The sequence below is a fragment of the Astatotilapia calliptera genome, chromosome 3 (genome assembly GCF_964374335.1).
Source record: "Astatotilapia calliptera chromosome 3, fAstCal68.1, whole genome shotgun sequence".
Taxonomy (NCBI): Eukaryota; Metazoa; Chordata; class Actinopteri; order Cichliformes; family Cichlidae; genus Astatotilapia; species Astatotilapia calliptera.
Genome location: NC_137424.1, coordinates 41,774,554 through 42,062,911, shown reverse-complemented (window position 1 = coordinate 42,062,911; position 288,358 = coordinate 41,774,554). Strand labels below are relative to the sequence as shown.

The 288,358-nt window shown below is 42.2% G+C and overlaps 1 protein-coding gene across 8 annotated transcripts; it reads left to right on the top strand.

Moving 5' to 3' along the window:
• Nucleotides 1-146,324: 146,324 nt before the first annotated feature.
• pcdh7b (protocadherin 7b) lies at nt 146,325-263,556 on the top strand. 8 transcript variants are annotated; one of them, XM_026162155.2, is made up of 4 exons: nt 146,326-151,011; nt 201,154-201,373; nt 257,797-257,815; nt 259,085-263,556. In XM_026162155.2, the coding sequence occupies exons 1-3, from the start codon at nt 147,937-147,939 to the stop codon at nt 257,811-257,813; spliced, it is 3,312 nt and encodes a 1,103-aa protein (XP_026017940.2). In that variant the 5' UTR covers nt 146,326-147,936; the 3' UTR covers nt 257,814-257,815; nt 259,085-263,556. The 8 variants fall into 8 exon arrangements, with proteins under 8 accessions (XP_080147004.1, XP_080147001.1, XP_026017940.2 ...); XM_080290873.1 differs by lacking the exons at nt 257,797-257,815; nt 259,085-263,556 and adding an exon at nt 207,634-208,544 and having other exon boundaries at nt 201,154-201,349; XM_080290865.1 differs by lacking the exons at nt 257,797-257,815; nt 259,085-263,556 and adding an exon at nt 207,634-208,544.
• Nucleotides 263,557-288,358: the final 24,802 nt, after the last annotated feature.

The following is a 288,358-nucleotide window of genomic DNA, read 5'->3' as shown; positions in this document are numbered from 1 at the left end:
TTATAGTCTGACTCGGCCTTTACCGACGACTGAGGAGTGGACCACTCGTAATGTGTACTGCAGGAGAATTAGACGCTGCCTTATTTACAATTCAGTATCCTGTATGATTGCACTTTGCCCCCAAGACAGGAAATTATCCTCTGATGAAAAACAACAGCCATCAGCCCAGAGCCCTGAGTGGTTAACAGTAATTGGTGTTTTTCTTATTATGTCACAATTGATCAAATGCATGCTTGAACATGGTTCTAAAATAAAGCTTAGAAGGAATGGCTGGAACTTGTAACAGACATAAACATAGTATATAGTCTCAGGCTAGTCTGCTTAATTCCAACAGTCTGAAAGTAAAACTTATTCAACACAAATACGCATCTGTAAGTCATCAAAAGACAAGTAAAGTGTGAATATGAACACACACTCATGGTTTACATCTGGCAAATATTAAATGCTATTTGCCACCAACAGCACAGAGGCTTAAAAGTAAAGTTAGAAAACGTCCAACCTGAGAAATGATCATCATTTAAAAACTGCATTTTGCATTTACTCAGGTTAACGTGTAAGTGTGATATTCCAAAATAAGGAAGGGGACAAACATTTCTTACGGCACTATTTATAGAGAGATTTCTTTTAATTAGTTTTTTAATTTCAGCATGCTGGCAAGTTTCCTTTTTTAACTGACACCAACGATAACACATAGCTCGGGCTGAAAAGGATTCGGTTATGATTTTTTAAAAATGCATTTTTATTTTGTGGAGATTATTCCTCAAAAAGAAACCGACTTGCTGTATTTGTTTGTTCTCAGCTATTTAATCTAAAATACAAAGGTAGTCAGTAAGTACAGACAGGATGTAGAAAGAGATATCATACACTATTTCTCATATATTCAGTTCTTTTTACAAGCTCCGTCATACCCAATATTCCAATAAAGGATTTTGCTTTCAGAGGGCAGCCTTACATTGGGCTTAAAGTTTTGTTTTTTTAAACTATAATGGGAAAGCCAGTCTTTAGCTCCTATTCTCCTCTCCAGTATATGCAGTTCCCAGATTACAACTTTACTTTTTGAGCTCCACTATCCTCCTTACTGCTAGATGACATCAACCAGAACAAAGGTGAACTGATCTAGGCTTCCTGTTTAATGTACATTGCCTGGATCACCAAACTACCAATAAGCACTTAAGACAAAAGAAAACTGACTGTGTTACATTAAAAGTCAAACAATTAACACATTTTTTCTCAAGGGTGCACAGAATGTCTAAAGTCTGACAATAGAGGTTCAAACACTTAAAAAGTTGAATGCTCGCTTGGTGGATTTATGCTTTTCGGAAAATCTTGGTGGTACTAGCAGGCAAAGCCTTGGCATGTTGTATATAACAATCCTGCATAACAGGTCACTCACATACCTCATGCTGACACACAGCCTGCCCACTTCCTTGACGCAGACCGTGATTCATTACTGAGATTCTCTAACTGATGTGCAAGGACAACTTTATTTTAGAAACCATTTTCCATGTTTTTTTTTTCCAGAATATAAGTTTAAGACTTAGAAAGCTGGAAAAAATGCCATCCCGGTCTGGCTTGAAAAGAATTCAGGAAGAACAAGTGTATGCAGGAGGTGTACTCTCAGCGCAGATTAAACATTATATGTGAGACTAACTCTGTAAGAGAAGTACATCGTCCTTGCTTTAACCTCTGCCATTGTCTTATACCATGGTTGAAGTTCATGCATCATTTAGTTATTAAAGAATACTTTACAACGGGCCCACTTCAGATTGGATTTTCAGCTTAAGGGATCCTTTTCGTTCAATCTACCTAAGCTCCTAACTGAACCTGACAGCCATTCGGCAAGAGCGGGAGGACGTGTCCACAGTTTAAGTTTAAAAGAAAACAGCCAACCTTATTTCACTGTACATTAAACCAATTAAAGGGGTGGGGAGGGAGGAAAGGGGGAGGGTGCGATTAAATGTTAGAAAGATTTAGCCAAATGCTTGTCACGGCTGCACGTTTTACGATGGTTTACGTGTATTAATTTTTTTTGGGAGCAAAGACCAAATGAATCTGAATGTTACATGCTGATACTAGCGGCCGGCTACAGTTTGGTGCTGGGAAAATTCATTGAAAGAACGCAGACAGTTGCAAAAATAATGATGTTCATGAATAATGATAGAGGAGGTCTCAGAGGCTTCACACGCACATTTTTAGTGCCAGGCAGCTAGAAACTGGCAGGATGAGGCTTATCGGGCGTGTGCCACCAGATTCTTGGGGGAAAATACTACAAATCCTACTTGGCGGGAAAACAGTTGTGCGTGCGCGTGTTTGTGCGTGCGTCTGAGTGTGGAACATGGGCCTCCCCAACAGCAAGTCCTGAGGGTTTATGGGTACAACGTGTACGCATGAGCTTTGGCATACCAGCAATATACAGTGAGTGGTGAATAAATGAGAGCGAGAGAGAGAGAGGGAGACAGCGGGAGGGGAAGAGGAAAATACAAACTAATCCTCTGGATGATTTGGCATCACAAGTTCGGGGACAATAACAGCCACGGGGTTTTCTGACCCTGGACGCAGGCACCGCAGAAGTCCCACACCAGCACCAGCACCCAGGGCGATACATGGAAAGGGCATCTCTGTACAACATATTAGAGGCCAAGCAAATCAAACACAAACACGAAGAGAGAAAACAGGAAGAAGGAGAAACACAATGAACAAGTCAACTCTGTCATATTCCTGGTGGAAATAGTTACTCCAACTCTGCTGAATCACTTAGGATGAGAGCATTACGGGAGATTGTGGGCGTAGTGACTAGCACGGCGTCAACGGGATCATCACAGCGATGCAAAATCAAACAGCGTCTCGTTTTTTTGTTTTTCTTGAAAGCACATCGGACGAGCGAAGAGCAGCGTCTGCTTGACCTTGATCCGGACTCTGTGTGCTTGACGCAGCATTTGTAACCAATAATGGCTCCGCGGACTCACGCTCCAATCTGAACTGGAAAGGCGTTCAAGTTTTATCCCTACTTACTTTACGTAGGAGCTTAGATACACATACAGGAATTTTAAACATATAATGCCCCAGATTTCACAAATCCTGTAAAGAAAAGGCAGCTGAGCAGACACAGGGGATCGTATTTCTTATTCGTCTGTTTTCTTCCTTTCTGTCTCAGGGAGGATTCTGCAGGTTTGAATTATTAATTCTCTCTCTGCATTCGATTTGTATGGCTTGTCACTTTTATGAAATTATATGTGGAATCTCTCATTCTTCTGAGCACATTTTTTTAAATTCAATATCCACATTTCACCTTGCTAGAAATTCAAAAGCTTCAGCAAGTGCTATATACTGAAGTCATATTTTGAATTAAAAATAAATCTAATTTTTAGACACCTAATTCCAAGGGGATGTACAATTATTTAAAAAATGCACAGGAGATTTTTTTTTTTCAAAGTCCAACATAATTAGCCAAATATTTTTTCACATAATCACTGAGGCACCATTGAGAGTTAAAATTGTCATGTTTTTCAGCTTCAATAAAGTAATGAAGCTGAAAAACAGTAATGAGTGTAGCTATTCCTTTAAGTGTTACAATCAAGTGTATTGTCCACAGAAAAAGCAGCTTTATAAGATTTAAAAGATACAGTGGGAAAACTTTCACCACTGGATGTCAGTTGATTGGAGTAATCTGAATCATGTTTTATTACCCAAGTGTGTAATCCTAGCTAAGGTGGCCGCTGTAAGACAAACAACTCTGGTCGCCCTTCATCTCTAGTGAGTATAGGTTTTCAAGCTGCTGTTTACCTCAGCTGCCAATATGCTGGGTGTCCACGTCTATTTACTCTGAAGGAAGTTATAAAACTTTCTGAAAGAAGCCCGATACAAATCCAAGAAACAGTGACGCTCACTTTTGCCAGATGACAGCGATACTAAAGTGAGGAAAATCCTGAACTGTTCTGTCTTTCAGTGCTGCTGGTAGCTAGCGTTAGTGAAGCTTTCCTTGAAGTGGACTTGGATACTTAGCAAATAAACTCTCATGTGAACTCAGAATGTAGTCAAACTGTTTGTCGTTGTTTATCAGGTGTGTTTTTAGCTCTAGACATAGCTGGACTGGTATGCCCGATGGGTTTTTTTTTTTGTTTTTTTCCCCGTAACGGTATAAACACTGAAAGGTGGTGGATTGGCCAGATGCTGGGAGATGTGTAAAAAAAACTCAGTTGTTTGGTGGTTGCTATGGCGGAGCTTCCACAGATGCAGTAACATTAGCAAGTGGTGGAGGCCAGCAGATGCAACACGCTGGCAGGTGGATGACGGAAAGGCAGGAGGAGCAGAGACCCGAGGCGGTCAACTGAACTTCAGGTAAGAAGTTATGACCTGCAGTCTATCTGGGTCAGATATAAACCAAGTTTAGGTGGAGTTTATTTTCGTTATGCTGACTTTTTACTTTAAGTTACAATAACTTGTACTGTGTACTAGCTAGCATGACGGAGTTTCTATACAGCTGTTCGGTTGCTATGATGTTAGTGATAGTGAACTTTATTTTATTCATAAGGTTAGTTAGTAGAGTTGCCAACCGTCCCGTAAAAAGACGAAATCGTCTCATATTGACAGAAAATATTACGCGTTTCGTATTGAGGTGAAAAGGAACGCAGTTTGTCCCGGACTTCAGCTACAATGAAAAAGACACAAAGCTGGATTTATTCTGTCTTTGCTGCACAGCTGCCTCTTCTTCTCTCATTTTCTCCCCCTCCCTCCCCTGTTTCTACTTCAATCATGAAACTGATCAATGATCAGCTGATCGGCTTTTCTCTCTTGTTTGTTTATCTCCCACTTTGTAAACCAGCGGATGTCGCTCGAAACAACAGCAGCACATTTAAGCTTGATCAGCTGTTGTTAGAATTTATTTAATATTAATTTCTAGTATCAGCTGATGTTTGCTGGAGCCACAGCTGTAAAGCTGCTGGTCATGATGTCGGTTTGGCTATCTGGTGAGAGGGAAACATGAAGATGAAACCAGGAGATGTCCTTACTGAATCATCAGAGCTGAACAGGTGATGGACAAACAGGTTTACCTTTTAGGTGACATGAATGAGTTGAAGGGAAGTTATGAACTGTTTCTGAGAGACAAATAACACCAGGATCCTTTTCTAAGTAGCTGACAGCTGGTAACTGTGCAGGGGCGGGTCTAGCAAAGTGTTGCCAGGGGGGGCCATGTAGGGCATTAACAGGGAAAGGGGGGCACAAAGAAATACTTTCTTATTCTCATTTAAAATGTCTCGCTTTTAACAAATAATTATCTGAATTTTACAACAAACGTTTCATCTGATGTAAAATGTATAGAAATCTATTATTGTACATAGTAATTTTTTTTAGGGTCCCATCATAATTTCTTCAGAAGTAGCTAAGTACTGTATATGATGCCAGTATTTTCCCACATTTTCTAGATACTGTACCAGTACTGTCTGTAAAATGCCACCAAAAAGTCAATTAAGTTTTATTCTTTCTCACCTGTCTTTCTATCTTCTAGTCTTCTCTGTCTTAATTTCAGGTTTTCACCATGTGTTGTAGATAGTTCAGGAGGTTAACTCGACCAAGCAGAGTATACTTTCGGGAAAGTATACTTTCAGGTACTGTTTAGAATGCCAGAATAGGGAGGATGGTGTAGGTTTAAGTTTATTAGACTGATGCATATATACCAATAAGACAGTGTAAATCACTGTGCCAACAGCGTTTGTTTTCATTCAAAGGCTTTATGGTTTTTCCTATAATACCTTTTTTTGTCTCAGTTCAGCCCTGGCTCTAGAGATAGCAGTTTCTTTTAAAGAATTAATGATAATACTTGTTTTCAATAAAAGCACAAGGTAAGGGTCAGTCAGTGAGCTCCCTGATGGGGAGAGACAAGCGCCATCGGATGGCTGGATAACGAACATTAGTTGCTGCATTGCTGAACTTACTGAGCTACTAAAAAGTTCTATTTTAAATAGTGAAAAATTAATTTTCCTGACAGTGATTCTTTTCTCAAGCATTATTATTAGTGTCACACACAGGACACCATGAGCCTGGGGGCTGAAGTGTACACACTGTCAGTTATCAAAAAAATAGCTTCAAGAGCTGTGCAACTAAAAAGCTGTAGAGGAATAGAATGGCAACAGAGTCGAGTCAATTTAAAAACAATGGACACAGCACTGCAGCATATTAAAAAAGATGAGAGTCTTAGTCATGCACTAGAGGCTTGAATTTTTAGAATCAGCATGGAAACTGGCAGGAAACCAACATGAGGACTTAAAAACAGACGTTGGGCCTTGGAGTTCTGGATCAGCTGTAGTTGGTTTATAACATATTTAGGCAGACCAGATAGCAGATCATTTCAGTAGCCTTCTTGGTATGAAAGAACATATCAGTTTCTCTTTGTCACTAAGGAAGAGAAATGGTACTGCTCTTGTAATATTTCTGAGGTAATAAAAGTCAAATTTTGAGACAAACCCACACATAACCCTCAAAGTTCAGGTCTGAGCTCTCTGGCTTTTTGGCCTGAGGTAAGTCCACTGTCCACTCTCGGGACGCTTAGGTAAGACATTGTGAGATTAGAAAAAATATATGGTTCTGAAAATATCTCAGCGTGAATGAGTACCTGAGCTCTGCGGTGCTATAGTGTCGTGTAACATCATCATCTGCTATAGCAAGTTATTCTTAAAGGATTCAGGTGCCAAGATTCTGGGTGTGACTATGGGGTTTTTGAAATTTTGAGATGGAATTATATATTTGTGAGATACTAAAAATAAATGGTAGAGTTTGTGTCCTCAGTGTTTCACATAACTAGGGTAAATATTTTTGAAAAAGCATAAAACTCTTAGGAGATACACAATTAAAATCCATACCAGAAGGGGGCGCTGTGATGGACGGTTCACGCCTGTTACTTATGGGCATTCAGTCAGACAGGAAGTCTGACTTGATCACCCTGTGGACCAAATCACCTGAGACAGCCAAGCTTGAATGGAGTGAAAGGGTGTATCTGATGAGCTAGAGAGCAGTAGAGCAAGTCAGCATTTTAAACAGCAAAGTATATAAGTGCAAGCTTTCTGCAGTATGAAACCAAACCCTCATGTCTTCAGCCAACACTGGGGATTGATTCGGCACTGAAAGCCTAGCAGCTCTGAGTCTTCCATGTCCTTTAATAATTGGATAAGGTCACGTTTAAGCAGTTCAAACTGTTAATTTGTGCCATTTGTTCCCAAGCAGAATACAATTTGCTCCAACTTTGGATGGTATAATCTTTGGGATTTTGCCGGCAATTTACTGGACTCTGGCCTCGGAAAACACAACATTTTCTCTGACTTCTTCCTGACATTTCTATGAAATCTCGTATAAAGTCGCATGGCTTAGGAGCTGAGCTGGAACTGGTTTCTATGTCACAGGACAGCAGGGCTGAGGAAATGCAATATGGAGCGGAAGCGGCACAGTAACCGACACCTTGGAATACTTTCACACAGTCTGAGTCACTGCCTAGGGGAAGAAAGGCTTCCTTCTGAGAGTCCACCCAACTGTTTACCATGCTGAGGGAAGCTGGAGGCGTCCCATTGGAAGAAAATCCTGCTCATTCCAGATGCTAAATTTGTTGGCTAGCTGGATGTCCGAGGAGGGTGACGGGGAGTCTTTTTTGCTGTACGGACAGCCGTCCATGGTGGAAGTTGCTCCAGGGATCTCCAGACTGTGACACCCCCACACTGGCAAAAGCCAAGTCAGTTAGCAAGTACAACTCCTCACATGTGCACGGTTGCTGCTTAGGTGTATACTCACAGTTGACTTTGTGGACAAGAAGTGAACAGTGAAATAACTTTTTGTTTTGATTTCTTTTACTCTTGACCCATCCTGTTATTAGAGTCTACAAACGATTCCACTGAAGCCTAATCTCTCTTTTTAGTACTCAATCTTTAGCCAGTACCTCCTGAAGACATCGTACTAATAGTCCTGTCCACCATTAAATCACATCTCATTAATTTAACGATTACAACTGTTAATAATCACACTGTAATTTGTGCATTTATCTTTGCAACACTCAGCATCTCCACACTAAAACAACATTCTGCTGTGCTGGCATCCTACAAGTATTTCCTTTGATCGACGGAGAGACGGTCCTCTGTTTTCGATTCAAAACGTCCTTGCTGACTGTGGATATTTGGATAGAGAAAATAAAATCCATTCAGCACTCCTGCTAATGCATCTTTAGCATCGAAGCTCAACAGACGGATTGAGACATTGCTTGCCGGTACTTCAGGTTGTCTTTTTCACAGCATGTGCTCTCAGTTTTCACCTATTATGAATACTGAAACTGCATTTTTGAATTGCCTTGGTGGCCCCTACCGCCCTCTCATATAGGCTCAAGAGAGGAAGGCATACTTAGAGACCTGAAATACTTTTAGCACTAATGTGCTGTTCAGTGAACCGTCACAGTGCCAAGATTGACACCATTTTTTACGCAGCCCCCCATTAGTGTCACTCAGCCTCCACCGTGGCACATTAAAATAAACTAATGATGTTTCTTCACCAAATGTCTTATGGAGTATTAGTCAAGAGAGTGGCTGCTCTGTACTTACTGCACTTTCCCCACAAAAAGTAGTACAAAAGAAACTCTGTGCTGTGTCAGAAATGTAATGCGGTTACAGTTATGTTACATGCAAAATTCTCGCAGCGAGATTATTTTTGGCAGCGGAAGTCAATTGATGCAACTCTCAGAAGTAACACAGAATCATTGAGATGACACAAAGGGAAAACCTCCATTTTCCTTAACCTCTGTTCCCATGGTTGCTTTATTTAGGCTGTGTAGCGATGCAAGGATAGAGGATCAGTGTCAGCGAGGCGAATATGAAGCTTAGTTCCAGCCTCGGGCTATCCCCACTGCTCTGGTGGCCTGCATAGAAAGCATCTCAGGGCCATTTTGCATGGACACCCTTTTCCCCCCACAAACCTCTCTGGACACCACTCTGGAACTACTGAAGGGGAAACTGAAATATGCTGCATTTCCGCAAGGTCGGGCTTAGGCAGGACTGACACCTGCTGCTGGGCATGTTTAACCTGGCATCCAGAGCCTGTGTAAGCCCCGTCTTACCACTCTGTTGTGTAAGGAGCCTGCTGTCATTGCAGTTTATTTTGTAGTTAACCCCTATTGATACCAAAGTCTGATTGGTATCTATTTTCTGCAGGAAATGAGTGACTGTAGCTTATTACACCTACGGATGTACCGGTACAGGAAATATTTCAGACCTCTACAACAACATCTCTGAAAAATGTTCTGTACTGTACCACCTTCTATCTCACTGTGTAATATCCCTCAGCGTGCACACACGTTCTCACGGAGCAAAATGAAATCAAATCTGTACTAAAACAGATATTTTTTTCCTTTCAGGTCTGCCCTGCCTTATCGTTTATTCAAGTTCCTACGTAACCAGTTTCTCTGTTAGTTAACAAATTAAATGGATGCTCAATGCAGTAAGCCATTACCTTTTTAAGCAGGGGTTACGACATGAAATGAAAGCATATTACGTCGGGTTTGATGGAAGTTCAAAGCACACCTTGACTCTTTTAATGAGAAAACAAGCTTGAGCTGGTGTACTCGCCAGGGCCCTCCATGTTATGAATAGCTTGGTCGCCTATACATTACAGCAAGAAATTCAACATGTCTGCCAGGGGTACTTGGGGAAATCACATTCCTTGGTGTGTGGGAGTGTTGCTTTTTATTACCTGCCTCAGAGCTTCAAATCCAATTCCATCTCCTCACTTCTCCCTGGGCCTTCCTCTGTCAGTGCTGAGAGAACATTGGATAGGCGATGAAGCAGCCTCATGGATGGAACGGCTATAGCCTGCAGGTGACTTTAAATTAACACCCTTCATTAAGAGCATCCATCACATGGGATCCATAGGGAATCACCACGGAACACCCATGACACCTAAGTAAAGAGCTCATAGGAAAAAAAAGCACTAATGCTGAATATTTCCACATCAGTCTTCAATGAAATAATCCACCTGTCTGACAAGAATTTCCAGAAAAGGTTATTCTGGGTACAGTTGGAAGATGTCACGAGTTCTTATTTTTCTAGCTTTGGCTGGTTGTAAAACAAGGCAGACTTTCCAACCAAGGGTTAGGAGAAAGTCTCAACCTTACTGTGACAATTCAGTGCAGGAATGGAGAAGGCCTGAGCATAAATTTACAAAAGCCATTTTTTTACAGCACAGCTGCATCCTTTATGAGGTAGAGAATGCCTAACCAGCCATCCATGGCAGAAGACAGGCCAGGCATCCACGGTGACAGCAAAAGGGTGCTTCGTTTACATTCAGGGCGACTTAGACGCTATTCCCTTTGCCAACTTATCCTGCTGAAACAGCGGCCACACTTGGCCGACAGAGCTGTGATTTTTCAGCGGCCTGGAAGCTCCGGGGCTAGTGGAGGCTTTAGCAAGGGGAAGAGGCGAGAAATCTGGGCTGCCGAGCACACCACTGGGCCGAGATCCCTGAGCTGAATTTCTGAAAGGCTCATTATTCTGGATTGGAGAGAAAGTGGCATTGAGGGGTGGAAGGGGTGAACGGGAGCTCAAGGCAAAGTGTCCGTCAGAGCTGCTGTGGTGCGTTTAGACACATCACCGCTGGGACAAATGGGGATCAGGGGTTGGACTGAGATCATATGACTCACCCAATCCAACACCACGGTGTTTCACTGTACAGACGGTGTAAGTCGTATAATTGACGCCCTGTGGACTAGCTCACGTTTTTCCTCCTTCCTGTCCTGATCAGCCAAACTCAAAATCATAAACAAAAACAAAGTGCTCGTTTGAACGTGCTTAATAAATAAAGACGACTGCCGACGGCGCCGCTGTGACATAATATCAAATCCAAATTAAAACATAAGAGAATGCTCTTTACTCCCTTTTATTTGAGTCCAGTCTCAGTGCAGCAGAATACATTACTATCTCAGCTTAGCACGCTCATAACTGACATCTCACCAATCTACATTCAAGGGCTTCAAAAGGGAATAAAATTATGAGGAAATTACAAGGCAAGTGAGTTTTGGTCCCATATGGGGAATTAAAACTTATTATCTGTGACAACCTGTCAGCCAGTGAGAACTCAAACATGAGCACAAAGCTCCGAGAGCCGCAGAAGGGAGCAGGGAAAAAAAGAATGATAAAAGAAAAGGGGAAGGAAAAGAGAAAGGGGCAGTTAGAGACATCATTTCTGCGCAGATAAAGCACCTCCCGGTAGGCTGAACAGTAAATGTTTTCGACGACTGTGATTTGACAAGCTTGATCTCAATGTACAGTGTGGTCATATCAGTTTTTTTTTAGATCTCACGTTTTGTGTTGTATCCTGTGTGGAGCCGTCCTGGTTTAAACAATACACTGAGTGCTTAGGTGCGGATTCTTAAAGCGGACGGCTCAATCTAAAGTAGGAGCGTAATAGTTAGATGCTGCAGTTATTCAGGGGAATGTGTGCTGGTGATATTGGGGAAGCTAACAATAAAGGATAGGCTAAACAAATCATATATCTCCTGCTATTTAACAAGTTCAAGCATAGCCCTTCACAGTCACTTTAACCAGTTCAAAGAAATTAGAATACTCTCCGGAGTCGGCAGTCAGATGCAATTAGAGGGAATGATGGCAAATTAGACTAAATGATCACGCTGTCTGATTTAATGGGCCCGAATTGGTGCTAGCTTACACTCCCATAGCCATGATGTCATCACCATGAATCCCAAGAGTGCAAGTCAAACATTTTACTTTAATGTTCCCTGAGGAAATCCTCCATTCCTTTTTGGTCCACCACCCGACCCTCACATCCCACCTGGGAATGCCGAGAGAGCCGCGTGAAAGTAGAGCAAAGGCTCAAATCTTCAGAAGGAAAGAGCTTCTCAGAAGCTGGTCCAAACATCCGAGAGCTACCAAGTTAAGGCAACTTCAGAAAAGGCCTCCAGAACTTGGCTACTGCTTGGAGTTTCCTTTTGTTTTTTTCTTGCAGAACAGAAAACTGTTTTGCATGTGGTGGCTTTTACGACCAGCTGCGCGCTTCGCCACGGCTCGCCCTGCATATGCGAACAGAATTACGAGTCTACGGTGCGCTCCGGCAGCCACAAGTCTTCCTGTAAAATAATACAGTGGCAGGGTGAGGAGGAGGAGGAGGAGGGGGGGGGGGGGTGAGGTGGTGGGGATGAGCTGAATTTTGGTTGCTCATTCCTCGGCTTTGTGTCATCCTGCTGACATCTGCTACATTTGCATGGCAGCTGGAGATCCTTGGATTAAGCGCTTACAAGAGTATTGCCATATCTCATTTAACAACATAATCATCTTATGAGGGAAGCGATGTTTCATCCCCGATGCTTTACAAAGCTTGGTGTGCAGCTTCCACTTACTCTCTCCCTTTCTGCCTCTCGTCTCCCTCTGTCCCTCCTCTCTTTCCTCGTCTCTGTTTTCCTCCCAGCCCTTTTTCCTCCAAGCTGTCTCTCTTTTGATGCTTGTAACTTGCTGTTTGGGGTAATCTTGCTGTACAGGACGTAATGTGTGCGCGGATGAGTGTAGATCACATTACTTACCAGACAAGTCCTTCACTTCTTTCTTTCTTTTTTCCCTACCCGCCACTCCAAGGCTATCTGGTCCACAAAAGCTCAATCAACATTTCGCCAAGGTCTCTGAAACAACAACAGCAACAAAAAAAGAATGAGCCACATCAAAACATGAGCTCCAAGGGATGTCTGAGCTCTAATGCCACCTCTTGTGGGCAAACAAGAGGTCAGTAAAAAAACGTAAACCTGGAAAAACAGTGTCTTTGGAGTCTGTTATCTTCTACTACTAATGCTAAAATGGACACTATTAACTATTTTATTTTTGATAAAAGTCATTTAAAATGCCGTCCACTTATTTTTAGGATGGTCCTACAATGTTAAGATAATCTTTAAACACTTCAGGTTCACCTTAATTTATATTCTTCATTTAAGTGTTGCTTGGTTTTAAAAACTGGGCACGTTTGGTTCATAATCCCCAGTGGAAGAGGATTATTGATTTTTGTAAGGCTCTGAATTTTTCTTAATGCTAACATAAGGTTGACAAAATGAGCGGGTTTTAATCATTGCACAACACAAAAATAAAAATAACCATAAAGGCAGAAAAATATTTCCATATCATCCCAGAAGCAAAACGTCAACATTAGCTCCTAATAGCCTGATTACTAACAGGAAAAATGACTTTTCTTTTTCCTCCACTCCATTTGTTTCTTGATGTTTTCTTTTTAACAGCATTTAGCGGAAAACCCACCAACAATTTAATTCAGCTCAATTTTATTTATAGTTCCACTCAACAACAGTCATCTCAAGACACTTTGTATTCTAAAGTAAAGACCCTACAATAATAGAAAGAGAATATTACATGTCCATGATAATAATGAATAGTTCCATGTCCGACAAAAGGCACAGGCTAAAAAAAAACAGGTCATGCACCGTGAACGTGACAGAACAGTTTGAGTTAGTGAAGAATTCTTAGTGTTTGTGGTTTTGTCTGAAATGTCAAAATACTGAGGAATCCTGAGTGTTTATTGTTTAGTGTATGCTACTACACTACACACACAAACAAATGCAACATTCACAAGTAAGCACTGCCTTAACACAGTAAGGGTTTTGGCCATTCTATAATACAAGGCACTTTACATGTTAGATTACTGCTTGTGTTGCATCATGTGCCATGTATGGAGCAATATTTACATTTTTGTGAAGAAAACTTCTTTAGAGAAAAGTCACTGATCGGTTTGATAAAGTCTCACTTGGTTGTTCTGGTGTCTGCGTTATCCTCGGCTTATTTCAACCATCCTAAACATTTGCAAAGTGGACTGTTCACTTTTCAGTGGTTAACAGAAGACAGTAAATAGTCTTATCTGTATATGATGGGTAAAAAAAATTCAGAGGGTGCAGACTTCTCACATCGCCTGCGATAAATTTTAGAAGCAGCAAAGTGACAGAATAACTCTGTGTGTGCAAGAGGGGCTCTCTAATTGAAAAGTTGCATTTAACAACATACAGTTGTCTCTATTTCACATACATTCAAGTGCAAGATTTGAAGTTTCATGTAAATGAATTGTGTAATAAACACAAATGGTAAATGGCCTGTATTTATATAGCGCTTTTAATAGTCCCTAAGGACCCCAAAGTGCTTTACATATCCAGTCATCCACCCATTCACACACTGGTGATGGCAAGCTACATTGTAGCCACAGCCACCCTGGGGCGCACTGACAGAGGCGAGGCTGCCGGACACTGGCGCCACCGGGCCCTCTGACCACCACCAGTAGGCAACGGGTGAAGTGTCTTAACCAAGGACACAACGACCGAGACTGTCCAAGCCGGGGCTCGAACCGGCAACCTTCCGATTACAAGGCGAACTCCCAACTCTTGAGCCACAAGTACAAACTCAGTTGTGTTTGCCTGATATCCACAAATTCTCTTTGTTCTCTTCTTCATTTAAAACAGAATCAAATCCCTCCCGTCATAGCAACATAATACCAAACATGGATGGGAGACGAATAGATTGTGAGTAATGACCGCTGTTTGCAGTGTTCATTTTGTACATGTAAATATACAACCGAGTAAGTGTCAATTATCAATTAGTCAATACACAATTAAACTACATCGAAGTTCTATAAACGGTAAAATAACAGAGAGCGGGCGGGTCATGATTTAATGACCTAACATTAAACATTCCGTTTTATAGTCATGCTATACTTTTAACAACTACATTTTCAGATCATTTAACCAAGTGCTGCAAACATTAATTTAGAAGAAGCGAAGGGATCCACTGGCTGCAGGGCACATGTGTCCCCTTTGTCCTCTGGTTAATCCACCTATAGCTGCACTGATCACAGACCAAAGTCAGCTTATAAGAAAGATTACTTGTTATGGTCTGTCAAATCAAACATACTTGTAATAATAAAGTGTTTTCAGATTGTCACCTGTGAAGTGTTGCCATTTGTTTTAATGGAATATCAAAAAGCAGCAGAGATGTTTGGCCTTTTAAATACAGCAGGAAAGGCCAGAAACAAATTCTGAGCAAGATGACAGTGCAGGTGATGTTAGTATTGTACTGAGTATGTTAGTAGTGTCCGTGCAGAGCTTTATGTGGAATATATACAAATACAGTTTGCAGCTGAAGAGTGTGACGTCTTTCAGCGGGGCTCAAAATGAAGAACGTCCTGTAATTTAAAAGAGAAAGCATAAATAAAACAAAAACATAGCAGTTATAGCAAAAGGCACAGAAAAACAAGAAAATGTTCTGGTAAAGGACTTTTTTTCCCTAAAGTCAGTTCTTTACCGTGACCTTTCTGAGCTTGAAATTTTCCTCCCTTGCTTCAGACAGGGAGATAAATGGGTCCGTGTCCGCTCAGGTTACCGACACAAGTCCAATTATTTTGTCTTGGTTTTCCAATCTGGTTTGCCTTTTTAGCTTTTCCTTGAGTGTGTGATCAAATCTGTGCCTGTTCCTGAAATCCTGGCCCGCTCGCCTTTTCCACACCATGTTTATTTAATAAAGAAATCTACAATATCAAAATCATCTGATGGGCGCCTGATATGAGATAGCAGCACGGTGCAAAAATGTGCTGATGCTGTCAAGCCCTTTTTCTTCTCTGTGGTTGCTCTGGTAAGCAATTCACATTTTCTTTTTACAGTGCCTCGCAGTCATGATTGTCTCAACAAGAAGGGCAAATATTCTTGAGCAAGATGACCTTGTTATTTCTTCACAGATGGACAAATTTTTAAAGCCATGCACGCAGAAGCATTATTCAAATTCTCATGGGCAAGACTGTTTCCATGTGCATTGTTGTGCCTTTAGTGGTCATGTACACTACCACTCCCTATGGAAGAAAGTCTTTAACCTTAAAGTGTTGCATATATGGGTACAAACAAAAGTGTGTTTATGTGGAAATAACAGCAGTTACTTTGTTGATAATTTATGCTACACCTACATTAGAAAATCTGCATTATTAAAATATTGCTTTTATAAATGCTCCGTTAAAGTGTTATTTTTCTAATTTAAGTTGTATTTAGAGGCTTTAACTGTGATGTTATGAAGACAAAATATGATCCTACAGAGACAGATCTCGAATAAGGTAATTGATCCACTAACTCATGTTCATGTTTTGTAGGTGGAATTTAGAAAAATACCTGCATGTTGATTTCGCCATGACTTGAGACTGACGACTGAGACCATAAATAATGTTTAATCGTGTCCTCGGTCAAGTAAGAAGCTGGGTGGGTTTCTCATAGACAATTACAATTATCCATGACGGACTTTTATTTTGCAGCCAGAAGAGTCTCCCCCTGCTGGCCTGTAGATAGAATGTAGGTTTAAAGCTACAATACAGTTTTTATTTTTAAATATGGTTTAAAAATGTTTTTATTCTTTACACAGTCGGGTTATTTTTGTGGAGATGCGTATAAAAATTTACATCTCACTAGTAATACTTTTTACTTTTTTCTGGTGGAACCGTCTTGATGTGTTGATTTCTAAAAGCTTTGCTTTTATGCAAATTCACATTTAATCATTATCCTTAAATGAATCTATGCGTGTGTCAAACACACTGTGGTTGGGATAGAAATCTGTAGTGATCTCGAAATTTCTACCCAACATCACATCCTAATCATCTTTTTTCCCCTTTGTAGGTCAAAACTTCCCCAGGACACCACAAAGCAACAAAATACGGTAAAAGTACAAGGTGATGTTAGCCTTTGAATGAACCGTTTATATAAGAGGACGTTTGCCACAGGGTGTATTTCTTCTACTCTGAGACCTATTTTATGTCTAAATTCATTTGGGGACATTACAGGTCACAGTGTCCATTGGTTTAGTACAGTTTCTGGTCATTGTGAAGCAACCTTAGCCTGTATGTACCATATTATATGCTCTGTAGCGTCTGGGTGTTGTGCACCGGCGTGGCTTCTTCACAACCTAATTTAGTTTACTTACTAACTCGCAAAAAGTAAATACTAAGGAAATTTTCCTTATATGTTTATAGTTTACATATATTTATTCTTTATATACCGTAATTGTCGGGCTATAAGCCGCTACTTTTTGCACAAGCTTTGAACCCTGCGGCTTTTAGTCAGGTGCGGCTTTTCTATGGATTGTCCATGATTTTTGTGATATCATAAGACGATTTGTTTTGTTTGTTCCGCTGTTGTACGGCACTACGTTGCCTGGCGGAAGGATCGGGGTTCAAGAGTGGTATGTTAGTCACATGTCCGTCCGCCAGGCAACGTAGTGCCGTACGAAGTAGCGCGAAAAACAAACTTCAAAGTAGCGCTACGCATTCAGCGGGAGTCGTGGATGACGAGCGGCGATAAACTTGCGAAAAGCAAGTTATGCTCAACTCCACCGGTGGATTCTGACAGCGTGGAAAAGTGCGAAAACATCCACGATCACCAACGGATTTTGAAGGGCTGGACTGCTGCATGATGGAGAGGACACTGCCACGGCCCTTCTGAGGGTGTTCGACTCTGACACTGACAACGAGGATTTCTTTGGTTTTGAAAGTGACAACGAAGGAGAGAAGCGGAGAGTGGATGACGAAGCCATCCTGAGCCTGTTCGTTTCCGACATTGGAGAAGAGGACTTTGGTGGTTTTAGAGCGCAGGAAGAAGAGAAAGATGGTGAATGACTGACTTTTCTTCTTGTTAAAGCCGTGTCACTGCACCTGAGCCTAAAAGGTAGGCCGAATCTATTGTTCTGGTGTGCTGTAGGTTATTGTTATGTACTACATGTGCAAATATGTACCCATAACTTGTTTTTCAAAATATTAATAAAAGGGGTGTGTCTCCAAACAGCCATCTCTTTCCTGACAATTCCCTTTGTGCATATTCTCTTACATATGATAAGTCAACATTGAAACACCTGCAGCTTTTAGTCAGGTGCAGCTACTGTATGTACAAAACAGGATTTTCCCCTGATTTTAGCTTGTGCGGCTAATATTCAGGTGCGCTTTGTAGTCCGGGAAATACGGTATATAAAAAAAATAAAAACAACTAAGCTCAGAAGTCTGGCTGGTGTCAGGCATGGATTGAATGGGCACCTGTGAAGGGGGCCAGAAGCCTGTACCAGAAGTGAACTCAAGTGCGGGATGAAGTGCAGAGGCAGAATAGCTGAGCTATAGTAGTTTTTATTTTACAATGGCTTAGGGAAAATGAGGAGACATAAAACCTAGGAACTTAGCGTGGCAAGATGTACAATATAGTGCTTGGTGGGGGAACGCTAGTGAAACCTAGAAACTTGGCTTAATACTTAAGGCAAAGAATCCTAGCATGGTAGTTGAAGGCAAATTCTCTTAAACGGAGACTGGTGGTGTGGTAATCGCAGAGCACACTAGAAGGATAGAGAGAGAAAAGGAATTAGTGGGTGCGCTGGTTGGGCCAGGGGTTATAGTGATTACTGGAATGGAGTGGCTTACTTGGGCAGGAGGGGGCTGAGACTCGGAGGTGGGAGGTAGAGGTCCAAGTGAACCAGCCTCCTAGATTGACATCAACAGATTGATGGTGCTCTAGGAGTGTGGCTGAGAATCCTGAGAGGGTTTGTGTCCAGAGTTCAGAAGGCCAACCTTAGTAATGATGTCATGGTGTAGATGGCCAGTACAGCTAGGAGAGAAGATGACAAGGTAAGCATAGAAGGAACTTGGCTCTTGAGCTAGCGTTTGAGCCTGTTACCAACTTAGGGGGGCTGACAAACTAGCGGTAAGGCAGCAGTGAAGCCGGCCATTAATACTCTCCATTGATTGCCCAGAATTAACTCCAGGTGTGCTGCCCAGGTGAGAGTATGGTAGGCCTGCTCCAAGGTGGGTACAGGAGGCAGGGATTCACATAGGCCACACCCAGCTGCTTACACAGACCATGACAGGCACCATCTATGTTGGGTTTTTTTTACAGCACCATGCACATCTTAATGAAGTAAATAGTGGTGCAACGGATCCAAAATCTCACGGTTCGGATCGGATCACGGTTTTAAGTCACGGATCGGATAAATTTTCGAATCAGCAAAAAAAGACAAAAATTTTACTCGCCATTTACTTATTTAGGTATTTTTTGCCTATTAAAAACCATTCAACTCAAGACTCATTCCACACAATTATATAAAAACAAATTAAGGTGCAATATAGGGCAATACAGGGCTTTGTATCTACCACTCCACTGTGATATAACGAGCTGTCACAGTCACGAAGCTTTCCGTTGCCCTGGAGGTCCACCCATTTGTAGTTGGGCAACAGAAGATGCCTGGGACAGTTCAGCCATAACTTTAGACTTTTCCTGCTCATACATGCTTGGAACAATCTTGTCACTGAAGTGGACGCGCGACGAGATATCATAGCGTGGCTCAAGCACGTTCATCACAGTTTAAACCCCTTGTTTTGCACAACAGAATGCGGCCTCCCATCTTCAGCTAAACACCCCAATAGCTTTTGTAATAGCTTTAGCCCGGTCGGATTGGGCAGCAAAGGGCTGCTTAAACGCCACAAACTCCTCTGCTCCTCCACCTGGACCGCTAGCGATGGCCATAACTATGGCTTGACAGACCGATCACGCGCACCATACACATACTTTTTTTCTTCTTTTTCGAATCTTTGGATCACGTGCGTGCCGAACCGTGGAGTGGGATCGGTCCGGATTACGGATCAACAGTGATCCGTTGCACCACTAGAAGTAAAGCATCTCATCAGCATACTATCAACCTCCTACTGATACTTGCATTATTTGTCAAACTTTGGAAAAGTTGTGGTGTTTTTTTTATTTTAGTCAAGACAAAAGCACATCTTGTGTCTATCAGAGGGGAGCGCACTCTTTGCCATGACGCCAGTTTTTTTCCCCCAGAATTTTCAATAATATTAAAGCATTTTCCCCCCGTTTAATTTGATTAATTGCTAGCCATCGGAAGAGAGTCTTCGTGTAAATTTGTCATGACCAACAAACATGACAGGATTAAAAGAAAAAAAAAACACCAATGCTGTCGTGGAGCATAGCGAAGCTCTGAAGAAGCCCAACCAGAAATCACCCAAAACCATCACAGGAAGCGCAGCCTGCTTTCCCGTTTGATCACTTTAACCATGACTAATGTCTCAGATTAGATATGGATGCAGAGCAAACGACCAAAGCGTTTGGGTTGGAAAAGACAGTATTAATTCACTGCGTTATTTATGAGCTATATGTTTATTTTCTTCAGTAGCTCCAGCTAAACATATGGTGTGGTAAATTGAGGCGGCTGAGAGGAACAGGTGGTCAGTTTTTTACAGGAAAGTTTCTGTATATGAAAAAAGGGAGAAATAGAAAAGTGAGAGAAAAATAATCTAGAGGGAAACTGGATGATTTTTTTGAACTACTAAATAAAGACAGAAACAAATGGACCCGTAAACAGAACTTAACTGATCAAACAGTGATCACTATTAGAGTTACAGTTAGTTATAATTAAAGTTAGGTTCACAAGTATATGTAACTTTTTGCCTTGTTATAGTGCCACAGTGGATTTTAAATCAAATGATCAAACTATGTGATTGAAGTGAACTTTCAGCTTAAATTCAAGGGCCTCAAAATGAATCGCACAATTGACTGACAAGCAGTTTCATGGCCAGGTGAAACCTATTCCCTTGTTATTTCATGACAGCGTAAGCAGATAAAAGATCTGGACTTGATTCCAAGAGTTGAACGTTGCATTTTGCAGAACTCTTAATCTGAGGTCCAAAGAGATGTTGGTGCAAGTGAAGGAGACCATCGTTAGACTGAAAAAAACTGGAGATGGGGACGAGGTGGACACGAAGGAGAGTTTGAAAGGGAGAATGACGGAGCACTGAGATTTAAACCGCACAGAGTGGAGACTGAACGAAGGCGGGCAAGAAGATAACTGAACTAGTTTAATAATTATAATATTCACTTTACCAGCGTTGGAAAGTGGTAGTGAAGTAAAGAACACACTAGCAGCCAAACACCCAGGAAAGAAGGCAGATGAATGATTACAGACCTTCCTTATTGAACTTACGGATAAGCTTCATTAAAATGGATGATCACGAATTATTTCCTTGGATAAGAAAACTCCTTTCACATCATCTAACCCAGACCTTCCCAAAGTGTGGGGCCCGCCCCCTAGGGGGGCCGCAGAGTCATTGCAGGGGGGGCGCAGCATGAAAAGGGGGAAAAAAAAAAAACAATGCTTGGACACTGCTAGCACGGGCGCCCACACAAACGCAAAGCAGGAGATGAAGCATTGCTGAATATGTTTCCAAACCAACTTCATTCTAAGCCAAAGACTAGAAAATATGGTGAAGCACATCTTCCCTTTGGTTTCACCAAAAGGGAAGATAGGTCTCCCTTACAGAATTGGTTTTCCCTGCCTCGGGAGCAGCGCTAGGCTCTTCATATCACGGACAAACAGTATCCCACATTCTTGATTTTTAGTTCACAAACACTTCTCATAATGACTAACTACTCCTGACATTTTGGAGGTGTTAGCTCTTTATAGAGTAAAGTTACAGTGGGCAGAGAGGCATTTTTTGAAAAATGTAATGATAGCAATGTTGAATATTATTACACAGGAAAAAAAACAACTACATGTAAAATTAATCACACCGTGACGCCTATGCCTTTCTTAATAGAGGGACAGTAACTGTGTGTGTGTAAGCCTGTAAAAACTGAAGATAGAGATAAAATACTGTTAATCTGACTATCTGCCGTTCTGCAATTCCTCTCATGTAAACAATAACGTGGCCCACAGCGTGACTTGAAAAAAGGCACATACCTTTGACGTTGCCTGACAAACTCTGTATTCCTCGTCCACACGTAAACGCAAAAAAGGAGTTTTAAATATCTCCGTTTTCGGTGATTCGAAACGTGTGGGCGAAACAGCTGCGTTTTCAAAAATACCCGTGTAGGTGTGGACGTAGTGTAAAAGAGTTAGTAGTTTATTTTATTACTACCTGTAATTTTTTGCAGATTACTTGTATTTGCTTAATTGTTTACTAAATGTTTGAGGTGTGAAATAAACCGCAATGGAGCAAAATATGGGTGTGTGTGGTTGGAGGATGTGTTTGTGCGTGCGTGTGTGTGTGCGCGCACGGGGGGGGGACATTTTTCTTGTAAAACAAAGGGGGGCCCAGCAGAAAAACTTTGGGAACCACTGATCTAACCAATTCAAGAACACTCTCAAGCAAATATAGTGGGTTTGCAAGATGCAAACCACTGGTTATACCCGAAGACTAACAAGGCGAGATTTGGCAGAAAACATCTAACAGAGCTATTAGCTCTGAAAAACAATCTTTGGACAGATGTAACCAAGGTGTACTTTTACAAAAATGATGTGAAGAGAGAAGTATGGTGAAAGAGAGAAACAGCTTTGTTAAATCCCTTGAATTAAACCTGAAAGTGTGCACTTCAGTCCGATCTTGTTTCAATTAGAATCCACTGGAATGGTGTACAGAGGCAAAACTACAAAAGCTCAGCTGTTGGACAAATATTCACAGATCTGACTCCATGTGTATCCATCCTGTATGTGTTCGCATACATGATGGATATGGGGAACCCTTTCCATCCTGTATGGGAACACTGGGAATTTCAGAGAATCTTGTCATGATCTTGTATACTCATTCATTAAGAGTCAATAAATCAGTCGTGTTTACTCTCATTAAAGCCTTTTGTTGATGGATTTCATGGCACGTTTTTGTGCACCGAGTAGAGGGAGGCCATAGTTCGCTAATAAGTAAACTCGTTACCACGCATGTACAGGATTGTTCCATTGAATAGAGACTTCTCTCTGAGGCATTGGTGTAGTGTTTCCTCATGAAGCTGCTTGTGGGGTGTTCACTCTACCCCATAAACAGTAACCCTCCACTTACCTTACAAGCAGCTATCCTTCAACTCTTTCTTTCTTTATCTCCTGTGAGTATCACGGCCCTGGGGCACCCTTTTAAATGAGCAAATATCTTGTGATTACCCGCTAGAATTCTCTCCTCCTTTTTTTCCTTTTTAACTTCCTACTTCCTTCCTCAAAGATTGAAATTCCCTTAAAATAAGATTCTGCGCTCATGTGTTTTTGTCAACTTCTTCAATGTGTTGCTTCTGCTTTAATGAGACAAGACTATACTCTTTTGTTTCCTTAAAGCAGCTGAATGTTAAACAAAATAACGCTGATAAAATAGCGCTTAAAACAACAAGGGTACTACCGGCGCGGCGTGCAGCTTTGTTTTGCAAAAACAGCATGTTTCATTACCTCTCACTGTAGATTTTACACAAAGCAACAGTTGGCCGGCACATATGGCAGACAAAAACGTGGGCACTGTTGTGTGGCCCTGCTTCATTGTACACAGATGTTTGGCTAGAGTAGGGGAAAACATAACAGAAAAGGAATTTGGTATTAATTAAAATTTCCAGCTTCCTAGATTGACATCAACAGGAAATGTTGTACAATTGTTTCATCATTCCAATATAGCATTTGTAGGTTTGTTTTTTTAAATAAAGCATTTTATAACAGTTTTGTGTTTCCCAGGGCGAAAGCTAAAGCGAAGATATGCGATCACTGCTGTTTGTCTGATGTTAGCAAGACTGTGCTGAAAAGCTGTCAACCAAATATTTTGTGGGGTTTTTTGGAAGGTGGTGTCTCTCCTTGGTTCAAACCTCCTGGTTGCCTCAGGACTTCCTGCGCGTCCCTCAGTTTCCCCCCGCAGCCTAAAGACACGCTTGTTATCTAAACTGGTGTTTCTTAATTGGCCTTGTAAATGTGAGAGTGTGTGGTTGTCTGTCTGTGTTATAGCCCTGTGATGAACCGGCGACCTTTACAGAGTGTCCCCCGCCTCTCATCCAGTGTCAGCAGGCATAGGCCTCAGCCAGTGGATGGATTGGAATCTCCTTGCTCCCTTCAGGGGTCGGCACGGAGGATTGTCTGCCTCCATCTCACCCTATCCCTTGCATGTTCTTCTGTCACACCAACCCTCTGCATGTCCTCCTTCACTACATCCATGAATCTTCTCTGTGGTCTTGAACACACCTTCCCCTCTTTCCTCCTCCTTTGTCTTCATGCAAGAGCAGATGTGTACCGCTCCCTGCATGGAAATCTCCTCCTGAATTGGTTTTTGCATCAAATGCTGTTTCTGAGACAACCTTTTCCATTTATCCAGGCTTGAGACTGGCACTAGGAGTACAGCAGCTTGTCCTGGCACAGACAACCAGCCCAACTGCCATGTTTGCTTGTGCTGCTGGCTTTAGGCTGCTCAGGAGTGACATTTCCCTAAATGACTACAAACTGATGCCGGGCATTGTGCTTTACTTCCTGTATAGCTCCAATTTCCTCTGTGTATGGCAAAGCTGAAAGTGCATAAGCTTCCAGCATAACATTCACCAACATCACCTCTTCCAAGTGGTAACGTTCACAACAAGCCCTCTGAGCAAGCGTTGCAAATAAAACGTGAGAAATTACGAGTGCTGCGCATCAATCACATTGATTCTCCCGGCCTCATCATCCTGTATTAAGTCCTTTAGTATAATAATGTTGTCAGTGGATTTGGCGCAAGGTGTCTTCACGCTGCCAGTGTCAGTTCATTTAGACGCTCCCCCGGAGCCCTGGCAGCTATCATTGCTCATAACCACCGTGTCAGTCAAAAACAGGGGCAGAAACACAGCATCTTGCCCTGCGGAGGTGCTATCACGATGAAGGGAAGAAAGACGCCACATCTTGGTGAAAGGGTGTGTTAAATGTTGTTTCTATGAATATCAGATATGTGACTCGGGCAGAGGGAGGATTTAATGGAAGTAAACTACTTCTGACACTCTTGACTGGCAGTTTGCTTTCATGGTAAAGCACATTCGCCGTGACACGAGCACTCCCACCGGCAGCCAGCGAATGCTCGCCCCTGGATCCCTCACTTGTCAAATGTTATTTTTGAGATAAGCACGCATGATTCGTGTTTTGATAGCAGAGTCTCAAATGTCACCTTGCGCTGATCATCAGAACTTAAAGTCCTTCCAATAACAATAGCAAGGACTGAGCGTCCCAAAATTGCTCGTGAATATGATTTTTTTTTTTTTTTTACAAAAAGAAAGAAACTGCCCTTGGTGTTGGTCCAGCTCAGCGGGGGAAGCTGCGCACTTTTCGAAAATGTCCATTTTTAGGCCAAATTCTTCATTTTAAATCTGTTTTTCCATTCGGTTTCCAGGTGCATGCAGTGTGAGACAGCGTTCGCTCTTCCCTCATCCTGCATTCAGAGGATGTATTTATCGACTGACAGTCAGAAAATAGGACACAGGAAAACATGTGCAGCCGGTACATTGTGGTTTCTGGAAAGATACACGCATTTCCAGGGTTGTGTTCATCGCCACAGCTATCATGGAAGAGTCCCGTCTATCTTGATGGACCCGAGGTTACAATTTGCATGTATGGAACTATTTAATAAATGCATTTGATTGATTTGGTAGCAATCTTTTCCCCCATTCTATCTCCCTTCGGATTAGAAATGGAAATAAATCCTACTGCATATGCCATAAACCCATGCATTTATATGCTTCACATTTTTGCTCATGCAGATTGCAAAACCTCCGTCTTCTGCTCTTTGTGGCATCTTCCACTTCCATGTGAAACATCAGCCTCAACATGTGAGCGCTGAAGAAAATGATAGAACTAGCTTTTTTTTGTCATATCCATCAGAGATCAATTAGAAATGATTAGAGGTGGTTAATTGTTACGTTTTTTTTTATCTAGGAAAACAAATAAAGAGGCGTAAATCTAACATTATGCTCACACCTCCCCTTTTATCACAGTGTCTGCAAACAGGGGATTATAAGCTTTCATCAACAACTGCATTTTTTTTAACAACTAATGGCCATTTAATTCCCCCAATAAAATGAAGGTGAAAAAGTTTTAACAGCTTTTCCTTTCAATGATCATTTTCTGTGTTCCCTATTCCTCCCCATGTTCCACAACCCAATTAGGGCTGCGCAGAACTGTGCAATGTTTCCGAAAAGCCTTGAGCTGCACGATGGCTCTGAATGCCCAAGGTGTGTTATTATCTTGTATTAGTGCACCACCTGCCTTGCCATAATGATTAGGTAATTGGCTCAGTGCGTGTCTTGAAATAATAAAGAAAGGAGACGTTTTACTCTGATTAAGGAAAGAAAGCGGATCAAGTGAGTGAGAGCGAGGCCACCAAGACCCGCAAAACACATTTGCTGGTGTAAAGTCAGAGTCTATAAAAATTTAAATATAATAAAAATTCACTGCGAAGTTTAAGTCAGTGATTTGGGAGCAATAGATGTATCATTAAATAGCTATCAGGGATGCTGACTGGCTTCAGGAGGAAGGAAAGTGAGCTTGAGACAGAAACTTTATACATAACGAAAAAAAATCAAATATCACAAAGAGAAATTAAACCAGCCACTTAGCGAGGCAACAGTGCTAACGGTGGTTAGCATTGTTGCCTCACAGCAAGAAGGTCAGTCTTTTCTGTGGGGAGTTTGCATGTTCTTCCGGTGTCTTTGTGGAGTCTTTTCCGCTACTTTGGCTTCCTCCCACAATCCAAAGACATGCGGTTAGTGGGGTTTGGCTGATTGGTGATTCCAAATTGCCCATAGGTCAAATCAAAATTAAATCAAAATGTATTTATATAGCACATTTAAAAACAACAATGTTGATCAAATTGCTTCACAAATTAGGAAATAAATAAGATAAGACAAATTTACCAAGCAGCAACACAAGACAAACTTAGAAGCCAACCAAATGATAGTCAAACTAACTTAAGTCAGAGCCAGGGTAAAAAGATGAGTCTTTAAGCGAGATTTAAAAGACTGAATAGATTCAGAAGAACGAATGGCAATAGGGAGGGTGTTCCACAGTCTCAAACTCGCTGCCCGCGGGCCATTTGCGGCCCACGTCACCTCTACTTGCGGCCCGCATATTGATGTGATTTTTTTTTTTTATTACTAAACGGAAAATGACAGCAGAGTGTTACAGGCATGGCCCTTTCAGACTGTAGCCTCATGGGCGGTTTAGTCCGTGCTGCAGGGAGAACGTGAGGGACCGCCCCTCCCTCTGTGTGTGTGTGTGAGCATGAGGAAGCGAGAAAAAGTAAAGTCAAAAGGTGCGAGGTGCTACCAAGCAGAAACGGGAGATGGAAGCATGTAAATATAAAAATAACGACTGCAGCCAAAAAGAGTGCCCAGTTGTAAATAAGCTATTAAGACTCGACTGTACACTGTGTTCGTGTTTTCCTCCGAAACAATAAAGTTCTGCTGGAGCAGCCTTTCAACGCCTCTTTCTGTCTCTCGCTAGCAAAGTTGACCCAGACAGTAAAGCCAGTTCTCGGCTACGAGCCCAACACGGAACCCAAAGTATTAACCAGAGCTCTCCTTACCACGGTTCGGAGCCGCGGACCTGGCCGAGGTTGCAAGAGAGTGCAAACATGTTGACGGATTGGCTGTGTTAGTTCAGTGAGAGATTTATTTGGAAAGAAAACAATTTTCACTTGCAGTTGAAAACGAATGTGTACGCTTATGCTTGCATTTTTATTTTGTTAAATACAAACAACATTGTAGCAAAAGTGCTGCCACGCGTCTGGCCAGAAAGAGCTGTTTATTTGGTAGTTCAATGAAACTACTGTACTACACTGCTGAGTGACTGCCTTCTGCTTGTCAAATACATTTCATTGCAGTGTTGACCCTGTGCTAACTTGCACATGACAAATGAAACTGAAAGGCTTTTAGATAGTTAAGAGTGAAAAAAAAAATTGCGTTCATGTTTGCAATTTTGTCTTGTTACACAATATTTGGAATTAAATGAAACAAACAAAACACTACCTTGTAGGAAATATTAATGGGTGTTTTTGTGTTTGTTTTTTTGTACTACTAAAGTGGTGCCAGAAGTGGCCTGTGGCTCATTTGAGTTTGAAACCCCTGGTCTAGGTGCTGCAATAGCAAAGGCACGATCACCTCTGGTTTTCAGCCTAGACTTAGGTTGCATTAAGAGCATCTGGTTTGAAGATCTTAGTGTTTTTTTAGGATTATACAAATTGAGAGGTTCTGTTAAATAGCTAGGTGCGATATTGTTTAAGATTTTATAAGTGATAGGCTTGAATGTGAGCATGAATGGTTGTCTGTCTCTCTACGACAGACTGACAATCTGTCCAGAGTATACCCCCACTCTCGCCCTATGGCTGCAGGATATGCTCCAGCCCCTGCACAACCCTGAATTGGATAGGCAGAAAAAGATGGATGGATAGATGGAAAATCATCAGCCTAAAAAAGCCAAATGTAAAAACTGTTATTCCAAGAACCTCAAAAGGCATCAGCGAAAAAAAAAGTCGTCTGGAGGCTGTATGCGATTGTATTGGTATTAGCATGATCTCAGTCAAAGAGCATTAGGTCTGTTAAAACTGGGTAGACTGCATTTTCACCCTGAATGATGTCCCTCCAATGCGTCTAGACTGGTTATATCCTTGATGATATTCTTGCATTTATTAGACAGATTTACATAAATCATATGAATCTTTTTCACAAGCATGGCCTCTAAATTGCAGACAGAATTTTCAAAGCCAATTACTGGTGGTGGTTGCTGCTGTTTTCCTCTAAAGTTTCACTGCATACAGAGCATGCATCGAAACACTTCATTATATATCAGTTCTTTCCCTGCCAGCACCAGAATTGTTTCCACTTTTGAGGCATATACATTGCACTGCAGGAAGGAAACGAATACCTGAAGACTGTGTCAAGGTAGACACACAGCCACCCTGCTATGCATTCGCACACAAATTTCCAACGCGAGGCCTTGCTCCTCAGAAAGCAGGACATTTTACTACATTTCCTTGACAATATGTTAGCAATTTGTAGCATGTCGGGATGAGATCGCTCCCACTGGGTGACTGATACGAGTAAAACTCTACATTTCAGAGAACTTAAAAGAACGCACACATTTTGCACTCAGAAGGAAAATGGTTACTGCTGCCAAACAGCTGATGTTTGCTTTACATAATACATAACATATTTAATTTGGACAAAGCTTTTACACTCTCAGGGTTGTCCTTTGATTTATCTAGTTCAATGGCATGCACATATTCTTTCTCTGTAACACAGATTTCTTATTTGACTTAATGTTATATTAAAATTTGAATATCCACTCTTATTATATTCTTTGTATGATGCACTTTACACCAGCATTGCCCTTTAAAACTATCCCAATAAGTACAGAAGGTGGCTACACAAGAAAGTAAAAATCCTTTGCCCTGTAATGAAAATACTGTAGGTAGTGCTGGATGTTTTACCGGCATTGTTACTTGTGCTCTTACACAGCTAATAGGACCTTATTAGATTTTAGACTCTTTCTAATTTTTTTTATTGCCTCGGGGTCAGTACATGTTGGTCTGCAGCTATCAACTTCACAGATTCATCAAAGTTCACCAAAATTAAACTTCAACAATCAAATTCATCGGTGATTTAATGTTATGCTACAGTCACACTGGGGAAAACTGTAGCTGCAATTACTGCAAGCGTGTGCAATGAACTTGTGACCTCATTGCATTTCGAATACTTGCTTCAAAGACGTGAAGCGGATCTGCCACCACTCGATAAACGGCAATAAGACGGAATCAGTCAGGTTGGCAATTACATGCAATTTGAGTGTGATAAATAAGTGAAAATCACAAGTCTGTTGCCATTTATCTACTTGCAGTCTGTCCAGCAGTAACTGAATAACATAGTTCTGAAGCAGAACTTCAGAAATCCATCAGCAAAGAGTTGCTGCAAGACGGTGATGTGACACAGTCTCTCTGCAGCCTGTTTCTGTTTAGTGACGTCAGCTTAAAACTATGCCAACCAAATGAGTTAAATCCTGTTATAAAGAGGTGAGTTGCAGATGAGTTACACAGTAGAGCTGTACACTACTGCCAATTTTGATATCATTCCAATAAAGTAAATACAAGGCCAATATTGAGAAGATACCAATACCGATTTTTTAACCTTTAAAGAATCGTCATAAGTTTTGCTAAATCCGAAGACATTTTAAAGACCACTAAATCTCTCTGAGTTATAATCTCCACAATAACTGGTTAACAACAAAACCCACCTTTTGGAAAATGAATCGTTTGAAGACCTTGAATCTAAACTTCTGTTGCTTAAATGCGCTTTAGCAGAAATGACAGTCAACACAAAAATGTTCACATATTTTCCATATTTCTTATTTCCAGTTGACTACATACTGAACTTAGAGGACAGAGATAAAGTATCTAACCTGCTTTGATAATATCAATTTGATACCAATGATATCAAATTTATTGATACCAATAACAAACACAGGTTGTCAGCATGTTGCAGTCAACAGACTGCAACATGTTGACAACCTGTGTTTGTTAATACAGTAGACAATCATTTACAAACCCTCACCAACCAGTCTGAGAGTGATTGCAGTAAATCCAAGTCAGATTTTTGGTGAAAAGCTTGAATCACTAAATGATTGAAAGAGGTTGAGGGTGTTACATGTTTGGTATCCAAAGGTTTTGTTACTTGCGATTTGTTGCTGAAAAAAACAACAAAAAAATCACCAAAACAAAAAGTCTATCTTTTCTCGTCGCAACAAGTTTGCCAGCCTGTTTTTACTATGATGTTTCTCAGTAATTATTCATACAAATCTGATTTAAAAAATGAAGTGAATTGTAATAATTTTGCTTGGCATTAACAGATAGAATGACCAAAAGGATGATTTTGTTTATAGGTTTAATGCCATAGCGAGTTTATCTTGCAGTCATGCTAATGATCTATTCTCTTTCCATGGGTTAGCCTACTCGTGAATATTGCCATTTAGGATGTGAGCATGGGAGATATTCTGGTGTATTCTTTTGATTGAAAAGAGGAAGAAAATGTAATTTTAAGCAAACTGTGGCCAGAGGGGTAAATGAATGGTAATGGGGTTTTAAAATTACAAGTAAAATTGAACAGATTATTTAGTTAAGTAATAACATCCTTGCTCACAGACGGCCCAGCTTCTCTCACTGCCAGCAACCAATATGCAAAGAAATACACATCTCCTGTGTATTAGGTAATGCATCCCATGTGTTTAAAACAGACTGAATTTTCAATTATTTTGTCAAGATGCACTTATTCAGATGTACCTATGTTTTATTCAGTGCCTGCAATGTGCAGCGTTTATCAAATGGTTAACATAAATGGGATGTGCCAATTTTCAGTTTATATTTGCTGTGTTCTGAGGTGATGTGGGAGCAGTGATATGTCCAAGGATTTCATAAGCACCCATCTTAAACAGTGCTGGGGGGTTGCCTCTCATCCGTTGACTCTCTGGCCATCTCAGCTACAGTATTTGGGCTGGGGTGGTTGTTACTAGGATAAATAGTAAGGGAGAGGTGGCTAATTGTAGAGCTTGCTCTGGGGAGTCCCCAGGCAGAGAAGATAACATGAGTGCTTCATCGGTGTCTTATCAATGAGTAATGACCTTGGCTGTCTTCCTTTGCACATGCACATACACAGAGGAACATGGCTGTGCACAAGCTCCCCGGATATAGAGTGACATCATCTCTAGGTAACCAAATAGATAAGTGGGAGTGGGTTTAGCGGTAAGGGGATTGGTTCCATTTTTAAGGTGCAGTGGGAGCCTAAGGAGAGTGGTGGTTAAGTTGTCCATTAGCACAGTTTGAAGATGGACTCCTGGGCTTTCAGAACCTTGCTTCAGCATAGAAAGTGAGATTGCTTGCTCTGTTAAAGTGGAGGAAAATATTTTTCCTAAAAGCCTATTGGATTTTTTTCTTCTCGGTCCCTCTGAAAAGAGGGTCACAGACAAAATATCTGTTTTACTGGAAATATAATTTTGAGATCAATAATTAATAGATGAATTTGGAGAACCAAAAAAAAAAAAAGCCCTCGGCATAATGTTCAGCACTGAAGCAAATAATGGTGGGGACAATTTACACCATCAGTTTGGTTTTCTCCATTTGTGTGTAATTATAGTGCAGCAACTGCGTTAGAAACCTCAACAAATAACAGAAAATGCACAGTGCTGCTGATTTGCTGTTTACTCCTGCATTCACTAATGTGTGATATTCTCAACATAGAACTGTTTTTGAACCTTAAAATACTAAATGAATATAATAAAATTAGCATGATTTTATCTGGAAGAGTCTTTGTGTCACGCAGTTGGAGAAATATTGATGAAAATCACTGTATGATTATTTGGGGTTTCTTTGCGTGACCTGGAAATACTTATTTTTAAAATTTATTTAATTTTTAATTCAAAAGTTTTATACTGAGTGGAGACTTGTGCCTCTGACTATAAGACAGTTACACATAAGACATAATACACAAACATAGGCTGATTTACGTAAACAAACGTAAAAAATCCTTGCATTAACGTGGAAGGATATCAAGTAGAGAGAGAAAATTTAATTAATAAAGTCACTCTCTATCCTACCAACAATTTTTTTTGTAGCATAAACTTAAAACATCATGGTTTATTGGGTTTGATAGACCTTTTTGCAAAAGTGCCCCTGCATCCTTACATCTTTGGAAGTCTGCACTCTTGAGTGTACTTGCCAGAAGCAAGCTAGAAAATATGCACAAAGTTTAAGATGCTCACTCTAGACCAAAGCAATGATTCTGACTAAAACAGACCCCCCCCCCCCACCCCACACATCACATAGGTTGTTTTCTTAAAATATTATTTAATTAGTTATATACATGATAAAATGTATGTTTTTAATATTAAATTAGAGCAGGGGTGTCGACCTCCAGGCCTCAAGGGCCGGTGTCCTGCAGGTTTTAGATATTAGCCTGAGTCAACACACCTGAATTAAGTTCATTACATTACAGTAGTTCATTACCAGCCTTCGGGAGAACTTCAAGACATGTTGAGGAGGTAATTTAGCCATTTAAATCAGCTGTGTTGGATTAAGGACACATCTAAAACCTGCAGGACACCAGCCCTCGAAGCCTACAGTTTGACACCTGTGAAGTATTGACACGTAAGTAATTATTTATTGATGCATTTATTTATCTAATTTTGTTACTTTTAGCTCTCGATATTTATCTACCATTGAGTTTCATTAATATTTTACTGGTATTTGTGAGTAACTACATTTTACATTTTATTTACAGCGTTCAACAGCATGCTTGAAGGAGGTGTTAGAGCCATCTAGCTGATCATTTTGGCTAGAGCAACCATAAAGTTTTATATTTTTCTAAGTAAAAACTTGACAATCAAAACATTTTCCAGAAAGCCCTGAATTCTAACTTGCTGATGACACTGTCTTGTCTTTGCCTTGAGGGGGCTGTTGGCATTGTTGAATTGAATCGTTATTGTTACCAAGCAAGTTGGGACGATAGTCGTACTGTTATCTCTAATTCAAAATATGAGCATCTAAGAGCATCTAAAGCTGTTTAAAACACAAACCGTACCAAAGCACAGACCAGAGCAGTGATAAATAATGAACATGCATTGGTTTACACATAGATAACCTAAACCGAAGTGGGTGGGGGTAAGAGCTCGGGGTGCTTATACCTTCAGTAGTGTTACAAGTCCACCTTGGCAGTTTTTCTCCTAACCCAGTTTCAAACAGAGTGTGTTTCACCTTGGAGCAAGCAAAGAGGCACTATTCAAATGGGGATAAAGTAGGCTGACAGTCGCTTTCCCCTGCAGATATGTCCTGCTTCAAAACTGAAACATCTCTCCCTCCTTGCACCCGGAGAATAAATAAAGAAATAAATCGACGACAAGCAGAAAAAGAAGAAATACTAGGCGCTGCTGCATCCTCCGGAGGATAACAAGAATAATGCCTTCATTTGCTGCAGGGCCTCCACTCTGCACCAAGTATAGACGTGGCTTTTATGGCTGTAGTATTTCTGATTGGCATCCTAGGACAGCCATTTGAATTATTTAATAGAGCTCCCATTCCCTTAGTGGAGTGAGAAAAAGAAATATGTTTGTGTTTGTGTGTGCGTGTGTGTGTGTGTGTTTGTGTTATTGGGTGTTTCTACGGTGCCTTGCTCTTTATTGTCTTTGCTTTGGCATTCTCTCAGGCTCAACTTAAGTCAAGTGAGGCTATTGTTTTAGCAAACAACTCAAATGTCAGTTTTTTTCTGAAGAAAAATAACTAAAAGTAAAACAAGGCGCTGATTCCGCAAAGCACCTAAAAAAAAAATCCTTGCAATATTTGTGATCTTCAAATTTAAATAAGCAATGACTCAAACGTTGAATGCGTTTATCATTCTCCCAACAGGTACACAGAGGTAAGTCAGTCAATCCAAAATCACAATGTAGAGCACAGGGAGGATATTGAAGGAATGTGGGCCTTGGGCTTTCACAAACCCGATCTATCTCCTGCAAGAGAATGAGAGAGAGAATGAAAAGAGATGAGTTAGTCTCTGTGGTGTAGTATCTCCCCAGAGCCTTGTGTGGGAAATGTGCAGGTGTTACGAGATCTCCTGCTCTCCTACACATCAACATTCTTCAGCTCACCTTCTCCCTGCCTTCACTGTTTTTTTGTCTCACCTCGACAGACTGCATTAAAGATTCTGAAAGAGTTGAAATAAAATTTGATAAACCACAGCAAGTCAGCAAATCGTACCTATTCCTGATAAATGGATGCATTGTGACTCAGCTAGACAACACGATAATCTCTTGTGGGGATATTCAGAGCATCAGGCAGGTTGCCTAAATGTGACTCAAATACAAAAGTACTTTGCTGTCTGGAGGACTGTTTAGATATGACCGTCAACAGCTGTACATGACCCGTTTGACCAAGGCCTGCCGCAACCCTGCCACCGTTGCCTCTTACCCCCACCTCCCCCAAAACCTCCCGTCTTTATCAGGGCTGATCGCCTCAAGCCTGTCTGACCTTGGTGAGCAGATAAAATAGCAGACAGATAAGGAAGAAGGGGTTGGGGAATGAGCAGGAGAGACGAGAGCAAAGAGGAGTTGCTCTCGCTTGCCATCAGATGCATTTTTTCCTAAACTGTGGCTGTTTCAGAACCTCAATTTACATTCCTAGGGAAATCCTCTGGGAAGCTTTATGATAGATGAATAAGACTACTCTACCAGGGGGAGGAGATGAAGTCTGGGATGACCCGCTTTTGCAAATTTGGCCCCAGGGAGAAGGAAGAGGAAGCCAGGAAACTTAAGCTTTTGCAGAGTGGATATCGCTATTCAGACTCTGCAGTGACATTAGAGTGCTAAATTTATCATTGTGTCATGTTTTGGATTATGAATAAGGCTTAATAAATGCAGCATGCCCAGTTGGGGGCTACTCCTTAAATAAACTAGATTATGTAAACTGTTGATGCAGTCTCCAGTCCAGAAATATCTGCATATATCAAGATAATATACCGGTGTTATATGTAGTACACACCATACTACGTGCTACCATAACCACATCCATATCATTGGTACCCTCCACAATAAGGGTAAGTCACAGACAGTAACCGATGAAAAGATTAGCTGTGCATAGGCTTGTGTCACCATACAGACGTTTTCAGGAATGGGGCTACAACTGCTGCATTTCTAATGTCAAGCCAATCCTAAACCAGAGACCATGTCAGATACATTTTAACTGGGCTAAAGAGAAAAAGAACTGGACAGTTGCTCATTGGGCCAAAGTTCTCTTTACCGATGAAAGTAAATGTGGCACTTTATTTAAAAATCAGGATCCTGAAGTCTGGAGGGAGATCTGAGAGGCATTGAACAACTCCACTGTCAACCTTCTGCACTCTATGATGATTTGCGGTGGCCTATCATCTGCTGGTGTTGGTGGTGGTTAGGCAACTGTGTTCTAAGCCAGCACAGCATTTACTAGAAGATTTATTTGCTAGCAGGCTCTATGGAGATAGCTAAATGCTAAAACTACGACCAAATATTTTGATGATTATGCTATTCTGTACTTGATTCACCAACCAGCTTACTTAACTTCATCAAGGGGAAGAGGAGAAAAACCAGAGACAAACATACAGATGAGCTGAAGGCCGAGCAAAATCATTATACAAGTTTACCTTTTCAAATGAAATTGGATTATAACACCCATATGCTGAAGCTGAAGTGATAGCTTTAACCGAAAACTAGCCATTGCAGTTTCTGAGCTACCTTATGCTGATATTATAATTGTTGTTTTCTATGTTGTTTTCTATGCTATCCAATAGCTTTACTTACATTTTTCTTCTTTTGAAATAGCAAGTAACGAAAGAAATACAGTGCCATATTTAACAGTAACATATTGGTCATTTGTAACTAACTAAACAAGAAGTTACTAAATTACCTGACATGCTAAACAAAAGCACTGTATTACAATGAAAACGTACTTTCAGTCCTCTAACACCCTGATCAGTAACTTAACAAAAAGACCCAGATCCCTCTCATAGTGAATTGTTTTTCGAGACATAAAATTGCACTCAGTTTGTTTCATCCCTATCCGGATATGTGTAATGCTACTTGTTATTGTGACACCGGCAGACAAGCAACTGTGACTTAAAGGAACCAACCTTTGATTATGACCAAAGATTATTAGTGATAGCGCAGTGGCAGTTTTTTCACAGCAGACTCTAATAACAAAACTGTGTGAGCCTCCATGCCCCCTCTTAGACACAGACTAACGAGAAGTGACCCTTAATTGTGTTGTTCTGTTATGGTGTCACGCGGTAAGCGAAGCCAGACGGAACGAAGGAGGCGCTTCCCTGCTTATTCACAAAGCCAATCAAAAATAACTAAATACATCTGCTGCTGGACGCCTATAAACTCAGGGCTATCAAAAAGTGAAAACTCCATTTCCACAGGTGGGATTGTTTACTGCCACAACAGTACAAGTAGTTCTGTCTGTCGTGGAAAAACAGCACTCCATATATATTATATTTAGAAACTAAACACATCAAGACAAGTGGTCAAAGTTTACTTGTCACAGACAACAAGTTTTCTTTATGTACAAGCATGAAAGGTTAGCCCAGTGTATGCCAGGGGGCTGAATTAGCTTTAAACAGTCTCACTGAGTTGATGCTGTAATTGCACTGCTCTAGAAAGTGTTGCCCCATGGCGATACCATTCAGCGCCTCCATTTCTTCCAATCCTGACAGCTGTATCTCAGTTCTGATTGGGCAGTTGCTTTGAGGAGTTCCTGACCTTTCAGATGGAGCCCATGTGGCCCGATTCAGTTGGCTGGTTTACATTCTGTCAAACATGAGTCTGTGAGGCACAGAAAACTGCATCCCTTCCAGAAAATGTCAAACAGTTGTGGCAGGTCTTTGCTGGCACTGTACTGTGATGTTATTTTGAAGAATCTTGGCAGAGGTTGACACTTGTCTTGCGGTTGACCGTAAGCACTCAGATTTGCATTTGCAAAGCGTTTGTTCAAATAAACAACATTTGATGTGGTTCACGAAGATCAAGTCTTCTAAAGAAGAAAACAGTTGTTCCTTCAGAAATGAAGCAAAAAACATCAGGGCCAGGAAGAGTATGTATATCCGACGCAACGATAAGGCTCGACAAAGGGAATAGATGTCGCACAGGACACTCTCTAAGCCAGCGAGAGCTCCAATTAGTAAGTTAATTACTCTATTATTAATACTTTATTTGTGATTCATGGAGCTGACTGCGGGCCTGACACTTGCATTTCATTATGTTTGATTTGTGGAGATGAGAGTCTTGCCTCAGACTGCCATCATGTAACAGAAACCAGCCGGATAGAAAAGTTTGTGCATTCATTAAACTGAGGTTTGGTAAATGTTTAATGAGCATAAACATTAAACCTGCTATACCTGTAATTATGAGCTTGTTAACAAATTGATGAATACTTTTGGAAAAACAGCTGAATATTTATTAATGCATATGGCAGAATTTTGTAGAATAGTAGCTTATATCTGTGTATTCACATTATATTTATGGTTTTGCATTGCTACTCAAAATTATCTGTCATTAATTTTTTTTAACTTTATTTATTTTATTTACACTCCAAAGAGGCAGATATCCTTATTAAGTGCTTGAGAAATAGTTATTTAGCCTTTGTGAAAGTTTTTCTTTCTTTGGACTTTCTCTCTCTAGGGATGGGTGGATGGATGGATGGATGGATGGATGGATGGATGGGTGGATGGATGGATGGATGGATGGATGGGTGGGTGGGTGGATGGATGGGTGGGTGGATGGATGGATAGAGGATAGATGGATAGATAGAGTTGGTTAGTTAGCACCATTGAACACACAATGGAACATGATCAGTCATGGATTGGCCTCCCCAGGTCTCAGACCTCAACATTATTGGAGCAGTGTGAGATCATCTCCACAGAGGACAGAACAAAAGGCAGCCAACATCCAAAGAAGAGCATTGAATGACCTTTAGGAATGGCCTGCAACACGATTCCTGAAGACTAGTTCAAGAAATGACAAGAAAGAGTTCTGGCTGTACTAAAGAATAAAGGTGGTCATACCAGATATTGGTTTTAAACTCTTTAGAACTGTACAAACTCTGCTTTTGCCTGGCATACTGTATTTGCCCGTATATCCGCACCTATTTCACATTTTCATAGGAAAATATGAAGAAACGAGATGCTGCTCAAGACTCTTACACAGTACTTTATGAATTTCACGACATCATAAAGTTTCACCACATCCCATTTAAAAATAAAACAGACAGAGAGGACGTGTTACATAAGCATCCACAGCGCCCATCTTTGCCCCAGCTGCTTGTGTCAATCTTTTACCACATTTTCATTTTTTCTTTCCTGAGATCTGAGGAAGTCTAACCATGTAAAGTTGGTATGTTTATACAAAAGAAAGTTTTCAATGAAGAAGCCTGGGTTTCAGCAAAGCATGACTCAGGCCTGCTCATTCTCCCAGCAGATATGTTTTTAATCTTCTTTCTAATTCAGGTACATGAGCACAAACATGAGAAAAATGTAGTTTGCACCTTGCCCCTTGTGTTGGTAAAAATGAAGTATATCCCGTCTCCTGCCACCCAGTCACCTACTGCATTACAAGAAGCCTGCTCACCATATGAGTCATGCGCTAGCATCTTAGATGCCAAACTGTGTGTGTACTTGAACGGTGTGCGGTTGTCGATGCATTCAGCTGCTAACCTCTGCTGCCCACCCGTGCAGGTATTAAAGCCCATTAACGCACACATACTCCGACAAACAAACGCACATCCACAAACACACCCAGGTGCATTGTTCAACGGATTAAAGCACTGGGGATGGCATTCCAAAACCCTGCATGAGCATCCTTCTAACATCTCCCATTGGCCAGCATCCAAAAACGGTTAAACAACAAATTCTTTTTAATTAAGTGGCATAATTAGCATTCTACATGTTAAAGTGACATTTCCCATCTCTGCCTGTAGTGCAAGTGTCCGGGCTCCATCTTCCCCTAATGTCAGCATTAATAACACGGCATGATGTCATCTACTTAGCTTATGTCCAGCCGGAGGTGCTTGGCACCCCCTGTGCCTGTTGTTATGGCAATTAATCTACCCTGGGTTGTAAGGGAGAGAAGGCGGGCCAGGGTGGAATGAGCGGGGACCCTGTCTGATAACAGACAAGGTGATAATTACCTTTGTGTTACGGAGGAGAAAGGGCAGGGGCAGTCAAGGGCACCACCACGGCCCACTATGGTAAATCTCTCACCGCACTCTCACCGCACTTATTGCGTGGTAAAGGTGAGCACAGCAAACACAGTCTGTGTTTGGCTTCTCTGTTTGCTGGGCAGGTGATTGATGGGGTGATCTATGTGTTTTCAGTCTTTGCCCGTGTGCGTCTGTGTCTGCATGCACGGACAGCTTTGCTTGTTTGCGTTCATACAGTATTGGCTCTGCCATGTTATCTTGTGTGCAGGATAAACTAAATGTGTTTTTCTTGTAAACACCATTTCAGCTTTTCTAATTATAGATGCACATCAGTTGACTCAGGGCATCAGTTGTCTGGTGGCCAGAACACATAGTGATACAGGATTTTGATAAGGACTTGTTGATAGCGCTAAAAGTTAGGAACACATCAAGATGCTGAATTTGTGTCGTCATTTATCTTCTGCATCAAAGAGTCAAAGACAGATATTTATAAATAATCTTTACCAGCAGATAGAAAATGGATGGGTTTTAGATTTTCAATGAACTCTACATGTAATTTTCTTTTGATTGAAGGATAAAACTTTCAGTAAAAATAAAATATCTAAAGAAAAACGTGACCCCTTGTCAAAAAATAAATGAAACATTAATTTTCACGTGAAATTGCCAATTAAAATTAAACATTTTACATGAAAGTATGTACCAAGAAGTGAGTTTGTGGCAAAATGATGCATATTCAAAGGGAAGAATATAACTGTTATTTGTGTGGTTTTGTTCATTAAATGGCCTTTTTTTTCTCTTCCTTATTATCTTCCTGAATAACTCAGAAGGCCAGTGAACTGTGGGCGTACTGCTTGGTAGCAATTCTAATCATTACAAGAAAATGTACTTTGTATAATACGTGCTCTGTGAATGGCTTACGGAAGCCAAGGCTAATACATTCAGAGCTTCTTTTTCAGTCACTGTAGCTGTCATTTCCAGTAAGATCTCGTGTTAAAAGAAACCTCAGGGACACATTACACTAGTAGAATTCAGCTCAAGAGCCCTTGAGTTTGATGTTAACACCCTTGGGTGAACCTGGGACCATTTTTGGTCCCGAGGACCACAAAAGGATGGATTTTTGAGGTTCTAGGGTTAAGAGTGCTTATTCACATTATTTTATTCTTTGTTGGCTGCTTGTTTTTATGTACACCCCACACTACTGCTGATAGAGCATGTAGTCAACACTAATCACTTAAACTAGGTTAGTCGGATAAGAAGACAAGACGTGAAGACAAGTTAGATGACAAACACAAGACAAGTTGGCCTTTAAAGTTGCACATGCTACATACCAAAAACAAATAAATAATAATTGTTTTTCTCTTTGGGGAGGGTTTCTTTGCGGTGTTTTTAGCATCCCTTGGGCTCTGCATCACTTTAATGCGCTCACCAGCCACAGGTAAAGTGGTCCAACTGCTAATTAGCCAATTATGTCAGAGATGACCTGCTGAAGGTCAACCTGTGCATCAGAATGTGGAAGAAAGGTAATCTAAGGACCATGGTTGTTGCTGGCAGACAGCTTGGAGGATTTCAGAAACTGCGGATCTTCTGCGGATTTTCCCAAATAACCATCTCTGAGGGATTACAGAGAATGGTTAGAAAAAATAAAATTTCCAGTGATCAGCATATTTTTGGCAGAAAAAAAAATCAAAAACAGAATACCCACACTGCTTCGAACTGATAACAAGGCAACACTAACTCAAATAAGCACTCACTGCTGCCCAGGTAGTGAAGAGCATCTATAATTGCACAGCATGTCGAACCTTGAAGCAGATTGGCTACAGTAGCAGAAGACCACACCAGGTGCAAATTCTGTCAGCAAAGAACAGGAAACTGAGGGCGCAATTTCCACAGGATTATAAAAAATGGACAACAGAAGGTTGGAAAAATGTTGCCTCCTCTGATGAGTCTCAATTTCTCTTATGAGATTTGGGTGGGAGTGTCAGTAATGATGTAGGGGTTAATTTATTAGCACACTTTTGGGCCCTTACTACAAACTGAGCATTGTGTAAACCCTACAGCCACAACTGTCACTGATGATGTCCATCCCTTTATGACCACAGCGTGTCCACCTTCTGATGGCTGCTTCCAACAGGAAAGCACACCATGTCACAAAGTTCAGATCATCTCAAACTGTTTCCTTAACATGACAATGTTCTTAAATATTGTACTCAAATGGCATCCACAGTCACCAGATCTCAGTTAAATACAGCACCTTTGGGATGTGGTGGATGGATGTGGAGTCAACAAATCTGCAGCCAGTGTGTGATGCTATCATGTCAACATGAACCAGAATCTCTGAGGAATGTTTTAGTGCCATGAAAAAGGAAAGCAAGAAAGGGAAGCTTCATGAGACACTATATGATTAGCAAGGTGTACAATAATATCATTCTGGTTGGGAGAATGTGGCATTTTTATGTTTCTATAGCAAACAAAAAAACTATAAAACTGTAATATAATTTTATGCTTTGCATAAATTACACAAGTACATTGTGGCATGCTACAGTGACAGTGATGCTTGTAGCTGTTTTTTAACCCACCGAGACAGCCAATTTGCTTTTAGTCTTGATGATGGCTATTAATCTTCTTGTCAAATATTCGCAAAGTAAACATAATAATGCATTTCCCAAAATGTCAAAATGCTGATTTAAATATTCATATCTGAAGGACTTTTCAAACAAACCATCGCTGTTCACAGCTGAAGCCTCCAGGACTGAGGCCCTGATAAATCTGAGCACCCTGTAGTGAAGTTCTTACATTCAGTTATACAAATGGTAGACAGAATATTGTCTTTATCTAAATTGTTAAAAAAGTCACAAAGAATTGCAGCAGTCATACATGGTTGTGATACACTGTATACATTTTGCGCTGTGGGATTTTGTTTAAGTCAAACTACATATGGCGAAACTGAATATGTCATGCATTAACCTACCGAGACAGTATCAGCATATGTGTGAGTCAATAAAAGAAAGTCTTGTTTTGTCAGTCTGTCGCTGACTGTCTCCAGTCAAACACGCCACGTCTGACATTTGCTTCTGTCCAGTTATTTGCCAAGATATGGAGCAGAGGAATGACTTCCTTTGTTCCCCAGTAGGTCAAGCATTATGGGACACAAATATATATTTCTTGCAGCTGTACATTTTCTCTCTGATTTGAATAGAAGAGAAAAAAACAGCAATGGCTGTTCACTTTTTTTTTCACTGGTGTTGGTACAGTCATGTATCCCAACAAATATCACCACAGAATTCACAAAGCCTCTTATATCAGCACTTACTCTCTGAATAAACACTAGTTCCATTGGCAGTCCATACTATAATACTGCCTCTACTAAATGTAACAGGTGATGTGGAACTGTGCCGCCGCTTTTTGGCGTTCCTGTCTTTTATTGTGACCAGTAGTTTGCACCTTGTTATAAAAGCACTGTTTGTAAATTCATAAAGGTATTGATTGTAGCAGTAATAGTTAAAATATCCTTTACTTGACACGGTGTTTTGAATGGGATTTTCGTAATCAAGTAAAGAATTGTACATTTCTTTGGTGATCTTCTGTGGTCATTCATTCATTCCTTCTAAGATAAACCAGATTTTTGATTTGGCCACTTCTAAACATTCTCTGATAGGTTTATTTTCTTGTTTTTCAGTCTAATGGTGGCCGTATCACTTGCATCAGCACCTCTCTGACCTCATATTGAGAGTTCCAGTAAACAACAGTCAAGTGCAAATTCAGCACTTGGAATTAAACCCAGATCTGCCAAATTGTTACGAAATAACAATGGCGAGATCCGCACCTGGACGTAGAACTGTTTGTCAGTTAATTCTCCAATTAGTCTTGACCCTATAAAAATCAGGGACTATGTCTAAAAATGGCTATATTGCAACCCCTTGAATAAAGGTGTCTGCACTTCAATCGCATCTTGGTTGTTTGATTCAAACTCAAACAAGTAAAATTCTGCCTGGTCATACATGTGGCTCGTCCTATTAGAGTGTGTCTGAGTGTGTGCAACTCTTTCCAACTCCAACGTTTGCTGGTGTGTGTGAGTTTGCTGCTGTGACAGGTGGAGACGGCTGACTGGCTGGTTTGAGGATGCTGTTGTCTACGGATTGTATCACTGGATGGACACCGCCTCTTAACCAGCTGACAGCCACCTTGCTCCTCTCGTTTTCTCCTGTGCACCCAGCAAAGAGCTGATAGGTAGTTTGCTACTGGCACTGAGTGTTTGTGTGAGAAGCCTCATTAAAAGCTGTGATGAGATTCTTGGATATATTCCGATATCTCTGTTCTGAGCTTAGAGCCTTGTGTAAATAATCCTTGCAAACACTGCAAATACTTACACACTGTATATATTGGGCACTTTGTTACAGTTTAGTATGAGTGAGAAGCTTTGTTTGTTGGAACCCTTTTGCTTTTGTTTATTGATTAGGAGGATACTTTAGAGAAGTCCCTTGTTTTCTTTTTATTTTTGGTTAGGGAAAATTAGGGCCCATTAGAAACGTGTTGTTTGTTGTCTTGGCATTGCTCACCTCGTTGCAGCTCAGCATCTTAGACTGTTTGGTGTGCCGGAGTGATAGAAGTGTGGAGGCGCGCCTCATGTTATGCCTAGGTTACCCCCAGGCCACTTTCTTGAGTCTTTTCTTTTCCTCAATTAAGTAATGCAACACTATGTGATCAAACTACTCATCTCTAAATGAAATCTGTGTTTGTACAAAGGATATAAATGTGCTTGTTTGTATGTATTGGGAGGAAAAAAGCCTAGTGAGCGAGCAAAAGAGATGAGTTGCTATGCATGTTGGCTCTGTTAGTCAGGAATTGATCGGCTGCATGCATTAGCAGATTGCCTATTGATGAGTTGGGAGATTTATAATGCTCTGATTGATGTTAGCAATCTAGGAGTATAAATAAATGAATATGTGCTTGCCCTGGTAGGTGATGGCAGTAAAGCCTTGATTTGCAAGCTCATCTCCAATCACCAATGTCACATTTAGTATGCCCTCATCACTGGGCATCACTGGCACATAATGTACACAGCGAAATGTGATGTCAGGCATACTGACAGGACAACATGTAACTTGGTGCTCTCATTCTTTCATTCAGTATAAAACCTTTAGAAATAAAGGTTGAATGAAGAAAAAAATTAGCTGAAGTGGGAACTACACTTGTTTGACCATGAGCTAAGTGAAAATGTGACAGGTCTATAAATCACTGATGTTCAAATCCATTTAAAAAGTAAAGAGAAAAGATTCCTTCAGCTTTTTTTTTTAATCTCTATTTTAAACTTACGCTATGCTAACATTGTAAGTCTCTATAGCTATGCAAATATATAACACACCTTAGGTGCATTTTGGGCTTATTCAAAAGTAAACTTTGTTTTCATTTGCCAGATGTGTTTTAATATCATTTTACTAGGGCTATGGTTTAATAAGTACATTTATAAACTGTGAATTACGCTTGCATTACCTGTAGTGTTTTGGCATTAAAATGTTGCTGTGTAATGTGGCAGGGATTGCTGCAATATCACAACAACTGGAGGGTTAAAAAGAGTCAGTCTAAGGAGCTTGGAAAGAAAAGCATCTGGACTTCTTTAAGGAGTCAGTATTTTCGTAAGAAAATAATAACAATTTTAAAGCTACATTATGAAAATGGCTCTGCAAATAGAGAGAATACACCAATTCAAATATAATATTAGCACAGTTTATTGAAGCCATTCAAGAGCCACAGTGGAGTAAAGTAAGTCTGTGACGTCACTCCAATACCATTTGGCATCTTCTTCACTGCGTCAGATTGGCAACCAGTCTAGAGTTTACCCCCCCCCTCTCGCCCTATGGTAGCTGGGATGGGCTCCAGTCTCCCCACAACCTCCATAACAACAAGCAGAAAGGAATGGATGGATGGATGGATGGATTTTCTTTTCTATGCTTCCGAAGCACATTTTTGGCTTTGCGAGGGACAGACCTAAATACCTATTAGATCATCTGGCAGAGTATTCAACCTAACCCCCAAAGCCAACCCTAAGCATGTGAGTGTGAATCTTCAGAGACTGCTGATGATGCAGATGTTGGAACGCACTTGCAGCAAAACCTCCAGAGCCTTTCGCCTAAAGGATGGATCGTTTTGTTTAAGCCTCCAAGGAAATTGGTTTGACCATCAGTCTGAAAAATACCAGTGTTATGGGGCAAGATGTCAGGCACCACAAGTAATGATTATTGACAACCATGAAATGTAGGCTGTCCATCAGTTCACTGACATGGACTCCATTTAGTCAAAATCCATTGGGAAAGCCACAACGGCCGACTCACTACATACATCTGGGAGACAACTAAAGTAACAACCAAGATGATTATCAACCATGCTTGTGTCATCAGCACACCCTTGTATCCAGGATGTACACTTTGCTCAGGCAATGCAGGATGTGCTGGCTTGGTCATGTCTGCCAAGCATAGCTGGACTGGCCATCGGGCATACCGGGCATTTGCCCGGTGGGCCGCTGGCGATTTTTTTCTTTTTATGGGCCGATGGAATTTTTTTTTCTAGGAAGGGTATATATAATGAAAGGTGTTGGATTGGCCAATTGGTCATGATCGACTCTGGGCTGGACCAAATACAGCCGAGGAGGCCGGATGCACCCTCCCCCTTGTTTAGCAATCACGTGATTTTCGCGCATTGCATGTCGGGAACTCGTGGCAAAACAATCCAAGTACCGCATCAAATGCAAGCATTTGCAGCACCCCAAAACGTTCATTCGCCGGTTCCAATACCTTCTTGTTTTTTCTTTGCCGCACAAAAAAGGAATGTACAAAACAAAAGGAGAACAATGCCGGTCCGTACAAAGACAGACTCGACGAAAAGACAAAGAAAAGATACGAGGAAAAATCAAAGGAGTGAAAGGGTCAGACCCTTACGAGCACACAGAGGGACAAAAGTCGTTAGCGTGATGCCCAACTTTCACCACGCGCAGATTTATTATTATACGGTTCTTGGAGTGAGTGCATACACTCATGAAGTTTAGTAACTTCAGGTCACTGCAACAAGCCCAGGTACAGTTTACCGACGGATGGGTACAGGACCTTGAAATGCACTGTGTAGAACGACAGACTATCGTACGAACAAAGGTAAGTTTACCAGTCTCACAAATCGTCTTCATAAATACACATTCGTTAACCGTTTATTAATAGGACCTTTGAGCTCAACGGTAATTAATTAGTAGTGGAAATAATTTCTGGTAGCATTACAGAAATGTAGCAGTGACAATAATATTGTATGTTGTAATCGCACTGGACAATTAGTGATACAAAACAACTGTTTTATCCTGTGAATAAAAGTATATGTTTTTGTCAATGTACCATGGTAATAACAGAAGCGAAACACAATATTGTGTCAGGACAATTCACTATTTATGCACAATAAATAAAGGAGCATAGCGCGACAATTTCTGTTCAGCGCCAGACTTGCTTGTAACCTATATCACCAATTATGTTAAGAAAAATGACGCATTAACTACTACAAAACTCTGACCTTTGTGGGAATGCTTGGAGCAGACTAACATGTGAGCTGGAGTGTTCTGGGACGTTATATTTGGTATATCCAGACCATCCGTCGGCTCTTACTTCGGAAACATGGCTTAAAAAATTTCTCTTCAACGACGTAATCCGATAAAAAAAAAAAGATCTCTTTACCCGTCGGCTTCCCGTGGCTGTCATGCGACCGGCTATTGCAGTTAATAATACAACAGCTTCTTGCCATTTTTTGGGTTTCTTTTTATCGCTGTGTAACTGAGTTCAATTGAAAGCCTGCGTGCGCTAGTACCTCTTGCCACAAGTTCCCAGAATCCTTTGCGGTTTTACCCCTGAATGACGTCACATTTTCAATCTTTATCCTGGTGGGTCGGTCTCTAGTCAAAATGCCCGGGCCGATTTTTTGTCCCAGTCCAGCCTTGCTGCCAAGTGGACGATTCTGATAGCAAGAGAACAGCAGGCCACCCAAAGATGTGCTACAGGGACATCTGCAAATTGGACCACGAATGCCCAAGTGATCAACACTGAGTGCTGTGAAGGCCTCTCAGCCAATGGCCCAAAGTGGTGAATCACATTGAAGATCACCTCAAGTCAGTAGAAAGCAGTAGACGACAAGCATGCCCATGAAAGAAATGGTCCTCTCTTGCATTGATCTCATCAATAATGACACTATAACAACAACAGAACCCGAAATAACTGCGGCAAAGGAAATTAGAGTAAAGGTGTTTTTTTTGAAAAGCCAAGAGAGCAAAGCTTAAGTTGAAATCATGCTTATCTTATTAAGATTTTGAAGATCTTGTGAGTCAATGACACAACTTTGTCAAAATGTGCATACTGTTTTTCCTTTAATTCATCCTCATTTTCATTTCTTAATTATACCCAATGTGAAATTCGCTCATTCTGTCAAAAAAAATTACTTATAGCAAAGAAACAAATTTAATGTGATCCTTTAGCCGATCTCAAGATGAGTAGAAAGACAGTATATCAGGGTACCCTAATCTCATACAGTTCTGTATCTGAGTTGCAAAGATACTCCATGAATGCCCTAGAATTTAACCTTAACTGTGAAATCATTGACTGTGGGGGAAATCCTGTGATAGTGTGGCTTCTTTGACCTCCACCATCCAAACTCACAAACTCTCTCCATCTGCCCCCATTGGCTCTCAACCTTTGACTCTCCCTTCGAGTTATACCAATGGAGTCTAATCACACATAGCTGAGATTAGCAGTTAGAAGTTAGAAAAACACTTCTGCAACTAGTATAAAATTGATATGACTTTATCCACTGACTGCACATCATGAATACAAACTAGTATCTGAGTACATTATTTATCTGCTTAGAAGGACACCTTTTTGCACTTGCCTCTTAACCCATCTCCAATTTCCTTTTTGATTTTTGATGGGAAGATAGTTACCTGTGGTTAGGTGACTGTTAAGTAGCTTATCGTCTCAACCAGTTTTTATTTTCTTATTGAATATGTAGTGTAACCGACATAACAGTAAAGCTCACTGTGTAACATATTTATTCATACCAATGTAGAGATTATAATTCTCTCCATATGCCTGCAAAACAAACAGAGCCCAGCACACAAGATAGACTGTTGTATAGAACCATCACTAAAGTCATCTTTGGAAGGTGGAAACAGGCAAGTACTTACAAACAATGCTTTCTAACAAGACCTAATTTTTACCAGTTGGATTAAAAATGGATTAAAAAAGTCATTTTGAAAACTAGCACACAGTTGATTTTTATTTATACATGTGATGAGTCTGCCCTTCCCTGAGCCAGGTTCTGCCAGAGGTTCCCTGTTGTTAAAAGGGAGTTTTGTCTTCCCACTGTCGCCAACTACAAAGATACTATTGTAATATCTTTGCATTATAATATGAAGTGCCTTGGGGCACCTGCTGTCATGTGGAGCTATGTAAAAAAAATTAATTGAATTAAACAGAAATACATACTGTACCAACATACTGGCCAGATGGAGCTGACTAGTCCAGACTGACTATTATGGTTTAAATAGGTTCCATAGGTCAATGTCCAGCAATCACTTGTGATCTCACAAATTCCCTGCATTTCCGTATGGTCAAATGAATATCCTGCCTGCTTGAAGTGCTAACTATACACAAGAATAAATGGTTAATTTTAAAGTATGCGTGTGACTTTTACTCTTTTTTTAATCTTAAATACTTATATCACTTAGTAATATTTTTTGCCACACCCAAATTGCTTTTTTGATGATGCTGTATTTCAAAGGCGTAGTGTGTGTGTTTGTGTCTGGGTGTGTGTTTCAATACCATTGAATCACAGATATAAAAATAATCAATTGCATTCAGTAAAAATTCTGTAATGTGCACGTTGGTAACATACATCTATTGATTTAACATGCAGACACACATGGAAGCACCAACATGAAACATGCACATCATATATCTCTTGGAGGGACTGGGCCTCCTCCTGGGATCGGGCCTCCTCATGGACAGAATAAATAAATGCATCCACAGCCTGTGGTCTGCATGCTGAGCAGTCCGTCAAGCTCTCCTTTCTGCTTCCATGAAGCAAGCAAATGCTTGCGCTGATTCACCTGCCACAGTTGCATATTCCCAGGGCACCCCGATCTTAGTAAAGTATAGCGGAGAAACATAGGGCCATGTGATCAAAAGCGTGTCAGCCATGTCTTAACATGCACTGCTTTGCCCCATTTTTATATATTTTTTTTAGAAACCAGCCCCTGAACTTCTCTTCACTTGGAGCTGCATGCTCATAAATTATTGTATTCTTGAAATGAAATACAAAGTATTGCTCCTCCATATGATCACTTGTTTGTCTCACTTTTAATTGGGTTGGTGATAATTATCTGTGTCCACTTATATAAATAAATTATAGGCATTGCAGCATTGTAATCAATTCTGTTTTAGTGCTCTGCAATGAGCTTTGCATGATTAATTACACAATTAAGCACTTTACATGATTTATGTGGTATCTCCATTTTTATTTGCAATATGCATTTTTGCTTTAAACACCACAGAGCAGCATCACTTGCATATCCGGAGATGCTCCAACTGCTGTTTAGTTGTTTGTCAGTCAAATGTGTTTTACCACGATTTACTATATCTAAAAACATATTCCTCTTTCAAAATCAAAGAGGTGTGCAACTTCCTTTTCTACCTTTACAGTCAGGACTTTTGAATTTCTTCAATTTTAAGTGCACCAAATGGACAGGTTCTTATATATATATATATTTCACCTGATCTCACCAGCTAGCAATCACTCTCAAACCAGTTGTGGAATACACATTTATGCTAGGCCTGTGTGACTGGGGCCTTAACATCATCAGCAACCTTAAGAGAAAAAGAACATTTACATTTAAAATTACTCTTTACATATTGCTAATTCATAGTGTCGTGTTCGATAGTATTTTCAAGAAATGGGAAAACAAGTCTTTGCACACCAAATAAAATGAGCTGCTAGCTTAACAAGAACGATACACCAGTAGCTATGACAGCATCTATGTCTGAAAAATCAATTAATTTAATTATTGTGGTTTGCATGCTTTCAGGTAAACAAAGGCAAATCTAGAAATCAATTTAGGTTTATTTGATCAACACAATTCACGATAGTCTATTTAAAGGCTGTCCAAAGGCTGCTTTAAAACTTTAGACGGCCCATCTGAAAGTACTCAAGTTCTAATTATTCACATGTAATTAACATGCCACAGTCGGTAAACATTCCAGTGAGCAGAATCCTTCAAGATTAATTGCACATTGATTAAAGCAAGTTACCAATCACACTTAATATGACACATTTCACTGTTCTCACAGAGTTTGGTAAGGAGGAACAGATGGCTTTAAATTGCCTTTGAAAATCGAAAATAGACCCCGGAATTTCAAAAAGTGACAATCCTTTATTTCAGCGAGTCAACAGCTTTACAGTGTGAGTGCGGGATACAATGGCACATACAGCAATATTCGATACATCTAAAGAAAGAAAACAAAATAACTGTTAAGAGAACAGAATGGTGAAAGGGCATGAAAACCTCTAGAAGAAAAGGTAATAAAAGAAAATCAATGCGTGACGGTAATTTGGCAGCTGGCAAAATTCACTAGTTGCAATTTGCTTTTGTTTGCGCTTCATAGTTTAGTGCTTCGCTTCCCTTTGAGCATCTTCTCCCTTGGCTGCTTTCTCAGGTAGCCTAGCCTTCATTTGAGCTCCAATCCTCTTTAGATAGATATTGACCCATGCATCCATCCATGCCAAAGCCTGGGTGATCCGTCACACCAATCAGACTGTTCAGGAGTCACAGAAGTAAGAAAGGGAGGGATGAGGAGGATGGAAGAGAGAATAAATGTAGGAAAAGAGCAAAAAGGAAAATCAAGTATGAAAACCTAGAACAAAGGAGGAGACAAATGAATCAATAAGGCTTGTAAACGTTTAATATGACCCTTGCAGCCTATGTGACTATTTTTAGTGCTGCAGGTATTGAGGCAGCACCCTAACTATTGATTGGGTTACACTTAAAGCTGTGGATCAGGGTTCAAATTTAAGGAGAAATGGATGGAGTGGGAGAGAGGCTGATGAACTATGTTGAGGGCTGCTTCTTGGTCACTATGCCATTCAAGGGAGATGATCTATTTCACATAGAGATCATGTCCACTACTCACTGAGAAGAGGAAACTGATTGGTTAACAAATGCTTCCCGTGAGCAAATAGTACTTATTAAAACCAGTGTTTTATCATTTTATTGCCTTCATAATGAGAGGCTATTTTTATCAGCTGCTGTGCCGCTCCAGGCTTTTGTTCGTGTCTTTCTGCATTACTTCTTTTAACCTCTGTCTACAAGGAATTAGTAGCAGTTGACCTAATGAACCAAAGTGTAGTGGTACAGTTCTGCTTGATTCTTGCAATCATATTTTTTAAGACATTCAAAGAATATATTTGAATATTTTAATAGATAGTCCCAAACATTTGCCTAAAAGTTATGGGAAAAAGTCTAATTAGCAAGTTGTACAATGTTCCACAGGAACATCACCTGATGACCTCCGGATGCATGGCAAAACTGAAGACGCAGGGAAAAGCAGCTATTGAACTGGCTCATTAGCCATTAACAACCTTGAAGTGAGAAAATATATTTGGACTGTTTTTTAAACAAAGCACTCACCAGACTTCTGGTCTGGTTCTGCTGGTTAGGTTAGAGGGTGTTGCTAGACAATGAGGGCGTGTGTACATGTGTGTACATTTCCAGCCTATTAAAACAATCCACCAAGACCATTTTAAATACTACCTGTAAACCAAGAAAGCTGACTGACCCAACTCTACTGGCACAGCATCGGTAACACGTAATATGAGCAGTGTGTATAATCATTTCCACGACAGGCGTGAACTGATGTCTCCAAAGTTGCACTCACCAAGCTGAGCACTGTGTCGAACATTTATACAACTGCCAACTAAGTAAAGTTGCAGTTTCAATATATTTGTGAAGTCAGCAGTACAGAATTAAGTTTTATGAGTAACAAATGCTGAAGACGGAAAATCTAGAGGGTGGGAAACAACACTAGCCTCGGTGCTGAAAGTAAGCTTCATTTTGTCACAGTGTGAAGTGCTTGTCTAGCTTATACTGTGCAACCAGGCTTCCCCTGCTCCTACACAGCAGCCATGACAGCAGCTAGGGCCGATGAGCAAAGATAAAGTGCCTTCACAAGAATGCAAACGGCATAAATCTTTGCTCAAGTGCATAAATTGACATACCTTTATGTTTTGCTGACCTGCATTTCTGCAAATATAAATGTTATCAGTAGGTAAGGGAAAAATAACAATGTCATGCCACCAGAAAAATTGCAAAGGAGATAGGCCTTGCTGTCTGGACCATGTGGCCATGTAAAAAAGAAGGTTTTCACAGGACTGTACAAACCTGTGAAGTACACCCCTTGATTCAAAAGCTTGTAGAACAACAGTTTTTTTATATGACTTTATCAGTCACTCAAATTGTTGTGGAGGAAGTCTGGTCCACTCTTCTTTACAGGATTGCTTTGGTTCTTTCATGTCTTAAGATCCCACAACAGCTTTTCAATCAGGTTGAGGTCTGGACTTTGACTTGGCCACACCATTATTTCTTTTTCGGCCATTGTGTGTAAATATGCTGCTGTGTTTGGGATCATTGTCTTGTTTCAGACCCCAATTTATGTCAATCTCTAGCTGTGGGACAGAGGGCCTCAAATATGTCTTTAGATACTTTGGTATACAGAGGAGTTCATGGTCAACTCAATGTCTACATGTTGCTCATTTCCTGTGGCCGCAAAACAAGGCAAGGCAAGTTTTATTTATTTATATAGCACAATTCAACAACAAGGTGATTCAAAGTGCTTTACAGAGACATTAAAAAACCAAAACAAATAAAAAGCATGATTTAAAATTGATTAAAAAAACAGTAGATAAAATCAGAACAGTAGATAAAATCAGTAGTTAAAATGTAAGTTTTGAAATTTAAGCTTAAAAGTGTGGATTTGGTCCATCCATCCATTCGCTTCCGCTTATCCTTTTCAGGGTCGCGGGGGGCACTGGAGCCTATCCCAGCTGTCATAGGGCGAGAGGCAGGGTACACCCTGGACAGGTCGCCAGTCTGTCGCAGGGCCAACACACAAGGACAGACAACCATTCACACTCACATTCACACCTAGTGGCAATTTGTATTATCCAATTAACCTATCCCCACAAGCTGCATGTCTTTGGACGGTGGGAGGAAGCCGGAGTACCCGGAGAGAACCCACGCAAACACGGGGAGAACATGCAAACTCCACACAGAAAGACCCCGGCCTGATGGTGGAATTGAACTCAGGACCTTCTTGCTGTGAGGCAACAGTGCTAACCACCGTGCCACCGTGCTGCCCTGTGGATTTGGTGTTTTTGGTGTTTGGTGGGCCTCGGTCTCCTGGTGACATTGTGACACAGACAGTGTCACCACCCAGAAACGGATCACCATGTACCCCAACCAGAAGCCTTGGATGAACCGGAATGTTCGTCTCCTCCTGAAGGCCCGCAACACTGCCTTTAGGTCAGGAGATGCACACGCCTACAGCACAGCCAGGGCTAATCTAAAGAAGGGCATCAAAAAAGCCAAACACCATTACAAAAAGAAGGTAGAAGAACACTTCTCCAACTCATGTGGCAAGGACTCCAGACCATTACAGACTACAGGACCACCAAACACTCCCCCGCATCCTCTGATGTCTCCTTCCTCAATGAGCTCAACAACTTTTATGCTCGTTTTGAGCGAGGGAACCCCACAACCACAACCAAAGCAGACGTGACGCCAGACCACCAACCTCTGACTCTCTCCCCCACCGATGTAGGAGCGGTGCTGAGCAGGATCAATGTCCACAAGGCTGCAGGTCCTGATGGCATCCCCGGGCGTGTTCTCAGAGCATGTTCTGGGGAGCTTGCAGGAGTGCTCACAGACATATTCAATCTGTCCTTGGCCCACGCTGTGGTACCAGCCTGCTTCAAATCCACCTCCATCGTCCCGATACCCAAAAACTCCAACCCATCTTGCCTCAATGACTACTGCCCAGTAGCACTCACCCCCATCATCACTAAGTGCTTACAGCAGCTGGTCCTAGCGCACTTCAAATCCTGTCTCCCCCCCACCCTGGACTCCCACCAATTCGCATACCGCCAGAACAGGAGCACAGAGGATGCAGTCTCCATCGCACTGCACTCTGTCCTCTCACACCTAGACAACAACAACACCTACGCCAAAATGCTGTTCATAGACTTCAGTTCAGCATTCAATACAATCCACCCCTCACAACTCATCAGGAAACTGACAGACCTGGGCATCAGTTCCCTCATCTGCAAATGGTTACTGGACTTCCTGACCAACCGCCGCCAACATGTCCGGCTGGATAACCACTGTTCATCTACAATCACGATGAACACTGGTGTACCACAAGGCTGTGTGATGAGCCCTTTCCTCTACTCCCTCTTCACCCACGACTGCAGACCTGCTGATGGTTCCAACACCATCATTAAGTTTGCAGATGACACCACGGTGATTGGCCTCATCAGTGACAACGATGAGGCCGCCTACAGGGAGGAGGTGGATCGTCTGGCGGAGTGGTGCGACAGAAACAACCTGCTGCTTAACACTGAGAAGACCAAGGAGCTCATCGTGGACTACAGGAGGAATGCTGACCCACATCCACCCATCCACATTAAGGGGACGGCTGTGGAGCGTGTGAGCAGCTTCAAGTTCCTGGGAGTCCACATCTCCGAGGATCTCACCTGGACGACCAACTGCTCCAAGCTGGTCAAGAAGGCTCACCAGCGTCTCTTCTTCTTGAGGACTCTGAGGAAGAACCACCTGTCCTCAGACATCCTGGTGAACTTCTATCGTTGCACCATCGAGAGCATCCTAACCAACTGTATAACACTCTGGTACGGGAACTGCTCTACCTCGGACCGGAAGGCGTTGCAGAGGGTCGTGAAAACTGCCCAGCGCATCGCCGGAGCACCACTTCCTGCCATAAAAGACATCTACAGGAAGCGGTGTCTGAAAAGGGCTGGGAAAATCATCAAAGACCCCAGTCACCCATCACATGGACTCTTCACCCTCCTGCCCTCTGGGAGGCGCTACAGGAGCCTCCGGACTAAGACCACCAGGTACCGGAATAGCTTCTTCCCCACAGCTGTCAGACTCCTGAACTCTGCCTCCTGACATCTGACCCACGTTAACACATGGACTGAACATACACACACCCACAATGGACAACTGTACCCTCAAACACACAATAATAACATGGACTGAACCACCACTCACAACCACTAGCACTTTATATAGCCTCTGTAGGAATTATATCTCACTTATCTTAACTGCACTACTGTATAGCTCTGTGTAAATAATCATTCCGTACATTCGATAATTTTTAATCCTACAACTGTTTACAACTTGCATAGTTCCCATTTCTGTATAACTGTATATCTCAGATTCTGTAAAGTTATTTATTTCATATTCTGTATAGTTTTTCATATTTATATCCTGTTCATAGCCTGTACATAGCTTGTACTCACTACAGCCTGTACATACTTATAGTTATAGAATATTCACAACATACTTCATACCGTGTACATGATAACATACCATAATAGACCCATTTCTGTAATATACTCACATACAGTATCTATATTATTGCTAATATATATTGTAATATATCTATATCACTAAAGCACTTCTGGATGGATGCAAACGGCATTTCGTTGCCCTGTACCTGTGCATGTGCAATGACAATAAAGTTGAATTCTATTCTATTCTATTCTATTGTGATATATATTTGTGTGTCATCTGCATAGCTATGATAGTTTATTTTGTTGTTCTTTATAATCTGTGCCAGTGGGAGCATGTAAATGTTAAACAAAAGGGGTCCCAAGATTGAACCTTGGGGAACTCCACATGTGATACTTGTCTGCTCAGATGTGAAGTTACCTATTGCTACAAAGTATTTCCTGTTTTCTAAGTATGTTTTGAACCAGTTTAGTACAGTTCCTGAAAGCTCTGCCCAGTTCTCCAGTCGTAATATGTTGTGGTCAACTGTAGCAAATGCTGCACTGAGATCCAGTAAAACTAAGACTGACATTTTTCCACTGTCTGTGTTCAGACATATGTCATTGAACACTTTGTTCAATGACAGAGAGTTTACAGTATTTAATAATCCAGTAAAGTCCCATTTCAGAACCTCCGACTGTTGTTTGGACACATCGTTTGACCCTGTATGCAGAACAATGTTCGTCACAGTTGGATATTCATCTGCAACTTGAAGAATTCTCTCCTTCAGGTTGTTGACCATATCCTTAGGAAAGCAGAGGACTTTAGTGTTCTTATCGCACATCCTTTGTACATCCTTTACGGCAGAGTCACCCACAATCAGAGTTTCAGGCCTAGCCTTTAGCTTTCCCTGTGGCCTTTTACTTTTCAATCAATCAATCAATCAATCAATCAATCAATCAAAGCTTTATTCGTCACATGCAGGTTGCCCTGCAGTGAAATAGGACCCCCCCCCGACCTTACACATATAGCACAAACATTACATGGGGATACAGGTCAGAGATTGGTAGAATCAGAAAAAAACATTAAAATGTACACTACACTGGGGAAAGTACAAGAGGAAAAAAAGAGACCCTTACTCATGCTATGCTTCCATGGTAGGACAGCATGAGAACAGGAAACAAAAAAACTCCTCTGCACAAGAAGCACATAAATGTCCACAGCACAACATTGTGAAGACATGACAAGCCACAGGGGTGGGTGGGGGTTGAGGAGTAATCCGAAGCGAACACAGCAGCCACCCTGCACAGCGCTACCATTCCAGCGCGGCACACAGACCCGCCGTGCTGCCCCTTCAGGAAACAAGCATCGAAGGCGTTTGGAAGGGAGGGGGGATGAGTGTGTGCTTATCAGTGTAAGTGTATGTGTGTGCGTGTCCAGAGTTCAGCGGAGACAGTGTCCTTCGCTCTATCAGGCTAAGTAAACAGTCTGCCAGCCAACCCAGGTGGCCTTCATGGGACGGGAAGAATAGTCATCACACAGTCGTTATCAGGGAGTTGTTTTGGTGGGCTCCAGCCTTGGGCCTGCAGCTGGCGCCGTGGTGTCCGAATGTTGAATATTGTTAATTTCTGTTTTGTGAGCAGCTCAAATTTTAGCACTCTGAGACAGGTCCCTCAACTTCGCGTTGAAGAGCTGCGAGCCTCCCCATGATGGTATCAAACTTCAGTTCCAAGGTGTTGTCAGTCTTTTGATTCTGAGACTTCACAACTGCAGTGATCCGTTCCGCGATGTTTTCCAACTGTCGCTCAAGGGTGTCATTTTGAGCAGGCCTTTCTCTGATGTTTCCCCTCATACGCTCAATGGTGTTGTTTTGAGCCTTCACAGCAGCAGTAAGCGTCTCCAAGGTGTTGACCATATTACGTTCGTTGTGAGAGGTCGCACCTCGTCCCCGCGCTTCGAATCCAGCGGGCAGCCATGTGGGGGTTTGAACAGCCGGTTCCGCTCTCTTATTTCTCCGATAAAGCAGGGCTAGGCCAACGCCGATCAGCATGAACCCTGTTATCATGGTTCCGAATAGGTAGATATCTTCAGCGTCCTCGATCGACAGTCCCGCCAGGCACACGGTCCTCCAGTTCTGCCACCCGTCCATCGTGTAACCGGCAGGGAAAGTCCCTCCAGGGCACTCAGGCTCTCCCGAGCCCCGACTTCTCGTTGAGAAAAGGGTGTCAATAGCACTCAGGGACCAGTTGATCAAATCCATAATTCTCTTTTAGGTTTAGAGAACGACAGTGAGAGGCTGTTCCAGGGAAAGTAATGCACGCAAGACAGGACAAGGACATAGAGGCTAAGCAGGGAAGATAAGGGTGAGGAGGAGAGGAGAAAGTGCGACCGCCTTCGCTGAGAGCTGAGAGAAACAGATTTTCAGACCTTACTTCGCTACTTTTAGATGGATGGTTGTCCGATATAGATCCAGGGTCCTTTGATAGTGGAGCAAATCTGTTCTGCAGTTTTACATTCAGTTGTTTTGGAGGTTTGTTGTTAACCTTCCTATTCACGGTCCAGTCCTGTTTCCTCCCGTATACAGGGGTAGAAGAGCTTCTCTGTCTCGTAGGAAGTGAAGGCCAGTCGGTTTCAGAGATTTCAGCTCACTGTGCCCTGCCTGTGATACGTCCTCCCCCTTCCAGGAGACATAATTTATGTCTTGGTTTTGCACCAAGACAGTCCAAGGGGTGTTATCGCTTGAGGATTTATTATAATGCACAGTCTACTTTCTTGGTCATGTTATCTGTGCTCCTTAGCTGTGTACTAGCTTGCTCATTGCCATTGTTTTGAATCAAAGGCAAGGTTGTTTCATTTCCACACAGTCCATTTACCTCCATGTTTACTTCTAAGTGATTCATTTTTGTCTCCAGTACTTCAATCTTCTGCAGGAGGCTCATCATATCTATACCATTGTGCTTGACAGTTAGCATGAGGTGTTTGTACTTATATACTGTGTCTAGTTTTCACATGGCACTGTGCATTGCGGCTAAACATCTCCACTTCTCATCTGTTTAAAAGACACTGTTGCTGGTGAAGCATCTCAGTCTCACAGTTACAATAAAAGCTGTAAAATCAGGAGATACTCAAGAGAAATGAATTTACAACGGCAAAAGTGGAAATTAAACATTTTTAAACTTATTCATGAACATTCCAATAACTTTTAACTTGCTTTGATGTGATGAAAATTTATCCAAGCACAAAATGTGCCTTGAACCTGTGCAATTACAGTAATTTGTGCCAGTGGTTTGCTGGCCTCAAGCCGTGTTAACAAAATCTGACTTTATATCATTTAGCAAAATTGTTCAAGGCTTGTGTGTGTGTGTGTGTGTGTGTGTGTGTGTGTGTGTGTGTGTGTGTGTGTGTGTGTGTGTGTGTGTGTGTGTGTGTGTGTGTCAGGCCCCCACCTCGACTGTAGTGCCTCTGCAGTAATGTCCTAGCTGGCACATTTGACCTTCAGCATCGCTGGACCATTGTTTAATTAAATTAAATCTCTCTGATACCTCTCTGAGCTGTGGAAAATTAAAGATAACTGCACTCAGATGTGTGTGTGTGTGGGGGGGGGAGGGGGGGAGAATCATGCAAAATCTGTCAAATCATTGGGGTCTTTTGCCTCTGTTCACTGTTCTTTCTTTATCTGTTATCTCCTATTACCCTCTGACTTACTGAACATTTATAAAAGGTGGAAAAGAAACCCGCCGAAGTAAATGTTACATAAGGCAGGTACTGATTTATTGACATCTGTGAAACCTGAACAAATCAATGAATCATTAAGTTTTACTTTAAAAATAGAAGCGTCTGACTGATGCTGCATGACAGTTGCGAAACATTTTGTGAGCTTTCATCCAGTATATGCAAAGAAAATGTACAATTTCCCATTATCTAGGCGAAATATGGTGTCACGGTGCTACTCACATGTTGAGTTTATGTCTCGCAGTAGTGCCGGCCTGTGGCAATGCTGCTAAAGCAGTTAATTATTGATGAAGTTGATGATGTAAGTCAATAATGCAAACATGCAGACAACCAGGCAGTGGCTTGTGGCAAACAAACACGTGCGCAAACAGCGGCTGAAACGAGCACAGAGCCACACATTTGGTTTGATTTTGCTCTCTTAGCAGCCTCTTTTACGAGTCTCCAGTGTGCAGAGCCGTGTTTGTTTGTGATTTATTGCAATGGTTGCTTCGGTGGTTTATGGCTGTTTATGTCGGTGCAATCCAAGAATAAGCAATCAATTGTACATTACTGACATTACAATTAAAATTAGGCATCTGAGGGATGTGCGCGCACTCGCACAGACGGAGCGACAGATGTAGATCAGCATCTCGAGTGGCTGGGAAGTGAGTCAGCCACCCTTCATCCACTAAAAAAACCCCAAGAAATTAGTTTGTTTTCCTTTTATTTGAGCGAGCTGCTAGATGTTAAATTACATTACTGTTCTCATGCCGCAGGACCTCTTAACACTTTGTCCAAATACTTATTTTTTTTTAGATCATGCCCCTTCAGAGAAGCCCAGTCTGCTATGATTGTTAAGCTTGCCTGTCAGAAATACTGTAAGTATAGGTGCAGTCCAGCTATAAGCTGTAGTTGAACCACATACCTCTGAACTACAATTAGACAGATACCTTACAGAGACTCTAACAGAAGTCCCTTTCATGAAATTGCTTGCAGTTTGACCATTTACTCCTCCACCAAGGCTCAAGTCTCAGTTCAGCTGTGTTTTCAGTATTATTTGTCTTTCAGGGAAAAAAATACCAACTACCAAGCTGACTTTAATGAAACCATGGTCCAGAGGTCAAGCACAGGCAAATGAAAGCCGGCTGATCGTAGGGGGTTATATGGGGCAAATGGCACAGCTGAACACGGTATTCTGTCAGTACCCTGAGTGAACGAAGACTCTTGTGTCGGCGCCTTGAGATCACTGTTTTCGTAAATTGGTGCTTTATAAAAAATACTCGAATAAACTGTGTCTTCTTGCGGCCAACAACAGAGCACTTGTTTGGGAAATTCCAGAGTTAAAGAATCAGCATGTTGAATATATGTGACATAGTGATGTAGATAAGATAACAAAGAACAGCCTAGACTACGCATGATGCATGTGGGCAGTTTGGGAGCAGTACTTTCTGAGGGAGACCCCAGTTTGCTTTGATTCTACAGATACACAAATGCTATCTAGCATATTTTATAGAAAGGAAAAGCCCCAAAAAGCATAAAGCGTTCACTTTAAATCACTTGCGATGGGCAGCTCATTAAATGAGAAATGGCACTAGTCTCAACCACACGCTCTGAACTGGCATCTGTAAATTAAGCAAATTACAAATGATTGCATGCTCTTTCCTGGCATCCCGCTACTGAGAGTCCAATCAAGTTAACAATTCCCCAACCTTGTCTATATGCCAAAAATCGGAAGGGTGAAACAGTGCTGGTTTCTCATGGAAACACTGTGGCTAGAGGGACAAGCTTACTTGCCAGTGAGTAATGTAGAAAGACATGGCTATGAGTGCAGAGATGAATCTTTCAGTGTTTATTTACTGCTGTTTACAGTACGTATTCCTGCCTGCAGCTTTGGATTTATGCCTGTAGTAAAGCCTGCAATGTCAATCAAAGTCAGTTTAACCAGTCAAGGCATTACTGTCACAGAGGCTTTCCTTCATCTCTCGCACAGCGTCTCTTTGGGTCAAGAACGTTTGCTAATCTAGACATAAAGGAAATAAGGTGGGAGAAAAAAGCACGCGTGACCACAGGACTTCTTGATGGTAGTGTTACAAACAAAGTGCTGTATCACTATCCCCCCTTATCGCATCATGTCGCCGTTCCCTCGCAACAGCATTTTTTGAGAGGGGACCTGCATGACCACACATGTGAAAGCATTAAAGCCCAAACACATTTTTTTTTGTCACCTTATCGCTGGCTGTTTAACTTGTGCACTTTGCTGTTATTTACAGGCTTCCACATTTATCCCCACACAAGCGTGCCACGTCCTCAAGCCCCCCCCCCCCCGCTGATTTCGCTCCTGTCCCTTCTTATCTAGCTTCTATCCGAAGGCATCGGTCGGGGACAGGATTATATTGAGAGTTGTTATTAACTGCATCTCTTACTTCCTCCTCTTCCACCTCCGCTGTGCCTCTTGCGCTGTCTGCTGGGCGCCTTTCTTATGAGATTCTGAAAGGAGGCAACAGCTAGCGAGAGCGAGAGAGACACGGGCTCTAATGATGAATAAAAGCAGAAAACATTAGAAATCTGTGGTTTTGCAGAACCTCCGTGCAGAAGCAGATCGAACATCATCATTTGAAAAGTAACATTTTTTTTCTGTTTTAATTGTATTTGATCATATCACCAGTTAATGTTACTGTTTTTTTATTAGGATGAATAAAAGAATAAAAGATTATGATGTGCAAAATAAATAAATAAATAAATCGTGCAATGCATTTCCACATGATTAAATTGATTGAGTTTAGCATTATGTAATTCTGTTGTTCCAACTTATTGCACTTGCATTGCATTGCAACCTAATTAACTAATGATGATTCAGCTTTTTACTATAGCTGCGTGCAATTTAATTTAACTGTGTTTTTAACATATGTTTGGTCCATCTCAATTCAATACGATTGGCCCAGCTAATTTTATAGTAGCGAAATTACATTAGGAGCATGACTTTATCCAACTCGTGCAAATTTAGTCCAACACAACGCGCGTAATCGTAAAATAATTATCTATTAAACTATAAACTATACAGTGCAGTCAAATCAGATATTAATGTTTATTAGACGTGAAATAAACAAGTAATTTCCCCCTCAATTTAACAGCATCCTAACAAATTTCATACAGTTGTGACACCGTACTAGAAGAAGCTGTCGTTACAAGTTTTTTCTCTCCTCACAGCTCCTCACAAATAGTTTAAATTAATGGTTAGCAGGCATGTTTATAACATCCTTAAGCATATATGAGATACTTCTAAACAAAGCTGCTATATGCAATTATGAACACAGAAAAAAGTCACATTAGAAGTATCTTTAACAACACAGTGCAGTCATTGGTGCCTTTAAATGCAAGATAACATAAAAAAAAAAACAACCGTCACTTTAGCAAACTGTTGTAACAGGTTAAACCATAATAAACAGCAGTAAATGCTTGAATCAGGTAATTTTCTACTTATTTAACTGCTTTGAAGAGCAGACAAACATACAAAAACAAGTGCCAGTTTTGTTTTCTCAGTGTGATACAGAAACTAAACTAAACTAAACATCGCTTCCTAGTGCTTCAGAATAGTAATTCTTTCTTTATCGGAGTCAGAAAGGAGGATTATGTGTTGTCATTAGTTAGCAACTTGTCAATCACAAGTATATATCTACAAGTATATCTATAGGCAACGAGGGCACGATGTCCTCAGTTTTACAGTCAGATCCATCATTCATCACATTAAGTTTCAAATCACCGAAAGTGCTCAGTTTGAAGCTTCATAACGAGGCTTCACTAACCTGTGAGTGACATCATGATGACTACATCCATATTTTAGACTGTCTGTAGCTGCCAGTCACGCCAGACTAAGCAAGACTGTAACAGCAAAGCCTCTGAGTGTAACTGAGCTGAGCAATGGTGCAATTTACCGACTATGTAAAACTTTATTTAGTTTTACACACTCTAGCTTTCATGGCACGGCTCGACTGTGCTGTTGTCTTCTCAATTACTGCTAGTCAGGAACAGAGCTATTAGGTAATGCATAGACGCCAGTAACACCCACTTAATGTAACGTACAGTACAAGGTTAGATATTTTCCACGCTGGTTTTTCTGTGGCTGTTCAGAAATAGGATTTTGTCAAGCGAGAGCATAACAGTTATATTTATATAAAAACCAATCAGTCAAATTTTGACAACAGTGAAGGGGAAGTGTATTTCCTGGTAATATTTCTCTGTGAAGATAGCGGAAATGAAAGGCAGAAGGGAATAAATACAATCAAAAAGCAATAACCTGACCCTCTAATGGAACCTGAGAGGGCACCAAAATAAATACAGACATATGTGTGTTTCCACTGACAGCTAGACAAATTAATATCGCATGATACCAACGCTTCGGGTTAACCCTCTCGTTGCGGATCGCATTGCATCAGCGGAGTGCAAGTTTATGAAATACAGTAAAGAAAACAGCCCGCTTTCTATTGATTTGACATTTTCATTTGACTCTATTAGTTTAAGATATACATCTTTCTAACGTTCCCGGTATGCTGATGGACAAAGCAGGATGTAGCCCAGGGGTGGGCAATCTCAGTCCACGAGGGCCGGTGTCCCTGCAGGTTTTAGATGTGTCCTCGAACCAACACAGCTGATTTAAATAGCTAAATTAGCTCCTCAACACGTCCTGAAGTTCTCCGTAGGGACGGACTAACGAACTAATCATGTGATTCAGGTGTGTTGACCCAAGGTGAGATCTAAAACCTGCAGGGACACCGGCCCTCGTGGACTGAGATTACCCACCCCTGATGTAGCCACTTCGGAAGGCTGGTTGTATATTTCTATGCTTTGAATGTTTTTCTCCCACAAATGTTTGGTTTTTTGTTCCACTGCTCTGTGAATATTAAAGAAAAACAGAGCGAAAAAGATAAGAACAAACGTGAAAAATGAGTAAAGTGAGATTTAGATGCTAGAATTGATTCTCTTCGTGAAGCAGCACCACTGTCTTTTCGCTCGCACCTTGTGCATGAGTCACTGTCTGGAAGCTTTGTCCTAACAGATGGAGAAAGAAGGAGTGAAAGAGAGAAACAGACAGAGAGAGAAGGAGGGAGGGGAAGAAGAGAGGCCTGCTGGGTTAATTCTCCTCAACTGATCCTGTTCCTGTTCTGTCAGAGAGTGCTTCGTCTATCCAAACCTCTCTCCCTGGACCTCACACCTGCTCCTAGGCATGGCAATGAGCCTCCACATACACAGGCAGACACACACACACACGCGCACACAGAGGACGACAGAGATGGGACTATGAAAAGAAAGGAAGAGAGAGGGAGAGGTGCGGTCGAGGAAACAAGAGTAAAGAAAAGAATCAGAAGGTGCGGAAAGCCTCTGCAAGTGAGCGTGAGCGTCCAGTGTCAGAAAGGAGGGAACGTGGGAGAAAGACAGAGGTAATCAAATGTCGAAAATGAATAGTACTGCGGTGGCGAAATAGGAAAACAGATGTAAAGAAGAAGAAGCGATGATAACAGACAGCACGAGAGTCAAAGTGAAGAAGATGGATGAAAAAAAGGGGAAAAAAACACAGCAAAGAGATTAGGATGAGCTATTTAGCGGCATAATACTTCACATGAATTTTAATAAAGCCATTTATTTCACTTGTGGGTGATTAAGTACAGTCATGCAGATAGAACGAATACCGTTGCTTGCTTTCGCGCTCCTTACTTGCTTAACAGATTATGCATTATTTTAGCCGGTCACCACAGAATAATAATTTTTAACACAGGGAAGCTAAACGCGAAGCTTTGGAGACCCAGAGGTTGGCTAACAAAGACACGAGGGTTTCCTGCGACTCATTACATTCTTCTTTATGTAATGCGTGGGCCTTGGCGTTGTCGCTCTGATCCAAACAAAGGCCCCTCGCTTTGGCATTTAGAAAGGTCATAAGCTGCTGATATGAAGATGTGTCTGAGCAATACCCACCAGTTCATCTGAAGCACAGGTGTCAATCCCCAAACCAAGTCTAATGTTCCTGCTGAGCACATTGTTTCAAGTGTAATCTCAAAAAAAAAAAAAAAGACCAGAAAAACCCCAAAACAAGTTGGCTGTCAAAGGTGTTGCCTCAGAGGAACAAAGAAATCAAATCTTCAAACAGCCACTGACACCACAGCTCTCACTGATGGATTACATAGCTATAGGTTCAAAATGACAGCGTCGTCTGACAACAGTCTGGTTGATGGAGCTTAAATCTAAATGGAAACCAATGAAAAGCCTCCCAAACTGCAAGTTTAATGGGACAATGCAAAAAGGCAGCACAGGGCTGATTAAAGCAAAAAAAATGATGGGCAGCTCGAAAGTTTTGAATGACTTCTGATCAAACTTTGTTGGGGTGCAGCAGCTGCAAAGTTGCTAACTTAACTGTTAGCCATTAACAATTCCAACTTAATGGCTTATTGGTCAATAATTGACACAAAGCCTTAACTATGACTCTTACCAGTGTGGTGTATGTTGTCAACATATAGAAAGCACGCTGATCTTTCCCTCAAGGTCAAGAGATTGAGCTGATAATAATAATAATAATAATAATAATAATAATAATAATAATAAATACAGCTAATAATTAAAACTATATTTCTTGCTGCTGTTGTTTGTATTGACAACAATGGAGATGAGATGTGGACCTCTGATCTCGTCATCAAGGTAAAATAAGGTCAAACTTTCTAAAATAAGATTTAACTGCCTTTGTACTGGTCACATCTAGGAAATTATACTGGTATGCTCAATTCTAGCATACTGGTTTTTCAAAGTTTTACTTTGTACATTGGCGTCTTTTTCACTTTTTTTCACTCCAGTCCTTCACCTGACCGTTTATAGATGGATGTTCTTTTGTTTGTTAAGACACTTAACACCCAATAATCACCAGAATTGATCCTCAAGGAGCAATTATTAAGGAAGGAAACGTAGTGTAGGACTTAGATTACACAAGATAAAGCTGAAAAACAGGTCTGATGGGGGATGAATCCAGATTCATCAATATGTAGGTCAGAAGAGAGGTACAGCAGTGAGTGTCTACAGCAAAGTAGCGTGTCTATCTCATGGTAGCCTAAATGTAAAACAGGTTGTTGAAGTTTGGCTTTAAAATACATTAAAAAAAAACTCTACCTTGATGTTTCTTTGAGGTCTGTCCTGAACTAATCCTAAGCGCTGCTTTCAAAGACAAAAACAAAAAGGACAGGTTACAGCAGGTGGTTTAGAGAAAACGTTCAGCTTGTATTTTCTCCAGACTAAAAATAGACAAAAAAAGAATTTCCAACATTGTTTGCAGGTATGCGGCTTCACCACAATCATTGTGCCTATGGCCATCAGTAGGAGGTCCGGAGGTCTTTTATCTGTCACATAACACAACGCGGAGTTAGACCAACAGCATGTGATTTTAAAAAACCACCACATCCTGTAGATGGTAAACAGTCAACAGTTTAACACCATTAGAGTTTTGATATCAATTCCATTGCCTGTCCTGTCAACTGGGAGCGCTGCAGGTCAAGAGGCTTGTTCTCATGTGAGTCCTGATGCAAAACCTGACTTCTCATACACTCAGAAAAAAAAAGAAAAAGAAATCTGCCATCTTTCCATTTACTTCACTTGCTACACCGCTATCCATCTCAGCCCATTAACTTGTGCAGGATTGAATTTGTTAAATAACAGCTCTATTTAAGGACGCGACTGTTAAAAAGCAGCCAGCTGCAAACACAGGAGCAGCAGGGCTTCAAACTGAGTTATCACATCGCAGTGATTCAAAAATCCAACTTAGTCAATTGTTATATTGCCTGAAAAGCAGTAAGAGTTACCGGGGATATCGGAACAAATACAATTTTTTTAAAAGCATTAAAAAATCCAGTAGATTTAAATTATTATTAAATCATGCTGCAGGCAATGGATATATGAAGGGACCAATTGAAACAATGTGATCTTTTTCTAATGTTAAAATCGACGCTTTAAGAAAAAAAGCAGCTTAAGAAGCACCCCACATGCTGCACTGTATTTCCCGATTCCCATTAACTGTACCCCATGCATACAACTGCCTACCTGCTGTGACATTAGATATTGAATTCCCAGTGAAAATTGGGGAGAAATGCACGAACAAAAATGAGTGTAAAGGACACCACAGCGAGTGCTGGAAGAACTCAGGCATTGTATCAATAATCCAAACCACTCTGCACAATTGGTATACCACACGCACTGTCCTCAGGTTGTACAGTCTCAAAAATATGTTTACTCTTGTTTAGTACTGCAGCTTTAATACAAAACTACTTGGCTTCTCATATCACAACCTATTCTAGTGCTGAATGCACGGCACGGTTTAAAATATGTCTAAAAATAAATATGTAGCACTTTTTTTTCACCACCTATGAAATAACACCTGCAAAACTGTGAACCCAGTATGGCCAAAGATATTGCTTAAATGGACATTTCTGTATATTTAGACCAACAAACGTCACAATTCATGCTGAAAACAGTCCAACAGCAGGTGCATGTTGTTAACAATGTTAAAAAAAAAAAAATCATGTCCTCAAGTGATTTACACATGTATTATTAATATTGTTCTTTTTTTCTTTAAACTTAAATAAGACATTTTGGAGGGGGGGGGATTACAGAAACGTCCTTTAGCGTCTAAGATTCTGCAGGTTTGGGACACTGCGCGTGTTGACTGACAGGTAAGCCAGCAGGGGGGCAGTGCGAGGGAAGATACAAGCTTGGTGATTTTCAACCTTCCTCCGCAGGTTAAAAACGAATGGCTTTGATTGGCACTTTAGACATTTATTATTCATCTTTGTGGAACGCAATGCTAAGAAACAAAAAAAGGCAAATTTGCCTCTGTAAAACATGTTGCATTTCTTTGTAGAACTGTTGATCTATTCAGATGTGGGAATGTTTATTTAAAGGCATTTCCTATAGGATACAGAATATTTTCTGTTTTATTTCAGCTTAAGCCAAGACTGCAAACCTGAGGACACTTACCTGCTCAGTTACCTACCACTTCTTTTTATTTAACCTTGCTCTGTAAAGGAGCCACTCATCTGCACAAGATCACAAAGTTGCAAAAAAACCCCAAAAAACTCTTTAGAGCCTTTAGTTACGCTAGCATCTACGCTAATTAAAACTGTAACTTACGGTTAATAAGCTTAGTAGCTCAATAGATCTGTGGACTGTGTCTCACACACAAACACACACCGGATCCTGAATGGCATCTTATTTGCTACCTGCTCTCCATCTTTACTTCAGATTTATGAACTTGTCAAGGGTTTGTGATATTCATTCCTCTTCCTAACCCCCTTTCTTTAGCTGATTAATCTCTTTCTTTGTACCCGTGTTGGGCTAGTTTAGGAAAGTTATTTTTCCTCCTCCTTGATGGCAGCGATGAAGAATGGTTTGGTATTGCCACGCTTGTCACTCACACAGTCAGAAAGGTGTGTGTATGTGTGTGTGTGTGTGTGCACATGTGCTTAGAACTGTGACAAATCAAATAAGCATGGGTTAGCCATTTAGACAGTGACTCTGTGTGTACCTGTATGTGTGCATGTGTGTGCATAGGCATGTTTGTGTGGCTGCGCCTGTGTGTGCGTGAATCAGGTGGTGGCATGAAGCAGAAGGGAGGAGGGTGAAGCCTCGGTATCTCTGACAGATGAAGTTAAAGATTGGAAAGAGGTGAATGTGTTTGTCTGGGGAGAGACAACGCTTACTTGGATGGGTGGGACCAAGAGGAGCATGTAGTTGGTTGTGATGGATGATATTTAATTCATTAGGAACCCATGAAATCTGACAAATAGCCCCGAGCACTGGATGCTGTGGATTCAGAAAATGTATGTTTCTTTCTGAGAATGTTTATGTATCACAATGCAGCAAACTGTTATGCAGCAGTGTGTAGCTCCCACATGGTAACTGAGATAGACTATGTATAAAAGATGGACATTGCCACCGTGACATCATCCATTGATTTGAGGGCTACCAAGCACTGTGCAAAAGCATGGAATCCTTATCAGAAAATGCTCGCTAACCACTCCATAGACTGCCTGTGTGAGTCACTTGTAGGTACTAGGATGAACATCGTTATGAGCCATGTTACTTGTAAGATAAGTAGAATGAATAATTAAGATAATACATTAAAAAAACAAACATCAAAAATAACCAACAGGGACAGTCTGGTGACCATCAGAACATCCATCTATTCACTTCCACTTATCTGCATCAGGGTTGGGGTCGCAACCATTTACACTCATATACATACCTGTAGGCAACGTTAATCACCACTTAGCCTAACTCCAATAACTGCATGTCTTTGGTCTGTGGGAGGATGCCAGAGTACCCGGTGAAAATCCACAAAGACACAGGGAGAACATGCAAACTCCACACAGAAAACTTCCAGGGTGGAGCTAACCACCTCACCACCATACTGCCCACGGCCACCATTCCTGAGGCAAAAAATGTAATCCCCAGCTGGTTGCAATTGGTTGCTGGAGGTTGCTGGCAGTCAATTTGAAATCAGTTGCTAAAGTCCCAGTCACGCAGGCCTAGAGGCTGGTGATTGCCACACTGGTAACCTTTGGTCACTACAGAAAAGAGAACATTCCATGATGGGTCGGTGACTGCTCGCTGGGGATTGCTGGCAATTGTTTTCGTGAATTTGGTCACAAAGAGGTGCAATGGACACCTATTGTTGTCCCTGTAACTTAAATTTCACCATTGGACAGTGACCATTCACATGTTTGCCTAGTATTTGTGAGTGTGTGGACTCATCCACAGAGAATTTACACTATATGCATGCACCAATTATGTATGCACTAGGCAGCAGACTTCATAGATTGATAACAGGAAATACTACTCGCCCATCAGGTTTGCTGTCCAGGCTTCAGGGCTCACACCTGTCTGACTGAGGCCCAAGATGAAACCTTTCAGATAGCTAGAGGACACAACTAGCTATCTGACCGCCACGTAAAGTGATCACTCCCCAGATAATGCATAAGCTTTAATACAAAACATTAAAAAAGCAATAAAATCACGCACCATTCAGTTTTTATGTAGAGGAAAATTAGCAATTAATTATAGTTAACATGACCAAAAATTATGAGTTAATGAGTTAAACAACTGTATGTGGCCTAAAAACTTAATGGCTACACTTTCCTTTCACATTTGCAGTGTTTAAAATCACACACCTCGCCTTTGTTTGTCAAAAAAGAGTGCAAAACACTCAAAATAGATGAAGTTTTTTCTAATATTATTATTTTTTTGTACATTGACATTATACATTAGCAGCTTGTTCAGCCTGAGAGTTATTATTGATTTCGGGGTCTTGTATTAAGATGACATGGGCTGTAAACTTATTTGCTTCCAGCACAAGTGTCACTGTCAAAGACAAATAAATTGCAGTGAACTCAAATGACTCAAACGTTCTGTCCTGCCTTTCAAGATGACAGAGCTGAAACGCGCACCTCTGAGTCTGAAAGCAGGTAATTTGCATTTGAAAAATGACAGCACCAATGTCTACAAGTGCTCATTAGGAACAAGGTGAACACTGGGCTATGACATTGCAGAGATCCCTTCTGTGTAATTTGACACATCACAGGTGTGAACAAACTGGCTTTGCACGTGCTGTATATAATGTATATAACTGCCTTTTCATTCCTCATCATTATTAAAAATATAAAACATTTTCCCACATTTCTTTAGGATTATTTTGCGCCCAGCTCGACTTCCAGCCTTAATTTAGGATGTTATACAAACAACGCTGTATCATCTCCCTGGAACCGCACTCTCGTTGACGCCCACCGCCTCGCTAGCACCTCGATCTCAATCACTAACAAGAGGCCCTTCACCCACAGTGCAACTGCACACTGCTCATTCATCCTAATGAAGCAGGATACAAACACAGTCTCGCTTAAAATGAGGCAAAAACCTACTCTGCGTGGTCTATTTTGAATCAGCCTTTCCTCCCCGTTGCATTAGCTAAACCTCGATTCCAAAAAACACTGAAGCAACACGTCATGTTTTTAGACGCTAAAAGACAGCGGGAAGTGAGATTTTAATTACCAAAGTAAACCAAAAGGTACACATCGTTGAAAGCAGCCAGATTTAGCTTATTTTGATCTATTTTCTTGGCTTGAGAACTTGCGAATTCTAGTTAAGGTAGAAAGAAGAGCGTGACTAAAGCCAGTATCCAAGACAAAAGAACTTAACAAAGGTTGATAGATGGTTAAATATATGGCGCAGCATACAAAGATTTGACTTAAATTGAAAATATGTAACCAAGCCATCCCCGACTGCTCACTTGTGCAATAATTTCAACTCATGTGACGTCTTCGACACACATAGAGACAAAAAGAAAGGCATCTCCTGTTTCTGAGTCGCGCCTGTTTTCTCTCCGACAAGCTGGTAGCCACAATGCCAGATCAAATAGCCGGGCTCATCCTCTGATCACTGACCCAGTGTCGAACGTGTCTCTTTAAAGTGAGAAGATGCAATCAAAAATGATCCTGTGGCAGCCGTCAGATGAGTCATGCCTTCTTTTTGCCCATTTACATTCGTTCTGTCGCTCCCTTTTGTGATGTTTGCCGACAAGGTCCCACCCCACCCTCCACCCCCATCTATACGTCTGCATGTCTTTATATTTCCCTTTTTTCCCCGTTTCGCGGCTGTGGGCGTAGTGTCACAAGCGGTTAGCGTGAGGAATGAGCGGGTGTCACAAACTACGAAAATCGGATGACAATTAATGCCTATGTGCGTTTTAAGTGCAGCAGATATGATTGTCTGCACCTAGGCCTCTCTCTCTCTCTCTCTTTCTCTCTGCCTCTGTCTCTCTCTTGCCACCATTAATATTCAGTGATTGAATAGGCACCTGCCACCATATTCTCGCCAGCCTGCAGGCCTTTTTTTTATGTTCCTCTCCGCGCAAAATTGTTAAATAGAGAAGCTGATGAGGTGGAATGTCGAAGCAGATTGCATACGACAGGCCCCAACTTGAGAAGGGAGAAATCATCATTTTCACTGCTTTTCTTCGCCCCCCCCCCCCCTTTTTTTTTTTCTTTATTCTTTTTCCCTTGACCGGTAGAAACTGATGTGACAATCGGATCTGGAATTGCTGCACATTTCCAAGAAAAGAGGGGTTGGGGGGTGGTGGTGGTCGCGCGGCAAGCAGGAGATGGCGAAAGGAGAATCTATGTTCGAGTCGGCGTGCCTGTCAGTTTTGTGTTTCAGTGTCATTTGAGTGCATGTGGAATGATCGTTGCTGGGATTCATCTCCTGAATAGCAGATAAAAGGAATGAAGAGATATAGTGTCTTGCAGCCCGGGTGAAGAACAGGATAGAAGATTGGAGCGTGACAGATAGCGTGAAGCACATCGGGCGCAATATCTCGCAATCATCTTCCAGAGGCTGTGTGCTGCCTTCAGATGGAAGTTGCTCGCGGATTTGCGCGCATTGTGTACAGTCATGTAAATTCCTCACGACAGCGTTGCTTTGAGGAGTAAACAAAGTGTCACATTTTAGCCACTTATTTCCAGTAGGACATTCTGCCTTGTCTCGATTTATTTATTTTTTATTGCATTATTCTCTACAGTATGATCTCCCACTCACTCCCTGCGCGCACGCTGCAATCTTCTGCTTTTTTTTTCATTCATCGAACACATACAATCATCCACTTGTTCCCCCTCAGGTTTGCTGTTTCCCTCCATGATCTCGAATACATCCCCTGAGAAGTGAAAGATACCCTCTCTCTCCAGATGACAGTGGGTATTCATATAAAGCTGAGCTAAGCCCCATCCAATTTTCTCCTGCTTTCCTTTTCACCTTTCCTTCTTAAATAACAGGTCTCTGGCCTTTATTGCCGGCTGTGGACATTGTGAGGCCATAAGACAAGACGCTAACCAAAATTAATGGGGCCCACCAGCCTGGACTTTCTCCTTGCTGACCGCTTAACGGTCTGCAGAGCACGGGCAGAGAGCAAAAAGATTGCTAATCGGAATTAGACGAGGACAAGCACGCACCCTCCCCTTCAATTATGGACAGTAGGTGGTATTGACAGGTCACTGTGGAGAAACTATGGGAATATTTACTTATACTGAGCGATACATGGCGCTCTGAAAAGCTTTCGTCGTAACAAACGTGTGGTTTTATCAGCTGAATTCCTCTAATAAACCTCTGCATTTTGCCTGATCGTAACAAACAACAAACCCCGTGCAACATGATGCCCCCACGCCAGCCCCACACCTGCTCCAACCTTGGGGTGAAAAGTGGTAAAGTACTTTTCCTTTGTCTTATCTAGCAGCTTCAGTAAAGCCTTATAGGGGGCACCTATATCAGATCCCTCATGCTTGTCATGATCAAGCCTCTCATCAGGCTTTGCACTCTAGTCGGCCGCCTTCTCCCTTCCCTCGTGACAGCATTTTGTTTTCCTGCCGAGAAACACAAAGAGGAACATATTGAAAGGAGGAGAGCGAGACAGAGGCGTCGGTGTACACACATCTCCTGGCTAATAATCCAGCGGAGGAGACAACAGTCATTCATCTGTGTACCGGCACTGGCAGGTTGACTTTTCTTGACTGAAGAAGGGGGAATAATTGCGAGGCTCTCGTAACTGATGAATGCAGCTGAGACTGTAGTGCCGAGAGCGTCCCGACTGCCTTTTTTTTTTTTTTTTAAAAAGGAGAAAAAAAGCAGGAGAAGATGAAAAGAGGAAATGCACACAAAGGAGCATTTATGTAACAACACAAGGAGTATATATCAAATAAGCTGTGTTCCACTTAGCATAGCTCCAAAGCCAGACAAGAGGAATCAATAGGCAGCAGCAATTTTGCCCTCTTGAGGAGAGGAAGCTATGAGCAAACAAATACGCAAGGTTCTTAGTTGCATGTCTCTGCAGATTCAGACATCTTCCTCTAAAATATTTGCCATTCATTTCAGACAGCCGGGGATGATTATTTATTTATTTAGCTTTTCTTTTTTTCTTTTCCTTTGCATATATACACAAGTGAAGCGCAGGGATTGGCGAACTAATCAAAAACTTGTACGGCACAAAAAGCCCCGATACAAAGTAGAACTCTGGCATCAATATTCACCGTCTATGCACGCTCCTTAAGTTTGATCATGCAACTCTAACAGAAGTTAAAGTAGAAAGGCGAGATTCTCCCCTTTCTCTTTTCGTCTGCACCACCGTCTCCCAGCTCTCGCCGTCTCCTGTCCCTCCCGTTCCTCTCGTAGCCTTCATTCTCTTTCTCTTTGCTCTCCATCTTCTCTCTCATTATTCTCATCCAGCTAACTCCCCCTCCCACCCACCCAAACTTCTGTTGGCTCTTCATTTGCAACACTATCCCCAGGTCAGCGGGGTGGGTGTGGTACAGAATGTGAAGTAATCTCACTTGCTTGATTCTATCAATCCTCTTTTTCACCCGGGTTTTGAACACCTCAATCAAATCTCCCCTCAAGGTCGCCTTTGTTGCATGCTCGGCAGATTAAGTCCCTGTCCATGTGCGGCGTGCGCTTTGAACTGGAGACATCACCCAGAGAAAGATAAAGAAAAAAGAGGGAGAGGAGAGGAGAGGGAAAGAAGGAGGCAGAGAGAAAGGCATGCAGGAGAGTTGGTAGAGGCTTTTTTCTGCTTTATACTTTGTGAGGGAGGTTCAGGCTATAGTTTAGCATTTAGAATGCAAAAAAAAAACTTCTGCAAGCAATAAACTTAATTTGCTGTTCATTTTATTACAAATGCCCAGAGGCAATCTTCCCATGCTAAATCGATAAATGGTCAAAATCTGACCATTTCCAAGAAGCTGATTGACTGTCGACCGTCCATCCGTATCCGTGCAACATCATTTTTGTCAGCGCTACAGCAGAGGTTTCACCCCACCCCCCACTCTGCCCCATCCAATGCACTATTGTCAACACTTGAGCGTTTCAAACTGTTCCATTAAACCCCAAGCTTGTCAGCCGGAGACTACGCCATGTGATGTCGATGATAGCAGCGGGGGAAAGGGACCACGATATGAATGGTTGGCTGGACGCAATGTTCAATTTCCAGCGGTCTGAGATTTTCATCTATCATCGGCACAATGAAGGAGAGCCAGAGAGCAAGTGAGAGAGAGAGAAAAAGAGTAGGAAGAGAGACAAGTGAACCTCCTTCCCTTGTTCTACCTCATGAACTGAATACCAACTGGAGCTCTGCATGAAGGCGAGAGCGCGAAGGGAGGGTTGCGAACAGGCGCGTGTGGACCTATCAGAGTGTCGTGGATGTTTCCACATCTTGCCTGCTTTTGTTTCTCTTCTTTCAACCACACCTTAATCCTACCTACCCAACCCCCATCTACATCTCCATCTCTTTCTGGCTCCTGCTCTATTCAAATGTAGCTTGCAAACATACATCATTGGGCATCATTGTTATGCTTGAGGCTCAACAGCATTCATTCTAATATCTGCATGCTATCCAATTTGGAAGAAGAATGAAATAATCTCACCAAGACAAACCAATCATTTATCAAGCTACTCAGCCACGCCACAGTTATTCCACCCACCCCCACATCCCACTTCCTGTGCCTTCTGTCAGCCCACCTAGGTAAAAACAAAAACACAGGCATGACACTCACTGTACCATCTATGTCCATCGAAAAAGTTATGCCCACATACCAAGACACTGATCCATTCCGTGTCTTTTGGGTCCCATGGTGCCAGCTTTGTAACTCCTTTGGATTTTATTCCATCTGCACACTTAAATAAATCTTAACTTAGTAACTTGCAGTGCTTTTATTTCAGCGCTCCTGCTGCTACACATGCATCATCAATATAAGACTATCAGCATGTTAGATAGAAAAATACTGCCAAGACCCACCCCCAACCAGTATAATTGCATGCACCAAAGATCTGTTGCCTAGAAAAGAGGTTGCCTTAAGCCACAATCCCATTATGAGTTCATTCCCGACCTCTATTCTATTGCACGTTTTTCCATCGTTCTCCACAAGGCTTACTTCCCTCCATCTGTAGCCTCTGGCTCTACCCATCTACTGCTATGATTCAATTAATTAGCGTGTGGCTTGTCCAGAGGTTTAAGGCATAATGATACGTTAGCCCCACCACTGTGAATATCTTAAATTGGTCTAATCCCAACAGGCCACATGGGTAACCTCTTGTTTCTCGCAAAAGGGTCACATTTTTAGAGAGCAGTGAGGTGTGTGAAGGGGAATAAGGTGATGCAGAATACATGCCGGACTCATGGGACGAGGTGGGTGGGGGGATGTAAGAATCAATGAAAGCAATCACCACATACAATTGAATTTGTTGTGAATTGCACAAAGGACAAAAAACAGATGAATTACACAGAGGTCAAGCAACCATATAGTCTTTGTGAATGGAGGAAAGAAAAATCATACTTTGACTGGAATGGTGTAATATAGCCAAGCAGATTATGGAGTCAACTGCTATAGATTTAAGGCTAAGTAAAACAACAGGAAAATGTCAGTGTGCAGACAAGTATTATTAAAGAGTAAAAGCACACCATGTAGCTCCCTTGCAGTCTATCTAAAAAAAACATACATAGTAGAGGGTGGGTGAGTTCAAACATTTCTGTAAATCGTAGGCTTGCCTTTGGGAAAGCTTGAGGTTTTAAGGAAGGAGCAACAGCTTAGAAGACTGGCTGAGTATAACCACCCACTTGCAGATTGCGACATGTCTTAAATGCTGGGTAATCTGGTGCGGCACTAGCAATAAGCAAGTGACCACTTGACAAGTGGCACCCATAGCCAATGTGATGCAAAGAGGAAACACAAACACAAACACAAAGTACAGCTAAAACTTTTTGCTCTCCTGTTTTCCACTAAACATTTATGACTATCCGGTCTTTAAATCAGACGTCACTAGCCGTTTGCGGGTCCAACCTCCGCTTCAGGTACCAAAGTCAAACAAACACTGTGGCAACACTTAGAGTTAAAAACTGTCTAAATTGTTTCATCTTTTATAAAATGATCAGTGTGGCTGCTCTACCAGGTGTAATAATTAAGTTTAACATCCAGGCATCGATGAAAACAGAATTTATTACATTTAACAGAGTTAGACGTTAGCATGAAGTTAGCTTGCTAGTTTCCAGCTAAACATAATATACCATGTTTTGACTGAGGGATTTCTCAAAAAAATTAAAACGTATAGCTCTGCTATCACTTCTAACTTAAATGAAGACAGAAAACTAAATAGTAGTGACGTCTGTAGGGCTACTGAAGTTGGACTAGATGGTATTTAATGATGTTCTACGTGGTGGCTAGCTACACAGCTATGGTTAGCATAATATAAACACATTAGCACTGTGAAGCTGGAGGATGAACGCTAACTTTTTTTCACTCAATAAAAGTTAATGTGAGGGTTCCTGATGGTTAGGGACAAATGCAATCGCATGGCAGGATGATGTAAACGGACCAAACTTCAGCCAGGAGAACAACTGAGATAATTCATCCACAATACGAGGTTAGTCATCAATATACTGCTGCATGGGCTGGGCTGTAGTTACATCATAAGGTTTTAAAAACTGAGCTTTAAAATGAACAGCGGTTATAAAAACCGAGAGAGGCCGACAGTGATCTCTGACTGTTTTAGGGGCTTGTTCAGATTAAATAGAACAAGATACAAAGCATTAAAACATGTTAAAAAATACAACAGCCTTAATTAATGCAGAGTAGTTTGGGTTTATCGCGTCATCATTTAAAGACCTGATCGTGATATCATGTGTTTCTAAGTGACATTGCTCTCTAGCTAACATTATATATTGTGGGACAGATTAGCATCCACTATGGCATTTGCTTAGAAGCAATTACAATTACAAGTCTTTTTTTTTTTTTTTAAAAAGACAAGTAAACAGCTCCCATAATCCACCTCTGAGCCCCTTTTACTCACCTATGAAATCGCCTCCTCTACTGAGCTGATAATGGGCATTTTTTACATTTCTTTTTTCAGTGACCATGCTTATGTAGAGGAGACTTTACATCACACATACTATGACGTAAGCCTGTGTTCAACGGATAGAGTCTTGGTACTTGGTTAATGGATTCTTACATAGCACTTTTCTACTCCACTTGAGCATTCAGTGTCTTTATACAATATGCCATCCATTCATATAAGCACTTTTTCCCCGTGCCTGAGTGCTTTCTATCTAACATTCAAACTTTGATGAACACATCAGAAGAAACTCAGGGTTACAAATCTTGGTCGAGGCATGAAATCTGGAGCAGCCAGCAATCGAACCACCAACCTTCAAATTTACTAGAAATTACTATTCGTTAGAAAGGTGCTATATAAGTACTAGTCACTTTACTGTTTGTTACGCCTGCTATTATTTCACTATATCCATATACTGAGGTTTCTGTTGCTGTAGCAGCTAATTCAGCTATTTCCTATTGATGGCAGAGATCATTGATCAAATTTTGCCCTTTTTGAGATATTCTCCACTTACAGCAGCACGAGCCTCATTCTCCTGATATTCAAGCATGAGCTAACTGCTCAACCTGTCATGTTTTGTTCTTTTGTCTCACACACACATGCACACATACACACTCTGACACATCCCTCATGCATCCATCATTTAGTGAAAAGAAATGATTTGTCCACTAAATGGACAGGCTAATAAATCGATCGCTCAGTTTGAGCTGAAGGTTAATTTCGCCTATCTTTTAACAGTTTCTGAAAATGATTGAGCACTTTGACTCGGCCACAGGGAACGTATCCGTGGCCGAACATCTCCCCGTGAGGAGACTCGATGAAGACGAAGCACTTTGACCGTTTAAGGCAATCAAGGTGAGTTCACGTCAGTATACTTCATTTGGTGTTTCATATGTAGCGCATGCCATCACATCCGACGGAAAATACCATTTGTGAACGACACCAGATTGTGCAGCTAATTATATGTAACACCAGCTGCTATATCCAAGCATAACAAAAGACATTCCTGTAATGAATGCAATCATTTGTGCATCCAAATGATCTGGACACAAATACTGGTAAATTGGACCACAAACAACAATTTATTGCCTCTTTCTGTACGCTCCCCCACCTCTCAGGGGCTCAGCTATATAAGCATCCCATCTCAGAGCTGGTTGATGGCTTCTGCCAACAGAAGGTAGGGATCGCTTTTCCTGCGATTAGTTTCATTTACGCAGTTTTTCTTTGCGTGGTAAATTGTGGCTGGTGAATGGGGGCGAAAAGACGCCTGGTTGGCGGAAGCTAATTTTCCACTTGAGGAAACTGTCTGCAAAATAATAATCTACGGTTTGTTATGTGAAAATGATGATCTCCCTCAACCCTGCCGGGAGCTGGGTAATGGCACAGCAATAGGGAGGCTTTCATGCCACAACTGTGCTTTCCCACAACTGGCTTGTTAGCCAGAGAGCCCGAGCCTGTCACCATGCAGGCAGGCAGGATGAGACTGCAGCATCTGCCACAGACTGGCAAGAGAGTGTTTCGAGGGTTGCACAGCATGCTGAAGTTACTCTATCTGCAGAAAAATATACATGTCCTTTTTAATCTAGCCACTTTCATGAGCATTTTGTAACTTACAGTGTGTATATTCTGTTTTTGTCCATTTTACAGCTGAAACATGAGCAAAGCACTGTACAATTCAAGGTCCTTGTACCATTCAGCTACTTCATTTCATGCCCCTACATTTGCTTTATGAGTTACACAGACATGCAAATATACAATAAGTCATTTTATATGATGTCTGTGTAAGGCCTCAGTCATCCAGGTCATAGTAGTCTTAGAAAAGAAAGCAACTGGTCTTCTTTAAGTTTGTTGAAGATGTTTGATCTCTCATACGAGAGGCTTTTTGAAGTAGCCCCTTGGATGAGAGGTGAAATGTCTCCAAACAACTTAAAGAAGTCCAGTGACCTTATTTTCAAGCTCCTAAAAGGATCTTGTATGTATCGTAATATATTACTCCAAAAGTATTTGATTGGAAATCTTGCTAACCAACCATTAATGCAGTAATAACCACAAGAGCTTTAATTCCACAGATGTTTACCGGTAATGATGCAAACAAGTACTATCAGAAAGAGCAGACATATGCCGAGCATCCGGATGGGGCCACATTGAGCACTGGTGAACACTGTAAGTTCTGTATATAAAACCCTATATTCAATCATGTATTTTAAAATTGTCTGTTACCATAAAAAATACAGCCGTTTTAAACTGAGCGATTGTCGTGCTGTGCGATACTGCAGATTTTGGCATCAATCTGATACCAAGTAAATACAGGGCCAGTATTGCCAATACCAGTATCGATACTGATACTTTTAACCTATAGAGGAAACTTATGTAGGGGAGTCATGATTTATTTCAATAAGGACAGATCACTTGGAAGAATGCAACATGATTTATTGAGATAAAGAAATTAATGTGTTTGGCGATTAGAGACCCATCATTGGAGTCCGGAATCCCAGTGGTGATAAGATTTAGGACACGACCCCCCTGGATTCTAGACGGTGGTGATGGTGAAGATGAAGGCCGAGGCTTGAATAGAGCTCTGGCTCAGGTGTCTGAGGTGCAGATGAGGAGGAGGGGGGTTGCACAAAAGAGATTCGGAAAGGGAGAATGGTGGCGAGCACAGATTTAAACCATGCAAAATGGAGGCTTATTGGCTCAAAGAAGCCAGGCTAGAAGATAATTGGTCTGGAGAAATGATGTCAGTATGTGGGAAAGTGGTAGATATGTAAACAGAAAAGCAGTCGGACGCCCAGGAAAACAGGCACGCTTCACCATATTAATCATTACCCCCACCTCCCCTCAGCACTTTCATACCCACGTGTTTTTATGAGATGAAAGGTCATCAGTTTGCAAATTCTAAAAAACATTTTAATGACCACTAAATCACTGTGATTTTCACAATAATTAGTTAACACAACAAAACACACCTTTCAGCTTTTCATTTATTTTGAAGCTGGGTCTGTTGGAGACCTGGAATCTAAATTCGTCTCTCTGTAAAGCACTTTGGGTCAGCATCTCCGTTATAGGCTATAAATAAAATAGATGTGACAGTCAACACAAAAAGGTTTAGACATTTTGTACAGTGTATGTTGGAGGTTTATTTTTTTATGTACAGAAAAGATACTTCACCACAGTTCAGTGAGCTACATGCAGAACTCTGAGGACAGAAACAAAGTTTTGATTCTATCGCGCTAGTATCAACCCAAAACTAAGACAGCACTGGTATCCATACTATCGATATTTGGATCGATCCACCCACCTCTCGTAGTTTCTGCCTTCCCTAAACCTTTTTATCTGATCTTTACACGTCAAGAAGTATTTTTACGCGGTTATAAAATACTTCTTCTACCACTGTCTGCGCCCAAACATGGATAAACTAAGGCTTTTTGGTCAAGAATGATTTCTAAACATCGATTTTACCACTTAACTACAAATGTAAAATGAATCCTGAAAGGGGAGTTGCTCCATTCTGTCAGAAGGAGACAGAAACATGCTCTACTATAAATAAATCTTCAGAGCAGGCTCTGTAAGCCGTGGAACTTATTACACTGTTCAGTCTTTGTCTTTGGCTTGGTGTCGTACCAGTAAAAAATAAAAGGTCATTCTTCACTGAAGAGTTATGCAAGTGGCCTTTAGAGGAGCTTCATTTGGTATGGTGTGTGTTTGTGTGTTCCTATAGGGGAGGTCTGCTTAAAAAAAGAGCACCCGGGCTGCCCTGCATGGGCTTCTTGTATTCAGCTCATGTGTGGCGAGAGCAACAATCGACTAATCCTCTTTCCCCCACCACCACCACCCGCCTGAAGTTTGTCTGTTGATTCAAATCCGCTGAGCTGAACTTTAAGCATCCAAGAGGAGATAAGATGGTGAGATACAGAGGTGTGAGGTTCAAAGTCAAGGAAACAAGTTATAGGGGCCTTGCTCTGTTTATTCCTTAATTTTTGTGGTATATTCCAGCGTTTCCCCCTTTGATACACAAAGACACTCAATCGCTTTGCATCTTGATGGAAGATTTCCAATCTAATCACATTTAAGTTTAAACTGTCTGTCTCCTGCTTCTACCCTTTATTCCCTCTCAAGTCTCTCTTATTAGAGTTGATAAATCCACCAGGGCTTCCTCACAGCATGTTTGCGCATTAGCGTGCTGCTAGACAGGCGCACAAATTTACAAACCTCACCGACACGAGGAATAAATTAATCACAACATAAACTGTTTGATACGAGATATGTTTCATCTTGACTGAGTTTTCCCCTCCTATTTGCTGGGTATCTCTCTATTCATGAGGCCACGCATTATCCAGCATATAATTTTTCCTCATTTAGCATCGAGTCCATGAGTGCCTCCCTTCTGCTGGAAATTAATTACTTGAGCTGACTAAATGTGGAGCCATTGAATAAGACAAAGAGCAGAGGTTTTTTCCACTCACTCCGTTTTTGACTTGATACGAGTCTATAAGTGAATTTACATCAGAAACGACGAGGAGAAGAGAACGAGCACAAAGAATTGTAATTTAGTCTGATTATCCAATTCAGGATTTAATTACATCATATCAGTGCAATTTTTTTTTATTTCTCAGACTATTGATGACCCACTTAAAAAACTGTATTGATTCGACTCTGGGGCTTGGCTTTTACCAGCCTTGGTTTTCAGTTTGAAAGCAGGTTAAAGGGTCGTGGCTTTTAAACCTCGGGCTATTAGGTTCGCCCCATAAACACCCTCGCGCACTTTCGCACTCGCACCCATACACGCGCAAGCTGATCGACTCCTAGTTTTTACGTGAGGGAGGGCCAACTTTATCATTTCCCTGTTCAATAATCCATCAACATTTACATTCCATTAATCATCCCACTGTCTGAGTTGGAGTAGAGCTCCTGGAAGGGCCCCCTGGGCAGTGCACCAGCCCTCCCTCATTAGCCATAAAACACGCATACACACACACACTCACTCGCGCACACACACACCCTCACACACTCACGTGATTTACCGCTCGGGACAATATTGACCTCAACAACTCGATCAATCTGCTAAAATGCACCGAATGATGTGCAATAGTGTATTTGTCAGCAAGTGGGGTGTGCTTTAATGTGCGCATGTGATTCCACACAAAGTCACTGATTCCGAGAGAAGAAAGATAACTGAATGTAAAAAACAGGCTGAATGCTGAGAGGAAAATCAAAAAAAAAAAAGGGGGGGGGCAGAGAGAAGTAGTGCTTAAAGGCTTCAATTGAAAGCTGTTTACATGGGACAACCAGCTCAGTAACCATGTCTGCACCACCGCAGGGTGTCGGGCTCACCATCCATCCAGCAGGATCTCATGTACGTAGACACACACACACACACACACACACACACACACACACACACACACACACACACACACACACACACATATCATACATCCACATAGGCCCGAAGAGCTGTGAAATCAACATGTCACTAAGCTGCAGTGGCATTGCAGTAGGGGGTGCTAGTTAGCTGGTGAGGTATAATACAACCCCAACTGGGCTCAGTGTGAAGCTTGGTGGGGTTTTACTGTAGCGTCCACAAAACATACACACCACATGTATTCACAAACACACTCAAACTCACACGTGGACAAACATCCCCAGTCTCATTCCAATCCTCCGCGTGCCCCACTCTCTCTCACACACCACACACATATACACAGAGACAAATTGCATTCCCGTTCTCGTCCGTGTTTGTCCATGGAATGAGACTTGTAAGAGATTAATTCCCAGCTGTATACCAGATGATGTAAAAGTACCATAAAACAGAGCTGTATCTTCAGTGGAAGACAAAGAAATAGATGACAGATCATAAATGCCAGACTTTTGCTGACTCCCCACCTTTGTTGCCATTCAGTTAAAAACAAAAATCCATAAATTCACCAGCAGCAATATTCTGCTGTTGGTTGAGTGTCTGCTGAATTTTTTTTTATATTAATGGAAAAACAGGGGAAAAAAAGGCTGCTAACATGACAATATGATTTTATTTTATTTATATATATATTTTTAATGGTGGAACTCATTATCATTTTCTTTTATTTGACCATAGAAACAATTGTAAATACTCTGTAACCTCATTTTTGAAAAAAAGTTTAATTCTCTTGAAGAAACTCCTATTATAAAATTCATTTTAGACTGAAAATTTATTTCAGACTCAATAAAAAACACTGAACTTACTGGTGTTTCTAAAAAAAGATCACGTTTCAAAGTCAGAATAAAAGTCTGGCAATAGAAAATCGCACTTAGACCTCACCAGTGCCTCGAAGTTACAGGTGAAAGTTTGTATCGGTTGTGAGGGAGTGAAACAAGTTTCAGTGAGGACACACTGACTGCAACGCCTGCAGAGAAATTCAGTAAGGCTGTAGTCTACATATCAAACACTCCTTTCCATTAGATGATGAATGACGGGCCTCGCAGCTTGCATATCTATACCACATTAAGGTAAAATATGCAAATGTGTGCATGTGAATATCACATTTCAGGAATTAAAGTCGTAATAGGTACACATTCACCAGACCTTTGAATACAGACTTGATTACAGATGAATACCATTAAAAACTGACGATCTGTGTTTCTTGGTGATACAACAGAATACAAGCCAGGTAGGAGTTTGTAAATCTCCAATGATTCCAGTAAGATTCTGATCATATTTTATATTATTGGTTAAAATACTACAATTACTGAAGTAAAAAAGTCAAATAGATGCATTTAAGAGGCATAAACATTGAAACTTTGACAAAAGAAGCTACCAAATATATTTGATGAGCATAGAAAAAAAGAAAGCATTAAATGACTGAAATAGCCAAATATATCGCACATTCGAGGGAATTTGACCCATTTCAACGAGAAAAAAATTCATGTTTGAGGAAGTACCTCCCTGCATGTATCAGAGCTCTGAATTTCTAAAATTTGAATAACAGGTTCCAGTGATTAGAATCTTTTCTTATGGAGTAACAAGTGGAGCTTCCCCTACTTAAACTCATGGTAGAAATGGTGTGGTGTTTTCTCTTTAAGGTATTTAAAATACTTAATTAAAAAAATGAAAGCGTCAGGGATCCCTGATATTCTTCTAATAACAGTTTTTACTATGAGAAAAGTCATCGACAACTGGCAAAGATTTCAATCTGCTACCGATTTTTCCCCAAAATGGCCACTCCTTAAATCCATGAATAGACCGATGTGTGAGGCAATACAAAGCATAGCAGTTACATCTTTGTGCACTGTATATTTACACTAATTTGACCTACATATGAGATAGAACTTACTAACAGTAGATATGTTTGGAGATCAAAACAGCCTTTTTTTTAAATATAGTTTTAGCTGCATGCAGTCTTTACAGTGCTCAGAAAACCTGTGTGCGTTTAGAGCACAAAAGAGAGCCAAAAAAGGGATTATGTCCACAAAACATGAATACATTGGTTAATTTTACCTTCCACAACTGCCACCACCCAAACTAACACACTTATACAATAGCTTGGCAACGGGTCCCAAGACCTAATTAAATTATTTCCGTATTTGCACGCCACAATAGGGAAGAGTAATTAATTTTTTGCTCAAGTGCAATTCATTACCAAAGGCAATATCAAGTTTATTAAATGTGTCACAAATTAGTTTGATTAATTATATTTGCTGGAAGTTGGGAAATTGAAACTTCACCCACTTATAATTATACGTGATGGAGATATTTTCATATTGTAATGTAAAAAAAAACTGGAGGGGGGGTCATTAACACATATTGAATCGTTTTGATAGCGATTTTTTGTTTTTTTCCCTTGAAACTGGAAACAAAGTGACAGCGAGAAAGCTGTGGATGAGACTGAAAGGAGTCACTTCACACATGCACGCACATTGACGCCACACCTCCACACGCTCTCAGAGTGGCATAAGTGAGGCAGCAGGAATTCTGCTGTCATTCTTGAACATTTTGTTATCAAAAATTATTTATACTATATTCACACTCTGCTCTCACACCACCTTAAAACCCCAGTAATTAAACAACACCTATTCTATTCTCGTCAAAGAATGTGATGGCTGCCGTGCCTGCTCGCGATCCCCTACGGAGCAATGCTTTTGGCTCGCGCTTCTTATCTTACTTTGTTGTTGAATCTACAGGCAGGACGTCGAATGCTGGCTCTGTGATTTGTGAGCACTGAAAAGTAGTTTTCTTTGAAACTCACTACTGTTTCTTCCTCCGTGCGCTTTAATTATGTTCTCGTGCCGCTTTGCTTATGCACGCCAGCATTTAAAATGCTCGTATTTTCCAGTATGATTTGTTCAATTAAATGGAGATGCGATTTCTAGTAGATTCACTATCACAGAGTAAATGTTCAAGGACTTTTTTAGTTAGTTAGCTTTGAACTTCATATGCATTTCAAACATTTGAAATGAAATGTTTTTGTAGACAACCTGAAAAATTACAGTTTAGAGGTATATATATATATACATACAGGGAGTGCAGAATTATTAGGCAAATGAGTATTTTGTCCACATCATCCTCTTCATGCATGTTGTCTTACTCCAAGCTGTATAGGCTCGAAAGCCTACTACCAATTAAGCATATTAGGTGATGTGCATCTCTGTAATGAGAAGGGGTGTGGTCTAATGACATCAACACCCTATATCAGGTGTGCATAATTATTAGGCAGCGTCCTTTCCTTTGGCAAAATGGGTCAAAAGAAGGACTTGACAGGCTCAGAAAAGCCAAAAATAGTGAGATATCTTGCAGAGGGATGCAGCAGTCTCAAAATTGCAAAGCTTCTGAAGCGTGATCATCGAACAATCAAGCGTTTCATTCAAAATAGTCAACAACAAGAAGCGTGTGGAAAAACCAAGGCGCAAAATAACTGCCCATGAACTGAGAAAAGTCAAGCGTGCTGCTGCCAAGATGCCACTTGCCACCAGTTTGGCCATATTTCAGAGCTGCAACATCACTGGAGTGCCCAAAAGCACAAGGTGTGCAATACTCAGAGACATGGCCAAGGTAAGAAAGGCTGAAAGACGACCACCACTGAACAAGACACACAAGCTGAAACGTCAAGACTGGGCCAAGAAATATCTCAAGACTGGTTTTTCTAAGGTTTTATGGACTGATGAAATGAGAGTGAGTCTTGATGGGCCAGATGGATGGGCCCGTGGCTGGATTGGTAAAGGGCAGAGAGCTCCAGTCCGACTCAGACGCCAGCAAGGTGGAGGTGGAGTACTGGTTTGGCCTGGTATCATCAAAGATGAGCTTGTGGGGCCTTTTCGGGTTGAGGATGGAGTCAAGCTCAACTCCCAGTCCTACTGCCAGTTTCTGGAAGACACCTTCTTCAAGCAGTGGTACAGGAAGAAGTCTGCATCCTTCAAGAAAAACATGATTTTCATGCAGGACAATGCTCCATCACACGCGTCCAAGTACTCCACAGCGTGGCTGGCAAGAAAGGGTATAAAAGAAGAAAAACTAATGACATGGCCTCCTTGTTCACCTGATCTGAACCCCATTGAGAACCTGTGGTCCATCATCAAATGTGAGATTTACAAGGAGGGAAAACAGTACACCTCTCTGAACAGTGTCTGGGAGGCTGTGGTTGCTGCTGCACGCAATGTTGATGGTGAACAGATCAAAACACTGACAGAATCCATGGATGGCAGGCTTTTGAGTGTCCTTGCAAAGAAAGGTGGCTATATTGGTCGCTGATTTGTTTTTGTTTTGTTTTTGAATGTCAGAAATGTATATTTGTGAATATGGAGATGTTATATTGGTTTCACTGGTAAAAATAAATAATTGAAATGGGTATATATTTGTTTTTTGTTAAGTTGCCTAATAATTATGCACAGTAATAGTCACCTGCACACACAGATATCCCCCTAAAATAACTACAACTAAAAACTACTTCCAAAAACATTCAGCTTTGATATTAATGAGTTGGGTTCATTGAGAACATGGTTGTTGTTCAATAATAGCATTATTCCTCAAAAATACAACTTGCCTAATAATTCTGCACTCCCTGTGTATGTATATATGTATATATATATATATATATATATATATATATATATATATATATATATATATATATATATATATATATATATATATATATATATAATTTTTTTTTTCTCTAACCAACCACACTACCTTTGCTAAAAATCCAAGATATGATACACTGAGAAATAGTAAAGGTATTACTAAAGGATTCCACACACACAGTGGGTACCACAGGTGTGGAAGAATATTGTGTGTGTTCATAAACATGAACCAGCAGGACAGCTGAGTCTCTAAGGACTTCTGTTTTCCCTAGCATGAAAATAGTGGTTGGAGAAAATGGCACAACTGTGTGCCAAGCATGCGCTAAAAACAGGTGATCCTATTGCGACTATTTACAGGCAGTTGCCGTCTGCAGAGCGACTTTGGTGCACCAAGCAAGCAATAAAACAGCAAAAAGATGGAGTCAGCTTCCAATCAGTCTGGGATTGATTGGAGTCAAGTTGGCAGTTAAGTGCAGTCGGTTTAGGATAACAACATTAGGCATTGTGAATAAATCCATTCAAATACACAGAAATTCACAGTTAACAGCCTCAACCCCATAGATTTCCAGTGTTGGGTAAGTTACTTTTAAAATGTATTCCACAACAGAATACAGAGTACATGCCCCAAAATGTAACCTATTCTGTTACGTTACTCAATGAGAGTAACGTATTCTGAATACTTTGGATTGCTTAATATATTATCATGCTTTTTACAACTACATGAATGGACTATTGCTGTGTGATTTATTACTATTACTGAAGATAAGGTAAGGTAGCTTACTTACAACTGGGCTCGTCAGGCACTCTTTTTGGCTGCAGCGGTTATTATTATATTTACATGCTTCCATCTCACGTTTCTGGTCAGTGACAATTCAATGACAATTCTGGCCGGTGACTATGCCTGTAGCACTCTGCCTATTGCCTTCATATTAAATAATTTTTTGAATAATAATTTAAAAAAATATTTCTTCATGTCATTATGCGGGCCGCAAGTAGGGATGGCATTGGCCGCGAGATTGAGACACAGGCATTAGAGCCTCTTAATGTGTCTTTTGTTTGGGTTTCCACCGGCGTGGAATTACCAAAAATAGAGAGGGCACAGTTTAAAATATCAAACAGGAAAAGACCGCCGTAGCTTAAAGGATTTTTGTCAGCTACTTTAAAGTGAACTGGGCAACCTGCACAATTGCTTGGGATTGAAAACAGTCAGCTGTTGCCAGCTTGCAGTCAGCTGTCAAATGTTGTCAAAAAAAATAATAATTGCAATCAAACAATCAATTTTTCAAGTCACAAGGGGGTTGCTGTAAGTGTGAGCCATTAGAAACTAGCAAAAAGAAAATGATACTGAAGCACTCCAATGAAGTAATCCCATATTTTTAAAGTTTCAGAAGAAGAAACTCCTAATGTGTTCTCAGCTTGTTATAATTCTAGACAAAGGGGAGCAGCAATTTTAATACATAAAAATATAAATTTCACAGTACTCGATACAGTTATAGATCCAGAGGGCAGATTCTTAATCATTAAACTATCTATACTTGATAAAAAGCTATGTATTGCAAGTGTATATGGTCCAAATGTTGATGATCCCTCATTCTTTCACGGTTTTTTCAGTGCACTCTCTGAACACTTAGATGGCACACTTGTTCTTGGAGGTGACCTCAACCTTGGACTAAATGAAGACATGGATAGGCTCAATACAGCGGGAACTCAGCGTAATTGGCAGTCCACAAATATAATCAAACAGTATATGAGCGACTTTGGTCTTTGCGATGCATGGCGCTCCCTTCACCCCACCAGTAAGGAATATACTTTTTTCTCACATGTCCATCACTCCTACTCTCGTCTGGATTATTTTTTGGTCAGCAGCTCACTGCTGAACGACATTTCAGACACTGAGATTCATCCTATAGTTGTCAGCGATCATGGTCCTGTATCTTTAACACTAATGCACAAGAATAATACTACGCCAAGAAAAAACTGGAGATTTAATATATCACTACGTAAAGATGAAGACTTTATTAAATATTTTAAAAAAGAGTGGACTTCATATTTGGACTATAATGACACTCCTGAAACATCAGCTTCTGTTCTATGGGAAGCAGGGAAAGCTGTGATGAGAGGTAAAATAATTTCTTTCTCATCACATAAAAAGAAAAAAGAAAACAAAAATATTCATGAATTAGAAAAAAACATCAAATCGGTCAATTTCTAGCAAACCAGCTAAAAATAAATAAAGAAAAAACAACTATATGTGCTGTTCAAGATTCATCTGGGAACACAATATATGATCCGATACAAATAAACAACATTTTCAGGGATTTCTATAAAACGTTGTATTCACCACAAATAAACCCATCTAAAAAAGAAATTGATCAGTTTTTGGACAACATAACTCTTCCAAAATTATTGGACACTCAAGCAATGGCACTGGATTCACCACTGACACCAGGTGAACTCCAAGAAGCCTTGATAAGTATGCACAATAATAAGGCTCCAGGTCCAGACGGCTTTCCTGCAGAATTCTACAAAGAATTCTGGTCGATTCTAGCACCAGTTTTCTACAGAACGTTGTTGGAAATTAAAGAAAAGGGCAGACTTCCATCAAATATGAATTCTGCAAACATTAATCTCCTGCTAAAACCAGGCAAAGACCCTGTATATCCCTCAAGCTATCGTCCAATATCCCTTATAAACGTAGACCTTAAAATAATCTGCAAAGCTCTCTCAAAGAGACTGGAGAAAATAACCCCCCTCTTAATTCATCCTGACCAAACTGGTTTCATAAAAGGTAGGCACTCATCAACAAATACACGCAGATTACTTAATTTGATAGACTACTCATACAGTAAAAACCTAGAAACTACAATATTCTCTTTAGACGCAGAAAAAGCATTCGACAGAGTTAACTGGAAATTTCTATTTGCAGCTTTACACAAATTTGGCTTTGGATCCTCTTTCATAAACTGGTTAAAAATATTATATAATTCCCCAACAGCTTGTGTTAGAACAAATGACCAGACATCCTCCAGCTTCTGTCTCTTGAGGGGCACCAGGCAGGGATGCCCACTCTCCCCTTCACTGTTTGCAATTTTTATTGAACCACTAGCAGCAGCAATTAGACAGAATTCAGTAATTAAGGGCATAAAATGCAAGAACGTGGAACATAAAATCAGCCTTTATGCGGATGATGTGTTACTCTTTCTCCAAAATTCACAAACCAATATCTCTGGGGTGATTGAATTGATAAACTCTTTTGCAAGAATATCAGATTACTCAATTAACTGGTCAAAATCTACAGTTCTACCGATTAATTGCTCCCTCCATACTTCCTCTTCTACACCACTACAATCGGGAAATATAAAATATTTAGGTATTAATGTTTCTCCCAAGCTTGCAGATCTAACTAAATTAAACCATATCCCACTTTTAAAGAAGGTAGAAGATGATCTGGCTAGATGGAAATGTCTACCCATATCACTCATGGGAAGGGTTGCCGCTATAAAAATGAAGGTCTTACCAAAAATAAATTATTTATTCTCAATGATCCCAACTAAACCGCCACAAGATTGGTTCAGATCTCTAGATTCATATATGTCCAAATTCCTTTGGAAAAATAAACCCCCACGTATAAGCTTAAAAACACTACAAAAGACCAAGGATAAAGGAGGACTAGAACTGCCTAACTTTCAGCACTACTTCTTAGCCAACAGGCTTCAGTTTATCTCAGGATGGCTAAAACACACCCTCTTAGATGAACCTTGGCTAGATGTAGAACAAGCACTCTGCAATAATCTAGAGATCTCAGACCTACCATTTATCAGCTCAAACATCCAACGACATGAATGCTTTAAAAGCATCAACATCAGTGCTTCTCTGACAGCATGGTGGGAGTTTCTAAAATTGACAGCGTCTTCATTAATCCCATGCAAACGTACACCTATCTGGAACAACCCTGACATATTACAAAACAATAATATGATAAACTTTTCAGATTGGAGTGGTAAAGGAATCAAATATTTAGAACATATACTAGAAGGAACAGAATTTATTTCATTTGACAGACTAGTTACACAATATGGGATCAACAAGAAAAGATTTTTAGAATATCAACAAATTAAATCCATAGTAAAAAAGAAATTTAAACCGGGTCAAGTTGAACTACAAACACCACCAAGTGTGGTTCAATTTCTTACTCTTAAACCCCCCAAATTACTATCCAAAATATACAGAATGTTTTCTAAAACAGATGAATCAATATCACTTCCTATTGCAAAATGGGAAGCGGATTTATCAGTTAACTTAGACCTAAACTTCTGGTCTCAGATTTGCTTAAAAACCTTTAATCTAATTAGAAATCCCAGTCTTCAATTAATTCAATACAAAATATTACATAGAGTGCACTATACAGGTCATCGGATGTTCAAGATGGGCTTTACGTCTACCAACAACTGCTCACACTGCCAAACCAATTCACCGGACAATTATATCCACGCTCTTTGGTTCTGTCCGCCAGTGCAAAAGTTTTGGCGCGAGATATGTGAAGACTTATCGAAGTGTCTGAAATGTAACATTCCAACTTCCCCCTTAGTGTGTTTACTGGGCAGCTTAGATAATGTCACTTCAGAAAAGAATATCGCCCATATGGTTTTCACTGCCCTATGCATAGCCAAGAAAACAGTCCTCGTGAACTGGAAAAATAAAAATAATCTTAATTCTAACCAATATAGAAATTATCTATTAGATTACATTAGTCTTGATACAGCCTCTGCCACCACATCAGATCAATTGCTCTGGACTCCTTTGATCAGCTCCATCACCTAGTGGGGGGTCATAGTCTGGTCCCGCCTTCTGGGCCCCCTTTCCCTGGCGGGTCGCGGAGTATGGGGGTGCCTACTGGGGTCAGCGGGGGAGCTGGCCCCAGGGAAGGGTCACTTGCCCCTCCCTTCCTTGCCTCCCCATCTCCAGCTGCCTCCCTCTTCCCGCTCCACCACAACCACCCACACATGCAGGGCCTTGGAGTAGGGGTATGTCACCAGGGTGCAGAGGAGGCTACCCCCCCTCTGTCCCCTTCTGGCTGCCTCTGCCTCAATTTTATCCCACAACTTAGACATTCACATTACTCACACTCTCATTACACATACATATAGGATCTTGGGGGTGGGCACGATACACGGAGTCCAAAGTACCATCAGGGTGTACACCCCACCCCTGGCATCGTTGCCCACCTCTCAATTTTAAATACACTTAGACATTGAGGGCTAGCAGGAGGGACCATGAGCTTACCTGCTGCTCTCTGGCAGGTAGCTCCAAGCCCTCCTGGGTTTTAAATGCACCTTAGAACACACATGCATCAACACTACAATGAGCGGGTGGAGGGAGGTTTGGAGTCTTCTCTCACTCCCATTCTCTGCGACCTGCTGGAGCGGGGGGGCTAGGAGGAGGAGTTGGCCGTCTGACTGCGGTCTGGAGTGTGGGGCCTTCCTGCTGCTGCGGAGTCGGGGCGGTCTGCCTCCCCCCACCGCAGGGAAAAGGGTAACACCACCTGGGTCTGGGTGCAGTTCCCCCCTCCAGGGGCAAGGGCACCTAGACCCGGTTTGTAGAGTACGCTTGGGGAGTGTGATCGTGTGTACAACGTCTCTTTAGGTCTGTCTCCACGTTGGTTGAGTGTGGAGTAAGTGCATATGAGAGCATGAGGGTGGGAATGGATGTTTGTATCTGTGTGTGCCTGTATGTCTGTGTCTATATGTCAGGTTGGGTGTCAGGCGCCACCTCTCTGGGGACATCTCAGGCCCTCCAAGGTATGGAGGCCTATCTCCCCCTACCACCACTTCCCCTGCCAGTGGCGGTCCCCCTCGGACATCGGTGCGTTGGTGGTTCTTTGTGTCCGGGGGTGGGCGTCCAGGTACACACCGGCTCACTCCTTGGCGGCCGCTTATCGGGGCCTGGAGCCTGGGGCTCGCTCGGGCCACTTCGGAGGTGGGGTGCCCCCGGCCTCTCGGCCTGGGGCTCGGTCACTCAGGCGCGGCTGGCTGCCGGCGGAGCTCACGGGCGCGTCACTGCAACTCCCCCTGGCTTCTGCTCCGCGGCTGCTGGGTGAGCCCTCATCTGGGGCTCTCCTCAGCTCTTTCTGGGACAGTGGCGCGGCTGCCCCTCTGTTGGTCTTCCTTGGTCTCTTGTGTTCTGGGGGCCTCTGGATGTCTGGAGTTTTGATCTCCTCCATACCTGCTTCATGCCCTGAAGGACGGGGCTGTGGCCCCCCCACACCCTCTAGCAGATTATTACATGAAGGAACCTTTTAACCCTTGTATGGTGTTCGGGTCTGTGAGACCCGTGTTCAGTTTTTTTCAAAAGAAAAATTAAACAATTAATTATTTTTTCACGTGTAAATATGTTGTGTCTTTCCACTCACTCCACTTGATTATAACTGATTTATTTATAACATTTTATATAAAAGAAAAACGAGAAGCACATTAATTCATAAATGTGATCTAACAAAGGTAAAGGGAAAAAATTAACCATGTTTGCTGTTCATATGTCTTGTAATTGGGATGAAGTAAACATCTGTTGAGTAATTTAACATAAAATTGTTTGATAGTGTTAATTTGGAAAGCCAAAACTCTAGCGGGTCCACCAGACCCATGAACACTGGCTGAGTAACAAAAATACGAACACCACACAAGGGTTAAAAAACAAAAAACAAGCGCGTCCATGCTCACAGGTGTACACACGGGTGATCACACCCACAAACTACACCCTTTTTGGCTCTTACCTCAAAGCACACTGTGTTCTGTTGATCTTATGTGCTGCACAATAATGTTTAATATTTAGTATTTACTGTCATATTCCCATATATCATTGTGATGTTGTTTATTCTATTACTCTTGTTCTCTTCTGCTTGTTTTCTTTTTTCTTTCTCAGCAGGTGATCCAGGTGATTGATATATGCATTTTTTTTTCTCTGCCCGTTCTGTTGGTTTTTGTCTTTTGCCCTTCTCCCCCGTCCCTCTTCTCAGCTGTTTCTCTTTCCCTCTTTCTTTCTCCCCTTCTTTCCCCCAGTCAAGTCTGTCCCGTATTCAGTAAGTGAAAATAAAATAAACAATAAAAGGTGAATCAAATGGACCATTACGGCAAGGCTGGGATGGTCAATTTGGTAAAGTAAATCCGTTGGGCATCTTTCTTTGCCTTTAGACAACAATTCTGATGGCAAAAGAGCCAAACGGGACGGGCAAAAAAGAAAAAAAAAACTATTCTGTTACGTTACTCAATGACAGTACGGGGACAGGCAAAAAAAAAAAAGAAGAAGAAACTCCCATTTTAAATTTCTTATATTTTTCATTATGACCTCTTGCACTTGCACTTTTGTGATTTCACTATGGTCTTCAAACCTGCACAGGCAGCAAAGGTCAGCTCCTCTTACAAAATCCCTAACTTTCCTGTAGATGATAAAGACTGGCCACAAGAGAAGTGTCTCCGGCTACGAAGCAGAGATCAAACGGCAGTTTTGAATTGAAAAGTTTCCAAACAAGAGCTGGACTGAGAGCGAGCTTGCCTTATTTTCCCCCCCTCTCTTCCTCCCCGAGATTCACAAGGTTGTGCATGTTGAATTCATCCGTCAGAGCGAGACTCTCAAAGCACAGTTCTACTGTAACAATCTCAGGCATCTAAGGGAAAACATTCAGCAGAAACAGCCGAAACCGGCGCATGCCAAGGTGCCATTGTGTGCCACCACACAGAGCATTGAAAACACTTGGCCTCAGCAACATAATTATTGCTCACCACCTGCGCCACTCCTCGGATTTGGCTACATGTGAGTTCCTTCAATTCCACAAAATGAAAATCAAGTTCAAGGGTCAATGTTTTGATGCACTGGAGGAGATCCAGCATGCATCGCAGATGCACTCGTGAAATGGGAACGGACTGAACAATTTAAAAATATCACTCACACTGGAAGCCGGAGAGATCTTTTTATTAACATTTCTTTAAGTTCTGTGCTGAATCTAAGAACTTTTTGATTATACCTTGTCTTTTAAGGTTTTAAATCATATGAACTCCACTCTTTTGGATGAATCTTCTATGTTTCACTTATATTCATCTGCTTTTGTCCACATGCTTCTAAACTATGACAGTCAGTTGTAATGACGATCTTGGAACAAGACCAAAATCAGCTCAGAGGTTTGCACTGTTGTGAGCTAAAAGTAAGACGGTCCCGGTGCAAGGTTAATCTTGCATGTGTCCCAGACACTCTGGCGTAAAAGACTCGGAGTTTCATTTCCTGGTTTAAAAAAAGAATCAGACTATTGGCATGCCTTAACGTTTTACATTAACTTTTTCTCCAAAATAGACCAGATACTCAACATATGACTGTTAAACCAAAGCATAGTTTGATGTTTGAAAACAGATGGAAGTCATAAGATTTCTTCCAACTTTGTGGCTGTGTATTATTGGAATAATTTAGCCTGCAGAGTGGATCATACATTAAATCAGCGATTTATTAGGGCAAATTCATTCAAATTATTTTTAACCAATCAAAAGTAATTCCAGTTTTAACAATGGCTGTTCACTGTTATAAATACAAGTCATATTTCATGGCATTATTGTGCCATTTTTGCGCTGTTTGCAGGCTGCTACCCCTGACACTTGGTCACTGCTGCTGTCACCCAACTTTTGCTTCCTTCACACGTAATTTTTCTTGTAAACACTTTCACTCACCCGTTGTCTGTACTCTGTATCAATTACAATTTGAAATGTAGACAAATGCAATACTCGAGATAAAAACTGCTGCATTTCAAAATCACATCATCATTAATTCAATCTAGCCGTCGTCTGGAGTGACATCATCTGCATATCATCGTCTACTTGGCGTCGCCCGCTTCCTTTATCACGTTCTTCCCTTCTCTATTAAAATGTGAATGAAAGAAGGGATGCTGAAGGGAGAAAAAAAATAGCATATGTATCTATCTTCACTATCTTCTATCTCTCAAAAGCTTTTTACTCTCTCCGGTAATCACGCTGCACACCTCTCATTTCAATACAGGGCTGAGTACGCTGAGTGAACACTGCAATCTGGTCCGTGTAATGAAAACATATATTCCAGCTCTCCTTCCTGAAAGGAGGCCCCATTAGAAGACTCAGTCTCATTGATTGAAATGCTTTTAAACTTGCAAGTGTCCATTAATGCAGGAGGGGAGGCTTTTGAGAGGTATAAGACAATAGTACCATACATAAGCTATTCAATATGAAAGCAGAACTAAGGTTCTGGTTAAAAAATGTGAGCATTGAGGGCCAATGAATATATCCCAGCCTGTAACAGAATTAACAGCACATTGTGATACTCGAAGGCTGGCTGCTACCAATCGTCAATGCAAACATAGTCAAACAGAGACTTGTTTAATTAGAAACCTGACTGGACCTTGAAACAAACTACATTTGATAAACATTGAATTACTCACGGATGCAGACAAGGACATGAAAGGTGGATCACCGACTGGAATTGGTAATGAGAGCTGCGAAACTCAACGAAATCAAATTTGATGGCTTTAGAAGGAGCGCCGGGTTATGAAGACACATCTGCCCAGCCTATTGCTGAGATGATCCCTGATTATATATGTCTTTGCGCTCCTCTCAACCTGGTGACGGTCACTAGGTAACCGTCACATCCTTGGCTTTAAAGGCATCAGCACGTAGGTCTGCCTGCTAATATGCTTGGAGTTTTCAGGTTTAATGAAGGAAGAAAGAAATTGATTTGACATGCTTCGCCCCTACAACACCATTTGGAATCTCCCTCTCATGTCTAACCAAAAGCTCCTACATGAAAGTTAAGATCTCGACTTTATTTTTTCTCCATTATGCACGCTATCAATTGCATCTAACACAATCTTCTCCGCGTGAAGGGAAAAATACGACTCAAACACATACAGTAAATGGCCCCCACGCCAAACCTACTAGATTTAATCTCTCCTGCTCCCGACGGAGTTCGCCTTTGTATTTCTCTTGCTCCTTTCTCGAGAGGTTATCGTAGCAGAACAGGGTAAGAGTTGTGCGTTTGATCTGACCCCTCAAATTCAATTATGGCCCAATCAGATCCCCATGAGATTGACCCCTCAAGCTAGTCGAAGTGGTCTTGTCTCATTTGGAAAATAGAGGGACAGATACACTTATGCATTTGTAAAGAGACGTCTAGGAGCTCTGGAAGGGAGTGTTGGAAATGTTTATCTAATCTAAGGGTAAGGAGAGGAGAGACAGGTAGAAAAGGCAGCAGGACAGAAAGAGTGAACTGCAAATGACAACAATGACAAATCTCTTTATCCCACAAAATAGCACACATTCTCTTGCCGCCCTGGTGTTTTTAAACACATGCTGTCTATGTCTCAATCCAGATTCATGAACTGCTTATGTAGCCAGCAGGTTGCCTCAGATCAGAGTTTTTTTTTTAAGATATGCTCTTAGATGTGTGGGTGCACATCAAGCATAGCCTTCTTGGTTTAATTTCCCTGAGTGGAAAGAGAATAAAGTGTGCATTTACTCTAGAAATGCTGCAGGATGCAGACGGATCAATTTTGTTACGGGTGTGGAGAATGCTTTCAGAGGAAAAAAAAAGAGGCTGCCCCCCCCCCCCCCCCACCCTCCTGTGACCTGACATGACATGACTGAAAAAAATAGCCAGTAAACAGATTTAAATAACTGCACTCTGATGTTAGTCTTCACAGTTGCCTGTTTAATCCTAAACTAGTTGCACTTTTTAATACAGCTCAGTAGTTATGTAGTAATAGTGGTGTAATAAGATAGAAGGTAATAGCAAAATAGCAAGTTATTACCATATAATTACCCAGTAATAACAATGATAAGTGCTACATCATAAATGGTATGATATGTACTTAAATATTAAAGTAGTACTATGATATTAAAATGCTGCAGTTAAAGCTACCTCATGGATCCAACATTCTTCTTTGAGAGTGAAAGTATAAATATTATGTTTAAAGCTGTGGCTTATTGCCTGGAAACACCTGTGGTAGTTTCAGGGTAATTAGGGCTGGAAAGTGCAAAACTGCCTTTCTTATCTAATTCCATGTTGGCAACTTCTAATTAACAAGTATAGTTTGCATGTGATGTGATTACCCAGGAATACGTGTGGTAATCTCTGTGTAATAACCAATAATCGGTGCAGCAGAATGCAAAACTGCACTTTTCTCCTAAATGTCATATTAATGTTAAATGACCTAGAATAAGACAAAGAAACATCTGTATTTGCTAAAAGCAAATATCTTAAATAATTGTGAATCTTGCATGGGTATTAAGGTTATTTCACATTACAGCACTGGGAAGTAAATGTGTGCAACTAAATAATGGTCAAACTCTTTAAATCACAATTCACAAAATATTTATTGACAGGAAATTTCAAGGTGGTTGCTCTGTAAACACACTCCAATCCACATCCTACTATTACCATCATGATAATGTAAAACTGTCTTAATGTGGTGAAGTATAGGCTAGTATTACCTTATTATGATGATGTTGCTGACACTTTTACAGTTTATTAACCACCTTTCTGCAGTTATTACTGTTTAAATATGGGAATTAAGTGATAACAACTTCCAATCTCCATGTTGTTATCTCCTCATTTCTTCTTTATTACCCGGCCATTACCACATTAATACTCAGCAGTAACAGAAAGTGTGTGCTTTTCAGATGGTTGTTTTGCTTGAAGAACTTAACATTTTGACAGTAAGCTGTTATGGGGACCATCTACTTGACTGGCACCAGTCATCCATGAATTATTCAAAAAACATTCCAAATATCACGTAATATCATTCTAGCAAACAGAGGAGAGAGATATTCATATTTTATCATTTGACTCCTGACCTTTTCACAGGCCTGTTTCTCATTCATTCCCATTGCATCAGTATAAACCAATAAAATCTGACGGACAAAGCCTTGATCAAATAGCAGTGCCAGCGAGGCATCCGGAAAAGAAAAACTGGAGATGAGACTGTCTCGCAGTTGCAAGCACTTGGCAAGTAAAAATAGCTCCAATAGCCTCAGGTAAGTTAACTGCCTGAAAGTCCCCAAACTGATTTTAGGTACAGCAGCGTGTGTGGGTGTGAAAATAGCCCCAAGAGTCGTTAAGCTGCTTTAAAAGAGGCAGCTGAGAGGATGCAGTGATAAAATATGAAACAGCGTGATACTTAAACCAAACATTCTCACCTATTTACACCCTTTGCGGGATTTTTTTAAAACATTTTTTACGCTTTTGTTGTGACAAGGTTTCACATTGCAAATTACAGATTAGTTTTAATGGGCTCTTAAGTGAAATACTTAAACAACACATTCAAAGCAAGTAAATAGTGCTTATGCTAAAAGTGATTACATGAATAATAGATAAACTTTTACAGGTTTTTTTCCCCTTTCCTTTGCAAACATTTGTGTCCAGCATGCATTAGACATTTCTTTTAACATAATGAATAAAACACAATACCCGTCGAGTGCAGAATGGAATCGATGACACCTTTCCACTAATTAATTGTTCCTGTTATGCCGAACATCTTGAACCCCTCACAGCATTTTTCAAGTGTTTGTTTTGCAGCCCACTTCATGGTTTTCAAAAGTGAAGTAGAAATGATATTCAATTACAGAAATGAACCAGTCAGATGTTAATGGATTATACCAGTGTCAAAAAAAAAAGGAATTCATCAAGCCTCTGTCAAAGGGCGCATGGGGAAATGAGCTCTATCACTCCCAGTGAATGCAGCACTAAAGACATGTTTTTCTCCTTCACATTTGTGCATTTTTTTTTTATTTTCTCATTTTTTATTTTTAACTTTACTGCAAAAGCTCAGATCCAACTTTGTGTGTACTTTGGACACCCCCCTCGCCCACCTGGGAAGTGCCAGCATCTCCAAATGCGATTGTCAGGGTTAGTCAGTATTGTCTGCTGGAATCACGGGGGGACTGCCAGAGCCGAGGCTCCTCGCAGGGGTTCAAGATATGTGAGGGCTTGCATGATGAGAACAGTGGGAATCTACAATTTTCTTCTGCTTTCGCACCATGCCGCTCCATGTACTTAGAAGTCTGGGTGGGACTCAGTAAGTGTGCGAGGGGTGGAGCGAATATATGAGCAAGCGATGAAGTGAACAAGAGATTTGGCTAACGTGCGTGTTCATGGCTGCGTTGGAAAGCAAGTCAACCACGACCCCAGTTTCCCACAGCTACATAACCCAGTGCCATCTCATGCCACAGAGTAAGTTTGTAGCGTAAACCACCTGAAATAAATGAGACATATTTCTTATATATGTTATCTAGATAAAAAAAAAAAACTAAGGCTACTACATCAAGAGAAACAGAAACTGAAAGAGACAAGGACGTGTATTTTTGACGCTCTATCTGATGCATTGCTTTATTTTCATTGTAAAGCAGGCAGATGGCACAGGATGAAAATTATTAGCCTAATAATTATTAATGATCTGTGTAATTAGGTAGAAAAAAATTTTCATAGATATACGGCACACCTATTGTGCACCAGAAAAATGATGGTCAGATTGTCAAAATAAATTTAAAATTTCTAAAAAGCCTGTGGAAATGAACAAAGGGGATCACTAAATGCTGTGCTGCTCTCTCTCTTTCTCTCTGTCTGTTGCTCTCTCGCTCCCTCTTTGTTGACTAAAGTACCTTACAGTATACTGGATGCTGGTGTTAGTGGGAAATGAACCCCTAACCCTGTCAGTGTTACAGCCACAAACTGCCAGCTGTGATAAACATCAGTCTTGCAGCCCAGACATGTCTTGTGGGTTGATCACACTGTGAAACACATCTGGCACTTTTCACTGATAGCGGGCTCCGAGTACTGTAACTACACAGCCAGTCAGTTTTTGGCTGATGGAGTATGACAGCAGTGGACATAACAAGAGGACATGAAGAAAAAAATATACTGGAAGTTTAGGACTCCTTCATGTGACAAATAGCATTTGTCAGATATTTATCTTATTTGACATGATTTTGATATATAAAAATTATTTGTAGTACAGGGTTTAAATACACATGAAATCAATTCTACAGTGTCAATGGAGATTTTCAACAGAGAATAGATAGAGCAGTTTAATTCCTTATCTGTTTTGAAGATTGGTTAGCATAGTGACTATTTTAAGTTAGTCCAGGACTAACTTTTAAAGTCAAGTTCAAATAAATTTAATCTATGCAACACACTATAACACTATTACATTTCTTTGGTAATGCAGTAATCTACTGTAACTCAACAGTGCACTGAATTGCGTTATCACATTGCAGTTACAGTTAAGTTGTTACTTGTGTTACAAAAGTTCTTCACTTGTCTGCATGATGGGCAGATAGGAAGAAAACAAACACCAAACATGTGCGGTAATTATTACTAGATTACTTAAAAAAAAATAGTAACAAATGATACATTATTGTTTTTTTAATAACAACCCAAACACCACTTCCAAAACCTTCCTGTACTACACAAAATTTCTGTCTTTGTGTTTGTTTCTTTGTCTGCACACTCCTCCTGGACCTGTGTGCCAACCAAACTTGGCACACAGGAACATTTTAGGTAACATTTTAGGTATCTGAAGGTTCTTATGTGTACCAGATGTTGTGACATCACCATGTTGCGTAGGAATAGCCTGAAATTACCTTTTGTTTTAGCATCATTAGCATTTAGCATTATCACATTGCCTGGCAGCTACCTTTAAACAGGCCAAAATGACTTTAATCATTTCTAACAACCACACAACAATGGGCTAAAAAGACCCAGTTTTTATTTGTATTTTGTTTTTGTGCTTCTCTCCATATGCTAACTTTGCTAACATCATGAACAGGTCAAACAATACGGTAGCATACTAGCTTAAAATTTTGTGCATTTCTTGATGTCTGTATTAATGTTAATCACAACCTAAGTTTATGCAGAACAGTGGCAAGTGTTAACTTGAATTATATGGTCTACTAAACTCTTATACTTAAAGATTTCATTACAACTGCCTTGTCCCTAAATATTTGCCTTGTCAAATCCTGATGTATCCGGCCTTATTGTTTAACTCCTAGCAACAATCTCCTCTTATCATATTCAAGAGTGAATTTAAATGCAACCTCTGTCTGTCTATAACGATTCCTTTGACTGAGCCAAATTAGAACTGTGTTGTAAGATCTTATTTGTGAAATGTAACTAAGAATTATATCCCTCATATATGTAAAATTCCAGCTGCTTTCCTTGTCTCATAACAGTATTCATTACCAACCTTGGGCTACTCCAGAATTAACGGGTCAGCGCGAAGCTGCTTTATACCCCTCTGAGAAAAGGGCTCTGCATCGTAAAAGCTTTATGCTGTAGCACTGGCAGACATTTGGCATTTACATTTATCGCCAGCCCGGGTTAATTAAACTCGACCTGCCCACCATCTTGATTAAACAATGGTAAATAAAGACACAATATTTCTCTACAGAGGAGAGTGGTGTCAGGATGGAGGGCATGATAAAGAACACTGAAAGGCCTTTGACACATACACAGAACATAAATGTGTATATGCATAAAACATGTCAAGGATCCTTTCTAACAGCGAGGCAAACACATCTGCAGCAGGCAGGCAGACGACGATCTTCCTTGCTGCGTGCCTTTTGAATCATACTTACGTACCAATCAAGTTGTGCATAAGCAAAGGACAACAAAATGACATATTTGTTTGTCTTGCTTTATTTTCTGTGGCTGAAGCAGCACTTCTGCAAACATTCTAATTTCCCAGTCAATCCTCTTAACAGCCTTGCAAGGGAAGTGCAGGTAAACAAAGCCTTCCCTAACCCCACCTCTGCGCAAGTGCTCAGCCTTTAAAATTGATCTTAATGACTCATGGCTTGTGCTGGGGCTGTTTGTATGAATGTGGGAGTTACAGTAATTGCCAGGCCATTAGAATGCCCGGGATTGTTTTATTTGATTTTTCTGGGTGCTAATTCATTGAGCTTTCATTGGCTCGTCATCTGAATTGGATTTTGGAGCGCAGCTATCAATTTTCACCTGTTGCCATGATTCCTTCCAGGTACACTAAGTTGTTTTCAGTTCACTATGGGTGCAAAAAAAAAAAAAAAGTTGGAGTTAAGAAAGGCTTATCAATTTGAGGGGGCATAGGGTTATGCTCATTACTTTATGGATTTTTTTCACATCAGGACATATTAACTCATGTTACACCTGTCTTAAAAGATCGCAAGCTAAGGAAATAAAGTCTGTTCATTAACAAAAGACAGATTACAAGGTTAGTTCCTGTGCGACTGATGAGAAGAAAAGAGGTTGAGAGGACAAGAACATGACCTGAGGAAGAGGCCACCTAAATAGGCTCAACCTACATAGCTCAATAGATTGAGACAAAGGACAGGTGTTTGTTGTCACTCAACAAAGAGCACCTAGAACTTAAGGTCACAGATCACCTCTCCAGGGGCCATCTGAGGAACCCAAGAAGTGAAGTCTTTCATAGCTGCAACACTGAGGTATTCTCTGGGTATTTGATAAATTTCTAACAATCACAGGAGATAATAAGATGTAAGAGCACTGCCACACCAACTCTCCATGTTGGAATGGGTCATAATCCTGCAATGGAAGAAACAAAGTTTAACTAGTAATTCGGGGGAAATGGAAAACAAATTGGCCTACTTTTTTGGGGGGTTTTTTACAGCCCTTTACACTCAAATAATCTTTTGTTTAATGATATACAGGAGATGGGTTTAAAAATACAGCACAACAAAACACTGCAAATCTACTGCAAATAGAGTAGTTTGGAAAACTGGCCCCTTAGTTAACGGATGCACATCGAAAGTCAAGATGAGAGCCACGATTCGGTGTTGGCTAATGATGATAACTGCTGTTGAGCATTTAATTTATTATCTTTTCAATAATGTTTCAGACATCTTTAAATGTAGAAAGATGACCTGACACTGAAACAGAATTCAGTGCAGTATGGACGCAATCCTCCAAAGTTTTGGTTCATACTGACGTGACAGTTGCTGCAGATTTGTCGGCTGCACATCCAAAATGTGAAACCACTGCATCCAAACGATGCATTATGGGTTTGAGATCTGGTAACAGGGGAGGTCATTTGAGTGCAATTTCATGTTCAAGAAAACGGTTTGAGATTATTTGAGGTTTGTGACATAGTGTGTTATCCTGTGGGGAGCAGCCATAAGAAGACTGGAACACTGTGGTCATAAAAGGATGGACACGTCAAAAATGGCTTTAATGCTAAATGTTGTGGTGGCATATAGCGGTGTTTAAACAATGCTCAGTTGGTACTAAGCGGCCCAAAGACAGGAAAAATCAAAGCTTTCGTTTACACCATAATTCTGACCCTACTAACAAAATGCCGCAGCAGACTCATCAGACAAAGCCACGTTTTCCAGTTTTCGGTTTTCCAGGTTTGGTGAGCCTGTTTGTAGCTGCTGCTGCACTGCATCTGCTTGCATTCAGAGATGCTCTTCTGCACACTTTGGTTGTATTTGAGTTGCTGTTCCCTTCCTATCAGCTCAAAGCAGTCTGGTCATTCTCCTCAATGATGTCACTTAAATCACATTTTTTTCCTTAATGTAAAAACTGAGGTTGAACTCAGTTTTTAGGTCGTCTTAACGATGTCTACATGTCTACATTCATCAAGTTGATGTGTGCCTAAAGAACTGGCCAGTTTGGCAAAGACATGATGATAAAATGTGTTTAATATAGTTAAAGAGTATGTTGTAACCCAAACAATGACCTTTCCTTACCCTCACTGAGCTGTTTTTATGCCTGAAGATAACCATGTAATGTTGGTTTAACCCAGGGGTGGGCAACTCCAGGCCTTGAGGGCCGGTGTCCTGCAGGTTTTAGATATGTGCTTGATCCAATACAGCTGATTTAAATGGCTAAATAACCTCCTCAACATGTCCTGAAGTTCCCATTGTTTTAGGCTGTAGGAACAAATCAAAAATCAATATGGTCGTTTAGCCAGAGAACCTTATTGTTAGTTAAAATATAATGCTGCCATCACTTAGATAAAAGATTAAACAAATAGTTAATGTCTTTCCAGAAACCACTTCTATTTTATCAGATAACAAAAACAAAACAAAACAGTATTTACACATGTATAGAGTATTTAAATCCGCACCATAAACACTCATAAAATACATGCCACAGTGTGTGACATATCACCAGCCAAGCTTTGGCTAACCAACACAGTAAAATCAGTCCTGTGTTATTTGTGTTGCCTGCCACTTGTTGTTATTTCACTCTCATTTACCCACAGCACTTTTTCCCCCTCCCCACCCAGCACAGAACATTGTCACTGGACCATCACTGACTGACTGGGCTCAAATGAAATCTAAAATTGCTTTGTTTCCCCTTCCTTGCGCACACATGTCACAGATGTTGTCTGGCGGAGTATGGCGGCATGCCAGAATCAAGCATGACACGCCATTAGCAATCGAGCTGACTGCGCATCGCTCTGCCCTTCTTCCATTATTCGTTTGTGTTGGAGGGCGAGAAATAACGCGGCCCGAGAAAGAAGTGATCTGTGCAGCATAGTGCATCTGTCCTCTTCTAATCGCGGAGCGCGAGCCGCTGTGAGTCATCTTTACCCCGAGATGTTGGATTTTGACGCAAAAACAAACGAGCTTTTAGGCCTTTAATGAATTGGTAGCATGTTTGTCATGTGATTGTGTGCAGGAATAGAGGGAAAAACAATTAAGCAAAGCACCAGAAAGGCTATTAATGGGAGTGCAGTAACCAATCTGAACTGTCACATTCATTCTGCTTTTCAAATAATTTAGATGAAATAAACAGCGGGTCTGTCTGTGCCGCTCAGAGATCTGCCGCGGTATAGTGTCTGTTTTCTCCCTTTCTTCAAGCTGCTCCGAGGTCAACTTCAGATTAACTAACGTGATGTATCCCTGCTGCCACAATGCATTACCACTCACATTGTTCTCCGGGTCGGCTCACAAGGCAGGCATTGCTTTCGATTACACCCTTAACTTTTCTTTTTAATTAAATGTACAGGCAGATTAATTACAGGGCAACTTAAATGATGAAAAAATTAGAGGTGTCCTGCAACATTGTGCTCGACGTGAATCTGCCCGGCTACCTCTCCGGCCCCCTCCAGCCCCTTAAGCTGTCATGCCCGCTGTTCAATAAGCAATCTGGCAGGGAGGCGTACAAACGAGTGGAGTTGCGCGGGGCACTTTGTTTCTGTTTGCCAGACAGGTTCGATTCTTCGAGAGACACAGCCCACAAAACCAGACACCCAGGGCTGGAGGCTGGGTAAAAACTAATTATGGTGGTGTTAAAAGGCAAGCTCAATGAGGCAAAGAAAAGACAGTCAGACTCTCAGCACCTCTTGACTTAGGATCTGCAGGCCAGCAGTGAAAGTTGGAAGGACTCGCACTTTTGATTTGAAGAAACTCACTCCCAAACGAGCTGCCTTCGAGGACGGGACGACGCAGGGGGAAAAAAAGGGAAATTTCCTCACAAACGTAACGGTGGGATCGTGGGTGGAGGAGCATCCACGTGGAAAATACTTCTACGTGTACCCTCTAATCAATTTCAGTTTGATTCACAAAATGGGGGAATGAAATATCACAGCTCATTTCATTTGGGACTCGGATCTCTGCGTGAGACCAGAGTAGACAGATATCCATCACACCCATCCAAATGATCATTGTGATAGAGCTGGTCTATATCTGGAAGACACCAGAGGGCCTTTAAAGAGGCAGAACAACGGATATGTGGGTATCAGATGAAGGCATTAGGGAGAGAGTCTGAGTGACACAAACATGTTATGAGAGATGAGCAACATCTGGTGCAATGGATCTTATCCTCTTGTCGCCAGTCATTACTTTGAGTTCATACGCAGACAAACTATTTTCTCTATAATCTTGGCCCTAATTCCCATGTATCCCCTGGCTTAATGGACTCTTTGGAGTATTAGCATGTTTTACTCTTACATTGCGTTCTTAAAGTATACTTTAATGTTTCTCCTTTACACAGTCGCAACGCCTGTACAATTTGCTAATGCTTATTAAGTGCAGAGCAAAAGCTTTCCGCTTGCTTTGTTTAAGTAGCATTACGAGGGATTTTCATGAACATCTTGCGTGAATTTAGGCATTCGTTCTAGATGATCAAAACACACACACGCATATACAAAGCAAAGGAATTAGGCGAGATTGTGCATTATTTTGCTGCCTTTTGTTTTACTGCACTTCTGCACATACTGAAAACACTCTGTCACCATATATATATATATATATATATATATATATATATATATATATATAGAGAGAGAGAGAGAGAGAGAGAGAGAGAGAGAGAGAGAGAGAGAGAGAGAGAGAGAGCGAGAGAGAGAGAGCACATTATATTGCTCCCTTTCAAATCCAGTGAAATGTGAGGAAGAAAGGTAGAGAGCAATACGAGGGGCTAGAGAGGTGGTCAAAACTGCCTCCGACAAAATGAGCGTAGCCCCTGAACTAAGCCCAGGGGATTGAAAGTGGATTGAATGCATCTCACTATATATAGACAACCAGTGGCACGGCGGGAACGGCGATAGGAACGGGGGAGAGACACAGAGAAGGGGGGACTTGGAGTGAGTTGACGAGTGCGACGGGGATGAAGAAAAGGAGCACTGGGAGGAGAGAAAAAGAGCAGTGGTGTGTTACCAGCTGACCGCTGGAGCTTTTCAACCCCTCCATTGTAAGATTACCGAGACTGAGGGCCCTGCTTTCATGCAGCCGTTGAGCATTCTGGTACAGAGCCAAGCCCGCTGGCTGCTCTGCTGAGTGTCCCACCACCTCGCTGCACTATCAACACCAGGAAATGGACACAATTGGAGGAGCCAGACTAATTCCTGGATGAAGAGAGTAAAAGGGCATTGGTTTCCCAGGGGTTAAAATGCCTTAATCTTTTTATCCTCTGCTAGAGAGAACTATTCACAGATTTGATACACTCACCCTAAATCCTTAAGTGACACGCCGGGGCAAAGCTGGGGGGGAATACCCCCACAAACAGATGAATCCTGGCGGCCTGCCGAGGATGGTGGAGCAGTAAATGATCAAATATATGGTGCTGGGATGATAGTGCGAATCACAGCAGTTTTTGTATCGTCCGGTGAAGTTGGTATATTATTGTGAAAACAATGTCACATTCCATTATTAGCCGATGGAAGTTTGTCTGAACTCCTTCTCAACAAACAAACCTGCCATTTAAGCATTTATATTCTTTCCTCTACTCTCCTCTTTCTTGGTACTCTCCGGCATACTCATGCACATTCTCAGCATCCCCAGTTCCCTAATGAGGCGTGATCACTGTGTTAAACTGCTAATTAAAATCAGATATTAAAGCCTACTACCCATAATCCCTCTTGGCTTGCGCTACAAACACCAGGCTGGCTGTCGCCTGGTATTACGCTCCGACGGATCTCAGGCAGTAGCTCCTCTCACCTTCACAAAGCAGCCAGTGCATCAATCAGCAGCTAATCTTTAAACTCGGTAATGTCGGCCATCACAATGCCCCATAACCTTTGATGTTTCCATCTCTTTTCTCCTGCGTGACCCACTTGCAGTCACAAGTTGCGAAAAGAGAATGTGCGTAAGCAAACATATGACAGAAAAGAACTTGTGACGGTGTTCGTCTGCACTTTTCTGATTGGACACAACTTTAAAACCACGCAATGTGTCGGGTGTTTAATGTTGATCATTACTATGCAAGGCTCTACTAGGAAATTTGGCTTGACAAGTAGCACCCACCTAAAGATTGTTAACAACCCCATTCCCCCATCCTTCCACCAGCTTAGCACTTCATAACGGCAGCGGCCTTAATCAGCAGACAGTGCCTCCCTACCTGCTTGAGAACAACTTGAGGTCAAGGTGATGCGCTGATCTTCAAACTCTCAAGGTCCCCATCAGATCAAATATTTACAGAATGCATCCAAATGTCATCTACAGCAGCCCAAACTGCAACCCAGAGGACACGATGGATCCACTGCCATTCTTGCTGTCATACTACCACCGTACACCTCCACCAAAGGCCCTGTATCGCTAAACTCCCCCTCCCGATAGACGTACTTCCACACTGTTGTGTAAGTTTCATTGTTATGGATGATGAGTGTATTTGAACAAGCGAGGCCCTAATTTGAAAAAAGTGAAAGCGACACGTCAGAAAATGCACTGACTCCGCCATCTATGAGGGATCTGGCTTTCACAGAACAGCTGGCGAGCCATTACGGAGCGCGCTCTAATGAACAGCCATGCAAAATTGATGATTCATTGATCTCCCAATGTTCGCTGGATTTCACATAATGAAATTTGCTCTTAATTCTCAAAATGTTAAAAAAGGATGAAGAAACAACTCCCTGCCTTTGTTGTTGACGAAAGGCAAAGCGATGCATCCATTAGCGATGCGTGCACGTTATTTTTGTAGTAAGCATTTCCAGGCCGTACTCAAACCCCCATTTTACCTCTTAAATCTATCACAGCATCAGGAGAAAAAAAAATGTTTCACCGCTAAATTCCAATTAATATTCTCCGCTGTAGTACGATCAAGACCTTACTGATCTTCTGTCTCCTCTGCTCAGGGCAACGCAGCACTGAGGGCACTGCTCCAAACAAACTCAGGTCTCCACGGTGGAGAGTAGGGGTGAACTCTGAACCCTACTCTGCTACCTCATTAGCCTGCGTACACACCGGCATCTGTTCTATCATGAACCCTAATACGACCACATGAAACCAGAAAATAACTGCACTCATCGGACCAGGAGAGATTAGACGGAGGAAGGAGGGGGTGGGGTGACCAGACTTCGACAGCTTTCAGCCTTCATTCATTTGGAGAAGAATTGTCTGCTTAATGGTAAAAAAATAACTAGATGAACCTTTTCAGATGGGATGTGGCTTCTGTAGTCTGCTGATTCTTTTTTTTTCCTAGTGCCGTTCTGCTCGAAGACAGAAAAGCTGATGAAATAAGGAGAGCAGAGAGAGCGCGGCCAAGAAAGAGGGAGAGGAAATCGACAGACAGAGTGAGAGGGGTCATTGAGCACAACAGGAACACGGGACCCCACTCAGCTGGAGGGACTCTGGCGAGGACGAAGCCACCTATCTTATGGTGACAAGCAGCAAATGGGGGCCCATTACCGTACTGAATGCTAATGCAAAACTTTGGGCCCCAGGGACTGGCCCTGTTCCCCAACCACAAGGAGAGGAGACCTGGCAGGGTGCATGCATGACAGGCTCAATTCACACCCACAAGTGCAAAAGATAATAACCGTATAAATCACAAGAGACTCTTAGACTCTTTCTTTCTCACTCCTTTGCCGCTCTCAATCCGTGTTTGGACCGCTTCTAACACTTGCTGTTCCTAATTGTCCCCTCATCTATTTTTCTTGCCCTTCCCTCTCCTTACTCCCAGCCTCCTTTGTTTCCAAACAAATCTTCCACGCTTCTCTTCTATTCGCTGTCATTCACGCTTTGATTTCCCAGGGTAAAAAAAAAAAAAGCCCAAAGATAGCTTCTGAAAACCATTCATATTGATTAAACAATCTGTGTTCATCATATCCGAAAATAGTGCTGCCAGTGTCGATTGTAATGCACATTAATAAACAAGCGAGCAGTAGTTAACAATGGTGAACGTGTAGCATGCTGTGCTTCATAGAAATGAATAGCAAAGAATGGGTATAAATGCCCATCATGGGAGAAAAGTGGTTTCATTAAAAGTCTGTTTTCTCTATCTTGAATATTTTCAGTCGATATATATATTTCTTTTCTGACGGTTTCTCTTGGCAGGAAAGGAATTAATTATTGAAAATAACTATCTAAAATGTGGATGTTTGCCCATTGTATTCGTGAAAAAGGGGGAGAAAAGTCAAGGGAAAGATGAAGAGAAGAGACTCATGCAGACTTGTCTCTCTGTTCCCTCAGGCCTGTGGTGTGGGCACTGACTCTATTTGACATCGAGATACAGTGCTGAGAAAGACAGAGTGAGGCACAGACAGAAACACAGAGAGGGAGACATCAGAGCTCTTGTGCCTTCAGGGGCTGTGTAAATGTGAGTCATGCCATGATGGGGTGACTTGTTCAGGGTAACATCACCCTTATAACTTTCATTTCGTTTAGGGAGTTCAGACAGTTTCAACTTCCTTGCTCCTACTCTCTTCCGAGTGGCAAAAAGAACTGAGATAAAAATAAAGAAGTGGCAAACTGAGGTTAGCTATTCAAGGGAAACAAGGAGATGTTTAGCCATTCCTGTACATGAATTTCATCTGCCCTGAAAAGCATAAACCGACTGAAACGAGGGGAAACTGAGTAGTACAGTATACAGAAAAACAAGCGCTGCAATGACCAAACCACAGCAGTACAACCGAAACAAAGATTGTAATAATGACAGTTTTAAATGACCAGTGAATCATTTATGTCAATGAGCACATTTTTCTGTCTTTTTTTAAGATAAAGGTTTAGGAGGTTTATTAGTTTTGCTAAATATTTGCAAACTTAGCTCTGATGCTGTGTAAAATGCAAATAAAAACAGAATGCAATGATTTGCACATCTCATAAAAATGTATCTGTATTTTAGCAGAGTAATATGATATTGAAAACACCAAGAGGTCAAATGACCCCTTTGGCAGTTGTAGTGGTAAAGTAACAAGAAAAACAGTTTTCTGAAGTGTTAGGCCATGGAAATTATTTTCACAGAATTAGCTAGCTAAATCTTTTAAGCAGCTCTAATCCCTTTTTAGGCACTTTTCAGACGTGGGATACATAACATTGCTGGCTTCATCGGGCTGTTAAAGTGCAGGCATTCTGCCATTCAAACGTAGATCACGCTTACTGAAATGCTCCGTGCGGCTTCATATATACCGAGATGGAGAAAGCCATCGCACCTCCACTTTTTTTGCCTTAAGAGCAAAAGGCTTTTTAAAGCATTGCCATTGTTTTGTACATTTAGCCCTCTCTAATCATTCACACTTACACGGGATCTGTGTGCATGTCCTGCACAGTCCTGCAGCAAGTGATATTTACTCAGACCCCTTTCCACATATAAGCTCATGGATGTAGATGCCTAATGGATGTAGAGAAAATGCATCACAGTCAAATCTTTTAAAGTAATGGCAGCATGCAAGTTTGATGAGTTAAAATATTATTTTGTCCATGTCAAGTCTACATCAAGATTACTTGGTTTCAGCTCGATACCAAGTAAATACAGTATCACACAGTACTAGTGTGTGTGTCAATAAGTGAATGAGAAATATACTGTAAAGTCATAGGTAGAATGGATGAAGGTAAAGGTTGTGCAAACCACTCATCATAAATAAATGCTACAAGGTTTGACCTAAAAAATAAAATAAAAGTCTGCTTTCTCAATTTTTGTACAATTGTTGTCCAGACTGCTCATTCAGACATGCAGCTGACTCATACAGATGCCATCAGATTAATGCAGTGTGCTATGAAAATAGATGGCAGCAGCACAGTGTGCATAGTTAGAAGTTAATGTGCTAAAACATGCAAAAGCTTGAGTATGGTTTTTAATTAGTTTTTGGCTGCTTTATTCATTCCTGTTTTGTGCTATTAATCATTTCTTTACTAGAACTTTGTAACCCATTTTACAAAAAGGAAAGAGAAATAAACACTACTTTGCTCCTGCAGTGTTTTATACTGATTTCTACCACAACCCTAACCCCGTAATCCTTTCGACTTCAACAGCGAAAAGTGGACCAAATAGGAGACGAGCCCCAGACTGAGATGGGAGTAAAACCTTTGGGTAATGCACTCCACACAATAGCCCTATTTATTGAGGCACCTGAAAGAGAGCTTCATGGTGCAAAACAGCACATTACTGTGTAGGAGGACTGTGTAGGGTTTCAGACCAATCACATCCTTCATGCGGCTAACAATAAACGTGCAGGTTGGAACGCGGATAGTAGCGGTTCTTGGGTGTACACATGTGTAGGTGTGTATTGACGAAACAATTTTTTCTTATGGATCGACCGGTGTGCGCGTGTAGCTGCTCGAATGTCTGTGTGCACACATTTTTTGATACAGCATCTCTGGGCATAACGTAAACATGAAAATGTATGAGCGTGCTACTTGTCAGGGAAATGGTAAATTCACACTGTGTGTTAAATGGAGGATAATATTTCTTCTTGGAAAGCGAGAAAAATCAGAGAGAAACGTGACAAAAGGAAATGTGAATGCAAAAAAGGGAAAACACAGCCCCTCAGCTTTCTAATTGTTCACTTTCTCATGTCTGCGGTTTCTTTTTACGGCTCAAAATGTTGTAATCTAAAATGAAGGGAAACTGAGCAGCACGGTGGAATACATTTTAAAGCGAGCTACCTAGCTTATTGTGCATATGTGCCTAATTATTTGTATTAGTGTCTGTCCCACCGCTTTGCCCGTCATTGTGCACCGTGGCCATTTGGCCGCACACAGTAAGAAACGGAGTGGTTGGTGTTACAAATCCCATCTGAATTCCCCAGCGAAAGGGATTGAGTGCCCACCTTCTGACCGTGCATTCCAAAAAAGCAGCAGGATGTCCTCTTTGATATCTATCCGAAGAACAAAACACAGCTCCATTGCCTATAAGGTGGCATTTTCTATCAAAGCAAAAGGCCATAATCCAGACTTATACACTAAATCCTATGTACACTGACATAATGCCCTCTAAGCTGCCTAATTCCTTCTAGAGCCCTTATTGTTTTCTCCTCTGTCTCTCTTATTTCTGTCTGTCTTGCTCTTTTTCCCTCTCTCTCTCTTACTCGCACTGCATCTTTCCTTCATGTCTCCCTTTCCTCTCTATCCCTTTTCACATGCCTGTCAGTTCACCCACTTCACAGTATTGTTCTTGCTTTCTCCTATTTTTTTCCTTTACTTCTTTCTATTCATCTCCCTTGCTAGCCCTTCTTTTGTGTCCCCAACACACATTTTTACGCCCCCTCCATTTTCTCTATTTATGTATCTGCACTTGCCTCACAATAACAAACAACGAAAACAACAACAATCTTCCGCGCTACGTACTATGCACAAACAACCACCTGAGTGCTGCCGGTTGCTAGGATACCCCGCGGCCATTATAGCATCTCATTATAGCTGGGATTTGCCATTTAATCCAGGCCATGTAATTGGCCTGCTCTCCAGCATTCAGGCAGGCTTAACTCCTCAGACAGGCATACATTCAGCCGCGATGCAGTGCTATCAACAAATGCAGCAAACTAATAGAGATAGAAATACTCGACCCCGGCGCTCTCGATTCACTCGCCGAGCGTCGTGAGTGACGATGAAACAGCACAAGCTTTGTTCACCGTCCAGCTTGACAACAGCTGCGGTCGGCCACAGTGTGTTATATGACACCGAAAAAGTCAAGCTACATGCGGTTGAATCGCACGTCCTTGTGTGGGTGTCATGAGTGGGAACTGAGCGGACACAGCACAAACACTCACAGGATTTCAAGGTGGCCTTATTACATCGGACCAAGCAAACGATCCCTGTTGGCAGATGTGTCACACATATGTGAACAGACAACCACACACACACACACACGAGATGACTGTCTCTGTGGAAATGTGGTGATGAGACATATATATACTGTAGAATTGTCATGTGGGAGTATGTGTCATAGACAGAGCCTTTATATGCTTACCACAAACTCTGTGTGAAAGATGGACTTAGCCGCCATGATGTCATCCATACTGGTTATCAAGCTACATTCATAAACCGCATTTCAGAGACACAAATACCTCCTAATTAGTTCCAGGGACAAACTAAAACAGTGAAGCACAAAGTCTTTGGACAGAGTGCACCAAAAACCTGTGTCAGATAATTCCATTCACAACATTCAATCAGGAACAAAGTCCTGGGTTTGAGTTCAGCCTGGAGCCTTTCTGTGTGGTGTTTAAATTTCCTCCCTGTGTCTGCTTGGGTTCTCTCTCTCCAACCTCCTCCCACAGTCCAAAGATTAATTTGGTTAACTGGTGATTCTAAAATGACCGTAGGTGTGAATATGAGCATGAACAGTTATCTATCTCTAAGTGATAGCCATGGGACAGATTGCCAACCTGTCCAGACTGTACCTATGGCAGCTGGGGTAGGCTCCAGGCCTCCCGTGACCCTGAATTGAATAAGCGGAAGCAGGAAATGGATGGATGCAACCTTCAATTACATCTAAGGCCTGAGACTGCTTGGTGACCATCTGGCAACCAACTGTTAGGAGAAAAAAATGAGTATACCCCAACCCCAAGATCCTAACGCTTTCCGGAGGTTGCTAGCAGCCTCAAGCAAAGAGGTGCAATGGAAATGTACTGTATGATTGTTGTGGTTATTAGCATGTTGCTGGACGATATCAAGTATCTCCAAAACAGTGGAAAAAGTTGTCTTTAAAAATAGGGTTGGTTGCAACATCAAAGCACAACTTTTACTCGTGACACAGCACCCTCTTTGCAACCGATTTCAACGAGCAACAGCCAGAAACCTTCACCAGTCAAGGAAGTTTTCCCTAGCAACCAGAGTTTGCAGAGGGCCATTGACTCATCTGTGTGACTGCATAAATGTATTTATGCAGTTTTGTGCTAGTGCCACAAAATCTGTCTAACTTACAAGTAAATGGCTCACCCTTCATGTGTCTATGCTTACCTAATTACCTTCTTGAAAAGCCGCTTGAAGAAACAAATGAAATTTCACTCATTTGAAGTCTAATGCTGTAGTGACAGAGGACAAAATACTACAAACTCTGTTTTTAAAACTCCAGAGTTGAACTATCTTCTTGATAAAACATGACAAGGCAGAAAAACTTGTCATTTTGTAATGTGGGTGAAGTGACCCGTTACAATGATCTATTGCAGTGTCTCTCTGTAATAAAGCCTCATTTGATGGTTAATCACAAATTTGTCACAGATAAACTTTCAGCTTAGCGTAACCTTTAACCAGCATCACAAAGCTCTAAAAGTTTTTTAAGCACTTTCAGCTATTTCTACATGTGTGTGAGTGTGTGTGTGGTGGTGGTGTCTGGTTCTGTGTCCTATCCAAGTAAGACTTGCAGACTGTTTATGCGCTAATGGACTTATGGCTCCCATATGGCAGCCATCATGGTTTCAGCACGGGCATGCAAATGCACGAACACAGTGGCAGCTGCTGATTACGACAGGCTCAAGTACAACAAATTTTACGGGGCCTTCCCTTAGGCTGTGATCCGTATAAAACTACAAGAAAGGTATTTGATACCTCAGAAGGTATTTCAATATAAAGTGGAGGAATGTAGAAGGATATATAAAAGTATGTGCAAAAGGCTTCTGCAAGTAAAGCAGAAAGGATGCCATCTAAAATGATGGCTTTTGTATTTTTCTTTGAAAAAATGTAAAAACCTCATTTCAGTCAAAGTGCACTGAAAATAAATCTTGTAATCTCAGACTGACTTTATGGTGCTGTGATCGGGACTCTTTTGAGGACACGTTCGTTCTTTGCGTTTCTTCAAATCTCTGTATTCTGTTCATAATTGAGTTTTATGAATGAATTTCATTTAAAGTCTTATTATGTTTACACAGGTTATCATTAATTCAAAATATATACAAGATTTGTTTTTAAAAATTCTACAGATGTCAGTTTGAATAAAATATCTATTTTAATATTCCAAAACTGATGGCATAGGAATATTAGATATTGTAGAAAAATGCATTTATAAGAATGAATAATTAACTAATTAACATATTTCGCTTTTCACAGTGTATTTTTTAAAATCTACTAATAATAAATATGCAAAACATATGCATTTGTGCTTGTGTGTGACAAATTCAGCCCATATAACTTTGATTAAAATGCCAGAGAATGAAAATGATGAATCCCAAGTAAGGATTAGCACAGGGGTCAGCAACCCTAGGCATGCGTGCCAACGGGTTAACTGATGGCGCGACCATAGCTGGACTGACCATCGGGCATACCGGTCATGTGCGCAGTGGGCCGATGACGGGGGTTTTTTTGTAACGGTATAAACAATGAAAGGTGGTGGATTGGCCAGATGCTGGCCAGTGTGTAAAAATAACTCAGTTGTTTGGTGGTGGCTATGGCCGAGCTTCCACAGATTCAGTAAAATTAACAAGTGGTGGAGGCCAGCAGGTGGATGAGGGAGAGGGGAGGCAGGAGGAGGAGAGACCCGAGGCGGTGAACTGAACTTCAGGTAAGAATTTATGACCTGCAGTCTATCTGGGTCAGATATAAACCAAGTTTAGGTGGAGTTTATTTTCGTTATGCTGACGTTTTACAGTCAGTTACAATAACTCATACTGCGTATTAGCTAGTATGGCGGAGTTTCTGTACAGCTGGGTGGGTGCTATGATGTTACTGATAGTGAACTTTATTTTATTCATAAGGTTAGTTAGTAGAGTTGCCAACCGTCCTGTACAAACGGAATCGTCCCGCATTCAGAGAAAATATTACGCGTTTCGTGTTGAGCTGAGAAGGGACGCAGTTTGTCTAGGATGGAAAAAGACATTTATTCTGTCTTTACGCTGCGCAGCTGCCTCTTCTTCTCTCATTCTCTCCCGCTGCCTCTCCTGTTGCTACATTAATCATGAAACTGATCAATGATCAGCTGATCGGCTTTTCTTGTTTGTTTATCGCCCACTTTGTGCCAGAAAGAGGAAACCGCCAGATGTCGCGCTAAACAGCAGCACATTTAAGCTTGAGCAGCTGTTGTTAAAATTTATTTAATATTAATTTCAAGTAGAGCAGGGCGATATGACCAAAAATATTTATCACGATATACATTTAAAAATTTGCGATAACGATATAACTGACGATATAATTGACACTAGACAAAATACTTTATAACTCCACAACTTTATTAGTGCAAAAAAAACCATCAATGTATTTTCACTTAAACAAGCAGCTGTTTTTATGTGCATTAAAGTTATATTAAAATGTAACAGTGCAAATGCAAATTCCTTGCTGACAGTTTAACCAAAAGGCATTTCCAGTGGGAATTGGCCGACATATCTTCAGCATAACCACGTATAATATCCACAAAACTTAGACAGAGGTTATACACACACAATACGGTAATATTATGTTGAAGCACAGTACGTATCACTCCGCGAGGTACCTACCTACGATAGCCGTAATGCTCTGACAATCCATCAAGCGGTGCGGGTTCATAGCTTACCAAAGTCGTACTGAAACATTTTCCAGCACCGTGTACGACATAAAATCATTTCTAGGTTAGTAAACACAACCAGAATTCATACATAAGGCACACGGGATTATAAGGGGCACTGTCGATTTTCAGAAAAATCAAAGGATTGATTTTAAGTGTGCCGTATTTTCCAAACAACACGGTAATAACGACGGCTCGCTAGCATGCGCTACCAAAAATAGGGCTTTGTTGTGTATCTAACGGACAAAAGCTAAACCAGTTCCACACCACTGAAGTTGCAGCATTTTTACAAACCAATTCTAGTTCATCCGTTTCATTTAACAATCTGCTTTCGGTGTTCTCAGTCTGCGTCACCGCCATGTGCGTATGTAAACATACACACTGCGAATGCGCGTTTTACCCATATTCTATCGCGATATTTCATTTTCCATACCATGAACGGTATGATATAGCCCAGCCCTAATTTCAAGTATCAGCTGATGTTTGCTGGAGCCACAGCTGTAAAAGCTGCTGGTCATGATGTCGGTTTGTATATCTGGTGAGAGGGAAACATGAAGATGAAACCAGGAGATGTCCTTACTGAATCATCAGAGCTGAACAGGTGATGGAGAAACAGGTTTACCTTTTAGGTGACATGAATGAGTTGAAGGGAAGTTATGAACTGTTTCTGAGAGACAAATAACCCCAGGATCCTTTTCTAAGTAGCTGACAGCTGGTAACTGTGCAGGGGCGGGTCTAGCAAAGTTTTGCCAGGGGGCCAGGTAGGGCATTAATAGGGAAAGGTGGGCACAAAGAAATACTTTCTTATTCTTTAAAATGTCTGGCTGTTATTAAATAATTATCTGAATCTTACAACCAAAGTTTTTATCTGACATAAAATGTATAGAAATCATACATATACCAACAAGACTGTACATCACTGTCACAACAGCATCTGTTTTCATTCAAAGGCTTTATGGCTTTAATACCTGGTGGGCCGGTCTTTAGTCAAAATGCCTGGGCTGTTTTTTTGTCCCAGTCCAGCCCTGGGCACGACGCGCAGTGAATTAATCAAAGAAGGTGCATCAAAAAATAAATGGCTGCGCCAGCGGTGCACATTGCAAATCAGCTCGCATAGACACATTAGTTGTGCCGCTTCTTAATGACGGTATCTTAGCTAATAACCGCAACTACCAGATTCAACTTGTAATTGGCTAAAAATAACTTAGCCTGCTGGTGAGAGGGTCGTTGTTAGCTTTCCATATTCCGACACTTCAAAAGCTTCAGGAGCTGTCCGCTCAGCACAGCATCAGCACCACGGAAATACACGGATACATCCGTAGACTCAAGACACAATGCGTTTTCAGGACTTTCAGGTGTATGGACCAATATTTTATTTTCTGAACAAACCAGAAAGCTTTAATGAGCAGCTAGATTTCTCTCGCATTAACTGGCTGAGTTAATGCCAGTTAATGCAACATCGAAGCAGCTGGAATCCATAGCTGTGCGTGTTCATGGAGCTGCATTTTCACCTGCTGGACATCACTACCTGACAAGTTTAACTGTCTTCAGAACATTGCAGAGGCCTTATTGACAGTATTTGGCTCTACATATCTGTGTGAGCAGATTTTCTCTCACATGTGTCCTCAGGTAGCCGTCTGAATGCTGGACACTCGGAGACCTGAGTCTGACCAGAGATCACATTAACACATGTGTATTTCTGTATTAACAAACATGCCATATTGGCTCAGTTTATTTTTCTTATCATTGTTGTGAGGAGACCATAAATAGCATTTGTATTATCTGTTGAACAGTCCATTTGCTGTTATGGATAAAAAGTGTCTTTTTTTGTTTCAAAATAGCTGATAACTATTCGCTGATAGCTGCCAACATCTGCAGACAAATATAATTCTATAAAGTGGCTCTATATAGTGTGTAACTGTTAATATAGAGCGTTATTACATTTATTGCGAATGCAATCATATGGCACACTGACTTCCGAGGAAATTTTAAATGGCACTCGCCATCAGGAAGGTTGCCTACCCCTGGATTAGCAGATCACAGACATATACTAAACCAGCCAGTCACGCCCATGGCACACTGGTTCTTACCATTCATCTTCATTCGACTGTTTTCACTCCATCACCGCTGAAGGTCAAGCTGAGAGATACATGTGAAAGAAATGGTCCGCGTTTTGCAGTCAATTATATGTTCATGTGCCAAAGACATGATGGAGAGGATGTGGGCATGTTGGATTGTGGAGACCTACATGGCATTCTTCCACTTCAGGGTGGGAGGATCACGCTGGGTGATACGCAGCTTTATCATGTGAGGTGTGCAAGCAGGAAGATAGGAAAATGTATGGCCCCATGTTATCCCGGTTTCTTTCTGTCTCCTCAGTTTCGTGGACGAGATAGTGAGACGTTAGGGGCGCTTGCTTTGTGTGTACAGTGTCAGTGGTGAAGACTTCTTTTTTCTAATTAAGCCGTGTAAAGGCTTCGTTTAACCGAATGATTAAACAATATTATGCTCTCGTCCCAGGGCGTTAAAACCTGCCATTCTGTCTGATTCTGCTGCTGTCTCAAAAATACACAAAAATGTCTGTTGGCAGTTGGTGCACCGACCAGTATTGTTTACCTTGAGATAATTATCCGCATTACATTAGAGGGGTTGCTATGGAGTAAGAACTTTTTCAGCTAGGTTGGCAGAGAGGAGGTTTTGTCCTTTGGGTTAACCGTGCACGTTTAAAAAGTATGCTCATCCATAAATAAGGAAAGGATTGGGAGTGATGGACCTGTCTCACTATTGCCATAAAGATGTCATGGACCATGACTGCTATTGGTTATATTTCATGCCCTGGAAATAAGAGCAGGCTGCAGTTCCAAAACTAAAATAGCATCCGATATTGATTTACAATTGTTCCAAGGAAAATGCTCTGTGTGATTCTGCATTGGTGCATTAGCAAGAGAGAGGTTTTTCTAAATATAATACCTTTCACCACAATAGTACTTGAGGTAACCACTGAGTCACCCCTGAATGGGGGCAACAGATGCTTCAGTCATAAACATACTAATTAAAAAAACACTTCCAAATAAGTATAAGCAATAAGCGTCACATTTGTGCAGATTATCTGTTTTATTTTATTTTTAATTTATTTATCATTATTTTATAAAATTGGTATAGGTGTGTTGCTGGCAGTAGAAGAAAAAAAAAAGAGTATGAGTGCAGATTTCGTCACCTTCAGCAGCAGGTAGGTGTTTTTATTTCTCCAGAATCGGGGTCAGTAACGAACCCATAACAGCTTGGGGCAACAGAATGAACTAAAGAATAAACCACATTACAAGAAGTCAATGAATTTGTAAGAACTGTTTTCAAAATATGTTTCTCTGTAAATCCTATTAAGGCTATATTTCTCCCATGGCTGCTATATCTCCTCCAGGTTATACTCTTTATTGCTAAATCATTTTTAAAAGTATAGATTCAATTATTCTTTTATCTGAGTGGGATAATACGACACATAGACCAGAGGATTCTTATATTTATGAAGCAAAATCTATTATAGGTCTTTGCCAAATTTTGTTTGCTATTACTGTCAACATTAGCTTCATTGTCTACTGTTTGGTCGTCACCGCAGTGTTACCTGCTTGTTTGGAGCTGGAGCGGGAGGACAATCCAGGACAAACTTATATATAGGGGTACTATTTTCTTTTGTGACAATAAACAAAGAAAACTACAGAAAAAAATGTAATATTTTATAACATGATACTCTATGACCCATTACAGCAAATCTTTAAATCTCCAAATCAATCAATTGATTAAAAGACTGAAATTATTCAGAATATTTTAGGTTAATTTCACAGTGGCTCCACGGTGTTGTGAGTGGCTCTGTAGGGTAGTGGTTAACAAATTTGCCAAATGTCAAAGATCCCTTGTTCAAGAAGGAGGAAGCACAAATCTCTTGGACCAGTTGGGACACAACAGAAGCAGATTTGAGACATAATTTATGTCTCAAGTTTCCATAATTTGGAGTAGGAATAATTAGAACTGTTAGAATTAGACCCAATTTTAAATACTTTATGTCTGTATGAGACATTTAGGAAACTGTAGGCAGCTCAACCGCTTCTCTCATGTTGTGAACCTCTCACTGCTAGGAAGCTGTTTCTCCTGTTTGGGAGGAAGAAAGAAGTGCCTATGGCTAACTGAGTTGACAGAGAGTCTGCATTTAAAGTAAATCAGGTGAATGAGTCCTCTGATTTAAAGAGCTAATATATTATAAAGCTTGTAACTTACACTCGATATGCCTAATGGAGAGCACTGGCGGAAAGGGCCTAAAGCTGGGAGTTGAAAAGTTAGATTGTCCTTTCCTGTGTTTTCTTTATTGCAGTGTTAACTAAAAAATAACCTGTTACATTTATATTATTTTGTACTGTATTCACCTGTTTTTTCATATTACTGTTGTTGGTCGGTTTTTTTGTAGGTAACACCAAAAATGCTCTTCTTATAGTAATTTCCCTAAGTCAGTTGAAGAGCATCAGACAGACACTTCCAACAGTAGGCATTGAGGCTTTACTCACACAGCAGGCAACACAGCTCCAAATGGAAGTAGTGTTAATATCAGCCGAAATCTCAGGAACAGATATCTCGTGTAGTGAGGCTGCTGCTGTGCCTTAACACCATAAATTGCAATGTCTGTGGTTTGGCTCTGGCTGGAGACCTGTGTTGCGTGTCAGATTGTCAAAAACATTTTTTTTAAAAAGAAGGAAAAAAAAGAAAACTACTGACCCTACATAAGCACGTGTTTTTGGTCCTGGCATGCCAGGGTTTCTCTCCTCTCTTTCTCTCTCTCTCCTTCAGGTGGAGTTGTGGGCCGCCGTTTCCTCGCTGGTGTGAGTGTTGCTTTCTTGGACTTTTTCCCCGGGCACCTTTTCTCCATTATCTCACCGTCTCATGGTGTTTTAGGACCGGCTTGTGCCGCTACTCTCTCCACCAGATCGTTGTTGCCATTATGGAGGTAATTAGCCCTCACATGACTCATATCCAGTGTTCCCTCTAATTTTTCATGTGTCTGAGCGAACACACAAACCCCCAGAGGGATTCCTTGGACCACTGTGAGCAACAGCAGACGTGTGCACTGTGGTCCCGCCAGCATCGAATCCATCCAAGTTACATGGTTTATTAAAATAATCAAATTACAGCATTTACATTTATGTTAGACTACTTTTAATTAACTGCTTTAGCCCACTTACAATGAAAATTTAAAAAAAATCTTGTTCATGACCTGTGTATTATTAGAAAAATCACTATTTTTCTAATAGTGTTAACATATGTTAACACTATTAGAAGTAAAAATAACTGGAACTCCAATTTTGAAAACCCAACTTTCTTTTTATTTTTATTTTTTATAAAGCTGTGACTTGTATTATGAGTCTGTGGTCTGGGAGAGAGTCCTGTAACTGTCTGCAAAATACAGTATATAATGACCAATGTTGGGCAATTAATTATATAGTTACTTCTTCAAAAAAGTAACTGAGTTGTGCAAACAACAAAGTTTATTTGCAGCTGTTTAACCTAAAAATGCAGCCATTTTTAAAATAAAGATTTAAAAATATTTACAGAACAATCAGCTGTTCTGCATCAAATTTGATGCCACACAAATTATTTGTGTCACTCCAAAAAATAACTTCTGTCCACTATGAAATAAAGGAGAACAACAGCCTGACAACAGGAGATGTATCACTCCTGTAACACCTGTAACATTCAGCAGTCACCTCATTGTTCTGACACACACAACAAAACTACTGACTACACTACACACTAACTACACAAGATTTGCACTAAACGTTGCAAATCTCTCACATCTCAAAACACCGGCGTCACTCCTAAAACTAAATGCCATGTTGCCATATCATTTTTTGATTGGTCGACATGGTACATTTTTCCACCAAGTGCGGGGTTTTTTGGTTTTGGCTTGTCTCACAGGTGGAGTGCTTTCAAGTGTTTTCCTTATAAAACGCAGTTTTTACCGTTTCTTCCCGCAGTAAATATAAACAACGATAGTATTCAGGAAGAAAACCAAACATTGCATATTTTTATCATAACCCTGGTTGTACGTGGCCTATCAACACAATTTAAAAACTGGTGTAAAGTCCACACTTTTTCCCTCAATTGTTCCGTCTGTCCTGCTCACAACTCCAATGGTTGTACACGTTGTTATTGACGTGGCTTCACTCCATATCAGCCATGCTGCTTTGCTAGCTAAAACACCTGTGTCGGCACATAAGGACGCTGTCATAGCCTGTCAACAACGCTGATTAGCTGCGTTTATACGAACGTGAATCGCATTATTGGCTGGACTATGGGACACGGTGGCATCGTTGTAATCCCATACGGGAACAGCCAGTCAGTCACTGACTAACACTGCAAAACAGAATTGTTAAAGTATTCATTTTAATTCAAGTTAGATTATTTGGTTTAGGTTAGATTTTTTTAAATTCAGGTTAGATTTTTTTTTGTGTGTGCAACGCAGATTTTATGTGCGCAGAGACCGTGCCAGCAGTGCGCAATTGCACAAGCGCGCAGCTTAGAGGGAACATTGCTCATATGTCATATCTGTTCTTGTGCTTTTTGTCCTGTAACCCTGCTTTCTCATTTGCTGTTTGTTTGACTGCCAGAAACTTCTATGTTACCTCTGTCTTCCCGGATTCCTGTTACTTTGAATAATTTAAAGGATACTTCTCAATTTCCTTACCGGAGCCCTCCAGCTGGACACTGCACCAAAAAAGAGATAACTTACCTCAATACACCTGCCTGCCCACTCGCTTCCACATCTCTCTCCACTCCCTGGAATCCCTGCCAGCAGCTACTCTGAATCTCCTGCTCAAGATGTCGACAAGTAAGATGACAGACTCTGATTCCAAATATTATAAAATCTCATTAAACTCCCTTTGAGTTGACCTCGCTTCTCTGGAAGAATCTCTAGGCATGTTCCAGTAGAGAAAAGTCCTTCCTGCACCACTTACCTGCTTCCTGAGAACTGAAAGAAATTCAGTAAAACTGCTGCCTGAGTCTGGCATCAAGGTCCACCTCATGGTTAAACATGACAACTTGCAATTTACAGCATTCACCAACTGTAGAAAAGAGATGGAAAGAAAGTAGTTTTCTGGGACTTTATCAAACATCTTGGCACCAATGTTTCCTCACGGGGACACTTTAAAATAGTAAGGGGAGGGGAGGTGTCAAGTAATTTCCACATTCAAATTCATGCAACCATGTAAGTGTAAAGTTTGGTGACAGGGGGGGAAAAGAGCTCTAATGCATAGCAAACATTCCCATGATGTCCAGAGGTTACATTAACCAGTACTGCTGTCCGTGCTACTCTCCTCCGCAGCAGTCTCTTCTCAGCAGAGCCCAGTAGAGTTGCCGTTTTCATGTGTCTGACTTGTGTTGTTGTTGTTTTCTCCTGTGGGCTGAGTTTTACACAGTCTGTCAATCTCCTGAGCGTCACACATTAGAAGGACCAGTGGAGTGAGACACCAAGAGTGATCCCTCAGGGGAACAACTCTCCTACCACCTCCCACCCCAACCCCTTTGTGTTTGTCTCTCTTTATCTTACAGCCTTCCTCTTCTTCGCTCCCTCCAGCGCTGTGTTTTTCTCACTGCATGCCCTCCTCTCTTTCTTCGTCCTCTTCTCTTCCTCCGACTCCATCAACAACTCCCCAGACTCGTGGCCAAGTTTGAGCGCATCAGATCCCCTCTGTTTGGAAAGGCTAAGCTACATCTGTTGACGCGCTCAGTGCTCGAGTGATCGGCCAAGCTCAGCCAACATCTCCCAGCATGCATCGCAGCGAGTGTGCAGCTAATGAACACAACTAAAGGAATGCGCTCACACCCGTCCCCTTCCTTTCTGTTTGATAAGTTTCACTCTCAATAGGGGTACTGTTTACAATGATTCAGCCCGGAACATAGAGTGGAAATATGGAGTCAGATGACCGTGAAACGTTTGTGGAAACCACTCAGTTGAAACTGGGATCGCCATCCATACCCTCCTCTGACTTCTAAGAAAGAAAGTCAGAGAATCACATGAAGACCACGAGTGAGACTTCTCCGAGATGCAAACTTTAAAAGAATGAGAGAATCCTGACCCAGTAAAACACATGACGGGCGGAAATCAGAAAAGTCAAATGAAAAACAGCAAGAGTCAAAATGTGGAAATCAACTTTCTTTGCCCTTACTGCTGAATTTACTTGAAGGATTGTGTCTTTGCCTTAGTATGGAGATATGGGGATACGCAGGGGTCTGAGAGTTAAGGAAATATGAAAAGGCAGCCCTTTTAACTTGAGCCACTGTGTGAATAGCCCCAGCATTCTTTTGGATTTAATGAAAGCTCCCAAAGTGAGTGAAAGCCTGAAATAGCATTAGCTGGCACACAATAGTAGCCTTAAATGTAGGTATTAAACCTTAACAGCTAAGACCTAATTGGCAGACCAGTGAATAGGCCAATGGGTGGCTGACTCTTAGGCTACAATGTCAGAATGCCTGACTAGCCAACAGCTTGCCCTTGTTTCCTTCAGTCTCCCACAAATGAGAAAAAGTTGGACGTCCTTCTTGACCGAACATCCGTATCGACCTCACATCTCCCCTCACGACCATTCTTTTGTCTACGGGCTTTTCTTCACTGAAGTGTCTGTGATATTCTCTATTGAACGTGAAAGCCTCAGCCTTTTTTGACTAATGCGATCACTGTATTTCTTTCATTTATATGTATGTCCAGCGTTAAGACTTTAGGCCTACTCGAAGAGGAGAGTACTCCTTTCCTCATTGCTTCCTGCATTTAACCAGCCTTCATGTGAGGAAACCAACACAAAAAGACTCAGATCCACGAGTCCGGTGTTTTCTCCACTTGACTTTTACCACAGACACTGGATAGGGGGTCCACGGTGCATCCAATCACTGACTCCAATGAAGTGAACTACTCCCTGACCAATAGAGGAACAAGACACGGGGAATGGTGGAGTACAATCATGCAGTGAAGCTCCCATTATCCAGCCAAGTGTGCTAATCAAAACCCTGTGTGCCTGATCAATACCAGTGGACAACAGATTGCACTTGTGGGGAACCGGTGGATGTTAAAGGGGTGTATCAAAGGCCAGGGGAGAGGGGCCAGATAAGAAAGACTGCAGAGGCTGGGGTGGGGTGATGTGGTAACCGGGGACCAGTTGAGTGATTTGAGCGGGTATAAAATGAGACACTGCCTGGCTCACAGAGAGTGAAAGATCACACAAAGAGAGACAAACACACACCCTGGGTAGCTATTTAAAGGGATCATGCCTGGGATCTTTATAACACTACAGTCTTAGTGTGGAGAAATGCTTTACAAAGGCCGTGTGCTCCGCAATGCAGATAAATATTATGAAACACAGATTCTCAATTCATGTTAACATGTGTTATCTTTAGTCTTGTTGCATTTTAATGTACTGTGACATTCTATGTTGTAATTTTATGTATTTCTATGCCTGTATTAGATTGTTTTGCACTGTTTGATGGTGTGTTAAATTTCTTATTTATTGTTTTTGTCTGACCTGCCAGGGACTACACATGAAAAGTAGCCTTTTGGCTAACTCTGGGATATTTACATTGGTATGTTCATTAATACGAACAGGTCATTTTGAATAAAAATATTCACATTTTCAGCATCAGGGTTTGAACTGTTAACTAAGCCAAACATTTAGTATATGTGATAGTGCAGTATGTAGATTTCCACTGTCATAGATTTTAAGGTTTTAAATGTTTTTTCGCATTTGTTGATAAAAAATGTTCATATCAAGCTCTATTTCATTCGTCAGATTATATCATCATATATTATATTATCAGCATGAGTTAGCTGTAACAACCACTTTTTTGCAACCAAGATGGCAACAGTAGAAACGCTCATCTCAAGACTTCAAAACAGGAACAGCGGGTGCTACATCTAGCTACATCCATCTTTTACACTTTCAGTGATATTGCGCTGCTTAACAGTTCTTAACTCATCTTGTTTCTTCCTCTTAAAAAGGAGGGTTTTTTTCCCCACTGTCACCAAGTACTTGCTCGTGGGGGGGTTTGTCTGATTGTCTGACTGTTGGGGTTTTTCTCTGCATTATTGTATGGTCTTTACTTTACAATATACAGCGCCTTTAGGCAACTGTTGTTTTTGTGATTTCGAACCAAATATGATCAAAGTTTCAGACAGTGAGTTTTCCATCTTAGCCAAAGCCTCAGGCTTCTAACTTCTCCATATACTCAGTTTTTCTATATGGTCATCTCAGCCACAGAAAGAGTTGAAGACAAGAACAAAACATTATATTTATTTAATTTACAGTTTGTTTTTGGGACCTCCATTGTGGCAAGAACAAAAATCCGGGCTCACAAGTACCAGGTCCTATTGACAGAAGCCAGACGAGGGGCTGCCAGTCTGAAGTGAGATTTTGGGAAGGGATACCTTAAGATGAAGGCTTATTTAAAGCAAAGGATTCACTGAGAAGCTGCATCAAGGACCAGTATAAAACAAATAATTTCCTTTTTTGAAGTGTGAGTCATGCCACTCAAGCTACTCTAGCGGAGTCCCAGAATAAAAACATGGAAACGAGCATAATAGGTCCCCTTGAAACTAAAAGAGGATACACTTTCCTATGCAGGTGGCAAACATTTAGAAAATGATCAGAGAAAAACCCTTTTTGTATTTTATTCCACAGTTGTTGGTATGTGACTCACAGCACTCGTAAGTAGCATATTAACGGTTATGTTGGGCAACAGTAACAGTAGTAACTCTAGAAGGATTATTGTGATAAAAGGAAGAAGATGGATTTGAGTTTTTTGATCATTTTATAAAGTCCTGCTATTTTGGAAACAGAGTTCAGGGACTCTTTAAGAGATGGTCAAGTTGTATTAATGCTAAATGGTATGATAGTTGTGCTGGCTGTAACCGATGCACAAAGACCTACAGAAATTAACAACGTTCTTTGATCCCGCTGTCGTCTCGGTGTGCTTTCAAAAAGAAATCGTGAAGCAGATTTAAAGCATTAAACTTTTAGTTCTAATCACATCAGTAAAGCCGGGGCCTTTTATCCTCCAAAATGTTTCAAAGACGGGTACCTTTTATCCTGCAGTAGGAGCCTTTTTTCTGACCAAGTGCGGTGTTCTGCTTGTGGATAAACAGGTGTTAAGTGAACGTTTGAGATTAATTAAAGCTTGGAAATCAGTGCTTTCAGGGCCATGTCAGAGTGCATGTAAATGAGAAATTCAGGAGGCAGCTTGGATCTGAAGAATTAATCTAGGATAATCTATTGATCAGTCCTGATGATGACATTAATCCCCGCGAATCACTGTCATTGATACAGCCACATAATGGATTCCTATCAATGGAGCCAAATATGGCTCCACCGCATAACTGCAGCGCTAAACGAGGATATTTCTGTGCAGACGTGAGCTTAACAATAACTGCGAACGATAGAGAAAAATGAAATTGATAATTAGAGATAATAAGAGAAAATCAGTAATCAGATCAAACTGCGAAGGTTGTTTTTACATTTATCACGTCCACATTTGTAAAGATGTAGTGGAGTAATGTAGACAGAGATGAACTCTTACTTCCTCTGTGTGTGTTGAAACCTGAGCTCCTTTTTCTGTGGTTGCCTTTGAGAGCGCATTTGTAAAGAGACTCAGAAACTAACCTCTCACGCTTTACATTAAAATGTAGTGTCAGGCATTCTGCTCTACAAAATCAAACAATTAAAAAAAGAGACAAGGACTTAAACTGTTATTCACTTCATTTGTGTTTATGTGTCGTAACATTTGGACAGTGTGAGAGTCTCTCCTCTCTTTCACTGTGTATGTTTAACTGAAAAGAGGACAATATGACGTTACACCGGCCGAAAGTGGCTGGTAATCAGCTGAGTAACCACCGATTACAAGGGAAAATTAGTGTTGACCAGCTGGTTGCAAGTAATTGTTAGCAGTTGATGTAAAATGAAAAAGCCCCAGTCACACAGAGGAACCAACCACTGAACACTAAGGTAAAAATACAAATTCCCCCAACCGGTTAGCAAAGAAATTTCTGGAGGTTGCTTGTTATTATTACATTAAATTGGCCATAAAGGGATTTATGGTCATACACTGAAACTTCTGCTTTGGTTGCTACGGTAGCGAATTAGTGCAGTCACCTGTGTTTTGATTGAAAGGCACCAACTTGTTTGCAAACATTAACTAACTACTAGTGAAACTTTGAGATGCAGTCCAGAAATGGACACTATTGACCTTCAGAGTAAATGTGTTTCTTTCATCAGACAACTTTTACTTTGAAGGCAAACATTTTCCTTTTCCAATCTGTGTTGCACTTTTTCAAGTTTCACTACCGTCTGTAGGTTAATTGGCAAGTGTTTGCAGACAAGTTGGCATCTTGCAGGCAACTGCAACAACCTGCTAGCAGGCAAAGCAATCACAAGGAAGGTTTTGCTGTAGTACTTCCTTTGCAATTGATTTCACCCAGCAACAACTAGTAACCACCCACTGGCGACCACCAGTGGGTTACCAACTCGTCTTTAGGCCTGTGTGACTTTGGAAATAAATCGACAAGTAACACGTTGGTATTGACAACTGTGTGTCATAAAACTCACTACCGTAAAGATGATAATAATCAGAATCCGAAAGGGTTTTATTGCCAAATGTTGAGCAGGTTTACAACATTAGGAAATTGCTGCGGTACTGAGTGCAATCATACTGTCAGATAAGGCTTAAATAAACATAAAAATACAAATGAAAAGTGCTAAGTAGATAGATATATATACATGAGTGCAGGTGGTGATCAGTGCAAACATGGAATGATGCAGTGAACACAGAGTAGGGTCATGTGTTAGTGGTGGGAACAGTCATATGGTCACTACAGTGATTTCTCATGTTGATTTCTCAGTTTTTACTTTAAATGGAGACAGAATTTATATCCTAATCAGTTGCAAAAACAATACCTATACTGGCTGCTTACTTGCATGTGTCTGTTTCATTATGTTTCTTTAAGAGGAGTCCAGACTATTTTTTACTTTACCTGAAATCTTAGGGCAGGGCTGCATGCTGGTTTGGGGTGTTATTCATTGAAAATCAATATTTTCCATTTCTGAGGATGCAGAATGAATTACTACTGAGATGAGCATTGTGGAGAGATTGAAGGCTTAGTCTGAGGCATCACTCATCTGAAGACTTTCACAAGGACATTTACTTCTTTTCCCTTGGAGTTAACTCAGTGAACATGGATCTCTGTTTTTCTCACTACTGTCAGAGCACATATCATCCACTTTGTCCTGAAGACCATGTCGCACAGCAACAGGAGAACCAGATGCACACGTGTAGATACGACGACAAATAACTTTGAATTCATCAGGTCGTTAACGATGTTAATTTGCTTTCTGGGGCTAGTCCTCTGGGTTAGAGCTACAACATGTTCTAAAGTTCTTATGTTAGGCCAGTTAGGCAAAGCTGCTCTTTTTAATGAACATGTCCAAAGAATGCCAACCATGTAATTCGGCAATGACCTCAAATCCTTTTTGGAAATGATGAGCTAAACACAGGCACACTCTAATTAATGAGCCACTCACAATAGGAATGAACAAATTATGGAGCCAGTTTGAAATGTCAAGATAACCAATTATCAAATGAAAATGGCCATTAGGTAGTTCCTTCTGGCCACAGGTGATGAAGCCACCTGAAATAATGGGAAAAGCAGAGGCAGAATGGGTTTTATCATTGTCTTAGGCAAAGTATTAGATCAGCCTTAAATGTAAGGTGCCTCGGGGGCCGAATATACCCAGAGAAATTTAGTATCCATAGCATAAAATGAATGCTCATTGGCCTCTTAAAGGATAGATGTGCTACATGTAAAATTAAATTTTTAATGACAATATAGTTGAACATTTTTCCTGTTTATGTGTCGTGACATTGCAGTGACCCCATACTCTCTAAAGCCACCTTGTAATATATAATAAGTAGAAAAATGTCCACCTATGTTTGCGTTTCTTTGTTTCCAGGCTTTTAACTCTGGCTCAAAACCACTACCTCAGAAACAGTGTGATTCTGAAGTAATGGTTTTCATGTTTATTACTTTTATTTTGAGGGAATATATTTCTGTTACTGTGCCTTATTAAATTTAAATTTAAATTCTTTGTGTGGTTGGCCAGTGTTGTGCTAAGGGATCTGTGCAGGCCAAATCCTTTTACCGCAACACCGGGCAATGCTAACATCATCCAGAGTTAACCTGAAATTATGATGTACAGCTCTCCACTAAGACTCCTGTGGCACAACAGAAACAAACAGCCAGTTTTTGAAGATATTCCAGAAGCCCCTTCCAGTAGAATGGAGACTGTAACAGCAACGTATTAAATCACAATGAAGAGCACGATGTCTAGGTGTCAGCACGCTTTTGGCCGTTAAGCTTAGTTCTAAATCTCCGCTACGTCGGCTGTTAAATGACCTGAACTCATTAACTTTATCCACTTTGATTTTATTTGCAATTCCGTCAGCTTACACAGATCATAATCGCTTCTGACAAAGGTACCAAGACCTGCACCGTCTCACAGACAGGACCCAGGAGATAGACATCATGTTTTAGTGAAGAATGGACTTCGGAGTGACTGGCAGATACCTCACTGAGACAGAGAGCTCTGGCAGTGTTCCAGCGAGAGGGAAAGAGAGAGACACACAGAAAGAGAGAAAAGGCAGCATTCAATGGGAGCTCCACTGGAGAAGATGAGATGCCCTTTCTGTGCGCGCTGAAGGATGGACAGAAGGGGGGTAGGGAAGTGGAGGAAGAGAGAACAAGGGAGCAAGAGAGGAAAAAAACAACGGGGAAGAGAGAGGAAAGGAGGAAACTTTTCAGCCTGTGTTTTCCATTCAAAGACATTTTGACAGGGCAGAGCCCACTCTGTGGCAGGGAGTGGAGCCATTTTGAAGTCTCCTACCGGCAGCTTGAGGGAAGCAGGGAGCCAGAATAGATATATCTCGGGGCTGCCTGGGTTTTTTTTCTCTTTTCTCTTTTTTTTCCTTCTCCTTCCACCGCACTTTCTTTCCCGTTTTTTGACAGCCAGCTCCGAATCGCCGAGCAGGTGTCTTCTCATTTTCTGCTGAAACAGTGGGACAGTGCACACAAACACTCCATCGCTGTTCATAAACAGATAAACACATGGGCGGACCAGACAGACAGGCAAACAGACACGCACACGCTTGCACATACATATAAACACAGCGGCGGCACTCAAGAAGTAACTATGCATTGGAAATGACTACCCTTCACACATAATGCTTTCCACACGGCTGCTGAAGTTGAGAGAGGGCGCGAGAGTGTGTGTGCGGGGGGGGTGTGAGAGGAGGGGGTTGGAGGGACAATCTGTGACTATCTCCACTGACACAAAATGAGTGTCAGAAAACAGAGCGCTATTTTCACTTTAATGCATGCAAATAACAGGCAGCCACTGACACAGGGGCGAGATTTAGTATGCTCTGCAATTTTTAGGTCACAGGAGAAGGAGGGGTAATCCATCCTTATTATCCCCTCACCAGATCCTAATAATGTGGCTACTGTTGCATGCTCCGGCTCATATTTTTCCTCTTTTTTTTTTCTTCTTTCGGGAGGGTAGGTCGCGGGGCTGCTGAATTAGAGGAGTTATTGTGCCTAACTTCCCTTTTAAGTGTCAGATTTTCAAGCTTTTTCTCTGTGACAAGTGTCGAGCTCATTGATGTTCTGCGGGTTGAAGGGAGGAGTACGGAGTGTTGACACCGGAATTAGCACAATATAAGTAGCCTCGGACCAAATTTCCTCCAAATCAGCCTATTCATGACAGCCACAGCAACCCTTGTCCCATTGAAAATGAGCCTCTGAATAGATGGTTTAAGAGGTCCTCCTTTTGAAGTCTGAAAAGCAGTGTGTCCCCACTGGTGTCAGTGATTAAGTTGTGACTGGGTGTCTGAGTGTCTGGGTGGGGGTGAACAATGTCTACACAATGTATATGCCCCTTGTACTGACTGTCATGATATGGTGCCAGTGCTTGTAATTGCTCAGTTCTTTGAAGGCTGAGTCAAACATTTAAATATTTGGAAATAAACACATTTTAAAATTTTTATTAGCTAATAACACTTGGTATATCTCAGTGTGGTGTGCAATGTGTCCTTAAAATATTTGAGGAACTGAATGATTAAAAAATAAGTAAAGATGAAAGAATAAGTGTCAGCCTTAAATAAAACAATCTACAGAGATGAACAGCATCCAAAAGTCACGTCCTAATGAAATAGTAAAAGAAATCCAGTAAAAACCTGATATAGGACCTGAGAGATGCATGTGGCCCTTCACTTGATCCATCTAGTGTTCACTGACACCTCATCAGAAATGGTCTCAGTGGAAGGCTGGCTGTCAAAAAGCCAGGAAAAGAAACAGGGAGAAAAGACCGAGGTATGCCAAACTATGCAAAATATGAAATCAGTGAAGCAGGTCTGATGGAGTGATGAATCCGAATATCAAAGTTAGGCTTAAATCGTCATCAGTATGTACAGAGGAGGTCAGGAGAGAAGGACAACAGTGAGCGTCTGCAGCCATCTGTACAACACAGAATTATAAAAACAGAAAAGTACCAGCAGATTTTGATCCACCATTCAATACCAGAACCTGAGCTTGGCATGACAATGATCCCAAACACACTGCCAATGCAGAAAAGCATATCTGGATAGAAAAACACACAGTGGTGTACTATCAGTTACGGTTTGGCCTCCCCAGAGCGCAGACATCAACATTGTTGAAGCAGTGTGGGATAATTTTTACAGAGAACTATTCCTAAACACTACTGAAAGAAACTGGACGAAAGCTGCTTCAGAGAGTTCAGGATGTGTTGAAGAATAAAGCTGGTGAAACCAAATATTGACTTTCAAGCTCGTTAGAATTGTTGTCTTATATTCTGTATCTCCATGTATTTTTTTCACATTCCATTAAATCACTGTACCTATGTCTCATTTTCCAAGCAAAAATACTTTTTTTGACATTAAGTTAAGAGTTGTATGCTGATTTAATATCAAAGTATTTACCATTTTTGCCTATTTCACACATCCAAATGGAAAAGCCTCTCAAACAAGAACTTATTAAATGCTACAATTTGAATTTTCTGTAAACGTGTGTGTTTAGCATGTGGTTTAAATGCAACCTAACCCAAAGAAAGCATGCCAGTGGACCCGGCAGATGTTAAGAAGTTTTTCGATAGAAAAGGTTTTATGATAGAAATTATTGATATTTCTGTATTTGAAACTACTTCTTTGAAATGTAGCATCATTTTAGATGATACGTAATTACCAGTTTACTATCTCAACATAATGAGCTCTTATTATTTTTGTTCATGGTCTTTTTCAAAAGTCAGCAGTGACCCAAAAAGAAACAGGAAAGACCTTCCTCAACCTTGTGGCCACTACCAGCTCCACCACCATCATCAAGTTTGCTGACGACACCGTCGTGGTGGGCCTGATCTCTGATAACAACGAGACGGCCTACCTGAAGGAGATTAGGAATCTGGAGAACTGGTGCCAGAGGAACAACCTCCTTCTAAACGTCAGTAAGACAAAGGAGCTGATAGTGGACTTCAGCACTAAGCAGGAGAGGAACTACCAGACCCCCGTCATCAACGAGTGCCCAGTGGAGAGAGTGGACAGCTTCAAATACCTCGGAGTTCACATCACGCAGGACCTGTCATGGTCCTGTCACATCAACACCGTGGTGAAAAAGGCCCGACAGCGTCTCTACCACCTCAGACGCTTGAGAGACTTCCAACTGCCCTCCAAGGTGCTCAGGAACTTTTACTCGTGCACCATAGAGAGCATCCTGGCGGGAAACATCTTAACCTGGTTCGGGAACAGCACCATGCAGGACAGACGAGCTCTACAGAGGGTTGTGCGGTCAGCTGAGCGCACCATCCGCTCCGAGCTCCCTGACCTGCACTCAATCTACAGCAGGCGGTGCCGGACCAAGGCCAGGAAGATCGTGAAGGACCTCAGCCATCCCAACAACAGACTGTTCTCTCTGCTGAGGTCAGGAAAGCGATTCCGCTCCCTGAAGACCAACACAGAGAGACTGAGGAGGAGCTTCTTCCCGCAGGCGATACGGTCTCTCAATCACACCACCACACAGTACTGACCCACACATACAGTTGTTACACACACACTGGACTTTCTGGACTTTGGTTTTGCACAACACTGGTCACTATATTCTTCATTTCCGGTTAATACTTGTACAGCTGCTGTTATTGTGTATATATTTATTTATATTTAGATTTCTTCATACATTCTTATATAGTTCTATATTGTGTATTGTGTATTTTGTTGTACAGTTATTTTATTTTCAACTTTAATTTATATATTTTATCTTATTCTTCCCAGTTAAATTTACCCTTCATTCTAATTTGTGTTGTACAGTTATTTCATTTTTAACCTTAATTTATATTTTATTCCTTCCTAGTTAAATTTACCCTTTTTAATTTTTCATATTTATTTCCTATCTTATTCATAGCCTTTTCCTTTTTTGTTCTCTTTAGGTCACGAGCAGTTGTCCAAGCATTTCACTGCATATCGTACTGTGTATGACTGTGTACGTGACAAATAAAATTTGAATTTGAATTTGAAATTTAGCACACATGACACTAAGGATATCTGCACTTTGTATGCCCATCGACCATCCAAACCACCACTGCAGCTACATGGGCACCATGAACGCATTGCTTCAACCCCTGCTGGTCCTGTGTGGAGCACCCTTTATGTTCTTCATAAGCAGGAGAAATACGACTCCGGTAACCTCCAAATCTTTCTCATTGAAATGCTAGCTGGTGTGCTGACGTTAGCTACTAGTGAGTCTATTGCAGTAGCATAAGATGTGATGTGGGTTTATAATTTTTTGAGTTATGTTACGTTTGCCTGCCAAGTCCTACAGACGGATGTTACTTTTTCAGTTAGAAATAAACTTCTACTAGACATTTGTGGTCTGAATAGGCCGAGCTGTTGCGTACTTTTAAAGGAGGAAACCCTTGAATTGGGAAACAGATGGAGACTGTGTGTGTGGCATCTGCACAGTGTACATGTTCAAATGATTAAAAAGAAAAGCAGCTGAGCAAGCTTGTGAGTATTAGTATGCAATGTGGCAATAAGAAAATTAAAACTTACTGGAATATAAAACATACTAATAATAAACAGCATGACCAATGTCTGGCTGTTTTATCTGTAATTAGGGGAAGTTTAGGGGCTGAGTGAAGTAAGTGAAAAGTATAGAAGTGAAACAAACGCACAAACCCTCATTCACTTATAGTAATAAGAATAATCTAACCTTGTTTATTTTTGTTTAGCTCTGTCTATTTTTGTATCATTCCCCAAATTTAGTGAAGAGTCCTGGCTTGCTGATATTTTTGACCAATGAAATTAATTCTGAAAGTTTGAAATGTAACATTTTAGCTGGTCTGAATGAATATGACAAATGTGCTACTTGAAATTCTAATTACTCTTAAAAAGTCCATGTAAAAATAGTCCAGTGTCCCAAATTAAAATCCTCATTCTATCACTTCTGAAAGCCTTGCGTCTTCGCTATGGCTTTCATTTGCAGGACTCAGGTGTGCGAATTCTTTAATATGTCACTGGCTTCAGCCTGTGCTCTGTTAGAGTGAGATTTTTGACGCATTTAATAAAAAAAACACAAACAAATTCAGAGTATACTGTAAGATACGGTGATTAAAATGCAAACCATCAAGCTGTATCAGTACTGGTGTCAAACCAGCAGCAAATATAACTCATGAAAGTCACTGCTGTTCTGAATGGATGTGTTTAGAAGGAACCCGAGAAGTAGGCATGCTGCTTTCTCTTCACATTAAAAGGCACGGCGCCATCCATGTTACCCCCTGTGACTAGCTGAATTATCTGGGCAGTATTGAAACTTTTCTGAACCAATTCTGTTGTATTGTGATCTCTTCTACAGTTCTTACAAAGCCCAGAGGGAGAAGGCAGAACAAGGCGTTGGGAGTCTCAAAATAGCAACTCGCCAGAGGGAGTTAGAGAGAAAAAGGCTCTGCTGAGCTACACCGCCATCATGCCGGACTTTTCCTTCTCCGTGCTGTTGAGTCACCGCTTGTTGATGTTTCTCTCTGCGGTTCAAAGCCGAGGATGCCGTGACATATTACCTCTCGGGCAGCATTACAAAGAGTTGCCTAAGAGTGGCCCAGCTGGCTGCCTGCCCGCCATTCTGCAGACTTTTTACACATTCTTGACGAATGGTTGTATTTCTCTCCCGAGGCCACGCCGTCAGAGTACACGACGAAGGGGCTCGGCACGCGCTCGGCAAGGGACAGTGACTGACACATCCACGTAGCGGCGTATAAGGAAAAACAGGCACATATGCGCAGAAAATATGCCCACACACAAGCAGTGACACATATGGATACGCACGGGAAAGCAGGGAGAAAGATAAGGGCACGCACATACACGGATGCTAAGGGTTAGGCTCATTCCTCTAACAACGGGGAGTGTCGACACAACGCAGATAAGACACTGAGTGGGTGTGATTTCTGTAAAAAGATAGCCCTGACAGGGGAGACTGTCATTTAAAAGGCACTGTTCACATTTAGACTGGATTGCATCTTTTTGTTTCTACCTCTCAGAGAGTTTTTGTGCTAAAGTGTGCACACAGAAAAGAGGAATTACCTCACTAATATATAAAGCCTTAATTATATTATTTAATGCCACTGCTTGTGTAATGTCTTAAAGGTTGAAAATATATATAATTTTGTCATCGTCTCTTAACTGCCACACTTCTTGCAAAGTCCATAATTAATCAAATGCAAAGACAGGCCAGCTAAGCATCTGCGTTTTTATGTTATTCAAAGCCCACGAAATTATCCTTCCAACGACGACAAATAGGCTGATTTTTTTCAGACTGTTTAGGGAATGAAGAGTAGAGTTATCCAGCTGTCATGGCATAGCATTAATGGCTGGATGAAAATAACCACATATGCAAAAGAAAAAAAATGAAATGGGAAAGCCAATTAAGGAGTTGCATGCATCCTGAATTGTCCAGTTGTTGTTATGCATAGCACATTTCCAAAGAATGAAATAACTAATAACGTATGAAAATGAACTTCTTCTTCTTCTTCTTCTTTTTTTAAACTGTGACAGCTTATCCTGGATTGTAGATGTGATGTTGCTGTTATACTCATTATTTCTAACATTTCTAAACTAACTTTCACACTTTCAAAGCAAACAATTATGATCGTATTCCTGCTTTCCACATGAAATGTGGGAATTATCTGACGTTACAATGGTAAAGTAAAGTTCCATCATAAACCGTTACGAAGAAAAAACACCGCTTCTTTTGAACCTGTAATTTCGAAGCCGTGCTTGAAATAATGGTGCCAGTTTTGCTTGTGACATCTAAACTTTCCACCGTGAGCCGAGAAGAATACCTGAAGTCTTGTTGGAAAATTGCTAGCATTGTGGTATCTACTGCATCACGGATGAATGCCAATTAGCAAGACTTTGGAGCAATAAAGCAGGGCTGGCAATCGTGCAGTTTGAATGTATGAGTTCAGCATTCTGCATTCAGATTGCAAATGCAGTGCCAGTCAGAAAAGTTTTCAAATTTATTTTAGACTTCAAATCAGAGCAAACAGAGCAAAAGCAAAGAAGATGAAAGCTTTGCTTTAAGCCTCACTGCTTTATTATTGTCATTCATACATTTTCTTTTTTTTTCTTTCTTTTCTTTGCTTTCTTTTTTTGCTAAATTATATTTTGCGAGGCATGACATGCTTGTATAGCTGTGCCTGGAAAGCCACAGGTCAAACAGGTGGAGTTAGGGTTCTTTTAGGATTTTCAGAGATAAAGCTATTCTTGTATAACAGAATTGAGTCTGAGGTTTTTGCTGTTCCTGAATATGATGCTAAGATTAAGATTCAATGCAAAGTCCAATGTAGTGACCAACGTTTTTAGTCCAGATTGCTTACATGTCAACATTTACTTCATAATAAGTGAAAGCAACAAACATGCCTATTTCTACTTTAATTTGACCTAAAGTAAGCTAAAGATCTGCCGCAGTGTTTTGAATGTTAATCTAAGTTTCTTTTTGTTACAGATAACACCTCCAAATTTTCACTTTAAGTACTGTATCATACTATAGTCATACAGCAGCTGGAGACAGGAACCCGGCCTAAACCATTTGGACTTGTGATGTCAGTGACTTTGAAATGGTTGCTCTGAAGGTGGGGACCAGGTCTGCGACCGACTTTGGTGCTAGATGGTGATAAAAATGGAAATAAGTTGCAGTCAGTCTTTTGAATGGAGTCAAGTTGGCAGTTAATTGCAGTGTGTTTTTGATAATATGACAACGAACTGTGATAAATGGGCCAAAATCACCAACCTGTTGCTGCCTGCTGCAAATATGTTCCTATATTACATACACAGAAAGCCACATTAAACAGGAATTCATGTTAGCTAACATTCATAGATCTGAAGCATAACAAACAATGATGCAAAAAAACATGCTCATCATGCACATCCTTACTTTAATATAGAAATATGACCAGTATACAACCAGCTGGCAACTTGTTAAGTCAGGTCCCTTATTACAAAGAGAAGTGTTGCACACAAGTTGTGCTCATCTAAAAAAAAAAAAAATGAATCAGACTGATTGCAACGTCTTGGTAATCTGCCTGTTTATAAATTAGAAGGCAAATATTTACAAACCTTCACCAGTCTGTCTGAGAGTGATTGCAGATTTGTTGGCAGACAGGTTGCCCACCACCAGGCAACCCGTGCAATCACTTTGTGATCAAAAGTGAGATCCTCAGCTACTTACAACCAGTCGCTAAATGTGAAAAAAAATTCAGTGCGGTCACCGCTATTTGTAATTTTACTCTAGTGTCACTAAGCCATAAAGTGGCCAACAGTTTGCAGAGCATCACTTGCCTCTCAGTCTACAAGCTTTTTTACAAAACTGTGTACATATTCTGTATGCGTGAATAAATTTGCACCGTGTTGCTCAAAATCTTCTATTCAAGTGTAAATATTATCCTCTAACAGCACAGAAACAACACTGCAGCTTTGCCTTCATGTCTTCATCTGCACTTTTAGACATTGTTATTCTGTATTTACTAAGTCCGAGTAGCAGACCTTCTGCTGTGAGTTGAAATCTAGCTATTTAGCAACCTTACGTGCAAGTGATCATTTTTATATGCAAGTAATTACTTTGAACTGCAACATTTGTCAGCGCGCAGAGGCTGTGATAAATGTAGAGAAAGGACTTGCCGAGACACTGGAGGAAACAAATGCGAAGAAGATGGATATACTGTATGTGCACTTTTGTTACCTATAAAAAATTAATCTGTAGAACGATTATTATATGGTTAGGATTTAGGTGTCTCTCTCCATTAAAGCCCTATTGGTGAAATGTGTCAAATCAATCCGGCAAACCTATAATAACACTAAGGTGTATTTTTGTGCTTCAGCCATGCAGCCAGTGATTTCAATACTCCCATTCTCTCATCAGCGGACTACAGGAATGTAATTTCATGTTGACAACGAACATAATTGCAATTTTATTGCGCACAGTGTCACAGCACTACAATATGCATTAACCACTGTAATGTGCCAGTAAGGACATAGGCAGCTTGTATAATGTTTATGAAATGAAAAGCATTAATTCGACAGACTGTGCAATCATCTCGGTTTTTCATTTTCTTTTCCCACATTTCGTTAATGCTTCCAGACTGTCCATGGGGAATGAGCAAAATAAGTAAAAGTGAAGAAATGTGTAAAAAGATGTGTTTCTTTTGAAGCTATGACCATTTGGAAATCAGCCATTACTCAACATTTGATTCAAAAATTCTAACGTGGAAAACATTTAGTCTAAAAAATACTTTTTTCTGTGGCCAAATCATGTGATGCATCATCTCTGATCATACCACATTTTAATCTCGATCAGTCATAGCGTGGGAGTATGAGTCACTTTTTTTGAACATCTCATTTTCAAAACACCTCGCTCTCACTGATGAGGTCTTTGTAACGGCATCGAGTGCTTTCCCTTGCGTCATTTTAGACCACTCATTCACTCCAGAGCCGGAGCAGTGTTACACACAGATATGATAATGATTTTCAGTGATGATGCTGAGCCTTGATCGCTAGGGTTCTGCTGGTAAACATGGTCCCTGAATCACCTACGTGCTCATTTTCACTTAGTAACTGGATATTCCAACAGCCTTGGGGCACAGAGTAACTGCTGTTATTTCTTGCCAATTCTTGTTTGATCAAGTGGAGTCACACTGGTTAATAAAAAGTGAGACTTCAAAGAAGACATCAGTATAAATGTGATTGTGTTTTGTTTATTCTTCTCACACAGTCACTGGGTCAAGATTGCGACAGTTTTTCCAGTGCAGCACAGATGCAGTAAATAGGTTAACTTTATGATGTATTTGATATCCCCCGTGTTCCTGTTGTCATAATAATTACTGTTGATCTAGGTTCAACATTTCAAATGAGCAATCACATTCTTATGATGTCATAGTTCTGCAGGGTGAGGAAAGAAAACCCTGCCGAAGTCCATTCAAAACCTCCAAAAGAGAAGAGTTAGGATCAGGGTTACAGGGCAATAGTTGAAGCTATGATCATGGGGTAATGGTTTGGTATGATGCTGTTTCCAAGCTACAAAACTATGACATCACAACAATGTGATTGGTCACTTGCTATGTTGAACCTGAACCACATTTGTTTTTGATGATCCAGGAACAACACCAACACAATAGTGCTAACATTAGCTGGCGCTCATGGGTGGAATAGTGCTCTCTGTGTTTATGTTGGGCAATCCAATATAATATAAATGATTATTAATACAGTAGGACCTATGGTGGCGCAGTGGTTAGCACTGTTGCTTCTGGATTAGGCCTTTCTGTGTGGTGTTTGAATGTCTTCCATGTGCCTTCATGGGTTTCCTCCAGGTTCTAAGGCTTATAAAGTTATATAAAGTGTTTTATGTGTCTACTATAACATACTTAAAGTCTGGTTAAATATGGCTTGTGGTCTTAAGTGCTTTGAGTGGTTGGAAAGACAAACGAAATGCTATATAAATGCCAATCAATTTACATGTCTGTGTGTGGTTGTCTGTCTCTTCGTGTTAGCCCTGTGATGGGCTGGTGACATGTCCAGGGTGTGCCATGCCAAAACAGCTCATCACAGGGTAAAGTAACCCAGTATTGTAATCATCTGACTTAAACAGGGCCAGATAACCAACAGACCCATCAATGTTTAGTGCACGGATACATGATGACGTTAATAATTATCTGTCTCGCTAATACAGTCAAAACACTGTGAGTCATACAGAAAGCAGCCCTTATTTCATACATAAGTCAAGAACTGCTGTGTGTGTTAGTGACTGAGTTAGAAAGCTCTTTTTTGATTTTCAGAGAAACTAATCATCTGAATGATCAAGTGCCCGCAGTGCATTTGCACCACGGAGCTCTCTCTGCTGTGCTGCTGTCCGAAGTGTTTTGAGCGGGTTTGATTTTAGTTCGACAATAGAGGGCGCAAGTCAGCAAGGATAAACCCACTGCTGGAATTCAGAGAGCCGTGTGCGAAAGATGCAGCTGCTGAGACTGGCTGCCTCTTGTCCTCTCCCCCTCCTTCTTCCCATCCCACTGCCCCTCACTCATTCACTCACTCATTACACTCATCCACTGTATCTATAATTTCACATGCGCACAGCGCCGCAATGCTCCCTTATGATGACCCTCAGTTCAAAGTTGAGGATATCCACACGCACACGTATTAAAGCACGTTTTTTCTTTGCACCTAGCACGACAACGCGTACGTGCTGAAACAGAGACGAATCCACCTTAAGCACCTTAAAAATGTTCTCATTTACGTACCTCGCAGGCAATGAAATTATGCTGCTGGAGAGAGCGTCCGCGAGCATGTCAAGGATGTCTCTCAGAAAATGTGTCCTGCACAAGCAGTTAAATGACAACTGTAGTATTCACACACACACACACACACACACACACACACACACACACACACACACACACACACACACACACACACACACACACACACACGCACTAATCTGATACAGGGAAGTGGGGTTTGCGCAGTGGCCGAAATAACGAAACCCTTTGCTGTGATCGTCTGGATAGCCATGCAGGGCTGATCTATTTATTTTCCTTTTTTTGGGGGGGGGTCTTATTCCCTCTTTGTGGAAATGAATTCATAGACACGGTCTCTCACATTCCTGGACGCTGAGCGGACTGAGCAACACGCAGCCGAAAGACACGGAGCTTGCCGCGTCGGAGAGCACAGCCACTGGAGACCACACGCATTCGTATAAGTAACCACAGGGAAACCACAGCTCTGCGCACACAGGAAGCCCTGTCCCGTCTCTCCTGTCCTGCTGCTGCTGTCGTGTTAAAACCCGAGAACTTACACTGTCTGATTTTTTTGTTTTACCACGCAAGTTGTAACATGTGTAGGTAACATTGAAACCGATCACTTGTGTCGGTCTGGCAGTGCGTAAAAGTTGCACTCTGGATTTGCGTTCCGGGTAATCTCATGCAGCACAGGGTGGAAAATAGTATAAGAGCGGTACGTTCAAGATTTTCAAATCACAGTTTTGTTTTGAATCTGATCTCTCGCCATAGCCACAACATAGGATGTTAATGGATTAATACGAAGCATCCGAGAGATCCTCGCAAAGTGCCGAGCCACGTCTCGAGAAAACACCGATGAAAACGAACGTCTGAGTGCATGTTCCTCATATGTCTCCCCCTTTATTATTATTATTGTTTTTCCTAATATTGCCTGCTGGCCTCTAGACCTGGCGATCGAGACTTTAAGTCCGACCCTGTTTACGTGCGCTGCTGGAGTAGGGGGGGAGAAGCGAACGGAGGAGGGGGTGGAGAGAAGGAGAGAGAGAGGGGGGAAAGAGAGAGACTGCAATATCATTTGTGAATCCCTCTCACAGTGCTGCAGATAGGGGCTGCCAACACACGCGGCGCGTCTGCAGGTGTGGGAACAGGAGGGATATGTTGGACAAAGTGAGAAATTAAACCAACCGCTTCCCAATAACTGCTTCGGATGTACATTCCATCTTTGTTTTGTTTTATTTTGTATATGTATTTTTTCTATTTTTAATATTACCCTGATTTTTTTCCAGTAGGTTACACATTCGTGCAGCAAGCTGGTAAAAAAGAAGCGAAAGAGATAGAGCGAGAGTACTATTCTGCTAGTTGCAAGTGACTTGGAGGAAGACAGCCGGACAGGTAATTTCTGCCTTACGTTCGTATCGCCGAGCTCAAGACAGTTAACGAGCTGTTAACACAGTCGGCGGGTGATGACTTGTCTGAACTGAGCGGGCATTTAAATGATCTTCTGACATATATGGACATATCACCGGACAGAGGAATACAGAGGAATACTGGAGCCTCACCCAAAAATTAAAAGAGCGGGAGCGAGAGAGAGGAGCGTCTACAAACTGTGAGTAAAACGGAGCGGCTTGGACTGAATCTACTTTCTGGTTATTTGATGCTCGGACTATAACGTTTCGGCTTTTTTTTTTTTTTTTTTTTTTACGCGCATGACATTCAGATATTTTGGGAGGAGGGGGCCACTGTCCGGGGCGCACGGAGAATCCGGCTTGTTCTCTACATCACTTTAAAACAAACAAACAGAAAATACTAAAAGAAAGGAAGGAGAGACATTCGAAGGAGGGAAAGCAGAGGAGAGCTGGGTAAGCCCGTGCGTTTGCCGATTTTTTTTCACTGCAGCAGGAGAAAAGTCCGGGAGGATGAAGTCTCACGCATCCCAGACCAGAAGGCTTCGCTCTGAATGAAAGCGATATTTCCTTCCCATATTCGGACTTTCTATTAGTGATTTTTTTTCACTTATTATTAAAGTGGACATTTTTTTCCTCTCCATTCCCCCTTCCTTCTCTGGGCTGAACAATGAGGACTACTGGTGCAGTGGACTATTTGTACTATTGCATGCTCATCTTGCAGCTTGTGCATCAGCCCGCTGCCAAGCAAGTGCTCCGGTACCGTTTAGCTGAGGAGGGACCAGCAGATGTCAGAGTAGGGAACGTAGCCACCGACCTGGGCATTGTCGCCGGGTCCGGTGAGGTGACGTTCACCCTCGAATCCGGGTCCGATTTTTTCAAGATAGACAACATTACAGGTGAGCTCTCCACCAACGAGAGGCGGATAGACCGTGAAAAACTGCAGCAGTGCCAAATGATATTTGATGAAAACGAATGTTTTATTGATTTTGAAGTGTCGGTGATAGGACCAGCGCAGAGCTGGGTCGACCTCTTTGAGGGAAAAGTCATCATATTAGATATAAACGATAACACCCCGTCTTTCCCTTCCCCTGTCCTGACACTTTCTGTGGAGGAAAACAGACCAATTGGAACCCTTTATCTGCTGCCCACAGCCACAGACAGAGATTTTGGCAGAAATGGAATAGAGAGATATGAGCTCATTCAGGACAATGGGGAGAATTCAAGGCGATTGGGGTCTTCTGGGGATTCGTTTTCAGGAAAGAGGAGATTTGAGGAGGGAGCGAGCAGGAGCAGTGTCTTTGAACTGCAAGTTGCTGACACTACTGATGGAGAGAAGCAGCCTCAACTCATCATTAAGGGGGCCCTTGATAGGGAACAGAGAGACTCCTATGAGCTTACACTGCGTGTTAGGGATGGAGGAGATCCCCCTCGCTCCTCTCAGGCCATTCTTAGAGTAATGATAACTGATGTGAATGACAACAGCCCTCGGTTTGAGAAAAGTGTGTATGAGGCTGACCTGCCTGAAAACAGCTCCCCTGGCGCCCCCATACTCCAGCTCAAAGCGGCTGACGCAGATGTGGGGGTTAATGGTCAAATAGAATATGTGTTTGGGGCAGCCACAGAGTCAGTAAGGAGACTGCTGAGGTTGGATGAGAGCACGGGGTGGCTGAGTGTGTTGCACCGCATTGACCGTGAAGAAGTGAGCCAACTGAGGTTTACAGTAATGGCCCGTGACCGAGGCCAGCCACCCAAGATGGACAAGGCCACAGTGGTGCTGAACATCAAGGATGAGAACGACAACGTGCCTGCTATAGAAATTCGGAAAATTGGACGCATTTTCTTAAAAGACGGGATAGCCAATGTGGCTGAGGATGTGGTGGTGGACACACCCATTGCTTTAGTTCAGGTGTCAGATCGTGACCAGGGGGAAAATGGCATAGTGACTTGCACAGTGGTAGGAGATGTGCCCTTTCAGCTCAAACCGGCCAGTGAGATGGAGGGCGAGCAGAATAAAAAGAAATATTTTCTCCACACGTCTGCACAACTGGACTTTGAGGCAACACAGGAATACAATGTGGTCATAGTGGCCGTGGACTCTGGGAGCCCCAGTCTGGCGAGTAATAACTCTCTTCTCGTCAAAGTGGGCGACACTAATGACAACCCTCCTATCTTCAGCCAGAATGTAGTAGAGGTTTCGTTTCCGGAAAACAATGCACCAGGTGAGAGGGTGACAACAGTGAAAGCCATAGATGCAGATAGTGGGAGGAATGCTGAAATAGCCTATTCCCTAGACTCATCAGTAAATGGGATTTTCTCTATTGATGCAGACAGTGGAGACATCCGAGTAAACACCATTCTGGATAGAGAGCTAACAGAGCGCTACGAATTCAAAGTGATAGCCAAAGATAAGGGCATAAACACCCTTCAGGGTTCTGCAACAGTGGTCGTCCTTGTGGCCGACAAGAATGACAATGAGCCAAAGTTCATGCAGGATGTTTTCACCTTTTATGTCAAAGAGAACCTTGATCCTAACAGCCCAGTTGGCATGGTTACAGTAATCGATGCAGATAAAGACCAAAATGCAGAAATGGGCCTCTTTATTGAGGAAGAGGAGGACATTTTCTCTATCGAGAATGAAACCGGGACTATTTTTTCCACCTTGTCCTTTGACCGAGAACAGAAAGGTACCTACACATTCCGCGTCAAGGCTGTGGATGGAGGTGAGCCTCCCAAATCTGCCACCGCCACAGTTTCACTCTTTGTCATGGATGAAAATGACAATGCTCCATCTGTCACTTTCCCAATAAACAGCTCCTACACCCTTCTTCCTCCCTCCACTAACATCAGAACTGTGGTCAGAACCGTCACAGCTAGTGATGCAGATACTGGCATCAATGCGGTCCTGAACTTCAGCATCATTGGGGGTAACCCCTTCAGACTTTTTGAGATTGATGCAGAGAGAGGGGTGATTTCGCTAATGGCAAAGCTGGAGCAGAAGCATCATGGCCTCCACAGACTGGTGGTTCAGGTGAATGACAAGGGGCAGCCTTCGCAGAGCACCACCACACTAGTTCATGTGTATGTTAACGAGACACTTTCCAACTCCTCAGCTGTGGAGGCCCAGGTGGCTAAGAGCCTGAGCACATCTCTGAACACCAACATCGCCGGCGACCCCAACTATGACCTAAGCAAACAGCGGTTAAGTATTGTAATTGGAATAGTTTCAGGCATCATGACAGTCATCCTCATCATTCTTGTTGTTGTCATGGCCCGTTATTGCCGCCCAAAGAACAAGAACGGTTATGAAGCTGGCAAAAAAGACCATGAAGACTTCTTTACACCACAGCAGCATGACAAATCTAAGAAACCCAAGAAAGATAAGAAGAAACAAAAGTCCAAACAGCCGCTCTACAGCAGCATTGTCACTGTAGAGGCCTCGAAACCCAACGGGCAGCGCTATGACGGCGTCAACGAGAAGCTGTCCGACAGCCCTGGCATGGGCCGCTACCGTTCAGTCAACGGAGGGCCGGGAAGCCCAGATCTGGCCCGGCACTACAAGTCCAGCTCGCCACTGCCCACAGTGCAGCTTCACCCGCAGTCGCCGACAGCTGGAAAAAAGCACCAGGCAGTTCAGGACCTGCCCCCTGCCAATACCTTTGTTGGCACCGGAGATAACATTTCCCTTGGATCTGACCACTGCTCTGAATACAGCAGTCAAACTATCAACAAGTACAACAAACAGGTAAGAAGACACATTTCAGTGTTCTTTTGTCTCCCTCCACTACTCTTAAATGTCTTCTGCTTTTTCCTCTTAGTGTTCTCTCTCCCATAATGCTTTCTGACAGGGCTAGTCTCAGTAGTCTTGTTGCCTTTATGGTGCTAATGTGTGTCAAGTTAGCGGTATTGATCTGTTTTGGTTTGGAGTGCCATTCACATGTAATATTGAAAGGAAAGAGAAAGGGTTTAGATTAGCTCAGGAAAGGATACTGTTACAACTTAACCAAATGTCCGACTATTTTGGACTTTTATCTCAGCGTGTTAAGCTGCCTTTTCCGTCATGGGTGTCACAACTCTTAACCTTGGCAATATGTGTTAGAAAACTGTAGACAGCTCACATAAGGATTTGGTTTGCAGTTATTTTATCCCAGAGGGGCGCATGCATGGCAGGGGCTGGCTGCACTCCCCTCTGCCCTGCCCTCTGTCTGAGACAAGGCTACCTTTTCTTCTCATGCAAGGGAGGAAAAAAAATGAATAAAGGCAAAAGAAAAAGGGAAAAGGTAGATGCAACACAAATGTGGCTTTGTTAGGGCTCTGAGTCACTTTGAGAGAATCTACTTGACTAAGAACATCTGGCCCCGAGTCACATTAACATCACGGTGTGCTTCAAGGTCTGCATCAATTCATTGACCTCGCAGTGAAAACTGACACTTTTATATCAACTCCCATGTTGTGCTTCAGCTTCACATCCTCCGTCTTTTCTTTTCATCCATGTTTATAAATGTATGCCGTCTTGTACCTGCTGCTCTTTCTCTTCCACACGTATCCGCCCTCTACTCGTCTTTCCCCTTTCATGTTTCCTTTTTCTTTTGCCTTGCTTCCCCCCCCCCTCTCCCCCCACCTTTAATTCTCTTCTTTCTTTCACAGCACAGACAGAACTTGTAGGTGACGCTATTAGATTTTTAAAGTTGAGGAAGTGTGCGCTTTTATGGACTCGGTCATTATATTTCTCTGGCTGCTTTTGCACTGTTAGGTGAAGCAACAGCGAGGAATCAAAGATAATACTTAATGAAGCCAGCTTATTTGCGTTTTCGTGAAAAAGAACACCATTGTATTTTTCCTTTTTTTTTCCTATGGAAGTCTAATGAATTATTGATCTTTCTTTTACTTTGTGTCAGCACTACTCCTTTTGAAATCGGTAGTGTTGCTTGCTTGCTTGCACTTTTTTATTTCCTGGTTTCCCCCTTCTCCTTTAGATATCTTTGTTCTTGCTTATATTCTTCCCCTTCCCCTCTAACTCTTCCTTGGACTTTTGTAGAACTCCCTTGCATGTCTTGCATCCACCTGTGCCGCCTCCCCCCCCGTAGCTCTTCCTCTCCCTCTATTTATTCCAGCCTCATCCACATCTTAGCCCGCACAGCCCAACTCCTTTTTTCCCCTACAGAGCTTTCTTTTTTAATCTTTACTGTCATCTCTCTATGCCCTTCTCTCCTTCCCCTCTGTATTTCTCCCCTTCAAATCATTTCAGCCCTCTTTTAACTTCTCTTCCTTCTCTTTCCCTGCTCTGTCTCTAACAGCCTCTAATATAGTGCATTCACTGAGCTGCTTCCCAGAGTGTGAGGAGTGCTGTTGTTTTCGGATGTCTCCTGCATAATTAAAAGGGCACTCTATTTGCTGCTGCGGCAGCGGCATGTATTGTGTGTCACTATGCTCCACTTATATAATTATTTATTTACTCTCTACATTAATGCACCGCTAACTTTTATGGACTGTGCATTTCTTACCATCCAGCATCTTGGAGGAGGAAAAACAACAACAATCTGCAGCGCATTTTTAAAATGTATTTCTTTATGTTTTGATTCACAGGTGCTTAATTTTGGAACCCAAATGGCATTAAAATGGTACAAAATGTGCTTAGTGCTCTACTGGGCAATAACATCTAAGATCACTGTGTCATATAGCTGGTTTATCATTGAATATACAACTTATAGCATGTGTTCAAATTTCCATTTATGCCCTCTGGGCTCAGTGAATACTTACTGTTGATGCATTCAGTTTGGGTCATAAGGACATAATTAAATGGCTACACAAGAGAGCTAACTGAAGAGAAGGTGTGTGCTCATGTGCTCCAATTATGGCATTAAACAGCCACCTCTGTATGAGATTAAGTAGTGAAGCGGTCACGCTCTTGATTTTAAGATCACTGCATCTAAAAATATTCTGTTGTCTGGCGAGTGCTTCTGAGGCTAAGGACATAATGAAACACTCTAGGAAACTCGTGCGCCTCGCTTATGGGAACAAGTTGTGCACAAAAAAAGTGTTAGAAAATGATAAGATCAAAGAATGCTGCTTTTTTTTAATCACGTTTCATACATTTTTAGACCTAAACTCATGTTCCTGAGCTAATTTAAATGTCAGATTGACCCTTTTTTCACATTTGGCCACAATTAGTTTCTTGTAACTCTCTTTCGGAACATTTGTCACCGTGCACGTGTTTTGTTACGCACACACATACACACAAAACCTTTCTTTCTGGCTTTTTTTATCCATCTGTGGGAAGAAATAGAGACGGGCGCAAGAATGACGGCCCTGTTAGCGGTATAGAGAATGGCCCCCACTGTTTCACAAGGGACTTGGGGTTGGGTGGAAAGACAGAGAGAAGGACAGCGAGAGAGGGAGAAAAGTGCTGACCACTGACTGTAATGTCGGAGGTATCGGGTTCCATCTTTCTCCCTTCTCGCTCTCCTAATCTTACAGTAACCGCACAGGCAACCTGCTCGGGCAGGTAACCAGGCAACTGAGGAAGTTTATCAGTGAGGCGAACCTTTCTTTTTAGCCCGACAGACATTTAAAGAGTCATTAAGTTGAGCTAACTGTGAGGGAGAAGCCAGCGTGTCACCCAGCTGCTGCTGAGTTTGAACAGGAGCAGCAGCAGACCTGACATTTCATCTCTTCCTGTCACTCCATTGATTGCAGCTTATGTCATTTGTAATTGTCTTTATTTTCTTCTTCTTCTTTTTTTTTTTTTGCTATATGCGCACAACATTATGCGTGGTCTAACTGCTCCTTATATACGCACGGCCAAGCCATTCCATCCAAAGGCTGATGAGAAGCGCATTCACTTAACAGAACACTTAACTTTATTACTTTTGGCAGTAGCTTCTGTTCTGCGCAGCGGCAAAAAAATAATACCATCCAACCTTGTGAGGAATGAAATCACTTAGTCACTGAATTAGCACAAGCCATCAGCTTTTGTTTTATCATTACACTTCAAAGCGGCGCTCGTGCCCAGGTGGATCACTTTTAATCAGTAGTGAGCCACAGCAGCTTGTATTCTCTGCTCTTGCAGCGTAGCCCCTCAGGGCAGTCAAAGCCGCCGTCCAACCACTTACACCAGGTTATCTTGCCTCGGGGCTGATGCGGCAAGCATAACTGGACGCTGCCCTTAACCCGGCTTCCCCGGTGCTCGTCTCGTGCACTCCGGCCAGCTGTTCCTCCTGCACCTCTCCTGCACGAGCTGAATATGGCCGCGAAGCATCTGATTTGCATAGGGCAAACCCTCGCCCCTCTGCACTTATATAAGACAAACAATATCGCCATGCAAATGGAGGTCACTTGGGTGGTGGTTGTAGCCAAAACATAGGATGCGATTGCCCTTCAGACTCTAAGACGTTCAGGAAACCAATATGGAAATGTAGCTTTTTGCCTACGGCATCATTTGTTTTAACTTAGGAAATGTAGCTGCCTAAACACCTGTAAAAACCCACAAGTGCACCAATTTAAACTGACAAAGGATCAGTTAGCCTCTATATTAATGCTTGCATTTAGGATCATGTAATCATGTCTCTGATTTCAGCCCACTGCGTGTGTTTTTTGTATTCTAAATACACATATACAGGCATCAAACTCTCATAAGTGGGAGCTAGTGACTCATTCAGCTCAGTAAGACAATTACTTGCTAAAAGGTTCTGCTGAGTCTGTCAGAACTTTAACAGGTTTAGTCATGCCCCAGTCTCCATCTAATTGTTGATTCAGGTCACTTATTTTGCTTTGTTATAATGTGAGCCAGACAGTTGCAAAATCAGGTAAGCAGATAGCTGGGCATGTGGCTGGTTGATATAATCAGATCAGATTTCGACTGAGCCAGATCATGAAAATTGATTGTTCAGATTTAACCGCGGGATATTATTATTTTAGAATTTGACATACATTATGAAAACAACCCATAATGCATTTGGGGATTGTGTATTTTTGGTTCTGTCAGATGACTGTTCTGCTTAATAAAAAAGAAAAAAAAGGAAACTGAAGCATTAAATACATTGCTTTATTGCACAGCTCTACGTCCTTTCATTTAAAACCACTTAGAGTCGACCCTCACTGCTGGCTGTTCTACCTGCTGTTCTTTGCTCAGCTAGCATCCCACACTGTGATATGTAATTGCCTTTAGAGTGCTGCTATTCGAGATTTGGTAATCTTGCGTCCGTGCACTTCGGTCTAATGCTGCTTTGAAAAACTGGCACAAAACTAAGTTGGATTTTCTGATCCCAGACACGGGATTTCCAAACGCACATCATTAGGACCCAGATTAAACATTTCTGGCCAACTGGCACCATTATCAAATTAGCAAAACTGGTAATGAAAACATTTCAGCTTCACAGAAATTTCCAACAGAATGCCAAAAATGGTGGGAAAAATGAATAATCTTGAAATCTTGTCTTTAGTAAGAAATAAGATAATGTGCAATGAGCTGGTTTGTTTAATGCCTCATTATTATTATTAGTGCTCGTCCTTTCTACTGCTGACTGTGTCTAATTTGATCAAAATTGTTTTGGATCTATTATGGCTTAATTCAATCTACGGCTGCTCGGGCTTTTGTTGTTTATGTTCCTAAAGGAAAATGGAGGGAGTAAGAGAGCTCAGTAATACTCATGAAACTGCAGCGGGCAGCATTTTCTGGTATAATGTGGTTTGGTGATTTGAATGCACTCGCTCTAAGGCAATTACTAATCTAAGGATTAGACTTACCTGATATATGGGCAGAAAATGGTGGCGACTGAGAGAAAAAGGCAGGGAGAGATTGCAACGGCTGGTTGCTACAGTGCCTGCTATATTACTCTGCGTAATATTTTAATACTGAGTGTGTTTTTTTTCCTCCCCGCACCTCCTTTACTTATAGCACGAAAGCATTTCTTCATTTCTTTCCCCCTTCTTCTTCACCTCCCTCTTTTCTTTGCATATGGCAGCGAGCACATAAAAAATCGCAGCGCTTGCCATCACGGAGGGCAAAAAAGCTTCGACTCACCTGCAACGTTTGTCACGATAACATGGGGGGAGTGAAGTGAGGGAGGCGAGAAAAAAACAAAAAGACGAGAAATTTAAGCCGCGTGCCACCTTGATTGCTCTCCACGCTGCTGATTGTAAGTGGCAGTGTCGAGGATGCCACCTTCTCCTCGCCGCTTCTTTCAATTTGATGTCATCGAAAATGGAATTTCATTTCATACTCGGCAGCGATCACATTAGATAGGGCTTACCAGGATAAAGCCGATTCATATTTGCAGATTTGCTTTTCCTGTGGCACTATCAATCACCGCGCGCTCGCCATATTGCACACTTGTTTTTCACGGCAATTGTTCTGAGGAGTTTGTACAGTAAATTGACTTTTACAAGGCTCCCAAGGTTTATGATATGCTATGCTAGCCTCGTTGCTTTCCCCGTTACTGTCCCCTCGTATCGACTCCACAGGCCGGAGCTCAGCTAAATGAGAACAGCACTTAGCTCTACTGCTGTGCTGCTACACCCCCCCAGTAAGTTCCCTGTTGACAGGTTGGCTCACAACACAGATCAAAAAGTAAGAGGGGCTGTTTGTGAGACTAATAGGCAGAACAATAGCTTACTGTGACATTGCACCTCATCAAAATTGCAACAGCGTCTGGCAGGTACATAATAATGTGGGGGGGGAAAGGTCACAGGTCATTTGGTCTCTTGGTGTTGATTCAGTTCATTTTAGTGTATGAACAGGCGCTTCCCTTTGCTCCCACAACCACCTGTCGGGGAGGGGTGGTGATTTAAAACCCCATCCAGCATCAGCCATGTTGTCACATGTGGCCTTCATGAAAATGAGAATAAGAGCCGTGAAAGCCAGACACGCCCATCCATAATTTACCCCTAAGTGCCACCCTTTGCCACCGGCAGGCAACTGTAAAGCTCCTCAGGGCAAAAGTGAACTTGTTTATTAAGCTGACAGGTGGAGAAAAAGAGGCTTTAACTGGCATGCGGTCTCCCAGCTGGGCAGAGGAAGGATGCTGGACTTAGTAAGACAATGTGTGTGCGTGTCTGTGTGTGTGTGCGTGTGTATGTATCTCATGGTGTCGACAGGGGGAAAGTTGACAAGTTCAAAGATGTAATTGGACCGTATTTAATAAGTAGAGCGTTCATTCTGGATTCAGTTTTTTGTTGTTTTTTTGGTTTTTGCACCTGTTCTGTCTTTCTTCCCACATTTTTAAAAGTCCTTTTTTCGTGTTGAAAATCTGTTGAAATATTAAGATGGACAGAGACCTCCTGACTGCATAAGACAAAGTAAGAATTGTCCGCGATAAATAATGCATCCAAAGGCTTTGTTGTTTTTTTTTTTTCCTTTTCTTTTCTTTCCAAAGGATTTGCCTTTTTATTAACAGGCTGCAGTCATGCATATTTACTAAGCAGCAGACTATAATGGATATGACTTGACTTGGGTAGGGGAGGAATAGGACAGCTTGACTGCTTCTATTAGCCCTGTTTTGGTGCGGCTCCCACCATGTGGCCCCCAAATGAGATTATATGTGTATGAAACAGGAGGCAGAGCACTCACCGACCATCCATCAAAGCCTGGGGGGACCTGTGTGAAAGTTTGTGCATGTGTACTCAGTGGGTTCTCTCACTGTGTTGATGCATGTGTGCATTTGTTAGGGTGTGATAAAGTGTGTGGGTGTACAGTATGCACGTGTGTGTGTGTGTGTGTGTGTTTATGCATCCTGCGAGGACTGGAGAAGAGAGCAAACGGGGGCCTCCGCAGTTCAGCCTCTCCATCATCCTGCACGCCAGGCACACGCGTAGCGACATGCCTGAGAGGGTTTCAATATCCTGTGTATGTGTGTTTGTGTGCCTGCGAAGCTGTGTTTACCCAAGGAATGCAGTTCATTATATTTGTATGTGTGTCTGGTTATTACATATACTCTCTACACACATGCGTAAAGAAGCAGATGGAGAATGAAGGCGGGGGCAATACTTTATCTACACCTTTTAAAAATCCACAACAAGCTCCAGCAGTCCGGGTGTTGATAGCGCGCCTTTTTTCGTGGCTCTCAGCAATCACAAGTGCAAAGGACTTGGAACTTCTTCGCCCCGGCTGAGCTAATTATTGCAACGCCAGCGCGTATATATTTACCCTTTTCAGCTTAAACGTTCGCAGTTCCACGTATATTAAGTCCTGCAGATATGCTTGGAGGAAAGAAAAAAAAAAAGCTGAAATATTCATTAGCAAAGTACTGGCAGGGGCAGCAGAAGCCCCTGTATCGATGGGACCTTACCTGGCAGAGAGCAGGCTATTAGCCAGGCCCGATAAATCTTGTCAGAGGCTGGAAGAATCTGCCTGCCTGCTGAAGAATGAAGGTCACGGGGCAGCTGGAGTTACGACCGGCCTCGCGAGGTAGCTGCTACCAAATCAGCTGAAATATGAAGTACAGCTAGTCTTCTTTTTTTTTTTTTTGAAAAAGCAAATTTTTCAATTTGCCTCTTTCTTGGTGTACAGTTCCCTCTGATAGCTTCTTTCTCTGTGCTGCATAGAGCTATGTGAATAAGTGCTTCCTACGTGCATTTAAAAAAAATCTCGTCTTTGTACTCGTGTTATCATGAAGTAGAAGCATTGACAGCAATTTGAGACCAATCCAGTTTTTGTTCTGTGGCATCAGTAGTGTATGATTTCATAATCAGTATTTATTTATTTATTTTTTTAGAATTGAAGCAATTATTCAGTTGTTATGGACAGAAAATCAAGCATAACAGACAACCACAGTTTCAGTCTCGTGGCAGCGTAGGGTCTCTAACTTACATTATAAAGCACTTTGAGGGGACTGTGGTGATTTGACGCTATATAAATGAAACTGTATTGAATAGAATCTTGCATGTTCCTGTTAAAACGGAGTTTTTCCTTCCCACTGTTGCCAAGTGCTTGCTCATAGGGGTCATCTGTTGGGGTTTTCTCTGTATTATTGTAGCGTCTTTACCTTACAATATAAAGCACCTCACATACCGACTTTTGTGATTTGGCGCATGTAAAAAAAGATGAACTAAAAGCATTTTTCTAATAATATCTTTTAGTTTTAGAACTTTGTTTGAGAAAAATGAGAAAAATCAGTCTGAAGAAGTTAATTTGGGCTTTTGGGAAATGACTAGGCTTCACTAGATCAATAATAATCAAAATACAATCTGTTGCGCCTTAGTTACCATTGGAGTAATGGGTCTGCGATTCAAATATGTGTTCATAACTTTCGTGATGATACAGCGCTTCTGTGGTAGATTTTGCTGATTAAAAAGAAAAGAAAAGAAAAAGATGTCTTGACTAAAAAGCAGTTAAAGTTTTTGCACAGCTCTGTATCATCCTTCAAGAATAAACGGCACTGTATATAGTCTGACACCAGCCCTTGTGCGTTGTGTGTATATACTTCCTCGACCGGCGCTGTTGGAAACTGCAATATAAAGCAAAGACGACTGGCTTTAGTCAGACAAATTCTACTGTGGATTGAGGAGCTCCAGACATTTAATATGGTTTCATGTATTGATTTGCGGCACCTTGCCCTATAGCCTGTTTATTATCTTGCTTTGGTTTCACCTTTTACTATTTTTCTGACAGAATCTCAGGAGATTGAGTCCTCCCAGTTATTTCTCCTCCGCTCTTACCGGCAACAAAGTTCTTGATAGCGACTACACATTAGTCTCTCTCTCAAACTTTGCACTGGGCAAACAACTGGCCTGCTGTTTAGGTTCGCCGATGAGTGGGCGACCCCAGGTGCTTGAATAATAAGAACGTGTTCTGAGCTGTGGCTTTTGCTCAGTTTTCTTCGATTATGGAGGAGAGACAAACGGGGGGTTGTAATCAAGACTGAAAGACTGGCCTTTGACAAGGTTCATTTACTCTTTGAGTTGTTCCAGTGCAACACTTGGGACACAAAAGCTACCGGTAATTTTAATTTACAGAGTGGATTCAGTGGTGAGAAGTGCCTTGAGGGGGAGCCGGTCCACAGAGTCAGGGTGGGGGGAAATAAGGGAATGTTGTTACATTTGTTGCCATTCGGGTCGAGGTTGATGAGGTCTGGGATTGGGGAGAAAGGCGAGGAAATCAATCAAACTGACATGTCCGGGGCAGCGAGATTATTAGAATAATGGTAAACAAAGCAGCTTAAACATGACTGGGTTTTTCCTGTTTTTTGTTTTTTTTGTGCCTCAACTTTATTCCTCACCCAGCATTTGCTTATTAAGCTTCACTTTACGTCAGATTCATCACTTTTAATCTGCATGTAATGATATATTAATAACAGTCTTCAGTGGAAGGAGGCAAACTGCTGTGTGCGTAAGTGTATAAAGGAAGCCTATCACACAGTGAAGGGCTCTTATGAACTGGTGACGTGAGGGGAGCTCAAAGTGACATCGACAAGCGGCAAAGTGCCTACACGGGTGACATTTACAAGTGCGTCGCGGAGATCCCCAGCTGGACTTAGAGGGAAGATTGTTACTTTCTGTTTAATCACCATCAGAATTCTGCGGGTGCTGCATCAAATGTTTGAGTAGCGCAGATTACTCTCCCCCGTGAAGCCAATTGCGGGCAATCGTTTGATGTCTACGCAAATGTGCTTAACATGCATAACCGTTCCTGCCTCCCTTCCCTTCCTCTGCACATTTGAAAGATTTACGTCGGGGTGTGAGCATGTGTGTGTGCCTACACTTTAAAGTCTCTTTGAATAAGCTTTTCTTTGCAGAAGCAGCCTCTTCTTCTCTGTGAATTGGGGACATGACATGACAATTGGAGACCTTGTAATTTATGTTTAAAAATGCCAGCATTATCCGTGCCAGCGTGATTTTGCTTGAACACAAAGGCACACTGGCTAGGGTCCTCAGTCGCTGTTTAAAACCTTATGCCTGTGTTTGCGCAGGAATCCTTGGTGGGCTATCCATTGTTACTATGGCAATATACCTCCGCCGCACTCTTCCCCCACCCACTGCAACTTCTCCCGTGGCCATATGCCTGGAGTTTTTTAAAAGGTTTTCACTGCTCTCTCATCTCGCTTGTACCCGGTAATTCAGACCCATCAGTGCCAAAAGCTGAGCTCAGGGGCAACGTCCTGCTTAAAAAAAAGTCACGGTATTTTAACAGCTTTGGCCCGAAGTTGGATGAGGCGTGGGAACGTCATGTTCCGCTAAACTGTTTTGATAAAGCCATCTGGGCAAGCGGGGAGCATTTCAAAGATGAAGGTCCCTGAACACTAAATTGGCAGCAGTTTGCTTTACTACAGTGGGCTCATCTCTTCTCTGTGTCACATCTCCTTAGGGAACCTTTGGGATTTACTGCCCTTCCCACTTTGAGTTCTTGATTCATGAGATCAAATTAGACAGTGAGAGAACATCAGTGGTTGCACAATGCTTTGCTCTTTAACTCAAGGCCAGTATTTTGGCAAAGCCTCAAATGCGCTCTACTTGCTGGTTAACCATTTCCTACATCTATTTCTGCTCGAAATGTGTGAATCATAATATGAAACTGCTACAGAGAGATTTGAAATACTAGGAGGGACCACTATAGCCAAAAGATGATCGTGAATTCCATCTGCAGTAAATTATACTGGGTGGTATGGCTCTGTTCATGAACTCTGCACATGCAAACTTGCATACTTGGAAAGACCCATCTCACATTTCCATGAGCGTACATGGAAAGACAGAACCAGGTAGAGCAGCGGTAAAAACAGAGCAGGTATCAGTGACAACAGATGTGCCATTGATTCATTCAGACGCAGCATTAAGCCTAGATTACACTTATCCGCCAGGGTACGCTTTGGTCCGATTGATGTAAATTTCATCAGGGTCTGTGCACACATCGCTATACCTATCTTAGTCGTCCACGGTTGCTTTACATTACACTGAACCGACTGCACATGCACCTCAGGCGAAGACCTCAAGTGGACTTTGAAGACGTATAACAGGAATAACAGTCTCCAGAGTTTATTCGGGTCTTGTAGGAGGGTTACAAGGCAGCTTGCAGTTGTGCAGCAATTGTGGGGAAGTTTAAACAACTTAAATAGTTTGCCTTATGTGAGACTGGATAATTTTATGTTTAAAAGGGTAATAGCTGAGGCACCAGCCAATATGGACTGGCCCTGGGATCAGCTGACCTACTGGGATTGCCTGAGCTTAATTTTGTGGCTCAGTTATAAGCACTGTTACAAGTTACAAGAAGAGAGAAAAAATATGCTTGATGTGGCTAAACAACAGCAGTTCCAGCCCTTTTGAGACAAGAAATGCTTCACAAGGTCGAGCCTATTATTGATGGGACGTATTGAAATCTTGTGTTTTTTAAACATTCCACGCAATCTCGTCATGAATCAAGAGATGAAACAAGTTGTCTGTATTTTATTTCATATCTGAGGAGAATGACGACGGAATAGCAATTAATCCAGTGAATGATGGCTGAATAGCAATGAATTCATTCAGGGAGATTAAAGGAACTGGTGTTAAGGATCAAAAAGAAGGAATGGTGAATGCATACAGTGAATGCCTAAGGACTAGAGCGAATGACTAAGTGTGCGTGTGTGTGTGTCCATGTGGTTGTGTTTGTGTACGTAGAGTGAAAGGCAGTAAATCACCCTATCATAACAAGAGGTACACAGGAAGCTCATCAGCCCACAGCTTAAAACCAGAAGCAAGAATAACAGGAGTGAACTCCAGAAGTTGTGTGTTTGTGCAACTGTGCGTGCATGTCTGTATTTGTGTGTGAGTGTGTGTGAATCTAGCTGGAGAGTATCTCTTCACCGTAATGACTCTCGGCAAGCATGCAGCCTAATGAAGTGGGACTTTGCCTGTGTGACGACATGAATGCGCCTGATTGGGAAGTTGCTGCGAAATTGCTCCCAAAGACTACCTGCAGTGTTTGAACACGTTCGCTCCATGTTTTACGCTTGGTGATGATAAACACTCACCTTTGTTTTGTCAAATCTTGCAGTTCCACTACCATTTCATCTTACGCATCTAATCCTGTAAGGAGGTGCTGTATTTCAGTCTCCATAAGACATTGCTAGTGTGCAGAGGCAACTTGAAGAATTCTCTTACAATAATAATATCCCTCCTCCTCGTTCTAGAAAAGCTATAGCTGCCTTTAGGAACACACATTGGCTCCTGTATGATTACTGGCCTCTGCGCCTCTGCAGACTTGGTGTCAAAGCTCATAATGAGCGCTGTGGGCAGTGAGCGCCGGGTTCCTCAGTGCGTGATAAAACGTGGGGCAAAGAAGGTGTCTGTGCATGTTTGTCAGACGTGAGCAATGCTAACACAAGCTGCATTTTACCTGTTCCACCTGCAGCAGCGGCCTGATCTGCTTTGCCTGCTTAGCATGTATCTCACTCCAGGCAAGGCTGCGTGAGAGGCTCAGCTGTTTTTATTAACATCCAGGAGGTATAAAAAGGTTGACGAGGAAGACAACCAGGTAAAAAAAAAAAAAAAGAAAAAAAAAAAGAAACAAGCTCCACTTCATAAACTGCAGCTGATGGAACTGACTAGGCAATGTGTACAGTTTCTTATATATTGCCTCAGCCATCGTGGCTTATTTATACCGCTCATACTTTCAGGCGTTTGTGTGATTTTTCAGCTCTGACTCAAATACGCCGCACGGATATTGTGTGCTGTCAAAACGCAAATGGAATGGCGGCGAAAAACCCACCGCACCCCCCCTGAAAAAAAACACAAGCACCCTGTGTCCCTCCCACAATAAGGTTTGATCCGAGAGTGATGCATTGTGGGAGGAAATGGACGCCGCCGCCGCTGCCTCACGTGTTTGCCGTGCACAGGCACAATGACAACAACAGTTGCGACAGCACTAGGAGGAGGCCCCTTTTGTACAGCACGAGCTGATACACCGAAAGGGAGTGACAGGTTTGAAAAATTGGCAAACAGTGTTTGCTGGAAGGCTTCCTTGGGGCTTGGGTACCTTTTGAAATCATGTGCGAATGCAGAGGAGTGTGAATGAAAAATAGCTGTGTGATCCTGCCATGTTGCTTCTGTCAAGAACGCGTGATTTTCTATCTTTCTTTCCCTCTCTCACTCCTTCTCCCTCCTTCCCTCCCACAGCTTGCTGTCATCCTCATCTGCCCCTCAAAGCTCACCTCTTTTTCTTCTTCTCCCTTTTCCCCTCTCTCTCTCCGTTTCTCATCATCTCTGTTTTAACGCTCCCATTCTCTTACCAACATGCCCTCCTCCGTCTCTCCTATGTGTTTTTGCTTTTCTCTCGTTCTCACACCCCCCCAACAATCCCCCCCCCCCCCCCCCACGCCCCTGCCCCCCCTCCCTCTGTTCTTCCAGCTTAGCGGACGTGGTTATTTAAGGCTTAGAATCCATAAAACCCGCCTTAGGTGTGTTTGCTTTTGTTACTTTCCCAAAATGGTGCAGTGACTGCCACATTGTTTGCTGTTGATCCTCATTCAGCCACTGCCTGTTAAGAGGAGAGCTTCATGTGGTTTAGCGGTGACTCGCGGCCTTGATGGGGCCCTCCCGTCAGTAGGTTTTAGGTAGCGTACATTCTACCTGCCCCTCACCCTTTTTTTCTTTGCAGCAGGGCTGTAAATGTAAGTTATGATTACTACCTGTGTGCAATACTGCAAATTTCAGTATCGAGCCGATACCAAGTAAATACTGGGCTAATATTCCCGATATCGATAGCAATACTGATACTTTATAAAGGCAGGTTAAGTAGAGGAGAGAAGTGTTCATAATTCCTCAAGTTAATCATCATCAATTTGCTCATTCTGAACACATTTTAATGAGCACGAAAACAGATTTTTTCTTTACTTTACACAATAATTACATCTTTCAGATTTTTCAAGACCTGTCTCTAAGGTGCAACTTCTGTTTTTTAAATGTGTTATAGGCGATAATTAAAACATTTAACCGTCAACACAGTAAGGTTCACACATTTTTCATAGTTCATCTTTGAGGTATATTTTTTCATTTCCAGTTCAGTGGGCTGAATATATTTGAATATATATTATATATTTGTCTCTGTGTACGTAGTCTACATGTACTCTGGATTAATGTTGAAGTCTGACTGCATGAGAAGAGTGTTGTCTGCACCGATGTGTCTCCTTTCTTGATGAACGGGTTCAGTGTACTGAACTTAGAGGACAGAATCAAGTCTAGTATCAATCCGATACCAATACCAGCATTTGTATCGATACTAGCATGATTTGTATCGATATGCTCAACTTTACTGAAAACCATAAATGCAATGCCGAGACTAGCAGAAGCCCAACCAGTACAGCAGCATACTCAGCTCCAGACCCACGTGTACGAAACAATTAGTTAATCTCCCCATCTGCAACAGCAAGATTTTTCTTCACCCCCTCCCCTTCGCTGCAACTCAGACCGAAAACAGTCACAGCGTGATTCTTCCTGCACAACATCTGTCCCAGATTGCTCTACCCTTCCTAATTAAACCCTGTTTACCTCAACAGTCTTAAAGCAGACTACTGACTAATTATTAGGCACAAGCTCCTCAAAGCCGTGTTTAAATTTCACAAGCTGATGAGGGTGCTGCTTGTTGGAGCTGGTGAGTGAGCATTAGAAAAAGAAAGCGAGACAGGAACAAGAGTCTTTCCCCTTGAGCGTCCCCTTCTTCGTGTCGTCGCCTGGCATTGCTCTTTCACACCAAAAAAACTTTAATTAATGCTCTGAACAGTTGTTAAACATTGTTTTGGTATATTCAATGGACGAGACTATAAAAGAGTAGAGAAAAGGGGAAATGGAACTTGCGGCAATTTCCAGTCATACATTTTTAATGTTTATTTCACGGTTTCTTAATTAAGTCCATGCATCAGAAAAGCCCCAGTATCAGAAGGGAGTTCAGGGGTTGGGTTAGCTGACAAATTTATAATGCGTTTATTTTCACGACAAGGCCCATGAGGGATTTTAATAGATATATATATTTTTTTTCAAGTGGAGTTACACATTTGCCCTTTTGGTGGAAGGACTGGTGGCCCTGGTTAGTTTGATTTCTACTCGGGAAGCTGTGGATACGCCGCAACACATCTTTTCACATGTGAAAATATATTGGATGGTTATCTGAAGCATCAGCACAGAAAGATATATTTTAATGATTTTTCGGCCTGGTTTTACAGACTCTTTAAAAACACCCACAACTCCACAGCTTCTCTATCTTGTGCCTCTCTCTCTTGCTCACACACACACACACACACACACACACACACACACACACACACACACACACACACACACACACACACACACAGAGTTATCCTGGGCGGCAGCCTGATTCAATTAGTAGGAGGTGAGGAGCAGAGAGATGAGGGTCACTCTCGCCTGTTCCAGCCCGAATAGAGATGCTTCCTGGGAGACCCAGTTTGTCTCTAAATTTGGCTGCTCCTGGGTCATTGTTTCATCACAGCCCCAGAATGGTTCCCCGGGCTCCCCGTGACTCTATAAGTCTATCTATACATCTATAATGTATATTTCAATTTAAAAGCGCCTGCTCCCTTGCTGATTTTGTTTTCTTCCAGTGTTCCCTGTGTCACTGGAGTGAAAACCCTACACCCCTCGAAGCTATTGGGAGATGCTTTGTTTGTTTTTCTCTCCATACACGAGTAAAGCAATGAAGCTGGAATTTACATTTACCAGCAGCGTAAGTACATGCGTATTACTACACTGACATTTTATTTCAAGGCCAGGATTTTCCCTGAAGGCTTTATTTAAAAAAAAAATACAAAATTAAAGCTGGTGGAAAAAGTAATATATACAACTTCTATAAAATCACTTATCAACTATCCGCCAAAAATATAATGATAACTAGCCATGCTAGTGCTCCTGTGTTATTGAAGATTTTTAAATGAGCATTCATAACAAGAAAAGTATTAGATATAGATTTCCTGTAATGGCAGTTACTGACAACGGCTGGCCCTCCCATCAAGGTGTAATGGACAGAGGGATCAATGGTGAATAAACAGAAGGCCTCAGTATTAGAAAGCTACTCAAACAAGCAGCAGTTCCAATCTCTGATCAGAGTCCCATCAGACCGCTGAGCCAAGAGGTTCAGCGGTCTGATAGGATGCAGAGAAAAAAATAAAAATTCTTCCATGCGAACCAGTCCATTACATGTATAAATAGCACTTCAGTGCGAGCTCACAAAGCATAAAACTCTGTGGCTGCTTGTGTTCACACATTATTGAGGTCTTTTACTTTGCCTTGTTTGTCCACAATGAAAGATTTCTAACCTTTTAGAGCGAAGGCCTCGAAAAGTCTTTCTGGTAGTGTTGATTTTTATGAGAGGCGGTGGATTTCATTAGTGATAAAAAAGGCCAGAAACGTCTCTCCAGCAGAGCCAGCTGTATGTCTTACCGTAGTTTCACGTGGATTATCAGTTGCTGTAACTGAGCAGGTAGAGCAGGTCATCTACTAATCTGAAAGTCGGTGGTCAATCCCTGGCTGCTCCAGTCTGCATGCCAAATATCCTTGGGCTAATCCCAAGTTGCTCTCTGATGCATCCATCGGAGTGTGTCTGATATGTGAATGTTAGATAGAAAGCACTTAATGGGTGAATGAGGCATGTATAAAGCTCTTTGATTGCTCAGGTAGAGTGGAACCAGCAAATTAGCATTAATCAGCATTAAAATGATCTCCTTAATATTATGTAGATTTCCCTCATGTCGCTGACCTATCGAGGCGCGGAAACAGGACATGTGGTGGTGTTGCGGGGCGGCCAGTAACAGAGCCTTTGGGTTGGGGATCCAATCCAATACAAAAACCCCGCAGTCTTCAGTGGAGTGGGTGGTACCTGTGGAAGTAGCGCGCAACCGAATACCAGAACCGAAGGTTTCCCAGTTAAACTTTACCTTAAAAAAAAGTTAATCCCCTCACCTGCCAGTGATTTTAATGTTGTGACTGATCTGTGTAGCTGTGCTGATACAGTATGCAGAGCGAGGAGATCATCTAAAGACATCAAAGGCACAAAGCAAGAAAGGGGGCTAGCTGTGGGGTGCCTATATTACAGATAATGATGGACAAGGAAGGAAATATTTATGCATCTCGAAAAAAGATCAGCCTAGAAAATTGCGTTTATTTATAAAAGAAGTGGTGGAAATATAATGTTTTCCCTCCCTTGAGGCTTAATTTGACTTTATTTTTAAATATTCAGTGTATTAAGAAAATATTATAAAAAAAGAAATCATGTTTTCCTCCTTCAAGCTCAGTAATTTTTTTTCTCCAGCCCTGGGTTGGTGTCACCTCTGCGGAGAGAGTGATATGTATCAAAGCGCAAATACAAAGGCACTTTTGAACACTTACAGAAGCTATCCAGGTCTTTTTGGTCTGTTCGGGATGAACAAAACGAAACTCCAAGGCATCAACAGCACCCGCAGGATTTAATGTCTCATCCTCTCCACAGCCGTGTCTACATGTATTAATAGCAAATCTTACAGGTTTCGAGGATACGGGCGTGAGTCTCCCAGAGTTAACATTGTCTGAAGTCGAGTGAGTTCTGGCACTCGTCTCTGAATCAAATTGTGTGTGAGGCATCTTCCCCTCAGGGGAGAAAGGGAAGATGTGAAGAAGCAAGGAGCTCAACAAAAACAAGTCTTTCTTGTTTTTTTTATTCCACTCAGTGATCGCTAATTACAGACTGACAAGGCTCTTGTTAAAACAGTATAAAAGGTGTGTGTGTGTGGTGGTGGGGGGATAAAGACATGAAGAAAACATTAAATACCCAGCGTAATTACATTTATTGTGGCACGCCGGATGGAACACACTCCTCTTATTCTCCAGAGACTCCCATGTGCTCGTGGAGGGAAATGAATCTGTTTCATTTTAATTAAATAAACACAGATATCTGATAATTTACAGTAGGTGACGGCTTGTGTCAAAGTTAAGAAGGTTTTCTAAGAGTTTTGGAATGATTTCTACACTCCGTTGAATACCTCAAAGGACCACCGTTGAATACCTGGCTCCTTTCCTGCTGACAGAAGTTGTCGCCAAGGCCAACTGTTCCCCTAACTAGTCTAAGCTCTTTGCCAAGTTTTCCTCACATTTCCTTACTTCACTTACACGCCCAGATCATAAACTTCAACTCACCTGGTTTAACTGAACAGGAAGCGGGCGACTTAGATCTTAGTACATGCCTCTATTCGCACCATAATAGTATTGCAACAACTGTAGTGCAGTTTGGATTAGTAGTAATTCTTAGATGAAAGGGCGCATGGCTTAGAAAAGCCATCTCGTGCCAATTTTAACATGAAAACATTACGGTTTTTCTTGAAGTCATTTCTTGGTTTTTTTTGGCTTGCTTTTGTGTTGCAGTGGGCGTGTCCATCCTGTGCTGTCACGTTGGAATGTAACAGTAGCTTCTGCCTGTCATTTACTCTTGAGGCATCCACGTGGTTTGTTCTGGTTTTTCCTGTTCGGTCTCCGTTCGCGTGCATCTCTTTCGTATGCCTCGCTTCCGTCGCTGTGGCACGTAGTTACAAAAGTGTTTATTTCCTGACTGCAACAAGGTCACAGCACTCTGCAAGGTTATTCCACGTCAGGGCTCCAGTACTTCTAATGTCTTAGGGATCGGCAGAGAGTTGAAAGATGTAGATGTGGAACAGGCAGGGTGCTTATATCATAGTGATTTTTTTTTTAATTCAAGACATTTCCTTAGCCTTTGTAAAGGTTGCCTCAAAAGCGGTACAGTCAGAGAAGTATGAGCCACAGGTAAATGATGGTGCTGCATATTTTAGGAGAAGGAAGATTAGGCCGAGCAAATCAAAGAGATTTTCCCATTTGGAGGTGCTGATATCTGACCATTACAAAATCAATAAACAACTTAGAGATTTCCACAAAGAAGACTTTAATATGCTCTTTCTTCAAATTACCACCTTTAGTGTAATAGTTACCTTGCTTTTACTTTTAATACTTTCTATGCACAAGCGCAACAGTACTTCCCTCGCATTTATACTCGAGAAGATGGGAAAGGACTTCTGCGATTTCTTTGAGACCACCACGACACCTGCCTACCTGCCTCTTTCTTTCTTTTTTTTTTTGTTTTCTGAGATTTATGTGATCCTACAAGGAAATGTTGGATTCTGTGTACAGTAATAATTCATCTCATGTCTCAAGCTCACAGGAGCACTGTCTGTTGCTCACGTTTCAAGCCCCTCTGCATCATTAAAATGCCTCTGGCAACGCACTCCTCGTGTAAGCTGTTTCTTGTCTCACACTTACTATCCAACATCTCATTTTGGCAGTGCGTAGTTGGATCACCTCAGAAAAGTCCAAATAAGGTGTTTTCTTGCAGAAACACCTTTTTTTTTCTCCTCCTTCTCGCTTTCCACTCCCGCTCTTGCGGCCCCTCATTTTTCTAAATCAGCATGCTCTATTAAAACAACGCCAAACAAGGAGCTCTAAGCAAGGAAACAAGCTTAGAAAATTCATTAGTCAGGGCGTTGTTTTTGCAAATTAAACATTAACTTTTCTTTCTTCTTCTTTTTTTTTCTCTTCTTCTTCTTCTTCTTCCCGGCACCTCGCATGAGACACGGTTGCCTGAGTGTTGTTTGTAGCTGTTTCATTCGCCTGGGATAATGAGAAAATTCTGCATATCAATATTAGCCAAAGAAATCTCATATCCATACTAGGATGAGGCTGGGTAATTTGAATTTATACCAAGGGATTTACAGTCATTCTGTGTTTTCTGAAATAGGAGGTGGAAAAAAAAAGTGGTTTACAAACTCTTTTTGCTCCCTGTCAGCCCGTGTCGGTTTGATAAATGAGCGATGTTAAGCTTTTTTTAGTCGATCTCGGAGAAAGTAAGGAAGGTGGCGTGTGCCTAATCACGATGTGATGCACAAGGCTTAAAGATTGGTAGAGGGCCCCAGTCTGTCTATCTGTGCGCCTAGATAGGTCTCACTGGAGGAAAGCTACTGTAGCAAGTAGGGTTTTGCAATCTAGCAACTCTTCTTAGTCTGACTGCAGAACCAGGAAATGTAAAGGAAAGGGTGAGTTTAAGGCCTGATTCAGACTTCTGTGGTGAATCTTTGTTGAGCCCACAGCATAACCAATGGAAGTGGCTGATGTCATTGCCAACTTTTACGCTTGTCTCTGGTGCATTATGTCTTAATTCACTTTTATTTTCAGTTTTAATTATATAGTACCAAATCACAACAGCAGTCACCGCAAGGTGTCTTGTATTGTAAGGTAAAGACCCTAGAATGATATGCCAGCCAATGCTGTGCCAGCCAATAGGAACAGATAAAATTCTTTTTGTTGTGGTCAGTTTTTTACAAAAAATGTTGCCACTTCTTTGTACATTCCCTCAAACCCATTTCAATAGTTTCCCCCTCCAGAAATTTGCTGAGATTTGTGGGTGCTTATAGTAATACTATTGAGATACTGAGGTGATAATATCAGCGATGTACTCAGCAACTGCAGCAAAAAAATTAGCCATGCATAGGATGAACATGCACTATCGCAATAGCTGCGGTTTGCGATGACCCGACGTGTAGTTAGATTTCTTTGGCGGCGCACATCAGGTTTAAGGGTTTCAGAGGGGTTTGCGGTCAACGCCGTTGATTTCTCACTGAAGCATAAATCCCTGGTCTTGCTAAGAATTGAAGACTGGAAACCAGAAGACTTCACTGATAACGAAGAATAAAATCAGTAAATATACAAAATAAGTCAGCAACGCACGACAATCAAGTAATGTGTAACAAAACTTGCTGGGTTTACTAGACAATGAAAAGATGTACTTTGATGTGACTGATGTTAACTTTTACTACAACATGCAGGATAATTTGCAGATCCTATAATAGTCCATTAGACATTAATATAGATTGGTCTTTAACGAAGAATTTAAAAGATGTGAGACAAACAGCTGTAAATCCTGCATTTATGATGTATCACTGTGCACACTGTACTAGCAAAGTGTGTGGATATATGTCTGCAAACACACATTAAACTTTATCTTTCCCTAATGGTGTTTATATGACCTACAAACCTGGCCAAGTACCATTAGGTCAGAGTGTGCCACCAGCCTGGCTCTTTCTAGCAAACACATAAATTCGAGTACGTCAGTCGGTCGAGTCTCATTTTCACTTCATTACTGGAGGTAACCGAATGCATTAATTTAGCTCTGCATGCGGAAAATGTGTTAGCCTCAGCATTTTCATCCACGGAAGGCCTTTTAATGAGAGCTGTTTTTATACTACAATGCATTATTCAATTAGAAGGATGAGTAAAGAAAGGCCCGCTGTAAAAGTCTCTGGCACGGGGTACTGGCCAGACAGATCTGGGACCTCATTGAGACGACTGGAAAGAGAAGGCAGAGATGGTGAGATGGAGTAATGAAAAACATTCAGTCTCAGTCAGATTATTAACATGAACCAAAATACACACTCACGCTACCATAGCTTTGCTGGTGGTAGCGTCACTAACCAGCAAACGAAAGCAGAATGATGATAAAATATTTTAGCTTGATCGGCGTGGTACATATAGCACTGAGAGCTATTGTTGAGTTGCACATTTCTTCGATGTTCTTGCTTCTTTGGAATATTAGGCCAACTATTTAGCACTTTAGATCAAGTTCTTTGAGAAAATTGGAAACTGAGTCTGTTCAGGATATGTTTTCCGCAGAAAGCAAAGGCACGTCTTGAGCTTGAGGAAAATGGTGCCTTTATGTTTCCATGTGTCCCAAGCCAAGTTTGCCTTGTGTGGTGTCAGGGGCCCATTAAAAAACAAGCAGGTGCACAAACATACTGTAGCTGCGTCGAACAACACTTGTCAATGGTTCCTTCTCACTCAGGCAGTGAGCCCAGTTTCTCAGGGTCCCTGAACAAAATGAGCGCTGATTGAGCCTGATGTTTTCAAAATGCTTCGCTGCTTTTCCCCTTTCTGCGCTCACACCGACACGCATGCTCGCATGTGGGCGCAGGCAAATAGCCGGAGTTGTGTTGAGAGTAACACGCAGCTGAAAACGAGTTGAGATATCGCCTCGAAATAGCAACTGCCAGATGATGTCTGCTCAGAGATTTCTCTTCCAAACAATAACCTGGAATCGGAGAGGCAAAAGCTGGGACACAGTCTCACTCAGCGGCCAAAGCGGGATAAGAATACAAATGCCCATTTTGTATGTGGGAGAGAAAGCGAGGCAGGCTGGGATTGCACACAAAGTCCCTCAAATCCTCAGAGGCGCTAGGGGCCATCATGTGCCGAGCGGTAAATTGATCGTGACATAGCTCTGTGGAAAAAAAGGAACCGAGAACGTACGAGCATGTCAAAGCCACAAAAGATGAGGCAGTGGATGCAGGGCCAGAGAGAAAGGGAACACACACCGACCGCATCATTTAAACATCTTCGCTGGAAAGCGGCGCTGCTGCGTCTTTATGTCGACGTACCTGTGCGCCCGATATAGTAGGATGCCACTTTACCCCATGCACAGAGAAAAATCAGTCCTCAGAGATGGTTATGTTGACATTTCGCTTCAACTTACAGTTAAATTTAAGTTTACAGGCTTTGAAAATATAGAAGTTGAGCAAGAAAAAATATGGATGGTTTCAGAGTATATTCAGTGTTAAACAAGCCCTTCCTTTGAAGTGAAATTCTCTGACCCAGAGTGTGCAAGCACTTATGCTCACAACCTTGAAATATTAAAAGCCGCGTGCTGCAAAGATATCTCTGGGAATCCTCTGTTTGCTTTTTCTTGCTTTTTTTTTTTTTCTTGGACCGTCGCACGCAGGACAGTGACCGTCTGGATAAACCTTGCAGGATTTAGTAACATAACCAAATGACCAAAGAAGGTAAATCTAGCAGTGAAGTATTAGGAATGAGGTCAGGCGAGTGACTGGCTTAACCCAAACAATCTGGCATTTTTAGAGTGAAGACACAGTAGAAATGTGACTTTCATCTTGTGCGCCTATGCTGCTAAAACGTGAATGGTCCACTGCTTCATATGACAAGCTGTTTTGTTTCGATGAGTGTAAGCTTGGGCCTTGATGACAGCAAGTTTTATGTTAACGCTGTTTTTACATGTTAGGTTTAATAGTTTATCCAGCCTTGTCTTGGATAGGGAGGTTGCTTTGCTAGGACCATATTCTGTTTTTTATCACTGAATCTCTGGATTGATTTTGGATTGTGGTCTAAACTGGCCATATAAATAACCCTTGGTTACCATTGGGCTACTTGAATGTCCTCTTTGCTAAGCCATTGTCCGACTTGCTTCCATACAACTGCCCCACCCCCCCTCTTTGAAGTGATGCTTACCCTCAGTCTGCCCTTTGATGTGCTCGCCTTGGCCTCCCTTGAACTCTTAACTCAGTAAATTTCTGCACATGCCATTAGGAGTTTAAGAACAGGCTGAATGAATACGGATAAATGAAGGCCATCCCAATATCGCCGTTTCTCTAAGGGGCAACAAAGCAGTCTTGAGGTTTTTTAAGGAGCCTGTGTCTTTTGGTGCTGGATTTTTGTCTTGCATAAGAGGTTCTGTTGAGGTTTAGAAGGATTTCCCCAAACAGGTGCCCTTGCACCTAAAAAAAAGAGGGAAAAAAAGGAAAAATGAAGAGAGAGAATAACCATTGTGCTTGTGAAGAGTAAGTGCCTCTCCTAGCACATTTTGCTTTTGACCAGAGAATTGTGTCAGAATATTTCTGTCTCTATTCATGCGATACCCTGCCCTGTTCCCAGCAAGTGATTTGGTTAACCATTGAGCAGCTAGTGCTGATTCTTTATGACTCACGCCAACATCTTTTTCCCTCATCACAGTAGGGGGGCGACCACTTTGTCTTTTTATACACCCAAAAACAATAGAAAATGCTGTTGAGTTTTATTCCTCCTTTGACATCAATAGCATTTTAGAACTATGCTGTTGAGGCACGGCTTTTCTGCAGCCGAGCTGGCCTCTCTCTGCCTGGGGCTACAAATGATGCGTGCAGCATACCTCAGCAGGGCTACACAGCTGAAGAACCTTCGCCCCGGTCCCCTCTTGTCTCCAGTCCCCTTCTTCCCTCACTCTCCCGGCCAATTACCAATTCCCTTTTGAGATACAATGACATTGAGTTTTGACAACTGAGGGTTGCTACTGAACTTTTTGTCTACCCCCCCCCCCCCCTCTTCTTCTTTCTTTCACTCTCTCTCTCTCTGTCTATTTTTGAGGTCTTTAATCTCGGCTCAAAGGCAGGTGGGGCGGTTTAGCCGAACACTAAATGAAAGCCTGTGGAATTGTAGTTGCCTCTTTGACCTCAGGTTCTCCTTGCTCAAGAGCGGGCCTCGTTACCAACAGCGGGATGTCACCTCGGCGCGAGCCAGATCAAACGCAGCGAGAAGCGAGTGCTCGCTCGCGTGCGCGCATCAGCCAAAATCCTATTAGAAAACCTGATAATGTCAAAAACTGATGGGGGATCGAGATTAAAAAAAAAAAAAAAAACTTGACATGGACGAGTTTCACCCGACTTTTTAGGCGTTCAGACTCCTCTGACGGGCTCGAAAGTTTTAGCCGGAGGATCATATTCAACTCGGCTGTCATTCTGTTTCAGCTCGTCTCTTGATAACCATCTGCGATTTAGAACTTAAAGGTCAAAGTCTGCATGAGGAAAACTGAAACTAATCCATCTGCTGAGGATAACTCTTTTTTGATGACACTTTCTGATGAGAATGGCGACATCCTGGGTTTGGAGAAAATCTAATATTTGCAACATGCTGTGTTATTGAAAATGAGATTTTCCATCGTAGATGGAAAAAGCCTCTGTAGACAGAAAAAAAGAAGTTTCAAAACTATTTATAATATTCTCCCCCTGCAGTTGTTGTGTACTTTTGATGCCCGGAGCAGCATCTTTCCCACTATTACACTCTTCTTCTTCTTCTTTTTTGTCCGTCTCTCCTGTTTATTTAGTTTTGTCTCCAGTCCCCTCATTCAATCTTTCCTCAATCTGGTGCTTCTGTCTCCAGTGCGCGAACAGGTCAAGGGCAGGAAAATGATAACATTCACTCATTCTCTGGTCAAATTAGGAGACTGCAGACTATCAGGCGCACACACACACACACAGCACTGATGGATGAAAGGTCTCACACCAAGGATGTAAACATGATTCATGGTTCCTTTGTGGGTATTAGTCCTACACATATCCACGTGAATGCGCGCGCATGCTCTTGACTGTGCTTGTATTTCAGAAATGCACTCTTTTGTCAACACATTTTCTTTATAATGCCAGATGGATTCCACCCCTGGCACTTCACTAGCAACAAAACCTACTACACTGTTTGAATGTCAACAACAAGAAAGAAGCAGGGAGCATTCAACACACTGCCTCCAGTCAGTCACGGCAGGTGGAAGAAGGTTCAAGGAGGTGTTTTTATACCCAGACACACTGCCACACACTCAAGCACACACCCAAGACACAGATGTCGAATGCCTCTGATAGTATTAGCTTTGTTTATACGTGTAGGCTTACGCACATCAGGCGAAGGGACGCAGCAACACTTTCTTGATGAGTGCACCCCCCCACTGATCTCTTAAACAGGCATACATTCAGCCTTCAGAAACTCCAAAATGCTGAGTGGGAAGAAAAGAGAAGAAGACACAAAGAAATGAGGAGAGAGGTAAAACATAGGAATGAAATGTGAAGAGAAAAGGGGGTTATGAAGAAGAAAGGAATGAAGGCAAAGACAAGGGTAGAAAAAGATCAAAGAAGAATAAATGGTCTGGGTCTAAAGCATAAAGAGGAAAATATTTCATGCACAAAATGTGTGCAAGACACACTGAATGCAAGAAATTTTTATATTAACAACATGAGGATGCAAGATTAGTAGTCTATAGTCACACTAGCTGCTCTAAATGGCTACAGCTTGACCATAAACTATACAAATTATAAAAGTTGGGGGACTTCACTCACGACTTTGTGAGGTCCTATTTCGGAGCCTTAATTTTGAGCATTACTGCTATCTCAGTCCTTTGGAGGTGGAATTGACAATAATCAGAAAATAAGTTTGAGTTAAATTTTGTTAGTAAGGTACATCCATAACACGTATTGATGCTTTACACTGACACAGATGGCTGCTAATTAGCGCTGAGCACAGATTTCTTGGCCATTCCAATAGGCTCTCTGCCACAGTGTGTCCCTTGTCCTGGCTGCCTCACCTCACAGCCCACTAGTTGCAGCAGATAGCTGCCCCTCCCTGAACCTGGTTCTACCAGAAGTTTTTTCCTGTGAAAATTGAGTTTTTCCTTCCCTCTGTCACCAAGTGGTTGCTCATAAGGGGTTGTCCGATTTTAGGGGTTTTCTCTTTATCATTGTAGGGTCTCTACATTACAGTATAAAGGGCCTTGAAGGATCTGTTGTTGGGGTTCCCTCTAAACAGGTCGGAGAGCAAATACAGAGACACAGACAACCATTCACACCTGTAGCCAGTTTAGACTCACCAGTTAATGTAACCCTGTAGTGCCCAGAGAGAACCCATGCACAGGGAAGAAGATGCAAACCCTACATATGGTGGATCGGAACCAAGGCCCTTCTTATTATAAGGCAACATTGCACTTTCACACATGGTGCTTTGAACCATCAGCAAGCTAGCACACAAATAGCAAAAGGGAGAATATGTTAAAATGTTAAGTATATTGTTTGACAAGATTTCTGTCTTAGTTTAACTTTCTCTGCCTATTGACAAAGTAATGTAATATATCAAAAACAAACATGAAGGACAAATCTGAGGTTTGCAGTAAAGAGATCCCTGAGATCAAAACATTTATCCTCCATGAACTTCCATTTCAGTAGCTGTCTAAAAATTAAATATATGAGTTTCATGTTGGTACTAGACCTACATGCATCATGGGATCCCCAAAGTCATTAGGATTCACCAAATGCAGAACATCAGTGTCTGGATTTATTTATAGTAAATGGTAGATGTAGATGTTAAGGAGTCTCCCTGAATGGGTAATAGCACTGACCCACACCACAGCTTCTGGTGGAAAGTAAATAACTAACACGTTTCATGGCAATCCATCAAATAGAATTTGAGATGTTATATTTACGCTATGGACCAAAGTGGTGGACAGCCCGACAACACTGTGCGAATCTTCAGCATGTGACCATTTTCTCTTTGACACACAGTAATAATTTAGACATCAGTCTCTGAACTTAAGCTCCTTTTTGCTCATCTTCTTCCATGCCCCCACTTCTTTCGTTTCATCTACTTACAATCTCCTTTATCTTATTCATTTCACCGACTCTCATCTCCTCACTGTATCGCTTTTTACAGTCCCCCCCTCCCCCAAGCGTGCACGCTCACACAAAAGTATCATTTTCCCTTTCTTCCACTCATTTTTCTTTGTTCTCTGTTTGGCTTTTTATTCACACACTATAGATGATGTCTACTTTGTCCCTGTGCTGGATGCTGAAATCTGACCTATATTTGCTGGAAGATTTGGAGGCAGTTTTTTTTTCTTTTCAAACCAAGGCCAGTCTAGCAAAGCTAATTGTATAAAATCCTCACCACATCATCTATTGTGAATTCCTCTGAGAGAATTATTTAAGATGCCTGACCAGGTTGATATGGATAAATGTTCCCATTACCACTAAGTGAAACCCGCAGCTCCGCTCCGATTTTAGATGACACTGACAGCAAAGACAGCTATTTCTCAAAAGAAATGTAATTTAATTCTCGTGTACTAAGATTTTTCATCATTTGTCGCCATCAAAATTGAACTCTGCACACTTTGCTATTTCTCTCAAGCTTATTTCCCACAGTCACATTAGTATGTGACCACGGGTAGGATCATAGCTCACCCATTGGGTGCTGTCCAACGGATTTGATCCCCTGCTCTGGCCACGGCCATCTGTGTCTGTTGGCGTTGTAATAACAGAAATCCGCCCGCTGGTCTCTCCTCCAATACCCAGCCAGTCCTTGTGCTTGTGCTGAGCACTGGACGATAGTAATTTGGTACAGGCCTTTCATATATTAAGACCACGTAGTCCTGTCCCTCTGCTTGCATAACCTTGCGGATGATGAAAACCGGATGAAAGGATAAATATATATTTGGAAATTGAAAATGAGCCAGGCACAAACAAGTACTATTTTGCTGTCTCTCTGCTCAGTTAGGCTAAAGAGATAGGGGAAACATTCTGCTTATCCCTTCAGCTAATCCCTTTAGACAAACGCTGAATCCCTCAGAGCATGGTGCTCATTGCAACATTAGCCAATGTGCTCTATCATAACTGATGATTGATTACTGTCCTATATTAAAATATATATTTTTTTTTGGTCATTTTTCAAATGAATTTTTCTTTGTCTTTGACTTCCCATTTGTGCTTGCAACAAAATTTTGACTTTAAGTTTATGAAATATTAGCAGACGTTATCTTTGAGTGGTTAAAAATACACATACCACAGACAATTCTACAATTCAAAATATAGCATGACCAAGACATACAAAATAAATGTAAATTCTTATTCAGTATGATACTCTATGAGTGACAGAGCACATAAACGCCGCAAGAAAGACAGAAATCAATTTTGTCATAGACTTCTATAGGACCAAAAATCCTATCGCCATCTGGTAGCTTTCAGATAGACTGCAGGTTAGCTTCTTTCTTTTTTTTCTAATGTGAAGCTATGTCCATGACGTCTACGATCTAAGTAAAAATGGCGGTTGCTCCTTCCCTCTCCTAAGCTGTCTTTGTGTAAAGCATCATTTTTTGTCCACCTGTCCAGTAACACATTTGAAAACTCTAGCTATACTACAAAATTAAGAGAATGTTACCTATCAGTCAGTAGGCTTTATTGTGTGAACAAGCAGGCATTCATTTATAGCTTCATATGTTAAGCAACAGACAGTAGATGGCTAGCTTAGCTTACCTTAAAGACTTGAAATGGGAAAACAGGTAGCCTAGCTTTGCCTGAAGATAACAAAATCCATGTACCTTGCTTGAGCTTTATAAAACTCTAAAGTGTTAATACAGCATCTTTGAACCATCAAATAGGGTATGCAGCCGAAGATATGCTAGGCTAACCAGCTATAGCTTAGCTACTGGGCGGAGGGTGGGAGGAGCGGTATAGGTCCTTTCATCCAACCTCCAGTAAAGGGAATAAGAGTAGGCTATTCCCAGAAATGTCAAACTATTCTTTTAATAACGAGTGTCAAGAGGGAGAGAAAGTCTTTAAAGTGACTTGTGCATATGAGTGAAAGTGTGTGTGTGTTGGGCTCTAAATCCCATAGTGGGTGCCTCCCCATAATAATGATGCTATTAAACCCTTCTCTTAAGCTGACTTTGCTTTCCTTTTCCCTCGTCCTTTATCCCCCCTTCCCGCCTCCACCTTTCTCTCTTTCTATCTCCCTCTCTCACTCTCTCTTTACACCCCTGGCCCCTCTCTCACACTTTCTGAACGCTCAGTTGACCACCCCAAACGCCCAGTCCCTCAGTTTCTCCCCCCTGCTGCATTATTATTGCGTATGGCTCTCTCCTGGCTCTGCAGAAGCCATTAGCTGAGATTAGCAGTGGAGGAGCCAGGCTCTCTCTCTCTTTCTCCCCTCCTCTCCTTCTCTCTCCCTTTCGTTCACTTGCTTTATTTCTTTTTTTTTTTTTGATTCAGGCTAGCTGTAGCCGCCACGCTTGCTGAATGATTACCATCCATTATAGGACCTTATTGTGCTGACAGAGGCAACTTCAGACCCCAGCCCTGGTCATAAAGAGAAAGAAAGAGTGAGAGGGGGAGAGGGAGAGAGAGAGAGACACTCACAGTCTTAGGCACATTCCCTGTAAGTGTAATGTGTAAAGTGTAATGTGTGCAGATGCATGTGTAAGGTAGAGAGGCAAAGAGCGAAGGATGGAGGCCTGAAAGGAGAGGAGGGAAAAGATAAGGCAAAAGAGAAGTGGGGTGTCTGCATAAGGGGTTTGGAAGCAGGAAGTGGCTGCTATGAATGCGAAACAAGGGGTGGGAATCTGGCAGCGATCGGGCAGTTATTACCAACTATTCGTCGAGGTCTGACGGATGCTACGGTACTGCACAGCCGGATGCTCGTGCACACTACATGCAGCGATGTTAACCTTCTCGGCGAGGGACGGGGCTCCCGTACCCTTGCTGTGATCCCTCAGGCAGGAGGCATCCAAACTCTCACACGATGCACCTTTTTGCTGTACCAAGAAAATTAAAAAAATAAATAAAACACTAAAACTTCAGACAGGGCGACAAATCAAGTGTCATTTTTATTTAGAATAGGGGGGTGGAAGAAAATTTCAACAAAACAAGCTGGGCTCATTTCCTGGCTGCTGGATCGGATTGTTAGAGAGACAGAGAAAGACGCAAGCGAGAGAAAATTCTGTCACTTGACTGAAACAGGACAGTCATGGAATATCAATCATTTCTCTCATTTTCTTCCTCCACCCCCCCCCTTTTTTTTCCCTTTTGTTACAACTTCTCCCTATATATAAAAGAAAAGTATGTTCTCTGTTGGCAGCATTTTTTTTTCCTCTTTTAGCCCACAAGGCCTGCAGCGAATAATGCGAAGCTCAAGCTCCGATCATAAAAATACATTCTTTTGTCTCCATTTCTTTTTCTCCTAAATGTTGTCTGGAGAAGAAGTGGGCTTTAAAAAGTTGCAAGTATACTTGGGGAGGAAGGAGGCGGAAGGGGTTAAACAGTACAAATCTGTGTGATTTCATGTAACAAACAGGAGGAGGGGGGATTTCTTTCAAGTGTTAACAACTCTCAACACCCCCAAAACACCCTCCCTTCCTCCATCTATCAGTCTGCTGCCTCTCTCTCTCGCTCGCAGCTTCTTCTTCAGAGGTTTGCTGAGCTGCATTTCAATGAGTTTGTCCCAAAAATAAAAAAAAAAGCCCCGTCAATTTTCTTGGCAGATCTCTAGAGCGTGATACTGTAAAACTAGATAAAAATGACAGGCAGCGGCAGAAATTCACCTGACTTTAAATCTGTGTCTGGATTGTTTTTTTCTTTCAAGAAAAGGCATGATGAGGACAGAAGAGTGTGTGTGCGCATCTGTGTGTGTGTTCCTCTTCCGCATGTGCACAATTTACTCCCTCCATCCGTCAGCTCATGGTCACCACCATGTGTCTGTTGTTGACAGCCCTGGTAGTCTTTACAAGGTCTGGATTAGCATACCGTCAAACCTTGGTCCCACCCCTTTCACCTTTCATAGTTGCTATCTTTAGCCAATGCTAATACAGATACCGACATTTTTATCATGTAGAGGCAGCTAATGTGGGGCAAAGTAGCGGGTTGTGATTTATGAGAGGAATCAACATTAGTTTGCAAATTCTGAACACTAAATCATTGTGATTTTTACTATAATAATTAACTAACACAAAAACACACACCTTTCAGCTGTTCGTGTACTTTGTGCCTGTCTCGAAAGCACTTTGTCTCTAAATAAGCAGTTGGCTCTAAATAAAATAGAAATGCCATTAAAAAAACAAACACACACACACAAAAAGGTTCATACATTTTTCACAGCAGATGTTTGAGCTCTAGCTTTTTTAAAAACAATTTACTTTGATCCACACGTATCGATCCTATCATACTAGTATCGATCCGATACCGATACCAGCTTTGGTGTCCATGCTATCTATATTTGGGTCGATTGGCCCACCTCTACCGAATACCTCTGCTCTTAAGTTTGCACCTTGTATCACTTTCACCTGTCCTCAGATACAAGGTGCAAAGCATCTCTGGCACTGGTTAAAGCATCACCTTCCTATATTTCGACCCCATACATTAGCACTTCCTGCAATTGCATCCACTTCGTCTCCACTCTCCTCCATCTCCTCCTGCCCCCTTCGTACGCATCACTCTCAATCACATCTATCTTCTCGGATCTCCTCCTCCCATTTTCCCCTTTCTTGAGACCCTTCTTTATTTGTAATCTATTTTCTCTCTTTTAGTGAACCTCCCCCCCCCCCCCCCCTTGCCAATACCTTGCTATCTCTTCCACTTCTCCCCTTCTTTTTTTTTACTACTTTCAATCTCACCCCTTTCAGCCATGCTATTCTCTTTTAGTTTTCCATCTCATCTCGCTTACTCTCTCTCCCCCCTCCCTCTCTGTCTCTCTTTCTCTCCTGCCTGTTTCTCACCAGTCAATAATGAAAATTGCTTGCTACCTTGAATGGATTATGGGTGTGCGCAGGGGCCCCAGGTAGTTTGTTTGAAGGCGCAGCGGTGTCAAATGAAAAGGCCCGGGCCATTTTCTACCTGCCACGGGCCTTCTGCCTCCATCACTGTTCCTGGGGAAAATAAACAACAACAACAAACTGGCGCGCACGGCGGGGTGCGGGAGAGACGCACGAACGGCCACATGATGGAAGCAACCGGACGTGAGCGCGAGCACACCTGCATCCATCTCATCGACGACAGCGGATCAAGCGTTGCCACCGCACTCAAGCGCTCTCCTGCACCTTTCCTCTCTCTTCATCTCTCTTTCTCTCGGTCTCTCTCCTCCCCCTTTCTCCCTCCGGTCATGTATTATGAATGTTGCCTAATTACGCAGCCCCAGAAATTCCTCATACGGGCTGGCACATTTATTTGTTTGCTTTGTATCTCTTTGCCTTTCTCTTGTATGCAAAATCCTTCTGTGATAGACTTGTTTATTCCTTGGCTCTGCCTCGCTGAGATCAAACAATGAGCAGATTGAACGGGGACCGGTGCGCGATTGATGGTCAATCCTCGGGGTCGGTACGCGCCAATGGGGGGACAGACGAAGTGGTAAAACATGCTAAGCAAAGGGTGCATGTCTCTCCAATCCGAAGCACATATGCTTCGACTGTGACACAAATCTAAAGAGATGCGTTTTGTTTGCCTGCCGTCTTAATTATGCCAACCAGTTTACTGCAAAAACCTGACTTCTGCGAATGTGTGAATGCGTGCGTGTGTGTCTAAGATTCGACGTATTACCACAGTTTGGTGCTGTGTATGAGTTAATGCTGCTGTCTTTTTTCTTTTTTCTATCATTTTCTCTTCTCTCTGTCTGTCCCTCTTTCTTTCTTACAGCAGTGATTTCTCCTAACGGTGACTCATGACAACTATTAATTAGGCCCACGAGTGGGAGTGTGTTTTGAAATTCGGTCAAGCTCTGACTGACAGCTGCTGCGTTATCGCCATTGAAAACATAATCACATAAAGCTTTGCATATTGCATCGTCCTCCAGCGAGTGTAAAGTAGCCGCATCTGTTTGACAAATATGTTAAGACGTCGCTTTTTCAACATTGATGCGGACAGAGTGTGTGTGTGTGTGCGTTTGTCCAAACGAGGCTGCCTGTTTTAATGTCACATCCACTTAAACGCCACGTCCGTCCCTTTGCGAGTGCACAGATGTGAGCTTGCGTTGTTTCGGCACTTGTGTGGGAGTGTGTGTGGGAGTGTGTGTGTTACTGTACTGGTGTGTGCGAATGCACACTTTTATTAATGTATAAAGATTTGTGCATGTGGGCTTCTCTTCTAAAGATCTTCGCTCATATAGTGAGACGTGGGCTTTTTTTCTCTTTCTAAACTGTCCAAACACCTTTTTAGGATAATGAGGATCAAATTGAGATGTACATATAAAAGAGCACAGCTGGGGAGTGAGAATGGGGGAAGGGCATTAGAGAGGGAAACAGCACTACCTATAAGCGTCTTGTACGAGTGAGCAATCTCTATTCACTGACCTTAATTGTGAATTTTAATGTAAAGCAAATGTTGTTTTTTTTTGTTTTTTTCCAGCCAGCGACCAAAGTAAACCTGGGTGGAACAAAGACAGGCCTCCTTTGCATCTACAGCAACAGGTTTTGGACATAATAGTGCTTTTGTCCTTCACCCTACATTTTTACTCCTGTATGAATTTGTGCAGAAATCCAAAAAAAGAAAGAAAGAAAAGAGAAAAAAATCCTCTTACAGAAAACCAATAGTGCTTTCTGACTGAAGTCTGTGAATGCAGAAGGAGCTTTGGGGCTAAGATTTCACAGCCACTAATAAGCATTCAGCCTCATCTCCTCCTCTGCCTTGTGGTGACTTGGCTGCTAATGTGTGACTGACAACCCTCGGCTTCTGTGTTGATTGGGGCCGTTTTGCAGGTTGGATAAGCGCATGGCTTGATGGACAGATCTGGGCTGCAAGTGGGATGGGCGTGTCTCCTGTCGTCTCGTGCGGCTTCGGATCATACGCGTCAAAGCTTCGTCTTTTGTTGGCTACGCTTCCGCGAGAAGGTGTGCATCTCTGCTCTCTTATTGGCTCGCGTCGCTGGGGCTTTTGCCGAACACTATAATGCTGAAAAACTTTTCGGTGGATTTCAGCCATCTCTCTGGGATGGCCTTGGTTGGCTGGTAGCAGCGGGAGCATTGTTTTTTTTTTAGTTTGCCAGATTGCTGGGCCTTGCCTCTCTTGTTTGCCTGCTTAAATTAGCCCAGCAGGGACCTGTGGTTGCCAGAGTGATTTTATCTGGTCAAATTTTAACATAAAGTCCGTCCATATCTTCTTTTCGCTCCCTCCACATATTCCCTTCCCTAACAATCCGATCGATATGTATTAGCTCCAAGGAGGCTACCAGGCTTAGACGGTCACAAGGTCACGTGTGTGTGTAGTGCACTGCACAGAAAGCAGGTTTGGCTCTCCGTGATCACTGCTAATTATTAGCAGTGAAAAAATCAGCAGTAGTCCTGACCCACATCAGTGTCCATCAGAGCCACCGAGCATTGTTTAGTGCTCTAGAAAAGCACACTGAGCTCCTCTCTGTGTTTATGCAAACTCCACTTGGTATCTTAAGCAGATAAAGGCTCGGGAATCTTTTTAAATCCTATCCAGAGCCACCGTGCTCGCATCCGAGTGAAAACAACAGCATGTGACTCGCATCGCATATTGGTCCCTGCATTCAAATTGCAGAGCAGTGAAGAATGGTGAGGACCTCCTGTACGTTAACACCCCCCCCCCCCCTCTCCCCCCTTCCCCACACTATCTTGTTCTGACATTCTGTTTGTTAAGCCTCCCAGCACTGTGAGGTATGGGCGGGGTTAATCAAAGGTCTTGAATGAATGAGGCATTGTTAATCCAGTTCAGATGTTGTATCTAGGGTAAACCCACGGAACCCAGCATGCACCAAAGACCTACACAGCACACAGTTAATGCTCCTAAACAGATGTCTTTTGGTGAGAGTGCATGCCAGTGACACACACACTAATAGCAAGAGCTTGCAAATTTATTGTCAAAACACACAGCCTCGCACAACTATTGTACAAATATTCAGCTGGACTAAGTGGCGTAATTAACCGTCATTTTACAGTCCACTGCGCCTCCAGCAGCCATGGTGGTATCACATTCTTACTTTCCTAAATGAGGAATTTTGTCCCACACCAAAGAGAATCTATTCTCGAAGCAAATGGCCGCGGTCGCCTCTCATTTAGCTACGCGGCACTTTAAAAACCGAAATTTTCGTTTATTTATGTGGATTCTGGTGGTCTCTTTGCTATATCCACCTCACACGCTCCGTCTCTGCATGTCATCCTCTTCCCATCCTTCTTTTAGTCCTCTCCAACTGCAGCGAGGGCTGAAATGAATTTCGACTTGTCAATTCTGTTTGAAAAAAAAAGGGTGCAGAGAAGGGTGAGGAGAAAAAGAAGACAGAGAATTAAAAAAGCACGCCAGGTCGCTGTTTGAGTTTCTAATTGCCGGGGCCCGGAACGTGACCTACAGATGTGAGATTCCACCACTTGATGAAATATTAACTAGATTGTAGGACTCGGCGGAGATCAGCTGTGCCGGGAAGCGCTGCATGGAGAGAAAGGGGGGGCGACGGTGAAGAATATCAGGGAGACGGTGGCATCTCAACACGATTAAGGTTGATAGGGTCATGTAAAGGAATGTGGGAATGAAATGGAACTCATTAGTGGAGAGGGAGAAGGATGACAGGGACCTTTATTCATATGTGTGTGTGTGTGCTTCCTCGTGAGCATTGAGACACCCGAAAGTTCCTCCAAGGTCTTTACATGGCAGACAAAGCGTAATGTGAAACATACCGCTCACCTTATCACTGGATTTACAACCCAACAACCCCATTCGTCTTTCTCCACCTTGTTAGTATTACGCATCAGCCCCAAAGTGCTGAGATAAGCCAAGCGCGAGACACGAGAATTAGGGAGTGGAAGTGAGCGTGATGGATGAGATGGCGGGAAATATTCTTGACAGATGGATGAGAAATGAAAAGTTGTTGGTGCTGAAAAAACAAACTCACTAATGGCGATGATCACATCTGGATGGGCTGATACCTAGCAAATGTTGGTTTAAATAAAAAAAAAAAGCTGCTTGACTCCTGCAAAAACACCAAGAGCATTGTCTTGTTTTTATGCAGAACACATGTTTCTTTTCCGTCTTTGCTGTCTTTAGCCATTGCGGCACCATTTCTACACCGTCAAGTACCAAAAGAAAAGGACACTCACCTCAAACCCAACCCTCTTCAAAAGCACTCCCTTGGGAATACATGTCAATATTAAAAAATATATATTTATATATACAAAGGCAGCATGTGCAATTTTCCAGGACTTGAAATAACATTCAAAGACAGATTTGCCTCATGGTGGTAAAGTTGCATTGCATGCTAACCACTAGCAGGGCCACCACTCACGCGTCTTTGTGGTGTATTATTCTGTAACGTATTGAGTTGTCATTTCTGCCTGACCTGCTTTTCTTTCTGGAGTAGAGGTAGAAAAAGAAGTAGAAGAAGAGAAAGACCAGAGGCACAGTGATGGGTGGAGGAAGGGTAGTGGGGGGGCAAACTAAGTACATGGGGGATAACAGAGACTGTAGCCTTCTAAATAACTAGCCTTCCAATGCCCCAAATTCATAATAATATAGTCTGCACTGCAGATAAATAAAACACACCCAATTTTCTTGTTAGTGTAGAAATGTGGGCCAGGCAGCTGCCTCTGTGTCTTTTTTTTTCCCCAGATCTTTTACGAGATTTGTAGAGAGAGGAAGAGAGAGAGATTATTGTTGTGTTCTCTATCCAACTCCCTCCATGACCTCTACCTCTCAATTTACGCAGGGGGGTTAAATTAGCCAGCCTGATGAGGGCCGTCATTAGTGCGGTAGGGTGCTGGGCTTTGCTGTGCTACAGCGGTTGGCTCTTGCTTTTGTGAGGCGCTGAATAGGGAGAAAACCTGTTCTGCAATAACTAGGTGCAGCAGAGTGGATGGGGTTTGGAAACAGCCCAGTCTGAGGAAAACCCTGGGCATTGTTCTTAGATCAAAGAAAGAGAAAATGGCAATGTAATACAAGCTCAAATTACATGGATGTTTTGTCTTTTTATGTGACAGCCTCGATTTGGGAGCCTTGAGTCTTGATGTTGGGTTGTGGCTTTATTTTTTTTTTCTTTTTCCCAAGCAGCCCTGTTGTGACTAGGTGGCAGAGGGAGGAAGATATTGAAATAGAGGTGGGAAGGATGGAGGAGGAGGGACACAGAGAATCCACAAGGACGCTGGAAGGCCTATTTATGGCAATCACAAACACACATATGGGTATTGATCTGGCATCACAGACCCATGATGTTGCCACTGCACGTGACGCGTGGCGCTCGTCACTGATAGCGGTCACGCTGGTCTCGCTTTAAATCGATGCCCAGACTGCCGCACACGATCACTGCCACCTACATCAGCTAGTAGTGTAAATACAGGGCCTGTATTGCATCAGTCCAATACCAATACCAGCGTTGGTATCGATGCTATCGATATTTGGACGGCTCCAGCCACCTCTAACACCAGCTCCTTTGTGGAGCTAGCGAGCAAAAACAGGTGCCGTCACTGCATATTGTGTGTATGCATGTGCGAGCGAGTCTCATCATCATCCCCTCACTATTATTCCAGGATACCTCAATGGCAGCCATTGTTTTTCTGCTCCCCCTCGAAACCCCCGGCCTTCTAATTTCTTTCCATGTCTTGATTAAAAAAATTTTGAGGGTGGAGGTGGGGGGGCTCCTGCTTCTGCATTCCAGTTAGGTGCTTTCACCTGCACCATTATGAGAGGAGGGCTTTCACTTCAACACAGGATCCCTTCCATCTGCACCGCTGACACTCTCCCACCCACAATATTCCTTCATCCTCCGCCGCTGCTGGCTATCTCGCTGAAGAGTCTTTTATTCCTAGGATACCAGCTGCCCGTAAGGTGATAGGTGAAACAGGTGAAACACACATGTAGACATGCACACAAGTGGGCGGGGACCGAAGGCACAAGGGGGCAATGCTACGCTGGCACCGAACTCCTGCGGGAGCAGACGCAGGTGTCGAGTAATAATGGCTGCTTGACTTCTCGGTACCCTTTGGGTTGGCTATATATATATATATATATATATATATATATATATATATATATATATATATATATATATATATTCTCTACATTCTGCCTGATGCCTTAACAGAGAGCTTCTTTGTTGGTGGTGTCCTATGTAACCTGACCACTTCTTATTCAGTGAATGGGAACAGCTTGCAGGCTACAGAGGGCAAAAACAAGGCCAAAGTCAGTCAGTTCTGAATGAATGTCTTTTGCACTCCTCCTCCAGTGTTTTCATTTTTTTTCTTTCCTGCGTTACTTTTGACTTATTTAAGGAGAAATACTAGAGGGAACAAACAAGCCGGGCTGTTAATTGTGTTTTTCGACACTCCTGTGTTCCCTTAACAAAGTGCCACAAGCAGAGTGCTGGAAAGCTGTGACAGTGGAGACCAAAACAACCTGACGCCATTATCAAATTTCCCATTAGCTTCCCCACTCCCGCCAAAAAAAAAAAAAAAAAAAAAGTCTGCCCAGTCAACAACCGAGTAATGAGATCTAATAGGGCTGGACGAAAATGAGACCTTAAGAGCATGTTGTGGATCTCCCTGGTTTTATCTTCTTTTTCTTCCTTTCACTGGGAATAGTGTCAGAGAGAAGGCAAGATTGAGGAAAGGAGAGCAGAGAGGGGCTGCTTGCTAAGTGCACTCCAAGAAGAGCCTTGGAGGAAAAGGACTATTTTACATGCGGATTAGTGTGCATATCGCCGTCATCAGACAGTGATACGGGGCCTTGATAGACTGTCTGTCTTTGATGCCTTCTGAGGCGCGGGAGCCTTATCCCTTTTTGCCTATTTTCCTCAAACACACATAGACTGATTCAGCTCTTTAGAGCGGCTGAGATTCTGCAGATTGGATTGTGAGATGCGTTTGCCACTTTTTGTAAAAGAGATCATGTGCCTTTCAAAGTGCAGGCAAATATCTGAACTGGCCCGTGTTAGTATGCAAACGTGCTTTAAATGGCACACACACAGGCACACCTGAGCGAGTCAGGGCATTTGTCTTACCTTTAAACACCACACATAAGTTTGAGATATTTACTTTTGAGAGAGACACAGAGACCTACAAAATGTGCACGTTTACTGTTTTACAGTCCATCGTTCGCTGCTGAACAGCTGTGTAGTGCACTGCTACGGCTACTTCATTTTGCATTCCTACGTCAGACAAAATTAACTCTGTCGGCTGGAAAAGCGGCGCCGCCTTTATTCCTCACCCCCATCCCAAATGCTATTAAAATTTTTGTTATGTTTTCCACTTCATCCCCCCACCCCCACTGGAAATAACACTTGGGGATTGTCTGGGCAGGAGCCAAACACACATAAATTTCAATATTAATTTGGTCGGCACCTCGGCAGCCTCCCCAGCCTCCTAATCTCCTACTGCATATCTTCATTATCTGAAAGTGTGCTTTCATCTTAATTCCATTTTCATCCATCAAACGTCGGGGAGGTTTGACCTTGCGTGATCTCGACCAAGATAGCGAGTCAGGAAGGGAGCCGCCGAGAGTGACAGAGACGGAGATAGCGGAGCGAGGGAAGGGGGAAGTTGGGAGATAAAGGGGTCCGAGTGGAGATGATGAGCAGGAATGGAAGGATTGTTGTTGAAGCTGTGTTAAAAACGTCTTTTGAATGCTTTTGGTAATAATCCTTACGTAACGCCGGCTGGAGTGCAACACCGTGACTCCTCGCTCCTCTGTCGACTCCTCTCCTACCCCGCTTCTCTTTATTCATTCCTTCCCTCACTCGCCCTGGGCTCTTTCCATCCTCCTTCATACCTCTCCCTTCACACCGTCAGTTTATTTATCCTGACATTAGGGTTTAATTACTCATTTGTAGTAATTGTTTTCATAATTGTTTGGATCGTAATCATCCAATGCTTCTGTTGTCAGGAACAGGTGGTGGATGGGACCTGTAAGGGAAGCCTCTGTGTGTCTGTGTGTGTCTGTGTGTGTGTGCATTGTGATCAGGACATACAGTTGGAATTCATTTGATTGAGGCAAAGACACGCCACCTGGTGGTACTGTTTCATTGAAGTGTGGGACGTGTGGGTGTTTCTAAAAGATGACAAGAGGGCGCAGACGACAGACAAGAGCTGCAGACACGCAAGGAGACGCACGCTACTTATCCCACATGAATGATACATGCCCCCATGATCATACTCAAATAGAACGCCTCATTAGTGGATAAGCTGGATATGCTCTCTAACCTCCCTCAATCTATCTCTCTTCTCTCTCTTTTTGCCTGTTTGGATGGCAGCCCTGATCCCCTAAATGCAGGTTATCTGTCATCAGTGACTCAGGATGGTAAATAAAGAATCATTTATCAGCCTTATTAAAGGCTCTACAGTGTCTCTTTCTCTCCTCCTTATCTCTGTCTTTTTCGTTCTTTGTCCCTCCCTATCCGAAGTCTGTCTATCCCTTTTGATCATATCGCTCCTTTTTTATTTTTCCTTCCCTCTCCCTCTCTCTGCGGTGGCGTTCGTTTTCTTTAGATATGGCATTTGAAGGCTTTTTACATCTTCCATCTGTGCATGTGCGGGACAGGTAGCGACACAAGCGAGCTGCCGCCTCTCATATCCTCAGCGGCGAATGCTCGGCTCCAGGCATTTGGCCGCTTTGCGCCGACTCCGGGCTTTGTTGATGCCATGTCATGCTTTCTGCTGACACCCAGACCTGTGTCACAACGAGCTAATGTTAGCGCCAGCCCCAGGCTTGTCACAAACTGACAGGAGTAGGCCGTTGGTCAGACGCAGCGCTGCCAGTGCCTGTGATGGATCCCCACATGCGACACCTAGATACCCCCCCACCCCCCCCCCCACCCCCCCAAATGCCAGAGCTAAGAACCTTAGCTGAGGGGGGTGACATGAGAAATGACATGAAGATGCCAAAGACATGACACATACACATGAATGCTGACACTCAGACAGAGGAGAGGGACACTCGCACACACCTGAATGTGCAGGGAGCGATTTCAACTCGATACGCGCACACACTCAGTGAATGGCACGCCATTCAGCTGTCATCGCATAAACCGAGCACTGAAGTAGAAAAGGAGGGGGTAAAAAATACAGGAAATGCGATCTCAGGATTTGCAGGCAGACTCTATGTAAGCAACACCAGGGTCAGGGTTTGGTTGACACTCGTTCCCCATGTCTGCCAGCACTTGTGTCAGCAGCAGCAGCTATAACACGACGACACAGGAGAAGATCCCATCCATTCCTAATGAGAGGATGCAACATAATTCGTAGTTGACGGTAGCGGATGTTGGTGTTGAAACCCGCAAAAAAAGGGGGGAAAAAATTACCACCCTATACATGGAAGTACATCGACACTGACAAGCGTCCCTTTGTGAATTACGAAGCTTTCATTTATGCCTTTGAATGTCCTTTTTTTTTGCCTCATGCGGTCTGCTACATGACACTGGGCTCGTCTTCATAGTGTTCTTGGAGTTCAGCATCCAAAAAGCAGCTGAATCCTACAAAGGATGTTATTTGTCAGCCCAAAGCTAATCCACTGCCAGTCAAATCTACCCCAACCCTCCCCCCCTTCTCTACTGTCCCCACCAACAACAATTCATTTTGCTCCAACACCCCATAAACCAAAAAAAAGGACTTTCTCTTTGGCATTCAGAACAGGTCAGGGGTTGGACTAAGCTTCTGAAGATGTTCAAACCCATCCCACCAGAATAGTATCTCTGTTACACCAGTGGCCTAATCCGCCACTTGAAGAGCAATTAAAAGTTTAGCCCAGACTTTAAGAAAGTAACCACGTGTGATCTTTTTCCTGTCTTTTTTTTGCTTCCTCCGGGCCCGTCTCTCTGGCTTTGTGCATGGGGTGCATGCTAATAGCAAAGCGCTAGCAGTGGCACTCTTCCAAAGGCATTCCAACCCCACTGAGGAAAGAAAAGACTAAAGTGGACGAAGAAAGGAAATGGATCTCGGGATGGAAGGATCACCAGTTTTTATATCTTTTTTTTTTCATTTCAATTCTTTAACCTTTCTTTATTCCCTACGCTTCTTTTCAAACTCTTTCCAACGTTTGCATCTTTTTTTCCCAACTTCAATGCCCACTTCCTCATTTTTTTTTCTTTTCTTTCTCAATCCAAAGTGGTTCCCAAAGCACAAGCTCTGAGAATTGATCCCCGCAGAGTTTCCTGTGCCTAGCAACAACTTTATATGGCACAACCCCAACCATACAACAGTAAGAGGCATCGGAGAGTTCGTGTTTCGGGTTCCCCGCTGTCTTTTTGACTTTCCTTGAATGGTTTTTTTTGTCTTGCTGGACCGCATATGTTTATACAACCCTTCGTTATGCCAAAATTGAGGGCAATAAAGGGTCAGTGAGACTCAAGAGAACGGCGGTAGATGAGCACCGGAGGACAGTCAATTGATCGGCGTTCTGTCAGACCATAAAAGCGACCGGCTGGTAAAACAGAAGAGTAAAAACCACCCTCACGATTCCAAAGATCGACGGGAGAGTGCTAATGGCATCATCTACGCTTAACGAGACCGTGCGCCATGTTGCCTGTAATATCTGCACCTCATGTAATAAAACTTTTTTTAAAAGGTGTTTAAAAATGTTATTATCAAGCTTTGCGCCCATGCTTATTAAAGGACCCCACAGCTCACTCACGTAGTTATGAAAAAGAGATTGTGTGCACAGTTAGGGCTAGAAGGTGGAAGCTGGATGCCCTTGTAAGCTTGAAAAGAAAGTTAAAATAAAAGAAAAAAAAACTTTTCCTGAACTCAGCAGAATAGAAAAAGAAGAAGAGGAGGAAAAACAACAACACTCTTTGCATCTTTGTTGACTCTGAAGATAACGTTGCAAAAAATAAAACCCTCAACTCGCAGAAGCCTCTTTTATCTCGTCTTTGTTTTTCTTTGGCTTCTCCTGGAGTCTCGGGTGTTCTTTGGAAACGGTACCCCAGTTTTTTTTCTTCCTCCTCCTGTCTCTCTTTTTCTTTCTTTTTTAATGGGAAAGAGTGACCTGGGTGGAATGTGCATGGACTAGTGAATTCTGAAGAAGACGAGGAACGGGAAGAGGAGCGCTGGAGCTTGACAGGGCCAAAGCTATCAGTCAGGCTAGAACCTGATACCTTCGACTCTGCGGGTGGTTGCCCTAAAAGAAAAAAAAGTTGCAGCCAACTGCTCTGTGAAAATTCCCACAACTTACTCAGCCCTAACCGAATCATTTTAAACCTCCGCCCCCCACCGGCCAATCACAGGGGGGACCTAACGGGCCGGAGAGACCCTCGGCTTTCAGCCTAACGCCGCTTGCTTTTAACTGCTGAGGCTGCAACGCATCAGCATTCTCCTCTGTAACGTGGTACCTGAGTACAACTGAGCTGCACCCAAATAGAACCTGAACCCCTCTTGATCAGATTCCGATTGATTTCCAGTCAGTTCACCTTGAGGACATTTGTCTCGTTTAACGCTTCAACATCAGTGCATCTCATGATCTCTGGAATTTGCGGTACTCGAATCACACCGCGTGCATTTGATCTTTGCAAAGCGAGCAGGCGCAATTGGGTTAAGCCAATTTTGGATCTCTGTAAGTATGTTGTTTGGTGTACCCTGGCTATTTGGCACTTTCTTTGTGTCTCAGGTGGCGTATCACAGGTCACTGTCTGGCTGCCATTAAATATGAAACATGGGTTCTTAATTACCGATTGGCACTTTTGGCAATCGCGAATGTTCTCGTGTGTCATTCCTTTCTCTTTACTCTATCCTGGCCTCTTTTTCTCCTTTCTTTTTTTAAGCAGGGTCTGTATCTTTCCTTCCATCTCCCTTACTCAAACTTCCTCCTCTGGATCCTTTCTCTTGGTTGACTGCAAAAAGACACTGGTCCTGCAGTTTATGTTTGCTCCCCTCGCCCCACGTCCAACCCAGCCACAATTGCTTCCTGTGGTTCACGGTAGCGGGTCACTGCCATCTGCCAAGGGTATTTACAGCTGAAATTACACACACACATACACACACACACACACACACATACACACTGTGCATTTCAGCTAGACTAACTTCCATCGTTCTTCCATCCTTTTCTTCATTCAGGGGCTCCATTATAAAGCCAAGTCTTCCTATATGAAGAATTTTAACACCGAACACACACATTTAGTGCATGCAGTGTCACATTGGCATTAATGAGTCAGTTTTGCCAAGTTAAACAAAGAAGTTAAGTGGACTTCTTATAATAAAGAGCCCTTTGACCGTATTGACGTTAAAGTCCTTGTATAACCTAGACTGATCTTATCAGCTATTTTCAACCAGGGTTGTTGGTCTGAGGTTTCATGAAAAGGCAGAGCTCTCCACTTTAAGCAGTGGGTTATCGTTCAAGGTTTTCTGAGAGATAAAAGAAGAAGTAAGACTCACACAAAGTGCGGCTGACAGCGGCTCAGCATTTTGTTTTTGGGGGGGGAAGAGGAAATGAAAATCAAATCCAAGAGGTCACACATTATTGACACTAGTGGCACGGGTCTGTTTTTATTGGCTTTAGGTTTGTTTGAGCGCAGGCTGCCCATCTGTTTTCCCTTTAGCATCCAGGAAATAGCCCGGGCCGAACTTCAACCAGAGGTCCCAGTAAACCTGTGGCTTGTTTGCACTGTTCATTTTTTTTGAGGGATGACGGATTTGCTCAATCATCCGTTGCTGTCACAGCTGGATTTAGATTGCAGGCACACCCCTTAAAGGCCCTCTGCTGTCAGGACCCTATAAGACTTCCTGGCATCTGGCAAAAATAGAGCAAAGGAGCGTTAACTTGTAATGAAACCCATATATTAAAAGGTTGGCTACTCTCTGACAGGTAGCAGCATGGGGTTTTTACAGCGTACTTTCTCACATATAAAACGATGGCTTTTTGTACAATCCTCCCCTCATCCCCAGCGGGTCACAGCAGATGGCTGCCCCTATCTGAGCTGGAAGTTTCTTCCTGTTAAAAGGGATTTTTTTCCTTCCCACTGTCGCTAAGTGCTTGCTCACAGGGGGGTCGTTTAATTGTTGGGGTTTTCTCTTTATTATTGTAGAGTCTTTACCCTTGAATATGAAGCGCCTTGAGGCAACCGTTGTTATGATGTGGTGCTAAATAAAAAAACTGAATTGAATCGTCTTCAAATGTCCCCAAAATATCCATCATATATTGGACAGTCAATAAAGTGAAGTGGCTTAATCACAGCTTAAGTTTTTTTTTATTTTAATCCTATGGCTGTCCTTTAAAATGCCATTTTCATTACGTGTGTGTATGTGTGTGTACATGTGTGGCAGTGTCTCTGGCTCAGTCACTGCTGAAATGACTGGCAGCTGAGTGGAGCAGAAGGGCAGGAGGTCAGGGTAGGAGGTAGAGGGACCAGCATCAAAGGGCATGTAGTAAGTCAGGCTTAACAAACACTCCAGGTCTGAAAATGGCCAATATCTAGTGAGAGGAGGTCAACTCTGTGCCATATGACAGCATGGATAGACAGTGAGGAGGGCAGCTTCACTCACTTTTTATTTCTCCGTGTGAAATCTCACTTGCCCGTGCTCATGCATTACATTATCTTCGAGCAAAATCCCATTTGTCAACCCAAGTCCTGTGTGTATGCATGCATGCATGTGTGTGCGCGCGTGTGTGTCCGTATGCAAAGGAGATAATTGTTAAATTTTCCCTGCGGTTTGGACATGTGTCGAGTCCCAAAACGGTCTTCCCTGTGAATGAGAGAGAGAGAGAAAAATTGGTCGTGACAACCAGAAAGCCATATGTTATTTCACACAGCATGCTGGACAATTATTTATTTATTTATTTTCCTGTGCTGGCAACTAGCGAAGCACGCACCTAGATGTAGGCACACAAAAAGAAGTTGAGAAAAAAAAAGGGAACCACAGAGAAAGAATCACTTTAAGAAAAAAAAAATTCATTTATTTAAAAGACACAGAATGAAGGGAGCGAAGGTTGCTGTGCAGACGGCGGCGGTTGCTGCAGATTCTAATCCAAAGCCTCCGGCGATCTCTGCATGAACTCCATTTCTGGTCTGCAAACAAATTAGGTTTTTTTTTTCTTTTCTATCTTGCGTTCCCTCCAGTGAAAATAAGGGGGGAAATTCAGGTGAATAACATGCATTTGTTCATTTTCCTTTCTTTTTTTTTCCTTCTTTTCTCCCTTCCAGTCAGTTTCTTTCCACCCCACCCCACAAACTCAATTTTTCCTCGGCGTGCACCGGCTGGAGTGTTTCTTTTCTTTGCCGCGATCTCGCCTGCTATTCATTAGGCAGCAGTCATTTAATTTGTATCATTAGAAAACCGTGTTTCCCAAGGACTATGGCACTGCTCTAAATCTGATCCAGACAAAGTGCTTTTTTTTTTTTTTAGCTCAAATGGACTTGTTAACACACACCTCTCACTAAACAAGTGTTTTGAAGAAATAGAATAAAACCAAACAAACAAACCAAAAAGAAAACAGGGTTTAATATCTTAACATCTCTTCAAGTGTTATTACACTTATAGAGAGCAGTTCTCCTTCTGGGCTCCGGTTTTAATTATGCAACAAATGTTTGACTATCCAAGTGAAATTTGCATGAATATTTATACCAATTCATTTGTTGAGTGTTGATTGTAATTACATGGAAACATGATTTATTGCCAAGATTGCTGTGTTAGCCAGCCAGCCATAGAAAGACAACCAGGCAGAAATATATAAATATATGTAAATTTGCCCACATACACACACCCGTTCAGCAAAAAAAAAAAGCTCTTTTTTCCCAGTGGCTTGTGGGAAATTTTCATTATCAGAAAGAGAATACGCCACACTGTGTGCCTGGCAGAACTTTCTTAAACTAAGTTTAAGAGTTTAAATGATGGAGAGGTCCACTTAAAAAAAAACATGACTGTTCACCTCAAAATCAGGTTTACAGCTTTTAACCGTGACCTGTAGTGCTGCGCTGTTTCGGTCTCAATTTGCAAGAAATTATCTGTAGACATGCTGGACATCTCTTGAATATAATAGAAGTGAATTGCACTCACTGTGTTGGAGCCCAAAACAGTAGATTTTACAAAAACTCAGCATAAGTGTTTCTTGTCATAGACTCATGGCCTGGTTACTTAAGAAAAAAAAGGAAAGAAAATCTGATAAATGAAGTGTAAGTAATTATATTTGATCTTAAGTGATGTGGTGACCAGAAACTTTTGGCAACTTAACTGACTTTGAGCCAAATAACCTTTGGTGACTGTTGGCAGATGGGACCCGAGATAGACTTTTCTCAACTTATATGCATGAGACTGAAGCGACTACCATGAGAAGATAGGATACCACTGACTGAGACATGAACTGGTAGTACATCCAAGAGTACGGTACCTAGATAACAGAAGCCTGGAATGTTCGAAATGGACTACGAGTTTGTTTCAAAGCAAATTGTTTCTAAGTGAAAGACAGTATAAAAAAATGGACGTAGTTACCGTGACATTGCTAGTTATTCTTTTGAAGTCTCCCTCAGATTCCTCAAGATGAGCTTTGTCAAACAATAGATGCGTCGAGAGATGGTGGGTCTGACTGTAAATCCACAGTCTGAGTCGCTAACGAGTTCTATTGAATAACTTACAAAATATACTTAATTTTTATTCTAATATCACCTAAAAATTAGTGACTGAGCCCATGAGCAGGAAAGAGTGTACAAAGGTCATTTTAGAAAGCCATTTTCCAATAGACCAGTAATCTTTTCCCACGTGTGAGACTAATAAAGGTTTATCTTATCTTATCGTTTATGTAACCACTGCTATCGTCCTCTGATGGCCTTTGCTATGTCCATGTTTCATGCCACGCTCCAGATACATCGGAATTCGGATGTCCGAACTCAGGAGCAATGTCACTTAACGTCTAGATGCACCAGTCAAAAGAACCAAGTAGCTGGCCAACATCACAGCCAAGCTCGTCCTCATATCACCAAGCTAGATGCTTTTTTGGGGGGTGGGATACAGTTGGTATTTTCGGCAAAATCAAGTGTGTTTTCTTTTCTTTTTTGGGTAATTTGGTCCTGACAATAGACATTTGTGCTGAGTATATTTTTTTTAAAGCATTTTTATCTATTTATTTATTTTTGTCTTTTGTGGACCGCAAGGCTATTGGCGTCTACTCAACAGAAGGGAGACATTTTTACAGCTGATTTCTTCAAAACTAGGCAATTGGGATCAAAATGTTTGACTTTGCAGTGAGCTGTCCCTTTAAGCTGGCCTTTCAACACTTTGTTTTTGAGTTAATGGATCTCTGCCACGTGTAAATATCTGTTGACAGAAGGAGTTTGACGCGATGCTTTCACATCTGCGTCTGAGACTGAGCGACAGTGTTAGATGAGTTACGCATGATGTGCAAATTTCAAAGTGCAGGCAACCGTGGCTGATAATAGATTGTACTTCATCAGGTGACACGAATGGGGAACGAATGGAGGGAGAATGCTTTAAGAAGAGAACATTTTTGAGTAATGGGCCTCTGTCCCTGTGTAATATTCTTATGATGAAACAAGGAAACAAGGAGAGCAGAAGGAGGAGTATGTGTCTGTGTGTAGAGGTGTGTGCGTGGGACGTGGGGTAAAATCGGAAGAGATGGAGAACATGAGAAGGTGATGAGGTCCAGTGAGGTGCAAGAGAGAAGATGTGCTGCACCAGAGGCGAGCTCCGACAGTGTTTGCATGTAATTAATTAACGGCATTAGCCATTTGTAATGCCATTTATTCTGGTAATGACCAAGCCTGGTGTTTGGTTCTTCGCCCTGCGCTCATTCTTTCTTTCATTTCTCCTCTCTGCCATTTACCTTTGTACAACGCTAAGGCAGGGGATTAGGAGACACGGAGAGTGGAAAAAGAAAATCAGGCTGATACAGTGAGAAAGAGGCCTCGGCTTTAATGACATGCTCTGTTACTGCTTAACACAAGACACTGTTCAATAATGTGTTAGAGCGGGCTACGCATATTGACAGCGTGAACCCACAGCTCATCAAGAAAAGCCTTTTGTACGTGCGCACTTAGTCGCATGCTGTCAAGTGGGTGTGCCTATTTGTGTGCGCCCGTCTTTTGCCTTTTGCGCCTTCGCTCTCTGGCAGCGAATCAGACCTCCCGGAGAGCTGAAAGCTTGTTCACCTTGTCCTCGTTTTAGTGGGAAAGTAAACAAGTGAATGAGGCTGATGCACCACCATTCCCCCACTCCCACTCCCTCTTTCCATTTTAGCTGTATTTAACACACAAATCTAGCTAGCTACCATGTCTCCTTGGTCCCTTGAGTTCTAAGCGTGCTTGTGAAAGACTCCTTTGTGCAGCTTCTTCTGTGTCCTTTTGAAAGTTTTCAGGGTTAGAGAAAGGCAAAGTAGTTCTTTCTTGGCTACTCTGATAGAAGAGATCATAGTTTTATTTTTGAGGGTGGCATTAGAGCTAGTTTGGTTGCTAAGGTAGCTGCTAATACCCTTAGCCATGGCCTTCACTGAGTCTACGTATCCTAGCCTCCCTTGTTTTCCTAACCTATGTCCCTGCCATCCTGACTTGAATCCCTTCTATTTCCAAAGGATCCCGCTCCCAAGCTGACATCCAATAATAAAAGTTGAAAAAAAAAAAAGTAAAGAAGTCCCTTTAATAGTGACCCTCGGCCGTTTGGTTTCTCTTGTAGCCGTTTCGCCGAGTGACCTTCTCGGTGGTGAGCCAGCCCCAGGATCCTCACCAGCAGGGATCGCTGCAGAGCTGCTACGACAGCGGCCTGGATGAGTCGGAGACACCGAGCAGCAAGAGTTCGTCGGGCCCCCGGCTGGGCGCCCTTCCCCTTCCCGAGGACAGCTACGAGAGGACAACGCCGGATGGCAGTGTCGGTGAGGCAGAGCACATGGAAAATGGTAGGGGCAAACACTGAAAGGAGATGTAGAAACCGTTAAGACACAGGAACAACACATGCACATAACTGGCTAGAGAAATCCAAGCGGGACGCTGTAGAAAGCATCACAAGCAAAGTGCAGAAACACACGAGCGTCCCTTTTTCTTTCTTTCCTTCTTTTTTTGTGCTAAAATGCTTCTGTTGTCAGTTCGACATTTCTCTGTGCCAAGGGTATGGATGTGGTGTGGCGCTTGTGATGCAACTATTTTTTGCTGAAGCCTAAAGCTCATTCAGTGTACATTGTATGAACAACGAGGTCCGGGATTTATTATAAAACCGAGGTCTCTGTTTCAGAAACAGAAGGCTTATTTGATCAAAGGGGCTACAAGAGGGAATATGTAGCAGACGAATTCTTTTAGATCAACCACCTTTCAGGGCCGTCTTTATCCTTCTAGTTTGTTGCTTTGTTGCACCGTTTTACAAATCCCGCTGAATTCCGTTTGCAGGCTAGATCTCAGCTGCAGGGGAGGATAGGTGTTCAGCAAGATCTCGCTCTCTAGCTCGCCTTGCATTCTTTGAGATAAAGTAAAAGAGGTGTAACGGGGAGGGGGCTAATACTCTGAATTGTTTAGAAGCTGTACAGGCAGCTGCTGCACTGATTTGTGATTTGTGTTTGGCCTCGAGGCCCTCACCAAGGAGTTCATTTTGCTTCAATTAAGGGATCGAACCGATGATCCGTGTGTTGTAATGCATAAAGACTCCAGCCTAGAGAGAGTGGACGGGAGCGGTGGCAGAGTGAAAAAAAAAATCCTTTGTAAAAGCTTCTTCTCTTGCAGAACCTTCTCCTCACAGCTAGCCTGAACTAGTTTCCTACCAAAGCCAAAATATATATGTGTGTGTGTGTGTGTGTGTGTGTGTGTGTGTGTGTGTGTGTGTGTGTGTGTGTGTGTGTGTGTGTGTGTGTGTGTGTGTGTGTGTGTATCTGGATGTGCAGTGAGAGATGAGGGTAATGGTCCCATTCATAGTCTAGGAGTCTGAGGCGATGCTTAACAAGGAGTAGCTGTCTTGAGAGTGCTAAGCCTAAGTGCAGAGGCTTCCCCACTGCAGCTTAGGATAAGGATATTCAAATGGCTTAAAGATTCACATCCTCTCTTTTTTACAATGGAGCTGTTAGGCGGATGATGCCCTTACCTTATTTTAAATCAGTGCGGTCAACACAAGCACCATTACATCCACAAGGTGGAGCCTGGACAAACACCTGGTTCTACCTCAAGGGCCGATGTCTAGTTATGGTGTTTGCACTGACTCGAGACAAGCAACAGAAAGTTAGTCAAATCAGACAGATGGGCACATCAAACAGGCCGTTATACCGGAGTGTCCACAGTGAGCTTTTTCAAATTTCGGCCCCGACACAGATTGAAGGGGATTTGAAACACTTTGATGTGAGCATGTGAGCTGATAAGGCTACCTCGTGGATATTAAAAATCTCAATTTTCCGACAACGAGTGCCCATTAAATTACCAAATAAGTCTTTAAATTAAAAGGATCGTTTCATTTTGGTTTCTGTTACAGGAAGGGGGGTGAGTCGATAGCGATCCGGTTAAGGAGCCTGTCGAGTAAAACCACTTTTAGAATAAATACGGCACAAATAGGGAAATGCATTAAACCAAAGATGGAGCGTTTGATACCCAAGGAGCTCTCATACTGGTCCAAATATGCCCACCAGTTTCACTTCTTAGCTCAATGTGCATGTTTTCGCTAATTCCTCAGCTTGGTGAAAAGCATACTGACGCTTCAGAGGAGATTTGCTGGAGAACAGAGTCAAGGTCAATTCATGAATCAGTCTCCATCTAAGAGAAACAACACTCTCCGCTGTTGCTGCTATCTTTAGTGAGATCGGCTGAACTGGTGTGTGTGCGTGTGTGAGAAAGGCAAGGCAACAGCACATGTGTGATTGGAAGAAAAGGGAGCGCTTGTGAACGCTGGCTTGATATTGTTTAAAAAATCAGCCTCTACATCTCACATTTCTTTTGCAGCACAGTTATACAAATTGGAGTTCTTACACAGTTTGTACTCCGAGGCTATGAGCTGATATAATCTGGTAGGCAGCGGGGTGGCCTTGTGGTCTGAGAGACTATAATTGGTCTAGGTCCTGTGATTCAGTCCCAGAGAGAGAGAGCGAGAGAGAGGGAGGAAAAAAAAAAAGCATCTCTGTGCTTCCAGTTAAAGCGTCCTTGAGGACACCGCCGAGTCCCTGCTTGCTCACTTATGGCAGGTCGCTCTGAATGAGGGCATCAGCTAAATACCTAAGTGTAAAGTAAATGCAATCATCTAAGGTTAGGCTAAATATTGGCAAACTGCTTCAGCCTCTGCGGTCATTAGCATCCCTTCTCGTGTTGTGGCAGGAGCTCGCACAGAAAGCATCAGCACCGCATTTACTCAGTGTTAACCCCCACCACCCCACCCCCCAAACATGCATTTTTTTTCCATTTTTTTTTTTTTTAGAAAATGAGGGCATTACGAGGAAGAAGGAAAACAAAAGTCAGCAGATGGCTTGCTGTGGCGCTTGTTGCCGACAAGGGCATCATTAGCGGCATGTAACTATGTAACTGCAGACATTTATGTGCGTAATGCAACGGCTATGTCCTATAGTAGGCCCAAATCTCAACCTTGCCCCTGGAAGCATTAGTATCTGTTTGACAACTTTAGAAACTGAGGATTTGAGAGTTGTTGTATTTTTCCCCCCTTGTTATCGATCCATCATGTTTGATTGCCGTCTCTTTGTGTTAGGGTGAAATGCAGACAAAAGCGAGTGTCTGCTTTTTTCGATTCGGAGCATTTTCCAGCTCTCGGTTACTCGTTGTCGATCAATGTTCGCACGAACAATCGGCCTCCACCGCAGCTGCTCACATTCATGAATGCATGCATGCAAGTAGCCCCCACCACACACACACACACACACTCACATTGTGTGTTCACCCTGCCTCCTTTTCCCCGTCCTTCCTTTCTTTCCACCCTGCACAGATGTGCTGAGGGACCGTGTTTTCTTTTCCTCATCTCCTTCATCAAGGTCATGTTGCAAACTTTATTATTTTCTGTTGGGTTCCTTCTTTCCGTGGGGAGCGTTAAAAGAAAAACATTTAAAATAAAAAAAGCAAAACAAAAAACAATCAACCTCTCCATCCAAGACAGATTCTTCCCACACTGACTCAGAACAGGGAGTTCATCGTGGGAATATGAACACATTGTTGACCTCAAACACACACTGCTTGATCAGCCTGAGAGACATCCAAAAAGTCTGTGCCAGGAAGCGATAGGAAGTTTTGCTGCACCTCTCCCAACGCCGCTGAACAAAACTGAAATTTCATACTTGCGAGTTACCTGCTCAGGACGCAAAATAATTCAATTTTGCTGCCATTATACTTGGGCCTCCGTATCGCTCAGAGACGCCACTCGGTACGTCTCAATGAAGTCTTGGTCTTTTTTTGATGCTCAGTTGGACCCCCACCCCTCCTCGCACCCTCGCATCCTCACTTATTCATAAGCTTACCCCGGCGCTCATCAGATATTCATAAACATTTGGAGTCAAACAGCCGATTAGGCCGTTATGGATGTCGAACAGCCCTTCCAGATGTACGCCGTTATCGGCGGGTCAAAGACTCGTGCTCTATTATTGATCGCCGCATCGCCAGGGGGGCAGAGGATTTTTCAATTTTTACCGTGTTAGTTCAAGTGCACTTCAAAATAACATGCTTCCACATTGCTCTTTCATGATGAGTTACGTGTCTGAGGTGTGCAAAGTGTTTTTTTTTTCTTTTTTTGTAAAGGCTCTGCATGAATCTGAGCAGCTCCCGGCACTGAAGATGTAATAACATTTTTCAGTAGATCAGTGCAGCTATGCAGTGTGATGTGCTTGTTGCTGTAGGTCACGCTGCCAAGGATGTATCGCATTTGATCCACAACATCACATTATATACATATATTTTTTCTTTACAAAATTGCTAATATATATCTATAACCTCTTACTTTTAAGGTTCACCTTTTGCATTCAAACCATGTTATTGTTACTGTTTGCTGCTACAACTACACATGTTTCTTTTCCAACTATTTATTTATGAGTGACTTATGTATGTATGTATGTATATATATGTATATATTGTACTATTCTTAGTTAGTGTATTGTCTGTCTTGTCTTAATGTTGGTTTAAAATGGAGCACTGTAACAAAAAATAATTTCCCCCAGGGATCAATAAAGTATTCTGATTCTGATTCTGATTCTGATGTTATGTACACTGAGCTGGCAGTGGCTATGCTGGGGTTAGCAAGGCCTGCTGATACTACTGTATGTGGACATAGCACCAAATCACAACAGCAGTCGCCTCAAAGTGCTTCATGTTGCACGGTAAAGAACCTACAGTAATATAAAGAAACCCCAACAATTCGAAGACCCTCTATGAGCAAGCATTTGGCAACAGTGGGGAGGAAAAACTCTCTTTTAAGAGGAAGAAACCTTTCCCAGAGAGGTGCAGCTATCTGACCTGACCATTTGGGAACGTTGAGAATGTAGAGGACAGGACAGTGTTAATAGACTTTGTATTTTCTGCCTGAATTTTGTTTTCAAGAAATATACAATGCTTGTGTGATATGCGCAGTATAACTAACGTATAACCTGACTTGTACCTGCAGGAGATCGTTGACTCAACTTTTTATTCACCTCTGCATCACAGTGCAGATCTCACAGAGGCTGACGCCTGTGCTGAACGCAGAGGCAGAGGAGCACCGCAAATTTATTGTAGCCTCTAAGAGAGTGATAGCACGTCCTACTGGCTGCTAATGTTAGCATGCCTCCCACGTTTTCTTTTCTGCATTGGCTGGCAGACAATCACCCACAGCACACACACACAGACACACACACAGACCAAACACTACCTTTCTCCTGTCTGTCCTGCTGAGAAATCTCGGGGTACCACCGCTGGATTACAAACATCATCATTTAGCATTGGCTAGTCGGTTCAATAGAGTAGGACAGACAAGTGGCGCATCACAGCGGTTATCAATCAGGTAGTCAGCGAGAACAAACACCATCTGAGCCTTTGCTAACAAAATCACCAAGTACAAAGCAAACGCCGGACAGACAGACGCTCAAATGCCCACTTTTAGACAAAAATCATCTCTTTGTCGTCTTACACACACACACAGACGCGTGCGCGCACGCACATCCACCCTTCATTCGGCGCAATGAGCCACTGAGTCATTTTCCAGCTCTGTGAAGCACCTCACTAGATCACTTCATTGTTGTTGTTTCTCCATTTCCAAAGCTTTACCCGTTGGAATGCCGCTTTGCCTGGTTAATAGTGTGCGTGTTTGTGTGTGAGGCTGTTCATTAGGCAGGCCCAATTGTAGGGCCAGATGGCAAAGCGAGTTTGTTTAATTAAAACCATTCATATTTCAAGAGTCGAGCGGCAGCAGCGCTGGTCTTAGGTCTGATTTCCCTCAACTTGGTGGCGAGATTTGTGTGTGTGTGTGTTTCTGTAACTGGTAGTGTAAAAAAAAAGAAAAAAAATCACTCAGCGGAAGGGAGCCGTGCTATCAATCAGCATGTTACACAATATATTCACCCCACCGCCTCCCGCTTGTGCATTCCCCAAGGTCACGGCGTAAAAACACCACAGCATTAATCCGAAAATTAAAGTCAGCAAAGGAATGAAAGGGAATGATAATCTGTTACATCTTTAAAAAAGCCTATAAATTATTCGGGCGCTTGTGCATTTTGCAGCAAGGTTTAAATTCTGCGCGCGCCTCCAGTCGTGCCGTGTGTCTCTCATTCATTTCCATCTGTCCCTAACCACTCGCCCCTTATTTTCTTTTATTTTTTGAGAGTGTGTGTGATATCTTCAGGCAAGGGGACAGCATGAGAGATAGAAAGAACAAGAGAACCTGGTGTGATGATGTGAGAAAAAAAAACACTGGGGGGGGGGGGGGACATAAAAAGAGGCATGAGTGGCAAGACAGAGTACATGAGTAACACGCCACACAGGAGCCTAGAAATGAATGGGAGGTTGGAAATAGACCAGGAGATAGCGAGGAAAAAAATTAACAGACAACAAAATAGAGAAAGAGAGAGAAACAGAAGGAAAACGCCAAGGATGGAGGTTATGGAGTCGCCGGCAGGGAGTGGCGGTTGACAGACAGAGATGATTGATCACTGCTCAGGTGGAGGAGGCAGGTATTCAAATCATACCCAAGTGTCACATCCGTGATCCCATCTTTCTCCTCACACAGGCACATTTGGACTTTGAAGCCCCTTCAGTGCAGCCTTCACTTCAGTGCCGCAGCACGCTGACAGAATTAAGCTCGAGGAATACCTGCTCTTAAAAACCAACTGGAGAAACCCGAGGAAGGAGCGGGCGAAGGCTCATTTATGTTTGCGATGAAGGATTGGTTCAAGCAAAGTGCCGGAAACAAAACTTTCTCTCATTTACTTCCGTTGGCATCCACGGAGCTACATAAATCATCTGCTGGTATCATCTTTGACCCACATCTGAATGTTGAGTCTCACTAAGCTCGACTGGGCTTCGATGAACTGTTTAATTCATATTTTCATTTTCTCCCCGCTTTGATCATCGCAGGTCACAGTCTTCATAGTCCGTCTCCAATTGATGCAGAATGCAGCAGGTCACATAACACACCTACTTTTGCTTCCCTTCACTGGCTCCAAATGAAATCCACTTTAAAATCCTGTTATTAACATATAAAGCGCCACATGGGCAGACCCCTCATTATATATATCCAGCTACTGACAGCTTGTCGCGGCAGCCGGTTACTCAGATCATCTGATCAAGGTCTCCTGACTGTTCCAGCCTTGTCATGTTTATAAGGTTGTAGCGCCCAAACTTTGGAAAAGCCTTCCTCGGCCTATCAGGTTAGCCGAGTGTGTGCTTTGTTTTAAATGGCTCCTGAGAACTAATTTCTTTAGGTTAGATTCCCCTTAATCATTCCCTCAGTTTGTTAAATCGTATGAAAGTGTGTATGTTGGAATGAATGTGTGACTCTGTGTGTGTGTGTTTGAATGTGTAGCTTAATGGTGTGGCTTTTATTCAAACTGTGAAGGACATTGTAACTCTGTGTTTTGAAACGTGCTATACAATTAAAGTCATTATGGAGACTTCACGGTTTATTTGAAGAAAATTTAATGATGTACATCGGAGTGTTTTTTTTTTCTCCCAGCTTACAGCGTGGAAAAAATGCAGTTTAAGAAAAGCATGAGGTTAGTTTTCTGTGGACAGAAGCAGCGATTTCAACTCAAAGGTAAATAATGGGATTATTTAGTTGGGAGATGATTTAAAGATTTAATTGTGCAAAGTAATTATGTCATTTTTACGTTTTTGGGGGGAACAAATTAAATTAAACTCACCTGCCTGCAATTTCTTTAGGGAAACAGGAGACAGCGAAAGGCAAACAGAGGCAAACCAATCCACTAAATCAGGGATGTCAAACTCATTTTACATTGTGGACCAGATGTAGACCACTTTGATCTCAAGTGAGCCAAACCAGTGACACTCCTCCTTCTGTCAGTGTGAAAAAGTTTAACTACATGTTTAATCCCTGAGATATGTTAACATAAAAAAAGGAATCTCAACAGGACATTTTATTACATGATTAAGAAGTGCTATTGTTGTAGATGAAAGAAACCTGTCAGCACCAGTCTTAGTGGTGAAAAAGTTCTGTTAGCGACAGCTAACTGACTGTCCTACAATTATAAAACTGAAAGTTGTAGTTAGTTAATTGATTTTACTGAGTATCCATTGTACAAAATATACATTTCTACAGTAGTGAAAAAACAGAAATTTTCAATCATTGAATTTTTTTATCTATAACTTTAGTGTTTGAACAGCCATGTGGGAGGTCTTTAGCAGTAACGATTAAGTTGTAAAACCTATGAAAATGCATTAAAAGGACAAATATTTTGCCTTCTCTCATGTTTTCTAAAGGGATTCAATAGGGGCGATGTGGAGTCCTTGCCGGGCTATTTTGGCCCCTGAGCCTTATGTTTGACATCCCTGCTCTAAATCAATTAAAATGTGGAAGAAGATGTAATTAAGAGAGATTTGTTGTAAGACGTGAAAAAGAAAAGATTTGTTGGTATGGTTCTAATATCACTACCTGCGATGTAACTTACAAAGCAACCTGCCACAAACTGAAAACATACGTCGTGCACACACACACCTAAACGCACACACACACACTGTGGCTGTCTGAGTGTGGATAATGGAATTGCTGCTGTGGTGTTTTGTGAAGCCAGGGGCAGACTGACACCCACTCCTGACAGAGATTACAAAAGCCATTCTAGCTGGCTTACAAACACCGATACACAGAGAAGCATTACACAACCACAATGGCCATTTGGGTTAAGAGAGAAAAAAGTGGAGCCATTTTAGATCGACTCTGTATGTATGGTGTACGCACGCACACACACACACACACACACACACACACACACACACACACACACACACACACACAGAAAACGTGGCAAATGCGTTTTTAAAGTGTCATAGTCAAGTGATTCCAATAAGACCCCCCCCCCCCTCCCCCCCAACTGAGAGAGGCAGCCATATTGTTTTGCCAGGAATGTGGAAGGATACTCGCGCCTCAGAGTTGGCAGTCGGTTGCATTTCTTCGTCATCTCCTCCGATCCGGATGCACATACTTGATAAAGCGGGCGAGTCGGGTCTTGCAGCAGAGAGATTAAAACTGGGATGGGGCTGTCTTCAACGAAGACAATTAAACACCTCCCGGACATCCACCTCCACCCAAAAGCTTCCTGCACTCCACTCTCCATTCCACTCCTTCCACCCCCACCACGTTTGTCTCAGGGCGCTCTCGTCTTCTGCTCAGTTTCCCTCCTCACCTCCTGCCCTGATCTTACCCTCCTCTCTAACTCTTCTTCTTGTTTTTCTTTTTTTTAACTTTCTTCTCTCGCGTCCAAGCATCCTGTTAAGATTCCGTGCACGGTTGCGCCGAGGTGCAGAAGTTGTGCAGAGCGAGCACTCTGGAACATCAGGTGTGCAGCACTGGGACACAGTGGGTGCCGTGTCTTTCCCAGCGTGAGGTCCACAGCGAGGAAGGAGGATTGCCCGTAAGGCATGACAATAATCCTAACTCGCCAAGTTTTCATTTATTTATTTGCGCATTTTCGGATTCTCAAGCACGCGATGATGAGACCGTAAGGTCAGAGGAGTGCGTGTGTTGCAGCACGCCAGCTTCACACCTGAAGCAATATCTGAGAGGAATACTGAGAAAGACAAAGCATTAAGGTCCTATTTTTATGTATTTTTGCTTTTCTCACTTCAGGGAATTCATCCAAAAACCCCACAAACATACAGGATTCAGGTGTTCGCACGTTCTTTAGGCCGACGCCGAGCCGCGGCTCCTCATGCATTCATTCATGTGTTTGCCAAACATATTTTGTGTGCAAACACCGCCCCTTGCCACCCCGCTCCGTCAAATCTTGAGGTTAGGAGATGCAGACAGAAATGCAAGCGTAATAGCCCTCCTGTAGGTTTTTTTTCCTTGCTTTCTTGCTCAACATTGCACACATCTGAAAACTTTCAATTTCATTTGCATGCAAGGAATGCCGCACTGATTGCAAAAAACCAGGCAAACCTTTGCCCAGAGAAAGAAAAAGAAAAGGTGAACAGGGAACAAATTAAACTGTCCAGAATGGGATGTAACCTACTTGTAGCCGGTACATGAACTGTAAAATGTAGCTCTCATTTTGGAGAAAGTTTGTCAGAATTGCTGTAAGATATTGCGACTCCATGTGTGTGTGTGAGGCTGTGATGCTGTGAGAGACATAGTTTCAGCCTGAATATAAGCAGTGACACTGTTTTTGACCTTTAAGCTAGAAAATGCAAATTGTGTATTTCCCCCCTCTCTGTGTTTGTGCACGAGCTGACTCATGCATGTTGTAGCTCTTCCTCTGTTTATCTTACACATTATTTATGTGTGGCACCCAGCCTGCCAGTAGCTTAACCTTTGACCTTATGTCACACTGTGCTTTTTTTGGCCACCCGCAGCTCTGCCGCTCATTCACATTTAAAGGAGTGAAAAGCAATACGGAAAAAAAAGAAAGAAATACATTTCCATATTTTCGTTCTTCTCGTCTCGCTACCTCGTCCGAGTTTACCCACGTGTGTCTATTTACAGAGCAGCTTGCTGTTCCACATCTCCAGTAGGCACGGCTGCGAACTGGCATTCCTTCTGGAAAAGGATTTTGTCAGGAAGCTTTGCCAGCAATATCTGCTGCTACCGCTAATTGATAGCAATTAGGTCGCATTATTTAGGAATTTGACATCGTGTTTGTCTTTAATCGGGCTGGTTTGATGAGTCAGATGCACGGCTAAATGCTGTAAAACTGTCAAAACAGGGAAACAAATGCTTGCTTGCTGCAGGCATTGAATAAAAAAAACCAACTAATAATAATCAGTGCGTGCTTCTTTGTGATAGGATGGCCTCAGTGTATTGTGTGGAGTGTATGGATGGTATGACCTTAAGATGCATTGTGAAACGTTCCCATGCTAAAGCTATGCATCTTTGTCAGTATTGCCTGGAAATTGCTGATAAGCAAAATAATTGTAAATCTCAAGCATCATTTTCTCATTGTGACAACTGAGTGAACGTCATTTGACGGTGGAAATGATGAAATGTTCAGGAATAAACCCTGGGCCTTAAAGGGGACTTGCAATGTGCATTTCCACCTTTGCATTTCTATTCTTGGACTCTACTAGAATAGCTTTATGTGTAGAATCTGTATTTACTTTTTACTGAGTCTTGGTGCAGCCTGTCAAACAAAGCCCAGCAGGTGAGTGGCGCTCCTGCGCTCACAGCCAGCGCTCTATCCGTGACATGACCATTATATAATATTGCGCAAATGTTTGAGTTCCATTGTGTGTTTTTCTATCTAGGGATTCTTTTACTGCGTTGTTACTTTCCAGAAGGAATTGCACGATGGATCAAAATCTCGTGGTTATTTCTGTGTTCAGTATTTTAACGGTTCTGACAAGATCCCCAACAAAACTGACTTTAATGTAGCAACAGAACAGGACAGAGCCACCACTGTGTTTTGCAGTTGAGTATAGACTCTGTCCTGGCCTCCATTGTAACAACACGTTATCAAACCTATTGCTGTGGATTTTTAGGCTAGTTGCTTTGCAATCTGACATGCTTTCCCTTTTTCCTTTTCTTAATCATTTTCATACACCGAGAGCAGGCAGGACTGTGGCAATAATGGCTTCTTCACAGCCACCCTTCCACAGAGACCATTTCTAGTGAGGCTACAGTGATAGTAGTTGGATGAACAGAAAGGCAGATGCGTCTCTCAGGTCCTTCATCTGCTAGTTTTAGACCTGCCACTTCTTTTGTTCTCCACTTGTCCAGTTTCCTCAAATATTTTAAGGACACAGTGCACGCCACGAAGAGAAAGGTGAACTTTTCTGCTAACAGCTCATTGGAAATCACATTTTTGTTGCAAAAATACTGTTTTATTTCTGTCAAACTGTGTTATCTTTGTCATTTTTCACAGATTCAACTAAAGAAATAGAAACATGCTGTTAGTAACAAAGTTCCTAAAGACACAATTTAAAAGATATAATTTAAAACTGGCTCTTTGCTCAGTTGTCTGTTACTTTTTTTTATCCTTGAATGATTCATAGGTCAGTGTTAAGTGGCTTAACAAACAAAATAATGCAAGAAAAAAATGAAATATTTTTCCCTTGGAGGGAAAATATAAAGACGTGAGGGGGTGGCTCAAGACTTCTGCAAGCCATACGCTGTCTGACTGACACCACCCAGTGGATTTACAGCAGCCTCAATATGGAGCTGTTGTCTCATTATTTGTGGAGACACCTGACTATTTGAAACTTTGGCCATGTGTAATAAAAGCAAACACATTATGTCATTTTAAGAGGCTTAATTGGTGCAGAATCACACCATTACACTTACGTTATACTGTATCGTCTATTAAACTCTTACCATACCAGCTATAGATACTGCGATAATTACTTATTATCAGTCATTATAGATAATCATAAATTATCAATTAAGCATTTAAAGAAGTGTTAACAAATGCTTAAGACGGCAGGATAAGAAAGTGGAGGAAATCAGTTCTAACTGCTGTTAGTGCGAGCATGTCTGTGTGTGCATAGATGCACTCGAATCCAAGTAGAGATGCATCATGCTCTCAGCGGTGCAACAAGACTACCTCGGCCCACCAGAACTTATTTTTACTTCCCTCTCCCCCTCTCAACCCTCCGCTCCCCTGCTCTTCGCCTCATAAAAATAGATGAAAGCGTGTAACAATGGAAGAAGGGGGATTATCCTTCCGCTCTCTCTCTCTCGCCTTCTCTCTTTGAGGACACAATTAATGTGTCTCATATGGTGGAAGAGCGAGGGAGGAGGGAGGGAGCAAAGCGAAGCGAGGGAGGGAAGGATGGACTGAAATGAAAAGCTAACACACGATCTACAGGGTGGGACAGTCCGGCCCGCCTGTGGCACAGTTCGCGTTGGAGATCTCCGCGCGGGCCCGCGCTGCCACCTTTGACATCGGTGATGCTGGAGGGCTTCACAACACCGACACACACCGCTCCGAAAAGAGCGACACGGCTGCATACAAAACACTTTGACACACACACACACGAAAGCATCACAAGTACCTCTATATACAGCTGTATGCATGGATGTGCACACCTCCATTCACCTGGAGGGACAATATCCTCCTGAGCTGCTGTAGCTGAGGAATTTCATTATTTTCTCCCGTCTTATTTCCATTCAGCTGCACTTTTTCTTTTTTTAAATAGGAACTGTGCTCATGGACACAATAACTCTTGGCCATATATGTATCAGCGAAAAGAAAAAAAGAGAAAAATCCTCTCTCAAAGCAGATGTATGATTTTTTTTCTTCCTCTTTTTTCTATTTCGCAGGGAGGAAGAATGCTCATTATTTTTCTTACCCTGAACAATCCTTCCGCGCTTCTCTCAGAAGTCGCTGAGAATGACTTAATGCATTTTCCAACAGACGTTTTTTTTTTCTTTACAAAGGCTCGTCCATTTAGTCCATCAAAGCAGTTTCCCTGGCGAGAAATTCGCAGAACGGTCAGCATTAGCACCATACATGTTTTATGAAGGCCGGGAGCTCACCCTACTTAAGACAAACGGCACGCATTCGCATTCAGCGCATTCACGTGGCTGGGAAAATGGTATGGTTTGTAGGTGTGTGTGTGCAGAACGAGAAAACTGCCTGTGTGTAAGTGTGTATGCTGCCAATATTTGCACTCTGTCTGCTTCTCCTTTGTTAGTGTGACGCTACTTGCTTATGCATTGTTGACCCATTTAAGGGCTTTAGTGCTCTCCTAGCTCACAGTGTAAACACTTTATTCCCCTACATATAGTATCTGCAGTCACAAACAACAGCATAAATATATACAAAAAAGAAAAAATCACAGCATTTGGATGCTTTAACAAAACAAGATTTCTAAGCAGGCCGGCCCTTATTTGTTTTCCTTTCATAAATACTCTCTCTCGTTCACTTCCTTCCTCTATAACCTTGTCTCCCATCTTGGAATGCGAGGATTCGAAGCTAAAATGAAATGTCGTGAGTCGCAGCAGGCAAAACATTGCCTGGCTCTGCTGACAGCTTGGGAATTATTTTGGGGCACAATGCACCATTTCCCACCCCCCTCCCATCATGCTGGGGGATGAATATGCACCCGGTAATTGAAGTGCGGCGTCAACTCGAGCCCGTGACTTGACAAATTTCACCTGGCCCTGTTTCCATCACTGCACGCCACTCCCTCCTCCGTGTTGTTTGCGACTTGGAACGCACCTGGTCGTGAAAGGCAAGGAAGCGTGCTCAGATATTAGATCTCGCCCTTCCTCCAGGTGTGGATGTTATTCTTTCCATTTTGTGTGTGTGTGTGTGAATATTTCTTAACCCGAGGTCACAAAACAAGGAGCAAAAAAAAAAGAAGGAAGAATTCTCCCCATCCTTTGTGTGCCATTCACCGTGGCAGCTGTCCTTTCAAGCCTCTAAATGCAACGCAATCACCTCACAAAAGCAGGCGGCTTAGTTATGCGTGGGCTCCGATGACTACAGTCCTGAGCGTGCACAACTTCCTGTGAGGGATGATTAGAGTGGCCAAAGTGGCAGTCAAAAGCCTCAGTTTTAAAACCACAAAAGGAAAGAGAGCCCAGGAGCCAAAACACATAGGCAGGGACGCACAGTCAGCGCGACGTAACCCGACACCTTCAGCCAAACAATGAAGGCAAATGTGGTGTGGATTTGATGAGTGATATAGCCTGGTGACTGTCTCCCCCCCCCCCCCCCCCCTCCTTCTGGGGTTTACAATAAGATTAACTCCTTGAACAAATGCAATGAGGGCACACCTGTTTTTTTTTTGTTTTTTTTGTGCACTTGTGGCAAAGTATGTGTTTCTTTGTCTGTTTCCTGCCCTTTTGTTTGCAGTCTCGCCCGCAGACTAATGGCTACCTTGAAGGCTAAAACAATAGCATTTATCTTCTCTGCAGTTCAAACTTAAGCTTCAGGCAATCACTTTAGCCGAGGTTTGTAAGACTAGAAGTGCCTGCACACAGGGCGCAGGGAGGATTGAGTTTAAGTGGTGGAAAACTAGCGAGCAGTGATCTACAGAGAGCCAAAGAGCTGTTTAAGGAACTGCTTTCGAAGTCGTTTGTCTTTCCTTTTATTCCTTATTACTTTGTGTTAATTTTTTCCCTGTTATCGCAGGTTCAAACAGCCCTTCGACTTTTATCAGGTGTTACGAGTGAGTGAGCAGAAAGAAACGAGAAGATATGATGACAAAAGATCCCCTTGCCGCTGATGAAATGACAAAACAAAGCATCCAAATCTAGTTGGTGCATACTGAACAGCACACAAATGTGCATAAAGGCTCATGTTGAGGATGCAAAAAAACTCCCAAAAAATAGATATATATTCAATCTCTTTATACATGCCTATGCCCAGGGATCAGCTTTTGCAAACTTCTACAAACATTGCATCGCCTGCAACTCACTGCGAGGTGTTTTGAGCAGTCGTTGGAGAGATGCTGCTGGCGAGATGTCGACCTCAGGCTGTGTACATACGTAAGCAGGAAGGTGCTGTAGGTGTTTAGCTGGCTTTGGAAGTTTTGAACGATTATGAGAAAATGCGCTCGGCTTACTCCGGTGCTTTTTTTTTTTCTTTTTTGCTTGCACCGGGCTACAGTATGCACAGGGGTCTGGGGGATCCAGAGTAGTGCTGTTTAGGCTGCCTCCCACACACAAATGCACAGCTCGGATTTGAAAATCTCCTGGAAGTGACAGATTGGGTTCACGCACGCTGCTGGGAAACAAGTTACTGTCATTATCCAGTTACAGCTGCCGCGAGGAACTCGTCCTCGAACTGCTCTTAGGGTAGTTGTCTCGTTTCATCTGTTTGCCCTCTCTCAGCACTCTCCAAACCGTAAACATTATTGCTCATTACGGCCTTTAAATATTTAAAGGGTAATTCACATCAAACTCTGTTCGAACCTCTGGGCTGCAAACAAAAAAGTATTTGGATGTTTTCTGGCTCCTGGAGGGAACCGAGTGTAATCTGATGAACTGCTTTCAAGTGATGTCACCTGAGACAAAAGAAGGACTCAGGTGGAAGACTAAAAGTCTGACACTCACAACAAACGTAGGGTTTAGAGTCAGGCACCTTTTTCAGCTTTCATCAACCCATTAAATGGACATTATCAGTTATTGTCAGTCCGTTATGTGTTGAAAAAGGTAGTTATCACCTCACTGAAATGTGGCCGTTCTGCTCTGCTGAACAGGAGGAATGGGTGGTGTCTGTCCGGTCTGAAAATAGCAACAAAAGTCCACATTAGGAGGTAGTAGGGGTGTTGAAGAGTAAATCCATTTAACTTTCAGCAATGATACATGAGTTTGAGACGCATCGTTTGAACTTTATCTTCTATTTTCTTGGCATAAGCAGCAAAACTTTTAGTTCAGGAATGGAAAAAGGTCACAGTGTTTGGTTAAAACACACCTTTTTTTCTCCTTTCAATGCGAAGCACATATTGCAGTGCCATAATTTGCTAGCTTACAGTGGCATTCATCCACAAAGAATTCACACATCCGCAAGGTGTCCTACACAATCTGGCTCGCTCTCTGTTTATCACTGATTAGAATGGATGATAACCACCTTCCTAGCTTGCTAGTAGGTGGAGGAGGGACTGATAACAACTGACAACGGCAGTTTAATGTACTGATAGCATCGAGATCGGATGAGTGAGAAAGAAGGAACAAGAAGAGCGGCCAAACCTCTGTAAACATCCACGTCTCTGCTCGAGGCTAGCAGCAAACCGGCGGTCAGATAGCATTGTGAGAAATGCAGATGGCGGCTTTTGACAAGAACGTGTGTGCACTGGTTGTGATGCATCTCTTTTTTTTTTTAACTGTTCTTTGCGAGTTATTTCATAAGAGTGCGACGGTAAGTCTGCGAAGTGCTCTTTTTGTGACACCCAGAATCCTCCTGTTTACGCCGAATGCACTTAGCCTAAATAGCATCGGCGGTAATGAGAATCAACACTTTGTAGACGGTTTAGCTTTAAGAGGAAGAGCTCTACAAGTTAGGTTTTTTTTTACTGACAGCGAGAAGGAAAGAGGGAGACAGATGAATGATGGTTCCATCACCTTGCACATTGTGAATGTGAAGTCACTCCAGGGCAGCATAAATCATCTTAATCCCTGAGTGATTGGAGATGAAGCAAGGACACACACACGCATCCATGCAAACACCTCACCTTGTTCCAAACCCCCTGAAATCACTGTTTAAATCGCTCATCCTTATTTTTAAAATCTCCTGCCCTCTCTTAATAGATCACGGGCCTCTAATCTTAATCAAAAGCAGCTGCAGATTATAACCAAGAACAGATGGTTTGGGAGTGAAAATAGTATTTTGCGGGCATTTCTTGATTGTTTGCGCTTTTTTCTCCCCTCCTTAACCCCTCCTCTGTGTTATTATGATTATTACTATCCCTGCTTTTGGCGATTTCATTTCGGCCTCGTACGCATTATCAGAGCTTAAGAGTTGCTGACCAATTCCCAAACCCCCCACCCCCAAAAAACCCCACTCCTGTCACGATCTTTCATTAGCGTCAAAGTCTTAATCCACCTCAATACATACATGCGGTAATCCCCCCCTCTCCTCTTAAAAAGACCATAGCTGTCAACACTCGTGTTCTTTGGCTGAACTCAGCGTGAGGACAAAGCAATTTGTTTCTAAAACATCAGAGGGGTTAGTGGGGGGGGGGGGACTTTGGAGGAGGCAGATGCCAGAGCTGGCTTGCAGAGTGGCAAAGTGCGAAAGGGATTGCAAGAATAAAGACAACTACCTCATTTTTTGTGTGTTTTCTTTTTGAGGGAGGGGGTGCTTTGATACGAAGCCTGCAAGGCAAAGTCTTTATCCTCTGGCAAAAAGTAATGATGGAAGAGAGGAAGGAGCAGGAGGCAGAGAGAGGGAGAGACTGTGGGAGTGAAGCAGACGCCATCGGATTCTCTTTCAGGTGTTACGCAACCCGGGGAGAGCAGACGCTTACCCTTCCTCGTGATTAATTGTGTGTCTCGGGCAGGAGATTGTGTCAGTTTAATCTGAAGTGCTGATTGTGTGAATAGGGCAAAAAATAAAGAAATAAAAATAATAATAAAGAGAAACAAAGAATGCGCATTTAAGAGCCAGAGAGCACTTCCCCTAATGAAATGCAATGTCTGGTTTTTCATTGGTGCGCACCCTCTAAACGAATGCCTACTCTCTTGATTTGTTACAGAAAAAGAATAAAAGTACAAAGGAAATAAATTACATTCGGCCGCTAAATTGTTTCTCATATATTGCGTTCCTGAATGTAACGTACACGTACCGGAGTGGATGCAGGCGAGCGATCTGTGCGCGTTGTTCTTCCCAAAGAAAGAATTGTAAAAAAAGAATGTTGTTTAGCTTCTACCCGGTGCCGAAACAGAGCAGTGATAAGGTTTTCCAACGTGAAATCACTTGTTTGTGTTGGAGTGAGAATTAGGCCACGGACTAGCCTGAGAAGAGAGAAAAAAAAAGATTGCGCGAACGCACGAATAATCTACAAGTTGTTTCAAATCAAGCAAAAGGCAAATGTTTACTACCCACTCAGTGACACCAGGGTTTTGATTTAGGAGCTCGATGTGTGTTTGTGTGTGCATTTATGTGTGTGTGTTTGCGTGGACTGTAAAGGTCCACTGGACAGGGCTCGCTTTACTCACCCTGACAGGCTGAAAGCTGTAAAAAATTGCACCATATTTCCTCTCAAGTCTCTTCAGATACCGAGAAGCAATGTTTTCACAGCTGCCTCACTCTCTTTTCTCCAGTTTCCCACTGTGTGTGTGTATACTGTACATGTGTGAGCGCTGCTGTGTGTGTGTGTGTGCTTGCATACTATTTCTTTCCTCTTTTTATCCTGTGTGAGCAGAAATACAAAACAAAAACTAGGTGCCAACTATTTGAGGCGCAGAGAGACATGGAAGAGAGGGTCTTTCTTTGTTCCACAAACTTCTCCCCCCTCTCCTTGTTGTCTCAGATCTGTCCACATTTCAGCAAAATACACCCCCCACCTCCTCGTTTTCCCACTTCTCCGCAAACATCTTGTTGTAATGATCTGTTCATGCAAAAACCCCCAATATGATTCACTGGCTAATCAGCCTGCCACCTCCCCAAGAAATGTTATTTCTCGTATTTTGGGGCTTATTTAACTGAAAATGTGATTCTCGACATTCAATGGCGACTCGCAGCATGTGAAACAAGGATGTGGCCTCCTCTGTATCCAATTAGAAGCCAGTCATCTATGATGACAGCGCTGTGTCGACAGGGAGGGAGGAGGCGGCTGCCGCTGCTACTGCTAATAATAGACTAATAACTCTGACGGTGTCTGTGAGTGGTGTTATGTTGCCACGAGACGTTCAGCAATGTAGGAAAGTTTCATGTTCTTATTATGAGAGTGTTCGGTTTCCATTTGCATATGAGTGAGTGTGTGTGCCTGTCCAAGTCCAAGCGTCTGCTGCTGGGTTGTTGAATTTTTGACCTTCTGCATTGCTTTGTCCTTTGTTTTTTGACAAGGCGTGAATAAAACAAACAAAAAAAAATAATCATGTCAATCTACTTCCATAAAGCTCTGGGTTAGCTCTCACAGGCTTAGAGACTCATCAGTAACCCCGTAGCAATAATGTATTCCTCGGCTACTTGCTGGAGGCTGCTGGCTGTAAATAGGTGAAATCAATCACAAAGAGAAAAACCTCCCGGCGATTACTTTGGTCAGTGGCAGATTGCTGCACTTGACCATAGCTAGCATGCAAGATAGAAGTCGTCTTGTCTGCAAACACTCTCGAACTACTCACCAAGCGGTAGCTGACCTTGTAAATGTGCAGTGCAAACTGAAAACAGAGAGTGTTCACCTTAAAATGAACGCTCACCTTTACAACCAAAAAGTTATGAAAGGTTCAGGTTTTATTATTTTCACCTAGAGAACAGCCACTTATCAAAAGAACAGGGAGTACTCTTTAACAAGTGACCTGTGGTTGCCAGGAGGTCACTAACGACTGAGCCTAGAGGTTTCTTCCTGTTGAAAGGAAGTTCTTCCTTCCCACGGGTCATCTGATTGTTGAGGTTTTTTCTATATTACTGTAGAGTCTTTATCTTACAATATAAAGCGCCTTGATGCAACTATTGTGATTTGATGCTACATAAATAAGTTAGAAAAGTGTATAGCACTACTGTTGTGCATTTCATGTGTCAGCTGGCATTAATTACATACTATTAACATTTAACTCGGTTCAGTCCTCTTTTTCTCCTGCCCTGCATCTACACTGATTACTTTTTAGTGAAACTGAAAGACTTTGGACTTTTTGCTACTCTCAGTGCTGCCTTGGTGTTTGTTTTATTTCAGAAACTAAAAGGTGTTGGGGCTAATAGCTAATTACACCAGATTTAACAAGCAGATAAGCAGGGTGCAGATCCAAGGAAGGCACCAATAACTAACAGCAGGATGTAGATTACACTTTTACCAACACAACAGCAATCTTCATAGAAGACATTTCAAAAAAGACGGAGCTCGTGATTATTTTTCTATCTCATCCAGAATGACACGCAAACTCAGATGTCGATGTTTTTGCTTCCTACCTTAAAATTCTGTGCCCATAAACCCCACATCTCCTGCCAACCTTGACTACACGCTCCCTCTTTTCCTTTAGGAAACAGGTCGAACACAGAGGCTTGTGCTGCTCAGCTCACCCCACGTTCCAGCAGCTTGTACTGGGAGAAGATATCGATCTGAACGTATTGCATGAAACCTTGAGCGTGGAAGGGTTGGTGTTTGTGCTTCACGTTGCTTCACCTAAAGTCCTCTGCTGACAAACAGGGGAAAAAAAAGTCATTAATGATGTATCGTCTGCTGCCAGAGCAGACAGATCTAAATAGGTGTAAATATTTGCGAGCTGGTTAATTGCGTGTCCCCTGTGAGAGCGCGAGTGGCGGATTCTGCCAGCAAGACCATCACACCTGCTCTCAGAAGCCGCCACAAATGAAAATCAAAAGGAGTAGCTGGAGAGCCCTTCTATAATAATAGACGTATAGAGGTCTGCAAGCAACGCTGAGTGTTAGAAGAGGTGTTTTCATAATGGGATAGGGAGAGTGTGTCGTGGTGTGCCATTGTGTATATACGTGTGTGTGTGTGTGTGTGTGTGTGTGTTCGACCAATAGACAGCAACAAAGAAAGCACACTCCGTTGTCTCACCGCATTCCTCTCTGTGTGGCACATCTCCCTTCCCCTCCCCACCTATGCATTGTACATAACCTTGGCTTAACTGTCACCCACACGCCATGGCAAGAGCAGCAGGACACAAAGCCACTGACTGACTGCTGTGAGGCCAAAGGCTTAGGCAACCTTGTAATGTGTTTAAATGTCAACTCTTCTTAAACAATTCTCTAACCTTGGCTGCCATTCAGCCATACTGTGCCCTCATTCACCTTGTGTAAGGTCAATGGGATCACACTGAAGCGTCAGTACTATAGACATGGCAAACAAAGTTACCGTTACTGCCGATCTTTGCGTCCACTTAAACAGGCTGATTAATAGAAATGGATACAAGGTTAAAACTGACTTATGCATAACTACTTACAGTTCGCTTTACTCATAATCATCGAGTCAGGTACAGCTCTTGCCCATTTTTTAAAAAATTGTCTTCTGCTCACAGTTTTGGTAGAAGGTAGAGAGGCCCGAAGGTAATGTTCCTGAGAGTAGCTGCTGTGATTTCAGAATGGAGTGTGTGTGTGTGTGTGTGTGTGTGTGTGTGTGTGTGTGTGTGTGTGTGTGTGTGTGTGTGTGTGTGTGTGTGTGTGTGCACTGCTGACAGGAAGATGATATACCGGCTGTGGCAAGTGCTGTCTGACAGTAAATGTCTCTCCCCAACCCCACCCCCCTCCACCCAACCTCCTCCATGTTTACAGTCTTAAATGGATTATGGTCCATGGGCAGCTCCACATCGGCTTGCGTGCACATCTGCTACCGGGTGTTCACGTGCGTTGGGAAAGAGATCCCGTAACCGGCACCTCCACCGGGTGCGAACGTGGCCCCCCCGGTTGAACACTAGCATGTCACTAATCACGTTAGCATCGATCGCACGAGCGCCCCGGCTCTGACCTTGGTGTGCTGCGCTCCCCTCTGAGCTTCGATGGAGGTGCAGAGCAGCGTTAGTCAAGCTGCACTTCTTATGGAGCACTTAAGGGCACGAGGCTAACGGTGTCAGTGCATTAAAGAAGCACTAACATGCGGAAACTGTGCAGAAGCTATCACTCAGCAGACTCTTCCCGCTTTCTTTTTTTTGACTGCGGTTGGAACTGTGGGGTTAGGAGAGCTTACATGTTTTATCCCCTTGTGTCAGTATGATGTGTGAGTGTGTGTGTGTGTGAGGGTGTGTGTGTGTGGGCTGCCACCGCAGATACCCCCCACCCCACCCCGGCCCCCTCTTGTAATGCGCTAATATGCATTAGAATTAAGCTCGTGCCTCTGAAATGAAAACACCGGAATTAGCCGTCAAAATGAGAGCCACTGTGAAGAGAGCTGGAAAGAATAGGGGGTGGGGGGGTTCGGGGGGGTGGGGGGTAGCAATATTATGAATGTAATGTTTCTTTTCATAAAGTCAGGGATGAGGTCGCCACAAATGATTCCCCTCGACGTAAGTCCGGGAAATGAAGCTTGCTCTTTTCAACGGGGATAATTAGCTGGGCTGACAGTCGATCCCCATTTGTGACACCGATTTTTTTTTCTTTCCCCTCTCTAGTTTGGGACTATAATCCCTCCTTTGAGGCTGCACGAGTGACAGAAGTATTTTTGTCCTTCTAGAATATTCCAGCAATTAGAGAGGGGTACAATAATACCCATCATCTCCTTGTAATTAGCGAGCATTTGAGAGGATGCGAGAGAAACTGAGAGCCCTTTTGACCTCAACAAGGGGCTGAGCGGCGGTTTTGTGTGTCTCTGGGTCTCGGCACACAGAAAAGAGAGTCGAGTTAGGATGAGTAAGCAGTGTGCTTCCCACCAGAGCACGGTGTACCCATCCTTCACTGAAACTGCTGATTCGGCGTTAAAGCCCGTGCACGCACCTTCAAAGAGAGTCGCCGTGTTTGTGTGTGTGTCTGTGTGAGGTTGCGGTTAAAACCCGGGGGGCAGCACCTCTGTGTGTGTCTTTGAAAAGTTCCCTTTACGTCTGTTGTTGTTTTCAGCTGCCAACTTGCTGTTGACTGTCTGTGTCCGGCGATGGTTATCACAGCTGATGATGCCCTTCCCTGTCAGGCCGTGACCCCTCGCTTCCAGTGAATTATCATCCGTCAGAGACAGAGAGAGGAAGAGGGAAGGGGGAGGTGGAGGAAGGATACAGAAGCGCAGGGGACAGAGGGAAGTTTTGGATGAGTGCCTCAGAGGTGTTTAATTGTCTTCATTGGTGACCGCCCCCACCTGCTCGCTTGACACGCGCTTCCCAGCCAAGGCATGTCGTGCATAAACAAATAACTCATGCGCCGAACCATACACCCATATGCATCTGATGTTTTCTAGCAAATGGCAACTTATACCATTAGGCCACTCCAGCCAATAGGAAAAAGTTTGAAACCATCTGGTTTTTCCACAATATTCTCTGCACTGATTGACAGCAAGCATAGTTTCTTTTTTTATTTTTGTGGTTTTTGTTGCTATCTTCAGCCCATCCCTTCCTATATCTCACTCCTGCTCCATGTCTCACTTGAATTACAGCCTCTTTGCAATGACTGAATTAACAAGTGAACACTAGGGGTCATTAGATTACGGTTACCAGAGATTTATGACATCTCGGGGTCTTCGACCTTGGCTTACTCCTGATTTTATTTCACCAGCAAAAAAGCTAAGTTGCTTCAAACGACTTAGACAAATGCTCGTGTCATTAAATTTAATTGCGTGGTACCGGGTGAGATTGAAAAATAAGAGAAAAAAAACATGAGCTCCAAATAACACCCCTGCTTTTGAAGCAACCTGGATTTGAATATAAACACATTGCAACAGTTGGAAATGCAGTGGGATGTTACTGCAAAAGAACAAGTCAAAACAGTAACCCACTCCTCTTTTTATTTTCCTTCTCTAGAGTTTTGCTCAACTTGGATGGGGGGAAAAAAGTATTGAAAAGTTTCAATTAGGAGTTTCAGCCACGGCCGCGTTGCGCTCGATCTCCCCCTGCACCCCGACTCCCGCTCTTCATTGCAGACGGTAGTTTGTAAAGGTCAGCGCTGTCTGCCGGCTTTATTTGAGAGTGTCTGAAGACCCATTTAAGACTGGCTTTAACTTCAAATGTGCTGACCTAGACAGCGCTGATCTGCTTGAGTCCAGGGTAGCAAGCTGAGATTTCCCTTGCTCTCTCCAGCCATCTTTCTACATTAGCCTCTCGCAGTGCTTCATTCATTTAGATTGCTTTCTGAGAGAATGCTGAAAGCCCTTGTAAAATGCTTAAGCAGGCTAAATACCGCATGCAATATTCAAAGAGGCCTTTAGTTAAGATGTGGGCATTTCTTTTGGCAATGCATCCAATAAAAAAAACATAGATTCATATTATTTTATTGTATGATTAGTATGCTGTGCACATGCGGCACATTGGTGTCAAATTAAAGGGAAAAAACACAACATTAAAGTATCTTTGTAAGGTGTTAGGTAACCTCATGTCATTCAGTGAGCTACTATATGCTTTAGCTTTGTAGAAGCAACTGGAACTTTGCTGGTGAAATAAAATCAGGAGTAAGCCAAGGTCGAAGACCCCGAGATGTCATACATAAAAGTTCACTCATTTAGGATTTTGCTGAGGAGGATGGAGACCTAACATATTAATATCAGGTCTAACTGTATTATTAATGTAATATTATCCCATTCTTACTTATACAGCAAGTGAACCCACCAATTATTTCCTTTAATTTGTCACCCCTCTGTATTTAAACGACTAATGCTGTAGTGAGAGAGCACATTTCTCTGATTTTAGCTTCTCGTCACTGACTAAAGTTAGTTAGAAGTTAGAATTCAATTCAAAATCCTTCTCCTCACATAGAAAATCTGTCACAAAGACTTAAAATGACTCTTCTTGCTGCCTTCAAGAAGCTACCAGTCATTTAATGTCTTTGGACACCCTGTTTTTTACTCCCATGATTGCATCTTACAAGTAGATATTACACTGCCTTTATATAAACATTTTAGGGCACTGAAAACTCCACCTTTTTCCTGTTTCAACCTCATACCCATGTATGACACTAACTGATTCAGACTGAAATGGAAGAACCGAGGGAGGTAAAAGACATGGGGGTGTGGGAGGGGGGTAATGGTAGCAAAAGAGTGAAAGGGAGAGTCGTAAAATAGCTGGAGGTGATGCTGTCGGCCAGAATGGGCCATTTGTGTGTGTCTGTGTGTGTTTTTGCGTGGCTACGGTAAATAGATGTCAGGCCCTATCATCCTCGCCAGCTTAACGAGGCATGGCACTCTCACTAGGTGAGGCCAGGAGGGCAGGCAGGTTAGTAGTTGTTACAGTAGCAGGCAAGCTCACACACATGCGTGCGATACAGCCTCCCTCGCACAAACGCACTGAGGCTTTCTGCCCATGCAGACATGCTGTGGGCTGATATAACATTCCTGTTACATCAGGGGAAAAAAATACATAAATACATTTGTCAGCAGGTTCAGATTCTAGGTTTCCCTGTTAGATGCGAATTCCTTTGCAGAAAAGCTCTTCACAAATTTGAAAATGCACTGACAGGAAGTGCAAAAACTCCCACAACCTACAGGCCCACCGGGTGTGATTAAGGTGAAGTAGGAACATGTTCAGTTTCCGTTTGTGCAAAAAAAAAAAAAAAAAAAAAAAGAAATACAATAAAAATTAGAGGCTCAGAGGCCGCATGAACATACTCGGGATGAGGATGTGTGTGCTTTTCGTGGAGGACGCTGAAAATGTCCTGCCCCACTTCTCGCGCCCCTCATTTCTCGGTGAGGTAGTGAGGGAGGCTGCTCTTTAAATAGCCCTCCCCTGGGTGGGTGGAGGGGGCACCACTGGACACATGCAAAGTCAGCCTTGCTACCCCGCCGATATTCTGGAGCCCGTTTACCCTTCACAACACGGGCGCATCAGCAGCGTTAAACATCGCCTGTCTGATTCTTCACGGCGCTCAGGCCTGCACTAAAGTCAGCACCTGCTCTCCATTTCCACAAAACCATCTGTATGCCACATGTCTCCACCTCCTCACGTATCATCTCGTCTTGTCTCACAACCCTGCTACTTGTCCATCAAATCCTTCCACCACTCGCTCATTCGCTCAGCTTGTCTCTCCCCGACCATCACCACCTCCACCTCCACCACCACCCATTGATGCTCTCTCCCCCTTCGCCGGCTCCCTCTACTCTCTTCAGAGCACATCCAATTTGCTGGGAGTGTGTTAGAGAGAGGTGATATGAATCTTATCTCACCGCTGCTTTAATTATTCCATCTTCAAGGTGCGTTCCTTTTAGAGGGGGCTGGGGTTATTAAATAGTGTCCATTTTAATCAAGGCATGCTATAGCCTCAAATTGGGCAAGTAATTAAAGGTGGAATAATGAAATTGAATCGGAGAGTCAACTGCACATTTCTCTGAACTGGATTCGGTTCATTTTGCGGTCGCCAATTGGTCCTCGCTGACAGGCGGCAGACGCCGTGGGACTGAACTGGATTCTTTTCTGAAGAGTTCCTTTCTCAAACATTTAGTAATCTCCCCCTCACCTTCTGTTCCTCAAACTCTACTCCATTCCCCTTTCTGTGTTTTGACACAAATGGGCACAAAATGATACTCCTTCACTGCTTTTTTTTTTTTACCCCCCCCTCCCTTCTTCTGGTCTGTTCTCTTCCTCTCAGTGTCCTCAGTGTCTCTCCAGCACTTTGTAATGAAGCATTACTGCTTCTGTCTCCCAGGCAGGCAGTGATAATTACCAGCAAAGTGAAGCAGACTGCAGTGCGGTGGCTTCATATACCACAAAGACACCTTTTATGGGATTAGAGTGTCCCTTTTATTGTGCTCCTGTCATGTAGAACAAGTGCACATTTGTGCGTACGCGTTCGCGTTTCCTTAGCAACGTGACAAATCGCCGTGTCCGACGGAGTTTTGTTGTTTGTCAATCATCTGCGAGCTACTTTTAGTGAAAGTAAAAGCTTTTAGATGGAGCCTGTTAGCTGTTTTCTATCCAAGTACACTGTGAGCCAGCACTTCCTTTTTTCCAGCCTCTGATCTCGCAGGAAAATACCGTTTCAGAATAAAAAGAACCACGAAACTCAGTCACCGTAATCCTCCATCTATCTAAATGGCCTTTTAATATTGCTATACATTAGGGCTGAACATATACAGTAGTAATATAAACACTGTTCGCACATTTTTCCTTCAGGCTGGTGTTCTCAGATGACACTAGACTGACATTTTTGCAACTGTGAGGAATGTTGGTTTTCTTATTCCCATCATTGGTAACTTTGCAAATCAATGAGCAGGATGTAGATAGATATGGGTAAGTACAATGTAAGTACAATTTCACGTGTCTGGCAATGGCTGGGTTACACAGTAAGATTTTTCCAAATCGATTTTCTTGAAAACGTACTACATGCCTACTTTTTTTTAATCAATAGTGCAAATTACAATAACAAATCAAGCAAAATAAGATTTACATGACGTCCCTCCCCACTTTCCTACATTCTGTCTGCCGGTACTTTGGTAGCAGTTACTTCCAGAGGTGTACAGTAGATCATGTTGACTGTAAGGCTTTGCAGACTTTGCTGCAGAGCATGGGGAAAACCAGGGATCCAGGAGGTTTCTATCTACACCAGAACTTTGGGTACAAAGCCACCACCTATCCCGCGCATATGCATCGTACCTCCCGACATTTTCAGCATTCTCCCTTCAAGTGTGCACACATAACCGAGCATCGCAGTCGCTCTCCCCTGCTTTCCCGTTACCTCACATGCCTCTTCCCGTATCCCGTCTTTGTGCCCCAAGGTGCCCAAGTGCCCTATCAACTGCTCTCCAAACAAACAGCCGCTGGATCAGTGAGGCTCCTTGGGATATGCCTCAGGGATAGAGAGAGGAGAGAGAGGGAAATGGAAGTAGGAGGAGAGCAGAAAACAGGAACTAGGAGTGAAGGAGGAGAAGTGAGACGCACAAAGAGGAATCTGAAATGGGGAAGCAACAGAGACGGCGACTGGTGAAAACAGAGGAGTGTTGGGGGGTTTGAGAGCGTATGTAGAGAGAATGAGAGAATGAGCTCATTAGTCCTTAGTGTACTGTATATTTCTCTCTTCCAGGTAATTACACGCAACACCAGGGTGTCTCATTCCTCTTGGAGCGATGAATAACAGCCGGGTGCGAGTGAACATACAAGTCCACGCGTGTTGTTCTACTGTATGGATTTGCATATTCAGACTCACATCAGCATGCATACAAGGCTGTTTGTTAGCAGCGCTGATGGGTTTTTTTCTTTTTTGTGTGTGTTTGTGTTCTTAGTTGTCTGAAGGGAACAACGAGGAGCGGTTTGCATATATATATATATATGTATATATATATGTGTGTGTGTGTGTGTGTGTGTGTGTGTGTGTGTGTGTGTGTGTGTGTGTGAGAGAGAGAGAGAGAGAGAGAGTGTGTGTGTCCAGGGTGGTAAAGATGTTCTTTGCAAACCCAAGAAGCATGAGCGACTCTCATTCTGTCTCGAGCTCTATTTCTGTTTGTGCCTTGGCAGGCCGGATGCAAAGCCTCTGTAAGCAGGTAATTAATGGGAGTGAACACTGCAGCTATGGAGAGGGGAAGAGGGGAGGGGCCAGTTTAGAGCAAAGCAGGAAGGGGGGAAAAAGAAATAAAAAATTTTGAGCTGTAGAGAGATTTTCCCTCTGTTGAGGGGAAAATAACGTCAGGCTCAACTTCACGTCGAGGTTGTGAAATCAAAATGGCTGCTGTGGAAAAAGGCTTTTATCCTTCGTGAATGTGCTGTTTGCTGAGTCACAGCTTAGCTCTTTAGTAACGCTTTATTACTCATTTCACACACTCGAGTTTTCCATGTGTTAAAGGCAGCGGAGAAAAGAAACGGGTCCGGGGGGTGGGGGCCAGACGACGCTGATTGACGTTCAATTGTTGATGCAGGTTATAATGCAGGTGATCGCACCTGACGTGCCTCTCCGTGGTGTGGTGCGGCAGGAAGGCAGTCCCATCCCTAAAAGGACAAGTCATTTAGGCTTAATGACGCGCCACCTGCATAGATTCCAAGTTGGAAACCCAACGGCTCACTTCTGTCCACATGCTGGCATCATTAGCCGGCTTGTGTCCACTTCCCCAGTCAAGGGTCACGATGACAATTCGTCAGTACCATATTTAGGAACCTTACCGCCATAACTCACAGCAGTAATGAGGGGAGCAGCAGATGGATGCCATTCTAGAAACTGTTTTTAATGACTGAACAGGGGATTGGGCTCCTGTCCCCGATTGGACCCTGCAGACTCTCGCTCTTAAAGGGCAACTGCCAGATATCCGAGCCAAATGAAGGCAGGAGGGCTCATTTCTACCCTTTTTCCCTTCTTCTTCTTCGTCATTTTTATTTATTTATTTATTTTCCTTTTTAGCTCTGTCTTGCTCTGGCGGTTATTCTCTCCCTTGTGCTTGTGGCGAGTGGAAGCAGTAGATGAGAGGGGGAGCATTATCCTCGGTTTTCTGTTTTTCTTTCCGAGCAGGCTCTGCGAAGCTGGCTTTGGTTTTATCCAGTGTCGGCCATTTGGGAGAGCCTTGTGTTGCTTTTGTCCGCCTCCTAACCCTCCAATTCCTGATTCCTCCACAATCCTCTGTTTTGTAAATGGATGCTTGTGATGGCTAATCAATACTGGCAGAGTTAGAATGGGATTTAGCATTACAAAGGTGGTCCCTCAACATTGTAATCCCACACCCCCTTTCCTCCCTCACACTTTCATTAGGGAGCAGAAAAACACTGTATAAAAATAGCTTTCATCAACATAGACAAGCTTAAGAGCTCTTTTCCAGCTTTTCCTGTGCTTTTGCCATTCCGCCGCCGCCGCATCGATCAGTAATGCCGACATTTTGCAGACTAATATTTCAGGTTTTAATTGCTACACAGAGACCCTGAGCACTGGAGAGGATAACAACTTGCTTATTTCCTTCCTACTGACATGCGGTCCTGTGTGTTTTCAGCCAAGCCTCACGACAGGTTGAGATTAAGAAAATAGCTGTTTAGAAAGTTGCTGTAAACCTCCAGGGGGAAGATAGGGAGCAAAAGGTTGCAATCGGGGAGAGACAACAGAGTCAGGGTGCACATCCCAACCCCTCAAGGCTCTCTTGCCATTACCTCATTTCCCCTGTTTGTAATTAGCGGCGTGTATTAGCGGCTAGCCGGCACAGATGAAGGCGTATCAGGACATCAAGGAGGCCACGGGGGGTATACTGCAACAGGATATCAGGCCGTCTTCTCTGGTCCCAGAGGGCAAAGCAGGAAAACAGCTTAAGCAAACAGCCTCCCAGGTAGTGTCCTCATTAGTGCTATCATAGCTATTAACAGCATTAGTGCCAATGTTTTGATTGCTGTCATTATCATTAGCAGCTTGAGCAGCACAGCTACCTACCAGGAAGGGGCTGGCAGTGACAGGTGTTTTAACTCAGCCCTTGCTGACAGCCCAAAGCTAACAGGTTGTTGTTTGTAGGCAATCAAGTCATTGCATTCTTGGTGCCAATGTTGTACATTCATCTGAAATGGATCAGAACCAATTTGATGTTGGTTTTTTTTCTATGTTCAACTTATTTGACCAGTGCAGGTGTTTCAGTAAAAACCTGCCGTTTCAAAAACAAGCCTATTCTGTAACACCACAGCGAGCTTTAAGTGAAACCTCCAGGCTCCGTGTGCTGGTTTCTCAACCATCCTCACCCCTCTTGGCCGTATTGACGTGATTTTTCAGGCCGTTGAGTTTTGCAGCAATAAATTGCATTCCACCCATAATGCACCCATAATGCCCCGCCCACAAACTGATAAGCCAAAACTCACGAAAACCATGCTGTTCAAACACACTCTAATTGGACTCCTGCTAAACATCTCACCAGCTTACCTCTGTCGCCCATTCGCATGTTAGTTTGACATCTTAACTGTGCGTCTCCTAAACAATTAACCTGTCAACAGCCAACAAAGGTTGTACACAAAGAAGGAAAGACCAGTGGAGGTACAGGCGGACAGGATGGAGGCAGTGGTGAGAGGCAGTGTGTACAGCTGCACATTTTCTAGCTTGTTGCTGCACTGAAGCACATATTTCTCAGACCATCACGATTGACAGCTTTGGTATCAGCGAGGGAACGCTTGCATGGGGGAACAGGTGTGCATGCACGCAATCACAAGTGTGCTTTCTCCTGTTGAACAGAGACATACAATAGAAGGGAAAGAAAGACGAGAAGGGGAGAGAGGTGGTGGTGGTGGGGGGAGAATTACATTTGAAATGAGTGAGTAAGCAACACCATAAAGGTGAGATTACGTCAGCAAAGTGCAAACTCTCTTTGTCTCTCTCCTTGCTCTTTCCCTCAGGTGGCGTTGTTCAATCGTGGATAGTCATATAATACAGGAAATGGAAACAAGGGAGATAAAAGAGGGAATCAAAGATGGCAGCCTTTCTATAGCTCGTCTCTGTCTTTCGCTCTCATTTCAAATGGTCCTTTTGTAACACGCGGTGGCATCTCCCACTCTGGGCCTATGATCAGGTAGTGGTACTAACAAGCGTTCGACAGGGGGGGAGATTAAACGTGCAACTGTCAGACGCTGCACCCAATGCATTAAATCACAGCTGCTTACATGTGACATTAAGAAACCTGCCAGTGCTAGACACATCAACAAAAGAGATACAGAGAGTGAAAGAGAGGGGAGGGGAGATAGGCACTGGATGTGATGTCAGAAGAAATTAAAGCCTTTCAACTACTTATTGACTGTTCTTCAAGACTTATAGATGGATCTGGAAAAAAAAGGGAAAGGAATAGGAAAAAAAATACCAGTGACTGCTTCCAAGCTCTTCAGTGAAAGTAATTTTTCCTCTCAGCAACTTTGAAGTCTCTGCGTGCTAATGTTATAGTGGCTTAAGTAGTTGCTGACTGCCACCTTTTGTACTGTTCTCCCATCCACTTAGGGAAGCACTTGTTCTATCTATAAATACATTTGCAGCTATGTTTATTTGTCAGTTATATTACTTAACAACTTAAAGGTACAGGGTGTAAAATCTCACCACTAGATGTTAATAGATTGCAGATTGCAGTGAACAGAGTTCTGTTTTATTATGCCTCCCAATTGAAGTGCATAATCCTAGCTACAGTCTCCAGTGTTGGACAAAAAAACTCTGGTTGCCATTCATTTGTGAGTGTGGGCTGTCAGCCCGCTGATTAATTCAGCTGTCCACATCCATTTACTCTAGAGGGCACTGCAAAACTTTCTGAAACGAGTCTGATACGAGTGGTACTAATTCTGAACTGAGTTGTTGAGTCTTTCCTTAACCACCGTTAGCCTGTGTTAGCTGCTGTTAGCTGCTGTTAGCATGCGTTAGCTGCTGTTAGCCAGCATTAATGAAACTTTTTTGAAATTTATCTAACATTATTGGACTCAGACATTAAGTGATTAAACACTCAGACAATGTGATAATATAATCAAAGGCCAAGTGTGACTTTTGTTTCAAGCCTAATATGAGCTAGCATAACGTTATCTTAGAATCGGCTACTATTGTCATTTATCTTGCTAAAAGGGTCGCATGTCTAATCTGCTGACAATAAGCAACTGCCACAATATTTGGAATAAATAAACCTGTTTATGCACATATACATGGGTTAGAGCCCTGGCTTCAGTTCAGGCTTGACGTTAGGGGGAAGAGGAGGACGTTTTATTTCATGCGTTCTCTCTTTTCTTTACATTTTCACTCCTTTGGTGAAAGAGGCCCTTTGCTCTAATGATAAAAATGTATGTGTTTGGTCTTTATCCACAAATACAAAACACACTTCCACAAACCGGCACCACTCCTATGTATAATTTAATGGATTAAGTTTAAGTTTATAAGAATGCATTTCTTGAGCTAATCATAGTAATATCATTGTGCTATTAAATAAACCCCAAAACAACTGACTACACCTTCAACAATATGTGTTAATGTGTTAATGTCGATAATAGATAATAGATCTATTATCTATTATCCATAATCCATAATGTGGGGTTTAATGCAAATACTAACATGATTGTGTCTACTTTTTCTGAAGAGCAAACGTTGACATTTGTGCACTGTACACAGAGAAAGTGGGTTTGAAAATAACTATTGGCATCAACCCAGGATACCAACATCTTTACAGTCTAATCCTTCACTGAGGCCATTGCCAAAGCCATGGGGGTGCTATTGATTGTAATCTGAAAAGAGAAATCTATGGTTTTTACACACTCAATGGCTGCCTCCCTGGTGCCTAACATTGGAGATGAATCACACTCCCCTTAAGGCCCATTATTCACCCATTATTGGCAAGTGCTTGTGCTCACTTAATTGGACAACTTGTCTGCAACTGCCAACCCCCTGGGCTGGCCAAGACAGAGCCTAAGCCAATCAGTCTAATTGATCCCAACAAATGGTATTAGTCACTGTTCGTGGTTGCTGATAGTGGAATCATTTTTTGGAGAGTTTTTGGTGAGCTTAATTTGTGGGAGCTCTGGAAAAAATAAATGAGATTGTTGGAAAAATCTTATGTTTTCATACCAACAGAAATCAACAAAAATTGTTTATTTACTTATTCATTTGGCAGATATTTCCCTAGCAGTCTTGCCAGTTTTTGCCCGTTCTTACGCCAAGATTTGCTCATGAGGGAAAAAAAATTAACCTGTAAAATATTGGATAAATTTCAGCACTGTAACACATACAAGCTTCAGTGTCCTATCACCAAACGAGAAAGCTGCACTGGAAAGGTCTCATCTTGTCCTTAATTCCCAAGGGCAATGTAGGCCACCCAGGCTGAAGTGTCCTTTTCTTGGCAAGACGCAAGACAAAAGAAGAACTCCTCCTAAGTGATTTAGTGCGGTCTCTGTCAGCAAACATCGTTCCATGTCAGTAGTTTCCAAAGCTAATACGTCTAGATTGTTCAGATGCTCTGCCAAAGACAGAGCCGTTATTTCCAACTCGTTTCACTCCTGTGTTGTGAGGAAGAGGTGAGACTCAGGCGTACATAGTTGGAGGGCGGGGTGCAGAAGAAGAGACTTGCCCTGGAGTCAAGCTCAGACTTCCAAGGCCTCTTGTGTTTCTTGCTAAAACGCTCACAGCCAAGAATGATGCACTATTCATGGGTCCTGACGGGGGGAAGAAAGGCTTTGGCCCAAATAGAAATAAATAGCACGAGGAACAAGATGCATTAAGAACGGGAGTATTCACATCAAATGAGCTCATCTTCGCTCTAAGATGTAAATGAGGGAATTGTTGTGCGATAAGACGTTATCTAACAGGTGAGGGGACAGAGGCAAGAGTCTGCGGCAAATGGGTTCGATCAGCTGAACCACAGACCTGATGTTGTGTCTTCTGCATATACAACAGCAACAAAGTCAGAGGAAAGAAAAAGGAGTAGAGACGGGAGGGAAGGGGAGGAGGGGAAGATAGCAGAGCACTCAGTGGGCATTTTAAACACTTTGGTGTTAAGCAGACACATACTGATTCTGCTCCTATCGTTCCAACTGGAGCCAAAGATGCATTTACATTCAGCTGCTGATTAGAAACATAAAGAGGAATGTCAGGAAAAGCTGTGGAGTCTGAGATTTCTAATCACACACTCTGCTTCTTCTTTTTTCCACCCCCCCTCAACTGAAGACGTCTGTGATAGAGTAAAAGAATACCTTTGAATTTGATGTGCTTTTGATCCAATCTGGCAACTCCCAAATAAATGGGGGTAAGGTTGGTGGTGGGGGGCAAAGAAAGAGGCACGGAAATAAATATATAAATAAATGAGAGAAGAGGAGTCGGGCTTGTGCGCGGACGCCTGCTGTCAGGTCCTTCTGTCAGTGTGAAATATTGCTGATCCCACCACACTTCCAGTGGGGAGGTGCTTGTAATGATTCAGTCCTTGCGGGGTTTCAAAATGTCATCTGTCTCACCTACCTCTGAGTGTACTGGTGTCCTCTAAGTAAAGGCCTCTGCAAAATAGAGATGGCTATTTAAAGTGTAGCGGCGTAGCAATGCATTTAATGGTAGTATTAGCACTGGTCAAGAAGCAAAGCATAGTAAATGCTTTATTTGTTTGTGAAGGCCAACGCTGCATTTTGGTACTGCGCAGAAGTCAACATTGACTCTCGGATTTTCATCCAAAGAGAAATTGACGTATTTCCCACATTAATTACCGGTGTCAGGGGTTTTGCCGCGATGCTTTCCAGCGGGCCACATTCCAGCTCTTTTTCGCTCGCACGCTTGACCCTTCGAGCAACCCTGCTGCCCCCCCCCCCCAAAGCTAATCGATAACCTGCCCTGATGAGCGGAGACTCTATGTCACCGCCTCCTCGGCCGACAGTAATCAATAAAAAAACAACAGCCATCTACATCCATGAACTCGGGGCCCATTTGTTTTTCCTTTTCATCACTTATGGATGCCGCTCTATCGGAACGCCTTCCAACGGCAAGTGTGAGGTTGAGGGGGGGGAAAAAATTACTATAAAGAGAAGTGTCATTACTTCAGCAGCTGTTGGGGAATGCACGTTGCACAGATGGCAAAGCTTTTAATGTCTACTAGCATTCAAATGTATTCAACTAGTCAATATTTGTCTTAAAAATGTATCGGCATTAAAGAATAAATCTGCCGCTAGTTTGTCTGCTCGCAGCAGTCGAAACGTCACTTATCGCCAGTTGCGTTCAAATAAAGCTGATCAGCCCATCGAACAACTTCTGCATCTGGCAATCTTTAGCAGAGCGTGAAGAATTGTTTATGTCTCCTTTTTTTTATGTTTTTTCAAAGGCCACAGCAATTCTGAACCTCCATACTGTTTAGTTTAACATTCACACACTGGCACTGAGCAGTGCGCATCTCAGTAATATGCTCCCTCGCTTGTTTGTGTCAGTAAATATGCGCTCACTTACAGGAAGATGGCCTAATCCATACTCAGCTGTTAGCGGCTGATATGTTTGTTGTGTATTAAATATTTGGTCGGATTTCCTGCCGTGTTGTGATACGCGCAGCTCAAATCGATTGGTAGAGATTTAGCACCCGGGATGCGTCTGTGTTTGAATTCCAAAACCTGTACATAGTTGCATAGTGTTGAAGATCGGGCTGCCACATTTGTATGTCATTGCACTCCCACACACGCAAACACACAAACAGCGCAAAAAAAAAAAAAAGGCAATTTGAAGGATGACACAATGTGTTCTTTATAGCGTGCAGACGGAAATGAAGAAAGAGATAACCAGGCTGGTATTGTATGAACTGTAGCAGTGTGTACATTGCCTCTTTTCTTCCCCTCCCCGCATATAGACAGAGGTTTTTCACATGACACAAAAAATAAAAAACATTTGAAAGCACTCTATAGCATATTTATTTATGCTGCACACTAACTCCCCAAAATATAGGACAAATAGAATCCAAGAATAGATGGCATTTCATAGCCTAAGCTCATTCCTTTGATTCTTTTGAGGCTCTCTTGCTGCTAAATCCAATGAAAATGTGGTTTTAGTCTCCTTTTCCCTATTCTTTTTTTTTTTTTTTCAAAGGCATCATAGTAGGGAGGTTGTCTCCGAGCTTGGCCAGCAAGGTATGCAGTTGCATGGAATATTTACTGACAAATAGCTTTGACACTTCAAGGACTACACCTACACAGCCCCCGAAACGGCCGGGCTGACCTGCAGAAACGAACCGGAGTGGTCATTATTTCTTCACACTTTATAGACTGTGTTGGTTTCACATTCATTTAATACGCCACAGCTGGCGCTTGCATAGCAGTGCGGCTTCTTCAGATTTGAAGACTAATCTCAGACTTTAGGCAAAGTACAATAAAACGGTATTGGACGGATGAGCCGTGCCATACATCAAGTCCCCATCGTGTGAATGATGGAGCCCACTGTGTGCTGCAGGCCTGAGTGGGAGAGAGAGAGAGAGAGAGAGAGATAAGTGATCTGGGGTGAAAAGGTTATGACTGTGGCCAAAACAAATGTAGTAGGGAGTAGGAAACTTGAGAAAGAAAGGGAATATGGTGCATTCATCTGCTGGAAACGGACTCGTATTTTTCATGTCTGCTCTTAACTAGTGAAACAATGTAAATAGATATAAGCTGCATGCCGGAGCAGTATTCTGGTTTGCGGGTATGAATAAAAGGCAAAGAAAGTGACATATTTGGACTTGGGGTGGCTGTAGCTCAGGAGGTAGAGCAGGTGTCTATCCCTGAAAAAACACACTGATCCCCAAGTTGCTCTCCGATGCATCCATCAGAGAGCGACTGTTAGATAGAAAGCACTTAGATAAAAAGAGCATAGAAAAAAAGTGCTTGAATGGGTGTGAATGGGTGAATGATGCATGCTAAGTAAAACGCTCTGAGTGCTCAATTAGAGTAGAAAAGTGCTGTGTTAGATATTAGCTAACCTAACCACTACCATTTATTTGGATAGTAAGTTAAAAAAAAAAATAACAGGAGGCCAAGCTCGAGGTTGCAAAGATGTGGAGATTTTCATTGGGAGTGACCAGGTTGGAGAAGATTGATGGACAGAAATGAGCATGAGTCAGACGGACCACTCAGGTTGGGCGGCTTGTGGCTGAGGACATGTGGAGAGGAGGGACAGTGGATATATTGGGCAAAGGATTCTGAAGGTGGAGCTGCCAGGCAGGAGGAGAAGAGGAAGACCGCAGAGGAGATTTATGGATGTAGTGAAGGAGGACATGTGGGGGGTTGGTGTGACTGAGGAGGATGCTTTGGAATAGAGTGAGATGGAGGCAGTTGATCTGCTTTGACGACCCCTAAAGGGAGCAGCTGAAAGAAGATGAAGGAGAAGAAGGTGTTGTGTTGTGCGAAAAAAACAAAAAAAACCACTTTGTGAATGATTAAAAAAGATTTTGCACACTATCCTCTCAAGAGATCGGTTCTAGATCTCAGCATCACTCTTTTTTTTAAATGAATTCATTCAAAAAAAGGCAAATTAATTGTATAAAGTGATGTTTTTAACAAACTTTGTAAAAGTGCTGAGCTGGCACAATGCTGAAGCCTTCTTCTCTGCACCAAAACTGGCCGCTGGCAGACGAGCATTCGCTGGATTTAAAATCGGACTTAGCGGCCGCAAAAGTGGTCTTAGTCTGTTTTCAAGGTCTGACCACAGGTCCAGCAGGTGATTTTCAACTGTTGGCAACCGTGTGCACAGATCCTCCATCATTTTGTTCTTGCTGTCAGTGAGAGGCTGCACACTGTGCCCTGACAAGACAGAGAACATTCCTAAAGTCTCTAAAACAGTCTCGGCAACCTTGACAGAACGCTGTGTGCATGTCCCCACCCCTTCCTCCAACACAAAAACCACCCCAGAAAAGTAGCCAAAGAGCACCTGCCACATTCTCTGCCCAAAGACGTCAATAAATCTGGCCACTAATGTACCGCAAAATCTTTTTTCTCTGACTCCCTCGCTTCCTCTGCCTCCAATATTAATGAAAGCCAGCTGAATGCTGCCACAGGAAAAGACAGAAACACGTTCTTTCCACTAAGCTAACATGAAAAAAGGTGATAGCTTCTTCCTTAGCTCCCTGAGTGGAACTGGAAGCCAGCTCACTTGGCCGGCGAGGCTTTGCTGCAGAGCCACGGGTTCGCATTAGCCGAGCGATACGCAGGAATTGATGACTTTGAGAAAGGATATTGAAAGCCGCACAAATGAACCTCCCGGCAGCAGGAAAATAATTCTCAAGCTAAGTGATTAAAAGTTGCAAAGAAGAAAAATCATCTAATACCGCGAGTGAATAATAATGTGCGGAACCAGTATGGAAAATGTACTTTTCCATCACCAGCACTTCAACCCAGAAAAATAGGATAGAAAGGGTAGGTGGTGGTAGTGGTGATGGTGGTGGTGGGTGGGTTACGGCACGTGATGAAACCTTGGGGCTATTTTTAGAGAGCGCCTTTGCCTGCAACTCAGCAGTTGTAGCAATGAAAGAAACTCTCTATTCTGTATTCTTCTCCTAAAAGAAATTGTGATAATGAGGCTTCACCAGAGACCGCATGTGCATTAATATTTGATCATTCTGAACACACTGGCATCACACGCCGGGTCTCACAATACTGTACACAACATATGCAATCAAGGAAAATATCAAAATGTGAGACGCTGTTGAATATTTCTGTGTGTGTGTGAGAGACAGAGTGTGTGCTGAACTCCCAGCCCACCATCTCTTCGAGAACTAACATCAAATCATCAGGGTGTCTGTGTGGATCTGTGTGTGTGTCTTGATATACTTGGCCTATATCCTCTTGTGATAGTCACATGGCTTCTCTCAGACAGCAGCCATTTGTTACTGTCCTTTTAATCATGCTAATGCAACCCCGCTCTCCATCAGAGAAGCCGACCAAACTCTGGCACACATAAATTTGTGAGAACACACACTCGCATGCGTGCAGACATTAAAGGCGAAAAGAGAGAGAGAGAGAGAGAGAGAATGGAGCGCCCAGAGTCCCCAAAGGCGTATGAATATCTTAAGTGGAGAGTTCTATAACTCCGTATCTCCACATGCCCGTGGACACACTTTTTACATGCACCCGTACACGGTATTCGCGCAAATGGTCGCGCACATTGGCACGCGTAAACATAAGAAGAATACAAATCCGAGATGCTACAGTATTGAATCAAATTAAGTGGTAATTTCGTAGCACCGGAATGCTGCCGCTGTCTTTTCTCCGCTCCTTTTTCTCAAGTGCTCCACTTTATTAGTATTCTGCTGAGAATCTACTCCGCTTTCTTCTCCGACTCTCCTCCTCTCTCTCGCTCTCCTCCTGGGAGTTGAGCCCAGTGCATGTTAAGTGATATGGCTTCAGAGCCTCACCGGCTGGGTTTGTGGGTGCCACATAACTCGCATGTATCCAGGAATCCAGGAAGTGGGGAGAAGAGGGTGGGTGAGGATTGGCGGGGAGAGGGGTTCCCTTTTAGTAAATCCACCCACCCGTGGAAAAATGATCAATCTCATGAATTTGCCAATTGGGAGTCGTTGGCCGATGAGCGGAGACAGAGGCAGATAATGAGAGAAATGAGGGTTGGGTGTGGGGGCGGGGGGCGGGAGTGACTACAGGGACGACAACGAGGGAATATTGAAAGTTATTGAAGGGAAGAAGGGGAAAAAAAGGAGGGGAAATTGAGCAAGTGTAAGAGAACGGATTAGGGAAGACAAAAGAGCAGGTGAGCCTTGATAGACAGAGATGCTTTAAAAAAAATGGGAACATCAACGTCTGCTCAGTTGTGCAGAGGGAGGGAAGGTGGAAGGGGGAGAAAGAAGAGTGAAATGGGGCATGTTTTTTCTCCCCTTTCACGCTTTGCGTCCCCCTGTCTGAAAGCCAGCAGGCCGTTTTGGCGGCAGTGGAGCAAGGTACATGTTTGGGGTTCTTCTTGTCAAGCGTGAGCAGGTCCCAGTGAGGTAGTGACAAGAGAGCGGATGGGGCTACGGGGTGGTGGTGGTTGGGTAAGGCAACTGCAAAAAAAAAAAAAAAAAAAAAAGGGAAAAAGAAGTGCCTGTCCTAAATTTAAGGCCTGGTATAGCCTTAGGGTGATTCCTACACTACTAGACAGTGTGGTATGTAAATGTCACAGGAATCAACAGAGCGAGAGGCTGTCTTTCTCTGTTCGTTTGACAGGACATGACAGGTCATGGAAGGGGTGGGGGTACATTTCTCAGCTGTGCTGGTGTCAACATGAACAGTCTGAGTTTGACATACCTGAGTAGGGTCGCACCTAAAATGCGACTCGAGGAAAGTCTGTGAAAGTCACACTGAGCAGAAATTCTGAAATACTCAATGAAACCACTCAGTTCAGTGCTTATTTGCCTGTAAACATACGGTGGACTTCCAGCATGAAATACCACTTAAGGTCAGGATGATGCCAGTCTTCCTGGTCAGTGTGCTTTGGATCTTTTTCAGAATAAGGCCATTATTTAGTAAAATGCCATTTAGCCCATAAGCTAATGAGTGAGATCATGGTGGTTGTATCCACTTCTTTTGTTCAGTCTACGACTGTAGGAGATGCACGTTGTAATGTCAAAAGTATATGGACACTTTTCACATACTGAGTTACTCAGACGAAAAAAACATCTCTTCCCTCTCTGTCCTAAGCCCCTCCCTCCATATTATAAATCATGGATGTCATACCGTTTTTTAACATCAAGATGAGAGTTCCCGCCATCACGATATTGCATGCAAAAATAACGGCTATAATGAGAAGGGGTGTGCCTGTGAAACCATACAATCACTGGCTAACAACTTGTGACTGAAATATTAGCCAAAGACTATGCAGATAATTAATTTTCAAACATTGCATGACCAAGATTTAGAAAATAGACGTGAAGTTTTTATGCATTATCACCCAAAATGAACGAGTGAGCCTGAGTAGGAGCCATGTTTAAAGTGGTCAAGACAGAGAGACGTTTTTTCCTGTAGGGCTATTGCCACAGCTATCGCCATCTGATAGTTTGCACGTTTAAGGCACATTAGCTTTGGCTTCACTTTTTCCCCCTGGCATGGCTGTGGTCATTTTTGGCATAAACTGCCAGTGAAGGAAATTAACAGTGAATAAATTATCAGCATTAGTCCAAATGAATGTTGCGCTGGTATTCATTTAATCGTGTTTTTGAAAAATATCTTTTGTGATCAACAGAATGACCCACCATTAGAGGCTTTTTAAGAAACAAAAAAAAAAGAGCGTTGCTAAACAAAACAAAAGCAGAGCTTAACAATTAAAATTACACATCAGAGTTTTCCTCTGTATTACACAGAAAGGTTCGAAATGCGGATGGGGCGGGTTGGGTCTCTCTTGCATCCACCGCTCAAGTCCACTAACAGTGAACAAAGCTGACTATATTCAGCTGGAGTCAGAATAAGTGTGCAGCATGTGTGACCTTAAAGAAGGGAAGTTTGGAGAATCGCAGCGTAAGGAGTAGAGAGTGAATAATTCTTTAAAGTGTAGCCTGGGGCGCATTAGCATACTGCGCTAGCTGTTGCGGCGACACGTGGCAGTTTTTTTTTCCTTCGTTCTTTCTTTTTTTTTTTTTCCACGGCGCTTTTAGCACACCCCGTTTGTCAGAGGGAGGCATCATCCTTTATCGGCACATTTCATGTTTCCCAGAGGACTCTGTGAAGCGGGTGATATTATTGAGGAGCGCTGAGCCTTATTAAATTCCCAAGCATATTACCAGTCTCTCTCTCTCGCTCTGTCTGTGTGTCTCTCACTCTCGCATACACACTTGCATCTCTCACTCTTTCCCTACCAGTCTCTTAATTTGGCTGCACACTCCACTGTAACTCAACAGCCGCCCTCCTATTCCATTCTCAAGAGGAAACAAAGGAAGTAAATACATATTATTACTTTTTTCCCCCCTCGCTCATCAGGTATTAACACAGCATGCCCTTTCGTGGCTCCAGAACCTCATATGACTCACTTGCTTCCTCATTGTATATGCTATAGTGCAGCCTCATCTGCTCTGTCCTAGTCTTAGTGAATTCTTTTCATCGCAGGACAAAGACAATGCTAATCTTTCATCCAGTGAACTGGATAGAAAGCGAATTCTCTGTCAGCTTTGTGAGAATTAAGTTAGGAGTCATCAAAAGGTTTTTTTTTCTTCCTTTTCTGATCTATCTATGTGTATGGAAAGTGATAATTCCAGAGTACTATGAGTTTAATATCGCGGTACAACCACTGCAACTGTAACTTCTTTCTCTTCTGCATTCTCCATGATAACGCTTTTAATAGAGCTCAAATCGTATCTGGTCTCAACACATGACAGGAGAACATGTGATCTGTTGTGGTTATAATGGGGATGAAGCGAACATACGTCTTCATAGCCCGTGCACAGAGCTGAAACTTCCAGAGCTCTCTATTTCCTTATATATTATTTGCTTAGGCCAAGGGAATGCGTGTGACTGTGCGCCAGGCATATTTATCAAACAAGGCTTTTGCCATTTTTTATGACGCTGACACAGATGGTGATGCCTCTGTCTACCTTGCTGCAAGCGAAGCCTATTTACATATGACCTTGCGTTCAGCAATTGGTGAAACGGGGATTCGCAGAGTTTTATTTTGCTGAAATGATGTGCTTTTACCTCGGATGTGACAGCAGAATATGAATATGAAAATACGAAAGGAGCAGTTGAGTCAGCACGGGTCGTGATATTCATGAGGATTAGACATAATGTGTTTACTAGCTTGGCTGCTGATGTTACTGTATATTATGTCATTGGACTGGTTTAAGACTATTTACATTTACATATATGTGGCTCATTTCACATGTAGCACACATATTGTTCCCTACGTATGAATTAGAAGCTGTCACTTAATACTAGTACAGGTTCGACAAATGATGTGAAAATAGTAATTTAACCTCACTGGGGAAGAGTGCGTGTACTATCGCTATGTGCAAAAGTCTTGAGCAACCTCATCTCATTTCTCTGCTTTGTTTCCAAGGAGCCAGACTTTCCTACAATTGTTGCTTGTAGTAGTCTTGTAGCCCCAAGCGATAGTTTTTTGGTCTTTTAAAGTTTCTCTTTAGACATTGGCTGCTTTTTCACTCAATTTAAGTCCCGTGTACGTGACCATTTTCAGAAAATGTCTGTTAAACTAACTCACACTAACCTATGAATAATTCAAGCTTTAAAAGGGCACTTAACTCAAGGGATGAAGCAGTGTTGTGTCTACGTATGACTGCAGACAACTGACTGGTTTAAATTGTATCATTTAATTTGTGTATTTAGGCACCTTATTACTAACATCCCATTTCTTTAGTTGAATCTGTGAAGAAATCAAAGAATAATACAGTTTGACAGACATGAAATGGTACTTTTTGTACCGACAAAGGGGTTCCCAAAGAGATATTCGCTGAAAACTTGGCATATTTTGGCATGGTGTGCAGTCTGTCCTTAAGAAATGTGAGACAACTGGACAAGTGCATAGCAGACCTAAAAAACTACCTAAAGTAGATGAACATATCTGAAAGTTGTGTCCTTAAGAAACAGGAAAGACCAGACACAGGAGCTTAGAGATGCATCTGGCTCTTACATTAATCCATCTAATATTTACTAAAGCTTTCTCAGAAATGGTCTCAGTGACATGTGGCTCACGTGGCTGTCAAAGAAGCTGTGCTGGAATTATGAACATGGATACAATCAGATTTTGGTACATGTGGTTATGAACAGATGAAGCATTTGATTGGCGAAAACCATGGCACCATTTTTCAACACTGATCCCAAACACACTGCTAAAGCAGTAAAAGCATACCTGGATAGAAAAACATAAAACTACTATCAGTCGTGCATTGGCCTCCCCAGAACCAAGACCTCAGCATTATTGATCACACAGGGATCATCACAGTCATCATCACTTTAGATGTTGTTTATGGCATGTATCAAAGAATAAAGATGGTGGAAAAAATATTGACTTTTAAGCTGGTTAGAATAGCACAGACTCTGTTTTTGCCTCATATATTGTCTTTACATTTATGTATTTTTTTCAATAAATCACTCTTTTGTCCGATTTTACTAGCAAAAGACAAGGAAATGAAGGGCAGCTCAAGACATTTGCAAAGTTTTTTATGTGCACATGCAAGAGAGACGATAAACACCAACGTAAAGCATGGCTGAAGAAAAGGTAAGAATAAGAATACATGGCATACGGTCGATGAACCATAAAACAATACTTGGTCTGTGTCCCTCAAAGAAAATCAAGAGCGGGAGGGAGAGAGTCACACACTTTAAGAATTTCATCATTTTAGCAGAGTGTGTGTGTGTGTGAGACAGGGCTGTCGAGACTGCTTGATGGTATGAAAATTTGATGCAGAAAATATCCTGTTGGCGCTGCATTTTTAATGGAGACCACGCAGATGCAGGAATTATCTTCAGAATGCTCCCTCTGGCCCCCAGTACCACCTCATGCATAGCACCCAAACAATTCTGCACCTTCAGGACAGACTTGTATGGATTTGCTTCGGGTATTTCAATCATTCTTAGAGAAGTTCTATTTGTCCCCTAAAACATTGTCTCTGACGAGTGACAGCTCACAGGAATCATCGCAGAATCCACAAACGCTCCATCACTCGTCAGACGGCTGGTGTTTTGGTGTATATTTTTCTGTTCTCTATTCAGTTGTTGGAAAATGAGTCTGGCCTCTGGGGCTTTATTGCCCTAATCTGCAGTCCAGCCTGCACTTCTCCCACTGGTGATTGATATTTGGAGACATCGGTGGGACAAAAACAGTTTGAGTTCTGACGCTCATGAAAGACCCATCAGCTCTGTCGTCGATCAATGTGAATAAATATTTCCCACAACCCAGAAGCATTAGAATCAAGGACGGGGAAAAAAGACAGACAGAGGAAAGAGGAAAAATCAATTGGTCGAGAGCTTTGCTAAAAAGGGGGTGGGGAGGCATGGTGGTTGGGGAAAAGGGGGTTGAGGGGAAAAAAAAAGAAAAGAAGAGGCCTGTCAGGCTGGGTGAATAATGAAGCATGTTTTCAGTGCTTCAAAGGCAGAGGAGAAAAGGCATAGTGAAGTCATGTTATGGACTCTGTCATTTAATGTCACTTTATTTTTGGCTCATATGATACTCTATTAAAGTACAGAATGCTGAGGTGAACGCGGGGCTTTTGAACTCTCTGGCATTAATTTGCGGTTCTCAAGTGGCTCTTTAAGGTTCAATCAGTAATATTTGCACAAAGTATCAACAGGAGTTCTCAATAATTGCATATCAGTGTCAAGTTAGTACTCTGCTCCTGCTTTTTTTAGGGGCTTTCAAATCTAACTGGCTCTGTGTATTCACTGAAGTGCTCCCCACCTTTGTCCGTGACCAAATGCCCACTGAACTAGCCACTTATCTTTGCAACATTTGAAAGAGACGCTTTAGACTGTCAGTTGGACACCTGTTAAGTAAAAGCCCTTTAAATGGCTGGTTTAAGCAACATGAGCTATGCTATCAATAGTAGCTAAAAGGCTGTTTTTCCATGTCCTTAACTAAATGTCAGCTTCACATTTACATTTAACATTCATTCTATTCTCACTTACAACTGTTTCCTAATAAAAGTGGCAGAATTCAAACGTCAAAGTTTTCTGCAGTTACCTGAGCTTATGCTAGAGTTGCATTATATTAGAATGTATTTTTAAGATATTGCTAAGCTATTAGTTAGCATGGTGGTTAGCACTAATGCTACACGTCAAGAAGACTGGGTTCAAATGTAGTTTCAGAGGGTGGGACCTTTCTGTGTTCCCCCCGTATCTGTCTGAGTACTCCGGCTTTTTCCTACAGTCCAAAGACATGGAGTAAGGTTAATTGGTGATTCTAAATCTAAATTGCACACAGTGTAAATTTGAATACCTCACGATCCTTGACTTGATAAGAGCCTTGGATTGGATAGTTTGGAGTGCAGGTCAACACCAGCACCTTTGGTGTGTTCTTGGTATTTGTGTGTCACGTTGTCCTAGAGAGGCTGTGCCTGGTCTTCAACATTCACAAGGCTTTCTGCCAGAACGCTGAATTTTAATTATTTACCTTAGTGATTTTAATGTAAGTGTATGCAATGTGGCTTTCCACAGAAAGAGCTGAGAGGCTAAACTGTTTCTATCATGCAATATATGTGACCATTTACCCAGTTCAGCTGAAAAAACTGCCTTTGTCCTTCTGTAATGATAGCGTTTCTATCCCACATCCAACAATTTAGACAGTAGATGTTCACTAGTGGCTGCCCACCTGTCTGTACTTCATCTGCCTGTGAAATGATTGTCTTTCTTGCTATCTTTCTATCTCATGCACTCTCTTTATTTTGATAGGGGATCCATTTGGTTTAAATTGACTCATTTTGTCAGTGGGAATCGGAGCAGAGAATCTGAAGAGGGAGAAACAGCCAAGGCTGCTTTGATCCCTCTGACAGGCAGCGTGAAAAGTGCATTTCATAAAGGATGTTCGCCTGTGATGAGCCCGCCAGAGTGACAAATTGGGCCCCTGGTGCTTTAAATAATACACTATGTATGGCTCCAGCTGTGGCACTATGTTCTATATTGCTAAACTGGCCAGTTAAAAGGGGTGTGCTTTGCGAGTTGAAGGCAGGGCATCGGTAGTAATTTAAATCCAGAGCAAGTTTCACTTCCGCTCTGAGCCTTTTCTTGTTCACCACTGTGACTCGTCCAAATGTTAACGTGTCACATGCATTCACGTCTAGATTTGGAGATGCAGGGACGGAAAGCAACTTTTAAGCGATGACTAAGAAGAACCTTGTTGTCTCCCTGTGGCACTTATTGCTGAAAAGACATGTGGTGATGAAAGTTTAAAACGTGGTGTGCCACTGTTACAGACACTCCCCTCAGCTGGTGACGCAGAAGCACCGGATAGAAATGCCTGGATTGACGCTTTGCTTCTTCCTCCTGAATAATTTGCTCCAACATGCAAAACCTCTAGGGAGAAGACACGGGTACTGCACACGCAGCTTTCCAGCTGTGCGTGGGGTAATATATGTTACATTTCAAATGAGAAAAAAAGTCACAAAGAAAAATATCACACAGACATATGCTGTGCTGACGACAGGTGTCACTGTGCCTCATTCATCTTAACCAGTGATGTCAAACTCATTTTACATCGTGGGCCACATACAGCCCACTTTGATCTAAAATGGGCCAGAAACTCCCCTTCTCTGTTCGTCTAAAGAAGTCTAGTTACACATGGAATCCTTGAGATATCTTAATATAAGAAAAAGTAGTGCAGATTCAGTGTTTTCTACAAGATAACAAAATGTGCTGTACTTAATGAAAGAAATCTGTCAGCTCGACTCCTAAATTGTAAGAAATAAACCTGTAAAATTACAAAAAAAGTGTAGCCATGTGTGCAATGCATAGTGTGCAGTGGTTACTCAGTGTTATTTTATTTTTAAATGCATCACCTAATTACTCTGGTGTAGCATGAATGGGCAAGTGGGAGGTCTTTATCAGTAAAGATAAGGTGTTAAAAATTTTAAGAATACAGTTAAAAGTCCAAAATTTCCAATAATGCTGTTCAATGGGGCTCGATTGCTGTCTTTATTGGACCAATTGTGGCCTCCGGGCCATGTTTGGCATCTCTGATCAAAACTCTTTGTTTGCCTCTTGTATCATACAGATATTCACATGCAACAGATACAGACTGTCAACCAACCCCACCATCTCTCCTCTTCTCTGGATGCACTCCATAATGGAGGAATCATCAGTGAAAATCTGGAGGTGGTTTGACCCACAGTTGAGTCTCGAGTCAAAAGATAGATTGCGAATAAGGCAGGCGACAGCACGGTGCCTCACTGCAGAAGCAAATCCAATATATTGCTCCAGAAGGGAACAAACTGTGGCCTATCTGCGAGATAGTCTATAATCCAGGACACCTTGGCGTTATCGGGCTGTATCGCTGTGAGCTTCAGCCCGAGCAAGAGTAGCTGGAGAGTGTTTAAGGCACTCAAGAAATCAAAGCTCTCCATTCCCACTGAGCTCTTCTGTTGAAATAAGTGACTTTTTGTCAGTGCACAGTACATCTGGATATGTTTTGTACATATAAGCAGTATGCAGAAGTGGCTTATTAGGACCTTTTCACTGGATGTCTGCCATAGTCTGGGATGAGGCCTTAATGCTGTCACTGAGGCTTTCGCTTTCATTCTTGAACACTCAAACACTGCGGGAGGTTTTGCACAGCAGAGGCACCCTGGTCAGACTCAAGGATACATTAAAGAGGTGCTGGAGAACCTATTTGCTGACTGGCACATCCTTTTAGCACTTTCATCAGGGGCTGCACTCTGCACAGCCATTTGTTGCAGTTTGTTTTTTAACCTTCCCAGTAGGTGTTCTGCCTGTTCTGCGGGGGAAATTCTCCGAAATCTGTCTGATCGCTTATTTGGTTTCCCAGGTCATTAAAGTGTAAGACTATGTCTTGTAGCATTACTACATTCACATATCCTTAAAAATAAAAGTCGAACTAGAGGGAAAGGATAAGTAGCCAAAACGACATACAACGAGATCCCATGGGACACAGCAACAGGTGTCCCAACCAATCAGATCATTATCACATCATTTTCTAACCTTTGTTATAAAGTAGATTTTGAATCTGCTATTAGTTTAACGTGCACAGTATTCACCGCCCGCTCAGAATTGCACTCGCTAATAGGCTCGGCTTTCCAAAAAAAGGAAAAAAGAAAGAAAGCCAACTTTTAATCCTCCTTAAATCAGCAGAACCTGGTCAGCTCTGTTTCCCTTCAGAGTTTTTTAGGTAGAACACAGAAGTCCATCATGTTTTCAGGACCTGCTGAAACACCGAAAACAAATCCCTCTGGGAAACACTGGCCCCAGATAATTTGCCTTTCCTGCCCCGGAGTGGAGCTCACTTTGCCTGTTTATGAGCCTACATGGTGAAAAACTGAAAGCCTGTCCCTTTAGGTCAGCATAATTACACCCTCCACATTTCCACCACTAGCTTTCCATTAAGGTGGTGACTCACCATGCCCGGCTCACTCTGGCCCAGAATGTGCTAGCAGCTGAGAGCTAATTACCACACACAGGATGACAAGAATGGTAGATAGTAGGTGTTATTTGGCTGACTCACAAGCTAACTAGCTCGCCTGCTGCTGCTAACTACTTATTACAAGTGGAGCCTTTGTTTTAGACATTTCGTGCGGAGATTACTTATCTGGGTTTTTTTTTTTCTTTCGGTCTTTTGTTATTTAAAATAGGGTCGTTTATTTTTTTAAATAAAGATGACGCAATGCATGAACACAATCTGAGATATGTGGGTCACACGGAATCTTTCTAGCAAACGGGATGAATAATTCTGACGTGCACGCGTCCTCGCCACATGGTAAGATATTGTACTTTCTCTTAAAGAACGTGCGCTGAACATGAAATGTGTTCTTTTTAAACCGTATCAGAGAACTATATCGATTTTTTTTTTCTCAAATGTCCCCATCTTCTGAGCAACAGCCTGCTTATAGTGTGTAGCTCTTTCTCCATGTGGACCTACAGTACGTCCATGAAATCCTATGACTTAGATGTTTTTTTTAATAGTACAGTCACTAAAAAAAAGCACAAATCACAGAGTTTTCTTTTTTCTTCTTCTTTTTTTTATTTTAGGGAGGATTTAATTGAAATTGTATTTTGACAAATAACCATTTAATGGTGTAAAACAGGCTATTGTGTGAGTGTGTCTGGGAGTGTGCGATAAGAGTAACAGTGGAGGGGAAGCAATGACACTTCTTTTTCTAAAGACTGGAGAGAGAGAGAGAGAAGGGGCGGCTGGGATGGAGTGTGTGTGTGAGAGAGAGAGAGAGAGAGAGGGGGGATAATTTATAGGAATAGTAAGGAAAAAAAACTGAAGGAAAACACACATTTTTAACTTATTTAAACCCTCGCTAACACTCTCGCAGCTGCCTAGTGAGCTCTTGCCATTTTGTACACCGATGTGCGTTCTTGTGTCCGCCCTGTTAGGTGACGTAGCACGCTAGTCTTCTCATTTTAGTTATAACCCGAAACACTTCTGTGAAGTTTGCTACGGCGGGAAAGAAACCGCCAGCGCCTGTGTGAGCGCGCTGCCGAGTTGTTGTTTTATCGGTGGCTAGCATGTGCTGCATGTGTTCACCATAGCAGAGCGGCTAATTCTAATCCTCACACGGGGCTTCCAGAGTGTTCTGTGTGAGCTCAGAGTAGCATGCTGGGCAAAATGGTGGTAATACTTTATTATATATCGTAATTGGGTGTTTTTCAAGCGGAAACAAACTGCGCGTAAGAATGTGTTGAGTCGCAGCTTGTAAAGGTGATTATAACTGCTGCACTGCTAATATGAAGCCCGATGAGAAAATCGCCTTTTTGTAAGATTCTGGGTGTGCTGGGCGTAGCTTGGAAGCGTTTTTGAGTTGTTTCAGTAGACTTCAGTGTGTGTGTGTGTGTGTGTGTGTGTGTGTAAATGGCAGGAAGCCAGCATCATCAGTCTTATTAGGAGCGTGGATGAGTCACTCGCCTCCTCTCCTCGCCACATCATCTTGCAGTCGCTCTCCTTATAGATAGTTGGGTCAGAAGTGCACAGATGACACAGTTTGTTGTGTCTACATTTATGTATGTGGCTTTTACCTGAGAGAGAGAGTGAATATGCTCCCAGCCAAACATGACAACCACCTGCTGTACAAAGAGCCTGCGCTCGTATGCGCACTTGCACACAAGTCTGCGTGATCGCAAGATGAATGAGGGAGCGTGACAGGCTGGGACGCTTTATTTATGGGGGTCTTTGGCTTTGAGTGCTGAGTGTTCAAATGGACCGAGAGAGGCAGAGACCCAGGGAGGGAGAACATGTGCAGAGGGTAGGGGGAGAGCGCGAGGCTGCATTTGATAATTGGCTGAGAGATCGTCACCAGAATGAAATTATGCTAGTTAATCTCTCCTGAATTAATTACCTCAGGAGCAAGCCACAGTACATTCATTATTGCGGAAAGAGTATTGACCCTGCTGAAAGAGAAAAGCAGTCCATATCATACCCATAATGCCTACTTGCGGCGTTATTGTAGTGCTTGTTAGCGTATAGACTGCAGGCTGCAAACATGAAATGGAAATGAAAGCGGTGATATCTTCTACCTGCCTATACGGTGACCCAGAAAAAAGATCCTCCCATAAGTTCTCGATGGCTTTGTGTGCATATCTTTTCAAATGTTTACGACACTGTTAACCGCAGAGGTTAGGTATCTAGGGAAATGAGGAAAAGGGAGGCCACAGCTCACTGCGAAACCTGATCAGAGCTTTATGCTCATGTCTGAATGTTTTCTCTCCCCTCTTACTGTCAGGTTTTCCTCCAGCTTGTCTTGCACCTCTCAAGGCAAGGTTTTGGTGGTGGTGAGGCAGAGGGTGATCCAGAATATTCCTTTAGTTGCTCTTCCCAGGTAGTAAATACTTCAAGAGGCACAGGGAGCTGCAGAATACACCTGCTGCCACATTCAACAGCTTTCCTCCAACCGGCCTACGAGCAGCACGGCTAAGGCAGAAAGATGTCGGTTATGAAGAAAAAGGCCACATGTGGGTCAAGTAGGCTCAGGAAGAGTGCCTGATTTGCATAAAAGTACTAATAACACTACTAATAACACTAATAGTCATTTGTAGAATGGTAATTACAGGATGGGAAATTTGTTATTTTATGCTCTTTCGATCCAAGCGGCCTCCCACTTGCAGGATTTTAACTGGGGGGTTAGATGCCACTGAGAGGGGTGAGAAAAAAAAACAAAAAGAAGTATCCGCTGTTGATGTTAATGCAGTCAATTAATGCCGCTGCCGCCGGCGGCGCACACCACGTCTCGGGTTCTCAAAGGTCATTACTCCCCAGGACTTCCCTTTTTGTTCTCGTTTTCCCCTGCGCCGCTGCTTATCTTCCATCCCTCCTTAATTGTCTGGCAAACATCTCAGCAAGAGAAAGACAAATATCGCTTTTTCCTGTGGATATTGTTCTGTCTGAACTCGCCGTCGCCGCGTTAATAATTTAGCACCTATTCCTTTTTCTCGCCGCGCCTCTCTCCCAGGAACATTTCCTCCCTCACCTTATTTTCTCCTTTTAGACCCTTCTCCCTCTTTCTTCTCTTTCTTTTTTTCTTTCCTTCTTTTTTTGCTCTCCATTTCCTCTCTTTTACCCCCTAACCTCCTTCTCTAACCCACCTTTGGTTGGATTATATCTGCAGCTAGGGCTGTCTACCCATCTGCCTTTGATGCTGAGGACCTCTCAGCTTCAAGGCAGTGCCACAGGGGCCCTGCAAAAAAAAAAAGTGAGACCGCCAAACACGGAGAGACTCGCTCTGTGCCATAATTAGTCGGCAAGTTTTCAGCTAATTAAACGGGACCCTATTAGAGGCGCGAACGAGTAGAAAGAGGGAAACAAGAAAGACGACTGCTGAGCAACTGTGGGGGGAACGCTAGCACTCTTTGGTGTTGTTGTTTTTTTTAATGCTTGATCCCTAACTCGGGCTCATTTGTTCCACTTTTTCTTGTCTCCTCGTACCCCTTCACACTTGTCCCCCCTTCTTTTTTTTGCATTTTTCCTCACAGACACCAGAGCGTTTCCAAAAGCTGCTCCAACGACACCCGGCAACGTACGTCGTCACTGTGCGCCGTGATTGCAAAAATAGAAAAGTCGATACAGGGAGGGCCTTTCACCAGGGCTGCAGGGCAATCACATGTCCGTTTCTAGGCTAGACTCTGCTCTCACACACAGACACCTTCTTCAAGGCCCTGAAATCTTTCTCTTATCTCTTGTCTTAATCGAGAAATTGAAATCATGTGGACGGGCGTAAATGGCATTTGGGAGGTCATAGCCTTCCTTTTTTGCCTTCTTAATAAAGGAGAGTGAGACAGAAGCACATTAGGTTGAGTTAGAAGAGAGGTGAGTGGCGCCTTGCATCTGGCTGCACACAGGACCTCATTGTTTAGAGGAATAATCCGAAGCTTGAAACGGGCTAAATTAAGGCTTTGGATTGATGAGTTAATGTGCGCTTGCTAGAACAGACATGGAGTGGCATACCAGGAACTATTTACACTAGACCACATATTCTGTTTTATTCTTCTGGCCTTTCTTTATCCTCCTGCGATCTCCCCCCCTTTCCTGTCTTTGCTAATGTCCTCAATTCTTCCTCATCTCCCCCTTGTCTCCCCTACTCTCTTCTCCTCTGAACTGCTCTCTTTGGCAGTATGTTTGGCCTGTGACGGCCCAGAGGCAGCCATGCTGTCTTCTCCAGTCAGTCTGCTGTTTTTCCTTCTCCCATGCCCCGACCCTGCTATACTCAGCACACACACAAACACACACTCTCTATCACTCTCCTTTATTCTCTTTCTGCCTGTCCTTCGCTCTCTACATCATCCCTGTCTGCGTCTTCTCCCTCATGCCCTTCGCCTCCTTTTTCCGCTCCGACCCCTATCTGCTATCCAGCCAAGTGCAATGTCTGTCAAAGACACAGAGTAGACACACATACAAAGAGAAAAAGAAGAAAAAAATGCGTGCAGGCGCATCATCTCTATTTTATTTCCTCATTTTCCCTCCATCCCTTGCTTTGGCTTTTTGCGTTGAATCTGCTGGCCAGAAATGAGAAAGCCTCAGACATTGTTGCAGAAAAAAAAGTGACCATCACATGAACTCGCTGACACGCTGTAGTGAAAACACGCAATACGCTACTCTGACATAAACAAAACAGAACAAATTTTAATCTGTAAAGTGTGTGCAAATGCCCGGACAGTCTGGCGCTCTGTTTTTTTTCTCTTTTTTTCTTTTTTTTTTTACTACCACTGCAACATCTTAGCAAGCGCTAAAGACACCGCATCAAATCGCTACTGTACCCAAGCAGCGTAGGCTCTTTGAAATACCCAAAGTGTAAGCTAGTCAGCTGATAGGGGTGGCTGACTAAAGAAAAGCCGCAGCTCGACGATTGGTGCAGCCACTGGCCCACTTTCAGCCTGCTTCTTTTTTCCCTGCACAGCTGAAGGAGGTCTTCTTTTTATACCCCTTAAAAATGTGCGCGCAGCATGGGGCACTGACATCTCAGAGCGTCGCTTGTACTGAGGCATCTCGGCACTTTTGTTCCTCTTCTGGCTCTTGTCAATCCCCGAGTCATTATCGGCACTCCTCCCTTCATCCTTCAGAAGCCTCCTTTTGAGCGAATGTAAGTCGTGGCCATTATTAGCAGACCAGCCTCCACTCGGCTGAAAGTTCTTGTCTTCCAGCCATGTAGAGAGTGGGCATCCACACTAGTTTTCTAGCTCTGGATCCCCATATAAAAAAGCAACAACAATAAAATAAAAGGTCTGAGCCCTAGGGATGTGACCCAGGATGGAGAGGCCTCCTTGTTTGGCTCTCAGTGTCGCAGTAGGCTTTTTTAACACGCCAGATCTGACCCACTTGCATTGTGTCGTATAGTGGTCAGCAAGCGTGGGTGCGGAGGACGTTTGCGAATATTGTAGCAAAAAGCCAGCGACTCTGCTGTGTGGGCTCAAGGGCTTTTCCTTTGAAGATATTCTATACGACCTCATTTCTGAATTGGCTCTTGAAAGGGCCCCGTGTGTGTGTATGGAAAGCAGCACAGCGCGTCCTCTCCATTGAAACAAACTGGCAATAATTACACTATTTTATTTTTCAGCTTTCATTGTTCAGATTTACATCCTTAAGATTTCGAGTGAGTAGGAATCGAGCGGCCCAGCGTGGGCTCATAAGTGGGAAAATGAAGGAATAATGTTTCTTTCTCTTCTCGGTAAGATAAACAATCAACGTGATGCTAGATTTCATTTAGCACGGCCTCAGCCAGCAGGTGGAGGAACTACTCTCAGCTGAACCCGGCTCCGGCGCACTTATTTGTCCAAAGCTAAAGGACAGATGGATTTAAATGGTTTCATATTGATGGTCCAACCTCTGGGGGAGGTCACGCTCGTGAAGGGAGAAAGAGAGAAGAAGAAGGGAAAAAAAAGTATTTTTGCTTTGATGTAGCAGCCCAATTCATTAGCTCAGTCGGAAATGTCTTCATTTTTAGCAAGCCTGCAGAGTCAATGGACCATAGCTAGAAAATCAGCCTCCTTACAGTGTGCACAACACACTGAGCACTGGCTAACTACCTCAGCATCTCACTGCGCAGGGCGGCAGAGACGGTGCTGCTGAAGGTTGACTGCTTACCCACGAGAGCTGGAGGTAGCGAGTGGTCTTCCCTGCCCTGCTGTTTTTTTGTTTTTTTTGTGGAGTAGTTTGCCTGAATGTGAGTGAGGTGAGAATCCAGTTGGATGAGCATTCAGGAGCAGGGCCACGAAACGGGCCCCGAGAGAGCTGCTGTGCATTGTGGGTAGCTTAATGGCTCAATCCTATGTGTAAATGAGCGAGACAATCAGTACTTGGTGTCCACTTATCTCCTTGATAGCTGTGAGGCAGGGAAAAGGAAGGAAGGGAGGGAGGAAGAAAACACGGTGCCGATCTGAAGCAAAGGTTATCATTTGCATCACACATCAGCCGCCATTAACTGTGATTGCGCTCGCATCTATTTCACTTATTTTCCACGCCATTCTTCTAATTTCTTTAGCTGTTTACAAGTCATTAGGCGCGAATACTTGTATTGTGAGCCCTCAGACATGGAAAAATAACCCAAAGATTTGTTTTATTTGGTTATTTGAGTTTCTTATTGCCGAGCGGTGCTTACGCCCCTGAGGCTTTGTCTATATATTGACTAGCATTACACAGTTGACGCTGACATGAAAACAGACCGCAAACAGATCTTTAACAAAGATAAGCTTCCGAGAGCGTAGGAATGGCACTCTTGAAGTCCTATCAGATGCTTTGCTGTGAGGCAAATTTCATAGTGGAACAAGTGATTTGTTTGATGAGGCGAAAACCAAATCAGCAGGACTTTAGAAGACCCTCATTTCTGTGTTATCTGTCTCCCCTTTCTTTGCTGTCCTTGTCTCGGCTGCATTCTGTCCTCAGTCATGTGTCTGCTCTGCATAAAACTTTTTTGTGCCGCTGTCAGCGTGTCTTTTAGTTACAGTTTGAAGGCTGCTCAAGGTTTCTCTTGCAGTACATATAATATCTATATATATATATATAAAATGCGTGACATAAAGGCATAACGATTGATTTCAAATTTTTTTTGTCTTTTACAGGAGAAAAAGAGCATTAAAAGTAAGCCATGGTCCAAACTCTTTTATTTTTCATTTCTGTTGTTGTTTTTCTTAAAGGTAAAGGCATGCTTGGCTTGGTTTGCACTCACCAACGCTTTTGCTTGATTTTTGGGTTTCCATACTTTCCATCAGGTCATGAATAAAAAGACATTAACACAGCATCTCTATAACACCGGCACTTGTGTTACCTTTGGCACTGTGTAGCGTCTAAGCATTCGGGATCCTCCTTTTCTTCCTTCCTTACGGTTTTGGTCTCATATTGAACCAATTCATTAGCTCTGCTTTGCATTTGGGTTAATATACTTCACAGAGTCTGACAGTAGCTATTGACAGAAGGATATCTGTCCAACCTGTTGTCCTGATTTAGCACTGTAAGCACATAATTTGCTTTCTACAATAATGCAGTAGACGTGGTTAATCTGAGGCCAGCGCCCTGCTAGGCAATTTGTTAAGACTCCTATTACGGAATTTAAGAGGATATCAGAGTGCTTGAGCCACGCAAAGCTATTAAGCTACTTAGATCAGAGCATGATTGCCGTCTGCCAATCACCAAAATAAGAAAACAGGCTCTTGTCGGTGCTCTCTTCTCCCAAAAATCCTCAGCTGCACGATTATTAGAGACACACACAAGCACACTCCCACACAGAGCAGGCTTAATTTTGTATCTTTAAACACACCGAAAGTGTAAACTGACCTCTTCTCTTCTATCTTCATCACTGGTCCCCTCTCCTCCCTTCCCCTCTCCTCCCTTCCCCTCTCAGCACAAGCGCGTTTTGAAGCATGACATTATTTCAACTCTGATTCACGCCACAGTTTTTTTTTTTTTGTTGTTTGGGGCTGTTGTCGTACCAGTGGAGTCTTCTCTGTTTTTTTTTGGTTTTACTTTTTTCTGTCATGTGGTATGGGTTCTGCATGAAAACGAGAACAACCTCTCTCCGTAAAAGCCTTATTGGACTCACTAGGGATGAAAAATTGGAACTCAGATTAGCTGTGGAAGTGGGTGCCTGGCAACCATCGTGACCAGTTTCTATTGTTTTCTACCTTCTTCATTAACATTCAGATGCGTTGATGACCTCATTAGGGAAAAGTTACAGATTCACGCATCGAATGAAGGAATTCATGACAGCCCAATCATGTAACACATACCACAAACAAACACTTAGTGGTAGGAGAGTGTGTCATTACCATCGTTAGTTTTATCATTAAATAGCCCACTTTAGCAAAACAAGCAGCGTCACTTACTTTTGGTTTTCTCTTCTGCTTCTTCTAGACTCCCGGCCCTTGCCTGACGTAGCCATGACTGGCAAGTGCACGCGGGAATGTGACGAGTATGGCCACTCGGACTCCTGCTGGATGCCTGTGCGCACGTCGCCCGAGCGACGGCCATCCAAGTCAACCACCACCCCCCAACAACCAAAGCTTTCTACTTTCATGAGCGGCAACGGCAGCGGCAGCAGCAGCGCCGAGCAGCCCGGCAGCCAAGAGACCCTCGCCATGGCCGCCATGGCCAACGGAGACCCCACCGCTGCTCACATGATGGGTGACCGCAATCGCAACCTGCTCAACAAGAAGATGGCCTCCTCCTCCTCCTCCTATGAGGCCTTCGGCTCGCCTCCCTATGGCTCGCCAGGAGCCGGGGAGGAGGTGCTGGGCCACCCCACCGAGGAGATCCCCCTTGCACCTACCGGGGAGTACAAGCCCACAACATGTGGTACTCTGACGCGACGGGAGGTGTATCTGTGAGCTGGAAGAGCTCCTCGTGTGTCACAACGTGTGGCATTCAAACACAACAATAAGCATAGCTGCTTACCCACCACCATTACAGCTTTAGAAGCTTTTAGCCACACTTTCTCCAAAGACTTTTTTGCGACAGCTTCTTAATGAAAAATCCCTGTGGATATATAAACATAGTCACCATTTTTTTAAAGTGCTAATTCTGGCCATTAACTGGACGAAAGGAGGAGGAGGAAGAACTGCTGAGGGCACTGATTCAACTCTCTCTGAGGTTGTTCTACTGGCGAGTCGGGCTCTTAGGACACAGTCTGCTGCCTGACAGTCAGTCTGTACAGTAATCAGCTCATTTTACATATACAGTGCATGCATGCATTAACCCCTGTTCTCATTAAGGGCCCCATTCCCTGAAGTTGACGCTATACAAAAGAGCCCACGTCGTTTTTTTCTGTTTGTGTTTTTTCTAGAAACAAAGCTGTACATGTAAACTATTTTGACTTTACAGTGTGTCTGGATATGCCCTTTTTTTTAAAATTTCAAAGAACAGTGTCTGGACATGATGTTTTGTGGCTGAAGTAATATACTGGACAAATTCATGGTCTCATGGTGTAACACGGACCACGGATTCTGTCATCTTTACTGTTTGTGATAAACGTTGCAGACCAAAAGTCAACCGCTTTCGAATCTTATAAGGAGGGGAAAGACTAAGCTTTAAATACTCGTTCCTCTCCCGATGTGGGAATTCGTGGATGGAAATGGGAGCCAATGCAGTTTGCTGCAGTAACCCCCATGGTTTGACTACAACCCTACTGATAGACTGACAAACTTTCAGTGACTGACTCTAAACTACCAGTGTGCACGCTCTCTACAGGAGTCACTCGTTGTACATAAACATCAGCTCATAGCAACAGCGCTAACCGCTCTCATTCCCTTTTGTCTCGCTACCTTTCCTCAGTCTCTCGTTCTTTGTCTTTGATTGGCGAGATTGAGACCCGAACCTTCCTAATAAATGCAAGATCTTACAGCCATCGTCTACAACCGCATTGGCTAGAGCAGCATGTGTGTCCACAATTGTACATTTCGGATCACCTTAGTGGGATGCTAGTATTTATACCAAGTTGTGATACTTACCCTGTTTTTCTCAAACACACACATGCAGACACACACATACAGAAAAGGCAGATTCATTTAACTGAGGCCGCTGGCGCTGCTATACTGACTCATTGAAAATCCTGGGTAAGCACAGTGTGTGGCATGAGATTAAAATTGTCAAGGTTCAATGGAAACTGTATGTGTGTACGGGCCAGATATGCAGTATATAGTGTGTTTGTATAGGCCACTGTAGATGTACACCAATAATAGGCTGGGGGGAGGGGGGAAGCATACACATGGCCTAGTTGGTCCTAAAAACAGCTGCAAGTACAGCTTTTTCTAAAAACTGTTATTTTCTTTTTTGTTGTTGTTGTTGTTGTTGTGTGATAGGACTGAGCAATAAATATCATAATGCACATGTGACCAACAAGCATCAACTTCTCTTTCTCTTCTTCTCAAGCCTTCGAGGTGACATTAACCCACAAGTGGCTGTCTAAGACCTGTTCTACCAGTAGTACATGCCGCTTCCCTTAGTACACAGCAAAGGCTCTTTGGGCATGAATGTAAGAATCAGCTCAATGGAGAACAATCAAAACGCAACTTCTGAATGAGCAGATTCCTGAAGGGTTTTGGATTACAGGCTGAAAAATTTGGTGTTACAGTTAAAACCAAAAGCTTCGTAAGTAATACGAAGCATTCCCTTTTTTCTTTTTCTTTTATAACACGCAGACACAAAACAGAGAGAACTTTGCTGTAAGTACACGAAGAACTATTCTTTTTTTTAAAAATGAAGGTTTGAGTTTGAACGATAAGAATGTGATGTCTCAACAAAACATCCATTACACCCACAGAGCTGATGCTTTATGACCAGTTAAACAGACACATAACAATGTTGAGATGTTGTGCCTCCCTGTCTCCAGTGACTTTTTTTTTTTCTTTGCAGCTACAGAGGTGCAAAATCTCATGACTGTAATAAAGCAAAAGATGCAATGGAACTTTTTGTATGTTAGCAAAACCCCTTTGGTTTGACCGGAGATGCTTTTTCTTGCATTTCCGGTAATCTATAGTCTGTAAGTACTACTCGTTGTTTGAAAGAAAGTGCTCCTATACTTATCAACTGTATACATAAATACTTACTTTTTACTGCACGTTTAATGGGAACTTACTTCACTTACTGAGAAGGAAGAAGAAAAAAAACTGTAAAACAAAATGTACAAAAAAAATGTTATCCCTGTAAACACAGAAATTCATCGTCTTTGCTTTTGTTATACCTAAAAACACGAGTTACGTAGGACAACTTAGTACATCGATTTGGACTATGCTGTGGATTTATTTTACCCCCTCCATGCATTTTTCATGCTTAATTTTCATTATTGTTTCACCTCGTGCTACAACAAAAACCCATATCTTTCATATGTTTTCTTTTTCATCAACTTTTTACCTGAAGCTTTTGATTGCTTTTTTTAAAAAATACTCCTTTTTTATTTGATTTTTTTAAACTCACAGATATTGTTTCACAATAACAGTCAAAAGCCGTGAAAATGATCATCAGTATACTATGTGTTTTTTCTTTACCTGGTGCCACTTTGTATATTTAGAGTGAAAAAAAAAGAAAAAAAAGGGAAAAAAAAAGAAACATACAAAAAAAAAAAAACTAGAGTGAATGCAAATATGCAATTGTGCCTTTTTATACCAATCGGTATGATTAAATGTTGGTTTGGAATGGTGCATAAACAATTACGTTGACATGCAACACAAAAATAGATGGGGTGGCATTTAAGGACTGAAATACATTTGCATATCTTAGATGAAATCCCATGATGTCAAAGGCTTGTTGAAGGACGACCAGTCAAATGTCAGTGAGCCTGTAGGTCTAATAGTCAAACGGCTATTGCTCTTTGGGTTCAATTACCTTGTTGAAATATCCATTCCTAGCTTAGTGCATTACCGAATGAGTGCGGGTACATTCAAAAGTTGCTTGTTGGTAGAAATAATAACGATATAATGGATTTTTTTGTCGTGTTCCACTCATGTACATGTGTGACATCCGAGGTCAAGTAACCTTCTTTGTGCATGAAACAAGCTCTAGGACTGATTTTAGAAGCTTAGCAGGATAGAGAGCAGGAAAAAGAAATTAAAAAAAAATGCTTGGAGACATTTGACTGCTCAGAGTTGAGGGAGCCTAGAGATAAAAATGCTAATGTGACGGTTTACTAGGAATGGAAGTGTGGAGGGAAAAAGCTGCAAGGTAGAGTGGCTGACAGAACACACACCTCAGGATGTGCCATGCAACACAACACTCGTACAGAAAGATTTACAGTGTATGCATATCAGCAGATGATGAAACCCTGTCCTACAACTAAGCACGGTACAGGGTTCGCTATGGTGTTGCAAGGTGATGCCTTGCATTTCGAGATCAGATAAAATGAAAACAAAGTCTCTGTAGAGCAAGTGTCTGAAAAAGAAGCAGAAATGAAAGCAGAAGCACAGTCAACACCATATAATCTTTGAGTGGTGATAGACTGTTTTTATTTGGGGTAGTGGTACAAAAATCTGGACAATAGCAGGTGGGATTTATGTTGAAATTCTCTTTGTTGCTACCTGAGGTATGTGTTCAGTCTGTGCTCTGTTCTATACGTATAGCATTCACAATGTGTAATGAGATTTGTAATATTAACCATTACTATTTGTCCTGCGACTTGGATGTTGATATAGAAATCAAGGAACAAATTTATCATCGTTTAATATGAGTCACTATGCACGCAGCTTAGCTGAACATGGCAAAGTGTATTGAACGCAAGTCCACTTCTATTTATGAGATATTTTACATAATTTAATTTGCTTTTGTACAGGTTTGTGTAAATAAATTGCTTGTCATTTTTGTCTCTGCAGAAATTAAAATATAACATGGTAAAACAACACCTGTCTTTGAAGAGTTTTTAATTCCATTTTTTTTAATGTGTATGTTTAAAAAAATTACAAAACTTTGATCATTTAATTGCTAATTCTACAATTACTATTTTTTGTCCAATGCTAGATGAATTGTAACCTTGTAAAGGTAGCTATTGCTAATGTGTTAGCAAACTGTTGCACATAACAGTGGCAGTGTCTAATAATCTGTCTATACTAAATATCTTACAGTTTTGTTTTGCTTTTCTAAACTTACATTTTTAGTCTTGACCATGAGGTAAGCAAATTACTTATCACAACTTATCTTTATATAAAACAAAATGTTTATTTATGTATTTATTGTGGCTGAAAAATGAAATTAGTCGACACGACATCCAAAACATTAACATGACTAACTCCACAGAGATCAAGTTCATTGCAGAATAAGGTAATGATTCTTTGTTAGTTTGACTCTGTTTGCAACACTTACATTACACATTTGATCCAGTTGTAACAAAATTCATGCAGCTTAAATTTATGAGAACATTTTAAATGGATTACAAAATAGTTTTGAGGATTGCTCTATTAAATATTCTAAACACGATCTTGTAAATTTGCATCCTCCAAAGAAGAATAACATTAATTTGTCAAATTGAGTTTGGAAGCTTTGTCTGTTATTCTTTTCCATATGGTATTAAAAATGCGATTTAAAAAAAAGGAAATATAATAAGCTTTGCAACTCTTCTTATTATAATTACACTTTCTATGTTTGATCAATTCGTAATTAATTATACTTTGCTTTATAAAGAACTTTTAAAAGTTCACGTGACTGAATAGGATAAAATTAACATCTTTTCACATCTTTGAAATTGAGCATTTTCACATTGATATTTTTTCTGCACAATAATGTCAGGTCCCTTTTCATTTTTCACAGGTAAAATATTGCTGAATTTCCAGCCATGAGAAACATTTTTGTCCTTGTCTAACAATAGAATCTGCAATCAAAGTCTGCAGTGCAAACAGTTTCAAAGCAATTCAATGAATGTTTCATTTTACATAATTGTATATATATCTTTATTGTAATGTTTCACATTTTAATTTTTCTCGGTAGCTGTAACTGATTACTATTACTGATATTTTAGAAATCAATTACATAACGTTATCTCATTAACATGAACTAGTCATCACTATGGATAGTATTATATTCATATATAGTTTAGTATAGGTTTCCAATCTTGCCTTTGTGTCTGGGTTGATATATGAGGCGATTACAGTCTAGGTAATTAGAGATCCATTCTAATCCTTTCCCTACGCTCTGATTAACAGCCTGCTGCAGCCTCTCCTACACACTCAAACTGCTAATGGCATCTTTATATAGAACTACAATGCAGTGTTCAATAACATGGAGAAAGTCCCCCCCTTTAGCTGTCATAGAGACATAAGAGAACATACAATGAAAACATGACTGTAGAGTTGTGTCGTATCATTCCTGAAAATATTGGACAGGAGAAAAACATAGTTCTTCCACAAAGCCGAGGAGTTTGTTTATGTGCGACAATTATCTTTTTCTCCATGTTTGTCTTCAAAAGATGCCACTTCTAAGAAATACTAGGATTCAGTCATGTTGATATGCAAATTGTCTCACTCATGTTCTTGTTCTCTCTGACAAAAAAGAAATGAAAATTTGAATTGCCTTGCATGGGATGAACAGCGGGTAGTATTAATTTTTCTGTTGAGACAGGGGGAAATTAATACAAATTAGAATGAAACTGAATGTAATTAATGTTTAGGCAATGCATACCAATGAATTGTTTTGAGATTTATTTTTAATGAATAAAAACAGTGACTGAATATTATGAATACTATAAATAAGAACAAGAGACATTGTGCAAAAATGCCTGACATCACTGGATGGCAGGAGACAGCAGCAATACAGTCAAATGTGAAACAGATTATCTCATCGTTGGTGTTAAATTTGCATATCTATCTATCTATCTATCTATCTATCTATCTATCTATCTATCTATCTATCTATCTATCTATCTATCTATCTATCTATCTATCTATCTATCTATCTATCTATCTATCTATCTATCTATCTATCTATCGTAGAGATGCCTCGGGTCCTATTTTACTTCTACCTATATGCATGGCCTTTCAGTACACCAACAGATACCAGTAGGTAGTTTGAACATGAAAATCTTGGAAATATTACTACTGGGTGTCAGTGCCAAATGGATACTTAATTTACATCAGAAATCCACAAGAAACTGAGATTTGCAACTTTTAGTACTTTTAGTGCTGAAGTCATGCGCTAGAGCTGCTACCTTTGAAATCGTTCTATCAAAGTCTTGACTTGCAAAGCTTTGAAACTAATGGTGCAATCACCATGATGGACCAATACAGAGCAGCAGCCAAATTCTGACATAAAAAGATCGGTCCTAACCTGACCATTATTTGGGTTGGCTGTGGCTCAGGAGGGCACATACTAATCTTAAGGGTGGTGGTTTGATCCCTGTCTGCTCCAGTCTTCTTGCCAAATATCCTTGGTTAAGATACCGACCCCACCCAAGTTGCTCTCTGATACATTCATCTGAGTTTGAATGTTAGACAGAAATCACTTATGTAGAAAAGCTTAGAGAAAATGCTTGTATGAATGGGTGAATGAGGCAAGTTATATAAAGGGCTTTGAGTGCTCAGCTGGAATTGAAAAGCACTACATAAGAACCAGCCCGTTTACCATTTACCTCCATTCACTGCTTGAATCAGAAATTAGTACTTGCATTCCATTGTCAAAGCATATTAAAGGGGTAAGTGAATTTCAAGTGTTTGTTTACTTGCTGTGCTCATTTTACAAATTTCAAAAATGACATGGCAGAGATGATGGAAAAGATGGATGACATGTGGACAGATCCCTACAAAGCAGGGGACAGAATATAGAAGTGTGTCAAAACATTATGTTAAGCATTATGCTACAGTAATTTGGGGCCTTTAAGATTTGTTTAAACTATTCTTTTCCAGGGTGTATATTGTACAACTTCCATTTTTATTGACATTTTATTCTGCTTAATCCACACAGGGTCAAAAGTATACGTACAGGCCCCCTAATACTTGGTTAAATATCCAATAGGAAGTGTTGTACATGGGCCACTCAACACTTTTGGTGCCCATCAACAAGATTCTGGCATAATTCTGGCTTGATATTTAACTACTCTTCTTGGCAGAATTGGTAGAGTTCAATTAAGTTTATTGGTTTCCAGGCACAAAGCCGGCTTTTAAGCATAGTTCATAAATTTTCATGGCCATTCCAGAAGCTTAATGTTAGTCTGATACATCCATTCCAAAACCAGTTTGGATGTATTGATCACTGTCCTGTTGGGTCCAAATTTTTGGACACAGCTGGGTAGTTGTTGATTTCAGGTGAAATTCAAGAAATTGGAGGTAAATCTATTTAATTATTCTATCCACTTAGTGCAATGTACCAGGATCAGAGGCAGCAAAACAACCCAGATCATGACGCTACCACCATCGGGCTTTGCTGTTGGTACAGTGTTCTTAGGCTTGAAAGCTCCAACTTTACTCTTCTGAAGATAACTTTTGTAATTGTGGCCAAATAGCTCAATCTTTGTCTCATCTAACCATAAAACCTGCCTCCAGAATCGATTAAAACTGGTTTCACTGTGCACAATGATACTGGTGTTCCAGCAGTTTACAGTTCATGGCAGGCCTTGAGCCTTCTCAGATCCTGGGATTCCTGAATATGCTAACTAACTTCTTCTCATCTAAGGGTGACCATTTCAGTCTTCTTCCAGACCTTGGCAAAGTGTTGACACATCACAAAAAACGTGTACTTATGTTGTTTGAGCTGATGATCCTGTGGACTAAGCTTAAAAGCCAGGAATCTGTGTAGATTAGAGAAAATCCGAAATAAAGTCCAACTTTTGCATTTGTTTTATTAAGATGTTTGCAGTATAATCCTTATATCCTGGATATAGGACAGTACCAAGAAATCAAAAATACCATGACTTTCATGCCCATGATGACTGCATTTAATATTTGTATTTCTGTAAAGTTGTACAAAGACACATGGATTATTGTAGGGTCTTTACCCTGGGCCAAGGACAAGGCCAAAACACAAGATTGAAAATATTGCTCATATAACTAAAGCACATCAAAACAAAAATCTACAGTCTTTCTAATTGGGATGTACAGTATAGGCTGTCTTTGTGATTATATTATAAAGCAGAGCACTGCAATAGCTTCACAAGCACCTGATTATTTTTTCGTTGCAACAACAAAACATCCATATGCATACAAATTTGCGAATAAGTCTGGAAATACAGTGACCTCCGACAGGCTTCACTGGGCGAGCACAAGGCCTCACCAAGCCGCAGGTGAGGCCTCGATAGTAATCGGGCATTCGCCTGAATTGAAGGTCCACACTGCAGCGGTGTCGTGTTCAACCAGCCTATGAGGACAGATAGTGTGGAACCAGCAGGCAGATAAAACTACAGGCACCAGAGGATAAGAAAGGGTACGTCCTTAGCATACTGCAGGGCAAAAGAATAATAGAGAAAATATATGGTAAAAGACACTATTCCCCACACTCAAATATGTAAAGCTAATTAATGAAATCATTGATCACTTCTCCAACATCAAACATGAGGTATGCCATTTAAATAGAAATTTCAATCCCATTTATGCTCGCTGGTGCGAATTAACGACCTAAAATCACATCAGCGAGGGGAATTCAACCATAAACCTTTGAGGAAGCTATTTGATATCCACAATTTATGACTTTTTTATTGTCTTAAAATTTTATTTTTCCCGGGCAACCACGGGAAATGGCATCTAAGGAATAGCAGTTAGGGCTTTGTTAAAATGATTTCTGTTTCATATTTATTTTATGAATGCGCAGAGGGATTGAGGGCAAACTTTTTTTATGTGTTGTGGATGGAACAATAAACAAGTTCATAAGGAAACTCCTGCAATAACTTTGATTTAATTGTGATCACATAAATTCTATCGCTGTTTATTTTGCTAGCGATCATATCCCTGAGGATGATGTCATTACAGTTAATTTTGTTGCTTTCACAGCAGAGATGGACACACACGCGGTAAGTGCTTCAGCCTGTGAGCACACTTAATCTGCTTGAAGTCAATGTTTTCTGAAAGAAATGTATTAATATGAGTAAATTTATGGCCAATCACATACATTTCTATAAAGTGCAATATGGTAGGCTTATTTGTATTGCCTCAAATGTTGTTCAAGCCATAATTCAATTTAATTTTATTTATGTAGCGCATCACAACATTTGCCTCTGGGCACTTTATATTGAAGGTAAAGACCCTGCAATAATACATAGAACAATCCCAACAGTCAGATGACACCCTTTGAGCAAGCACTTGGTGACAGTGGGATGAAAAAACACTCCTTTAGCAGGAAGAAACCTCCAGCAGAACCATGCTCAGGGATGGGAGGCCGTCAGAACTGACTAGTTGGAGGTGATGGGAGGCAGACATGACAAAACACACACTGTGGAAGACAGCCAGAGATTAATAATAACTAATGATTAAATCCAGAGTGCTGCATGAAGAGGTGAGAGAAGAAGAAACATTCATTGCATCATGGGAAGTTTCTAGCATCCTTGGCCAATTGCAGTGTAACCTAGGAAGGATTCAGGGTCACCTGATCCAGATGTAACTATAAGCTTTATTTAAAATGTAAGTTTTAAGCTTAATCTTAAAACCAGAGAGAGTGTCTGCCTCCCAATCCCAAACTGGGAGCTGGTTCCACAGAAGAGGGACCTGAAAGCTGAAGGCTCTGCCTCCCATTCTACTTTTAAATATTATAGGAACCACAAGTAAGCCTGCAGTCTGAGACCGTGTGTGTGTGCCACAATACGTAAAGCCACAATTCACTTCCGTGAAAGATCCTTTTTCAGGTGCCTCAGGGCTTTAGCTGTAGCTGAACTACAGTAGATGTTGACATTTGATTTCAAGATGCACATTCCTGTGAGTCCTGATGCACTGTATTTAGATCTGGGCACTGTGGGTGATCCTTAACATGATCTCTGGCTCAGTTTGGCACACAAGTGTATTTGCTTACTGCAGAAGTTTTAAGTCCATGTAAGTGTTTGGATCTGGACTTCCAGGGAGCAATGTCAACAAACCAGCAGAACTTGAAGCACTGTAGAGGTGCAGAGTGAGATGACCTTATTTTGATTTTTATCAGCATCTTGGAAACTCCTTTAACACTTTTACCTCAAACATTAACAGCAAACTTGGAGAAAAACAGATGCTGTAAAGATTGCATTTTCTATGAAATAATATCTTAACCTAACCACTAATAGAAGTGGTGTTTTAAATCTTGGACTCAAATGTCCATATCCTGGGTTTTGTATGCCCACTGCTATCCCCAATAAACTATAACACCTGCAGTTCTTGTGTGATGCTGATATACGATGCTCTTGAAAAATGTTACCTGGTAACAGAAGCTCTGGATATCAGAGCATTGAAAAAAAAACAGTAAGTACACTGACAGGGAGGAGGTATGACTGATATAATACCAGTGTGCGGAGTCAAAGGAGCTTGCAAAGAAAAGCGTCTGGACTTCTTTAAGTTGCTTGAAGTCGTTTCACCTCTCATCCGAGAAGCTTCTTCAGTTCTAAGGTCAAATGGTGGAGAGTCCCAGATTTAAACCTAGTGGGAGTAACCCCCCAAAGAAGGACAAAAGGACCCCCTGATGATCCTCGATTGCCTGAGCCAAGGTGTGAAACTGGGTGTGGGTCCCAATCAGCCAGGGTTTTGGGTGAGCTCATTGTGAAACCTGGCCCCACCTTATCATGCGAATTCCTGAGGTCAGATGGCCCAGGATGTGAGTGGGCGTTAAGGAGTCTGGGGAGGGATCTCAAAACCAAGTCCAGACGCTTTTCTTTGCAAGCTCCTTTGACTACGATGACCTGGATGACTGAGAACCTTCACAGACACCAGTGTGTTGAGGTCTCCAGTTATCATCCGCGAGACTCCCTGTGACCTTTGCTGTCACACATTCCGCACAGTGACCTGCAGCCAAAAAAGCCATTCATGTGAAGTCCCTCTACGGATATGAGGTATTGATGCAACGCGTTGTGAGGCCAAAAATAAAAAAAATAAAAATCTGCAGTGGAACAGGCACATGCACTCACACTCATTAATCACACATCAGTTGTTAGTTGAATGCACACAAATTTATATGTGCTAGATTTATGTGGCAGAAGCAATTTGACAAAAATCCATACAGGTCTTAGTAGTTGGAGCTGCCCAGTGATTAATGAGAACTACTTACATAACAGAAAGTGAGCGGGGAGACAGAGCTGGAGAAGGCAGAGAAATGACAAATAGATGGAATTATAGATGGGGGGAAAAGGATTGAGAAAAAAAGACGACTAGTTGATTGAGTATCCAACACCCGAACCCCTCCATCCAGACTTTATGCTCTAAAAATTAGGCCTTGACATAAGATGAACACGTTTTGGGTTTTTTTGTTGTTGTTTTTTTATTGCAGCCAAAGTCTTACTAGGAAGTTGGTGAGATTTTGAAAACAACTGCTTTTTAATATCTATCTATCTATCTATCTATCTATCTATCTATCTATCTATCTATCTATCTATCTATCTATCTATCTATCTATCTATCTATCTATCTATCTATCTATCTATCTATCTATCTATCTATCTATCTATCTATCTATATATATATATATATATATATATATATATATTCTGAAGTCATTCTAAGGTCAAGTTTACCAGCCACACACAGGCCCGTTTACTGGCAGACCTGTTGAATAGAACCTGTCTGACCAAGTAAAGTAGACTAGAAGATCTTTAGAAGCAGCACATCATGCCACCATCTAATGAAACTCTAGAGCTGCTGAGAAACAAGTCACTGATATCTATCAGTCCTGAAAGGGTTACAAAGTGAACCTCAAGCAGCAAACAACAGGAATCCTGTTTGTGGACTTCAGCTCTGCCTTCAACACCATCCTTCCAGACCATCTCCGAGGCAAGCTTTCCCAGATGAATGTGCCTGATCCCATCTGCCGGTGGATCACTGACTTCCTGACGGACAGGAAGCAGCATGTGAGGCTGGGAAAGAATGTCTCGGACTCCCGGACCATCAGCACCGGCTCCCCTCAGGGCTGTGTTCTTTCTCCTCTGCTCTTCTCCCTGTACACCAACGGCTGCACCTCCACCCACCAGTCTGTCAAGCTAATCAAGTTCGCAGATGACACCACCGTCATTGGGCTCATCTCTGACGGGGATGAGTCTGCCTACAGGAGGGAGGTTGAACGTCTGGTGTCCTGGTGCAGCCACAACAACCTGGTGCTGAATGCCCAGAAGACAGTGGAGATTATTGTGGACTTCAGGAAGCACACAGCCCCACTCCCCCCCATCATCCTGACTGACACCCCCATCACCTCTGTGGACTCATTCCGCTTCCTGGGTACCACCATCACCCAGGACCTGAAGTGGGAGCCCACCATCACCTCCGTCATCAAGAAAGCCCAGCAGAGGATGTACTTCCTGAGGCAGCTGAAGAAATTCAACCTGCCAACACGGACGATGATGCAGTTCTACACTGCAATCATCGAGTCCATCCTCACCTCCTCCATCACCGTGTGGTACGCTGGAGCCACTATCAGGGACAAACAGAGACTGCAGCGTGTTGTGCGCTCTGCTGAGAAGGTGGTTGGCTGCAGACTCCCATCTCTGCAGGACCTGTACACCTCCAGGACACTGGGGCGTGCAGCCCGGATCTCAGCTGACCCGTCTCACCCTGGACACAGTCTGTTTGACCTGCTCCCCTCAGGCAGGAGGCTCCGGTCCATTCGCACCAGAACCTCTCGCCACAAGAACAGTTTCTTCCCCTCTGCTGTTGGACACATGAACAATAACCACATGACTGTCCCCGCCACTATCACATGACCCTACGCTGTGTCACTGCATCATTTCATGTCTGGCACTGATCACCACCTGCACTCATGTATATATCTTTCTACGTAGCACTCATAATTCTTATTCTCATGTATATATCACATGTATATCTCATGCACATATCTTTCTTTCTACATAGCACTTTAATTCTTATTGTTTGCACTGAAGCACCGCAGCAATTTCCTAATGTTGTAAACCTCAACATCTGGCAATAAACCCATTCTGATTCTGATTCTGATTCTGAATAGCTCAGTAGGTAGAGTGGTGACTCTGTGATCGGAAGGTCGGTGGTTCGAATCCACTAAACAACTACACTGAGATACCACTGTGCAAGGTACTGTCCCTGCACACTGCTTCCCGGGTGCCCAGTGGTTCCCCACAGCTTCACTGAGTAAATGGGTTAAATGCAGAGAGGAATTTCCCCACGGGGATCAATAAAGTATACATAACTGTTGTTATTATTATTATTAAACCAACCATGTTCTCTCCCCCCCACAAGTCAAGGACCATGTCACGTTTCATTTCACTGTGTGTTACACTTGTATATCTATGCATGTGACGAATAAAGAACCTTGAACCTTCAACAGTAAGAAAGAAAGAAAAATCACATCTGTGGTTTGGATAGCTTTTCCCCACTTAATAAATCAAATAATAATAATAATTGAACAGCTTTTCGTAATTACTCAGGTTATCTTTTTCTAATATTAACATTTGTTTCACAATCTGAAACTTAAGAAATCAGGAAGGCAGCAAATACTTTCGTTTGGATGAAAAACCAGAACACGAGTTCGACCTTTAGTCAAAGAGCATTAATAATGAAAACATACAATACTCACACTCTGGGGAAAGGCCACTATGTAGAAATGTTCATTTATGGCAGACTTTGTGACGAGGATCATCTTTGACATATGAATCATGGGGAGATATTATGCAAAATTAACCTCGATGATAACGCATACTGCTTACACTTTGGCAGCAGGAATCATATCTTGTCTAGAATTTTACGCGTTGCCATTGCACACAGTGTTGCAGACTCTCAAATTAAAACACTTCACTTCTGCCGCCGCAGTTAGCCTCTGCTGAAGTCTAACAAAAAAGCAAAGCGCCCCGGAAGATATGAACACTTGAACCTGCCGTCAAACCGGTGACATGAAATCCACAGCTGTTCTTGTTCTTTAACTTTTTGTTTTGATTTCCCTTCTTCTTCCTTTTATTTTTCCCCAATTCCCTGTCTGCAGGCTTCTTGTGTATTCCCTTCACATGCTCTAGTTTTTGCATTAACAGAAGCCAGAGGGAAGGAATGAGTGAGAAAGAAAAAGGAAGAGGAAAAAAGAGAGAGGCGCGTGGATGGAGAGCTGGATTTTCTTCTTGCCTCGTGCTGTTAGCATGCAGAGGGCACCAGCCATGAAAATGCAATGGATTTCTTTTTCTAAGAGAATGATCTTAGTGATCTCATTATTTCCCATGTGGACAAATGTATAATGGAGCAGTTGTATGTGCAGGGCCAGAGCGCACACATGTGAGAGTGCCCTGCTTATGCGCCTAAAGAGCCTTCTAGCTCAAGAATGAACCCAGTCTTAAGTGTTTCTGCTGTCTGTCTGTTTAACTCCTTTGTCTCTCTTAGTCACCCTTTGAGGCCAAATCACGAATATAGCGGTTGACTCAGGAGTGATTTTATTGACCTTACAGTATGAGTGTAGGTGTGTGTATGTCTGTCTGCATGTGAGTGTGAATGCCTGACTCACCCTGTGGCTCGAGGCCAGAGTGCAGCACAGCTATATTCCATTTTGACACTTTGATAGACACCAAGCCATTTCCATCCCACTGTGCCCTGCTAGCTCTGTCACTCTGCTGCACTTCTCATTACTGTTAAACTAAAAGAAATGACTGGGTAGGTAAAAGGATTGTCAAAATGCGAAGCATAGAAAGAGAGCTGTTTGTAAAAGTCATAAACCACACTGTATGCCTTTTATTGTTATTATTATTAGTTAGCTGTGTGTGAACATCAACAATACACCAAATAACCTTCCAGTAAAAGAACCATAAATCACTCTCCCCATTAGAGCCATTTACTATAGTAACTGTTGTGGAGTTGTCAATTTGAATAGGATCCAGTCACACAGGCATAAAAAAGTGGTTGGCAACCTCCTGGCAACCACTGGTTTGTGCAGCACTGTACGTATCTTTGCGACTAATTTCAGCAACTCCTGCAGCAACTATCTAATCAAGTGGAAGATGCACATTTTAGCAACTTCCCTAGTGACGAGAGTTTGTCAGGGTGTTGCTGAATGGTGACTGATGGAATATGTTGGAGCTGTTATTTATTTATGCAATCAGGAGGTAGTTTTAAAAAAGTGTCCAAGCAGCACCTGAACCAGGAGTGGCTGCATACGCACTTATTTTCCCATACACATTTCGATTATATTGAGTTGACTTTCCACCTGATTCCAAGTGGAGGAAGCAATGTATTTAAATCCCTGTTTTTCCTCTTCAGTCTGGGCTTCGGGGACAGATGGAGGAAATAAGTCTTGAGAGTAAAGACAGTAACTTCCCACACTTCTTTTCAGTGATCTGAATGATTTTTTTTGTCAACAGTTTGCCTCATTCTACTTAGTTCTCTAAGTAAAACAGAAGCAGACCAAGAATAACACTGTAAATAAAGCCTTTCACTGAAAAAGAATAATGGACAACAGAATAGACCATCCAATTAAAGCAGGCCAGTAAGGTTTGTAATGAATCTGCAGGATAGACGGTGCTCAGTGCATGTAAACATAGCACGTGTATGTGCGATGCTGAATTAAATCCTAAGTCTAGCTGACAAATAGCATTAGGAGAAGAATCAGCTCATCACTGCATCATCAGCATGACGAGAAAACGTAACACTTTGGCTGGTATTGAGTTTTAGTTCAAATAGCAGCTGAAAATGTGCAACCTTTTCGTCTCCTTCAGGCTTTCTGACGGAAAGGATCTGTTCTGCCAGAACATAATGTGCTAGGTATGAACTGAAGTTAGTAATAATGAATCACACGGATGTACAGATATGAACTTGAACAGGTATAAAGATGATAAACCCAAATATATTTGAGGTACAGATGTTTTCATTACCCACAGAGGAAAAGGACTGACTAGGAGGAGAGATCGAGCTCAAAGGGATGGTTTGAGTGATTAATGATATAGATGGAAATTTGCTAACAGGAGAGTGAAGAGAGCATTGAGAAGATAGGAGTACTGTGAGGATCTGATGACTGTAGAAAATGAGAGAGCGAGGGGAGGACGGACGGAGGACAGTTAGGAGAAGAGGAAGACCACAGAGGGTTAATGCGACAGAGGAGAATGGAAGAGATAGGATGAGATAGAGTAAGATGATCTGCTGTGGTGATCCATAAAAGGACCAGCAGCAGCAAAGGAGACAGTACTTAAAAAGAAAATCTGTGCATGTGGTCTTTTTGGAACTTTAATTCTGAAAAGCCAACCTAGTGTTTCTGTGCATCATTTATTTTTAAGTGTCTTAGCTCATTAATAAAGAAAGAACTTTTACAACTACGAAGATGTCGGCCTTTAGGTTTTGTTAGAAACATATCAGAAATAGATTCATACCAGTCTGTGCATTTTCAACTCCTGCCTTTCTTTTCATCAAACAGTCCGTACCGGTGCACTGAATCCCTGCTCACATATGCAGTGTTTGACGTGAACATGTGTACATACATTAGCAAATGAATTCACTCCAATCCATTCAACTATTGATCCCTCAGTGATCTCTTAAACCTACTGCTGGTCCAACCTGCTGCTATCTATTTACATATCTCTTTTGCATACCAAAGTAACACTGTCCCTGACACTTGCTCATGAATTATTCATTATAGGTATATTTACATAAGGTACAGAGCCAGGCCTCAACCTGAAATCTCCACCAGTGGTATGGGAGTGACTTTCGGATGGGTCTTTGCCGTGTGGAAGATTTTTGCATTAAGTATTCTCTCTGCTCACCCCCTCCTCCTTCCCCCTGACGGCACTAATTAATTAGCTACTTTCAGCTTCTGCCAAGATCAATGGATTTGGCTACCCATGCAGACTAATACAATTCACATAATGAGGGTCGAGTGTAGAAGCATATACATCCGTGGGCCAATTGTCCTGGGAGAGTGGCCTCTTCCTTCCACTTTTCACGGATCCTTGCAACTCAACTCTAGCAAGCAAAACACAAAATACTTAATGCAAAGCCCTTCTTGGTCTTAAACCTTGAGTCTTTCTACCAGCAAAAGGCCTCAGGAGACAATAAGTTTGTTTTTTCTTTTTCTTTTTTGTCTTGTCTTGTTTTTCTGTCTCATGAGTGTCTCATGAGGTCAGTGGTTGGTCAAGTTTGTCATCTTTATGCAAAATGCTTCACTGCACCTTCAGTACACTGGAGAGAGGCAAGTTTATTTATGAGGCAGTTTCTCATATATTCATTTATATGTGGCAGTGGCCATATATAAATGAATGTATCCATTTGTCTGACACAAATTGATTTTCTATTTTTGGAGCCGCACACCTTGTCCGTACACCGGCCCTTATTCTGTGACATAGCCCACCCAAAGAGATGTGGACACACATGCGCTGTGAACCATTCTACCCATTTCTGAATGGTGTCTCTCTGTCTCGGCACTCCCAATGTCTACACTCAAGAGGTGTGGTCCTGACATCCCTGTTTTAAAACCTTCAACACTTAAAATCTACATCACTTTGTAAAGTACCAACCATCACTTTAAAACTGAGGGACACTTCACGGTGCAAAACATCCTCAAACCCAAGGCCTAAAGAAATACTAGAGCACCCCTTGGAGTTCTGTATAAAGTTTATGTTTGAAGAGGATGGAACTTATTTTTATGGCTTCTTGCATATGCATTTATAATGGGTGCTTTTGCATAACTGTGGTAAAGAATTCCAAAGTTCTGGGGGGAAAAAATCTAATCATTCAGGCACTTATGCATGCATACATCTACAAATTTATATAAATACATTGCTAAGAACAAGGCAACTTTTTTGTTGATGTATTTAGGTCAGAAGCGCTGTATAAAAAAAATCTTAGTATCAAAAGACGCTGCTTTGTGACAATTACTGATCAGTTTGTTGTTTTCTGATTGATGTATGGGTTGCGAGACCAGAGATTATTTGAAATATGACGCTGCAGACGCTAATTTTATGCGACGTGAACTTAAATTCACCCTTCTGCAAAATTTAATGTCACGTAAAAAAAGCAAAGCACCTCAAACTGATTGTGCATCCTCTTTTTTTTCTTCCTGTCTTTTACTTGAAGACACCCACGGCCCGAGTGTGAACTGCAGCATCCCTACAGCCACTTTGTTTACTTGCTGCCTCTCTCTGTTTTGCTACACCTAATATGATGAAGAGAGCATTTTGAGGCGTGAGGTGGGGGGATTGGAGTTACAGTGCGTTTCCCACGAGAGGCTGTGTGTCTGGACCCTTTGGTGAAACCTCTGCTTGCTGCCTTTTTCCTTAAGAAGAAAATTGTATTTGTGCGTGTGTCACGTGTTAACTACACAACAAACACATAGGCGATGTACATACAAACTTGTTCTCACATTCATAGTAATGCACACACACACACACACACGTGCACTCTCCAAATCTACATTGATTTGATGATGCTAAGCAGCAGGAGCCCCTGGGAGCAGGCTCTCTTGACAAAACAAAACAGATGTTTATGTGCACAATGCCATCCTAATGTCAGCAGCCACGCTCTTATCCTCTGTATTAATCACACAGTTCCACTATTTGGGCTTCAATTTCTGTTCTCATTTGATGTTCCCATCTCTGTGCTGTTGAGTCACATGGGATAAAATGTGTGATAAAACCACCTGTGTCACCGCTGGGATGTTGAGAATTTATGCCGTCAGGTTTCATCATCTCTTTCAAATGCTTGTTTATATAGCAGCGGGATCTACTTCTCCATCGACAATTACTGACAGTGTGCCCTTGAGCAACACCTTTAACTTCCTTTGCTGTGTGATTGTTGCAAGTGGAAAAGACTCAGCTTGACAAAGTGTCTGCCGTGACTCAAACTGACAATAGCTGTGCTGCAGAATAACTCTTTAAACTCACCTGGATAAATAACAAGTGTCTTCAGATGCTTTCTAAATGACTGGGGATGTAGCCATGGGTGGCAATACAATCTCACTTGTACATGCAGTAAGTGAGATTACACTTCCTGAATATAGTTGTTGGCCCTAAAGTGCCACGGTTGAAAAATATTAAATTCATACATCAGCTCTGCTTGAGCGTGCCCTCTTTGCTCATGCAGTAAGCTGTAGTACTGCATGTATTTGGTGGTAAAATTGTGGTCTGCACATTTTTAACACCAAATACCATTTTAAATAATAATGTGCAAAAGTCTTGAGTCACTTATTTCTTTATATTTTGCTTCCAAGGAGCCATACTTTACTATTTTTTGCAGTCTCGAGTAATACTGTAGGTCTACAGGCTTTTTTCTGAATTCTTTAGAATTTTTCAATGGACACTGGTTGGTTAGCCACTGGCTTAAGTCATTTAAATTTCTTCCCATTTCTTTAGCTGAATCCACAATTTCTTCCAAAGATAATACAGTCTGACAGGCACAAAATAGTATATTTGCATCAATGAAGTGATTCCCGAGGAACTATTAACTGAAAAACTGCATGGTGTGCAGTGTGACCTTAAAAAAACTTGAGGAAACTGGATAAGTGAGGGACAATAGAAGTGGCAGAGCTAAAAAACGATGTAGAGCAAATTCACATTATTTGAAAGTCATATGCTTATATGCTTAGGGAATAGGGGATAAAATCTACACAGGAGACAGGACCAGAGAGATGCAGCCGGAAATGAAAAAAGAACTGGACTGAAACTCTGTGGCAACAGGTAGTTTTTTTAAATCCAGATTTGAAATGCATAGTTTAAACCCTTATTAACAGTCAGTGTCTACAGCTAATTGTAAAGGCTCTGTCATTCCTTGGAGCTGCATTTCAGCCAGTGGTATTGGAGACTTTATCAAAATTGATGGAATTAAAAACACAGAAAAGATTTTGATTCACAGTGTAATACCATCTGGAGAGCATCAACAGCTCATCACGGTGATCCCAAACACACTGCCGGTGCAGTGAAGGTATATCTATAGATAGTCTTTTATTGTGCGTTTTTCTATCAGTCATGGATTGGCCTCCCCAGAGCTCAGACTTCAACAATATTGAAGCAGTGTGAGACCTTTGCAGAGAACAGAACGAAAAGGCAGCCAATATCCAAAGAAGAGCTTTGAATTTCCTTCAAGAAGCCTAGAGAACTATTCCTGAAGACTACTTAAAGAAATTATAAGAAAGCTTGACTAAGAGAGTTCGGGCTGTGTTGAAGAATAAAGGATGTTGACTTTCAAGCTCATTAGAAGTTCACTGACTCTTGTGAAATGATGAGTCACTCAAGACTTTTGCACAGAACTGTACACATACGCAGCAGTTATATTTCAGCTTTCATGAATGAAACTCTAGGTTTAACTCGTTTTTGCTGCAACTCTGCATTCAGGCTTTCACCTTAAGAGGCACATCATGTCATGTAGTGGCACTGAGTGCCGAAATGTTCAATAACTTGTCCTAGTTTTGCTCAAGACAAAGTGGCCCCTTCACTTTTTGTTGAACTTGTGACTCTCTGGATATTGAACTTGTGACCCTCACTGTCAGACCACTGCCTCCTCTGTGTAAAGGAAGTGCATAAAACTCTCAGTCTACCCCCGGTCGATGTCATTTATTGAGTCTACTGACGTACTGTGGCAGCATTACTTCTGCAACACTTGTTTATCTGTGAAAGTGATAGCAGCCCATGCAATGCCTCCAACCTGGCACATGAGATTAGTGTCGGCTCTCTCTGCTGCCATGCCAATCAGTTCAACAGAGACAGAGGGATGGCAGGCCACCCACAAACACACATGCAAACATCACGCAGACGCACACAGCACCACCACTCCCCTCTGAAGAGCCAGATGATGGCACAGGACTGGTGTGCTGGTGACAGTTTTTCTTGTGAGTCAACATGAGGAATACAATGGAGCGTGTTTAGCCAGAGGGTTGGGGGGCGGGGCAGGGGGGGGGGGGTACAGACACAAGGGGAACGAGGGAGTAAGAAGGAGAAAGTTAGAGAGATGTATTGTACACACAGTGCACATTGCAGATGTCTCCTCTATCCATCTGCTGTGCTGTAAGAAAAGCAGAAGTTTGATTTTTTTTCCTCCCCTCTTGTTTCACATCGTCAGTCAGGATGTGTGTGGAGCAGAATTTAGATGACTGATTCAGAGCACTATTAGGCTATAGGAACAGCCCACACATGGTGAACAAGCTGCAGTATGAACATTGCCTCCAACATACGTATTTCATAATCGTTTGCAGTAGACGGTGTACTTTTCTATGTTGTTGATACATCTTGTAGGTTTACATGCTTTATTGATTTGGATGATGGTAATCTCTGTATGTACAGTATCTTTTCATGAAATAAAATTTAAAATATTCTTACCAAGATTATTTATTTTCTCAATATGACAGTTAACACTTAACGCAGTAACGTTCAGTGACCTTTACAGAAAGGCAGGGACTAAGTCAGGTTTGCTTAAAGGTACTATTACAAACCTTTTCAAACTGCACTCTAACTACTCTACATTACACACGCTGGCCAAGCTGATTAGTAAGAGAAAGCTCATCTGGTAAGTTGATAAATAGTGGTCATTTGCTTGCTAATGCTAGCTCTGTTTTGACAAATGCACAGACCATACTCATCTCAAAGCAGTGAAAGCAGAGCCAGAAGCTTCTCCAGTAAATAGATCAGAGGTTTATCCACAACGCACATGCACAACCAACCAAAAAAAGATGCTGTCCTCACAGCTTCACCAGGCTGCTGTTAAAGGGACACAGACACTCCCGTGACAATCAACAGAAACTCAAGCAGACTTAAGCCTGTGTCCAGAGTCAATAACTGAAAGCAACCACTAGATGTCAGTAATATAAGTGATAGAGGCAAGCAGGTGAGAATGTTTTGAGATGAAAACAATGGTCGCTTTCCCTTTGGTACATTTTAATTGATGCTAGGGCTGAATAATTATGGCCAACATGGTTTTATATATCAACATAGTTCAACATGAATTGCAGCTATAAAACCCACTTTAAATTGCATTTAGTGCATTTTCAGTATCTTAGTCTTTTCAAGCTTATCTTGATTCATATTCACATTATCTTAGATGTAAAACATTTGCAATAAGGTCTGGAGCATCCTTTAACTTACAGTTGGAGTCCATTGTCATGCACATCCATTGTATTGAATAATAACTACAGTAAGATACAGGAAATCTTTCAGAGGCAGATAACCAGACAGCTGCCTTACTGTCCACATCAGCCGGATAATAAGAAAGTAGCCTACACAATTTTTTTTTTTTTGTAGATGATAATAAATCCAGTGTCCAGTGAAGGAAACCTGAGGTCCACAGAGGTCTATCTGCAACAGAAAACTTTGCGTTTCTCTCATCTCCTGCTGTCTGCACATTTCAACCTGCTTTCTGGAAATTGCCATGCTTTGGAAATGATCTGCACCACTGCAAAACCTTGATTTGAAAATAAGAAGCTATTGTCAGAATTTACTGAAGGGACACAGTAAGTTTTTAAAAGGAATCATCCAAACCTGATTTACAAAAGCCTCCTGCAGAAATGTCTATATTTTACTAAATTTTACTGTAAAGCTGTAAATTCGGTACCAAAGCTTTAGCTGACTCCTTTAGCTCTTCGGTCCTCACTCTAAATGTTCAGAGTATAGTCTCAACTATCTCCTTAACAATAGTGGCATATTTCTTTCTTTCTGTCTTTATTTTTTACTTCTCTCTAGTATTGGATCATACTGAAACATCTGTCAAAAGAAGTTATAGATTATTGATTTATTAAATAGACTATGCCTTTGTTTGTACATTAGCATATCTTCTGTGGCTCACCAGTAAAACTTCCCCTCCTATAGATGCATTTTTACATTTGCAGCCTCACATAAATATGCACCACATAGTATCTGGCCCACAGAGTCACACTGGCCAAAATACACCTATATCACCATTGGCATCTAGTGGCAATATGTCAATAACAGTATCATTTACTGTTATTGTGTATCATTTACCCATTATCAGTCATAACCAGAACTCCAAAGTTGTTCTAAAAATGAGAAGTAATTCACAAACCCTATGTAAAAGCTAAAATATTTTGTGTTTTCATTTTTCTGCTGCTGTTTTTTTCGGTTTACGATTTAAGGGTACATGATGGTTTGGGTTGAATTTCACCTTTCATATTAAAATGCCAATTTTTCCCAAACCTCATTTCCTAGCATACAGTGGGGCAAAAAAGTATTTAGTCAGCCACCGATTGTGCAAGTTCCCCCACTTAAAATGATGACAGAGGTCAGTAATTTGCACCAGAGGTACACTTCAACTGTGAGAGACAGAATGTGAAAAAAAAATCCATGAATCCACATGGTAGGATTTGTAAAGAATTTATTCGTAAATTAGGGTGGAAAATAAGTATTTGGTCACCTCAAACAAGGAAAATCTCTGGCTCTCACAGACCTGTAACGTCTTCTGTAAGAAGCTTTTCTGTCCCCCACTCGTTACCTGTATGAATGGCACCTGTTTGAACTCATCATCTGTATAAAAGACACCTGTCCACAGCCTCAAACAGTCAGACTCCAAACTCCGCCATGGCCAAGACCAAAGAGCTTTCGAAGGACACCAGGAAAAGTATTGTAGACCTGCACCAGACTGGGAAGAGTGAATCTACAATAGGCAAGCAGCTTGGTGTGAAAAAATCAACTGTGGGAGCAATCATTAGAAAATGGAAGACATACAAGACCACTGATAATCGCCCTCGATCTGGGGCTCCACGCAAGATCTCATCCCGTGGGGTCAAAATGATCATGAGAACGGTGAGCAAAGATCCCAGAACCACACGGGGGGACCTGGTGAATGACCTGCAGAGAGCTGGGACCAAAGTAACAAAGGTCACCATCAGTAACACACTACAACGGCAGGGAATCAAATCCCGCAGTGCCAGACGTGTTCCGCTGCTGAAGCCAGTGCATGTCCAGGCCCGTCTGAAGTTTGCCAGAGAGCACATGGATGATACAGCAGAGGATTGGGAGAATGTCATGTGGTCAGATGAAACCAAAGTAGAACTTTTTGGTATAAACTCAACTCGTCGTGTTTGGAGGAAGAAGAATACTGAGTTGCATCCCAAGAACACCATACCTACTGTGAAGCATGGGGGTGGAAACATCATGCTATGGGGCTGTTTTTCTGCCAAGGGGACAGGACGACTGATCCGTGTTAAGGACAGAATGAATGGGGCCATGTATCGTGAGATTTTGAGCCAAAACCTCCTTCCATCAGTGAGAACTTTGAAGATGAAACGAGGCTGGGTCTTCCAACATGACAATGATCCAAAACACACCGCCCGGGCAACAAAGGAGTGGCTCCGTAAGAAGCATTTGAAAGTCCTGGAGTGGCCTAGCCAGTCTCCAGACCTCAACCCCATAGAAAATCTGTGGCGGGAGTTGAAAGTCCGTGTTGCTCGGCGACAGCCCCAAAACATCACTGCTCTCGAGAAGATCTGCATGGAGGAATGGGCCAAAATACCAGCTACTGTGTGTGCAAACCTGGTAAAGACCTATAGTAAACGTTTGACCTCTGTTATTGCCAACAAAGGTTATGTTACAAAGTATTGAGTTGTATTTTTGTTATTGACCAAATACTTATTTTCCACCCTGATTTACGAATAAATTCTTTACAAATCCTACCATGTGGATTCATGGATTTTTTTTTTTCCACATTCTGTCTCTCACAGTTGAAGTGTACCTCTGGTGCAAATTACTGACCTCTGTCATCATTTTAGGTGGGGGAACTTGCACAATCGGTGGCTGACTAAATACTTTTTTGCCCCACTGTATTTGTGACGGTACCAATCACCATTATGATTACACATCCTCGGTTACCATAGTTATCCATCCTACAAGAGCGATGACACCAGCACTTTCCCCCCACAGATGTTGATGGATCCCTGTTGAACGCTACCAGGCAACCCACCACATCACAATGTGTCAGTATGTGACAACTGGGGAGGTGAGAAAGGGCTGCAGTTTCAAGAAAACATTTCTTGGCAAAAACACTAAGATTAGCGAGTCTTGTTACACACAGAGTCTATAATTTCTTGAGGTTTTTGCGACATTTTTAAAGGAAATCTTCTTACTAATTGTGAAAATATCAAAGAAAACCAAAACAAAACTGAAGGTAATCAGTGACGTGTGAAGAACTGAGAAGTTGTGTGCATTTGTTTGACGCAGATGCCCCATCTCCCCTCTGTGTCACTGCACGTAAACCCATTACAGCTGCTGTAGATGTATGTGTTTTGAGTCAACTTCATTCAATATGTTTTAGAGTAATTGAGGGAAGATTGGAAAATCTGGGGCCTCTGAATTGCTCACCATCAGCATTCCTGCCCAACTTAGTGGCTTATTTGTCATCCCATTGACACCTCTGATCACAGAGAAAGGTCGGCAGTCTATCATATTACATTATATCTCTCTCCTCCCCTGTATTGACACCAGTGGTTTGGAGAGGGGTGTGCTGGTGTGTTATTTGCTATGCATCTCATAGTGGAGTGCAGCAGAAATATTTGCATTTTTCACTCTGTGCAGGCCGGGCAGACAGTTAGTCACTAGAGACGGGAAGTAATGATAAAACAACAGAGAGAGATGTGATGATGTGCAAAAACAATGAAGTGAGGAGGGATGTGGGTGTGCATCAGTACATTTGTTCTCCTTGCTTTCACTGAGACTGAACTGGCCTGATCCTTTTTTTTTTTGTCACATGCACACCTATTTGTGCACATAGCTGTCTGTGCAGGTCCCTCTGTGTTCACCTGTCAGCTGGTTTTGCTTAATGTCATTTCCCATGCGCTCCTTCTCTGTATTTACAGCTTTTTCCATTTCCATCACTCTCTTCAGTCTTCCGTCTTTAACGCGTCAGCTCTCCTCCTTCCTCGTTCCTTTCCCCTCATTTCTCCTTCCTGCCTCGTCTCCTCCCCACAGGTCCTTTCTCCTTTCACTCGCCCAACACAGTGAAAAACACAGCGATGATAATGAGCGCTAGTTGGTATTCCCAGCTTGCTTGCTCCTCTACCGTCCTACTATGCTCTGCCTCGCTTCTTCTCTGACATTTATGTTTTCAATTAGGCACTCCACCGACGAGCCCTGTGCCCCTCCGCCTTAACCCCTGCATCCAAAAAAAAAAGAGAAAAAAAAATGCATTAAGTAGAACACCTCCTGGGACTTTTTCCAAAAAAACTGAGAAACAGCCAGGTGATGCTGGCAGCTGATACTGTGCATTTAAAGCAGCGTGGATCTCTCCTGCTGAAACACATTTTAAATGGCACATCTTCTGCAAAATGACTCTGACATTCGCACCAATTGGGGTAAATGCAGTCCACGAGCTCCCTGTCGATTTTCCATTTGGCAGAAAGTTGTTTTCCTTTTTTCCTTCTTTTTTTTTCTTTTGATTGCGTTCAGGCTCCATGTGCTCTGTGCTTCCATCTCTTTATATAAAGCTATGTATTGCAGGGGAAGTGTAAATGTTTGTTTTGGGGCTTGGAAATGGTCAATCCTCTTTCACTGTCAGTTTGAGGGCTAAGAAATATTTCCCCAGGAGTTCTGTAATCTACTCCGAGTCTTGCTGCGTGTGTGTGACAGACTCCCTCATTTTCACTCACTTATCCGGCAGCCTGTATGTGTGCGCAAGTGCGCTTTTTCCCTCCGCCACACATGTGCTTCTCTACTTCTCCTCCTCTCCCCCGTTGCACACTGAGCAGAGGTGAAGTGATGATGACTGAAGACAAAAATAAGAAGGGGAGAGAGGCTTGGCTCGCTGTTTGACTTTCCCATCTTGTTCCCATGTCTTCAGGTATTGAGAGTGTGGGTGTAGGGTTGAGCTTGCAATTAAGATTCTGCTCAGCCTGCCTACTCCAACGGCTCAATGGGGCAGGAATGAGCAAGCCCGTTGGTGATAAATGGCCCACATCGCTGTCCATGTCCTTCCAATATAACCTGGGCATTAATTACACCAATTGGTATTGCACTGTCATCAATATCCATCTGTACTGTGGCCCACATGCGCGAGAGTGCATGCGGATATGTGAATTTGTTCGATGTATCACTCTCACCGAGCAAATATTGGAGCGCTTGCACCGAGCACTGGAATGATTTCATCTTAAAAGCAAACTTCAGTCAATAACATGCACTTGGCTTGTTCAAAAAGAGTGAAGTACACACAACAAGATTTCAGTGACCGTTTGCTTTAAAGACAGCGCACCCTCATTTTCTGCTTTTTAAGCGGCTGTGTTATTATGGGGTTTTTGCAAACATGCCTGGATTGACCTTTCTTACATTATCATTCACAGGTGTCTCTGCCTACAAGCTATTCAATTTTAAACAGTAAAAAGGGAAAAAAAGTTTTTCGTTTAATCAACTGGAGAAAACGTCGAGTGTTTGATCATCTTTGTCAGAGTTACTTCGCACGAGAGCTGGAGAGTCTGGAGCTGTCAATCAAAACACATGGGGAGAGGAAACAAAAGGGAAGGAAAATATGTAACAAAGCAGTCCGGGCTGGTCTAAGTAACTCTAAGTAACCATGAGACATAATCAGTGGCTTCGGTGTTGGCAGGGTGTTAAGTTTGATTATCAGCTTAATATTCATGTGTGACACTCGACAAATCAAGTAAATGTTAGCTAATTGAACAGACATGCTGAAAAATAGCTCGGTATCTTCTAAAACGGACGTTATTGGTCCTGTCATGTGACGCATCGCAATAATGAGTAAGCTGCAAGTGACAGCTCTTTCTTGCAAATGTGAAAAAGGACCTACTGAGCAGTTGAGAAAGAACACTTGATTTACTGAAGTGCAGTTAAGTGCAATTGTGAGGTATTTGTACTTTGCTACCTTGTCAGAGGTTTTCAGGTTTTTAAGTTTTAAAAATGTCCCCAAATTTATATAGTACAAATTAGTGTATGCTGTTTTATTATTCAAAATCATTCATCATGAATAGATAAGAGGTCCTTTATGGGAAATACGTTCAGGCAGCTCATCTTTTAAACTAAGCATCAATTACAACTATCCAAATATCACCTTGAAAAATGTGTCTTTAACCTCTGTAAACATAGCTGACCCTAATAAAGATTCATTGTTTTAAGACATTTAATCCAACAAGAACTGACCTCGTGAAGTTATTGTACTGCTTTGAATTTACTGACCATAATTTGCTGTGTTTGCCAATTCAGCAGTAGCAGTACATTATAGGCAGAAGAAGGTGAAAAGAGTGCAACTACCTAAAGTGACTTTGGTTCGAAACTCAGGCCATCTGGCCTGTCACTTAACCTGCACCTTTATGTTTGCTCCTTGTCCCTCGAACCTTCACCGTACCAGCTCTGTCATTCTTTCTTAATTAGCAGAGGTACATTTCACGAACTACATTGTAAGATGGATTTATTGTTGGCGTTGGTGTCAGTGCCAGGTTCAACTGACCAGAAACCTTTGAGAACCATATGGTGAGCATGCCGATGTCATTCTGAAGTCTTTGGGCAGTTAACTTACAGAGGAAGTCGATCTGATGTCTTTTGCATTCTAATTTTGTGCCAGAACTGAACCCTTATGCACTGTTCAGGTCAAATTTAACTCATTTTGACTAACGACAGCGGCGAGAATTCCCAAATGTCAATCTTTTACCTTGAAATTTGATTATAGTTCCTTACTGTCAGGTGTGTTCCTGCCA

Excerpts from the sequence above, each read along its gene's own strand:
- pcdh7b (XM_080290851.1), top strand. The coding sequence starts at position 147,937 with ATGAGGACTACTGGTGCAGTGGACTATTTGTACTATTGCATGCTCATC. Across the intron at positions 151,012-201,153 it reads TCAACAAGTACAACAAACAG|CCGTTTCGCCGAGTGACCTT; the intron begins GTAAGAAGACAC and ends TTTCTCTTGTAG. Across the intron at positions 201,374-259,084 it reads GGCAGAGCACATGGAAAATG|ACTCCCGGCCCTTGCCTGAC; the intron begins GTAGGGGCAAAC and ends TGCTTCTTCTAG.